The sequence below is a fragment of the Cinclus cinclus genome, chromosome 11 (genome assembly GCF_963662255.1).
Source record: "Cinclus cinclus chromosome 11, bCinCin1.1, whole genome shotgun sequence".
NCBI lineage: Eukaryota > Metazoa > Chordata > Aves > Passeriformes > Cinclidae > Cinclus > Cinclus cinclus.
This window is the reverse complement of record NC_085056.1, coordinates 1,513,115-1,786,972: the sequence shown is the minus strand read 5'-3', so window position 1 is coordinate 1,786,972 and position 273,858 is coordinate 1,513,115. Positions and strand designations below refer to the sequence as shown.

The 273,858-nt window shown below is 54.5% G+C and overlaps 12 protein-coding genes across 28 annotated transcripts; 6 read left to right on the top strand and 6 right to left on the bottom strand.

The window, feature by feature from the left end:
* The first annotated feature begins 110,093 nt into the window (after positions 1–110,093).
* On the top strand, positions 110,094–122,699 carry ZNF469 (zinc finger protein 469). The gene has a single exon (XM_062500361.1). It carries the CDS (start codon positions 110,094–110,096, stop codon positions 122,697–122,699), a length of 12,606 nt encoding a protein of 4,201 aa, XP_062356345.1.
* An 8,367-nt stretch (positions 122,700–131,066) lies between these two features.
* On the top strand, positions 131,067–165,929 carry ZFPM1 (zinc finger protein, FOG family member 1). 2 transcript variants are annotated; one of them, XM_062500357.1, is made up of 10 exons: positions 131,067–131,233; positions 146,211–146,342; positions 148,259–148,351; positions 157,698–157,831; positions 160,116–160,218; positions 161,090–161,299; positions 162,040–162,270; positions 162,588–162,683; positions 162,766–162,915; positions 163,273–165,929. In XM_062500357.1, the coding sequence occupies exons 1-10, from the start codon at positions 131,194–131,196 to the stop codon at positions 165,474–165,476; spliced, it is 3,393 nt and encodes a 1,130-aa protein (XP_062356341.1). In that variant the 5' UTR covers positions 131,067–131,193; the 3' UTR covers positions 165,477–165,929. The 2 variants fall into 2 exon arrangements, with proteins under 2 accessions (XP_062356341.1, XP_062356342.1); XM_062500358.1 differs by lacking the exon at positions 131,067–131,233 and adding an exon at positions 139,266–139,394.
* A 1,118-nt stretch (positions 165,930–167,047) lies between these two features.
* On the bottom strand, positions 167,048–169,586 carry LOC134048274 (lipid transferase CIDEC-like). Its single transcript, XM_062499955.1, has 6 exons — positions 168,934–169,586; positions 168,338–168,402; positions 168,060–168,201; positions 167,830–167,979; positions 167,530–167,714; positions 167,048–167,440 (listed from the first exon to the last, which is right to left on the bottom strand). Exons 1-6 carry the CDS (start codon positions 169,429–169,431, stop codon positions 167,248–167,250), a joined length of 1,233 nt encoding a protein of 410 aa, XP_062355939.1. The 5' UTR covers positions 169,432–169,586; the 3' UTR covers positions 167,048–167,247.
* A 643-nt stretch (positions 169,587–170,229) lies between these two features.
* ZC3H18 (zinc finger CCCH-type containing 18) lies at positions 170,230–212,931 on the top strand. 4 transcript variants are annotated; one of them, XM_062500063.1, is made up of 18 exons: positions 170,230–170,317; positions 175,935–176,530; positions 179,098–179,182; positions 180,060–180,208; positions 180,611–180,703; positions 181,189–181,346; positions 184,361–184,478; positions 186,212–186,504; positions 197,413–197,613; positions 199,292–199,417; positions 200,759–200,860; positions 203,037–203,180; positions 203,971–204,036; positions 206,128–206,288; positions 206,802–206,998; positions 208,046–208,142; positions 210,266–210,362; positions 211,475–212,931. In XM_062500063.1, exons 2-18 carry the CDS (start codon positions 175,949–175,951, stop codon positions 211,671–211,673), a joined length of 2,868 nt encoding a protein of 955 aa, XP_062356047.1. In that variant the 5' UTR covers positions 170,230–170,317; positions 175,935–175,948; the 3' UTR covers positions 211,674–212,931. The 4 variants fall into 4 exon arrangements, 3 of the variants coding, with proteins under 3 accessions (XP_062356047.1, XP_062356046.1, XP_062356049.1); XM_062500062.1 differs by having other exon boundaries at positions 203,971–204,123; positions 206,128–206,282; XR_009933536.1 differs by lacking the exon at positions 208,046–208,142 and having other exon boundaries at positions 203,971–204,123; positions 206,128–206,282; positions 211,475–211,611.
* Positions 212,932–213,492: 561 nt separating this feature from the next.
* IL17C (interleukin 17C) lies at positions 213,493–217,092 on the top strand. Its single transcript, XM_062500264.1, has 3 exons — positions 213,493–213,525; positions 216,412–216,734; positions 216,843–217,092. The coding sequence occupies exons 1-3, from the start codon at positions 213,493–213,495 to the stop codon at positions 217,090–217,092; spliced, it is 606 nt and encodes a 201-aa protein (XP_062356248.1).
* A 1,137-nt stretch (positions 217,093–218,229) lies between these two features.
* LOC134048256 (cytochrome b-245 light chain) lies at positions 218,230–221,097 on the bottom strand. Of its 2 annotated transcripts, none has more exons than XM_062499928.1 (6): positions 220,799–221,097; positions 220,116–220,185; positions 219,853–219,927; positions 219,584–219,667; positions 219,428–219,509; positions 218,230–219,186 (listed from the first exon to the last, which is right to left on the bottom strand). In XM_062499928.1, the coding sequence occupies exons 1-6, from the start codon at positions 220,854–220,856 to the stop codon at positions 219,007–219,009; spliced, it is 549 nt and encodes a 182-aa protein (XP_062355912.1). In that variant the 5' UTR covers positions 220,857–221,097; the 3' UTR covers positions 218,230–219,006. The 2 variants fall into 2 exon arrangements, with proteins under 2 accessions (XP_062355912.1, XP_062355913.1); XM_062499929.1 differs by having other exon boundaries at positions 218,230–219,179.
* Positions 221,098–221,287: 190 nt separating this feature from the next.
* Positions 221,288–224,724, bottom strand: MVD (mevalonate diphosphate decarboxylase). 2 transcript variants are annotated; one of them, XR_009933535.1, is made up of 11 exons: positions 224,650–224,724; positions 224,263–224,333; positions 224,054–224,168; positions 223,833–223,976; positions 223,386–223,585; positions 223,227–223,301; positions 222,656–222,874; positions 222,460–222,575; positions 222,271–222,379; positions 221,628–221,857; positions 221,288–221,361 (listed from the first exon to the last, which is right to left on the bottom strand). XR_009933535.1 is itself a non-coding variant. In XM_062499980.1 (10 exons), exons 1-10 carry the CDS (start codon positions 224,717–224,719, stop codon positions 221,777–221,779), a joined length of 1,200 nt encoding a protein of 399 aa, XP_062355964.1. In that variant the 5' UTR covers positions 224,720–224,724; the 3' UTR covers positions 221,600–221,776. The 2 variants fall into 2 exon arrangements, 1 of the variants encoding a protein (XP_062355964.1); XM_062499980.1 differs by lacking the exon at positions 221,288–221,361 and having other exon boundaries at positions 221,600–221,857.
* Positions 224,725–227,009: 2,285 nt separating this feature from the next.
* Positions 227,010–231,389, bottom strand: RNF166 (ring finger protein 166). Its single transcript, XM_062500021.1, has 6 exons — positions 231,217–231,389; positions 229,764–229,920; positions 229,260–229,372; positions 228,863–228,977; positions 228,056–228,163; positions 227,010–227,288 (listed from the first exon to the last, which is right to left on the bottom strand). The coding sequence occupies exons 1-6, from the start codon at positions 231,387–231,389 to the stop codon at positions 227,223–227,225; spliced, it is 732 nt and encodes a 243-aa protein (XP_062356005.1). The 3' UTR covers positions 227,010–227,222.
* A 79-nt stretch (positions 231,390–231,468) lies between these two features.
* On the top strand, positions 231,469–235,266 carry CTU2 (cytosolic thiouridylase subunit 2). Of its 2 annotated transcripts, none has more exons than XM_062500288.1 (15): positions 231,469–231,852; positions 232,202–232,276; positions 232,693–232,771; positions 232,848–232,907; positions 232,979–233,039; positions 233,369–233,478; positions 233,562–233,845; positions 233,927–234,062; positions 234,164–234,295; positions 234,393–234,484; positions 234,560–234,651; positions 234,735–234,786; positions 234,856–234,922; positions 234,998–235,056; positions 235,131–235,266. In XM_062500288.1, the coding sequence occupies exons 1-15, from the start codon at positions 231,773–231,775 to the stop codon at positions 235,177–235,179; spliced, it is 1,428 nt and encodes a 475-aa protein (XP_062356272.1). In that variant the 5' UTR covers positions 231,469–231,772; the 3' UTR covers positions 235,180–235,266. The 2 variants fall into 2 exon arrangements, with proteins under 2 accessions (XP_062356272.1, XP_062356271.1); XM_062500287.1 differs by having other exon boundaries at positions 232,127–232,276.
* Positions 235,267–235,423: 157 nt separating this feature from the next.
* Positions 235,424–258,940, bottom strand: PIEZO1 (piezo type mechanosensitive ion channel component 1 (Er blood group)). The gene is made up of 51 exons (XM_062500286.1): positions 258,500–258,940; positions 252,809–252,904; positions 251,738–251,860; positions 251,442–251,484; positions 251,202–251,352; positions 250,312–250,450; positions 249,606–249,819; positions 249,265–249,430; positions 248,980–249,072; positions 248,793–248,901; positions 248,452–248,579; positions 248,083–248,343; positions 247,331–247,442; positions 247,047–247,225; positions 246,825–246,973; positions 246,496–246,675; positions 246,334–246,422; positions 245,655–245,812; positions 245,407–245,583; positions 245,167–245,292; positions 244,891–245,091; positions 244,601–244,805; positions 244,384–244,488; positions 243,737–243,890; positions 242,932–243,175; positions 242,747–242,843; positions 242,500–242,668; positions 242,327–242,416; positions 242,121–242,209; positions 241,855–241,926; positions 241,349–241,446; positions 241,171–241,267; positions 240,846–240,923; positions 240,581–240,753; positions 240,394–240,509; positions 240,181–240,315; positions 239,836–240,094; positions 239,570–239,758; positions 239,090–239,375; positions 238,866–238,962; positions 238,625–238,772; positions 238,322–238,536; positions 238,049–238,207; positions 237,822–237,969; positions 237,526–237,714; positions 237,342–237,434; positions 237,061–237,233; positions 236,861–236,983; positions 236,690–236,769; positions 236,281–236,476; positions 235,424–236,189 (listed from the first exon to the last, which is right to left on the bottom strand). The coding sequence occupies exons 1-51, from the start codon at positions 258,561–258,563 to the stop codon at positions 235,940–235,942; spliced, it is 7,485 nt and encodes a 2,494-aa protein (XP_062356270.1). The 5' UTR covers positions 258,564–258,940; the 3' UTR covers positions 235,424–235,939.
* A 1,650-nt stretch (positions 258,941–260,590) lies between these two features.
* CDT1 (chromatin licensing and DNA replication factor 1) lies at positions 260,591–264,382 on the top strand. 2 transcript variants are annotated; one of them, XM_062500072.1, is made up of 10 exons: positions 260,591–261,034; positions 261,327–261,482; positions 261,570–261,769; positions 261,986–262,180; positions 262,280–262,425; positions 262,687–262,790; positions 262,979–263,167; positions 263,628–263,762; positions 263,862–264,063; positions 264,158–264,382. In XM_062500072.1, exons 1-10 carry the CDS (start codon positions 260,672–260,674, stop codon positions 264,319–264,321), a joined length of 1,854 nt encoding a protein of 617 aa, XP_062356056.1. In that variant the 5' UTR covers positions 260,591–260,671; the 3' UTR covers positions 264,322–264,382. The 2 variants fall into 2 exon arrangements, with proteins under 2 accessions (XP_062356056.1, XP_062356055.1); XM_062500071.1 differs by having other exon boundaries at positions 264,143–264,382.
* A 1,817-nt stretch (positions 264,383–266,199) lies between these two features.
* Positions 266,200–271,099, bottom strand: APRT (adenine phosphoribosyltransferase). Of its 9 annotated transcripts, none has more exons than XM_062500219.1 (6): positions 270,344–271,099; positions 269,658–269,761; positions 268,534–268,667; positions 267,663–267,744; positions 267,318–267,408; positions 266,200–266,285 (listed from the first exon to the last, which is right to left on the bottom strand). In XM_062500219.1, exons 1-6 carry the CDS (start codon positions 270,718–270,720, stop codon positions 266,252–266,254), a joined length of 822 nt encoding a protein of 273 aa, XP_062356203.1. In that variant the 5' UTR covers positions 270,721–271,099; the 3' UTR covers positions 266,200–266,251. The 9 variants fall into 9 exon arrangements, with proteins under 9 accessions (XP_062356203.1, XP_062356201.1, XP_062356202.1 ...); XM_062500222.1 differs by lacking the exon at positions 266,200–266,285 and adding an exon at positions 268,273–268,307 and having other exon boundaries at positions 267,280–267,408; XM_062500217.1 differs by lacking the exon at positions 266,200–266,285 and having other exon boundaries at positions 266,351–267,408.
* Between the last annotated feature and the right edge of the window lie 2,759 nt (positions 271,100–273,858).

Here is a 273,858-nt window from a genome sequence, read left to right as displayed (position 1 = left end):
GCCTTTGCAAGGAAAAGGGGAATTTCTGAACTCAGCTACATGAGGATTGTTAGGAATCCTGGAGAATGGAAATGCGCTGGGTACCGAATAATTGAATTTATCCATCACTGAGTAACATAAATCAATGTTCCGTATAAACCTTTGTCCTGTCGCTTTCACAGATCCTTTCATATTGGCTTTGACTTTGGCTTTTTCCTCTGGATTCACTTGGAAAACACATTTTCCCAGGTGCCAGATGCTTTTGAGCATGAGGAACTTTTTTTTTTTTTTTAAGTAAGGACAATTCAGTATTTTTTTAATAAGTTGTAGTGCTTTAAGTGAAGAATTGAGTGGTGGAAGGTGTCCCTGCTCCTGGCAGGGGGTTGGAATGAGCTGAGCTTTGTTCCCTTCCAACCCAAACCATTCCACAATTCTGTGGAGGTGAGGTCATAAAAAGAGCCTGGACTTTGATCTCATTACATTTGGCTGGAATCTGCAAATCATGGGGAGGTTAAACTTTTCCAGAGCGATCCTTTGGAGCAAAGGCTGGTGGTGACCTTGGGAGGGAGCAGAGATGGAACCTGCCAGGATTTGCTTTCCTTGAATGTTGTGGGTTTTAGGATCAGCAGGGTGATGTGACACCAAATTGCTGCCCCAGGGGGGTTGGAGGTGACTTTTGGAGCAGGGTCCAGCACATCCACATGATGTCCACACCACTCAGATGTTCCCTTCCTGCTCTGCCAAATTTCCAGCTGCTCCAAATGAATGTTGAAGTTGCTCTGAGCTCATTGTCGAGGCAAACAGCTGGTGCTGTTGGAATATAGGTTTGGATGGGGCTCCTTGGGATGGGAATGTCATTAATGCCTTTGTGTGGAATAAATGAAATGAAATTAAATTCCTCCCGTGCGCCCTGCAGGATTTCAGTGCTCAGAGTTCAAGGGGAATGGGAAAAATCCCTTTAGTGGAGCTCTCAAAGTTGAGCTCCCACCAGGCTCTCACCACTTTGTGACCTGGGCATTGTGAGTGTCTGAAAATCCTCCTGAAATTCCAATTTCCTGCTCTTTATTGCTCAGGGAACATTCAGCCTAATAGGAGTCGGTAGGGAAAAGGCAGAGTTAAGATGATGATGATGATGATGATGATGATGATGATGATGATGATGATGATGATGATGATGATGATGATGGAGCTGCTGGGATTGCAGCTTTTCTGGGACTTTCCCTCACACGTGTGAAAATGAGGCATTTCCTGGTGTCTCCTGGGCTGTCAGCAGGCTCTTAGAGCTGGAATGAGTCGGGATAAACCTGGGATCCCTCCTCTCTGCTGGCTGAGCTTTCCTCACCTTCCTGCGGGGAGCAGAGGAAGGGGAATTGTACCAGGAGGAAAAATCCTCTCCTGGCTACAACCAGAAGGTGAAATCTGGATCTCCAAACTCTTTTCAACTCTGGGCATGTTGTTCACCATTCCTGAAATGCTCTCCCTAAAATGCAGGTGCCAACTCTTGGTTGCATCCCCACAACTTCCCCCTCAGCAGGGAGAGTCCAAGGTGGGAATTCCGCTGGCAGCATGGGATGTGCTGGGCCCTGTAACAAATATTGGGGTGTGAAGAAAGAGAAAAAGGGGAGTGGGGGGGTGTTGAAAGGAAGGAAAAGCCCACCTGCTTTGTTTTCAGCAGCCCTGAGTCCACTGTCTGTCCTCTGAACATCCTGCTCAGCAGCTGAGCCCTCTCCCCAGGGCTTTTCCACACCCCCTCTCCTTCCTTTCCTGCAGCAGAACGTGGCTCTGCAGATGGAGGTTGTTTGCTTTGTGGTTACAGATCTGCAGAGAAATTAAAAAGGGAGGGAGAAAAAAAATCCCCAACTTCTCCTTTTTTATTCAGTTTTTTTTCATCTTGGGTTTCACCAAACTCCAGGGCTGGGATGGGTGGTGAGCTCCCAGTGTGGAATTCCAGACTGGATTGGGTGGGAAGGGGCCCTAAAGCTCCTCCAGTTCCATGGGTTCAAAATTCCTCCCTGCCATGGGTTGTTCCAAGTTGCTCCAAGCCCTGTCCCTTGAGCTCTTCCAGGGATGAGGAATTCCCAGCTGCGAGCATCCAGGTGTGGGGAAGGAATGTGGGCAGGCAGGGAGGAATTGGGAGATGATTCCAAGGGAGGAATTGCTCTCCATGACCTTCCCCGTGCAGCTCCCAGGGCTGATGCTCCTCCAAGGATAAAGCTTGGATTAGGATTTTTTGGAATGGGAAAGAGCAGGACTGTGGTGTGGAGGCTTCCAAACTACACCCAGAGTATGCTACACCCTGACAAGTGAGTGCTCTCCCAGCTCCCCTTGGAATCTGTTGTTGATCCACGTTTGGGTTTGGCATTCAGGGATTGCAGCCCCTGGAGCTGCTGCCCCGACAGCACTGAGCATCCAGAGTCTCAGGAAATCTGGGAAGGAGCAGCCAACTGTGCCAGCCTTGTCCTTCCTTCTCCTCATCCCTCCTGGCACAACCTTCCAGCGGTGCAAAGGGATATGAAATTCCATCTCCCCACGCTGGAAGTGTTCCTTTGGGAGTGGGGTGAACGGCAGAGCTCGGAACAGCCGGGGAGTGTTTGTGGGACGACACAATTAATGACTGCCCCACTGATCGTACGGATGTGCTAAAAGTTCAGGACGTCCACTGGTGGGGAGTGGGCGAGTGGAGATGCTGTCAGGAGCGTGGGGATCCCTCCAGGACCACCCAGGAATGCTCCATCTTCCGGCAGATGTAGCTGGAGATTCCCAGTGCTGCCAGCTCTGCTTGAGGATGAGTGGGCAGGAGCGAGCGATCCCAAGGGCTGGAGCTTCCTGCTCGCGTCACAGGGATGCTGGGTGGGGAAGCAGGAGCAGGGATGCCGGGATAAGTAGGGATGGAGCCTGGACACTGCCGTGGGAGCTGCTGCTGAGAGCGGAGGTGCCATTGCCATGAGCCTGGAGAGGGATCTGGGAGAGACCTCCAGGAGAATCCCACCGCTGGGAGGGAATGTGGAGGCACTGACCTTCCAGGTGAGGGTCTTTCCCAGTTTGCCGCTTGTTTCCAAGCCCTGCCATCCACAGAGAGGGTGGCACAGAATTGTTCTGTTCCACGGAGCTGGAATTCCTCAGGAGGAACCTCGGAGTGAGCCCTGGGCTTTTGAGATGGTTCACAGTGGAGTTTTCCCTGTCCCCATCCCACCCATTCCTCCTAAAAGGAGGAATTCATCCTCATTCGTCCTCCTTCTTCCCCTCCGGGGATCTCCGAGGCCATTCCTGGAGGGATGAGGCAGCGAGGGGAGTTGGGATGGGGTGGGCACTTTGCTGGCTTGGTTGGGTTGGGGTTGGTTTGTTTGTTTGTTTGCTCCGAATGGTTTTCCTCTGGTTCCAGCTGGAGCCTTGCCCCGAGCTCCAGGGGATTTTATTTTTGGGGGGAATCAAAGGATATTTATGCTGTGAAATGCAAATGTGAGGGTGCCGTGCAAGGCAGGCTGAGGGCTTTGTGAATTTATATATTCATAATTATAAAAACCCTTTTATTTCCTTGGAATCCTGCGGCTGTGCTGCTCTAACAAAGTGAGCTCTGATTCAATTTGTGGTTCTTATCCAACCTGCAAACAAGGCTGACTTCTGGAAGTGCTTTAAAACCCATCAATTCCAGCAGGCTTTTCCTCTCAGAACTCATTACAGCACTTTCCTCCTTTGTTTCTTCCTGAGTCCCACATTGTAACTCAAGTATCCTGCCCTGGGATGCATCTCAGAGGTGAAATCCCTGGAATTCTGCATGGGTTTCACCACGGGATTCCTGCTCTGTTGCACTGAATGAATCTACTCAAACCCTTGGTTCTTTGGGGATTTTTATTTCAGTTGTTTTAACTAATTTTACATTATTCACCTCCCTTTTGTCGCCTGGTTTTCCATCTTTTACCTTTGCAGAGGTAAAGTCACGTGCAGTATCCTTATTGCTGAAATGAGCTTGAAGGTTCATTATGGCTCAAGGAAAACGAGCTGGGTTTTGTCCTCTGATTCATTGTTGTACCTGTCTTGACTTTGAAACAAATTAATAGGGAAAAATCTAATACAAGATGGAAATTTGGGGCATTATTTTAGTCTGGGGTGCTGTACAGCCCAGGGTGGCTGTGAGGCAGGGCAGGAGATGTAATTGCAGGGATGGGTTGGAGAAATCATTCCCTGGGAGGGTGGGGAGACCCTGGAATGAATTTCCCAGAGCAGGATGGATTTCCTGGATCCCTGGAAATGTCCCAGGCCAGGTTGGACGGGGCTTGGAGCACCCTGGGATAGTGGGAAGCATCCCTGACCTGGCAGGGGTGGGATGAGATGAATTCTGAGATCCTTCCCACCCAATTCTCTGAACTGGAGACAACTGCTCTGTACTCAGAGCTGCTGGCTGGAACTGGGAAATTGGGAATTTCAGGCTTAAAAACCAAAGCAGACCGGTAAGGGATGGATCCCTGTGGTGGGAGCCATGGAAAGCTCCTGTTGGGAGCAGTGGGATGCTGAGGAGCAGATGCAGCCAAGATGCTGCTCAAGCCCTCAGACACAGCCACATTCCCCCAGTCCCATTTCCCTCCCCTCTGGCCATTCTCTGGAAGTGAGGAATGCCAGGGATCTTCCTGAGGGATGTTGTGTCTGCAGACACAGGCTGCGAGTGCAGAGGTTTTCCAGCAGGCTGTTGTTTCCCCACAGTGAGTTTTTTGTTTTGGTCTCCCCATTCCTGGTAGCTGGGAGTTGTTTGCTGGACTGGCCACAATTCTGATTAAATCTGGATGGGTTGGGAAAAATCTGAGGGATTGTCTCTCCTTGGGAAAAAGGAGGTTGGCTCAGATTCAGGTGCTGTTTTCATCCCTAATGCAAAGGTACTCGTGGTCCAACCCAAAGTGTGAGAGCTCCTCACGTTCTCTGCCCCCCAGGGAAAGGGTTTTGTACAAAACGCTGCTCCCGTGGGGTTTTCCTCAAAGGGCAAATCTTCCACCAGTAAATTCCTCAAAATGAAATGTCCCAGCCTTGCAGTTCCAAACTCTGCTGGGAAAGGGGGAGGTGGAGCTGGTGACCTCCTGATCCACCTGGGTGGGAGGGAATGGGAAGGAGCTCAGAGGTGATCCCAGAGTGTGGAACGAGCCCTTGTAGGGCAGGGTCCCTCCAAGCACCCACGGCTGCAAGTTGCTCAGAGTTGGATTTATCATCTTTGAACTTTGCTTTTTAATCAGAACTGGAAAAGCAGCTTCTTTCTGCTCCATCCAGCATTTAAATCCCTTCTCCTGTGTGTGGAGAGGAGGATTTTGTCTGGGTTTGGGAGGACATTTGGAGACCCTTTTCCTGAGGAGATGCTGGAATCCTGAGTCATCCAGAGCATCCCAAGGACTCCATGTGCTTGCCTGGAGCTCTGTCCTAGCTCTGAGTTATGGTTTGGAGTTACAGCTTGAAGTTTGAGCAGATGGGTTCATCCTGCTCGGATCCCAGAGCAATAAACAACAAATAATTCACCGTGCACCAAGTCCCCAGAGTGCTCCTAAAGCCCTGAATCACTGTCTGGGGCTTTTCTCCCTCCATGCTAATGAACCTTTCTGTTTTCCACGGATATTTCTCCTCTGCAAGGGTGCTTTAACTCAAGAACTCCGGATTTAAAGTGAGACAGAGTTAGGCTTTGAGGCTGCAGAGTAAAAATTTCTCAGGAAATCTGAAAGAGATTTTTCTCAGCTGTTTGTGTCTCTGGGGGTGAAATTAGGTGACCTATATTCCATGGAAGGGCTGTAGGACAGGGCTCATCCCGAGGCAGGAATTTCACTCCCGATGAATAAAAATCAAATCAAAAAAGGAGGAAACCACATCTGACTCCTGATCCCGCTTGGACTCTGCCCGTTCCCAGGAGCCAGAGTGACTAATGGGATTGCTCCAGGGCAAGCTGGATGTTTCACTGGAGTAAAAATAAAATCCAGAAGCCCAGACTGATGTGTGTGACGTGAGTCATGCTCAGGCTTCTGCAGCTCCAGCCCTGCTCCGTGGGATCAGAGAGCAGATCCCTGCTGAGCTCCGTGCCAGGGCCAGGAAGGGCACGGAAAGCCCTGCAAAAAAACTTCTTTTTAAATAACTGTTAAAAAGGAGGTGACTCTGCCATGCTTGGATCTGCCCTGACTCCATGGCTGGAATATTGGGGTGTTATCCATGTTTTGGCACAGAGGACTGCTCAACCTCTTTGTGATACCAATTTTGGGGTTTTCTTGTTTTTGTTTTTGTTTTTTTTCCTCCTGGTGCAATTTCCCTTCCATTGAGATCCAGATTTCACCTTCTGGTTGTAGCCAGGAGAGGATTTTTCCTCCTGGTGCAATTCCCCTTCCTCTGCTCCCCGCAGGAAGGTGAGGAAAGCTCAGCCAGCAGAGAGGAGGGATCCCACTTTTGGGAGCTGGGATTGCTCCTTGCACAGCCACGTGTGGCATTCCCACTTTTGCAGGAGGTGCTGGGGCTTGGAGCAAGCTGGGATAGGGCAAGTGTCCCTGCCCATGGAACAGGAGGAGCTTTGAGGTCTTTTCCAACCCAAACCATTCCATGGTGGCTGCTGGAATGGCCAAAGGGAAAATGGGGTGAGCAAAGCGTGATGGCTCTGCAGGGAATTGTGGAATTGGCCAGTGGGGCTCGAACTGGGAATGGGAATGGGAATGGGAATGGGAATGGGAATGGGAATGGGAAGGGAAGGGAAGGGAAGGGAAGGGAAGGGAAGGGAAGGGAAGGGAAGGGAAGGGAAGGGAAGGGAAGGGAAGGGAAGGGAAGGGAAGGGAAGGGAAGGGAAGGGAAGGGAAGGGAAGGACAGGGAAGGACAGGGAAGGACAGGGAAGGACAGGGAAGGACAGGGAAGGACAGGGAAGGACTTTTCCCTCTCTCCATGCTCTCCATGAGCAGCAATGGCTGATGGAAACACAGAGGCACCTCCCAGACCTTGGCTCATTCTCCAGAGGTGTCCTGGTTCTGCTCCAGGAAGGATTTCACCCAAAATAGACCCAATCTGGCTCCAAACAGAGTGGGAACCACCCCAAGCCGGGGCTTTGAAGGCGCTCAGGTCATTTCACACTTGGGGGTGAAGATGGTGCCAAAGAAGGGCAAATATCCCAGATTTCCACCCAAAAGCAGGCAGGAGTTGATACCTTGGACCGTGCTGGGGTTGAGTCATTGAGTTTGGCTCCAGGAGAAATGAGCTGGAATCGCAGTCGGTGCAAACCAAACTGGATGAAGGCACAGGGAAGATGCCAAAAGTGGGAAAGGGTGCCAAGGTTTGGAGGGGTTGGGATGAATTCCTGCTGGGATGGAGCTCCCCTCCAGGAGGGGCAGGGGACAGTGACGCTGAGGGGCTGCTCTGGGGTGACACCATTAAAACGTTCTTGGGGAACACGATTATCCTCCTGTTCTTTGCACAAAACCAGAATAAAACCCTCCCGATAACTCTGCTGGGGAAATGTGGCTCGGGCTAGATAAAAATGAAGCTTTCTTTAAAAAAGAAAATCTTCCAGTAGTTTTTGGTTGTATAACACTGAAGGCATCACTTATTTCTTGCCAAACCCCCTGATAAGACCCCTCTGTGTTTTTCCTTTTAATTAAAACAAGGCTTTTTATGTACAAATAAAACATTGGTGCCATATTTTTCTTTTATGGAATATTATGTCATGGCAGGATTTGTGGTTGCTCCAGACACTGAATTCCCAGCGGGAGGGAAGTAAATCTCAAGTGCATTCTCCAGTTGTTTCCTCAACCACTCCTGATATAAAGAGGCCCAGTGCCTGCTCATAAATATTCCTGGTTTTCCGGAGGATCCTGGATGCCTCTGCTGCTCTAATGCTTTGGATTAAGAGTTGCAAGAGGGACATAAATTTAATCTCTGGACCTACAGAAAGGAAAAGGCTCTCTAAGTTTCAAAATATTTTTCTTTGCAATAAAAGCAGCAGAATTATTGATTGGAGCTCCTGGGACTTGTAGGTTTTTTTGTTTTGGTTTGGTTTGGTTTGGTTTGTTTTTTTTTTTTTTAAATTTAATTTTATTTTAGTTATAAATGCCCAGCAGCTGAGGCTGTTTATTATGTTCCAGCATAACCCCAGCCAGGGCTGCTCCCAGTTTTTTGGTGGCATTTGGATTTGTTGTCCAGGAAATGAGGCAAAAAGGAAGAAATATGGGAATTTTGTGTGGGGGACCCTTAGGGTTGGATCTGCAGGAGAAGGCCTGGAATGATCCAGCTCTTCTTGGTGGCCTTCCCCAGGGAGGGAAAAAAGAAAACCACTGGACAGGAGTGAGAAATCTGTGGGATTTTGGGAATTATTAGGACATGGAATCAGCAGCCCTGGAAGTGTTTATTAGACTAAAGGGAGTTGTGACTCAGGTTTTGGGGATGTTCAGGAAGTTCCTGTCCTGTTCAAGATTTTCATCCCTCTGTGGGGAACCTCCCACCCTGCCAGGCAGGGGGAGCAGAAATCCTGGGAGTTCGTGGGTGGGATTCCTGCAGGATTTGTAAGGAAAACTTCACACTGGAGAAGGGCTGGTGGCAGTTCCTGCCGAAACCTGGATTTTGGGATCTCGGGGAGCTGCCTCCCAACCTATGGATTTGTAGCATTACCGGAATATTTTTGATGGGTGAGGGGTTCTTGCTGTGCCTTGTGGGGTCTCAAATATTCTAATTCTATTCTAATATTCACTCTCCCAAATATTCTAATGCCTGATCCGGGCATTCCTGGGCTTGAATTCCAGCCAGTTTGCTGGAATGATGTCACTCATGGAGCTGGCATGAGGACAGGTCTCCTGACTTGCAATCCTAAACCACTTTCCACCTGCCTTTCCATCTTGGCTGCACTTGGAAGGAAGGAAAATCCATTGTTTCCCATCCCCCTCGATGCTTTGGGGCTGGGATGTGAAGGGTGCTGGTTTCCCTCCCAGGAAAGGTGAACTTGGAGTGTTCCTGGTGTGGTTTTTGGGCTGACTTTGAGTGTTTTTGGGGTGTCTTTGGGCCCCCTCTCTGCTGCTGGCAGGGTTTGACTCCTGCCCAGAGCAGCTGGCCCCTCTGCCCTTTCTCCACGAGCTTTTTCCAAGGGAAAACTCATAAAACACAAACTCTTTCTTCCCTGCTCCCCTCGTCTCCTGGCTCCCCCTGGCTCTCTCCCCAGAACACATTATTGGATTTTGGTGGAAATGCTCTGGGAGCCCCCCAGAGTTTCCATGGGGTCTCTCACCCTTCTCAGCTCCCTGATGCTGCCTGGGCTTCCCTTCCTTGGATTCTTTTTCTGGACTCTTCCCTTGTCCAGCTCCTCTTGTCCCTGATCTCTTTGATTCTCCTCTCTCAGCCTCTTCCTCCAGCAGTATTTTTTGTCAACCTGCTCTCCTTTCTCAGAGTTTCTTCCCTCTTTGGAGATTTTCTTTATTCTCTTTTCACCTTTTTTTTTTTTTTTATTATTGCCTTTCCAACTTAGGGAAAATCTCTACAAATACCTTTGAAGTAATTTCATCTTCCTTGCTCTGATGGCTGCAGCCAGGATTGGGGAAGTGCCAAGCAAACTTCCCAGAATTCTTCCACAGCTTCCTTTAACCCTAAAATCCTCTGTTCTCTCCTTCTTTAATTATCAAACTTCCCATGATATAGAATCCCAGAATTATTTGGATTGGGAAGGAATTAAAGCTCATCCAGTCCCACCCCTGACATGGGCAGGGACACCCTCCACTATCCCACGTTTTCCAGCCTGGTTTTGGACATTTCCAGGGATCCAAGGGCAGCCACAGCTCCTCTGGGCACCCTGTGCCAGTCCCTCCCCACCCTTCCAGCCAAGAATTGCTTCCCAATATCCCACCTAACCCTGCCCTGCTTCTTGGACTCCTTTGGCTTCCTGGAGCGTTCTCAAAGCAAAAAATTCCCTTCTCCATATGAAAAATCCACATTAACTGTCAAGGAGCTGATGGAATCTAAGGTCGGGGAGAAGTTGGGGGCAAGAGAGAGTTTAAAAGTTTTGGGATTAACATCAGGCAAGGAAAGGGAAAGGGGAAAAGCAGAACAATTCCACACTGAACATGTGGTTGCTCTTTTGCCTCATTGTGCATTGTCAGCCCAGTGATTTACACAGGGTGAAATCCATTCCAGAGCATGAGAGCAGATGAATAAATACGGGATTTTGGATATGCCTGAACAGATATTTGTCTCTAGGATGGCTCCCTGAAGGTGTGGCCTGTGTTTTGTGGATCAGCCACTTTCCAGGAGCAACGTGCTCCATCCCTGACACGGATTTGTGGCATCAGCAATTCCTAGAGCAGCTTCAGAGCAGGGAAAATGTTTGGTTTGGAGTTTCGGGCTTTTTTTTTTTTTTTCTAGCTCCGTCCTTTTCAGTGTCTATTTTTTAACTTAAAGTACATTCTTGGCTTGGCCAGGAAGGCAAACCAACCTTTCTTTTACGATCCTTTATTTGCCAAAGATATTAAAATGTATATATTTATATGTATCTCTATATATTCCTAGAGGAAGTTGCCAAAGCAAACCATCCTCACTGTGTGTCTGCTCCTGGGTAGCTCTGCCAAGGAGCAGGTCGGGGTTTTCCTCCTAATCCAGCCTCCATCTGGGACAGAAGCAAAGGAATGGGAGCAAAATCCAGGTGTTCCCAAATTGCTGGACTGGTACCTTCCCATGTCCTCCCAGGGCAGGGAAAAGCAGCAGTGTGGGATTGGTTGATGTTCTACCAACACTGCTTGGGAATATCCAAAGTTGAGCATTCCCAAGGGATCCTTGCCAAACTTTGGAATGTCTCAGTGACCAACATCTCAAACCAGCCCTGTGAGGATTCAGGGATTGAGGGGATGGAGCTGCAGGGATTGAGGGGATGGAGCTGCAGGGATTGAAGGGATGGAGCTGCAGGGACTGAAGGGATGGAGCTGCAGGGACTGAAGGGATGGAGCTGCAGGGATTGAAGGGATGGAGCTGCAGGGATTGAGGGGATGGAGCTGCAGGGATTGAAGGGATGGAGCTGCAGGGATTGAAGGGATAGAGCTGCAGGGATTGAAGGGATGGAGCTGCAGGGATTGAAGGGATGGAGCTGCAGGGACTGAAGGGATGGAGCTGCAGGGATTGAAGGGATGGAGCTGCAGGGATTGAAGGGATGGAGCTGCAGGGACTGAAGGGATGGAGCTGCAGGGATTGAAGGGATGGAGCTGCAGGGATTGAAGGGATGGAGCTGCAGGGATTGAGGGGATGGAGCTGCAGGGATTGAAGGGATGGAGCTGCAGGGATTGAAGGGATGGAGCTGCAGGGATTGAGGGGATGGAGCTGCAGGGATTGAAGGGATGGAGCTGCAGGGATTGAGGGGATGGAGCTGCAGGGATTGAAGGGATGGAGCTGCAGGGATTGAAGGGATGGAGCTGCAGGGATTGAAGGGATGGAGCTGCAGGGATTGAAGGGATGGAGCTGCTCCAGTGCTCAGGCGGGTGAGTCACAGCCCCTCTGAGTCACATCCCAGATCCATGATTTCATCGCTGGAGGTTCAGGCTGAAAGTGCCCCGAGGAGGGAGATTGATGACCCTGGAAGTGCAGAGGAGTGGGAGTGGGATGTTCATGGGGAGTGGAGCGAAGCTCCGAGCTGGATGAGGCCCACACGTACGGGGATGTGCTGATGTCACCGCATTGACAACGTGTGCTGGAAAGAAAAGCTCCAGGCTGCGATCTGCAGGTTCCTGGAAACTCTGAGGAGGATTTATTGCTCTGTGCTGCTGAATGGGGCTTCGCATCCGCCTTTCCCTGCCTTATCCCTAGGTTTTGCATGTGTGGTTTCGGTGCTGGAAGAGCGCTGGCTGCTCCGCGCAGCTCCGATCCCCGTGGATTGGAAGGGTGAGAACTCCCAGGAACAAAAATCCCTTCTTCAGCAGCTCCTGAAGTCCCCCAGCCCTTCCTAACCCTTCCAACTTCCCCGTGCCTGCAGCCAATTAATGACTTTATGGAAGTTCATCCCTTTAATTGTTTTGGGGCGTCGGCTTCTGCTGCTCCTGATGTTTTTCCTTGGCTCTTCCTGCTGGGAACACCTTGAGGCAGGCGGAGCACCACGCTCCATCCTGCTGTGTTCTGCAGAGAGGATTTCTAAAGAAATCCAGGCTGTGAAATCCCATCACTCTGCACCTGCTCTCCAGCCTAGAAAAGGGCTGGACAGGCTGGAATATTCACAGGGAGGTGGCAACCGAACAGTCAAAGCAAGGGTTGGGATAAACAGCAGAAGGTTCTATGCAGTTTGTCCTGGGATCTGTGGGGTTTCTCCACGTTGTGAGGGAATTTGAGCAGCCCCATCATTAACCTTGCTCAAAAATCAGGGATGAGCTCGAAATGAGATACCTGTGGTTTTCCCAAACCTTCCCAAGGGCAGGAATCTGGGATTGCCTCTATGGACAATTCCAAGAGTTCAATCACTCTGCCCCGAGACCCTGTTCTGGCCTCTACAACAAAAAGCAGTAACACAAAAGTAATGAAGGTTTGGGGAGCTGTTCTGGGGAGATCTCTCTGGTTTGTGTCAGAGACTGAAAGCTGGGCCTGGGGGTCTGCTTTAAACCCGATACAATCAGAAACAGCCCCTAAAAAAAAAAAAAAAAAAGGCCTGGTTAATTAAAGAACTCCTTAGTAGTGCAGTTTAAATAAAAGCCAGCAGCTCAAAGCCAGGGGATCTTGGGAGGAGATAAAGGCACCGGGAGAGGTGGATGCTCCCTGGCCTGGGGCATGAACAAAGCCCAGAGCAAAGCCAGATGTGGGCTGGGCTGGCCCCAATCCAGATGTGTGCGCTGAGCTCTGCCTACCTGGGACTGCAGCTGGAAGGGATGTGGGAATCCGGGGAGTGTGGGCAGGATGGGGAGATTTCCAGGGAGATTGGGATCAGAGGGGGAGATTTCCAGGGAGTCTGAGATCAGAGTGGGCAGTGCCAGGCTCACCAGCTGCTGTCCCCTACAGAGGGATGAGAGGATGGGATTTGGTCCTGCCCTCTTCCCTTGGGTGATGTTTCTCCCTCTGTTCCTGTCATTATTTCCTCCTTCAGGACCTGGGGGCTGTGAGGACCTGGCACCTGCAGATCCCAAATCCTGCCCGCTGTGTGTCCTGGGGATCCCTGTTGATGGGTTTGGCCTTGTCTCTGGGTAATTTACCTTCACCAAAAACTCTGGAGCAAGGGGCGCTGCACAGCCCTTCCAAACTCGAGGCTTTTCCCTGAATATTTCACTTAAGAACTCCCAGAATTCCTACTCGATATACTCCTATACAATCCTTTGGAATCTCACTGCCTCAAGTTTTTTCCTGCAGTAACTCCCTCTCCTTTGAATCCAGAGCTTCTCAGCACTGTGGTTCTCAATCACTTTGGGAGCTGGGTGAAAACTCCTGTGGTCCTTCCCATCTTTCCTTTGGATGCTCCTGTGGCCTTGCTGGAAAGCTGCTGCCAGCTCTTCTGCCCTTTGGTCTGGGCAAGGTGTGCTCAGTTCTGTTCATCCTGCGCTTGCATTTCCTTCCTCACTCTCCATCCCTGACCCCGAATCTTTTGGAGAACCCATTGTGGAGTGTGAAATGATGGGAATCTTGAGGAGTTCTGGATAAACCTGGCTGGAGCAGCCACAGCACAGCAGGTACCAGGCAATCCCCACCTGCCATTCCCAGCTCCTACTCCTGGCACAGATGGAGCCAGGAGCAACTTCCAGGGAAAACGGGAGGATGAAAAAACCCATTTGGATGTGAAAGCAGACGAGTTGTGCAGCTCTTCCCCCAAAACAAAAATAGCAGCTCCAAGTGCATTCAGAACAGTCCTGGCACTGCTCTTCCACGGATGGGAAGCACATTAGGAATTGTGCCTGCTCTGGAGCAAGCAGCTGTTATTGTGTCCACTGGAATCGTGGCAGTGAACACTTCCCTGCTGCCCTGGCATGGATTTGGATCTCTCCGGAGTAAATCAGACTGCAGGGAGGGTAGTGCTGTTGCTCTGTTTATGCCAGACCTGGCCTGGCTTTTCCAAGTCCCACTGGGTGGTTTTTGATACCCAGAAAACGAATCCTCAGCATGGATCTGACCCAACCTCATTTGGGTTGGATTTGAACTCTTCGCAAGCCGAGATCCAAACTTCCCAGCTGCACCCTCTAGTCCCTGATCCCAATCAAGCCCTGTCTCTGAGCCACCCACGGGCTGCAGGAAAAGGGGATTGGAAATCTGCTGGATTTCCCTGGGCTGGGCTCAGCTGGAAGTGTGAACAGAGTCAGACCTAACAGAGCTTTGGGTTGGGTTTGTTTTGAGGAGGGAGGGAGTTCCCATCTTGTGCTGGCCAGGTTCAGGAGCTGAGGCTGGACCAGCCCTGCTCGTACCCAGGACATTTCTGGGAATGTGGTGTCAAATCTGGGAGATCTTTGTTCCAGCCTCAGCCCTCTTGGGTCCTTGGGAAAGCTGATGAAGAGCAAGGAAGTTCTAAGGGAGAGAAAAGAGGGAGAAGGGATGGAGCAGAGCAGGGTATGGGGATTTTATAAAGGAAACAGCAGCATAAAACTTCTGAGAAAACTTTTCCCTTCAGTTTCTGCTGAAGTGGGAATCTCCTGCCATCCCTCAGTCCTCTCTTTACAAGGGATGTGCAAAATCAGACTGACCCAGGTTAAATGGAATTTTTCTGTGGTGGTTCCAACTGAGAGTGGCTCTTGCTGCCCCAGCCCTGAGCTGGGTGTGATTCAAGTTTCCCTGGGCAGGTTTTCCTACCCAGAACAGGAATATTTCATTTCTTTGACACTCAGAAGATCCCATCCTCAGCTATAACCTTTTTTCTGTTCCTGTTTAATCACTAGTTTTCCAAATTTTAGGGGCTTGGGGCAAGTATTATATGTGATGTGTTTCTTCTGGGCAATATTTCTATGAAAAAAATTTGATGTGTGCAGGTCAAGCCCATCCTTGAGTGGCAGGAGTTGTGCTGGATTTAATTTTTGGATATTATTCCTCACGGAACGTGCAAATTCTTGAGGTCTCCCTTCCCACAGAAGCAGATCTTTGCCAGGTGTGGTGTCTGTGTTGATGTTGCTGTCTAACAGGGGAATTTTGGGTGCTGCTTCACCTCTTCTCCTGGAGCAGCAGCAGTGCTGGGAACAGAGGAAAAGCCTTGGCTTGCAGGGAGCAGAATTTGGAGCACTTGAATTCCCAGGGTCACGGGTTTGCTGTTTTATGGGAGCCCATGTGCTGCTTTCCCAGCAGATGAAAAGATTTTGCTGTCAGCACTTTGAAAAACACCCAGAACAAACCAAACCCAAGTGGGACTCTGGGTCTGCCTTTGGCATCTCCTGGGGGTTTTTTTTGGGTCAAGCCACCACTGGAAAAATCCCCCAATTCCTTCCACTGGGAAAACCCACAAAATGGGCTGGCAAAGGGAGGACAATGCAGGCAGATGAACAGCCAGGTACATTCTTAGGGGCGTTTCCATGGACCATTTAACCAGTTTAAGCACCCAACAGGGCAAAATTCCCATCTCCTACACCTTTGTTTTTCCTGAATAAAGGGAAAAGATCAGTTTATCTCTTTATTTTCCTCTTAAGAACAAAGATGAACAGCATTAAATTGTTTTTATCAAAGTCCTTCTTAAAATGTTTCCACGCTGTGGCTTGGGAACATTTGGAGAGGATCCAAACCTGGATGTGGTGATGGAGATTTGAGCTGAGCTCAAATCCTGGAGCTTTGTTTTTGGAATCTGCAGAGATTTGGGCAGCTTCTTCCAGGATGAGGATTTTATTTGCCGAGAAATGCAATTTTGGGGTTGACTGCTGCTCTTTACTGAGTTGGCACCGGGAGCTCCTCTTTTCGTAAAGGGCAGCTCAGTTTTGTTCCTAAGTTTTCAGAGCTCAGTATTCCCATTCTTCCATTTCCCAGTAATGTTTTGTAGCCTCCAGACCTCCTTACAAAAGGCAAGAATGATCAGGATCACCAAACCAAAACGAAGGGATTGGTCATGCTTTGGGGTTGACCTGAACTTAAAGGATTATTTGGGGTTTTCTTTCGCTGAGCGGAAAAATAAATCCGGAGCTTTTCACTCCGAGTGCAAACATAACCTTCCCTCACCCCTGGAACGAGCCAGGGAATCTCATTGTGGGACTGTGGGATTGCAGAGCCAGTCTCCACGTCCCGGGTGCTTCTGCAGCTTTCTCGTCAGGAGGATGAATTAGGAGTTAATTAAAGCTTTGATTCCCGGATCCTCATTCCCTGAAGTCCCTGTCCTTGTCCATGCTCACTTTGTCCTTGAGCGCAGCCAGGTTCAATTTTTTTGTGAATGTCAGGAGGGCAGATTCAGAGCTCAATTAACTGGGTAATTAGCTCAATTAACACGCTGAGTTAAAGGCCAGGATGTGCTTTTTTGGAACTCGTTGCACTTCAGGGAAGCACTTTGAGCTGTGGGAATGCATCCATAAAATTCACTTCTTTCCCAACAAGTTAGCCCTGAGAGTTGAAGAGGATCCCTGCTGGGGTTTGGGCAGAGGGGCTGGAGGTTCCTGCTCCACGGAATTGATCTGTGCTGGTCTGGAATGGGAAGAGTCACAGAATGGAATCACAGGATGGGTTGGGAGGGATCTCAGTCCAGGGGGAGTCCAGGCTGCTCCACGGGAGCTTTCCATGGGATGGATGATCTGGTGTGGGAGCACAGTGCTGGCTGTGTCCCGGCGCTGGCAGAGCCTGGAACAGGCAGTGCAGGATGCAGCGGGACGCTGGGACACTCAGCTCTGCCATTCCCACCTGGCCAGCAGCAATCCCAGCTGGAGAATCCACCGAGGCTCCCTGCCAGTGCTGTCACCCACAGCCTCAGCCTTCCCGGGGGATCGGCGCTCTGAGGAGGAGGAGGAGGAGGAGGAGGAGGAATGGAAGGATTGCTTCATTCCTGTCAGCACCTCCCCATCCAGGCAGCGCTGCCTCTTGGAATGTGGGAATCTCGTCCCTGGCTGGAGCTGGAGCTGAGCTGAGCTGAGCTGAGCTGAGCTGAGCTGAGCTGAGCTGAGCTGGTGGTGTCACAGCCTGGGAGCTCCAGCAGGGCTGTGCTGACAAGTGATGGCTCTGCTGGAGGTGCTGACAGATTCCAGGGGAGATCCTGGGGCCAGGTTCTGCTCCTGGATGTCTGGAAAACCAGCACACTCCCATCTCCTCCATCTTCCAGCTCTTTCCCTGCTGCTTTTCATTTCATTGCCCATCTCTCTTCATTTACAGACTCCCTTTTGGGAGATGTCTCTCTTGCATCTTCCTCTTGCTCATCCCTCACATTTCCCCTCCCTTGCTTCTCCGGCTTTGCTGTCAGAAGCAGTTTGTCCCTGATTTTCCATCTTTATTAATGACACATCTCTTAATCCTCGGGGCTTGCTTTTTCTCCCAAATTCCTGCTGCAGTTGCATCTCCCAGCTTTACCCGGGAGTTGGGGAATGTGGCGTGGGGGGGTTCCTGTGTGAGAGCTTGGGGTTTCATGGCCTCCTGCCCCTTCTCAAATCCATGCAAAACAAGGTCAATATTCCCTGTCCCGCCATTTGATGGATTGGAAATGCGCAAACCTCACTTAAACTGAAAGACAAAACCATTCCTGGGTTTGCTCAAGTCTCCCTGATGTGCAGAAAATAAATATTGAAATTATTCCTGAGGGCCAGCTCCCTCATGTGATGAAGCCACCAAAGAGTTTTAGGTGGCTTTAAGGGCAGGAAGCTGCATCAGGGGAGGGTTAGGTTGGATTTTAGGGAGAAGTTCTTCCCCAGAGGGTGGAACAGGCTCCTCAGGGAATGGCCACTGCTCCAGGAGTGTTTGGACAATGCTCTCAGGGATGCTCAGGGTAGGGTTGTTCAGGTGCCTGTGCAGGGCCAGGAGCTGCATTTGGATGATCCATGTGGCTCCAACTCACTTAATTTCGTTTATTTCTGTATTTTTGCAAAAAAAAAAAAAAAAAGCTCCTAAAAAGCAGCTGTGGGTGATCCCCCTGTTCCTGTGGAGCTCGAGATCCCTCTGGGAATTAGGGAGACACACAGTGCAGCCCTGCAGTGGGGAATGTGCCTCTGTGGATGCTCCTTTCCACTCCAAAGCCCCAATATCCGGATGTCTGGGGCAGGGAGGCTCTGCAGACATCAAACCCTTTTTCCTATTCCCCTTTCAGGTCAGCTCTGCCTTTCCTTGGATGGAGTGAAAACAAACAGATGTTCCCAGAGAGCTGGGCTGACCTGGAAACCATTAATTAGGGAGTGAGGGAAAAAGGAGAGTGCAGGGTTTGGATTTCCTTTAAGGAGAACTATTTTTAGGCTCAGGACAAGTTAACAGCAACCTGCTGCTGGGGCCAGTGGGGAAAACAAGGAATAATGGTTTCCTTTAGGAGAGGGGTGGCTCCTGGAGTGCTGTGATTCCTGGGATTAGTTGAAGTGAAGTTTAGATACATTAATTTGGTGGGGAGAAAGTGTGGATGGGCGTCCCTCATCTTGGTCTGGAAGAATCATAGGGTCATGGAATGGTTTGGGTTGGAAGGAAACTCTAAGCTCCTGTCATTCCATGGGCAGGGACACCTCCCGGTGTCCCAGTTTACTCCGTGCCCTGTCCAGCCTGGAACATTTCCAGGGATCCAGGGGCAGCCACAGCTCCTCTGTGCCAGGGCCTCCCCCGACTCCTCGTAAACCTTTACCTGCTTCAGATCCCAATCCTTTTGTGGGACTGTTTTTGTGGGATTGTCTCTTCCCACCAGCTAAACCAAGCTTCCTTTTGGGCTCTGGGTTTTGTTTGTTTTTGTTTGTTTGTTTGTTTTTTGTTTTTTTTGGTGACAGCCTGGCAGATTTCCAGAGCTGTGCCATCCCTCTGCCTCCGTGCAGGGCAGGACAGGGGAGTTAATCCCAGCCTTGCTTCCCCCCACAGCTGCATTCCCAAGGCTCAGCCCAAGTGGGAAGCTCGTGGGCTTGTGTGAAATGACCCCAGCTCGGTTTGTCCTGTCCTGCTCAGCCCTGGCAGCCCAAAGGTCACACGAGCTGTTCTGAGCTGCATCCCAAACACCTGGATCCAGTTCCTAGAAACCTGAGAGCCGTGGAAGCAGCACACGGAAGGGCAGGGCTGGAGCAGCCCTGGGGAACGTGTGGGAGTCCTGGTGTGGTGTCCAGCTCTGGAACCTCCCCAGCTCCATCCTCGGGGAGGGATCTGAGCTGTCCTGGAGAACTCAGGCCAAGGAGCAGGGAGATGAGGAGCAGCACAAAGCCAGGAATGCAGAGCAGGAATAGTGGGAATAGTGGGGATGGTGATCCCTGGTGATGGCATCCACGCTTGGCCATGGCTTGGCACTGCCCTCTCTTCGTGTTATCCGTGCTGCCCAGGCAGCTTTTGCTGCCTGAGGATCCGGGGAATTGTGTGGCAGCACTGAGGATGTCCAGGCAGGTGTTAAAGCCTGGCTCTGTGTGCTCACAGATGTTTTCCAGCACAAAGCCAGGGCCTGGGGTGGGGTATTTCTGTGGGAGTTTTTTCTCCTCTCTCTGCTTTTTTTGGAGGTTTAATCATCACAGTTCCCCTGCCTCGTGCTGGGGGGAGCAGCGCAGGTCAGAATTTGCTGTCACCTTGGCCCTGAGTAGCCCTGGAGTAACTCAGTGTCCCCAGCGCGGCAGAGCTGCGGTTCCCTGGGAAGAGGAGATTTTCAGTAAATGTGTCTGACTTCTCCTAAGCATCACATTCCTGCCTCCTCTGGAAATCAATCACCCTTCTGTCAGAACCTGCCCTCTCCCCCAGCCCAGGCCTGCAAGGCTGCAGTTCCATGGAATTCAATCACATTTTTTGGGAACAAGACTTGACTTGCTGCCCTGGGCAGGAGCTGATGGACGGGGCTTGTTTTTGTGCTGTCATGGAAGCACTGTGGGTTCACCCAGATTTAATCATTGCAGGGGCAGGGAGTTCCCTTCTGTAGCTGAATCCATGTCAGGCCAGGCAGGAGGAGAGGGGCTGAAGGAGTTGGATCATTGGAAAGGCTCATGCCTGTGTGTGTGTATTGTGTTAAAAGGTGTTTAATCCTATAAAATTCCTGCTTGTAACGCTGCCACAATCCCATCCCTGGGTCATCACAATCCCTGGATCAACATCCCTTCTGTGTTGCTTTGGGATGGGGAGGCAGCTGAGCCCAGCTTTCCTTTCCTTTCCTTTCCTTTCCTTTCCTTTCCTTTCCTTTCCTTTCCTTTCCTTTCCTTTCCTTTCCTTTCCTTTCCTTTCCTTTCCTTTCCTTTCCTTTCCTTTCCTTTCCTTTCCTTTCCTTTCCTTTCCTTTCCCTTTCCTTTCCTTTCCTTTCCTTTCCTTTCCTTTCCTTTCCTTTCCTTTCCTTTCCTTTCCTTTCCTTTCCTTTCCTTTCCTTTCCTTTCCTTTCCTTTCCTTTCCTTTCCTTTCCTTTCCTTTCCTTTCCTTTCCTTTCCTTTCCTTTCCTTTCCTTTCCTTTCCTTTCCTTTCCTTTCCTTTCCTTTCCTTTCCTTTTCCTTTCCTTTTCCTTTCCTTTCCTTTCCTTTCCTTTCCCAGTATCCACACTTATCTGTCCAAGTTTTAAAAATACCTGTATTTACACTGCATTATTCGAAGAAGGACTGATTTTTCCTTCAGCTCTTTTCCAATCCACTTTCACATTTCCCTACAATAAGATTTGGGATGGTTAGTGCTTATTGGGAATTTATTTTGCATTCATACCTGTTTCAGATGTTTTGAAAATTGATCTAATAACATTTATTGGCTTTGAAAATGTGAACATTTCCTTTGCTAAGGACTATGAATTAATGACTTCTCGCTTCATAGCAATCCTGGGGGTTATGTTAGTGATTTTGGTTTGTCAGGAATTCACCTTGAAATTACATATATTCATATAAAGTACAGGTGAGTGCCTGTGGCAGTGGGACAAGGTGCTCTCGGGTGCTTCTTCTTCCCTGTGCAGCCAAGAAAAACATCAGGAAGGATGGAATTGCAGAGCCCAGGGGGAGAGTGGAGCTGTGCCTTCCAGCACATCCTTAAAACTGTGAGGTCGTGGAATGGTTTGGGTTGGAAGGAGCCTTAAGGATCATCTCATTCCTGCCCTGCCATGGGGACACTTCCACTAACCCAGGCTGCTCAAACCTGGCCTGGAAAACTTGCAGGGATGGGGAAAAGCCACAGCTTTTCTGGGCACCCTGTGCCAGTGTTTTCCCACCCCCATAACAAATCTCCACCTGCTTCAGATCCCAATCCAGTTATGGGATTGTTTGGCTTATTTTTTTGGGATTGAATTTTCTCCCAGCTAAGATGAATTTATTTTGGGGCTTGGGGTTGCTTGTACCTCTTGGGAACAACCTGGCAGGTGTCCAGACCCCCTCTGCAGGTGAAATACCTGCAGCAGAGCTTAGATCTTGTGTCCAAGTCATTTCCACTGCTGCAGCATGGATTTGCTGGGAGATGCAATGGAATTTTTTGGTGTCATCTCTCGTGAATGAGGAAAATTCATGGCATAATCACAGCTGCTGAGCATGAATTGTGTTATTCTGCATGTCTTCTTTTTTTATTTTTTTTAAATAAAACGTGGTTTGGCTGAATAATGTGAACAATTTGAGCATTTTCTACAGGGCTAAATCGCAGGGATGTTTGTTTAACCTACAGCAGCAGACCCCAGATCCGTGGGGTTTGATTTGAACGCGTGTTTTACATAGGTGAGATGACAAGGTTATTAAAAATGGAGCCATTGTGGATGTAAGACATAAACAGCAGTGGAACCTCTGAGGAGGCTTTTCCTTCCCCTCAGCACAGCCAAAAGCTGAGAGATCTCAGAATCATGGAATGGTTTGGGTGGGAAGATCATCCAGTTCCACTATCCCCGGTTTCTCCAAGCCCCATCCAACCTGGCCTTGGGCTCCTCTGAGAATCTGTGCCAGGGCTTCCCCACCTTCATCCTTAGGGAAAAGAACAGATTTTCTTGGTTGTTTTGGTTGTTTTGGGGGATGTGTGAGTCTGAATTTCCTACAAATATGGAGTTGTCTACGTGGGAATAGATTTGGGGCTGAGCTCCAGGCAGGAGCTGTTTATAAGGTCTGGAAAACTTTGGGACAAAGGACAGGTGGAGGTGGCATGCAGGAGCAGAGGGAGGATCCTGAGGGGATTGATTTTATGTCCCCCTTGAATCAAACTCCTCAGAGCTGTGATTTCGAGCCGTGTCCATCATCCTGTAAACAAATCTTTACCTCAGAGCACGACCCAGCTGCAGCTGAGCAGGAACACCAACAACACGAATTTCCACATCTCCCCTTTCCTCACCTTCCTGGTGAGGAAAACAAGGGATCACCCAGCAGAGGGACACGGGATGTATTCCTGAGCCCTCCGTGCCTCCTGCAAGTCAGGTTTCATCCTTCCCCCGTGTTTCCGTGTTAATTCTGAGGATAATCCATGCTCAGGCTGGTGGAATGCTCTTGGAGCAATCTGCTGTGGGGTTTTATTATTTTTTTTTAGGTTATGATGCACTTGTGGTTCTTCCTGCCTTGGTGCTGATGGAGATTCCCAGCAGCTTGGAAGACTGGTTAAAGACCTTTAGAGGAATTTGAAATCTGTGGGATGAGGCAGTGAGGGCTGGGAGAGGGAGGTGCTGCTGGAGAGCCCCAGCCAGCAGCTCCGAGGATGGGCTGGAGGACACGGGGAGTGTGCCAGGATCACATCCAGGTGCACTTCCCAAAATTCAGCTGCTTCTGGCCCTCAGGAGAAAGTGGGAACACCAGGACTTGCCCTTTCCAAGGTGTCTTATTTGTGCTTCCAAAAAATAAAGGAAGGAGAAGAAAATCAGTCGCTGGATTTCAGTTTTACTGGAATAAAAGCACCACCCTGGTAATTAATAATTAATATTCTCCTTTAATTAGTCATTAGTATTCTCCCTCTACCTTCTCTGGAGGCAGATGTTTGGTTTGAAGCATCTCTGTTGCGTGTGTGAGAGAAATCTTAGGAGCAGTCCGAGCATTCCTGCAAATCTGGGGGGAATCCTGATTGCTTCCCATCCCAGAACCACTTGGAAAAATGCCCTGTGGCCCCGTGCCCTCTGTGAAGTGCTGTGTGATGACATGCTCTGAGTCTCATCCCAGAGATCCCAAATTATCCTGCTTTTTTTTCAATAATCTTCTCGCGTGTCACTACCTGCCTGTGCAAAAGGTCACTTCCCCTCTATTTTCCAATTCCTCTTTAAGCACTTGAGGGACTCCAAGCTCTCCCTGGAGCTTTCCCTTCTCCGTGCTGAACATCTTTGTGTTCTCCTCTGGATCTCTTTGTCCTTCTCGTGCTCAGGACCCCGGATCTGGAATCAGGATTAGATTTTTGAGCTCGTTTTTCCAGCAAGACAACATTTCCACGGCACAGATCCAAAGGTGGTCCCCACTGGGAAAAAAAACCCAAAAAAAACCCTCAAAAAACTGTGGAAAAGTTAAGGCACCTCCTGTTGGAATTGTCACTGAGCTGATGAACCTGTGCCACCAAACCTTGACTGTGGGGACAGCTCTGCCCCAAGGCTCCTCAGCTGCCTTGGCACTCATTCCAAAACATCCTTGGAGCAGCAGGACGAGCTGGATCCTCCTTCCAGACACAATGAGGGGGATCCTCCTTCCATTCCTGGAGGAAAATCCAGGAGATGGGAAACTGGGAAACCAGCAGCTCCCACCCGGCCTCTCCCAAACTTCCCGCTTGTCCCTTTTGGGTTTATTTATTTTGCCCATAACTCAGGAACTCGTTTGTACTTCTGGAATATCTCGTGGAGCCCCTGAGTTCCTGGGTGTTACCAGCTGGCCCTAAATTCCAGTTCTCCGGGGATTTTTGCCCTAAATTCCGAGGAGGGGAATCCTTCTGACAAGCTCTTTGCGTGCGGAGCAGCTTTGTCCGGAGGCCTTGGCTGCTGCCAGGGAATCCAGAGGCTTCCCTGGGATTTGCACAGCTCCCTCCTCCTCCACCACGGCTGGCTTGGGAAGAGGAGGAGGGAAGAGAAATCCGTGAGGGGAAGGGGTTGTCCCACCCTGTGTCCCTAATCCTGGGTGGTGTTGGGGGCAGGATGTGCTGCATCCCAGCCAGTCCACGTAGCTCCTCCAGACATCCCTGGAATGCTCATCCCTGCAAACAGTTGGATGAGGCTCTGAGTGAAGATGTCCCTGCTCGTTTCGGGGCCTGGAAGTTTCCTTTCCAACCCGAATTTATTCCGTGATCCACACCTGATGTGGATCCCGTGGTTTGTTCCCAAAGTGCTGCTGGGAGGAAAAGTCGGAGCCCAAAATCCTCACGGATTTGGGAGCACAGCTCATTCTGTTTATGGAATAACTTTTTCTAATAGAGAGGTTTTTAGATTCAATAATCACAGGTGATTCTCATTTGGGCTCTTATTCTGGCATTAAGACTCGGTCAGAGTGTTTTATTTTATTTTATTTAATATTGCAAGGTAGAGAGCATTCAAAGATTATCAAAATATTCATTTGCACAGACTGAGCCATGCTCAGGGAGCCCCAGGCCACTGATCCTCTAAAGCAGCTGGTGCCGAGCTCTGCCAGGGCTGGGTTCACATCTGGACACCTGATCCAGGCTTTTCCTGCCCATCCCAAGATCCAGCTGTGGGGGGGTTCAGCGGAGCAGCCGGCACGGGGTGGGAGGAGAGGGAAATTCTCCCAGGGAACTGAGGCAGCACAAGCTTTGCTCTGGAGGTGACACCTTGTCCTGAGGCTAATGGGAAACATTTGTGGGAATGCTCAGGGAAAAGAGGTGTTTTTAACAGAATTCCAGCTTGGTGCTACTGCTTCCAGGAAGTTTGTCAGGATCCCTTTAATTCCTGCAGCACTTCGGTGACTGGAGCTACAAGAAAAGAGAAAACTTGGATTTTTTTTTCTCCTTGAGAGAATGAAACACAACAAGGAAATCTGTTCCCAAATGGCTGATATCTTCTGGGAAAAGGGATCGTTTTAATTAAATCTTCATTTGTCATCCAGGCAGAGCCGTGACATCTGTCAGGGCTTTGATCAGCTCCCACACCTGACTCGCGTGCAGCAGCTCCCTTCCCAAACATCCACAGCTGTTTGCTGGAGCCTGGAAGCAGTGCCAAGAGATTGGAAGGTGCTGCCAGAAAAAACTCAAGTTGACGAATGGGAATTACCCTTCCTGGGATGGCTGGGAGTGTTTTTAGGAAGTCGAAATCTCTTGCTGGTCTCTGGCAAGTCATTTGTATTCCAGGCAGGATCAGGCAATCACCTCCCGTTTTATTTTATTTGATTTTAGTTTGTTTGGTTTTAGTGGAGCACCCTCAGCTCCGTGTTTTCCTTGAGCAGGTGAGTGGGAATTGTGCCCATATCCTGATGTGGGAGCTGGAGCTCAGGGCAGCTGGGAAGGAGGAAATTTCTGTGTGTGGCATCACTTTATTCCTGTTCCTTCATTTATCCCACCCTCCCGGCCTGTAATCCCTGCCTTCCCACATCCCTGGAAGCGTGGCAAGCCCTTGGAAGTGCTCTGAGTTTTTTTTTATGGAATGTCATCTTTCAGTGTCACCTCCGTGGCTCCTCAGGGAGAGCAAAGCTCCCCGTGGTTTTCAGGGAAGTCCTGGAGTGCTGTGCTTGGCCCGGGGAATGTGGAGAGATGAGGAGATGAATTTTCCATCCTCAAATCAGTCACCTAGACTGGGACTTCTCCCTTCTTTTCCTTCTGGCCCTGGTTCCCTTGGGATGAGTTGTGTGGCACTGGATCTGCACATCTGCTGCCCTGGAGCTGGATCTGGAATGCCCCAGATCCCTGGAGCTGGATCTGGAATGCCCCAGATCCCTGGAGCTGGGGGGCTGGAATGCCCCAGATCCCTAAAGCTGGGTCTGGAATGACCCGGATCCCTGGAGCTGGGGCTGGAATGCCCCAGATCCCTAAAGCTGGGGCTGGAATGCTGATGTGCTCCTCCTGCTAGCGCAAGACCCTTATTTTTGTTATCTTTTTGTGCACACACATTAAAAAAAAAAAAACAACAATGTCTTTTTTCACTCCATTGAGCACCAGATCCAAGGAAAGGAAAAGTGCGAGGAAAAGAGGAGTTGTCAGCCCTGCCCCCTGCCAGAAAGGTTTGGAGATCTCAGCAGAAGAAAATGATCTTTTAGTCTGCCACCTATATCTGCAGAGTTCAGGACGTGGAATTCCGATTCCAGGTCCAGATGACGTTACTGAAATAACAGAAATGTGGGAAGAGGGCTCCTAAACTTCCCACGGAGCCTCAGGGAGGGCTGGATTTGCAGAGCAGCAGTAGCTGCAGGGAGGATGGAATTTGTCTCTGTGGCATTCTCTGCTCCTGGAGCTGGGGATGGATGAGCCCGGACAGCCAAGGACGAGCGTGCTCCTGTCTCTCTGAATTTTAAAGGATATGCTACTGGAAGTGTGGAAAATGGCTTTCACTGGAGCTGGAATTCCTCACAGAGCTGCTCAGGGCCCTGTCTGGAATTAGGAAACTCATGGGGTTTCTCTTCTGTTGTAGAATTAACTCGAAAGTCTGAGGGTTTTTCCCTTTCCTTCAGCCCTGTTGTAACTGGAGTCTCTGATGCTTTCCCTGGTGATATTCCCTGATTTCTCCTGCCTCTTTCCTGGTTCTCCAGGTCTCTGCCGCGGTTCTGTGCATGTTTCAGAACCATAAACATGATGGATCCCTGTTTTTTAGTCAGCTGTTGAATTATTTATGGATCTGCTGGGATGCTGGAGCTGCCAGCTCCAGGCACGAAGCCAGCAGGGAGCGGAGCCAAACTGGGAAAGGGAAAAGCCTTCCACACTCGGAGCTGAACTCGGGGAACCTCAGGGGTGGGATCCTCCAGGGTCAACATCCTCCAGCAGGTCTGGAGCATCCCTCAGGAGCAACATCCCCCGCTCTGGAATGCCGGCAGTGGGAAGGGCTGGAATTCCACACGCTGTGCAATGAGATGGATTTGGTTTTAAAATCCCGGGAAAAGCTGCAGTGTCTGGGCTGAAGTGTTTTCCAGCTGTTCCCTGGCGGGGGGGGGGGGGGGGGCGGGATGCCACAAGCCAAGGCTGAGGTTTCCAGGGAGGAGCTGATACTTCCAATGTCAGGGTGACACGCAGGGAGCACGCCCAGGGCTCCAGGACAGCTGGGATGTGGGGTTTGGGGTTTGGGATTTGGGATTTGGGGCTGGGAAAGCCACGTGTGGATGTGGGAGGTCTGCGCCAGGGACTGGGCAGTGTGGATGGGATCCAGGCTGGAGGGGCAGGAGGATGAGGAGTCTGGAGCAAGTTCCTCTGGCAGGATCCTGCGGGACACCAGGCACAGCAGCTGCTGCTCCTCATCCTCCCTCTCCCCACAGGATCAGTCCTTTGGGATCCCTGTCCCCACAGGATCAGCTTTTTGGGATCAGTCCTTTGGGATCACTCACTGTTGGTTGATTTTTCTCCTTGAAAACCTTTCAGGAGAGCAGCTTTGTCCAGCTCCCAGGTGGAGGTGGGAAGATATTTTGGAATGTGCTCCCAGACCTGTTCTAAGGGGTGGTGTCAAACGGGGATTTGAGAGGGTTCTGAACTCCTGCCTGCTCCAGGCTTTGCTGTGAATCCACGACCCTCCATGGATTTTGGGGCTGGAGCAAACTTGGGTGAAGTAAGAACACGCCAAGACAAACTTCGGGTGGAATCCACCTAAAAGACACAAGAGGTGGGCACAGGTGGGGTTTGCAAAGGTGATTTCCCAGCCAGACCTGGAGCCAGGAGCCAATGGATGCAGGGAAAAGCCTTGGGGAAGAGCCTGGGAATGGGAGCTGTAGGTAGGGCTGCATTCCCGGTGCGTTGCAGGGATAAAAGTGCATTTTTGAGCTGAGCTCAGCCCCTGCCAAGGGACACGGGGCCAGCTCCAGATGCCTGCTCTGAACCTCCAAACAGTCCCACATTGTTGGGCCCCTGAGTCACCCTTGTGTCAACACCAGGACAAGCCAAGCATATTATTCCTTATGGCTGGAAAAGACAATTCCTGCTTTTTTAAATTCCCATTTCACCTCCAGGTTTGGCATCCAGGAGCCAGAACTGTGGGGTTGTGTGAGGGAAAGGGAACCACACCAGACCTGGGTTGGGGACAAAGATGCCTTCCTAAAATATCCTCTGATGTCACAGCTCCCGGGTGTGGATTTTTGGAAGAGGGAGAGGACAGGCTGGGACTCCTGCTGGGAAAAAAAATAAACAGAGAGGAGAAGTCTCCCATTGATTTGGTCTCCTGAGGAATTAGGCAGGAATTTGCTTCACATCCCTGCATATTTTTCTCCTTACCTCTCCTGAGACTGAGGGAGGAATTTTAAGCTTCCCAAAAACTCAGCCCTATTTTTTTTGAGGAGCACAAGGACAACCCAGACTGAGGGTGGGAATCCCAGTGGGCAGAGGATTATTGGAAACTCTAGGCAGCTGTCAAAGTTTCAAAATTCAAATAAATAAAAGCCAGTGGTGGCTGGGGGCTGGCAGCAGTGGCAGGGCAGGAAAACCTTGGACATGATCCACCTGGAAAACATGGCTTGATCCACCCGTGCAGCAGGGCTGAGGGCAATAATCATGGAATGGTTTGGGTTGGAAGGGACCTTAAGAATCACCCAGTTCTATCCATGGGCTGGGACACCTTCCACTGTCCCAGGTTGCTCCAACCTGGCCTTGGACACTTCCAGGGGCCCAGGGGCAGCCACATCTTCTTCTCTTCCCTCCCAGGGAAGGGCTCCCATTCCGCCTTGTCCTGGCACTCGGAGTTCTTGGCACCTTCTGCAGCTTTCCTGGAGCAAGGGGCTCCAAGGTCTCCCTGGAATCTCCAGGCTGGACAATTGGTTCATTCCCTGCTCCCTGCACAAACCTCATCCTGCTCTCATGTTTGCTTGGGAGAACTTTGGGTTTTCCCTGCGCTTCCAGTGAGGAACTGCGAACTCCTTCCCCCTTTTCTTCTCCCTTTGGAAAAATGCTCCTGACCCAGCTCCCCACCCATGTCCCTGCTGTGGGGCAAGCCCAGTGCTTGGCCCATGGAACGTGGAAAACCCTTCCCGTGGGGCTGGAGCTGCCTGTGGAGGCTCAGGGTTCAGGGATGTGTTGGATTGGAGCTCCCTCCTGCTCCTTTGGGAAGCAAAGTTCTCCTGGTGTCCCTGCAGGGATTCAGAGGATGCTGGGATGAGATGGGACCAGGATGAGCCATTCCAGGATGTGGATCATGCCCTGCTGGGGGGTGGGAAGCAGGTCTGGTGTGACACCTGCAGCATTCCAAAGCTCATGGAGCACATCCCCGCTCCAGGTCCAGCATCGCCCTGGCCGAGCGCTCCTGCCCTGGGAATCTCCCAAAGTGTTCCCGTGCTCTGTGGGGGAATCCACGGAGCAAATCCCACTGTTCCTGCTGGGAAGCATCAGGAGGTGGTGCTGGAAGAGCTGACAGCTCCTTCCTCATCCAACGGTGGCCCTACAAAACCGGGATGAGCACCAGGTCCTTCGACAGCATGCAAAGGAGTGGGGAATGTTCTCCTCAGGGATGTGAGCTCAGGGCTCCAACACAAACAGGAGAGAAGACAGGGAGGGTGTTTCAGGGAAGCTGGAATGGCTCTGGGATTCAGGCTGGTGCCGTCTGGGTGGGCAGGAATCCATGCCAAGGGTGGGCAGGGAGGGTAAAAACCTTGGTGGCATTAGGAAATTCCATTAAAAATTAATATTTTCTCCTGACCTTTCAGTTTCTGGAAAGGCAGGCACAATAAACAAACGTGGAAGGGAGGAGCTGGTGCTGGAATATGAGGCTGGAGCAGAGTGGAAAGTGGAAAGCAAACAAGGAAGCAATTAAGGGCACAATGAAGGGAATTAAGCACCGTGCACTTCATTCCGGAGTTATTTATATTCTGAGGCAGAACTAAAAATAAACATAGGATTTCCACAAGGAAAACAAGCTCAGTTCCCTCTTTTAAACAACTTCATGGAGCTGTGATGGTTACAAATGGAGAAATTCCTTGGATCTCCTTCTCCATGTCTCAGTTCTTGCCTGCAGCGGGGATTTTACAGCTGGGAATGTGGGATTGCAGAGCTCTGGGAAGGCTCTGCTGGGGCTCCTGTGGCATTCCAGAGCAGGGCAATCGCTGCTTTCCAAGTAGAAGTCCCACTCTGGAGCTTCTGGATACCACCAGGCTCTAAAGGTGAAGGAATCATCCTTGTGATGCTTGGCTTGGAGCCAGGACTGCGATGGGACCGACTCAAACATCCTGGAGGAGATTCCAGGGTAGCAAAGAGCAGCTCCCGGGGGTTGGTGGAGGCAATCTGGGAAGGGCAGAATTTTCTCTGGGAAAACTGCAGGTGTGGGGTCTGAGCCCCCTCAGGGATCTCCTCCAGGGCTTCAGTGCTCGTCGTGGATTTACTGAACTGGGATTTGAAGGGAGGAAAATGGGATTTGGAGGTTGTGAACGCCCAAGAAAATTTGGGCCTTTGAAGTGCATGGAGATGCGTGAGGAGATCCAGGTGGATTTAGCTTCTTGTGGGAATTATCCTGGATGGGATAACGTTGATCCTTCCACTGTGAGTCCTTCTCATGGTGCTCCTGGCTTGAGGCAGAATCCCTCTGAGCAGGCAGGAATCCTGGAATGGTCTGGGTTGGGAGGGACCTTCCAAGGTCACCTTGTCCAACCCCTCCTTGATGAACAGGGACAGCTTCCTGAGGAGCCAGCAGCATTCCCATCTCCCTGTAAACACCGGGGCGTGTTCCTGTTGGAAACGCCAAATCCTTTCCAAATCCTGGTTTTCCAACCTCTGGGGCACAGAAGGGTGGTTCAAGGTGTTTTTCCCATTCCTTGTTCCCATTTTGCCTGCAGGCACTGCCTGTGTCCGTGCTGGGATGGGGACTGTCGCCATAATCTTGGATCATTTATGGATCCAACTTCAGCTGTTGAACCCCACTTTTGGAAGTGAGAATTCCCTCCTGGCATGAAGGGTTGGCACTGGTCTGTCCTGGATAATTTTGATATCCAGAGTTTGGAATCTCCTCCCTGCTGAGCTGCTGGGGAAAGTGGGGGTGACAGAACTTTGCAAATTTATTCCTTCTGCTCCAGAATTGCCTGGGATCCTTTTGGATCATCCGAAATCCGTGTTGCTTGTGGGAACTGTTAATGTGCATAGAGCTTGGGAGATGTTATGGAAGGGCTGACCAGTGCTAGACACTGCTATTAATTCTCTCAAATTCAGGTTGTTGTTGTTTGGTCTGAGGGCAGGATTGTGATTCCCAGTGATCCCAGGAGGAGCAGTCAATGGAGTTGAACTCAGGAACACGTGGGGAAAGTGGATGTGGATATTTCTGGAATGTTTATGCTTTTTCTCTTCCAAGTTCAGAGGGAGGATGGGAAACATCCCAGGCCAGTTGCTTTGGAGCCATCAGAAAGGAGTGGAAATGAGGTGGAAATACAAAGATCAAGTGTGCCGAGTGCTGCTTGTTCTAAATCCTTCACTCCTTGAGTTTCCAGACCCTGGATACTTGATCCAGGCACTTCAGTCTCTTATTAATTAATTGATGTGTTTATGTATTATTTATTTATTTATTTATTTATTTATTACCTTCCTGCTGCTTTTCTCAGGCTGCCACTTTAAGGACAGAGATGTCCCAAAGAAAGACACCAAAAAAAAAACACAGTCTCTTGCTTAGCAAGTTAAGGGAGGTGGGATTCCAAATCCCAGGTCAGCTTCTTCCCCCTCTGGACCAGTTTCAGTCCTGGGAGCTCCTGCTGGGATTCCCCTGCTTATGTGCTACCCAAAATGTGTCTCAGGCCTCTCCCCTACTTGAAAATTCGGGTGTGGGGTTGAGGTTGAGCTTGAGGTCCCCTTGTTCTAGGAAGGTGGGATCCTTCCTAGGGCTGGACCAGGAGCTGTCCCTTGATCCACAGCCTCTTTTGGTGATTCCTGATGTTCCTGTCCCGTGTCAGCTCCCTGGAAGCAGCACAGATCCCCCTGGACTCACTCAGTTCTCCCTCCTTAAATTCCCCCTGAATTTCCACCCAAATGGATTTTGGTTTTTCTCCTCTCCTGCACTGTTGGTTTGTCTCGTTTGGGCTGTGAAAAACTCCAGATTATCTCCAGCTAAGGAATAAATTGGAGGGAATTGTTCCCTGTGGCTGCTCCTGGAGCCCTGGCAGTGCCCAAGGCAGGTTGGACATTGGGGCTTGGAGCCCATGGGGACAGTGGAAGGTTTGGAAGTGGATGATCTTTAAGGCCCTTCCAACCCAAACCATTCCATGATTCCATAAAACCAATCATAGCTAAAAATCCCTTGAGGTGCTGAGGAGCTTTGGGAGCTGTGCTAACCCTGGACAGTGGGAAAATGAACCCATTTTCCTCCGATTTCCTTTGTTGCTGTCCCAAACTTGCATTCACTGAGAATTTTCAGGAATGTGACATTGCCTATGGTGCTGAATCCTTGCCTAGACTGTGGTGGTGATGCACAGGGATGTGGAACAGATTTATTCCTTTCCTCTGGAGTTTGCTGTTGCATCTTTGCTCAGCTGTGATCTTTTCCTTCTGCTCTTTCCCTCAGTCATTCCCTCCCCAGCCGCATCCCTGACCTCTGCTCCACATTTTTTAAGGCTGGAAAAGCCCAGAGAGGTGATTTATTGTCCTGTACAGACAGGATTGCATCTCATTACCTCCCACTTGGAAGTGATTTTTCCACTTTTTGTCCTTGAGCTGTTGCACAACCCCCCTGGCAGAGGCACGGTGCTGGGCAGGGATGAGGGATGTGCTGGGAATTCCTGCTGGGAGCAGCCTTTGGAGCCTCCTGAGGACCAGAATGGGTTTTGTGGGTAAAGAGAGGGAAAGGAGGCTGGGTTAGGGTTGGTCATTTCTGTGCCACGAGGATTTTGGGGGTTGCTGACACCCTTTCCCCCTGTAAAATACATCCTTTGGGGACAGAGGAGGGAAAATCCCTAGGGAATGAGGCACCATTTTGAGGGAAAGCCATCCCAACCAAGCTAAGCCTGAGCCTGAGACCATTTTCCACAACTCCCTCCATGGGCTGGCGTCACGGTCACCAACTGGGCCTGTCAGGAATGATTTAAACCCAACCCAAACAGTGGCAGGATCCAAAACTGCCATGGGAACCATGGGAAAAAAGGCAGGAAAAGGATGCTCTGCCTCTGGCAAGCCCTGCTCCTTGCTGGCTCCTGCTTTGCATTAAGCTGGGACTTACAAAACCAAACAAACAACTCTCCCTGCTGAGGGGAACAGAGGGGAGGGCACTGGGAGCGGGGCTGTGTCTCGGATTTGGGATTTTCAGGGATCACAGTCCGTGGAAAAGCTGAGCTGCTGCAGCGTGGTTTGTGTGAAATGTTCTTTTTTCATCCCGTGCAGAAGCCACGGATGTGCAGGGAGCTCACGGCACACGCTGGGTTTGTTCCTTTTTTTTTTTTTTCTATCACATTTTTTAGAGGTTAAAGTTTTCGGGATTTGGGAGGGGGTAATTCTTAGGATGGTTAGAACTTCTTCTTCCTTGGAAATTCTCCTAAATCCCGCTCAGAAATGCGTATGAAAGGACGAGGTGGTTGAAAGCAAAGCAAACCATTTGTAGCAATCCAAGATGAATTTGTAACACTTCTTAACGAGCTGAAAATTTGGAGAGCAATGATTTCCAGTCACTCAACATTTTTGAGAGGATGATTTCAAGAGGTTGTCGACAAATAGTAGCTCTTGTCTTGGTCCTGCATTCCCAGGGGGAATTTCCAGTCCCAAAGTCGGAGATGCGATTCAGTCCAAGCTTTAATTTTCTGGTGTTTTGTGTGTTTGGTACGAGGCGTTTCTGGAGCCCCACCACAATTGTTCTCCCATTAGCACTGAAACCCAAATCCTTCTCTGAAACAGGAAAACGTGGGGATGTGGGACTGGGAATGGATTCAGGAATGGGAATGGGTGTGGGACTGGGAATGGGTGTGGGATTGGGAATGGATTCGGGATTGGGAATGGATTTGGGATTGGGAACAGGTGTGGGACTGGGAATGGATTCGGGAATGGGAATGGGTGTGGGATTGGGAATGGGTGTGGGATTGGGAATGGATTCGGGATTGGGAACAGGTGTGGGACTGGGAACAGGTGTGGGACTGGGAACAGATTCGGGACTGGGAATGGATTTGGGATTGGGAATGGGATTGGGAATGGGACTGGGATTGGGAATGGGACTGGGAATGGCTGTGGTGCTGGTTGTTGGTGGTGAGGGTGAGCTCAGGTCGGATTGAGCTTGGTCCCACCTCAGGTGACACCAAGGGACATTGGGCAGAGCCGTGGGGCAGAACTGGAGCAAAACCAGTTTGTAGATGGCTCAGAATTTGGGATGTGGGGAGAGAACGAAGACCTGGGGGAGTTGTGGGGTTTTGGTGGCTCCCCAGTGGGATGAGCTGTGTGGGGACAGCCCAGGTTTGCAGCTCCCTCCCCAGCCCTGCTCTCCAGGATCAACTCCAGCTCCTAAATCTCCGGCTCAGCAGGGAGCACTTGTGCCCTGAACTAATCAGGGACGGGTTCAAATCCCACAAACACCCTCCCCCTCGTTAGGGACCCCCTCATTAACAGGGAGCAGCGCCTGGGGATTGTGCTGCAGCCCAAGGGGGCAGGAATTCCTGAGGAATTCCTGCCTCTCCTTTGTGCCCTGCTAATGATTTAATTGGCAATTAGCCAGGCCAGGGCTCACTTTGTGGATCACAAAGCCAAGGCGTGGACATGGATTGGTATTCGCCATGGAAATGAGGAATTTGGAGGATTTGTGTGAGGAAGAGCTTCTTTCCCTTCTCTCCACCTGTCCTGCTGTTGTGTTGACTCAGTGCTGCTCTCCTTTTTTTCCAAAATCCCCTTCCCATCTCTCCTTTTGGATACATTCTCTTCCACTTATACCATGCTGTCCTGCCGCAGCCCTGGGTTTTAAAGGATTTGGGCGGAAACAGAGTCAGGTCACACTTTACAGGAAAAAAAAAAAAAATGGAGTTTGTGCCCAGTGGTGTCATTGTGGGATGTGGAGGTGCCAGGCAGAAATTCCTGATTAAGGAATTGGGCTGAGGCAGGTCCTCTAGACCCAGACTTGTCCTGCTGAATGCTCTCAGGATTTCTCCAGGAAGCTCCAGCAGCATTCCTGGGATGCCATCCCAGAGGGATGTGTGCAAGGGCAGAGCCTCTGTGTTTGCCCAGGTTGTGTCAGTGGGAACCAGGCAACAGATTCCTTTAAAAAGTGGGATTTTGGAGAGGTAAAACGTGCAGCTGGAGCCCCTTCCAGATGTGTGAGGAGAAGGGGAGCATGCAAATGCCTTAAAATACCATTTAAATACCATTAAATAGCATTTAAATTCCATTTATTCCCCGGTGCTGGGGGTCACCCCAGAAAACCCTTTAACACTTCCACCCAGATGTGTTTGGGTGCTGATGGGTCCCCACTCATTTGCTTTAAAAGCCAAAACTCACTCACAGCTGCTTGAAAAATCAACAGGGACGTTTTGTAGAAGGAACAATAACATTGAAGGAAGGAATCCCTGATGGATTTTCCCAACCTTTTGCTGCTTAATGAACCAACTGATTGAGCCTGTGGGGTTGAAATAATCCTTCCAAGCACTTTGGAGCCATCCCATTAAGTCAGGGGAAAGATTTTACAGCACAATTTTTATTAATGAACCCAGACTTTGTTGTCAGAGGGAGAATTGGGGCTTTCTGCAAACCGACTTGAGGCGCAGGTGAAGAAATTTAATTTCTTGCCCTGCATTTTCAGCTGACACCTCATCATCAATAAAAGTTGTAATGTTTCTTTCTCTTCTTTCCTTATGAACTGAGGGACAATGGAGAGGTTTGTAGGAGGAAAATCCCCTGAACCCTGTTTAATGCAAAGATGACTCCTCCTTCATCTCAGGAAATCCCTCAGCTGCTGGTTTTTTTGGTTTTTTTTAGGCTGGGGGGGCAAAAAATAAAACCAAAAAAACAAACACAGAGTGTTTATGATATTCTTAAACCCTTCCTTAAAATATGCTTTTGGCCACTTCCAGGGACAAAAAATCTGAGCTGGGCTGGACCTTGGAAAGTCATTATCACCCCCGGTGTGGTCAGGGTGCTGCTGTCTGTAATTAATGCTGGGGAAGTGTTGAGGGATGGCTGAACAGAGGGGGTTTTGTTGTCACCATCCTCACCCTGCTTTTCTTCCCCCCCTTTTCCTCAGCTGCTCCCTGGATTTTCCTGCGGCTGTGGTTCCTCCAGCCTTTCTCAAGAGGTCAGTCTTGGCTGCCTTTCGTGGGTTTGATCTCCCACCTTGCACTCCTGAGGGTGGAATTTCTTTCGCCTTGGATGCAGGAGCAGGGTCAGCTCCATCGTGGAGTGCAGCAAAACCTTCCCCACATTTCCAGGTTTAGGGTTTCCTGTCTGTGTGACCTTTCATGTTGCTGCTGATCCTCTCCCAAATCCAAGGAAAGGGAATTCAGTGAATAATTTTGTGTGGAAGGAACTGACAGGGACCCCGCAGATCTGAGCAGGGGCAAAAGCACTGGTGGGATTTGAGTTCCCTGAAAAAGATGTAAAAGCTCTGGATCCACATAAATCCTTGGAATACCTGCAGATCTACTTCACTCCTCACCAGAGATCCCTCTCAAAAATACAAATTAGGATCCGAGTTGAAAATCTTTCCCCTGTTGTGAAAGCCAAGGACAAAGCTCCCCTTTCCTTAGGTGGGACCAGGATTCCCAGCCCTGCCAAAGCCTGTTGGACCTCGGAGCAGGCAGGGAATGAGGAAAGCTGCTCCACAGTGACCCAGACAGGCTGTGGGTGAAGCCTGTGAGGAAAGAGCCCCTGGGGAGGAGGCAGCATCCTCCTCATTCCCACCAAAGCCATTTTGGCTCCCAGTTGCCAAAGCAGCGCCAAGCCCCAGTGACCTTTCATCCTCCTCGCTGTGCTCCGAAGATTTACAGTGGAAAAAAGCTCCTTTTTGTCAGGGAATCTTGCTCCTTCCTCCCAGGAGAGCCTCCAGGCGTGGTGACTCAGCCCTTCAGCATCCCGGCTTCCCGGATCCCTCCGGCTCCGGCTCCGGGAGAATCCTGCGCTCGCCTCGCCTCGGAGCTGGGCTGATGTCACCTCCTGCTCTGGCTTCCCTCAGCTTTCCAAGCTGCCCAGAGTTCACAGCTTTGATCTCAGCTCTCCGTCACCGCTCCTGGCTCGAGCCCCGACTGGCTTCTCCTGGAATGATGACATTTTAAAAAGGCTTTGGAATGACAGAGGTCCCAAAGTCCCAGAGGAGACGGAGGTGAAGCTTGCTGGAAGTCAGGACTTGGCTTTCCAGAAGATCCAAGTCACTGCCCGCCTGTTTCAGGCAGAGCTGCAAACCACAGTCAGCATTTGGAAAGGGAATTTTCACTTCCAGATATTCTCTACAAGGCATCCTGCAGGGCAAACCCTTGGAGGAGGAATTCTGGGCTTCTGGGATAAGTGGAAAAATCAGTACACTGAAGTTGGGAAGGAGACTGCTGCTCCTCAGTTAAAACAAACTGGAAGATGGGTCTGAGTCCTGGAGGGGAATCCGGGACAGATTTCCAACACCTCAATCAGGTGCTGAAGTTCCTTGGGATGAACGGATCGCCACGTGGCTGCCACAGACTGGGTGGATCCCAGTGGGGACCAGTGCCTTGGGAATGGGGGAGGTGTTGATTGTCTCCTGTTGCTCCGTCCCAGCAGAATTGTTGGGAACTTTAGGGTGGAAAGCTGTGCCAGCACAACACGTGAGAGCAGAGCTGGGCTTTTCCTTCCCACCAAATCTCTCCTTGATTTGTGCTGTGCCTGTTCAGCCATGAGGAATTCCAGCACTGGAAGATGGACGGAGTTCTCTGGGTCATGCTGTTAATGAGGCCACCGTGTTGATCAAACCTCAGCCTGGAACATTATCCCAGACAAATCCCTCCCTCCCTCTGCCCTGGCTGAGTGGACAGACCAGAGAAAGTCCTCCAGACTCATTTTTTGGGATTCTGATGGAGGTGGAGCAGGGCTGGTGCCAGAGATTGCACAACTCTGCCCGATTCACACCAGCTCCAGACCAGCAGTGGATGCCTGGTGAGGGCTCATTAGGGATAATGAATAATTAGGTGTGAAATTTTCAGGAATGGCAACCCCAGGGATGCAGAGGAGTGTGGGAACGAAGGGAGGAGTGGAGAGGGATCCCATTTAGCACCAGTTCAGTCTGCAGCCTGGGTTTTCTGTAGGAAACTGGCAGTGCTGGCGTGAGGAAAACAGGTGACCTGGGAAATGCTTGGATTTCCTTCTCTTCCCCTCCAGCTTTTCCCCAGTGGTGCTGATCTGCCAGCTCAGCTCTGAGAAGAGTCACATCCAGCGCTTCCAGCCAGGAACTCCAGCCCAAATCCCTGGGCTTTGCTAACAGCCCAATATTGTGTCAGATTCCAGGCCACCCGTGAACCTCGGAGAAATCCAAAATGCCAGGAAACCTCCATGTCCAGCTCTTTCAAAGGGATCCAGAGCCACAGAGAGGTCACAAGCTGCAGCTTGTGGTGCTCCCAGTTGGGTTTGTGGTGGAGTCTCCCTCTCTGGAGATATTCCAGAGCCATCTGGACACTACCCAGCACACAGATGACCCAGTGTGGTCCTTTCCAAACCGTCCCACCCTGGGATTCTGTGACGTAGGTCATGATGGTGAAGGTGTTTTCTGGGAAGGATAGAGACAAGCTGGTCCAGGGTAATTTTTCCATGGCTTTTAGCTGCTCTCAAGGCTGGAAGGAGGGCGTGAACTGTGTTGGCATCTCAGCAGGTACCCAGGAATTATCCCAACAATTCCCTCTACTCCAGATGTGATGAGAGATTTCAGATTGCTGCTTCCCAAACCAGCATCCAGGAAGGGATGCTGCTTCTTCCATGGCTTCTGACAGCCACAAGTTGAAGGGAAAACCCCAAAATTCCTCTTCATTGGAAATCTCCCCAATGTCCAAACTATTTTTGTTGCCTGCACTCATCAGACCACTGCAGGGGTCAAAGAGGTTTCACATTTTGTTGCTGTTTTTCAGTTTTGGGACTTTTCCCCTACAATTTATAAAGTCCCAAAGCCAGTGCATTCAAAATTGCTGAGTGAGGGAATTATTTGGAGCAGCTCTTTGGAGGGACTCTTGTTTTACGTGGAAAATGTGTTGATTTGGGCAGGTGCCAACCAGGAAATTCCAAAAAAGCTGGAGATGGCCCCGTTACAAACAGTTTAACCAACCTCAGATGTCCCTTCGCTATCGGAATAGGGAGCACATGGTCCAGGAAATAATGAGATAATTAAAAATACACAGAAATTAAACCCTTTGGCTGCCTCTGGGAAACACTGAGTCCAGTGGTTCCAGCTGAAATCTCCCAGTTGCCCCCATTTGTTGGGATGGGCGTTTTTCCTGTCAAGATCCGAGGTTGGGTTTTGCACCTCACTCAGATCCTGCACTTTCCTCCTGAGGAAAGGCTGGATGAGAGGCTGAGGCAAAACAGGGATGAGGCACAAGGAGTGGGCAGGAGGAGGGATGTGGTTGGAAAAAGTGGGAGAGACGAGCGCCCATCCAAGGAGAGCTGCACTTCCCTCTTCTCTTGCCTGACCCCTGTCCTGCTGCTTCACTCCTGGAGCCTAAAAACCTAGGCAAGGAGGAATTAAGGCAGAAAAATCTCAGGAAAACTCTCAGCCCTCAAAGCAGGGAGCCTGGAGTTGGGTTTTCCATCTCTCCTTTGGTATTCCAGGAGTTGTGAGCCCGTTTAAGGAGGAGCCTGCTGGGTGCTCTCATGGGTTGTGAAGAAATCAGGTCACTTGTCCCTGTGCCAAAAGATGGATCCAGGAGTCCTACTCTGGGCATCCAGCTATGGGAATATTGTCCCAGTTTTTCCTTCGTGTGTCTGGGCTTCTGTTCCTGGGGCTGGGATCAGCACATGTGTGTTTCCCCATTAGAGGGAGGAGGAGGCAGAAACTCCAGAGGAGGTGTCAAATCACAAGGATTGGGAAAGGTCTTCTACCCCCTTCCATGGTGGTGGGAAGGATTGGAGATGTCAGGCATGAGGGATGTCTCCATGGCTTGATGCTGAGATCTTGGGGTGGAATTATCTGGGGTCTGGAGGGGATCCTGCACTTGGGGATCCCCACCCTTGGAGCATCCATCAGTCTCGGAGCATGGATTGGGAGCACAGCATTCCCTGAGCCTGGGAGGGAGCAGTGAGCCGTGCACTTGGACATCTTCAGTCCTTTCCTCATGGAGCTCCAGCGTCAACCTCGAGCATTTTGGGGAGTTTGAAGCCATTTTTAGCTGCCAAGGGGAAGGGAGGGAGAGAGAAATTCCAGGAGGCTGGAGCGGCATTCCCGACACAATGGGAACTTTTCTTAGCAATTTTCCACTGTGCTGCAAATGGCAAAGATCACGGCTATATTTGCACGTCTCAGACTGTCCTGGGGAATTCACTTCCCCTGTGCTGGGGTAATAATTTTCGCATCACAATAATTTCAGCGTTGGGAGCGGATAAAAAAAAAAAATCTTTCCATCTGACATCTTTGCTCTTAGCTGGTGTTCAACCTCCAAAAGCCCCAGATTTGAGAAAGGTGTTCTGCGTGGGATCAAGAGGAGGTGGCAGGCAGGCAGTGCCTGTGCTCCAAGGTGGATTGGACTGCTCAGCCCAGTGCATTCCCGGCTGGAGTGACAACAGGGACATTTTTTACTCTGGGATAAGTCAGGACTGGACCAGAGTTAGGCTTGGTTCTGCGGAGGACCTGCAGCTCTTGACAGCCTGAAAGCAATTAGCCCAAGAAGACAAAGCAGAACCAACTGGGAGTGGTTGCAACTTCCAGGACTGTTGGATCAGGCTCTGCTTGACTCCAGGCCATGGCCCTGCTGGGGTTTTTCCACCCCCCAGTTTGAGATTTTGCCCAGTGTTTGCTGCAGGGAGAGTTGTGTGGATGGAGCTGCCATGGGACCTGCATGAGCCCCAAAACACTGCGTGAGGGCAGGGTGGAGGCTCAGAGGGCTCTGCCTCTCCCTGTCTTCACAGGAGGTAGGGTTTGGCCCCTTCTCCCAGGGAACAAGGGCTTTGGGAAGGTGCTCAAGCTCCAGGATGAGCTTCCTGGGCTTTGTAAACTAAATGAGAGTAGTTTTAGATGGAATTTTGGGAAGGAATTGTTCCCTGGGAGGATAGTGAGGCCCTGGCACAGGGTGCCCAGAGCAGCTGTGGCTGCCCCTGGATCCCTGGAATGTCCAAGGCCAGGTTGGACACTGGGGCTGGGAGCAGCCTGGGCCAGTGGGAGGTGTCCCTGCCATGGATCAGACTTGGAACATGATGATCTTTTAGATCATTTCCAACCCAAACCATTCCATGATTCCATGATTCCATGCAGACCAGGTGCTGTATGGATAAGACACCTCCCTGCACTCTGCTCTGCTGGTCCAAGCCCCATCCCTGGTGCACAAGCCCAAGGGAAAGGACACATTCCCAACAGCGGGAGGGTCGCAATGGCACTGGGGCTGTGGAGCATCTGTTTGGCTGCTCTGCTCTCAGAAAAGTCCTTCACATTCCTGACATCTGGACAGCAAATGGCCCCTCCTGGGGGAGCTCAGGTTTGACCTTTGCTCCTCTTGTCGAAGAACAAATCGAAGACAAATATGGAACATTTGCTCTGGGAACCTCCTGTCAGCGCCACGGAGAGGTCGGGAGCTGGCTTGGCTGTCCTGCTCCTGTCATGGATTTATGGAAGTGTGGATGGAAATTCCCAGCCTGGAGCTCATTCCTTGTGTTTGGCTGAGGCTGGGGAAGACAGAGCCTCTCTTTGAAGGGGGGGAATTGAGGATGTTAGTGTTTTAGATCCATGGATTTTGGTGGTAATGGAGCAGCGAGTCCCACCCCGTGCCAGGACAATGTGCTCCTTCATGGCATGGTCACCTCTTCCAGGGGTCCTTGGGTTCATGGCCTGAGTGGCTGAGATGATGGAGATCGATTAAATCGCACAATTAATGGCATTTATTAAATAATTGTCTGTTTTATCCTCCTTTTGCCTTTCACCCACGGGGCTGATGCTGAGCTCTGCACATACTCTTGCACAGGCAAAGCCCGGATCCAGCATTTTCTTTGGAGTATGGATTTGGACCAGCAAGTTTCATTTTTTTTGGGTTGGTCCATGGTTTTCTTCCAGTTCCCATTGGCTCTTCCAGACAGCCCTGGGGGACTTTCCTTTTGTGCCAAAAAATGGAGCTTTGACAGTCAACCAAAACAACCCCAACCCTCCATCGTGGAAAACTAAGGAATGTTTTTTTCCTTTTTGTTTTTTTGTTATTATTTGTGACATGACTTTGGTTCAGAACACAAAGCCTGGTCTGCATCCTGCCTCTCCAACGCTGTCCCAGATTTTGGCAGCAGATCTGGCGTCAGATGGTCCCAAGCAGATGAGTTTAATTAGGCCAGGCTCAGTGGCAGATCCCTGGGATGCCCAATCCCTGCCTCCTTCCCTCCTTTCTTCAGTCATCAATGAAGCCATTGAGAGAACCTTTGATAAATAAACAACAAAAAAGCATTTTTGAACAGACAGTGGGATGGAAAATGACTCAGAGGAAAACAGGGGTAAAGTCCACTCTAGGATTAGGCATTCCATGCGTCGAGTTTTTGCTGGGGCTCCAGGAATGCTGTGGTTTTTCTCTCAGGATGATGCCAGTGTGGAATGATGTCACTGTGGAGTATTTGGTCAGGAGGAGCTGATGGTTACTCACAAATTTAGGTCTTTCAGCATCTGGAAAATCCGTGGCTAGCAGTTTTTGGGAGGCTCCAGGCAATTATTGCCATCAGTGTTTCCAGCCTGCCTGAATGCCATGAAAACTGCTGGAGTCGTGCTTGCTCTCCTCCTTCATTTTTGTAGGACCTACTTTTTTTTTTCCCTTGGGATTGGGTGCAAACAAACTGGGCAGGATCCTTAGTGTTGGTTTAGTCCTCCCAAAGGATGGATCCCGTCCTGGGGGGAATGGGCGTGATGTTATTGGGAACGTAGAGGATAATCCTGAAGGGATGGAGGAAAATCAGGAGAAATACCCTGCACAGTGAAAATTGGGTGGTGATCACCAAAAAGGCTTTGGGAGGAGAAACCTGAATCCATTAACCCTTGATCCTCCTCTGGGAATTTTAATGGGAAAAAGAACATTTCCAGGGACACTTGCACTTGCTCCAGAGACTCTTCTGCAGAGTTGAGGAGATTCCTGAGGGGGATGGTGCCCAGTTTGCCTTTCCTTGTATCCTGTGATCCTTGTTTTCAACAATAATCCCTAAACCCACTACTGTATCCATTTTTTAGGAGGTGCTTCCTTCCCATAATTTATGTGGACTGATCACTAGAAAGGGGGAATTTAAAAAACCTTTTTACAATTCAGTTTCCCACCTCCGTGTGCAAAAAAAAAAAAATTCTCCATTGTGGTGATCCTAACTCTAGGAATTATAATTCTGTGATTGGTTTGGTGGCTTCATCACTTCTCCCTCATCATCTGTACCTGCCTGAGGCCTCATGTAAAATACAAATATAAACCCACAGAATGTAATTATAAACTTTATAAATAAATTATTGGAGAATCCTGCAATGGTTTGGACTGGGAGGGACCTTAAATCTCATCCCATCCCTCCCCCTGCCATGGGAAGGGACAATTTCCACCATCCCAGGCTGCACAATTGTTGCTGTTCACACATAAAATGTGGATTGGTGATAAAAGGAGGGAAGAGGCACCAGGTGGGTTCATTTCCAGAGGCTCCCAGCGCTGGGATGAGCTGCTGCATTCCCAGGATGGGGCAGCATCCAGGTGGTGCAGGAATAACGTGGCCCAAGGACAGCACCAGCTGGGAAAAGCCCTTCTGGCCACATCCCATCATGGGAATGGCATGTGCCATTCCTTCCATCCAGTTATTCTTCACAGGCTCGTTGACCTGGAAGTAAACTCTTGGAAAAGTTGGGATTCCAGCCTGTCCGACTCCGAGCAGGGAGCGGCGAGGCTCCGGGGCAAGGGGCAGGCGTGTGGGGGAAGCCAGCTTGCCATCCCCACGGATGTTTTTAGGGGATTAAGGAGGGAGTGATGGCTCTCCAGGCCTGTCTCAAGGTTGAGGAATTACCTGGAGGGCCCTCTGGAATCCATTTTTGGATGACTGGAGATTTTTTCCTATCTGCAGTGACAGGAGGCGAGTCCAGCAGGATGGAAACGGCCCCGGAGCTGTCAGAGGAGTGATGGCAGCTCCCTGTGGATCCATGGAAAACTGATCCATGCCTGCACTGGGAGCTGGGAACAGCTCTGCCCCTTGCCATGGGGGACAGGGGACACCCAGCCCGTGCCTCAGGCTGTGGCCTCCGCTACTTGGGTTTGGAGAGGAACGGAGTGGGAAGGAGGAATGAGTGAAAATTCCCGCTTTTCCTGAGGTTCAGCGTTGCCTGATCTCTGGGAAATGCCCACGTGTAGCACAGTGTTTGGAGTGGCACAGTTTGGGTCTGCAGCCCTTAGGTCATCCCCACGGGTCTGGAGGAACCACTCCTCCCACTGGAGGCTGGGGACTGGAATGATGGGAAGTGTTTGGGGAGAGACAGGGAATTTTGGGGGGCTCTAAGGAGCCCTCATTTCATCCACAGCATCGTCCCAGAGGTGTAACTTCCTGGGAAACCTTTCCTAGCCCCATTCCCGGGGAACAGGACCAGTTCCACTGTCACAAGGGATTTTTGCTCTGCCTTGCAGCTTTTCCTCCTCGCATTCCTCAGGCACTTGGCCTTGTTGCTGTCCCATTGCTGAGATCCCTGGATAAAGAGAAAAGCGGGAAAACAGAGGAGCAGCAACACAGATCTTCCTGTTTGCTAAAAAAAAAATTAAAAAATTAAAAATCTAAAAATTTAAAAAAAAACTTCAAAAGGCTTAATGGTATGTTTTGGATATTTTATTCATCCCAAAGGTGTCCAGGGGCAGATGAGGGGCTGGGACTGGAGCAGGAGCCTGGATTGACACTGAGACCATCCTAGACAGCTCTGATTCCCACTGCAGCGTGGATCCAGCCAGGGAAGGTAAGGAAACAGCTCCTCATTTTTTTCTGGACTGGTAAATCAGATGACAAAGTGAGGAATGTTTCCTCATGTTTAGGTCTCGTCCGTGGACTTTGCTTGTGAGGTTTTGGTCGCTGTCAGCCCTGGCTGCTCCCTGATTCCCACATCCATGAGGATTGAGCCTTCCTTTCCCAATGGATCTGTTGGGTTGTGACGACTTTTATAGGTTGAGCCCAAATTATCCTGCGCCTTCCCAAACAATTCCTCTGCAGGAACCTGTGAAATCCAGCGCTCCAATCCCACAGTTGGGAAGCAGGGAATATCTCAGGTGGAATCCTGACCAGTGGGGTTGCATGCGTGACGCTGTTTCCATGTTCTCCTGGGTGCTCTGCTCCCATGTGTGGAACACTTTCCGTGTTTTTGGGGTGGAAGGATGTGTTTGCAGCCCAAAATCTGACCTAATTTTTCCTTGTGCTGTATCATTCCCAATCCAGCATCCCAGGATTTTATGACAGTTCTTTCCTGCAGGAAAAATAGATATGGGGAGAGGAAACAAAATAATTTTAGAAACTGAGCAACACTGAGCACCCTCCAAGTAAGGGCTGCTCCTCCAATGGCCTCAAGTTGTGCCAGGGGAGGTTTTGGGTTGGATTTTAGGGAAAATCTCTGCCTGGAAAGGGTTGTCAACCTCAGCAGTGGTAGAGGGATCAAATCCCTGAAGGGATTTGAGAACCGTGTGGATGTGGGGACGTGGTGGGTGATGGCTTTGGAAATGCTGAGGAAATGATGGGTCGGGTTCAATCTTGGAGGGCTACTCCAATTGGAATGATTTCATGATTTTAAGAAAATATGGGACAGAGATGGCGATTCATGGAAGGTCCTGTGCTGTGCAGAGGTTTTGGTTGCTGGGCAGGTCTTGTGGGCAACCCTGAAAAAAAAAAAACAACCAAAAATCCCAAACCCGGGATGCGTTTGGGAACAAAACCATTCAAAAGCCATGCAAAAGAACCGCTTCCCTTTCCAGCTCCTCGGGGGTTGGAACTCGTGTGGAAAAAGATGTTGTGAGTTACTGGTGATGAATGAGCCTCCGGCAGCCCCATTAATCAACGCTAATCATCGGGGTTGTTTGGGGAGTGGGAATTTGTCCGTGCCGGGGTTGATTCCTGTGTGGAACAAATGGCTTTATCGGGATCTGCTCCGGACTTGGACAGGAATCAGGTGCCTGATGTTTGCTTGACCGTCTGATGACTCAGGAAAATCAGGAGGGCCCAGCAGAGCTTTTGCTGGCATGGGAAGCTCCAGGGAATCCTTCCAAAACCAGCTCCACAGGCGGATTCATGTCCCTGTCGGTTCTTGGGGGGATTTTTCCCGGGATTTTTAGCTCCGGTTTTGATTTACTTCTGCTGAGTGTGTGCGTTGGCATCTGGGCATCTCTGTGGTGTAGAGATGTGATTCCAAGAGAATGATTTATTTCAAGTTGTTGCTCCATGAAAATCCTCTCTCCAGAGGCTCCACGGCCATTCTGCATCATTCCCACTCCTAAATCCCTGTGAAGGATTTTTGCTTGTTCGGGAAAATCAGTCTCCTGCTTTGCAAAACATAGGTGTGACAGAAAAGATCATTCCAAAGGTTTTCCCAGCTTTATTCCTGTAAAACCGGTGAAATTCTCCATCCAGGAGACTGGGGAGGGATTCAAGGTGGAAAGCAAGGGGTGAATTCCCGTTTTGTGGTCCCACAAGTTTCAAGGACAATTTCCATGCGTAGAACTCCCATCAAGCCCAGTGTAAGGATCCCACCAAGCCAAGTGCAGACTTCCAGGGTACTGGGTTGATGGAAAAGCTGAACTTTCTGTGCCCTTTTTGCACAGATTTCCTTGTGCCGGCAAAAGGAACAGGAAACTCCTTGGTGAGCCCTGATCCCTGGATCATCTGTTCTGAAAACAAAGCTGGATAGGAAGGAAAACAGGATATAAAGTTATATCCCACTTTTTTACCACAGGGTTGGAAAAGGTTGAGGAGGCCACCAGGAATCAAAATTTTAGGGAAGCAGCAGCCCAGGAGCTGCTCTTGGCCAGGGACGCTTCCACCGACCGCAATCCACATGAACATTTTTTTATGGTGGAATTGGGATGACGGCACAGAAAAATAAGAACTCAAGGAAGAAAAATTCCCATAAAATGGTGTGGAAATCCCCATTCCCTTCCCAGCCCTGCCTCCATCCCTGTGAAAGAGCCTTTATGGACCTCATGTGTCAGCAAAGGCTCGGCTTTGGGTTTATCCGTTTGTCTCAGCGCTCCAGGGACCTCTGTGCTGTGCAATTCCCGAGGTTTATTTGCTCTCCTGAAGAGCTGATAGCTGGATCTATCCCCAAAATCAACACTTTGGATGGTGCTGTTTATTTAATGACCTTCCCTCACTTCGGAGTGATTAAGTCCGTCTGCGGCCGAGTGTTTTGCTTAGCGTTAAATTCCCGTTATTTTGGGAAGTTCATTTCCACACTGCGTCTTCCCAGTTGCCTTCCTGTAAGTGAGGAGGGTGGCTTTGGATCCAGGTTTTCCTCCCCTCCTCTCTGCTCCTCCTGGATTGCAATTTTCCCTTCCTGGCTTGCGAGCAGCTTCCAAATTCTGTCTCTCGGAGCATGAAAATCCACCTTGGAACGAGAGGATTTCTCTAGGAAAGCCCAAAATCTTCCTGCTGCCGTGGGAAAGATGCTCCAAACCTGCATCCCTTCATGGCATTGGGATATCCCAAAATCCAGTCCTTTGCAGAACCTCCCAGGATGGTGGTGGCACCAAGGTTCAAGGACCTCTTGACCTCTGTCCGTCTGTCCTGACAAACCATGACTCCAGTGGTGACATTTGGGATCCAGGGGTGGGATTTTCCCCGTGTGAGATCCCATGGAGGCTGAATTCGGGGTGGGACAGCAGGACCAAGCCCTGCCACAGCAGCCCTGTTCCACCTGGAGGTGAAAGCAAATTCCAGCGGGATTTGTACAGCAGCAGCTCATCCCAAAAAAAAACCCAGAGGGGAGATTTCCCTGGCAGGGCTCTATTGAGGGAGAGAATCCATGCTGGGAAAGCAGAGGGATGTGGAAATGTGGGGAGCTGCTCCTCTGGGAGAGGAGGCTGCTGCTCTCCAGGGTCCATCCCAATCCCTGCTCCTTCTGCAGGACACTGAGCCCTTTGGCTCAGATGTGGGGATTGGGATTAGGGATCTCTCCTGGCTGGAATTAAAGATTTCCCATGGTTGGAATTAGAGATCTCTCCTGGCTGGAATTCGGGATCTTCTCTGGTTGGAATTAAGGATTTTCCTTGGCTGGAATTAGGGATCTCTCCTGCCTAGAATTAGGGATCTCTTCTGGTTGCAATTTGGGATCTCCTGTGGTTGAAGATCCCTAATTGGAATTAGGGATCCTGATTGGAATTAGGGATCTCTCCTACCTCAAATTAGGGCTCTCCTCTGGTTGGAATAAGGGATCTCCTCTAGCTGGAGGTCTCTAATTGGAATTAGGGATCCTGGTTGGAATTAGGGATCTCCTCTGACTGGTATTGGGGATCTCCTTTCCCAGGGTACAGATTCCATTTGGGTTTGAATTTTTTTGCTCCTGCCCTGCAGCTCTGTCCAAGCTGTTCCTTCCCTGGGCTCTCTCGAGCTGCCTCCTCCTCAAAAATTTCCCCATTTGGAGAATTTATCCTAAATATCCCCAATGAATCCATCCTGGATATCTGATATTCACCCTTCAACCTTCTCACAGCTCGTGGGTGATTTGTAGAATCCTCATTATTTCAGTTCAGAGTAATTTATGGGAATGAAGTCGCCCAGATTAACTGGAATTACAATTCCAAGTGCTCAGGACTTTGGGGGAAGTTGGGACTGTTGTTTGAGGTGCTTTTTGGGATAACAGCTCCCTGTTAACTCCAGAACACAGCAATGAAGGAGCCTGGGATTTGATCCACAGAATCACAGAATGGTTTGGGTTGGAATTTAGTTAAAAGTGATTTATTCCAATTCCACCTTCCACTAAGACACTTTGTTCCTACAATAACAAAAAAAAACAAACCAAAAAAACCAAACAAAAAAACCAACCAAACAAAAAAACCCAACAAACAAAAACCCAAAAACCAAATAAACAAAAACAAACAACAACAAAAAAATCAACCCTTCTGCTCTTTCTAGAGATATTTTACACTTAAATATTTCTCCAACGGAAATTAATCCTGAATTTATGTGGATAAACACCCAAAATGGAATCATGTATCCTGTAAGACTTCCAGGAAATTAGCACAAGTGAATTACCCCAAACAAAATTACCCTGCCCAGAGCACGTGTGTTCCAAGGGAGGGTTTGCAAATCAGCAGAGAAGGTTGGAGGTTTTTTTTTTTTTCTCTTGGAAATTTAATGGATCTCATCATTTTGCACAGCCCTACTGGAAATAGGAAAGAGCCTGCCTTGTCCAATTAGGAATTAGAAGGAGAGCAGCAACAGGGAGAAAGATTTCTATTTGTATAAAAAAAAAAAAACTACAAAGAAGGAAAAGTGAAGTTGTTCTTGAGCTCCATGAAACCCTGCTGGACTGGGAATTCTCTCCAACGCAGCAGTATTTACTGGTACCAAAAAATTGCTGGGAATTCATTGCCAAAAAAATGAATTAAAAATGCACCCGCAGAATTCCTGCTGCTTTTTGGCTGTGCCCTCCTCTCCCTGACAGCTCCATCCTCCCATCCCAGAGCCCTGGGATTTGCTCCCCCCAAACCCATCCTGGGTTTCGGAGGCTGTGCCAGGGCTGTGGCTGCTGCCAGGTGAGATCTGTCAGCCCCACCCCACAGGTACCACCAGTGACAGCTCAGGGAGCAGCAACTCCCAGCTCCTGGAAAGGTTTTCTTTTCCCCCTGTGAAAGTTCACAGCGAGGTCAGTGCACTCCAGAGGGTTTGGTTTTTTTTTTTAATTTTTTTTGTTTTGTTTTTTTTGTTGTTGTTTGGTCCTTTGGAAGGTTTTTTTGTTTGTTTGTTTTTTGTTGGGGTTTTTGTTTGGTTGATTCGTTGGTTTGGTTTTCTTGGTTGGTTTGTTGTTTTTTCGGTTTTTTGGGTTTTTTTTGTGTTTTTGTTGTTGCTATTGCTGTCACAGCGGGGAATTCTCTGGCTCAGCCTCTTTCCTCCCAGTGGAAACTCCTTGGCAGGTGAAGTGTAGATTCACCTGCCTCACCTCAGGCAGACCCCAAACCTGAGCTGCTCCTCCCGGAATAACCATGGGAAGGCACCTGGAATGTCCCAAAATGGGTGGCTGTGGGGTCTATGTGAGCATCAGGAGTCCCCAGGACACGGGGAATGAGAGGATGCAAATTCCAGCCACTCCTGGATGTGTCTGAGCAGCCTCTGGATCCCCTAGGACTCAGTGCAGGGATTCAGGATTTCACTGGGACCTCCTTAGAATTCCCAAGGGAAATCCCTCTGGATGAGGCAGGAAGATTTCCCTGTCTCAGGACATTTTGCTGCTCCAGCACCGTCCCAGTCAAGCTCCCAGCACTTGGAATCAGCTGCTCCAGGGCTCTGTCTGGACAGGCTGTTTTCTGCACCAAAATGTAGCCGTTGGATATGAAATTTTTTTGGCTTCCAGTGAATTATTGGAGTGGTGGATTTGATGTGGGATGGACTAAAATTTCCCCCACTCCCTGTGCAGCCATCTCCCCTAAAGAAATTCCCTCCCTTTGTTATGTCTCATTGTCTTCTCTGGCACTTGGAATTGCGAGATTTTCCCATCTCTCTCTTTGGCATCTTTCCATGCTCTCCAAATTCCGCGGTGATTCCCGCTCTGGGACTTGACTCCAGGACCATGGGAAAGGCTCCGTGGCTGGGATGGAGCAGGGATGTGGCTGGGGAGAGGCAGCTCTGACCCTGCAGGGGCTGGGCTGGGTGAGGAACACGCAGGAGGTGCTGCTGCAAGGAATCCACATTTGATCCCTCTTTTTATTCTTCAGACACATCAGTCCCCACTTTGGCACAGCACAAAGGGGGCTGGAGCTGGGCACTGGTTGTGTCCAATAACTCCAGAGAATTATCTCAGTTTCCAGCACTACCAGGTCATGGAATCACGGAAAGTTTGGGATGGGAGGGATCTTTAAAGCTCATTTGGTTGTGCACGGGGTGGGGACATCTTCACCTGGAGGAGGTGGCTCAGGTTGAACATTCCCAGGGAAACACAAATCATTCCAGGCTGGGAACTGCAGTGGATGGAAAAGATCCCAAGGCAGAGCCCCAGCAGAGCCAGGAGCTCCGGGGGTGACAATTCCCATGGGGAAATGGATGCACCAGCTTCCTCAGGAGCCTTTGTTTCCAGCTGGAAATCCTTTCCTGGAGCTGGAATAAAGTGAGATTTCCCCCAAAGAGAGCAGAATCCACGGATATCCCAGCGTGATGCTGGTCCTGCTGTGCCTCCATCCCTCTGGAACCTGCAGGGATACAAACCTGGGCTTCTCCTTGGCTCTGCCACTCCCTCTGGAGGTTATTCCCAATCCGGTGCATTTTTTTTTTTTTTATTTTTGCATCAAATGAGGTTTCCCAATCCTTGGATAAGATCTGCCTTGCCCTCAGTGGAGTCATTAATTCAATCTGCTGCAGTAGCACGTTAATTGGGTTAAATTAGTGTGCCAGTCCCAGGAGCAGTGGGATAAAGCTCTTTATTGTGTGCTGGGTGGGATCCTGGTCCTTATCTCTTATCTCCTGCTCTGTCTCCCAGTGCATCCTGTCTCCCAGTCATTCCCGGTGCCAGCATTCCAGCAATCCCCAGTTAAATGCTCCACACTGCCTTAAAACCTCGTGGTTGTGGCTCGACTGCCAGAAAAAGCAGAGTTAAAATTAGTCAGAGTTAATCATGAGTTTAATCAGAGTTAATAAAATTCAAACCAGAGTTCGATGGCTTGTGTTGTGCCAGGTGTGATGATGATCCCAAATTCTGTGTGATGTCCCTTATCCTTCATCCCTGTGTCCCATATTCTTATCCCCCCTGAGCTCTGCTCTTTGTAGGACCAAGCTGAGCTTTGGCAGGAGAGTCTGATCCATGGAAAACCTGGCTTTGTGCCTGGGAATGGGTGAAAGGATTCACTCAGGTGCTCTGCAGTGAGCAGGGAGTCCAGGCAGGATGATCCCAGCATGGATTGTCCCAGTGCCAGCTCTGCCTTGGAGGACACCACCAATCCCAAAAAAAAATCCCGGTTCTTTTTTCCAGCTTAGCAGACAGATTTAGACAAAATAATAAATGTCCAAATCCATTTTCCTGCTTCTTTTCCTTTAATGCATCGTGAAAGGTCTTTGAACACAATTCCAAGCCCTCTAAGCAATCCCATATCCCCCATCCTCCCGCTCCGATGCACCTGAGCTCCCCTCCAGGAGCTGCCTTGGCTTCATTCCCAAAAACAAGGGCTGGGAAATTTTCCCTTTCACAACCTTCCCGTCGTTTTCCAGAGGATCCTTGCTCAGGCCCAGCACAGGATCCAGGCATCCCCCCCAGCTCTGCTCCTTGGCTCTTTCAGGGCTGGAATTCAGCTTTAAAAAATGCTTGGTCTGAGGGATCCGGGTGTTTCTGGTTGTGCAGCTTCCAGAGGCTCATCCATGGAAAACAGCAATGGGAAAAACAGATCTGGGAGGTTTTCAGTCATAAAGCACAGAAATAAAATGCCCTCAGTGAGCAGAGTTCACAGGCAGGACGAAGGCTCCCAAAACCATCCAGGTTTTCCTGGTTTTTGCAGGGTAATAATGTTTTTCATGGGTTATTTGGATAAGATTGAGAAACAAAGCCAAATAAATAAATAAACAAATAAATAAAATAAAAATTTCCAGCCCTTAAAGATCCTGGCATCCCATCTTGCCAACATCCCAGGTCCTGGGAGAGCTGGAGCTGTAGCTGGGAGCTGCCCAAATCAAGGAAAAAGTGCAACCCCAAGTTCTGGCTGCTCCTACACAGCACAGCTGATTTAAGGAATTGTGTGAGTGCCAGCAGGGAATTCCTGACTGTCCTGGATCCGGGCTGTTGGACAATTACCCCAGAACAGCACTAATTGCAGCTGCACTAACGAGCTTTTCCCAAGCACCACATCCCAGCTCCCCCTCTCCTTCCGCCCATCCCATTCCTTCTTCCAGCATCGTTGTGTTTTCCTGGAATTTGCCAATTATCCGGTGACAATCCTTAATTATGGAATGCTCGTGGAGCATCCCTGGCTGTGAAAAACTCCCAGGAATTGGGATTGTTTATTTGTGGGAAGCAACAGCCAGGACCTCTCATTCCACATTTCCCATTTGTCTCAATCAGGGAGATTTCCACACCTCGGCATTCCTGGCAAACCAAGGAGTTCCCTCTGGAGCTTTCCTGCCATTTTTCCATATTTTTTTTTTTCTTTTCCTGCCTCTCCACATCTTTGGAGAGAAATTCCTGCCTCTCCTCCCATGCTGTCATCTCTGGGCAGGGTCCTGGGGGTGGCTCTGAACCTCTGAATCCATCTTGTGCTCCAACAGCAATTCCTGCCCCACTGTTCCATCCCCAGCTCCAAGAAAATATCCAGGAAAAAGCTCCAGGAAAAAGCAGGACACCTGTGGATATTTGCATTGATAACAGAGTTCCGAGCCATTAATTCATTGATTTTTTGGGACAGATTTGGTTCAAATCTCATTTATGGCTCATTTTGGCTGCTGCTGAAGGGTAAATTATGGATTCCGGGACTTTTTCCTATTTTTGGAAAAAAGTGGGATTTGACATCCCCAGGCAGCTTTGGGGACAGCACAGGCAGGAAATAGAGGGAAAATCAGGATTAGAATCCACCAGCACTGGGAGAGGGGAGACAAAAGCTTTTTTTTTAATTATTATTATTATTATTATTATTATTATTCCAGTTTAGAGCGTTTTATTTACAGGGATGGGAAAGGGTTTTCCAGCTCTCTGCTGGGATTTCATTGGTGTGCAGGGACAGGATGTGGATTCAAGGATTCATTCCCAAAACCTGCTCCTGCCCCACTTTGAACCCAGCCTGCCTCAGCCTGGGGCTCCCCAATTCCTCACATCCCTGGGGGCAGAGCCACCATTCCCACCATGGATCGAGGTTTTATGGGATTCAGCAATCCAGGGGCTGCCCCAGCAGTTTTGGAAAGGGAATTCTATTATTTTTTGAAATTTTATTTCATTGTTATTTAAATTTTGTTATTTTTTTCCCTAAATTTTATTTCATTTTCATTATTTTCTTGATGTTCATTTTATTTGTATTTTTTGTCTTTTTATTTTACTTATTTCATTTATTATTTTACTTAATTCCATCCCGGCCTCTCTCCACCCTCAGAGAGAAGAACCTTTCCCAAAATTCCCATTTATCTTCCTCTCCTCCCTCCCTTCCTTCCTTCCTTCCTTCCTTCCTTCCTTCCTTCCTTCCTTCCTTCCTTCCTTCCTTCCTTCCTTCCTTCCTTCCTTCCTTCCTTCCTTCCTTCTTTCCTTCCTTCCTTCCTTCCTTCCCCAAAAATTCCAGTGCAGGTTGCAGATTCCAGCTCCTCACAATGGGCAGGGTGGATCCCTCACTTTCCTGTGACATCATTTTATCCTTCATCCATAAAATATTCCCTGGAATGTCTGTTCCCAGAATGAATCCCTGTCTGAGGTCATGGATCACTGGATTTTTCCTCCCAACCCAAAGCCTTGTGCTCAGGATTTGCCTCAAAGCTTCCAAACCCCAGCAGAGGGAATTTGGGATATTCCCACTGCAGGTTTAATCCCAAAGTTTAGGGATTTGTGCTAAAAGGGTCTTGAGAAAGTGAATGGGAAATGGAAACAATCCCATGAAATCAGGATTTGGAAAACCCCAGGCAGCTTTAGGGACAGCACAAGGGTGGCTTTGCAATGCTGTGCCAGAGGGAAAATTATCAATATTTTTTAAAATATAGAAAATTATAAAAAATAGAGGGAAAATTATCCACATGGGTCTGGGCAAAAGGGTGAGGAAAGCTCTTTGCCACTTTGGCTTTGCAGGACATCAAATGCTTTTCCTTCTGTCCCGTGGAATTTGCTTCCAGGGGGGAATTTTGACATTCCCTCCCCCTCCTTTGCTCTTTTTCTGCTGGAGCATCCTGGTTTCAGCAAGGTTTCCAGATTTTCTTTTTCCACGATGTAACCTTTTAAAAATTCTTCTCCCCTTAGGAATCTTGGGATGTTTCAGGTTTCCTTGGCCAATCCAGAGCCTTGTGGAGCTCAAGCTGTTCCTTTGAAGCCACAAAAGGCTCAAATGCAACCTAAGGAATTTGCTACCAGAAAGGGTGGAAAATTCCCCCTCAGGGATGTTCCCTGCCGGATTCGGTGGCGAGAAAAGGGGAGGGGAATAAAAAAGGGCAGGAAAATAAAAATGAGGAATAACTCGGCATTCGGGACCCAATAAAAACAGGGAATCTTAAAGCAAAATGAAAAAAAAAATGGAAAAGGTTTACGGGTGTTTGAGGAAAGGTCAGATTTTAGTGGGTTTCCTCCCAAGAAGGTCGGAATTTCAAAAGATTGATCAAGAAATGGTCCCTGCCTGGTTCTGCTGAGCAAAAAGTGGAGGTTGTGGGGTAGAAGTGGTGAGGAATCCCATGCATTTTGAATTTGCTGGAATTCATTAATTCCTCTCTCATTGTCTGGAGATAAAGCTTTGCTCAGATCCACGGTGGGGATGCTGGGATGGGGCTTCAGCTCAGGGCCATCTCAAGACACCCGTAAATAATTGGAATTAGGAACTGATTTTCCAGGACCAGCTCCTTGGGTCCCATGGGGATGTGATGGAAAAATGGAAACACCAGCCTGGGGACAGGATCTGCAACACTTCCTCATCCCAAACATTCCTGAGGGGGTTGCTCCTGCTCTTGTCTGGATTCTCCATTTGGAGATTGTCATGTCTTCGACAGAACTATTTCAGTCTGATCCAGCTTGTTCTTGATCCCTCCAAACCAAATCCAAAAATCCCACCTCACATGGAATCATGGAATGGTTTGGGTTGGAAGGGACCTTAAAGCTCATCCAGTTCCATCCCTGCCATGGGCAGGGACATCGTCCGCTCTTCCAGAATGCTCCAAGCCCCAATGTCCAGTCCAGGGATCCAGGACAGCCACAGCTGCTCTGGGAATTCCAGCACAGGAATCCTCTCCCTTCCTGCAAAGTCCTGATGAACTCAAACACCCGGCCTGACACATCCCAGCATCTCCAGGAGCCCCTCTGGGCAAACCTCGGCTCAAGGAGAGGCAGGAGAGGGAATTCCAGGCTGATAAAAATCTTCCTGGGTGGAAAATCCCACCTCAGCCCCTTTTTGGTGACACGATCCCAACTCTGCACTTTCCCTTCCAAAGGCTGAGCTGGATCTCCCGCTCTGTGCTCCGGCTCTGGCTTTTACTGGTTTTCCTTGGGAGCAATGGGGATTTGCACGTTCAGACAACCTCCTGATGCTCATCTGGCAGCAGGCAGGCCTGGATGCAGCGTAGGAAAGTTCCTTTGTCTCCTGTTTCCATTTTTCTTGGAAGGGAGGGCAGCGCGAGAGGCGGCGACCGAGGAACAAGGGGCTCGCATCCACCGGCCAGATTCCTGCATCCAGCAGCTCAAAGCAGGGAAAGGGATTTATCCCTGATTGCAGCTTTGGCTTGGAGGTCACAGCTGTGATGGGTGCTGGCTGGAAAACTCCAGGGAGGATTCCCCTCCGGTGGCTGGATCCACAGCAGGATGGGGAGAGGGATGGAGCAGTGGCATGAGCATGGAAAACAGCGCCCAGCAGGAATTCAGGTCCCCAAATCCTGGGACAGCAGCACCCCAAATCCTGGAGCAGTTGTGCCCCAAATCCTGGAACAGTAGCACCCCAAATCCCATGGTACTCACTGACTCCCTCAAATCCCCACCTGCCAGAGATTCCTGGAGTTTCCCAGGTTCATTCGGGCTAAAAATGATGGAACTGGAAGCCCAAGGAAACGTTGACAGAGTGAGGAGAGAAGAGAACAGAAAATTCCCCCTATTTTTTTTTTCCCCAATGGAATTTTTTTCGAAGGCAGCATCCCTTTGCCTGGCGAAATCTGACTCAGGAATTTTGCCTCCTTGAGGCTGGCAGGGCTGGCAGCGGGACAGAAACGTTTGCTCTAAGAAAACTTGGCAGAAAGCTGGATTTCCATTAAAAAAAAACCAACCCAAACAAGAAATCGAGTTAATCCCTTCATTTTCTCTGCAGCTTTTCCCTCCTGAGCTGCCTTTCCACTGCCTGCCTGGGTGTGTTTCGGATCCTAGGTGCCTCCCAGCAATTAAGTGGAGTTAAAATTCCTTCCTGACCTTGGGTTTATCGGGCTGCAGCGCTCAGGTTTGGCATCTGTCAGGCTGCTAAAAACAACATCCTGCGTGCTGGGGCTGGTCCCTGAAGCCTGGGGGCACAGGGGGATCCGGGAGGTGGAATTGCAGAACCACAGGCTGCTGGAAAATCCAGGAGGAGGAGGAGGAGGAGGAGGAGGAGGACCCGACAGACACTCCCAAGACATACCTGTCCTTTTGGCTCTGCCTTTGGAATTCCTCATCCTCGTGTGGACGAAGAGTTGGCTCTTCCTGGCCTCTTCTCCTGATAAATCCAGAGGTGGGCCAGCCACAGAATCATGGAATGGTTTGGGATTGGAAGGGATCTTGAAGCTCATCCCATTCCACCTTCAGTGGAGAACCTTCCACTATCCCAGGTTGCTGCAATCCCCAATGTCCAGCTTGGCCTTGGAGACTTCCAGGGATCCAGGGACAGCCACAGCTTCTCCAGAAAACCTCTGCCAAAGCCTCCCCACCCTGACAGGGAAGAAAGCATCCATGTATCCTAGGAGACAAATCTTCATCCCAAATATTCCCCTGGGGGTATTTCTGATGGTGGCTGGGACTGGTTTGCCCGTGGGGAAGTGGAAAATGGGATTTTCTAGCTGCCTGTGGTGGATGCTCGTGTCAATCCCAATGGGATGACATCCAGAGGTTTGGGTGGGATCAACATCTCATCTTTGTGTGGCTCAAATAATCTTTAGATCTGGAAAAAGTAAAAGAAACTGGGACAGTGCTTTGGGATTTGGCTGTAAAATTGAGGAGTTGCTTTAGGTCCCTATGGGACGTGGCTTCTTGTAAGGGAAGATGGTTTGGGAGAGGGAGATATTTATCAGGAATGAAATAACCAGGCAGTAGAGGATACAAAATCGGCCCAGATTCCCAGAATCCATCTAAACCTGGCATTTTTTAGACTATGTGTGTGGGAAATGTCCTCTGCTCATGTGAGGGGCCAGACCCTCTTCCCCCAAAACTCCACAAAACCCAGGTTACATGGGATTTGGAAGTAAAAACTTCCTCTGACCAAACTTTATGGTTTCATTGCCCCTGTAAAACTGGGAAATCACCACATTTTCATTGGGAATCAACTGTTCTGCCCCAGCTCCGAGCAACGAGTTCTCCTTCAGCAGAGCTGCTGCTCCATCTGTCCAAGGGGAGCAAAAATTCCAACCCAAACCTTTCAAAAATATCCCAGAAATGGCTTGTTTTGGCTGGATTGTTCCCGTGAACTTGCTCCAAGCTGGCAGGGAAGCGAGGAAGATCTGCTGGAGCAGTGTGGATGTGGGCGAGCACTGGAGCATGGAGAAGCCCTGGAAAGTTTGGGTGGATTTGGAGGAGAGCGGCTTTTTGGGATGGTGTGTGGAGGGAAAAGCAACTTTTCCATGGATCAAGCTGAATCTGAGGGCTCTTAAAACCAACAGGCCAAGATGCCACTTAAGGAATTCTCAAATTCCTCCTGCTTTGGTGGATAATAATCCCAGAAATAAACCCCTTTCCCTCCATGGGAAGCAAAGCAAATATCTTGAAAAAACAAATTTGGTGCTGAAAGATTTTAATTCTCCAGCTCAGGCCAGTCCCAGAAAAATCCTTTTTTTTCCTCCTTTTTCCTTGATTTCTGTTCTTCCACAAAGCTTTTAAAGGAAATGATACCAGCAGCAGGAGAGGAGCCCAGTGGATCGTGCCAAACCCTATCCAAACAACCCTGCAGCCTCGAGCTGCTCCCGGCTGGATCCTGGAATTCTTTCCTGCTGGCTGATAACGTGAGCGTGATTCACACTCTGGCAGATCCGTGTCAGCTCCACTCGAGCCCTCACAGCTCCTTTCTAATGCAATTCCCTTGGGTTTTCACTGGAGACCTTGGGAAAGGGAGGGCAAGAGAGGCTGGTGGGGATTGGGAATGCTCAGGGGTCGCTTTTTGGGGTCACTTTTCTGGATTGCTTTTTTGGGGTTGCTTTTTGAGGTCGCTTTTTGGGGTCGCTTTTTGCCACCCAGGGTCTCTCAGACAGGACTGGGGTGCAGGAATGATGCCTTGGATGGAGCTGCCCCGCAGCACTTCCCTGCACGGTGGCATTTCCCAGATTTTCCTTGGATATCGTGGTTAGGAAGAGTTGTTGAAATCGTGCAGGGATGGAGGAAGCGCAAAAAAAAAGGCTTTTCCCAAAGTTTTGCTGCTGTGCTCTGATCCTGTCCCCGGCTCCGGGTGACTCCAGCAGGAATTTTGCACCCTTTCAGTGCCGTGGCTTTGCAAAGCTGGGACTGACTGGCACCAGGGTCCCTTCTGCTTCCAAGGAAATGGGTTTTGGAGGGCAGAGTTGGGAATGGAGGTAATCCCTGGGTTGTTTTATAAAGGTCACGTGGCTCTGGCTGCCCGCAGGAAATTATTGTGCCCCAACTCCAGGAGTTAAGACAGGGGAAGAAGAAATCCCTGGGAAACAAAACAAAGGGAAAGATGAGAGTCCTGAGAAATCCAGGCTGTCCTGTAGCGAGGCAGCGTGGATGGAAGGGAAATTCTGATCGGAACAGTTTTGTTGAAAGGAAAAAGAAGGACACGGATCCTGTGCCACTTCCCTTGAGCACTGAAGTGAAAAACATCCTAAAATACCTGGAACATCACAAAATTCCACCTGGGAATTGCAGCACCCTCGGTTTCCTTTGAAAAGATCAAAATGCTGCAAATAATTGAGGTGAATTTGTGAGGCTCTATGTTCCCCAAAACAGGTTTTTCCCACGGCTTTTCAGCTCATCCAGTTTTTGCTCGGAACTTCCTTCAGAGTGTTCCCCCCTCCAAGTTCACTGGAATTTGCAGTGAACAAAAGAAATCTGTTTTTCCAGGCCCCCCACCTGAGACTGGGATGTTTTACTGGGAGTTTGGATTAGCAAAGTGCTGAGTGGTGATTTTTGTTCTGGAAAAGTCCCCTTTTTCCATGGGAATTGGGCTTCTAAGCAGGAATTGCTGGGAACAGCAAATCTTCCATGGTTTATTGGTCTGTGCTGGGTTTGGCCAGGGATTGGCATCTCCATGGCTGCTCCTGGGGGTTGTGCTGGGTCTCAGAGCTTGGAGATCATATTTTCTGGAATAAGGCATGAATAAAATAAAAATAAAAATAAAAATAAAATAAAATAAAACAGAATAAAACAGCTAAAGCAATTCTGGAACTATACCATGCAAAACAAAACCTACAACTTTTCCAAGCATTTCACCATTCCAGACTGATTAAATCCCAGCCAAACATCAGCAGCTTCCCTGCACCTGAGGTGCTGGGAGAAAGCAAACTCTAGCATGGAGAAAGAGGGGGAAAAAAGGCATTTCCAGCTTCCAAAGGGTGATGGATATCCCAAGAAAATAGGGCCGTGGCTGCTGAAATCATGCTGGGAAAGTTGATGTGACCTGGCTGGGTCGTGGTTGAATCCTGTCCTTTCTCAGCCCTCAGTGAAGGAATTGGAGATGCTTGGAAAACATCCTGGGAAGGGGCTGGATCTGTCCCTCTGTGGGGTTTGTTTACTTTAGTCTGGGGCGAAGCTTCTTCAGAGCTTTGGAAGCGTTTCCCAGCGCGTCCGTCGGCTGCTCCTCACGGAATCTGCATTTTTCCCGGTGACCCTCTGTACTGTCCGTGGCCTCTCCTCGTCCCCTCCTCCTCCTCCCCTTGGCAGCAACGGTGTCAACAAAAGTCTGCTCCCAAAAATACAGCCTGACCATTTTCTGCTCAATTTTGGGGGCAGTTTTTCCCCTGCTGTTGTCCCAGGTCAATGGATGGATGATGGATGGATGATGGATGGATGATGGATGGATGGATGGATGATGGATGGATGGATGGATGATGGATGGATGGATGGATGGATGGATGGATGGATGGATGGATGGATGATGGATGGATCCCACTGTTGGAAATTTGGGGTCAACAGCTGGGGCTGCTTCCCCTCAGCAGGGCTCTGCCACATGTGGGGAGAAGGGAGCTGCTGCTGGGAAAATTCCTCAAGGAATTCTCTCTGAGATGGAGAGAACGAGTCTGGATGGGAGGACTGTGCTTTGAGGTAAAATCCCTGGCTTTGGGGTGGGGCTGCTGGATTACGTGGGAACGCTCCTGGATTATGTGGGAATGCTCCATGTGATGCTCCAACCTGTTCCTCTCTGTGTGCTTGGATGATGTTGAAGCATTCCTGCAGGGATTTTCTTGAGAAGCAAAGCTCATCTTCTCAGAAACATCCATGTCCAAGGTTCCATCAGCTCTTTATGGTTGCTCTGGAAGGCAACTCCACCACGGCATTCCCAGGAGGATCTTCCCATCCATCTGAGGATAAGGAGAACCAACGAGGGGCGGAGGCAGCAGATCTGGGCTCTCTCCCCTCCGGAATGACGGCATCGGTTGTGGGATTGAGAGGATGAAAACTAGGATGAACTCTCTCCAAGAGGGTGGAGGGAACACCCAGGGGATGGTGGCAGAGATTTGGCTTTCCCCAAACAGCTGGGAGCAGCCAGCTCCACACACTCCGAATTATCCTGCTGGGCGACTTCCAGCGCTCGGTTCCCATTGAATTCCTGGCCCCGGAGCGTTATTGTCAGGATGCTTTTGTCTGACTCAGGCCACTCCAATCCCACCCCAAAGTGTCTCCCAGCCTCCTCCCAGCCAGGAGCACAGTGGCTGCTGGGTTTCGAGGAAGCCTCCTGCTTCCCTGTTCCTTCTCTGTCAGCTTTTCCTCACCCTCCCACTTTTGGGGCAGGCTGGAGCTCATCCATGGGATCTTGGAGCCCATCCATGAGATCTTGGAGCCCATCCATGGGATCTGCTGGTCTATTGTTTGACTGCTTCCTCACCAGCTTTTGTCTGGTTGCTTTTTTGGGACCGGCTCAGTGAGAGCTGTTCTCAAGGAGATACTCAGAGAATCCCAGAAAATCAGGAAAATATGGCTGCTGGAAGTGTCAGAGCCTGTTTACTGTGCCAGATGTGCCCTTTCTGCTCCCTCTCCTTCACCATTCCTCTCACTCTGGGTTGGTTTTGCCAGGAATTCTCAAGGCTTTAAATAGCAATTCCAGAATGGCAGCAGCTGGTGAGGAGCTGAGTCCATCCCCACCCGTCAGCCTGGCCATGCTCCATGGGAATCCCTGAAACTTGGCCACCAGAGGCACTTTGGGAAGGGCAGAGCCTCTGGAGAGCCACCAAGAAGCCACCCAAAGCCTCCCCCACCCACCAAGGTTTTCCCAGCTTTAACACTGGGAATGGGCTTGGGATGGGAGAGTTGGAAGTCCCAAACATCCCCACGTGATCTTTGCAGAGGCTGTAGATCCACAGGTTCACAAGTTTGCTGAGGTTAGAAAAGAGCTCCAAGATCATTTGATCCAGCCTGGGACTGATCCCCACCTTGCCACCAGGAGAGGCTGCAGAAGGAATTCCTGTGGGAATGACTGGACCATATTTATTTATTTATTCCATAAATTTCCATGTGGAAGGAGCCCTTTCTGAAGTGCTGGCACCACTGCAGAGCTCTGGGGGAGATGCCAAGGCAGCAAGAAGACCAAGACCCCTCTGCAAGGTGTGCTCACCTCATTGACACCCTGGAAGTTGTCCCTAAAACATCCCTGAGGATGGATTTTAGGGAAAAGGGAGAATGTGCTCCAAGACCTTGCTATTGCTGGAAGGGATTTCAGGCCCTGCTGCCCTGAGCTCACACACCAAACTGCAGAAGCCCTTCACCCTCCCAGGTGCCACCTTGTCCTTTTTTTAGGGGCTATCCACCCCAAATTCCAAGGCTGGGGTTTCTCCCATGTGCCCTATGGAGGGACAAAGATCCCACATGAGAAGCCTCCAAACATCCCTGCAGTTTTCCAGCACCACTGGGAGGCCGTGGCCACCCAAAAGGAGTGGCCAGTATCAAACATCTGGGTCTGATATCTCAGTTTACCACAGGCTGGTTGGGAGTCACATTCATGGCACGTGAAGTCATCTGGTGTCCTCTGGCGATGCTTCCCTGCAGCACAAAGTGGCTCCCTCAGATCCCGCCCCTCATCCCACTCGGTCTTTGCATCCCTTTGGCTGCGAGGAGACTGAGGGGAAAAAAACAAGCTGTGTTGACTTGAGCATTGTGTGAAAGTATTTTCCCATCGTTTTCCATGAAAAGCATGATTTAATTAACATTTTTAGATGTTTATTATTGAAGAAAGCCCACGCTACTGCTGCCGCCTGAGTTGGCTTTTTTTTTGCTTGTTTGTTTCCCTCGGTTTTCCCCAACTTCTGTTTGTTATGAAAGAGTTGAGTCACATTCCGTGGGATAGCTGGGAGGGAGGGCAAAGGATGGATGGATGAATGGATGGATGGATGGATGGATGGATGGATGGATGATGGATGGATGGATGGATGGATGGATGGATGGATGATGGATGGATGATGGATGGATGGATGGATGGATGGATGATGGATGGATGGATGGATGGATGGATGGATGGATGATGGATGGATGGATGGATGATGGATGGATGGATGGATGGATGGATGATGGATGGATGGATGGATGGATGGATGATGGATGGATGATGGATGGATGGATGGATGGATGGATGATGGATGGATGGATGGATGGATGGATGATGGATGGATGATGGATGAATGGATGGATGGATGGATGGATGGATGGATGGATGGATGATGGATGGATGGATGGATGGATGGATGATGGATGGATGGATGGATGGATGATGGATGGATGGATGATGGATGGATGGATGGATGGATGATGGATGGATGGATGGATGATGGATGGATGGATGGATGGATGGATGATGGATGGATGATGGATGAATGGATGGATGGATGGATGGATGGATGGATGGATGATGGATGGATGGATGGATGGATGGATGATGGATGGATGGATGGATGGATGATGGATGGATGGATGATGGATGGATGGATGGATGGATGGATGATGGATGGATGGATGGATGATGGATGGATGGATGGATGGATGGATGGATGGATGATGGATGGATGGATGGATGGATGGATGATGGATGGATGGATGGATGGATGGATGGATGATGGATGGATGGATGGATGGATGATGGATGGATGGATGGATGGATGGATGGATGGATGATGGATGATGGATGGATAATGGATGGATAGATGGATGATGGATGATGGATGCATGTATGGAGAGATGGATGGAGAGCACCCACCCATTCCAACCTGCTCCACCTGGGAATTTGTAGGGTCAGGAATAGCTTTAAGTGGCCTTCAAATCCCCAGAATGGCATTGCTTTGGTGGTTACACTGCAGGTGTGAGAAGGTCCGTAGACCTTTCCATGGTTATCATGGAGTCTGGGAAGAGACCTTTCTGATCTGACACCTCCGGTTTAAGCAGCATTTCTTGGGATTTATGGCTTTTGAATCACTGATTCTTGACTTCAGAAGGAAGTGTTGGGATACATGCTTCCAAAGGGAGATCACCCAAACCCAGGACAGGAATCGAGGTCTTGGTGAGGATCTGATGTCCTGACCTCAGCAGAGCTGCTGGGAAAAGGAGATTTTTAAGAGATTTGGAACTGTAAGGGGGAGTGCCAGCCTGGTTCCTGATGGGATGGGAAAATCCAGTGGACAAACCCCCTCCATCCATCCCAGCAGGATGAACTGAGGTGTCACCAGTGGCTTGGCAGTGGAGGTGGATTTCAGGATGCTGTGAGGTCTGTCCAAGTTCCTAGGAGCTCTTTTCCAATTTCACAAAGGAAATTAAAACATAAACTTTGGTCAGAGGAGGCGTTCTCACCTAAAAATCCCACCCAACCTAGCTTCCTGGGAAAGCCCCTGTGGATTTCATGGAGTGGGCGAAAGGGGGTCCATTCCCAATCTCCTCTAAGCATGACTTGACCTGATTTTGAGGGTTCACAAAACCCTTTTCATTCCTTTTGGGGATCCAGCAAATCCCATTCAAGTTCCTGGTGAGGGTCCACAAACCCTGTCCAGTTCCTGACTCAGCTCTCCTGGAGACCCCTTGGTCTCTGAGGAGGTTGGTGACAGATTTGTGCCATTGTCTGGCCTAAAGGGCACAGACTTGGATGCTGGCTCTCAAAACCAACATCTTCAGGTGGAATATTTCAGGTCTGGATCAGTGCTGTTTAGGGCCAAAAAAATATTCCAAAATTGAGGTCCAAAGTCCATTTTTGTCTCCAGGCCTCTGCTCAAGGAGGGGGGTGGTGGGAGTTGTAGGGTTGTTCTCATGTAGCAGGGGTGGGATTTTGTGCTGCTTTGTGGCTTTGCTTAAAAATAAAATAAAAAAAAAAAAACAGAAAGAGAAAGAGAAAGGAGAAAAGAAAGAAAATCCATTTTTAGCCCTTTAAGCACATCCTTAACCTCACACCAGCTCCAGAGGCTCCCCCGCACCAGCGCTGAGGCTTTACTCATCAGGAAAGTAAACACGGGCTTAAGGGCTCTGAAACAACTTAAATCCCAAAAAACCCACCCTGGAGGACAGGGATAAACAGTGCTCCAATGTTATCGTTTGTGCAGGGGGTGCTGGACGAGGCCATGACCGCAAGAGGTTCCTCCCCAGCCCGGGAAAGTGCCTGGGAGTTTGGCTGGGAGCAGCTGGAGCAGGGAATGGATTTGTTTGGCATCGTCTGCCTTTATAAACAGCCCCCCGTCTTCTGGGGGGGCCCCATCTTAGGGGTGGGTGCTGGTGGGTCCATCAGTAAGGTGGGTTTGGAAAATTCCCTCTGCCTGATCCTGATCCTCCGCAGCCAGCGCCGTTTCCAGAGGGTCCCAAAATGGGTCTCAGTCAGCTCTGGCTGGGTGGGAGCCGATCCTGAGGAGGTTCTTGGACCCCGTGTGGGATTTCGTGCTGGTTAATGGTAGGGCTGGGTGATCTTGGAGGTCTTTCCCAGCCCCAATGATTCTGGGATTCTCCTCCGTGCGTCAAACCTGCTCCGGGAGCTTGCGCCTCTCTGCGCCAGGAGACGCCGTAGGAAGCAGGGAAGGTGTGTACACATATTTATATCCCAGAAGAAAACCCAGCCCTTGGAGGCTGGGATTGCAGAGGGGCCCTCTCCTCGTCTCTCTCTGGGGCTAAAGATAGTCCTGAGTGCAGCTGAGCTGTGAATCAGGAGGAAAAAATGTGGGTCAGCTCCTGAACGGAGGAGCAGGGAACGCTCCGAGACTCGGCTGCTCCCGACCTCGCTGTGTCAGGGAGGAATCGGGGACCCCAGCAGAACCCAGAGCTGCTCCTGATCCTGCTCCAGAGGCTTCAGGAAAGGCTCCCAAACCGCCAGGATCGATGGATTGTGGGGCTGGGGTCTCAGCGGGGTTAACTGGGGGCTTTTCCCTGGGGATGCAGTTGGGGCTGGGATCCAAGTGGTTAAACCTGGAATTCTCAATGCGTGGACGTGCTCGTGTGTGTGCTTGGTGGGACATCTGCGTGTGCCAGGACAGGGTGACCGCAGGCACGTGTCTGTGGACACACTGATGGTCACTCCTGTCCAGGGACACACTGAGGGGGACATGGATGGACACACATGTCCTGCACGCATGGATGGACACACTGATGGTCACACGTGTCCTGCACACGTGGATGGACACAAGTGCGAGTCCCTCTTTTAAATCCACTTTTTTCCTATCCCACTGTTGCAAAATCCACTCCCGTTTTTCCTTGTCAGAGAAAAAGTGCCATGGAATCAGAACCAGACAGAATCCCAAAGGACAGGCGGGAGGCTGGAGCTGGGATCCCTTGGAAGTGTCCCTGTCCCCGTCCCTGTCCCACGCTCCTGATGTGCTCACAGAGGAGTTGCTCTGGTTTTCCCTGCTTTGCTTTCCCCTTTTCTCTCCCAGGAGTGGGTTTTCCCTCTTAAAGGCAGCTCTGTTCCTAAAAACACGAGGAAGAGGATGAAGGCAGCTGTGGCATTTCTGGAGGGTGGCATCACCTGGCGCCCGCTGGGTCACAAAATCATGGAATGGGTTGGGTTGGAGGGGACTTTAAGCTCATCCCATTCCCTGAACCATGGGCAGGGGCACATCCCACTCTCCGGGGTTGTTCCAAACCCCATCCAACCTGGAATCACACCTCCCCAAACGTGCAAGGGACATTTGGTGCCATGTCTCGGGGTAATCAGTGCCTGAACCGCTTCACTCTCTCCCAAAAAACAACAAGTACAGATTGGGAATCCCATCCCTGCTTTTCCCTTTCCCTCCGCCGCCTCTGGAAGGTCCTGGCGGAGCTCGGAGGTTGAGGAGGCAGAACCGGGACGTGCTGGGAGCCGTGACCTGCAGATCCTGGGAGCAGGAATTGCCGTGGGACAGCCGCTGCCTCCTGCTCCAGCTGTGCCGCCGCTGTCCCGAGCATTTCCATCCTTCCCCAAACCCCGGCGCCAGGAAATAGTTAACCACTCCAGGATTTTGATTAGCAGAGCCTTAAAGTCAGTAAAAAAGACAGTCGGGGAGAACTCTCAGGAGCATGCTAATGAAGTGAAGTCATCCGCACACACCAGAGGAGTATCCATGCCTGCTCCACGCCGGAGGATTCCCGGAGCCCGGCGCAGGTGGAGCGGGGACCCGCGGCTCGGCTGTCCCGACACCTTCGCTCCCCTCCCTTTGGATATTGCCACGCTTTCCCTGGGATTCTTTTTTTTTTTTTTTTTTTTTTTTCGCCTCACTGGAGCTTAATGATATTTCCAGCTCGGCGGGAGCTGCGGGAAGACTGGAGATAGTGCAGAGAGAGGCTTGGAAAAGCAGCAAAGGCAGCTCCCGGCTCTGCGGGAAAGGTGAGGGCATTCTCTTGGAAAATCCCTTCTTCTCTCGGAAAATCCCTTCTTCTCTTGGAAAATCACTTGGGTTTCTCTCTATTCTCTCTATGGCCGGCGCTTGGGCTGTGGCACTGCTGGGAGTGGGGAAAAAGGGGGAAGCAAAAGGTGCTGGCTGTGCAGCTGGAAAATTTGGGGAGCTAGGTCTGGGGTTGGAGATGTCCTGGTGAATCCGGCAGTGTCCAGGTATGGAACTGGAGCAGCCACCTTAATCCCACTTGGAAAAAACAGTGGGCAGCTTTTAGAGCATTTAAAAAAGTTCTTGTCTTCTTGTGGGACTCTGCAAAGAAACCGTGCAAAGGTTGGATCCTTTCTTTTGGGATCGGCACCTCGCGGGTCCTACCTTTGCTGTAAAAATTGGAGTTTTGGGGATAATTCAGAAACTTAGGACAGAGCTAAGTTTTAGTCAAGCCTGAGGGCTAAACCCTGTAACTCCAGCGTGGCCAAATCCACGGTGAAGCTGATGAGTTGCCAGGGCTGTTTAATTTATGAAGTCCCCCCACAAAAACATTGCAGTTTTGTTTATGGGAAATGCAAGAAAAATATGCAGACGAGGTTTTGCTCCTAAACAGCCGAGGTTAACCCGTTCAGGATGATGATTCCAGGATTATTCCTGGGATAAACTGAGCCCAGATCACTTTCCAGCGGTTAGAAACGAGCTGGTGACTCAGTGGCTGCCTCGGGTTTAGCACTGTGCGGATTCTCAGTCTGGCTGTTCCCAAATTTTGTGTTTTCTGCCTCATGGAATTTTAATTTTCCTTTCGGAGAAGTGTCCAAGCTTGTGGCATTGCAAGGATTTCAAGGCAGGCACTCGTGCGGCTCCTGGGTTTCAGAGATCTCCTGGAATACTCCACTCCTTTCTGCAAAAATGCATCTGTAAAAAACACAATCTTCTGATTTTATCCCTATGGGTTTAACAAGATGTCAGCATTTACTGGATTTTTGGGCCTAGGGACTCAGAGCAGCGCTGGTGACAGGATTACATTTTTAATACTCTGTAGAAGCATTGTTTCCTCATATCCCAAAAAATGAGAGTTACTCTAAAAGCAATATCTCTGTCCCAAAGCAGCGCCCTGCAAACCCCATCCCTGGAAAACATCTCCGTGTTCCCCTGCTGTGCTTGTGGCTTCACCTTCCTGGGAAGTTTGTCCCTTTTCAGGATCCCTTGATTTCCCCTCAAGGAAAGGCACCTTGTCTATGTGCATTGCACATTAAGGTGACATCTCTGTGACCCTGTGGTCACAAGCCCAGGTGACCAGATTTGGGGAAGAGATTTTTCCCTGTGAGGGTGGGCAGGGTGCCCAGAGAAGCCGTGGCTGCCCCTGGATCTCTGGAAGTGTCCAAGGCCAGGTTGGACAGGGCTTGGGATAGTGGAAGGTGTCCAAGATGGAACTGGATAATCCTCAGTGTCCCTCCCAGTCCCATTCTGGGATGCTGGAATTCCCTGACCCTTGGTGATGTGTGCCATCTCTGTGCCACCTTCCCAGCCCAGCTTCCCTCTCCCAGCTCTCAGGGTGATCCTGACTTTCCCTAAATCCAAGATTCCCCTGGTATGTCCTGCCTAATCTGGGCTTGTGGCTCCACCGAGCTGCCCAAGGAATGAGCTAAAATTCCCAATTCGTCCTTTTTTCATGTGGGTAGGATCTGATCTCCACACTCAGCAGCGAGTCCAGATGTGGCCAGCTGTGGGTGGCAAAGCCTGACCACTGGGTCAGCTCTGGCTGCCTCCGGAGGGAGGTGGGAACATGTTTCAGAACCTGGAATGCTGGAATGCTCCTCTTCCCAACCAGTACATGGATTTTGTCCATCTCCCAAGACCAATTTCAGCTGGAACTGCTCCAGAACCTTCCGGTTGTGCATCCCATGTGAACACCCCGGACAGTCCTTGCGCCATTGGGATTTTTCCTGCAGATTCCGGGGAGTCTGTAGGACTCTGAGACCCAAAAAATCAGCCAGGGGAGAGCTTTCCCGTGGGCTTCAAACCCTCTTGGAATGTCCCCCATCCCTTTTGGCTGGCGGTGCTTGGAGCAGAAAGGTGTTAAAGGGCGCGTGGCCACTACTAAGCAACAGTTACCAACAACCTTAGGCAAATAAAATGCGGGAGATTATGGAAACAGGGAGCAGCAGCCGCTTCCCTGGGTGAGTCAGGAGAGGGTGGCTGCTGCTCCCTGCTCCTTCCTCGATGACAGCATCCACACATCCAGCCCTTGGAGACTGCAGATCCTGGGATATTTATGATGCTTTCACATCACGAGCGTTTTTCTCTGGCTGCTGTCAGAGCGGGAGCGAGGAGCTGGGATTTGCATGTTCCCATCCTCTCTGGGCTGGGGTTTTAGGGCTGTTACGGGATGTTCCTGGTGCCATGGGCTCTTTCCCTGGGAATTTTGGGCTCCTTGAAGGTCATGGAGCCTTGACTCGGTGCCTGAGCTGAGAGGGAAATCCAGGTGTGGAAGGAAGGGCATTATCCCAGCAGTGTGTGACACAGATTCCCAAGGATTGGATTGCTCTGGGATAATTTTGGGGAGGCCCTGGTACAGGATTTCGGGAGAAGTTGTGGTTGCTCCATCCCTGAAAGTGTCCCAGGCCAGGCTGGAGCAGCCTGGGCTAGTGGAAAGTGTCCTTGCCCATGGCAGGGGTGACACTGGATGAGCTTTAAGCTTCCCACCCAAACCATTCCATGATTCTGTTCCACAGAATTCTCCCCCAGGGCTGAGTATTCCCAGGGTAATGCTTGGCCTCCATCCAAACCTGGGAAGCCAAGAATCACTTTTGGAGGTGCCCATCCTGCTGCTGGTTCCCATTCCAGGGAATACCAAGTGAACACAAAACTGACACTTACTTGAAACCTCTAAAAATCAGTGATTTTATCCAGTGGCTTCCAGCCCTTCCAGCAGCAGCAGCAGCAGCAGCAGCAGCAGCAGAGCCATCCTGGGAAAGCTGCATTTTCCAAGTGCAGGTGGATTTATTTCAGCCCTGAGCTGCCATTCCCTAGCTCCATATCAATGACATCCATGGACATTTTTCCATCTGTCCAAGCCCATTTGCAGAGGCGTTCCCTGGATCTGCTGGCATCTTGTGCTCCCAGAATCTCCCAGGATTTGGGTACAGCAAAGAAAAGTTGCTGCAAGAAAAGTGTCTGTGCCAGGGCTGCTTCACCATCCCACAGGCTGTGCTGCAGGCTCTGGCTTCCCAGTGATCCTGGCTGTGGAAAAACGATGGGATTTGGGTTGGTGGAGGGGACCTGGCTCCTGCAGTGGTGTGGTTGTGACCTTCCATGACTCCCGTGCCCTCTCCAAAGTGGAAATTTTGGGCTGTGGAGCATGAGCAGAACCCAGCTCCTCCAGGAGAGGCACAGAAAAGAGGCAGAAAATCAGGAAATCCCAGGGAGCAGGGAAGTGCTGCTGCTTTTCCCAACACATCCCACCACAGAGCCCGTTCCTCCTCACCCTGGGAATTGCTTTCACCAATGCTGCATTCCCATCCTTACTCATCCTGCCACTCTTCACCGTTCCTGTGGATGCTCCCTCGCCTTCCCAGCCTCGCTCATCCCAAGAGCTGCTAAGGATCCTCTGGAATTTGTGGCTGCCACCTCCAGGTTTTCCTGGGCAGGTCACACTTGTGAAAAGGATGGACATCTTTATCCAGGTGCCTCTGGAGCCGTTGTCCCTTTGCCCTCCATCCTCTGGCATCACCCAGGAGCCCGTCTGGCTGCAGTGACAGCCCCGAGGACCTGGCTGAGAGGTGACGTCCCTGCAGGACGTGGCACTGCCCAATGTCCTGGGATGTGGGAAAGGCTTGGAGGAGCCTCTTCCAGAGCTTCCAGCTTTGCCTTGGAAGGACGGGGAGTAGGAGCCAGATCCAGCACAGGGACTTGGTTCAGAGAATGACCCCAGCTCCTTCAGATTCACTCCTCTGGGAAGTCGGGATGAGGGGATTCCAAGCCCTTGGAAGCTTCTGGTTTTGTGGGAATTTGGGGTGGCAGGGGCTGTGGGGGCAGAGGTGGCCCTGTCCCCTCCGTGCTGCATCCCTTGGGATGACACGTGAGGCAATCCCTGGGAAGATCCAGCATATCTCAGGAGCTTCCTTCCCTCCGAGATGAGGAATTTCCCGGATGCCACACGGGAGATGAACCCATCCCAGTTACATTCCCGCTGCTCCAGAGCCTCGATGCACACAGGTCCTGTAGGATTCCAGCTGGGAAACGCAGCTCTGGATGCTGTCTCTGTGCTGTGCTGTGGATGGGATCATCTCACAGGACGGATCTCTGCTTCCCTGAGGGAATTTTTTCCCCTGTGCTTGACACCCGCGTGTGTCCCATTTTTGCATCCTAAACACAATTCCTGCGCCTGCATCCATGGGACCTTTCTCAAAGCATCCTGACTTCCCTCTTGGCTTCCAGGCTCAGGGAGAAACGCACTTTCAAGAGATGGAGTTCTATCCCATGCGTTGATTACAAGGGAATAGAAGGCGAGGCTTTAGTTTGAGTTTATCCTGATTAAAGTGCAGGACAAAGCTTGGGATCACCGCGGCAGCGCTCTCCTTGGTTCCCAAAGGATTCCCGGGGGGAACACGATCCAGGAAGGCTCCCGAGCAGGTTTCGGACAGCAGCCGGCGTTTTGGGGCGAGAAGCTGAAATCCTGGAGTACAACATCGCCACCTGTTTGCCACACGCGAGTGTACAGCGGGAAAAATCCCGGCTGGATGGATCCCAGCGGCGTTCGTGATGGATCCCGGCAAGATGCGGCTCCACGGGGATGTTTCCCATCAGGGTGAGCTCCAGCGGCAAGAACCCATCAGGAGATAAATCCCTTTGGACAGCCCCAAATCAGGATGAGGCTTAGCAGGATGCAAACATCAGGATACATTCCATTGGGATGCAGCTGCCTCTGGATCAACACTCCCCCAGGCTGCATCCCACCAGGATGCGTCCCGCTATGCTGCATCCCATCAGGATGTATCCCACCAGGATGCAACCCCACCAAGGAGCCCCGTATCAGGATGGAGCCCACTGGAAAGTCCCAAATCAGGTGAATCCCACCAGGATATAACCCCATCCCACCAGGATGCATTCCATGGGACAGCTCTCCATCAGGATGAAAACCCAAAGTTCAGGGTCGCCCTCGTGTCGTGTGGGGTCACTGAAAGCCCTCAGAGCCTCCAAATAAAATCCCAGAATTATTTGGGTTGGAAGGATCTTAAAGCCCATCCAGTCCCACCCCTGCCATGGGCAGGGACACCTTCCACTGTCCCAGGTTGCTCCAAGCCCCAGTGTCCAGCCTGGCCTTGGACACTTCCAGGGATCCAGGGGCAGCCACAGCTGCTCTGGGCACCCTATGCTAGTCCTCAGCACCCTCCCAGGGAGCAATTCCTTCCCAAAATCCCATCTATCCCTGCCTTCAGGCAGTGGGAAGCCATTCCCTGTGTCCTATTGCAACAGGCCCTGCTTAAAAGTTGGGATCTTTCAGACATGAGACAATAAACTGAGGATTCCCCCCAGGCTGGGTTTATCTTCCTTCCCTCAGAGCTCACAGCTGTTCTGTGCCCACACAGCACGTGCAGGATATTCCAAACCTTGGGATAAACACCCCGTGCTTCCCCCATTTCCATGGATAACGTGCTCATGGATTAAGTGTCAGGCTTTTGTTTGAAAGAAGCCTTCAGGAAAATGACTCCTCGAGAGCTCTGTGTGTTTAAATTTGTCAGGATTTGAAATATTTGGATTCCGTGGATGAGTCCGGACATTTAATGGGCAGCCCTTGAATGGAAAGCTCTGGCTGCTGCTGCAGGAGGGGGGTGTGGGCCCACTCCCCCCCTCTGGAAAATGGGAATGAGCCAATGGACATTGTTCATTAGTGGGGATTTATGGCACCAATCTGCTACTGTTTGGTCGGGACAAACAGCCCTAAGTGGGATTTTCATGCTGGAAAAGCGACCCTGGAGCTGGGGCTGCTTCCCAGCTGCTCGCAGAGGGCTGAGTTCCCTCTTCAGGGCAGCACAGGGAATAACTGGAGCCAAGAACCACGGGGATTTGGTGTAGGAAGAAGAAATAAGGTCAGGTTGGTGGATTGGGGTCCTTCACCCGTGCTGCGTTTTCTCCCGGGAAGTTTTTGGTTGGGGAACTCGCTCCTGGTTTTCCCTTTGCTGCTTTTGCTCTGAAGATGTGCCAGTGTTTTTCCAAATTCAAATCACTCCGTGCCAGGGCTGGTCCCGGATCCAGCTGCTCAGGGATGGAGGTCCCGCTCCCCCAGGAGCTGGGGATGTGCTGGATTCTCCTGGTGCTCTTCAGAAACATCCCAAAAAGGGTTCTGGGATTTGGGGCTGAGTGGTCCAGGCTGGTGGCACCATGCTGGGGGACAGGGAAGGTTGGGGTCACGCAGGGCTGTGGACATGGAAAGACTTTTTGGGGCAGTGGAACCCAAAAGTGGCTCAGTCTCCACCTCCAGATTCCCAAGTGGGTTTTGGGTGGCTGAAACCACCTCATCTTTCCTCCATGCAGATGGATCCATAGAATTGTTCTCTCTTGGTTTGGAGCTCCAGGAATGTTGGCCAAAGCCATGTTCTAAATGTTTTTCCCTCCATTTCTGCTGGGATTGGGTCTGTGCCACTGGAAATGGGGCATTTCTGGGCAGAGCAGCACCAAACCCCCTCCTCTTCCCACCACTGAGGTCAGAGGTCTTTCCTCTCATCCCTGAGGGTCTCTTCATTCTTTTCCCAGTCCCCATCCTGTATTAAAACCATGGAATGGGTTGGAAGGCACCTTAAAGCTCATCCAGTTCCAAACTTGGCACCTTCCCCTATCCCAGGTTGCTCCAAATCCCATCAGCCTGGCCTTGGACACCTCCAGGGATGGGAACTCCAAACCTCCCTGGGCAGTTCCATCTTTTCCATGCAGAAATTCCTCCCGAAGTCCGAGCTGAGCCTCCCCTGGCACAGCTTGAGGCCACATCCTTTTGTCCTGCCAGCACTTTGTCACCTTGAACCCCCCACGGGAGATGGGTGGCCCTGGGGCCGTGTGCTGGGAGGTTGTTGGGAGCCCTTTGTGTAGAGCTGGAATTGTTCTCCCCATTGTTGTTATGCAAAGCCAAGTCCTAAAAAAATATTGAATTTCCTCAGCCATAATTTGGAGGAAAAGCCCTCCTCTGGAATTCTGCAGTGTTTGGGGGGTGTCCCTCCATCCCAAGCACCTCAGGCTGGGAATGAAGTCTGTGTAGAGCAAAGAGCCAGACCAGGGCAGAAACATCCTCCTCCTCCTCTTTTCATGACTTTGTAACCCTCCAGCAGCTCAAAACCCTCTGAAAAGCTGCTTTTGATTCACATACTCCAAAAAAAATCAGGCTGAGCCACTATGGCTCCAATAAAACTTTAAAGAGGGTCTGGACTTGGTGGTGGGAATGAGCTGGGATGGAAATGGGAATGAAGGAAAGCCTGGTTGGTGTAAGGAGAAATTTGGGAAGGCTGTCGTTGTGGTGACATTGGGGGATGCAGCAGGACTGGATAGAGTGTCCCAAGTCCCCAGAGCATCCTTGTTCCAGCTCTGGATCAGCCATGACCCATCCAGAGTAGCTCTGGGATGATCCCTGCAGGACTGGAGCACGGCCAGGTCCAGGATAGGAGGCAGAGGAAGGTGCTGTTCCCCTCTCATTGCTCTTGTTCAACTCCTAATGCCCTAAAAATAGAAAGGCCAAGGATTGGATTCCAGCCAGGTTTGGGGAGGGCTGGAGGCAGGAATGGGCTGGGGGTTGCCCCAGCCTCTGCAGGTGACACCCAGGAGGTTTGCTTGGCAATGATGGAGCTGGAAAATCCAGGATTAACTCAGCTTATTGGAGCTGGAAAAGGATGATCTGTCCTGTTGCTGTGCCAAGCACAGTCCCTGGGACAAAGAACTCCAGGCAGGTGACCCCAGAGTGGCCAGAGGGTGCCAGGCTGCCCTGAGGGGAAGGTGTTGCCTCACTCCTGGAAGATTCCCAGCTTTTCTTTTCCAAGGACACTCTGAGATCTCCCCCAGGGATCCCAGTGCAGAAATGGAAATGCCAAAGTGGGCACAGCTCTGCCATGGAATCGATGCTGAACCCTTGGGGACGATGGCTCCTGCTCCTGTCAATGCCAGCAGCCCCTGGAGTCACCTCTGGCACGGGATGTGCATCCCAGCAGCCCAGGTGACACGGGAAGGGAGCAGGAGCCGGGTCTGCCTGAGCCCCATCCCAGCTGGATGCTCCAGAGCATCCCTTCAACCCCAAAGGCACAGGAAAGGGTTTGGCACCTCCACGGTGCCTATTTTGGCACAATCCCAATCTTCCTGCATCTAAATAGCTGGAAAATTGAGCCCTGGAGTTTCACTTCTGTCAGGTCAGACCGGTGATGGAGCCCTGGATACTTGGTGATTCCTGGAGGGAAGGGGAATCAGGGAGCTGGGAATGGGGACAAATCCGAGACCACCGCACTGGCATCGGGGCACCAGCAGGATGCCACATCCCTCCAAACCCAACAGGAGCCTCGGGAATGGGGCAGAGCACTAGGGCCACCCCCCAGTGACCCCTCCAGTGCCACCAGTTCCCCAGAGCCACATTTCCCTCCTGCCCATTCCCAGCCTCGCTCCGTTCCCTGCTCCCGGGCATAGGGTTGGAGTTTTTTTGGCTCAGCAGAGGCCCGGTGAGCTTTGGTTGTTTTGGTTCCAGTTCAAAAGGAAGCTTGAAAGCAGCCGTGGCTCCGTGTCCCAATCCCAAATCCGCACGTCCCAGCTGGGCCAGCGCAGCCAACAGCAAAATCCTCACGTCAGCTCCAGCTGGGGAGAGCCCAGAGGAGAGCAGCCAGATCCCAATCCCGGGGTATCCAGGAGCAGATCCCAGTCCCGGGGTATCCAGGAGCAGATCCCAGTCCTGGGGTATCCAAGAGCAGATCCCAGTCCCGGGGTATCCAGGAGCAGATCCCAGTCCTGGGGTATCCAAGAGCAGATCCCAGTCCTGGGGTATCCAGGAGCAGATCCCAGTCCTGGGGTATCCAGGAGCAGATCCCAGTCCTGAGGTATCCAAGAGCAGATCCCAGTCCCATGGTATCCAGCAGCTGGATCCCAGTCTCATCCAGCAGCTGGATCCCAGTCTCATCCAGCAGCAATTCCCAGTCCCGTGCCGTGACGAGGAGGAATTTGGGAGCAGCCCCAGCCTGGGGGGAACTCACCCTGGGGCTCCCCTTTTGCTCCCTTGGATGGGAACTGTCCAGGGCTTGTCCTGGGTCAGTGCTTGGATCACCGGGAGCTGCTCCAGTGCAGCAGGAGCAGCAGGAATGTGGCCCTGTAGAATCCCATATCCCAACCCAGGCAGGGAGATCCCAGCAGCTCCAGGAGGGACTTGGTGGCTCTCGGTTATCAGTGGTGTTGTGGATCCATCTTTCACCAATCCAGCCCTTTTTTTTCCATGCAAATGTGCCCGTTTCCAAGGCAATGAGGGGATGGGAAGCCATCAGCCTGTCCACATCTGGCCTAGAAAACATCTGACACACAGGAGCTGCAGATGTTGAGCAGGGAGAAACATCTGGGCTGCTTTGAGAGAGGGAGCCAGAAATTCATTGAATGGGAGACAGCACCCAGCGGGGCCAGGGAGCTTCCATGGGGCAAAATCCCACCCCACAGCCCCTCTCCTCCCTGGAATAACCCTGCTCTGATCCTCCTCTGCCATTCCAAAACTGCTGAAACCCCAGGAGGGGCTCCCACAGAGATTCCTAAAGGACAAACCCACAAGGAGACCTCCCTGGATGACCACGGGTATCTCAAACTGCAGCTCCAACACGGGGCCATCCACCCAAATCCATGTGTCCAGAGCTGGCCCCCGATCCCAGGGCATCACCAGCACAGCTTCCTTCCCAGGAGCCTCAGTTTCCCCATCCACAAAGTGGGAATTCTGGCTCGGGCACATCCCTGGCCTCATGCCTCAGTTTCCCCATCCATCAGTTGGGAATGCTGGGTTCATACCCAGCCAGGCTGGCACATTCCATCGAGCACTGACCTACTTCCCCCCGGCAGAACTTTCTGCTCCACTTATCTGACCCAGCACCTTTTTGTTTGCCTAAAGCAGGGAACGTTTCCCCTCGGCCAAGCCGGGCACACACACGGGGGGGAATGTTTGCTGGAGACACAAACCTCTGCTCTGTGCATCCCTGGAGGAATCCAGAGCCCTTTCCCCACTGCAAAATCCACCCTGGAACGCTGCCACCTTTGGCTTTGCCCCCTTTTCCCCCCATCCCTCTCGTCGTGCAGGGGACAGGGAGCAGAAAGGTGACATTGTTCCATCCTGGAAGCAGCAGCAGCATCCCAGCTCCCGGGCTCTGTGGCTGCTTCAGTCATGGATGTTTGCATATGTTAAAAATATTTAGTCCAGTGCTAAAAAAAATATTATCCCCGAGCTTTTGGGGCCAGCTGAGCATAATGGCACCTATGTATCCGTGGGGCACAGAGGGCTCCTCTTTGCCTCTGGAGCTGCAGCAGGGATGCTGGGAGTGATCCCGGGGCTGCTGCCTGCTGGGAATGTTCTTCTCCCCCTTGGAGAGGGGTTAGGGCCAAGGGGGAGCTTTGTGGGGCAGTGGGATGTGCAGGGCAGGAGGGATGAAAGGTCAAACAAAGGTGTTGGTCCTAGGAAAAAAAGGTCGTAAAAAACTGGGACAAGTGCTGTATTGTCAGCTGGATGAGCAGGGGAACGGCCCTGCTCCCCAAATCCGTGGAAACGGGATTTGGAATCCATGGAGAGGAGGGCTGAGACCTCCCCAGCCCGTTCCACCCCTTCCCAGCCTCATGCAGGCTTTGCCCGTGCTCTGGAGGTGCCCAGAACTTCTGGGAATGGGGAGAAGCTTCCCGCTGAGTTTCACAGAAAGAATTCCAAGCCGGCTGAGAGTGTGGGAGGGAAAACATTTCCCCGGAGTAACCTCTGAGGAAGAGGAGCAGGAGAAAGGAGAGCGGAGTTTGTTCTGGCTGCAGGAGGAAGACAACAGCGAGCGAGGCCACGGGATTTTTGTGCAGGAGCACTAAGGAATCATTTCCTCGGCTTTTTTCCCTTACATATTTATTTTTCAAGCGGGAAAAGGAGCTGGAGGAGGGCGTGGAGGTGAAATAATCCTGGCTGGAGAGTGTGAAGGGATCATTATACCCCCGTCCTTGGGCTTTTTTTGGAGGTTTTTTCCCCCCTTTTCCGAGGGTTCTGGGAGCAGCCTGTGGACACTGCAGCCATTCATGGCTCGGCTGGGGGTGTGTGGGGCGCAGGAGACGGGAATAATTCCTGCACAATATGGAGCAGGGAAAAATAGGCCGGTTGTCTGAGGTGGATGGAGCTCGATGTATGGAAGTGTGAGAGCATCAATGCAGCCATTTATGAGCCGGGCTTTTTTCCCCCCTGAATAAACTCCACAGCTCCGAGGAAAAATGTAAATGTTCGGGAGTCCTCGGAGAGAGAATTTCAGGAAAAAATAAGGACAGCTTTCAGTGCTGGGTGAGCAGCCTCCTGCAGCCCCCCCACTGCTGATCCTGGGATTATTTTTCCTCCCTTCCTGCAGCTCCTCCGTGGTTCTCCCTGTCCCCACTTAAAGGGAATTGTGTCCCACGGAACATTCCCAGCTTTGGAGCTCAGGAACTCCTCCGGCCCCGGTGCCGTCGGCTCCCCTGGAGCAGTGTGAAAGGTTCCATTCATCCCTGCCCTGCTTCCCTCTGGAGTCACCACACCCTGGGACTCTGCTCCTCTGCTCTTTCCATAGCAGCATTCCCAGATGGAAGGGCTGGGAAGGGATGCTCCAACATTGTCTTGGCGTAGGGATGATCCCCCCCTGCCTTGGTCTCTGATTTCCAGCCTGGAGCTGCTTGGATTTGGGGTTGGAGGAACCTGAAAGAGCAAGAAAATGGGGAAGATGAGTGGTGCTGCTGCAAAATTCCCACTCGTGACTGGATGGGCTTGGAACAACCTGGGATTTCCTGCCCGTGGAATGGGATGGGATGGGATGGTCCCTTCCAGCCCAAACCATCCTGGAATTCCATAAATCCTGGCTGCTCTCTGGGATTGGATCCTTGGAACCACCTCACTGCAGTGGTGGGAAAATCCTGGAGGAGCAGAGAAATCAGGAAGCCAAATCCTGATTTCGTGGCAGTGATCCTGCAAATTGCCAGATGCTGGGAGCCTCTGGATGAAAGGGATCAAATCAGGGGGGAAAATGTTCCATATGAACCAGCACATTAATGGAGGGTAATTAACATATAATTATAATTAATTTAAAAATTACACATCCAGCTGTACTTGGAAAACATTTTTTTAAGGATAAGAGGAAGATGGTTCCGAGCCCACCTGTTTCCTGGAAAATCCCCAAGTGAGTTAGATGAGCATGGAAGAAATTCCATGTGCCAAAGACCAGGGCACTTCCACCCTGCATCCAAAGCTGATGGGGTTGTCTCCCCTTTGGGGAGAAAACCACAATTCCTTGGGAGACAGGGAATTCTGAGGCCTCCAGAGGATGGTGGGGGGTTTCTCTGAGTGCAGGTTTTAGGGAGTATTTCTTGGTGAGGTGATTCCTGCAGGGCTGGGAAGGGAGGAGCCATCCCGGGGGTTTTGTTGTGCACAGTGAGAAGCTGCCCTGGGACAATTCCAGGGGGGATCATCCCAAATCCATGCACGAATTTTTAATTGCATTGTTTTGCCCTCGGAATGAGGCTACCAAAAATATCCAGAAGCTGGAGCCAAGACACAGGGCAGCTCCAAAGTTTCTCTGGATTTCCCTCAGGAGCATTTTTCCCTCCTCCATCCCTGCTCCTGGGTGGGAGTGCTCCATTCCCAGGGATATTTGCCACGTGGAAGCTGAAATCCGGCCCAGGGTACCCCTTTTCCCTGGAATATCTGGGATGGGTGTATGGGTTTGCTGTTCAGGGGATGGACTGGGAAAAATCCTCAAGGATTTTCCTTTCCTCAAGATAAAATCAGGGAAAGAGCCCCACGTGTGTTGGACTTGGAAAAGAAGCAGCTAAACCAGTGCAGCACTGAGAGGGCACTGGGAGAACTGGGATGCCACCAGCAGCATCCAGGAGTGTTCCCCCATGGAGAGCTCAGGATTGTTGGGATGTGCTGGAGGCAAAGTGGGGAAAAGAAAATAATATTTTAGTTCTGGGTTTCATCCAAAATAGGATTTGGATTGAATTGTGAAGGCTTTGGATCTGAAAGAGTGGCTCTTATTTTATAGATTTATTTTATACGTACATATATATATATATATATATGTATGTATATATTTATATATGCATATATCCCATGTATTGTATATACCATATATATTATATATATATATTCTATTTTAATACCTTTCCATACACATCATAAATTATGTTCACCATATTTTTCTATGTATCCACACTTCATCTGTTATCTAGATCTCGTATTTTTAATATATTTATTCACACACACCCCATATTTCTAGAGGGGTTTGAAGAGCAAACCCAGGGATCTGAGGCTTTCCATGTCCCAGCCGTATCCCAGAGATGCCAGGAAATGTTTGCTCTCTTCTAGGGCTGGAAAAATACCAAAAAACGGAGGGGAAAAAAAGTTGTTAAACTCCCGATAATTAAATGTGAGCAATTCAAACCCAGTCAGGAGTTGGTGCATCCTGGTTATCGCCATTCAAAATGGCCATTCCCAAGGATTTCCGAGGATCTCCAAGGATTTCCAAGGATTTCCAAGGATTTCTGCAGGTGCTGCTGTAAACAAGGATCTGACTTTCCAGGGGCTTGGATGGGCTCCAGGCCAGGGCTTTGATTGCAATTCCAGTCGATTGCCGGGATGAAAGGAGAGCTCTCCATGCTTGAGGAGCTCCAGGAATATTCCAGAGACTCAGGAATACTCCAGAGATCCAGGAGTACTCAGGGGAGCTCTGGGAATACTCTGGGGAGCTTCAGGAGTACTCCAGGGAGCTCAAGGAATACTCCAGGGAATCCCAGGAATACTCCAGAGAATCCTAGCTCTGGGAAGCTCTGGGAATACTACAGGAAATCCCAGGAATACTCTGGGGAGCTCTAGGAATACTCCAGGGAGCTCTGGGAATACTCCAGAGAATCCCAGGAATACTTGGGGGAACTCAGAATACTCCAGGGAGCTCTGGGAATACTCCAGGGAGCTCTGGGAATACTCCAGAGAATCCCAGGAATACTCCAGGGAGCTCTGGGAATACTCCAGGGAGCTCTGGGAATACTCCAGGGAGTTCTGGGAATACTCCAGGAAATCCCAGGAACACTCAGGGGAGCTGAACCCCGGGATGATGGCACTGGGTGCCGTGGGAAACGCGCTGAGCTCGGAATCAAACGTTCCATTATTTCAGAATTCATTCATTAATTTACCCTGAGATTTGGGGGGGGGGGGGGGGGGGGGGGGGTGGGTCAAGCCTCCCAAATCCTCATGCCCGGAGCGGGAGCATTTCCCCGAGTTGGGCCAAGGCAGGATTTGCTCCTCAGAGCAGCCAGAGCTGCCCCCAGAGGTGGCTCTGGATCCACTCCGGGGCTCCTGGAGCTCCTTTGATATCGGAACCCGAACCTGGCAGCGCTCCCCGCTCTGGCAGCGCTTTGGAGGCGTTCCAGAGGGGCCTGGAAATGCAATCCATTATCTGATAGTTGGGAGCAGCTTTTTTAATTAAAGCTCTGGCCAAGGGCTGATTGCAGAGGTGTGGGGGGTGGGAGCTGTCCCCAGGGACTTGGCACATCCCGGCCCTTGGCACCCTGGGCAGCTCCAGGGCTCACTTTTCCTCCGGTGGCACATTTGGAATGAAGCCTTTTTGGCCCCTCCTATCCACTTTTCCTCCCTTTCTGTTCCCTGGTTTTACCCTTTTCTATCTCCCCCTCCCCGCTTTCTGTGCCCTTTTTCTCCCATTCCCTTTTTTTCCTTTCTGTACCATTTCCCTCACTTCTATTCCTTCCCTCCCTTTAATTTATTTCCTTTCGCCTCATTCTATCCCACTTCCCTCCCTTTCTGTCACCTTTATTTCATTTTCCATTCTTTTCCCTGTCTATCCCCATTTCCCCTTTCCTTTCCTTTCCTTTCCTTTCCTTTCCTTTCCTTTCCTTTCCTTTCCTTTCCTTTCCTTTCCTTTCCTTTCCTTTCCTTTCCTTTCCTTTCCTTTCCTTTCCTTTCCTTTCCTTTCCTTTCCTTTCCTTTCCTTTCCTTTCCTTTCCTTTCCTTTCCTTTCCTTTCCCCTTGCTCTATCCCTTTTTCTCTATCCTTTTTACTCCCTTTCCATCACTTTTTCTTTTTCCCTTTCTATCCTTTTTTCCCTTTCTATCCCATTTCCCCCTTTCTAGCCCTCTTTATTCCTTTCCCCTTAACATCCCTTTTTCCTCCTTTTCCTCCTTTTCTATCCCTCTTTTTCCACCCCTTTCCATAATTTCCTCCCTTTCCATCTTTTTTCCCGCTTTCCCTTTCTATCCTTTTCCTCCTTTTCCTCCCTCCCTACCTCTTTTTTCACCCTGTCCTTTCCCCCTTTCTCTTTCCCCCTCTATCTTTTTCCTTTGTCTTTTCCTTCCCCATTGCTTTTTCTTCTTTCTCCCCTTCTTTCCCTTTTCCCTCCCTCCTTCCCTTCCTCACCCCTTCCACCCTTCCCCCTTTCCCTTTTCTACCTGTTCTCCATTCCCTTTCCCTCCCCTTTCTACCCATTTTTTCTTCCCCTTTCCCTTTTTCCCCTTTCCAACCCATTTTTTCCCTTTTCCCCATTTCCTACCCTTTCCCCTTTCCCGTTCCCCCTTTCCTACCAATTTCTTCTTTCCCTTTCCCTTTTCCCCTTTTCTACCCATTTTTCTCTCCCTTTTCCCTTTTCTACCTATTTCTTCTTTCCTTTCCCCTTTTCCCTTTTCTACCCACTTCTCTTTCCTTTCCTCCTTTCCCACCCATTTCTTCTTTCCCTTTCCCCCCTTCCTACCCTTTTCCCCTTTCCTTTTTTTTTATTTACCTAGTTTTTCTTTCCCTTTCTACCCCTTTTCCACCTTTTTTTTTTTTTTCCTTTTTCTTTCCCATTTCCCCCTTTCTCCCCCTCTCCGGTGCCGGTGGAGCGGAGCATTCCCTGTCTCCTGCGCTCCTCTCCTTCTCCCGTATCCCAACTTCTGTGCGCTACTGGCTGGTGCCGCTCGAGGGGCGTGAGCAGCTCCGTGCCTGTGGTCAGTGATGAAGACTTTCTGCTCTTTTCATCCCCACAGCACGGAGCCACCGCTCAGGGCCAGCCGGCAGCTCCTAATTCCCGACTTTCGCCTTTTCCAGCCCTTTTTCCAGGAGAATGCAGCCTTCCCCTCCCGCCGCTTTATGATGAGGTGAGTAAATTCACTTTTCCATCGTCGCTTTGCTGTCTGATGTCATAAAAGTGGGATTTTTTTTTTCTTTTTTCCCCCCTCGGGGGAAGCCTGGGGGGGAAAGGAGAATGTGCTGTTTGTTGTTGGGGGTTCACTCCAGCGCTTTTCCCAGGGTTTGTTCCCCTCGGCATTCCCGGCTGGAAGCTCCTGCAGACACAACTTTCCCCCCCTCCCGTTCCCCCCACTCTCTCTGGCTCATTCAATGACTCAACGAGGTTTGTCAGAGTTAAAAAATGATGCTCTTTGCTCAAACTATTCGGGATATTTGTGTCATCCCAGAACTTCCAGAGGGAAAATCGTTACCATTCCCATTCCCATTCGTGTCCCGGGCCCCCTCTCCGGGCTGCTCCTGCTCCTGGACCCCCCCCCCCGCCCCCCCCGGCCGCTCTTTGCTGCTGTCACCGCCCGCCCACGGTGCCACCTCTGCCAGGAAAGTGTCGCCTTGTCCCGGCAGAGCCACCCCCGGCAGAGCAGGAGTTAATCCAACCCCCCCTCTTTTCCCTCCACCCTCGCCTTCAGCTGCAAAAAATATGAAGTGAGGATGGATCCGCTCATCTGCTGAGCAGAGAAGTCGCTTTGATGTCGGTCCTGCTGTCGGTCCTTCCTTCCCCCCCTTAACCCTTCTGCCGGTTCCTGCCTGGAATTCTGGAATTGCGGCCGCCTCCCGCGCCGGGAATTCCGTGTGCGTGGCAGGGGGACACGCGGGGGGCTGGAATTTCCTTTTTATTCGCACCCCATTCCCGGGATGCGCATCCCTGTAGGGCTTGGGGTGGGTGGGGGGGGGTGACACCGAGGGGGTGGCGAGCGCGCTGTCACCTGTGGTGGCCCGAGAGGGCTGAGCTCGGATGTGTTGGGTGTTGTTGGGATGGGATTTTTCCTCGGGGGAGGATTTAAGGGGGCTTTAACCCCGTTTTTCCGCCGCTGGAGAAAAGCGCCGCTGCCGCTTTAAGGCAGAAGTGTCCCTTTAAGTGACTTTCCATTTGCTGTGTTGGAGAGCCGAGAATTCGGTTTCCCAGATTTCCTCTGAACTGTGTGCAGGAGGCAGAGGGAGTTAAAAATTACTCGGCGAACCTTCAGCAACTGCAAGGCGGAGAGGGGGAAAAAAAAAAAAAGGCGGGGGGGAAATGAGATTATGGGGAGAAATTATGTGTAGGGGACAAACTGAGATTTGTGCGGTGGGGGGGAAGGTTTAGGGAAGAAATAGAAGAGATTTAGGAAAGAAAATAAAGGCGATTTAGGGAAGAAAAAAAAGGCGTCTGCTACTGTCCCCCTTTGGCTTCCTCGTGTTTTTCCCAAATCCCTGCCTGGGGAGCAGAGAAATAGGATGGTGGGGAATACAGGGAGCTGGGAGGATGCAACAGCCCGGGTACCCAGGGGTTAACAGCCCTCACCAGCTGGGGAGCATCATAAATTGCAGCCCTTCCCCACCAAATTAATTCGCACTTTCTTTTCCTCATGTTTGCCCGAGGAAGAGTGAAGGAAAAAAAAATAAAAGTAAAAAATAGGGAAAAGAAGAGGAAACGGGGGGAAAAAAAGTCCTTAAATAAATAATGTGGCTGGAAGGGGCTGGGGGAGGCTCTGGTTCCTCAATTAGCCGGGAATCGCCTTCTCCCGACCAAGGGAAGGCAGCAGCGCGTTTGAGCCTCTGGATTTGTGGAGCTCTCTCCAAGTGCCAAGTCTGGTTGTGCGGGACTTTGGAGGGGTAGGTGGAGGAATCCGAGCGGCTCGGCTCCCTTAACTCCTTCGGAGCCGAGAGGATTTGGGAACGCGGCTCGGGCAGCGCCGAGCCCAGCGGTGGCTCCGGGGGCACGGAGGGTTTGGGCAGGGGAGAGCTCGGGAGAGGAGATTCCTGAGGCTGGGAATTCACCTGCGCTGCTGCAGGAATGCCGGGTGGGATCAGCCGGGATCGGGGGGAGCTGAGCTCATTTGTCACAGTCATTAATTGGGAATGCGCGGGATTGGGGTCACGGAGGGGTTTTGGGGGTGTGCAGGAGGTCAGGGGGTATCCGTGATCCTCGTGCATGGAAAGGCAAGCTCAGGGATTTTGGGAATGTGCAGGTCAGGGGCTTGGAAAGGGAAGCTCAGGGATTTTGGGGATCAGCAGAAGGCCAGGAGGTATTCATGATCCTCATGCTTGAGAGGAGAAGCTCAAGGGCTTTGGGGATGTTCAGGTCAGGGGTTTGGAAAGGGAAGCTCAGGGAATTTGCAGGAAGTCAGGAGGTATCTGTGTTCCTTGTGATGGAAAGGGAAACTCAGGAATTTTGGGGATGTGCAGGAGGTCAGGAGGCGTCCATGATCCTCCTCCTGGGAGGAGAAGCTCAGGGGTTTTGGGGGTGTGCAGGAGGTCAGGGGATATCCGTGATCCTCGTGCCTGGGAAGGGGAGCTGGGGATTGTGCTGTCCACATCCATGTGATCCACATCCCAGCCCCTGGTAAGCGTGGAATAATCGTGGCAGGAATTGCTTTGGGCACCCAGTTTGAATTCCCACTCAGGCATGGGAAGGACTCTCCTGTCGTTCCCGAGGAAGGGCAGATGGAAAGGGGAGCTGGATGAGGAATGGCCAGTGCTGTTCCTTGTCCCTCAACACCCGCTCACGTGGACGTGGCTTCCCAGGAAGTCTGAGCCCTTCTGTTATCCCAAGCACAGCAGGGATTGGTGCCTGTGGAGAGGAAACAGCCTGGAGGGGTTGTTTGGGGTTTCCCCCTGAATTCCAGCTGCTGGAATGTGGGAATTCCTACGGGGCTGCTGTGGTCAGGTCAACACCCACAGCTCCAACAGTTGAGCAGAATTCCCTATGACACCAGGAATCTGTGTCCCCCTTCTCCACATCCCAGAGGAGCTGGAAAAGCAACATCCAAGCCCAGGTGTGGTGATGCAGAGCCAGGATTCTGGGAAGCATGGACAGCAGAATGGCTGGGAGACGGTTTGGATCGTGTGAGGATTCCACCAGGGCTGGGTTTCCCTTTGGAGCATCTCCTGAGGGCACTGGCATCCAGAGCCTCAGGCTTTGGAACAGAGAATCCATGAGCAAAAAGCTGAAAACCAAGAACCTGAAGTATCCCAGAAGAGGATGGCTCATTTATATCCAAGAAAACCATCCAGATTTACTCCAGCTCCAGCTGCAAAGGGAATATCCAGCCCAGAGCTTTAGGATGCAGTCAGTGCTGAGCATTCCCACGTGTGGCTGTTCCCACACCATTCCCTGTGGATGCACTCCGACGCACCGGGACAGACAAACCCCACGTGGGTGAACTCTGCTCTTCTCCCTTCTCCAGGATCCTGCTCCATAGAGGTGGAATCCAGCCGGGCCTGCCCTGTCCCCTGTGTTTTCCTTTGGGTTTCAATCTGTTTTCTTTGGGTTCCAGCGCTGGTTCCTGGGCAGCTGGGATCGGGAATGTGGCCCTGGGGATGCAGCACGGGAGCGCCCAGAGCTGGCAGGGCCAGGGGCAGGTGTTTGCTCTGCTCCTCCAGCTGCTCCTGTGCCAATCCTTCCTGCATTCCAGCCTGGCACCTGCTCCTTCCCTTCTCCTGGTCTTTCCCAGCCCTGTGTCCTGTGTCTATGAACAGGATGGGTGTGGGTGTATCCCTGACCAAAAGCAGCTCCTCGAGGGAGATCTTCTCCAGAGGCTCCTGGAAGATTCAGCGCCAATGTCCCCTTCAAATCCCAGCCTCTTTTTGGGTTGGATCTGCTGCTTTTTCATTAAGGGGAGCTGCCTGTCCTTCCCTCTGCTGTGGATGTGTGGAGCTGTCGGGACAAATGCGATGGCTGGAATTACTTAAGGAATTATTTAAGGCCCTTTCCAGTCAAACTGTGATGTTTAATGAGTATCTTCCCATGCCTGGGATCCAACCAGGCTGGAGCAGCACCCAGGGCTGGCCCAGGGCTTCCTGCTCCAAAACACCTCCCTGGGAGGGACGTTCCTGCTGGAATTCCAGAGAATCATGGAATCGCAGAATGGTTTGGGTGGACAGAGACTTTGGGACTGTGTGGAAGTGCCCAGCTGAGCCCGGGGTGCAGGGATGGATCAGCTGGGAAGTTCTAACTGGAGTATCCATGGCAGGGAGAAGGTTGGAGGGGAAACTGAGACAGCACTGGTTCAGATCCAGGTGTTCTCCCATCCCTTTTCCATCTTTCCTGGGATCCTTTTGGCCTCCTGGCCCTCCAGCCCAACCTTAGCCAAGTGTCCTCACACTGGTGGCTGTGCCAGCTGGGCTGTCAGGTATTTTTTTTCCTCTAACCCAGGGAATTTGGCTTTCCTGAATGTTTTCCTGAGCTTTGCCAGAGTTTATCCCTCCCTCACCCATTAGTGATGGATGAAATGATAAACCCAGAGCGGGATTTCCACGGAGATCCCAATTCCCATGGCAATTATCAGGGATAAACACAAATCCCTGTTGTGCCCTGGCTTGGAGCACCTCCTGACCTCCCTCAGAGCCAGAGATTCATCCCTGGGGTTCAGAGGGAAGGGCTGGAAGGAGCTGGAACATCCCTAAACCTGCCTATGCATCCTTGTGACCCAGGGCTGCTGGATGGGACAGGCAATTCCCACATCCCACTGGGATGATTTTCCCTCTTGACATTTCCCTCCCATGCCGACCATCCCTGCCCTGTTTCCCATTTCCTCTGCATCCCGAGGAAGGCTCGGGGCTGCTCCTGGGCTGTCCCAGTGCCTGAGGGACACAAAGAGCTGCTGTTCCAGCTGCAGCTGCTCCCAGCACAATGGGGTTTTCCTTGGCCAGAGTCCAGAGGGAGAAGGTGACAGAGGATTCCCACATTTTCCTGGAGAAAGTGTCCAGCTCGGTGATGCTGCTGCTGAGCCCATCCTGGGGGCTGGAACTGCTGGGAAGGGGATGGGATATGGGAGATGTGGGAAGTGTGTGAGCTGGCTCTCTGCCTCATCCATCCCATTGCCATTCTCTTGGGAATTACAAAAATCCTGGATTTATAAGTGGAGCATCAATACGGAAAATTTGGGGGGGGGGGTTGTCCATCTCCATTGGCATTAATCCATTAATTCCTCCAGCATTTGGGAGGAAGAAACCCCTTTTCCATAATATTGTCCCCCCAGCTGCAGCAGAGCAGCAAGTGGTGATTCCCAATGGTGTTCCCAGGAACACCAGGGGTTTATTCCATGGATAAAATCCTTCTGAGCAGGTGTCAGTGTCTTCTTCTCCCTCTGGGATAGGGAAGTGTTTCCTGGACATTTATTGTGCTGCACTGGAGGGACCATCCAGGACCTGTGAGCAAGGAATTTCCAGCAAGGAATTGTGAGTGGGGAATGGTGAGCAAGGAATGGTGAGCAAGGAATAATGAACAAGCAAGTGTGAGTAGGGAATTCTGAGCAAGGAATTGCAAGGAAGGAATTGTGAAGGATCCAGTTGGAAGCATGGAATTGCAAGCAAGGAATTGTGAGTAAGGAGCAAAGAGCAAGGTGTGTTTTCTCAGGAGAATCCTGGAGGGATCCCTTCCCCCAGCTCGCTGCTTTTCCCTCTCCAGCGTATTTTTAGAAGCAACACGAGTGGTGCTGGGGATGCCTGCAGGTGCTCTGCATCCCGGGAGTATCCATGGAAAATATCCAAGGAAAAAGTGCCTGGGTGGCACCTGAGCCAGAGCAGTGATCCTGGGGTTTGTCATTGCCAGGGGAGCTGGGAGAGATCCTGCCTAGAGCTTAAATCCAGTTTTAATGCAAAAACTGGGAGCCTTCAGCTCAGGATCCCTGCTGGAGGAAAGATTCCCGGAGGAAACATCACTCCCATGACCCCAGCTCCAGGCAGAGCATGTGGGGAGGGCCTGGGGAGCAGGGATGAGGAATCTGGGAAGAGGTTACGAAATCCATGGTGAAATCCCTGTCCTGTGAGAGCCTGGAGCAGCCTCTGGCCACCAGTGTCAAATCCCTGCTTCAATCCAGCTGCAGGCTCCCGGGATGAGGCCAGGATCCCTCAGCCGGGCCGCTGGCAGGGAAGAGCAGGAATCTTAATTTATCCCATCCTTTCCATCCCAAAGCACTTCCCCGGTCCAGGCGATCCCTGCTGCCAGCTGCTTGCTGCAATCCCTTCCCTCCCCTCCCCAGGATGATTCCTGGGCTGTGACGGCAGCAGGAGGCAGGGGCAGGTTCCTCTGGAAAATCTCCTTTTCCAGCAGGGAGGATTCCTCAATGGGGGATGTGGCCAGAGCTCCCCGGATGGGTTGGGAATGTGGGCCAGGGAAAGTTTCCCAACTCGGAGTTCACCCCAAGGTCCCTGGGAGGGTTACAGGGCTCCAAGCCAGGCTGCATCCCAAGGGATTTTTTCAATGGAAGGTTCCCCCCCTGGCTCTCAGGGTGTCACTGCTGGCAGCACTGGAGCCATCCAAGGAATTCTGGCACATCCAAAGGCAGCAGGAGCTTCCCTGAGCACCGGGCAGTGGCAGCAGCCATGTGAGGGCTTGGCTTGTGGGGGATATCTCCATGGAGTCCTGCATCCCACTGGGATAGCTCCAGGATAAACCCTGGAGGCAGGAATGGCTGGAACCACATCCCAGTGAATGCTGGATGTTGGGGATGAAATCCCAGTAGGAACTGGATGTGGGAATGCACATCCCAATGGGAACTGGATGTTGAGGATGAAATCCCAATCCATCCAAATCCATCCGAGGTGCACAGCTGAGCATCCCCTCTGATTTTAACACAAGGGCTGGATTTTCCTGCAGCAGCAGCTGATCTCCAACAGCCAGGAATGCTCAGAGGAAGCGATTTTATTTTCCCTCCCCTTGCTGGATTTCCGAGGACGCTGCCTTTGATCCTGATTCCCGATGTTATCAAGGAGGAAGCTGCAGCTCCTTTGAAGTGGGCCTGGAACCTTGGGGGGGTTTCAACCTTCAGCAGCAGGGTTGGGGCACCCCGGCTCCGTATCCAGGGATTGTGGCCACCAAGGGGTGGCCAGGGCACTGCTCACACCCTGTTTTGGGAGGAAAACAGAGGATTTACTGCCTGGAGGAGCCCAGATGTGGCTGGGTGGGATTTGGGTGTCCTGCTGCTGTTGGGAACATCTGGCCTTGCTGCTGTGTCCCGGGGCAGTGGAAATGGGTCATGTCCTGATTCCGGAGGAGCTGCCTGGCTTTGGGATGAGGTTTTCAGGGCTGGGCTCGTCTGGGTCATTGTAAAACTCCTTTGTGCTTTGGGGCTGTGGCTGCCTGCCCTAAAATTGACCCCAAAAAGGCACCTTCTTCTTTTGGAGCTGCAGAAATGACTCTGTGATGGGACTAGCCCTGAGGAACCATCACTGGGATCATGGACTGAAATCATGGGAATGTGGATGGGTTTGGGTCAGTTCCCAAACGAGTCCCACACCATGGAATGTGGGACACAAGAGTCCCCATGGGTCTGTTTGGAGTCTTTTTGTTCATTACTCCATTAAAAAATCAGGATGCTGTTGTAGCAGCCCCAGAGAGCTTTGGGGGGAGCTCTTCACAGCATCCCCCTGCCTGCCAGGCCTGGGAACTTTCCCAAAATCCCTGACTCCTGGAATATCTTCCTGTCAGAGCTGCCCCCAAAGAACTCCACGCTCTGGCCTGGATGTCCCAGCAGGGGCAGCCTGGAGCCATGTCCAGCCTTCCTGGGAAGTCATTCCCATCTGAGCCAGGTGCTCCCTTCTCCCACAGATCCAGCCTTCCTGGGAAGCCACCTTGGAGTGGCACGGGGCAAGCGGGAGCCCAGGACAATCAGGAACGGCCTCTGCAGCCTTTGACATTTTCTGTGCCAGGGAATTCTGCCCATGCAGAGCTCCAGAGGTGCCCAAGCAGGATCTGAGGAGATCTCAGGGGACACAGAAGAGGAGCCCAGAGCGTGCCCACGGCTCAGAGCTGGCTCCAGGGAAGCTGCAGGATGCTCCCAGCCTCGGGAGGAGCTCTGTGCCTTGGGAATCCTCATCCTGCACCCAGCACCGTCCCTCAGTCCTGCTCCATCCCTCTCCATGGGGACGCAGACTGCAAAGGCTGCAGGAGCTCTGGAGGAGAGGATCCGTCCACATGCAGTGCTTGGAATGCTGCAGGATGAGGGAGTGATGGGTGCCCGGAATTCCAGGGTCTCTCTCATGGGAGCTGTCACTCCACAAACTTTCCCTGTGCTTCCCGTGGGCTCCGCTCGGGGAGGAGCTGCCAGGAATGCTGTCCCAGCAGTGGGGTTGGTGTCCTGGGGAAGGCAGGATCTGCTCCAGAGCATCACCCAAACACCTGCCAGGGTTGATTCCCGTGCCAAGGCTTGGTGATCCCGTCCCCTCTGCCTTGCTCCCTGGGAAAATTCCCTCTGGGGCTGGAAGCGTGCTGGACATATCCATGAACCCACGCCAATTCTTCTGGATTCCAGTCCTGTATTTAAAGCTCCAGGTGGTTTTTCAGCCCAGAAAATCCTGACTTTTCCCTCACTCCCAGCACCCACAGCTCTGTCTGGGGCTGAACTTTTGCCCTGCAGACACAGCCAGATTTAATCGTGCCCCATAAAGCAGCTCCAGCTCTTCTCTCCAGGAAGGCTCATGAGGAAGATGGAAAATAGGTCCTTAATGCCCTAAGAATTCATCTCTCTTCCCCCATCTTTCCTTCCATGAACTTTTAAGCTCATCCAAAATGCTCCATACATTGATGGCAGGGCCGGGATGCTGCAGTTTTGCCAGGAGGGCAGGATTTCCATGGAGTTCTAAGTGGAAGCAAATGGTTTTAAAGGAAATTAAATTTACAGCTCTATAAAAAAAAAAAAGGCATTTTATTGCTTTGCTTTGCCTGTCAGTCGGGAGGGGCAGGGGATAAAGGAATGCTCAGAGGCTGGAGGCAAAGAGGAGCAAACCCATGGATCACCAGGTGGATGGATTTGGCTCCTGGAAAATCCTGGATGCTTGGAAGTGATGCTTAGGATGCTTCATGCTCTTACATGTTGGCTGTGGACGTGGACACGGCAACACCTCAGGGTTTATTTATGGGGAAAAACAGCAAATCCCAAGGATTTATTAATGAATCTCTTCCCGTGGCATTGATTGGAGTAAACAGTGCCATTGGATAACCATGGAGCCAACAGGACTGGGAGGGAGAGGAGGGGTTGGTGCCTTCATGTTCCAGGCAAGGAGAAGCCTGTGGGGTCTGTCTGGATCAGTCTGTGCTGTGTCCAAAGGAGCTGGGAAGGTCCCGTGGGATGGGAGAAGGTGACAGCCAGTGACATCCAGGGACCTCAGCCCCAGTGCAAACCCCTCAGCATTACAGGAGCATCCCTGCTTTGGGATGCCTGGATGGGGCTGGATGCAGGAGGAGCTGGAGGCTCAGCCTGGGCTCGTTCTCCACCACATTTGGGGCTGCACGTCCCCCTCGTTCCCAGGCAAATCCTTCCCGGAGCTGGGCAGCCACCAGGGGCAGCTGGGTGACATTTCCCCATTGTGCCCTGGCTCAGGGGATGCTGAGGTGGCTGAGGGGGTTTTACCTCTTCCCGAGCTCCGGAGGGAAGCAGGAAGCTCCCCCAGCTCCAGCACTCCCAGCTGTGTCAATAGAGGAGCCAGGAACAAAGGGGCTCTTTCTTCTCCTCTGTTTGTGCAGGGGGGGACAGTGGCAGTGGCACTGGGGACAGTGGCTGCTGGGGACAGGCGTGTGCAAGGCTCAGCCACAGCTTGCTGGGATGGGATGAGGGGATCCAGGCTCTGTTTGTACCTTTATGTCCGTTATTATTTTATTATTGAATATATTCAGTTGTTACATATTATGGGAGGTTTATATGTGGGAGAGTTAAGTCACAGCATCCCTGAAGTGTCCCAGGCCAGGTTGGACACTGGGGCTTGGGGACAGTGGAAGGTGTCCCTGTCCACGGAATGAGATGAGCTTTAAGATCCCTTCCCTCCTGTGATTCCATGATATTTATTAATATATGCATGAATACGGATTTCCTTTTGGGGCTTTGTTGAGAGCAGATCACTGAAGGAAAGGAAGAGCTGTCTCCTGAGACAGGATTTTTCCCAAATATCTTCCTTGGTGCCACCAGGATCTGGGGTGGCTGTGCACCCCTGGCTCTGCTGGTCCCTCCTCCCCTCCGTGCCTCTCCCACGTTCTCTCCATCCCCACCTCCAAGGATCCCCCCCGACAGGAGCGTGTGACACATCCCAGCACAAAGCACTGAGGGACACCACGGGGACAATGCCAGGCTCTGGCTGCTCCTCTCCCATCCTGCAGGAACTTCTGGAGGGCTTTGCAGGGCTCGAGCAGCTCTCTCTGACCTCACCAGGGCATCTCCCAAGGATGCTGCCGCTCCTGCCTGAGCTCCAGAGGGCTCTGGAGCAGCAGCTGGTCCCCGGGAAGCTCCTGTGCCCTCCCTGTGCCCTCGGGAGCAGGACCTGAGCCCAGCCCAGGTGCTGCAGCCTTGGGGGTTCCTGTGCTGCGCTTCCTCCTCCTCGGAGCTCCAGGAATCCTCTCCAGCCCTGGTGTCAGCTGTGAAAACAAGAGGAGCCCCTTCCTGCGCAGGCCAGGGAAGTGTCCGGTCCCCCCGGCACAGCTCCGGCTCTGGAGTGAGGAGCTGAGGGCTCCCAGCGCTGGGAGCACTGGGAGCACTGGGAAGCCTGGCTTTGGCCACTGGAGGATGCCCAGCCTGGTTGCCAGATCCCGAAAATCGGATTCTGGGATTGAAGTGATGGAGTGGGAGAGCTGAGTCACTGTTTCCATGCATTTTAAAGGGAGAAGCTTGGAGGGCACCCAAGTCCTGGTGGGAACACGAAGCTTCTCCCATTTTTTCTCCCCAAGTCTATTCCTGCATTTTAAACCACAGATTTCGGGATCTCATCCCTGCTCTTGGCACTGCTGTCGTCCTGGAGCCATCCTGGACATCCCAGATTCTGTCTGTGCTTTCCACCTGCCAGGGAAATGTGGGAATGTGCTCCAGGTCTGCTTCTCCCCTCTGGATAAATCCACTGAAGCTTCTTTTGGCTCCACCTTGAACCCCAGGATGTGTGGGAGGAGGCTCTGCCCAAGCCAGTGTGCACCTGCTTGCGTCAAACTGGGAACAACTGGGATTCTTCCCCTTGGATCCCGATTTTCTCCGTAGCCAAGGCTGGATTTGGTGGCACTGTCCCCATTGTGACATCCCTGCTGTGACACCAGGCTGTGACATCCATCCCTTTTCCACAGGGTGTCCAGGGCTCCGAGGATGAGTCAGGCAGCGAGGGGACGAAGCAGAGCTGAACAGAGCGGTTCCCATTCCCACCTGGCCTTGGGAAGCAGTGGATTGATGGGAGCATCCATGGGGATATCAACCAGCAGCTCTTCCGTGTCCTCTCCACGCCTGATTCCCACACACAGATCCATGGAAATCTCAGGACTGACAGGGACAATCATTCCTGGCTGCTCCAAAGGCTTCTCCAGCAGGAGAAAGGGAGTCCCAGGGAGAGGGGAACGTTTGTTCCTAAAAAAAAAAAAAAAAAAAAAAAAAAAAAAAAAAAAAAAACACCTCCCTGCATGGAGCAGAGATGGATTTTGGCGGCTCCTTCCCCAGCTGGATGCTCTGGATGCTCTGGATGCTCTGCCCTTGACCCAAGGGTCACCTCTGGGGGACAAACCTGTTGTCCCCCGAGCTCCGAGGATGCCGTGGAGCTGCAATTCCCGGGATTTCACGGCGGCTCCCGGTGCTCAGCCGCTGGTTGGCAGAGGAAAACAATGCCCTGTAATTAAAGAGCCTCTTAATTGCAGCGCTACACGCGGCTCTTCCGCTGCTTTCTAAGTTTGGGGCAGTAATTACAGCAGCAGGGAAAGGCAGCAGCTGCGGCCCCGCCGCGCCAAGCCCTGCCTTCCAGGGATTCTTGGATTTGACCGTCTCAATCCTGGGCTCAAGCCTGGCATGGGATGAAAGGGAAAATCAAATCAACCCCCAGGATCTGCCTGGGCAGAGCCCCTGCAGCCCCGCCGGGCTCCCAGGGCAGAGTTTGTTCTTCTTTTTCCTCTCTTTTCCTCCTTTTTTTTTTTTTTTTTTTTTGTGTGTGTGTGTGTGTGTGTGGTTGTTTTTTGGGGGTTTTTTTTGGTTTTTTTTTCTATTTTTTTTTTTTTTGCAAAGCGGCTTTAAAAACAACAACGACAACAAAGAAGAAGGAAAAAAAGAAAAGAAAAAACAAGAAAAAAACCAGGGGAGGTTCTGTCCTACTCAATCCTTGCAAGTCTCCGTTTGGAAACAGCAGGCAGGAAGATTAAAGAGTGCCTGGAAAGCCGGGCTGGGTGTCAGGATGCTGGGAGAGGACACGGCCAGGATGGAGCTGTCCTCTTGTCCTCCTGCTGTCTGTCCGTGTCCCCGTTTTTGAGGAGATTCCACGCTGGTGAATCCTTTTCCCTCTGGTTTGTAGGGTTGGTTTATTTGGGATCAGCCCGCAGCATCCCCAGGGAGCTCGGATCGCTGCAGACTCATCCTGCCCCTGCAGGAGATGGAATTGCGGGCACGGCCATGGCAGGCACACACCCACACCCAGATTTCATGTTTTCCCTGGGTTTTTTGTTTTGGTTTGTTTTGTTTTGTTGTTTTTTGGTTTTTTTTCACCCCGTGGCTTTGAGGAATCCCGGGATAAACGCCACTTTCTGTGGCAAAAGGAGGATGTTTTTCAGGGGAGGGAAGCTGAATCCCGGCTGTGTTTTCGGTGTCCCAGATCCCGAATGTTTTCCATCACACAGGCAGGTTTGTGCGGCATCACCTGGGCAGGAAGGAGCGGGGAAAAGCGATACCCCATGGGGAGGTCCTTCTCCAACACCCCCTTTCCCAAAATCCAGAAGCAGCCGGGCTTTTAATGGAAGAAGCAGCCACTTTACAGCAACTCCTGCTCCATGTGGGAAAATTATTACTTGCAACGTTTGGCTGGAAAAGGGAGAGAAAGGAACAGCACAAATGAGAGATGCACGAAGTTATTCCTTATTCTCATACAGGGATGAAGATCCCACATGACTTTTCCCTGCAAAAAAATCTCTTCCCAGAGCTTTAAATCTCTCCAGGTAAAGGAAAGAATGCTCTTGGTCTGTGAATTCACTGGGAAAATATGTGGGGTTTGGTGGCATTGCTAAAGGGCTGAGGGAAAGGAATCCTTTCCGGTGTCCATGGGATTAGGTATTGTCTGGGATTCTTTCTGTGGACAGGAAAAATATTCCTGGGATGAGTGTGGCCCTTCAGACAGGGAATGATGTCCTGACCCCCTTCCCTCTCCTCCCTACCTTGGCAGGCTGGAGAGAAACCATTAATGAGTGGTTTTCACCTTTTTTTTTTTTTAATGTTTATTTTTATTAATTGTCGCTGTTGGGAAGAATTCCGTTTTCCAGCCAAGATATAAAACCATCCATTTTTCTTCAGACTCCCAGAGGATTGGGTTGTTTCATTCCTCCTTCAGTGGCTGAAGATGAGGAAAGGGATGAGTCGCATGGATCCCACTCCCTGGTGGTGCTGCTCACCCCAGGCTGGGGGAAATTCCCAGATTCCCTCAGTTCTGTACTTCCCAACACCTTTTCCCATGCAGCATCCCTCAGCACAGGGATTCAGCTCCGGGAGCTGTGGGAAGGGCAGCAGCATCCTTTCCTCAGACCTCCAAGACAACACTTTAAAATCTCCCTGTTCTGCCTGAAAACCACATCCCAAAGCAGAAGGGAAATTCCCAATCCTTGCTTTGCATCCCTAAAGAGGGACATGGTCCTGGAGCAGTAGCTGGACCAAGAGAGCAGGAACAAGCTTGGACTCCAAGAGCTTTTCCAGTTCATTCAGCACCAGCAAAGGGAAAATATTGACAGGATGCCATTCTTCAACCCTAGGCTTATTTTTTATTTTTTGCCTGATGAAAGAAAAATCCAGCAGCTTGAGGAAGGGGATTTTGTCGCTTGGAGTGTCTCTGGAGAAAACATTCCTGGGAGCAAACAGAGTCTGGATTTGTCTGGGCCATGAATATTGGCATTATTCGGCCTGGCTCGTGCACGGGCGGGGCCTGGGGAAGCAGAAAAGCAGGAAAAGCAGCAGGAGAAGCGGCACAGAGGGATTGGGATGGCTCAGGGCTGGAGCACGGGGATGTGTCCGTGTCCCACATCTGCCACCCAGCAGCTGGAGCAGCAGGAAGGGCTGGAAATCCCTCGGCGGGATGGTTTCCATTCCTGGCCCTTTGAAGTTCCAGGCATGTGCCGGGTTCGTGCTCGGCACCTGCAAACCTGACCCGGCTTGGGGGCTGGAGGGAGCCGGGAAAACCGATGGGAAACGCGCCGGGATTGAGCGCGGCTCCTCCCGACCCCAAACCCGGGGTGCAGCAGCGGGGTGTGCCAACCCATCCCGCTTTTCCGTGGCTTTTCCGTGGCTTTTCCGTGGCTTTTCCGTGGCTTTTCCGTGGCTTTGGCACGGCCGGCACTGCCCGGGGCCAGGCTGGCACTGCCCGGGGCCGGAGCTGGCCCCGCTCCTCCCGGCTGGAGCTGCTCCCTGGATCCCGCCCGGCTGCTGCAGCGGCATCCTTGAAGTTGTCCATGAATGTGTCTCTGTTCCCCAGGCTTTTTATAGCTCCGAGCGTTTTTCTTGGCCCCGGGAGCTGCTGCTCCCGTGGAGAACAGAGAGCATCGCTCAGCGCCGGCCGCGGGGGCTGCGGCAGGACAGGTTTTTGGGATTCTTCTTCCCAAAATTCAGTTCCCCCCCCGCTGTGGCTCTGCCCTGGCGCTGGTTTGGTTTGTAGCTCAGACGTGACAGAGCACAAGGAGCGTCCTGGATTGATTATCCATCCCTTTCCTAAACTTTTCCCTCCGTGGCACATCCCTGCTGCCTTCCAAGAGCCGTGGATTCCAGGCAGACTCCGTGTGAGGTGATGGCAAATTTGGCTTCAGGCAGCAGCTCCAGCTGGAGGAAGCCAAACCGGGTCTTTCTCCACCAAAATCCCCACAGCTCCACTCCCATCTCCATCAGTGCAGCTCCCCACGGGATGTGGTAGCCACTGCAGCATCCGTGGCTGGGAGAGGGAGCCTGAAGGAAAGGAGACCCCAGAGTTCCAAAGCTGCCTTCCCCACTCTGTGGGATGGGATTCCCTTCCCTAAGAACCCTCTGCATCCCCTTCAGCACTGGCTGAGCACTGGGAACAGGCTCAGCAGAGGTGGCAGCTGAGCACCCTGTCACCCCCAGGGGGACACAGGCAGCACCCAAGGGCCACCCCAGCCACGTCCCACCAGGGATCCCCCAAATCCGCCCATCCCCAGTGCCAGCACAATTTAAAAAGTCTTCCACATTTGGGTTCAGCTCAGCTTTTTTGAGTCCCAGAGCCGAGGGGAGCAGCGGGGCTTTGCAGGGGCAGGCCGGGGTTAAAGCTTGGGGTTAGAGCCAGCCTGAGTTTAAGTCCAGCCCAGCAGGGGACAGGTTTTCAGCAAAATCCCCCCAGCCCGTGCTCCGGTGAAATCGGACCCGGCCCCCACCAAGCCAGGGTTTGTCCTCGCAGCATTTTCGGAATGTTTCGCATTCGGGAGACACCCGAGGAATGTGTGCTGGGGAGGGCGGGCAGGAGGGGATAGAGCCCCTTCTGCAGGGCTGGCCCCGCTCGGACCCCGCTGAAAACGCGTTCGTTCCGTGAAAAGAGCAACTGCGGCTTCTTGCAGCACCTCCCCGTGGGATTGGTACCCCCAGAGCATCCCCCGAGCTCCGAACCTGCAGCCAAGCGTTCTTTGGGAGCAGGAGCGGCTCTCCCCATCCCCATCCTCATCCTCCTCCTCCTCCTCCTCTTCCTCCCTGAACCCCTCGCCAAAAGTTGGCACCTCACGGGCGGTTCCTTTCAGACACCTTTGCTTCCCTCTGCAGGAAAACTCCATCCATTACAAGTTGGCCTCTCTGAATCCCGTTATCCCGAAAAACTGGACCCCAGCAGGGATGGAAGTGCTGCCGGGGGGGGGGGGCAAGTTCATGTCTGCACAACGTGGCCTGCCAGAGCCACCGGCTACTTTTATCTCCATCACTTGACTATTATATTTAATCAGGAAAGGGGGGATATTATATATATATTTTTTTTAATTTGAAATCCACTTTTCTTTTATAGAGAGCAAATTATAATCACTTTTAATTGAAAAAAAAAACCTTAAAAAAAAAGCTGATAATATTCTGCACCAAATTTCTGGCAGAGAATAATTAACAGTGCAATAAATCCCCAAAGGAAATGCTCATTAATCTTGTCTTCCCGAAGCAAATTTCAGAGGAGAACTGATTGAAAACATTGCTAATAATTATAGGAAAGTTGACAGCTTAAAAGCCCCCAAATCTGGCAGCAGTCTCCTCCTATCAGATCCTGTGGGAACTGGTTCATGCTGGACGGGAGCATCCAGGACCGCGTTGGGAGGGATGGGAGCTCTCGGGATGGGAGGGATGCGAGTCTGCAGGGATGGGTCTGGCTGTGGCTCATCCCGGGATTCTGGAGTGGCAGGATCATCCAAAGTTAGGTTGGTGGGCTCAGAGCATCTGTGCTGGGGCTGCTGGTCTATGCTGGGGTGGTCCTTGTGTCATCCGTGATCCTTGGATCTTGTTCTTCCCAGGGTCCTTGTGGTTCCCGTGGCCCTTGTGCCACCTATGGATCTTGTTCTTCCCATTGCTCTTGTGCCTCCTGTGGTCCTTGTGTCATCCTTGGTCCTTGTTCTTCCTGTGGTCCTTGTGCCATTCCTGGTCCTATGGATCTTGTTCTTCCAAGTGTTCTTCTGCTTCCCATGGTCCTCATGTGTCTCGTGGTCCTTGTACCATCCACAATCCTTGGATCTTGCTCTTCCTGTGGTCCTTCTGCTTCCCATGGTCCCTGGATCTTGTTCTTCCCATTTCTCTTCTGCTTCCTGTGGTCCTTGTGTTTGCTGTGATCCTTGTGCCATCCATGGTCCTTGTACTTCCCGTGCTTGTGCTTCCCGTGGTCCTTGTGTCATCCTTTGTCCTTGGATCTTGTTCTTCCCATTGCTCTTGTGCTTCCCGTGGTCCTTGTGCCATTCCTGGTCCTTGTGCCACCAAGAATCCTTGTGTTTCCCGTGGTCCTTGTGCCATCCATGGTCCCTCCAAGCCCCAGGTGAGATCCTGCCTCTCCATCAGCCGAATCCCAGCTGTGTCCAGGTCTCTGGACCTCTGCATCCCTTCAGCCTGAGTGTTTCAGTTTGGGAACTTCAGCTGGGGAAGGAACACCAGGATTTCCCTGCCCTGGCTCTGCTGGGAGCTGCTGATCCCTCCGGGCCTGTTGGGGCTCAGCAGGGCCCGTGGTCCTGGGAACAGCCAGGACCAGGATGAGACCTGCAGGGAAGTGGCTGCCTCCGTCCCTCATCCACTCCAGGGGCTCACAGCATCCAAAGGAATTTCTGGATTTGTGATCCCATTCATGCCCTGACCCCAGCTGAAGCCTGTGATGTTTAATTGCATGGAGCCAATTAATTTCTGTCAGTGATCCCTGTGTGTGTGTGTGTGTGTGTGTGTGTGTGTGTGTGTGTGCGTGTGCGCGTGTGCCCAAAGGCAGAACCACCCCCATCCCTGAGCAGCCGCTCCCAAGGAGAGGAGCAGGGATGCCAAAAGGACAAGGAGCTAAATGAGGCTTGGGTGAAAATCCCGGGATGTGCTCATCGTTCTCAGGTTTCCTGTCCCTGTTTGACCAGGGCTGGGAGCTTGGAGCAGACCCAGCCTCTGCCGGGAGGAAGGAAATGTGAGATTGGCCTGGGAGTGCTGTCATTGCCTGGGATTTTTGGCTTTTTTTCTCCCATTTTGAGGGGTCACGGGAGGCTGGGAGGGAAATGTGGAGTGAGGCCTGATTCTGGGATATTGGGGGAGGAAATGTGGGATCACGGGACACTGGTGATGGCCAGGGGTCAGCTGGGGGTGTGGATAGTCCTGGTGTGGCCTCTGAGCTCCCCTTCCCCCAAATTCCATCCCTGATCCCCATCCCCAGCAGCACGGAATCATCTCCCCCCTCCTGCCAGCAGCTCCTCTCAGTATCCTGTGCACAGAGGTTTCCAGGGACAAATTTTCCTTACATTTAAACCGAAAGTGAACCAGAGAGAGGAAAACCCTCCCTTTTGACTCCAGCAAATTCCCTCTTGGATAAGGAATGTGCCCAGGTGAGGCAGCCCTGGGGATGAGGACATTTCCCACCAGGAATGTTTAATACCTGTTCAAGTCCCAGGGAAAGGGAGCACTTCATTTCAGTTCTGGGCCCTCAAATGCTGAGGGATGTGCTCATCTCAGAGCCAGAGCCCACTCGGGCACGGTGCCTTTGTCCAGATAAGCAGGAAATTTTGGGAAAATCTTGGGCAGAGGATGTGGTGCCTCCTGCTCTGCCTGTGCCCAGCAGGATGGGGGCTGATCACCAGGGATGAGCTGCTCCCAGAGCCCTGCACTGCCCCAGCACCCTGAGGGATCCCAGCTTTATCAGGGAATCCTGGAATGGTTTGGGTTGGAAGGGATCTTAAAGCTCATCTCATTCCACCCCTTGTCTTCCACTGCCCCAGGCTGCTCCAAGCCCGTCCAGCCTGGCCTTGGACACTCCGAGGGATCCAGGAGCAGCCACAGCTTCTCTGGGAATTCCATCCCAGTTCCTCCCCACCCTCCCAGACAAGAATTCCTTCCAAATATCCCATCTAAACCTCCTTTTTTTTTTTTTTTTCTTCAGTTTAAAGCCATTCCCCATCCTGCCTCTCCATGTAAAACTCCTCACCCAACCTGGTGTCTGAGGAGTTCATTTGGATTTTTTTGGATATTTTGGCCAGGGTTCCACCTGCTCCAGGCAGGTTCTGTCATCTCAGGGACCCCAGGGTCCCCTCCCAGCTGCTCTTTGTCACCCAGAGCCATCATTTCCATGAGGCAGCTGCTCTGGCCCTGGCTGCCCCTTTTATCTGGGCTCTGTTAAATGATCTCAAATATGTGATATGATAAAGACAAACAAAACACCCGCTCAATTTAGTCCACCCTAATGCCAGACTCTACTTTTACCCAAGTAATTAAGATTAATGCAGTTGATAATTTAGGAAGTATTCTTAAATGTACCCTTCTGGCAGCATCTAACATGTAATTTTACCTTCGAAGATTTATCGGAGCACTTAGGTAACAGATAGGTCCTTAGCAAACAGGAGCATTTAGAAGGAAAATGAAAGATTAATATTCCTTAAATAAATGGCAGAAGAAGTCAGGCTTTATTCCAGCCCCACAAAGATGCTGCTGTCAGCCCCAGCTCTGCTGCTGATCCCCAGGAAGATTAAATCCAGCCTCGGGCCGGGCAGGTCTCAGATGTCCGATGCCTCTGGATTTTTAGGGATGCAGACACTCTGAAGGGCATCTAAACACGGCAGCCCTTATTTTAGGGGGATGTGGGAGCTGCCTCTCACTTGGAAGCAGCACAGGATGCAGCTCCTGGCTCTGCCCTTGCTCCCCCAAGGAGGATGTGTGGATCCAACCCCGATTTTCCTGGGGTGGCTCCCGCCTGGCAGCTCCCGGCCCCGCCTGGCACATCCCAGTTGCTTTTCCCATTCCGTGATGGGCGAGGAAAGCAGAGCTGACCCCTGGGAGAGCCTCCCCTCTCCCTGTTCCAGCCTTCCCATCTCCTTTGGAGAACTCTCTGGTGCTGTGGGATGGGATGGGATGGGATGGGATGGGATGGGATGGGATGGGATGGGATGGGATGGGATGGGATGGGATGGGATGGGATGGGATGGGATGGGATGGGATGGGATGGGATGGGATGGGACTGGAGTGAGAGTCTGTAGCTGACACCCAGCTCCTAGACCAGGGAATTGCCAGCTCACCCCGAGCCATCCATCCCTGGCATTGGGATGGTCTCCAGCTGGAGCTGAGCCCTGTCTGGTGTCTCCTCCTCTCCCCCCCATCCCAGCCACCTCCGCCGTGCTGGATCCCAGACCTGCAACCTCCTCTGGAAGTGCCTCGGGGTTGGGAGAGGACCCTGGGCATGGAGCCGAGACAGTGGCTTGTGACACCAGCTGGTGACACCCCTGCATCCCCTGGGGTGTCCCGAGAGCTGACAGGCTCAGCCTCTCCTCTTCCTCCTCCTCCTCCTCCTCTCTGATTGTGCATGCTGAGGAAGGATTAGGACCCTGCAAAATCTGCATCCCCAGTGAATGCTGGATCCTCACCAGTCTGGAAATCCAGAGCTGCTCAGATCCAGCAAATCAATTTTGGATCATTGTGAGCAGGAAAGAGACTTTCTGAACAACCTTCCAACTTCCCCGGGCCAGAAAAATCCACTGGAATTCACTTCTTGCCCAAACACAGCCAGACCAGAACATTCAGGACCATGTCCGTGTGTCCCTTTGTACCTGTGTGTGTCCCTCTGTGTGTCTGCATCCCCAAAATCCTTCCAGCCTCTCTCCCAAGGTCCTTTTCAAGCTCTCAGCACCAAGACTTGGTTCCTTCCCACTGTGGTGTCTCCCCAAGGGATCCCTCCCAGTTTTTCTGTCCCCACTCCCAGCTGCCCTCCTTGGGGGTGAGCAGGGCCCAGGACTGGCAAGGGAAGTGTCCCATCCCCCTGGATGTGATGCTCCCACTGCTGCCTCGTGTCCTGGCAGGAAGCAGAGCCCTGATCCTGCTTTTCTCTGTCTGGGAAAGGGGTTAACAGAGGAGGGTTTGATATGATCCATGTTTTCTTCTTCAAACAGTGGGAGGTCAACTCCAGGCCAGAGCTGGGCCTGGCAGGGAGGGAACAGCCAGCCTTTTAAATCCCCATCTTTACCCAAACGTGTGGAAAAGCTCCTTCTGGGGGGGCAGGGAGGGTTGGGAATGGCAGGGGCAGGAGTGTGGGATCAGACCCAGCTGGGAGAGGTTGGCAGCTCCCTGTGCCCAAGGTGTACCCGGGGTTGGGCTTTGGGCTTTGGCCATCCTCAGTTTCCTTCTCCTCCTCCTCCTCCTCCTCTTACTCCATCATTTCCTGCCTCTCAGGGCTATATCCTGGCTATGGATAGGATGAACCCCAAAGGCATCAGCTCTGCAGGATCCCAGTGGGATGCAGGGATGGAGCAGAGGGGGCGATGGAATCCCATCTCCTCAATTTCTTCATTCCCACAGAGCCCAGTCAAAGCCTGGGGGACCTGGCTGGGGGTGGCCAGGATGGGAATTTTGGGGTGGAATCCCCCCTTTTGGCACTGAGTGCTCCCCACACGCCTCAGCACCACAGCCAAGCCAAACGCAGATTCCTGACATATTTTTCTCTTTCCTTTGCAGCCAAGAAATTCATTTTTCATGGGAGGTGAAAGTGAGTCCCGGCAGTAGCTGAGCACGGAGGGTGCCAAGGTAGGGGCCAGCTGACAGCAGGGGCTCAGATGCTATTTTTGGGAGCCAGACTCTCTCCTCCCCATCCCAGATGGGCTCTGGGAATGCCTCTGGCTGCAGGGATACTCAGGGACCTTCTCTGGCCCTGCAGCTGCTCAGTGGCAGGAGGGAGGGAGTTTAAAGAGGCTGGAGAAGGGGCCAGTTCACAAGGGAAGGGATTTTTCCCAGCTCCAGATGAAGCCATGCTGGGTCAGATCGATCTGTCTGGGTGGGAATTCAATCCTTCAGGCAGGGGTTAAAGCCTCATTTGGGGACAAAGTGTGTTCAGAGTCACTCTCGTGCCACCTGGGGCTACTGAAAGCCCACAGAGCTGGGGGGGGGGGTTCTGTGTGGGATCCGGTCATGGAACCCCAGAATGATTTGGGTTGAGAGGGACCTTAAAGCTCTTCCACCCCCTGCCATGGGCAGGGACACCTTCCACTATCCCAGGGTGCTCCAGACCTTGTCCAATCTGGCCTTGGACACTTCCAGGGATCCAGAGGCAGCCACAGCTGCTCTGGGCACCCTGTGCCAGGGCCTCAGCACCTCCCAGGGAGGAATTCCTTCCCAATATCCCATTTAGCCCTGCCCCTCTATCAGTATGAAGCCATTCCCTGTATCCTGTCTCTCCATCCCGTGTCCAGAGTCCCTCTCCAGCTCTCCCTGAGCCCCTTTAGGCCCTGGAATGCTGCTCCCCACCCATCTCCCTCCCACCAGCACAGCAAAGGGCATTCCCCTGGCAGTTGCCACCCAGTTGGAATCCTGAGTTTTTTCCAGCCACCCACTCCCACGCCTGTCCCTGATCCCTAAGCCGAGCTGCCACGGTCCTGACTGTGACAGCAGCAGCTCCATGGAATCATGGAATATCCTGAGCTGGGAGGGACCCAAAGGATCGTCCATCCAACACCTGTTTCTGCACAGAAACCTCAACAATCCCACCCTGAGCATCCCTGGGAGGGTTTTCCAAACGCTCCTGGAGCTCTGGGGCCGTGCCCGTTCCCTGGGGAGCCTGGGCAGTGCCCAGCACCCTCTGGGGGAAGAACCTTTCCTGATCTCCAACCTAAAATTCCCTGGCACGGCTCCAGCCCCTCCCTGGGTGCTGTCCCTGTCCCAGAGCCCCATCCCGGGCTGGTTTATTCCCCTTGCAGGAGCAGTCCCTGAGCTCACCTGCCCCAAACCTCAAGCAGCCCCTGGAGCCCACCCCTAGCAGAGCCCCTCACCCCAGACCCCTGCACGTGTCCCAGCCCCAGCAGGGCCGCCCTGGGCACTGTCCAGAGGCACAGCAGGAACAGTCCCTGCCCTGTAATCAGGATCCAGCAGCGACAGGCGGGGGGAGCGCTCTCGGGCTGATTTCCAGATGCAGCTGAGTCACCGAGAGTAACCGGCTCGCCAAGGTCAGGCAGGGGAGAGGCCGAGCCTAGCGCTGAGCCCGGCTTTGCCAGGCCCCCCCTCTGCCCACCATGGGAAGGAGTCATTCCCTCTGCCCGATCAGGAGCTGGAGTTTCTTTTGCGCGATGTTTGGCTTTCTCCTGCTCGCACAGCCATTCCGTGTGCTGCTTCCAGCAGAGCAGGGATTTACCCTGGGGAGATGCTTCCCCTGTCGCCGCCCTGCTTGTGGTGGGCACCTGGCTGTCCCCTCCCCACCCTGGTGGCCCCTCTAGGGTGTCCCACAAGAGCCGCTGGTGGCATCCCAGCTGTTCTCCCGTGGGAAGGAGCCTTCCTCCATGCTGGGAGCGCTGTGCTCCCCTGGGATTTGCACCCTGCAGAGGGATTGGGATGCTCTGAGGTGCTCAGGGACCCTCAGCTCAGCCCTGCCCCGTGGGCACAGCGAGCTCCGGAGGCACCAGGAGCTGCTGTGGCTGCGGTGCCAGGGCCGGTGAATCACAACCTGTCTGGCACGTTGGGCTCCCGGCAGGACGGGACCTGCCCTGCCAAGCACCAGGCACGGCTCTGCTTTGCCAGCCAGGCTGCTGCCACCACTGCTGGCTGTGTCACCTGTCCCCGAGCCCCAGAGGGGCTGCAGGAGACCCCAGGTCTCCTCTCAGAGAGACAGGATGCTCCAAGCCCCCAGCAGGGCACGCAAATGCGGGTGGGGGTGGCTCTCCTTGCAGCCTGGCAATAATCACAGTAGGTTTTAAAAAAGCCAGACTCCCTTTCCATCCCTTTCCACCTCCTCTTCCCGGAGCTGAAATGGCAAAATCCATGAACTTATGCCAGTGTTAACCTCAGCCTGGTGCTGAGGGCAGGCTGGGGCTGTAAAAGCCGGAGGGAACAGTCCCAGTTTTCATTTATTTCTGGGTTTCCCATCCCATGGGGGGTGAACTGTGCTTGTGCCAGATCCATAACCCCTCGGGGGATGGATGCAGGAGCTGCCTGGGGAATATCACTTTAAATCATCACGCCCAGCCCTCCTTATCAATCACCCCATCGGAGCTGCGTCAATCACCTCAATGGAGCTGAGGGCCGGGATTTCCCTGCTCCCAGGGCTGCTGGGCCACCTCCGAGTGATGCCCCGTGGCCACAGCCAGCGGGAGGGACCCCCAGGCAGGGACAGGAGACCCCCAAGCCCTTGTAAGGAGATCTGGGCAAACAAATCCCGATTTTGCACATTGTCCTTATATCTATGCACCATCTGTGATTTGCATGGAGTAAATTCACACCCATTTCCTGCCCAGGCTCTGCCACCACCAGCAGGACGTGGATCCCATCAGCAGTGGGACAGTCCTGCGTGCCACCAGCCCTGCTGTCCCCATCCCCATCCCTCTGCCAGCACAGGGACCAGGATGTTTGTGTCTCCTGGAACTTAGCACCGTCCCCATCCTGCCCTTGCCATGCAAATCCTGCAGCTTTCCAGCCACACCGACGAGCCTTTCCCTCGCAAAAAAAAAAAAAAAAAAAAAGGCTCCTTTATGTGGCTGAAAAGCCCGACTGTGATAATGTAGCGAGTGCTGGCCTTGGGTATTTTATCTTGGCAAGGAGCCTTTGCAAATTTAAACAGCAGCGGACGGGCTCTGGAGTTGTGGCTGGCTGAGACATAAGTGGGGCATTGTTTTCCCAGCAGAGCCCTTTGTGCCAAAGGGCCGCGTGTGAGCTTTGGCCGCCGAGCAGGCACGCTCGGCTCCGACCCCACCGGCCCCGGATCCGTTTCACTCGGCAGGGTGTGAAATCGGGGAGGAATTCAGGCCTGGGAGCTTGAACCAGAGAGGGGATGCCCAGGAGCGCTGCTGCATCCCTGCAGGAGCAGGGGGGATGGAGCCGCCCCTCTCTATCCCGAATATTGTTATTAATGCAGGATTTGGGTGCTCGTCCCAGATTCCAGGTGGGAATGGGGAGATGAGATCCTGGATAGATGCAGGGTGCTCTCCTTTTCTTTGGAAAATCTTCTGTGCTCAGGTCACTCCTGGGCAGGATGGGTGAGCCCAGTAGGGTTGGGGTCTGTGGGAATTACATCCAGAAGGAGAGGAATAAACTGAATTTCCTGCTCCTCACGCACTCCAAACAGTGCCGTGCCTTGACCCACTGCAGCAGATGCTAAAGAAGCACTTCCAGTGAGGGAGGAGAAAAAACCCTCACTGTTTCCAGCAGACTTCTCTTTAAAAAAAAAAAAAAAAAAAGGCTCTTTAAAGCAAAACTTTGCCCTTCTTTTTATTAAAACATTTTTCGTATAAAATCCTGGTGGCGCCTTTTAAAAGGCTGCTCTTGACTCGTGTTCCGTGTCCAACGCCCCGAGGTCTGGGTTGTAAAATCAGCTGGGAAATTCGGGACTCAGCTTTCCTGTTTTTGCCTCCTTAATTGCATCTAAAATTTCCAGGGCAGTTCGCAGGGAGGGTGGTAAAGTCCTTTCTCCAAGGATTTCAGAGCCGCGAGGGGCATCTCCAAGGGGAAAGTGGTGGAGCAAGAACATTTTCCTGCAGCAGCGGGGACTTGGGGACGCGGGAACATGAGGACACAGGCACACGGGGACAGAGAGCCCTTCCCAGGATGCCTCTTCCAGCCCATCCCGGCTGCCCTTCCCACTAATCCGTAGGTGGAGCTCTTCTGTCATCTTTTTCTGCTTATGTTGCTAAGAAGTAACCCAGAAATAGCTTTCCCGGGGAGGGAAAAAAGTGCTTCCTCAGCAGCTTTTGTCAGAGGTGAACCGCTCTGAGCATCCTTTGAAGAGCCCGAAGCTGCAGGGCTTCACCCCGGCGGGGTTTGCGATGCCCTTTCCTCCAACCGCAGTCCAAGAAAAAGAGCCAAAATCTCTCCGGTGCCTCCCCTGGCCCTTTCCCCGACTGACATCCAGCCTTCCCCTCTTGTCTCCTGTTCCCTGCAGGTCTGAAAGGATGCGGCAGAGCCTCGCCCGCCCTCGGGACCCGCCCGCAGCCCGGCCCCGGGGAGCTGCTGCCCCCCTGCCCGCCCCGGTGCCCATCGGTGGAGGACCATGCCCGTGACCGGGGCACGGCAGCTCGCAGCGGGACGGGACAGCGGGGCTCTGTAGCCTTGTCCCCTCTTCGGTATCATGACCGGAGAGACCCAGCATGTTTACACTATCGGCGATACTGAGGCCGGCCCCAAAGAGCCCGACAAGGACTTTGGCCGTGAAAGCTGCGGGGACAAGGATGGGAGAGCGCTGGGCGGGGAGGGGACATCCCCCTTCCCTAAGGACAAGGAGCCCCACAGCCAGCGGGAAGCCGTGATCCGGCCGCAGCAAGCGGGGAAAATCGACTTCAAATCCCTCCAGCGCAAGGCCGAGTTCGGCAATGACGGCACCTGGGGAGAGGTCAAGGGCAGCGCTCTGTCCCCGCCGGGGAAGGGGCGAGCCCGGGAGCGCAGCCGGCGCTCGGGGAAGGGCGAGCGGGGCCACCAGCAGCTCTACCGGCTCAGCATCGCCGGCACCCGGCCCAGCCCCACCATCGGCATCGCCTACCCCCAGCAGAAGGTGACACCCCCGAAGAAACCCGAGGTGGCCCCCGCGGCCGGCAGCTGCCGCTTCCACGTGCCCAGCATCCCCCAGCGCGACGGCGAGCTCCGGCCAGAAGGACTCGGCTTCGGCCGCTGCTTCCCCGACGCTGCCGGCGGCCGCAGCTCCAGCGGTTATACCTCACAGCCCGGGCCCCTCCTCGGCCCCAAGGGACAGCCCCCCACCGCCGGCATCCCCCTCAAGAGCCCCGGCACCCACGGGCAGCTACATTATTTAGAGTTCCAGGCAAACCGGGCCGAGTCCTGGCCTTCCCCGGAGAAGAGCTTTGCAGGTGCTACCTACGGGATCTCGGTGCAGAAGCCCAGCTCTTTTTCCGAGGGTGGCAAAGCAGCTGTGCACGGTCTGGGGGCTTTGCCGTGCCAGCTGCCGTTCCAGCTGCTGCACGAGGTGGGGAAGGAGCCGTTCCGCAGCAACGCGGGCAGCCAGGAGTTCCTGGATGTGGGAATCGCCACTGGCACCCAGCTGGCTCCAGCTGCCTTCTCCTTCCACTCGTCCCCCAGAGAGTGGCCAGAGGAGCCGCTGAGCGGGGGTTCCTACGAGAGCGTGTCCCCCGAGGGGAGGCTCTACGGGCTGCCCGTGCCCCTGGCACCGGCGCCCTTCCTGCACCCGCCACCTCCGCCAGCTCTGCACCACGGCCCCTTGCCCTGCTTCAAGGGCAGGGCCGAGCGTCCCGCCGACCCCACTGGTGCTCTCCCGTCGTCTGGTGCTATCGACCAAAACCCAAGCACTTTCCAAGAAAGCCAAGCTGTTTTTCCGTCTAGTTTACACTCGCCTACCATGCCAAAGCCGGTGGGGAAGAGGCAAGCCTCGGCCAAGGATGGAGTCCCCAGCCCGCGGCTGCTGGTGCAGAGCAGCCCCCTGAGAAGGACAGTGCCACCAAACTCCCTGTCCCAAGTGCACTTTCAGAGCAAGGCCTATTGCAGTTCCCCCGCGGGCAGCAGCGGCGCGGGAGCCGTGCCTTTCGAGACGAGCGTTCCCACTACAGCACCCACCCACCCCAGGCTTGTGCAAGCTTGGGAAGGTGCCACGAAGGCGTTTTCTCCCATGGACCAGAATTCAGCACCTTATTCAAACCCTGTTGGAAACCAGTTCTCATTCGAGTGCCAGTCTGGCCCCGAGCAGAGGCAGCACAGGCAGAAAAATGCCAGGCTGCCTTGGCGGCAGATGCACCTCCCTTCTGCGATGCCCGGTGCCAACAGGCTGGAGCTGTCAAGACACATCAGCAGCCAGAAGCTCCCCTTCCCCCCGGGCACGTCGGACTGGCAGGGCAGCGGGAAAGCCCAGAAAGGGCCCCCCATAAGCAATTCTCCAGGGTACCACAGCAAAAAGCTGTTATCGGGAGAGAGCCTCCAGAGGGGAGATCCCGGCGTGACGGGAGCTTTCTCCTTTGACAGTGGGAAGGAACCAGGGTCTCCTGCCTGCGACTCAAGAAGCAAAGCCCTGTTCTACACTATTGCTCAAGCAGGTCCTCCTCCTCCTCCTCCCTCAAGGAGTTCATCGGGCTCAGGGCTGGTCCTGCCACCATCAGCTTTGGTGGCTGCCTCCCCTTGCGAGTCCCCTCTGCCATCCCCTGTCCCCAACCCCACGTGTGGCAGCACCTGCTCGTCGCTGTCCCCCATGTCCAGCAGCCCACTCAACCCTGGCTTTGAGGACAGCCAGATGTCCGGACCGCTGACCCCCTCACCCTTCTTCCAGCACCCCTGCCATGCCAAGGATGCCAACAAAGCCTTCCACCCCTCTGAGGTTCTGAGTCCCAGCTCGCTTCATTACCACCCCCCAGACTCTGTCAAGTCCTTCAGCTTCCCTCCAGATGCTCTGAAAGACGACAGCCTCCTGAAATGTGCCCCGGCCAGCCCGTTCCACAAACCCAGCGGGGAGGTGCCCAAAGGACGCTCAGATGGGCTGGATGGGGAGCAGCCTCCACCACCATACTCCTCCCATCACCTGCTGGCCACTTCCCTGAGCAGTGCCAGCCTGGACCAGCTGGATGTGCTGCTGACCTGCAGGCAATGTGACCAGAACTACAGCAACCTGTCCTCCTTCCTGCAGCACCGCCAGTTCTGCACCTCCCACCCCGCTGCCCAGGGAGAGCCCAAGGATGCTCCCCGGGCAGCCGAGGGGCGCAAAGCACTCCCTGCAGAGCCTCCCAAACCCCCCAGCCTGGCGCTCTCTCCAGACCCCCAGGGACATCTGCTGGCATTAAACAAGAGCGATGAATTCTTGCTGGATGGGGAAGGCAAAAGCGAGGGCAAGGAGGATGCTCTGAAGGGCGGCCTCTTCCACAGCCTGGCCAGCAGCTCCCTCCCGCTCAGCGCCTCCGACCTGGACATTGACGACGCCAAGCTGGACAGCCTGATCACCGAGGCCCTCAATGGCCTGGGATACCAGTCAGATAACCCGGAGATCGACAGCAGCTTCATCGACGTGTTCGCTGATGAGGAGCTGCCGGGCGTGAAGGCGGCTGGAGGGGGGACGGCACACAAAGCCAAGGAAGGCCTGGCCTCAGAGAGCAAATCCAAGCAGGCAGCAGAGGAGAAGGCAGCAGGAGAGGCCAAGGCTGGTTGCCTTTGTGAAGATGGGGAGCAGGTGAAGAGAGGGGCAGGAAAGCAGCACCTTCACAAAGGGAGGGTGGCGCCGCAGGAGCCGGATCCTGTGGCAGAGGGAGCACAGAGGACAGCCAAGCTGAGGGCAGGCAGGAAGAACAGTATCCCACCAGCCACCACCTCCAGCCAAAAGCATCCCAAGAAACTCAACCAACACCCCCCAGTGAAGAGCGAGGTGGGGCCAGGCATCACCACCAAGGGCTCCAAGGCACCGCGGTTCTCCATGAAGGACATGAAGAAGCGGAAGCCCCGAAGCGGGACGTGGAGCAAGGAGCTCATCCACAAGATAGTGCAGCAGAAGAACAAGTTCCACAAACTGCAGGTGAAGAGTAGCAAGCAGGCCCAGCTCCCCCAGGCCACCGAGAGGCCTCTGGCAGCCCCCAAGGAGGGCAGGCTGCGGGAATACGACTACGTGTCTGACTCAGATGAGGAGGGGGCAGAGTGCAGCAAGCCCCGGGGCAGGAAGAAGGCACGGGGCACGGGATTCATGGGGAGGAGCAAGTACAGCTTCAGCACAAAACGCCTGGGCAGAAGAGAGAGAGCCAGAGAGAAAGACCCAGCCTGGAGCTACAGCCAGAAAAGGGAGGCACAGGAGGATGGAGATGTCCCGAGTCAGGAGGATGCTGAGAAAGAGGATTGTGCTGCCAGACCCCGAAGGCAGAGCAACCACTCATCTGCTGGCAGCAACCACAGCGTGCCCAGAGAGATGGGCACAAGCCCACTCTGTGCTGGTGGGGCTGGTGACAAGGGTGGCACCCAGAGGAGGAGGCGCTCGGGCAGCCCAGCCCATGTGCCAAGGACTCCCCTCAGCCCTCCCCAGGACAGCAGCCCAAAGAAGAGCCAGGAGAGCAAAGAGGACATTCCCAGGGGGAGCAGGAGGTTTGGCTCAGCCAAACCTTTGCTGGCAAGCTCCAGGACGCGGCCGAGTACAGGACCAGATGTTGCTGCCATGGACTGTGCAAAGGAGGAGCTGTCACCGCACCCCCAGGAAAGGCAAATGCCCAGCACGGCCACCCCAGGCAGGAGCCCTGCCAGCTTCTCCTCTAAGGAGGGGGTAGAAGAGCCCAGAGGAGCAGCAAAGCTCCCAGATGAGGCAGGAGAACCCACCCTGCAGGCTCAGGGCTCTCCTGAGCTCACCATGGACCACCAGAGGCACCAGTTTGCCCCTTTCCCAAGTGAAGGGCTGAAATACCACACAGAGGAGGGGGTCACTCCAGCCCAGAGCGGTAACAAATCGAGTCCTGGCCACGGGAGTGCCACCTGCTCAGAAGCAGGAATCAAGTATGTGAAGGGACAGGGGCTCTGTGACAGTCAGAAGGATTATCCCACATCAGCTCCCACCTACGGGGGGGATGCAGTGGGAATGATGCTCACTGCCAAGGTGCCTGATCCTTTTGTCAACAGTGACAGCGTGCTTTTTGATCCCAAAGGCCTTCCCGGTCACTACGATGAGAACAACCTCTTCCCAAAGCCCCCAGCCCTGGGCTCCTCCCACATGGATGACATGTACCTGTGCCGGGATGACATCAGCACCAGCTCCTTCGAGCAGAAACACTCCAGCATCTCCCCTTTCGCCACGGAAATGCCGCAGGGCAAAGTGTCCTCCCCTCTCAGCTTTGACTCCTCGTCAATATTCGGAGAGCTCCCAGTGTCCGAGTTTGATCCGTACGAGAGCAAGGATGGATGTGTGACAACATTCCCCTGTCCCGGGAGCGCCTCCCGCAAGCTGCTGCCATTCGAGCAACCCTACCCACCCTTCCTGCCAGAGAAAGACTGGTCCCTCATGGAGGAGGTGGCTCCCATGATGCCAGAAGACATGAGTCAGTTCCACAGCCTCTCCATGGAGAAGCCACCAGCCAAGAAATTCCCCGAGGAAGGAGCTGTCCCCAGCAGCCAGCTGTCCCTGCCGCTGCCGGACAGGATCATGGATTACGGCGTGACTTTCATGAGCAACATTTCAGATGACGAGCTGGAGATCAAGCGCTTGGTCACGGAGCTGGAAAGCCAACTGCAAACCAGCAAGTTGGACTCTGAGGTGTCCATCACCCTCCAGAAATCTGAGCCAAACGTGGCTGTCCACCTGCGAGCGCAGGGCTCCGGGCAGTTCCCGGCGCTGCCGGGAGAGCCAGAGGCAGGCCAGGAGAAAGGGTTGTTTTTGGCAGGTGAGCTGGGCAGATCGAGCCTCTGTATTGGGGAGAAGCTGGCAGGGGAGAAGCCGGACGTGGTGACCACCTGTGAGGGCTATGAGAGACCCAGGGAGCCCTGGCTGGAGCTGGGCTCACTGGAAACTGGGATGTGCACCCCAGCCCCGCTGGCCACGAACCATTTCTGCTCCAAAGACAGCAGTGAGCAGCTCCAGGGAACTGCAGCCACTGAGGAAAGAGACCTCAGGAAGATAGAAAAAGGCTCTTCTTCCAAAAGTCTACCTGGCTCAAGCACAGCTGACCAAACAGAGGCTCCCATCTACAATGGCTCTGTGACAAAAAGCCCTCCTCTTGTCAACAACTCTGTGTTCCCCAAGAACATGGATGCAGCAGAAGTAACCAAAGACCCTCTACCATCCCTGCCACACCAGTTTGGAGCCAAGGACTTCCCTGTGCAGGGGAAAGCAGATCCTGATCCTGCAGAGCTGGAGAAGTTTGATGTCCATCTTCCAAATCCTAAGCCTCAATTCGGCTTTCAGCAGTGTCCCGCCCCAGCCTTGGATCTCGCCTTTTCACCTCATGTCAAAGAGGTCCCAGATACAGAAGAAAAACCGTTAAGCAGGACTGAGGCCCCCAAAACAGTGAAAAATGCTGTGGATTTCAAAGGGGGTTGTGGTGAGCCTGTGCTGGTGGAGGAAATAGAGGAGAGGAAGAGTGCCAACAGCTGTGAAAGCCCTGCACCCAGTGACAAAGCCAGCAAGCCCAAAGTGCTGCTGTTTGAGATGCTGAGTGTGCCCAAGGAGAGCGACCGCCCTTCCCAGGAGATGATGGTGGCATCCCAGGAGACCTCTGCCAACCCTCTGCAGCAGCTCCAGCTCTTCGTTGCCCGCACGGTGAAGAACAACGAGGAGGAGCTGTTGATGCCGTGCTTCCCCGGGCTGTTGGCTCCCAGCCACCCCTCTGCCACCACCCACATCCAGGTGGAACACCAGGAGCAGAGCAGTGGTGCCTTGGAAGGGGAAGATCAGACCCAAGGGGAAGGGGATACCCCCACTGGAAGTAGCACTGGAAAAATCGCTGCTCCAGGGAAAGAGGGGCTTTCTCTCAGTGAATTAGAGCAGCTGGAGTCGCTGGATGCAGAGGGTTCTCACTGTGCAAAACAATCCACGTCGGCAAAGCCGGAGCTGCAAAATAATGTAACAGAGCTGCAGCACTTAGCAAATGAAGCCCCGGAGCCGAGGGACATTAATATCCCTGCAGATGGTGTTTCCCAGGAGCGTAATGACCTCTCACCACCCAACAGCACCGCGCTGACCTCGCTGCCAGGGCAGGCAAGGAAAGCTGATCAGCTCGGGGAAGAGCAGGAGGGAGATGACACAACGACCTTGGCATTTAGGAAACATGAGCAATCCCATCCCAGCCGTGGTTTGCTTGAGGGAGAAACGCTGGGCAGAGAAGAGGAAGAGAGGCTGGAAAGGAGTGGGATGGGGAAGGGGGCACAGCACTTTGGCAGTGCTCCCACAAGTCCTGTCAGCTCCCTTGGTCCCTCTGGGGGGGATCTTCACCAGGATCACAGCTTGGGGATGGAGATAAAAGCCAGCACAGTCAGTGCAGATGTTCCCAGAGAAGGGAATGGCAAGTTGTCCCTCAATGGCTGTCATTACACGGTCGAATCTCCGGCCAGCCTGCTCTTGCCAGCCAAATATTCCGACCTCAAATGCCTGCAGAGCAGTGGGGTTCAGAGGGGAGAGGTCCCTAACTTTGGCACTCAGCTCTCAGGTGAGAAGAAACATGGCTCCTCTCTGCCTGCAACACCAAGTTCATTTGTCACAAATAGTTGTCCTCCCGAGGCCAGCAGCCATCGCATCCATCACGCCGTGAGCCCAGCAGAGCAGGGGACATGGGAAAGGGCTCCCACCTTCCCTCCCTCGCTCCATCACTGTGGGGCTGTGCCGATGGAAGCGGCTGAAGAACATCCTCATCACCTCCCTGATGGTGTTTTGGGTAGCTATGAACCACCTGGACCAGAGGAGACAGTGAGACCCTGCACTCTGCTGCATGGTGATGGTCTGGTGGGCTCTGCCTTGGAGATGGGTGGTTCCCAGGAACCTCCTGCAAAGGACTGTTCTCCTCCCTGCTCACCTCCTTTCCACCAAAAGGCTGCTGGGAAAGAGGTGCCCAAAAACACCAGTGCTGCGCTGCCAAATTTTAAAGAAAACCATGAATGTGCCACCACAGACACAGTCGTTAGCTCCACCCCTCCAGAAATGCATGATTATCCAACCCAGCCCACAGGGGATTTTCAGCCCATGGAAGAAAGGGAGGTCAACCTGAACCAAGAGAACAAACTTGAAAACTGCTCCCATGTCAGGAATAAGCAGCAGAGTGAACCAGAGGCTTTGTCCAATGGTTTTGCTGTTCAGGACATGTCAGCTGCCATCAGCAGAGGTCTTACAAGGGTTGGAGACCTTGGTCCTGCTGAATTAAATGGCCACGAGTTTTCAGGGGCAGCAGAAGTGAGACTTGGTCTTTCCAAAACCACAGAGAGTGAAAAAAAGAGTTTAAAAGGAGGGAAATCCAAAAGCCATGGCACTGCAGAAGCTGGGGGTTGTGTGTTAAACAGCGTGGGCCAAGGAGAGGAGTGCACATCCAGCAATACTCCAGACCCATCCCAAAATGAACTCCACAAAGGAAAAAAGCCCAATGGACTCCCAGTGACCTGTGACATTTGTTCAGCCACTTTCCGGTCCAAGCCTGGCCTGACCAGGCACAAAGCTGTCAAGCACCAGGTGAAGAATAGTGGTTTGCCACAGTCCAGCAAGATTCCCAGGTCCCCTCTGATTCCCGCACACGAGACACCAAAAGCATCCAAAAAGGTGCCCAGGAGGAGCCTGAAGGCGTCAGTCAGAAACAAAACCTGCAGCTCACAAGTGCCAACCTCCACCATTGAACACATTCCCAAGAAAATACTCCCAGACCTGGAGAAAGAGCCCAGCACGCAGATGCAGGAGTTGGTGAGCAGAGTGCTCAGCGACCTCAGCGTGATCTCCTTGGAGATGTCCCAGGAGCTGCACCACTCATGTGTCCTGCAGAGGGAGGTGAAGGCAAAGGGACCGCACCTGGAGGTGAGTGGATCGGGAGAGGCAGTGTCTGGAAAGCTGGATTTGGGATGGCAGATCAGGAAAGGAGAAAAGGGCAGAAGGAGCCAAAGCAAAGATCCTGGAGAGGAGAACAGCTCTTCTGGGAAGCAGCTCAACAGGAAAGTGAGACGGAGGAAAGCAAAGGTGTTTCCCAGCAGGAAAGAGCCCGATGGTCCCTGTGAGCCGGAGAACAACACAGGTCCTGCTGCCCTCAGCTCCAGCCTGCCCGGGATCATGGAGGGCTTGCACGAGCCTGATGGTTACATCTCCACAGAGGAGCAAAACAGGACCAGCACAGCCCAGCACTCCCTAAAAGCCAAAGAGTCCTCTTGTGCAGAAGACCTGGACAGAAGGATGGGGTCTCTAAAGGAGATGGTCAGCAAGGAGACAGCCACAGGCACGGTCGTCTGTCCTGGGGAGGTGGAAGATCCTGATGCAGCAGAAGACACTCAGGCTGGCAAAAAATGGATTGGCGGGTTTGTGAAGCAAGTGGCGAAAGGATGGGGCAAAGTGGGCACAGAGCAGCATTGTGGTGCTGATGGCACAGAGAACGTGGATGCTAGGACAGGGGACAGTCCTGCGGCAGGCAGTGACACCAGGAACTGGAGCAGTGCCCGGCAGGCTCCCACAGCTCCTGCCGAGGGGGCTTTGCTGCTGGAGAACCATGATTTGGGAGCCACCCAAAATGTTTCTGGGCATGGTGCTCTGCAGACCACGCCGGGGACCAGCCCTCCTCCTGCAGAGTCAAAGCGGTGGGTGAAGGCAGATGTGCCACCAGGCAGGGAGCACTGCGGGGACAGCACGGCCACCTCAGACCTCCAGAACTTTTTTGACGACGATTCCACATTCTCCCAGCTGTTTCCCAGGGATGAGCAGTGCGTCCGGAGGAAGTGCACGCGGGTGTACGGCAAGCGCAGCAAGAAACCCAAACCTGTCCCCAAGGTCAACCTGCAGCCAGCAGGGGCCATTGACCTCTTCACCATCCGCCTGGCTTCTGACCTCAGCGACACCAGCTCCTTCTGTGTCACCAGGGAGGACTCTTGTGAGTACGAGACCATCTCCGTTGATGATGCCCTGATGCTGAACATGTGCCATGGCAGCAAGGCAAAGAGCGGAGATGCTGCTCCAAACGGCTCTAAAAGCATCGAGCTGAGGTTGGACCAGGAGTCGGCCGAGCAAGGGAAGGAGGACATTGATCTGGAGGACAACATGCTGACCTTCTTGTGCCAAAACAGCCACGCGGACAGCATCCCCAGCCTGAACATCTGGGGCAGTCTGGAGAAGGAAGGGGAAAGCCTGTCTGCCGAGGACATGTTTGATCCTCTGATGGACCTTGAGGATGAGCACTCGCTCCAAGAAGTGAACTCTGAGTCCCCTGACCTGGCAGAGGGGTCCTACAATGCCAAGGATAACGGGGATTCAGATTCCCCCGAATTTCACACCATCGACATTGAGATGCTTAATGCAAAGCTGAAAATGAGAGATGTGTGCTTCTTCAGCCCTTGCGAGGATCTTGCTGGCCATGGCGAGGACAACACTGTGAGTTTGAAGCCAAAGTCGGGCAAGCACAGGAGCAAGCTGGAAGATGGAAAATTGGGGAAAAACCGCGGGGAGATAACCATCAAAACCAAAGACAAGCAGTACAAATGCAAAGTTTGCTTCCAGTGGTTCCTGACCTTGGGAGAGCTGGACTTCCACAAGCTCTCCCACAATCCTTCCCCTCCTCCCACCTGCTACATGTGCGTCCAGCGCAAATTCAGCTCCCGGGAGCAGCTCCGGGACCACCTGAAGGAGAAGCACGCCAGGAACAAAGCCGGGCTGTGGGCGTGCGGGATGTGCCTGAAGGAGATCTCCGACGTCTGGATGTACAACGAGCACCTGCGGGAACACGCCACCCAGTTTGCGCGCAAGGGGCAGGCGCAGAAGTCGGTGATGGGCTTGCCGGGCTGCTTCGGTGAGGACAACGCCGCCGTCACCCACTTCCTCAACACCATCATGTATCGGAAACCCGGCAGATCCTCCCGGCATGGCAATCCCAGCGGCCGGCATGGGGTGAGCAGAGAGAGCAAGAGCCCCAAGGATGTGCCCCCAGAGCAGGAGAAGGTGATGAAAGACCCCTTGGAATGCAACGTCAAAGTGAAGCCACCGGCACCCAGCTCCTCCAAAGCATCCCCCAGCCTGTCTCCAGAGCACACGGCAAAAAGCGAAAACACCCCAAAATCTGTCCCCATGCACCCAGACTGCAAAGATCCTTCCCGGGACTGCCATCACTGTGGCAAACAGTTCCCCAAACCCTTCAAGCTCCAGCGGCACTTGGTTGTGCACAGCCTGCAGAAGATTTATTTGTGCCACAAGTGCCCCATGTTCTACCAAGAGACCAAAGAGCTGCGGAGCCACCTGAGCCAGGAGCACGGCGTGGTGGAGGAGCAGGAGATCAAGCACACCACCCTATACGCCTGCGAGCTCTGCGCCGACGTCATGCATGTCATCAAGAAGTCCTTCATCTGCAGCATGTGCAACTACACCTTCTCCAAGAAGGAGCAGTATGACCGGCACATGGAGAAGCACCTGGCGGGCAGCAACAAGACTTTCAAATTCCGAGGGGTCATGAGGCCTGGCACTGCCTGCAGGGAGGGCAGGGAGAAGGTGAAGGAGGACGGATCTCTCCGGGAGGGAATGCCACCCAGCAAGAAGCGGAAGGTGACTCACCATGGCAGCTCAATCCCACACGAGTCACCAGTCCACCTGGACTCCACAGGTGACCTTCAGCTGGTAGAAGCTGGAAGCCCCAGCCTGCAGGTTCCCTCTGCCTCCTTCCCAACAGCCCCTGGAGACCTGGGAGCACCCCAGCCCTCCATCAAAGCAGAAGTTCTGGTGGATGACTTCTCAGAGCTCCTGGCAGAGATGGAGAAGTCCCCATTTGACCCCTTGCCACCACCGCCCTGTCTGTCCCCATCTCTGCCTCCAGGTGCTGCGGGCAGCCCCGAGCTTGGCAACATTGCTGGGCTGTCCATGGAGGAGCTGGAGAAAGGAGCCTTTGATGGGAAACCACTTCCTTTCTTGGACTCGCCTGAATTTCCCATGGACCTTGCTGGCTTGGCTTGTCACCAGGCCACCAACCAAAAACTGCCCCCTCCCCTCCTGACGCAGAAACATGGCTGCGCCGATGCCCATAAAAAAACAAGCACAGGCAATGAGGATGAATACAGGGCCTGTATCTTGGAAAATTCCAGCACAGACACTGACGCCGTGGATGAGATCCCTTTACTGCAGCTTGCCAAGAAGGTCTCAGAGCTTCCTTCCCCTAAAGCAGAGTCTCCGCAAGCCATGGAGACCCACAAATGGGACAACCCCAGTGCCAGTGAAGGATCTGCCTGGGAAGGTGCAGCTAAGCCCGTGTCTCCAGAAGGAGTCCACCAGCCCCTGGCCCCAAAGGACAAGACAGCATCACCCATGCCCAACAGAGCTTCCAAAGATTCCGTGCCACCAAAGAAGAGCGTGGGTAGTGAGGCTGCTCCTGATGCAGGCAGCGCCGAGGAGGGTCAGCAGCCCATCTCAGGGAAGGAGAAATCTGTGCCTGAGGCTAAGGACAGCAGCACTAACGCCAACGACCAAGGCGGCAACCCAGGCAGATCCAGCAGCCACCAGCCCAGAGGTGAGGTGGCCAGCAACACCATGAGGCACAGCCATGAGGAGCCAGGCAGAGCGTCCAGCAAGCTTCACCCCAAGAGGAGGAAAGAACACAGATCCTTGAGCCACCGGAGCAGCTCTGGCTCCCGGGAGAACATGGAAGGAGACGGGAAGAAGAAGAAAACCCGGCCACCATGCCCGGCGAGGAGAGAGAGCACCGCTGAGCTCAAACGTGGCAGCTGGAGCAACGCCGAGGCTCCCGCCCTGTCCCCTGGCAGGAGGGACACGCACTGCAGCAAGCTGGGGCCCAAGCCCAGAACGGGCCCCCAGCTGAAGAAGATGGTCCTGGACCCTTACAACCAAAAGAAAGGGGAGCTCCGCCACGCCAACGGGGACATGAAGCGCAGGAAGGCCATTCTGGGCAAGAGCCTCCACCAAGTGTTGGCCAAGGGGCCAGCGCCATCCCCGCGTGGCTCCTGGCACGGGTCCCGCGCTGCCCGCGGGGCCAAGGCGGCCGGCCAGGCCAGCTACCGCAGTGCCGAGTCCCAGAACAACCTGCTCAGCCAACTCTTTGGGCAAAAATTAACCAGCTTTAAAATTCCTTTAAGAAGAGATACTTCAGAATAATTTATGGAAGTGACTTATGGTGATCCTCAGCTGCTTTCATGGGGTTTGCAAGGGAAAAATTATCAAAGTATTAAATTCGTTTGTGTAGCATGATTTCTCTGTCTAGCTTAAATGAACTTGCACTGCAGCCTCTGTGAAATAGTTCGCTTTGTGTCTACTAATCTACTTTAATTCACCTGATTTATCATGCAAATGCTAGAACTTTGATGTTGCTGATGATTTTCATGAACTGAAATTGTAATCGCTTTGGGCAGACTGAATCGTCGAGAGCAATTGCTTTATTGCAGAAGTGCTGAGGTTATAAGGATACTTGCAAATCTCAGACCCTTTTGAGTCTGTGTCTGTGTTATCTTTGTACAAAGTACTTGAAGAGATGAACTTCATTCCGTAGACGTCTTATTCATAAGGTGCAGTACACTGTAGAAAGCAAAAAAAAAAAAAAAAAAAAATTTTTTTGGAAGATTTTGCACAAATAATCCTGTACAATTCATTTAATTGGGAGCTGGCCTAAGCGATGATACAATTAAAAAATTAAATTAAGACCCAAGTGTCCTATATTTTGACAGCCATCCCTAAGAATTTTGTTTCTACATCGTCAAGAGAAGAACGACCCAGCTCTGGGGTTCTGGAGCTGTCGGAGCCCTCCAGAGGATGCTGCCACTCTTTGACCACTGTAGACGATGGGACTGGAGGAGAAGCGTCCCCGCGAGCAAACTGCACCTTGACACTTGTGACAAACTCTGATTTTTTTTTTAGGGTTTTTGGGGTGGGTTTTTATGTGTGTGTGTGTGTGTGCGTGTGTTTCTTCTTTTTGTTTGTGGGGTTTTGGTTTGGTTTGGTTTTTTTTTTTTTTTTGTGCAACGAGAAAACTGTGCCAATTTACCGCAGCGAAACCCGGTACTGTCTAAGTGCCCTCAACGGTATCACTTCTAAACTCTCTTACTGCATTGACGTAGTGGCTCTATAGGTATCCGCTTGTACTATGCAGTTACTGGTGCTATTCTTCATTTGTAATGTGAATACAGACTTCCTTGATTAAAAAAAAAAATTAAATTGGTAGGAAGAAGCCATTACCTGTCAAAAAAAATGGAGCAGGAAAAGAGAATTAAAAAAAAGTCAGCTCGAAGGGAAAAACATTCAGCTTTAGGGAAGAAATCCAACTTGGGGAAATACAACTCTAGTTAAAAAAAAAGAACTTTAAGGAAAAAAAAATCAACTTTAGGGAAAAAACTCCTCTATGCTGGTACTCATAGTGTTGAAAAGGTTACGTCACATTAAATGAGCATGTTCTACAACCAAACTTTTGGATCCAGAAAGAAATCTCAGGTGCAAATGAGGACATGGAAAGATTTTATTGAAATACTCCCAAGTCAAGGAGGTGAAGTAATGCACTGATGCGAAATGAACAGTCAGAGTACTTTGCGTCTGTCCTGCAATGATTTTTTTGTTTGTTTTAGAGTTAAAAGGAAAAAAAAAGAGGCTTTATTCTGTTAATATGTATCTTTACAATCCTTTGTATTGTATAAAAAAACCTATTGTAGGTAATTTACCTTGGGTGCAATGTGTTCTGTCAAAAGTTTTTATTTTGATATTTTGTCCAGAGAAGCAGAGAGAGAGCAGGAAATGCCGTTTTATGATGTTGTCCGTGTGCTTTTAAAGTGCCTCTTTAATATTGTGAAATAAAGTATGAGATAAAAATATGGGGTGGTACTGTAAAGTCATCCGTGATTAATCTTTTCAAATATATTCCAATATTTTCACAGAAATTCCCTGTCTGCGTGGTGTTTGTGGGATGTTTGAGGTGACCTTGGTGCCACTGCTGTCATCTCAATGGTCTGAAAAATGTTGGAGCCTCTCAACAGTGAAGATGCTCCTGCAGTTCCTCTTCCTCACAGATCTTGTCTGAGTGCAGCTCATGGCAGAAGAGTCTTGTCCCTGTGGGGGGAAACCCAAGGTGATGATGGTGTTGGTGGTGGCCTGGTTTGGTGGTCATCAGCTGGTGATGGCACAGTTTGGTCATCACCAGTTGGTGATGGTGGTGGCACAGTTTGGTCATCATCCACTCGTGATGGTGGTGATAATTACCTAGTTCAGTGACTGAGTGTTGATGGCCCAGTTTGGTGACCAGTTTGTGGTGAAGGTGGCAACAGTGATGGTGATGGTGTTGGTGGTGATGATGACAGCCTGGTTTAACCATCCCCCATTGGTGATGGTAATGGCGACAGCCCAGTTTGCTCATCCCAGATTTATTATGGTGGTGGTGATGATGATGATGATGGCGATAAGGATGATGGTGCTGGTGAGGGCCCATTTTTCTCATCCCCATTTGATGATGATGATGGTGATGATGGCAGTGTTGGTGATGATGATGATGCTGGTGGTGGTGGTGATGATGATGGCGATGGCCCACTTTGCTCGTCCCTATTTGTTGAGGGATGGTGATGATGACAGTGTTGGTGCTACTGGTTATGATGATGATGATGGTGGTGGTGGTGGTGGTGGTGGTGGTGGTGGTGGTGAGGGCCCACTTTGCTCATCCCCATTTGATGACGGATGGTGACAATGACAGTGTTGGTGCTACTGGTGATGATGATGATGGTGATGATGATGACGGTGTTGGTGCTGCTGCTGGTGACGATGATGGTGATTGATGATGAAGACGGTGCTGATGAAGGCCCAGATCTCCTGTCCGTACTTTGTCCTCGAGCTGACCTCTGCAGCCCCGCTGGGCTGGGGTAGGAGCCACCACAAGGGCGGTGTATCCCATCCTTTAATTACTGCTGCAATCACAACACGGAGCCGCTGTCAGTGAGAGATAGCTCGGCACCGCCGGCTGGGATCCTCGCCACTCGGGGCTTGTAACTAAAACTGCAGGATTAATTTGATTAATTGATAGAATTATTTTCCAAACTACTCTTTTGTTTATGGAGGCTTAAAATGCTTGCCGCCTGCACCCTCCTGGTGTGTTGCAGAGTGGAGATAAAGTGGCTGAAAATAATTAGTATGGCTTAATTTAGGGAAAAAAATAACCTCAAAAGAATTTTGCAGAAAATTTAAGGCGGCACATTTTACTTTGTTTTGGCAGGAAATATTATGGAGCTGGAAATGGGACTTTTATGTTTTCCCTGTGCAGTATTTCACCAGGGCAGCAAACCTGCAGGGCGGAGGAGGAGAATTTCATGGCTGGTTGTTGCCAGAGCTCTCCCACACCTCCAGATTCATCACCTGGGCACCTGGAAATGAATCTCCTGGGAGCCAGGGGAATGCTGAAGGGATGACACCCATCTCCAGGGCCCTGGGATGGGTGCAGGGACCCCTTCCCAAAGCTGCACCCATTTTAAGGAAGCCCGGGACATGAATGACACCCACCTTGGTCTCTTCTCCCTATGGGATGATGTTGGCATCATCCCCACATCTCTGGGGGCTGAATTATTCAATTAATCCTTTCCCTTCTAAATGTGAGTAGTTTTTTCCCCTCCATTCTTTCCCCCTGCTCTCACCCACATCCCACTCCCTCAGTCCCCCCCACCCACCAGCTCCTTTGAGTTCCCTAAAGCCCCCGGGTTTTGCTGAGTCCTGAATTATCCAGCAGCGTTTGTCACTTGGAAGATTGCAGTCCCCTGTCACTGTAATTCCAGTGAGGATGCAAAGCCGGGCAGCTTCTCCCTGCTGGGGATTAACTCCCTACTCGGTGGGGGCCAGCAGCACAGGGGGGGTCTCTTGGGACCTGGCACGTCCGGGGGTCCCAACCCTGCATCCCCTGGGATTTGGGGCCAGACTGCAGCGTCCTCAGCCCGGATCCGCATCCCGAGGGATGGGACAACTCCACAGCCGGCCCCAGGGGTTACAGGGAGGGTCTGATGGGACTTGATGGAGCCCCTCAGGGGCTGGATTTCTTGGCTTCTTGCCACCACCCTAAATTTTCCTCAAGCTGTTTGCTCTTCAACCCCCTCCCCCTCCCCTTCCCAAATCCAGCCAGCATTTCTTTTCTCAGCCCCACATCCAAGTTTCTGAGCCGGAGGTGCTTTAAGCCTCTCCATAAAGCCTGGAGGATAACGGGATCCACCATGGTTGTCACGCTGCAAGCAGGGGCTGAAGATTTAGAAATTTCTTTTTTCTTGCTTTTGAGTCAAATCTGGCCGTTCCTTGCACAGCAGGAATTTGAAGCCCAGCTCTCACCTTCCTCCCCGGGGGGCGTGGCAGGGACCACACTCAGCAGTGGGATCCTGCACCCCTGATGCTGAATTCATGCAGGAAAACCTGGAGCTCTGGGGGCTGTGAAGGGTGGGAACAGGAGCACAGGAGCCTTGCAGCCCCCAGGATTGCCATCCTGCCAGCAGTGATGCTCCTGAAGCCTGGGAATTGGTTGGATTGCTCCTTTTGGGAGTTAGACCATCATTCCTACAGATGGAGATCAATAAGAGAGAAGGGGAAATAAGCACTGAGACATCCCAGGCTTGGATTTGGGGTGTAGGGGCAGCTCATCCATATTCCTACCAGGTTCCAGGATGCCCCATCCAGCATCATTCGTGCCAGGAGAGGTTCGGGTTGGATATTAGAGGTTTGTCCAGCCCTGGCACAGCTGCTCAAGGCAGTGGCAGAGTCCCCATTCCTGGAGGGATTTAAAAGCCACACGGATGTGGCACCTGGGGACATGGTTCAGCGGTGGCCTTGGCAGCACTGAGGCTCGATGATCTTGGAGGCTTTTCAAACCTAAATAATTCCACGGTTGGGATTTGTTTTAATCCACCATGGCTCCCAGGAGCCTGGAATTCCACAGCAGCCTCTCTGCACAGGAGATGCCCAAGCCATGCCCAAGTAATGGAGGGACATGCCCAAACCCTTCCCAAACCATACCCAAGTCACGCCCAGGCTTTGCTCCTGCCATGTCCTACCCATGTCACATCCATACCCAAGCCACAGAGGACCCCAGGCTCTTGGCAGCCACCCAAAACTGAGCCACAGGCAGGTGACAAGTGGCACCCAGGGCCAGGTTGTCCTGCCAGCAGGTGGCAGGGCCCTTCTGCAGGTGGGGCACCGTGGTGCCAGTCCTCCCTCTTGGGATAAAAAAAACAAACAAAAACAACTTTGTTTGAAAGACAGTTGTCTGCTAAGGAAGGCAGGAAATGGAAAATGTAAACCCCCTCCCTCCTAATTATTATAATTTTGAAATTAAGGAGCTCTCAAGCAGAGATGTGGGAATAGGAATAACAGTTCTTTTACTGGGAGAATTAAAATGAAAATACAGCAATAAAAAAAAAAATCGGGAGAGTCAGATTACAATGTGACACCCTGTTGGTGTAGGGTGTTGGAGCAGTCCCATTAAGTGGTGGCTGCAGTCCTGCAGTGACAGATGTGGTTCTGTTGGAGCAGTGCTCCTGTAGAAGGTGCAGTTTTCCTCTCAAGGTCCAGTGGTGACGTAGAAGAGTCTGGTTTTCCTCTGGAATCCAGTGGGAAAAGGCTGCTCTGATGTTCCAAATCTCAGATTTTAGCCAGGTAGGAAATTCTCGGCTCCTCCCCCTGGATGGGATGGTGTGGTTTTATCAGTCATGCAGTGGGACTCAATGGCCCATTGACAGAAAATATTCCCCCCTGGAGATAAAGATCACCGCCCCACCTGGTTTCAACAGCTGGTGATAGAATACTTTTGGCTACATCCTACATTGCAACCCAATACAAATAGGATATTTTGAGCTGGGGAAAAAAAAAAAAATAAACAACCAGGTTTTGGAGCCTTGGCAGACTGGCTGGTACCAGGGGCTCAGCACAGCCCCCCAAAATCCTCCCCCAGCTATCCCTGATCCCTGAAATCCAACGGAGGCATCGCCTCGGCTCTTCCCATTGACATTCCTGCACCGCCACCTCCTCTCGCCGCGTCTCTAATAATATCAGGCCAGATTAATTGGCACTAATACAAATGTACACAGCTCCATAAAAAGATGTCACCTCGCTCACAATGAGGGGAACGGCTGCTCCCGCATTATCTCTGCTCTGCAGGCGTGTAATTCACTCCTCGGGAAAACACGCTATTTATTCGGCTCCCCTATAACAATCTCTCTGCAAACACCACGGCATCGGGAAGGGAGCAGGGAGACACCCAGCCCTGTCGCTGTCACCACCGCCGTGATGCTTGTCCCCTTCCATGGGTCCCTCCAGGGGATGGGGCAGAGGGATGCGGGATTTGGGAATGTCCCCCGTGCCGGGATCCACCGCTTGGGTGAAAATTGTCAGGCCTGGAGGGGTCTAAGTGGCCCTGGGATGGTGCAACAAAAGGGAATTAAAGGGATATTGGCAAGGAATGTGCCAGGTGAAGGGTTTCAACACGTTTCCTTCGCTCCCCAGGGCAGGGCAGCAGCACCCACCGGCTCCAGCGAGGCTTTTTGAGCATTTTTGGGGGAGGACATGCAGCCCCCCCGCGGATGTGACAATGTCACCACGTCCCCTCGAGATGCTGCCACTGCTTCTTCCAGCACAGAGAACCGGGGGCAGCCCTCATGGCCCTGCTGCATCCTGCGGAGAGGAAATTCGGGCACCTCGTCAGTGTTCGCTCAGCCCCAGCCCCCCGAATCCATGCGATTAATGATGCTGTGTTTAATTAAATGGTTGTCTAATTATCTTGGCGTAAGCAAACACGCCAGGTGAGCGCCACGGGAGCTGCCGTGCCGCTGGAGATCCATGGATGTGCCAGAGGACCCGGCTGGATCTGCGGTGACCCCCAACCCCAAAATCCCTGGAGCGGAGCCGGGGGGAGGCTGGAGACCCCCGAAAGAACCAGGGGTGGATTTTGGCTCACCAGCAGCAGCCCCTGATGGAGTCAGAACCATCACGAGTGACACAGAGCAGAGACCACCCCGGGCTCCTTGGGCCGGACCCAGCAAAGCCGGGCTGGGAAGGAAGGGAAGGGAAAGGCTCTGGAAGCAGAGCTGCTCCCCCGGGGGGTTTGGTCTCCAGGAAGGCGGCGATTCGAGGCCACCCGAGGTGAAAGGCGCCGCCAGGTTCGTTTTGGGGGGTGGTCAGCCAAGGGGGGAGGGCAGCAGAGCTTGTCCTCAGCAGCATCTCCCTCCTTCCACAGGGTTTTTTTTTTTTTTTCTCCCCTGGATCTCTTCTTAATTCCTAACTTAATTTCTTTTGACATCCTCATTGCCGGTTTGACCTCTTTACTGGAATCATGTGCTGCTTAAAACTCATTATCCCACCATTGAAACAGGAAGTTAATTAAAAACCCTTTAAAAAAAAAAAAAGAAAGAAAAAAAAAGAAAAAAAGAAAAGGGGGAAAAAAGCACATGCTCTGTCCGGGGACAGATGGAGAAGGGATATGACCAAGCTGTGCCATATACTCACAGCCCACCAGCCCCCTCCATTGATCCAAAAACTCCATCACTTTTTGGGGACCACCAGCCATTGCCACAGGCAAATCCCCCTCATCCAAGATCAGTCATGGACAAGGTCCAGTTTGGGACAAATTTTTATTTTTTCATAGGAAAATCTTCCCATCATGGATCCAAAATCGATCTAATCCTGTTTAACCGAAGTTTCACCCCAAAATTTCTTCACGCTCACAGGTCACCTGAATGGGATGATTCCAAGGGGGGACCTCAGGACCCCTACACCACCCCAGGGTGTCCCCAAACCCGAGTCGGGGTCACGGTGGCCACAGAAGTTACGAGTGGGAGGTTTTGTGCCTTTCATCTGGAAATGAGAGGAGTTCTAAGGGATCCAAAAGAGAGCCCCTAGAAACCCCACAGAAAGGTTTGGGGGGTCCCCATAAGAGGATCATCAAAAGGTGAATTGGGACCCCGTGAGGGCACTGAGATCCTAGCAGGGAGAGGTTGCTGTGAGCGTGGGAGCTTCCAGAGACGCCACAAGCGATCCCAAAGGGGAAATTTATGGAACCCAAAGAAAGACTGAGGCCCCCGAAGGCAGAGTCTGGGATGCTGAGGATGAATCGCAAAACCCGAAAGGAGGGTTCGACATAACGGGGTGGGGTTCAGAGACCCACAGCAGAGACCGGAGCCTCACAGGGCACCCCGAGCAGGGCTGGGGAACACGCGGGACATTTTTGGGGACCCCACAGTGTGTGTGTGTGGGGGGGGGGGGGGGCACGAAACCCCCGCGGGGATGGAGCCACGAGGCCACGCCCCCTTCTCTCAATTAACCACGCCCCCTCGTGCGGCCCCGCCCCGGCGCGCGCGCCATCCGGTGGGCGCGGCCAGAGGGGGGCGGGGACCTATGGGCGGCCGCGGTGTCGGCGCTGGCCCCGCCCCCTCCGGAGCGCTCCGCGGGTTTGATCCGGCGCGGCGCCCATTGAGAAAATCCCGCGGCGGCGGCGGCGGCGGCTTCGCTCCGCCGAGCACGGCCCGGCCCGGCCCGGCCCCGGCCCCGGCCCCGCGGGCGGGCGGGCGGGCATGCGAGCAGCCGGGGGCCCGCCCGCCGCCACCCACCTGCCGCCCGCCCAGCCGCCAGCCGGGGCGCCGGGCTCGCCCCTCGCCGAGCGATGTCCAGGAGGAAACAGAGCAAGCCCCGGCAGATCAAACGTGAGTTGTCGCTACTGGTATCCGCCTACCCCAGTTCTGTGCTGGCCACGCCGTACTCCCCCCACCCCACCTTATTTTTTTTTTTTTTTTTTTTTTTTTTTTTTTTTTTTTTTTTTTTGCACCACCCCTTCGGCGGCAGCGCTCCCGTACCTCCTTCTCCCCCGGTACCCCCGGGATACGCCAGGCATCCACCCGGGATGGTCGCCCTGCGTCCCGTTCCTGCTCACCCGCCTTGGTCTGTGTCCCCGCCGCTTCCTCCTCCTGCGCCGCCTCCCCCCCGCCAGCGCGGTGGCTCCGGTACCGGCTCCCGATGGGGGCCTCGATAAGGCTTTAAAATATTCTGTTCTGCAAGTCCCGTCCTGATAACATCTCTCTGTCGGGACGGCCTGAAATTGTGATCTTATCTCTCCCATCCTGCCTCCCATCCAGCGCCTGCAGCCGGGACCGGGGGCTCCCCAAACCCGCCCCCCCCCCCCCCCCCCCCCCCGGGGGCTCCCCATTGCCGCCGGGCCACCCCAGCCCTGCCCAGGGCTCCTTACCGTGTCAGCGGCTCCCCATCCCCACTGGGGTATCCCAGCCCTGCCAAGGGCTCCTCACCGCGGGGACAGCACCCCGACCCTTCCCGGAGCTCCCCTTCCCGCATGGGGACCCCCATTTACCTGGGCGCTGCTGGACCCGCCGTGCCATGGTCCCCATGTGCCATGGTCCCCATGTGCCATCGTCCCCATGTGCCATCCTCCCCACCGGCCACGCTGTCCTTGACCCTCCACCCTGCGCAGTGCCCCCTCCCCAAATCCCGCTTTGCATCCCAGCCCAGGTGGGACGTGGCCATAAGGCACGGCCCCGGGGTCCCAAGGGACTTTGGCCACATCCCCGTCGCGCCCTGTGGAACGGTGATTGCCGAGGGTCGCGCTGCCCACCGTCCGGCCCATCAGCCAGGCTCTTGTTTTGCTCCAGTCAGGATGTACCAGCAAGGCAGAGAAATCCTGCAAAGTGTTGGAAGTTTTTCGGTGCCGGGCTCAGCCTGGCTTTTCTCCTTCCTCTCCGGTGTGTGTGTGTGTGTGTGTGTGTTTTTCTTTCCCCCTCGAGTCGATGGAAGCTGGTGATAAGAGGGAGATGGGAGGATAGGGAAGGCTGGCCACCATGTGATAATCTACCTTTATCTTTCTCCTGAAATAATTGCAAGGCTGAGTTGCACCTACCTGTTTCCCTGCCTGGGGTGATTGCTGTGGTGATAACACTCAGCTAGACTTTTACCCGGGGAGAGTTAAAAATAGTCCCAGCTGCCTTTTTTTTTTTTTTTTTTTTTTTCGGGATACTTTTCTCCTCTGGCTTTATCCAACTTCCGCGGCTTTATTTCTGCAAAAAGCCCTGCCTGGGTAACTCCAGCTCGTCCAACCGGGAGCGTTCAGACCGGAGCGAGCGGTAGCGCTGGAATGACACTGCTCCCTCCCTGCGGGAACTGGTGGGATGCCTGATCCCAGCAACCACCAGCGCGGACTTTATGGGGCAAACTGGGGCAGGACAAAGCCGTGGCAGCTCGGCCGGGCGGCGGCGGCTCCTCGTATCTCCTTCCTCTGCTGCTTTTCTGCAGAGATGTGAAGAAATGATAAAGTGGGAGGCTGATCTCAGGCCGCCGGCGATGGCCAAAACTGATTAAAGAGCTGAGAGCTTGGAAGCCTTCCTGTATGTGTCAACATGAAAACAGTCATTAGAGGCGGCGAGCGCGGCGAGAGCGCCCTGCCGCTGCTCCATCAGGGAAGGTATGCATGAATCAGGGCTCCGGTAACCAGACTCCTCTCATGTACAGACCGGACCTGTTTCCACAAAGTCTATCCTTCTTATCATCTCGGCTGGAGCATTAAAAACCTCCTCCAGATTGGTATCTTGCTGATTTTATTTTCCTGGGTGACGCGATGTTCTCGCTCTGGGCTTCGCCTTCTCTTGTGGGGTTGGGGTTTTGTTGGTTTTTTTTTTGTTTTTGTTTTTGCTTTTTTTTTTTTTTTTTTTTTTTTTTTTTGAAGCCCGATGCGAGGCGCAGATTAAGGCTCGCGGGGAGATCGCCGGGAGAGCGGGCGATCGCCAGCAGAGATAAGACAAAGATCAGACACCGGACTATATTTAACCAGCTGCTTTAACCTTCTTTTCCTTCGTGCCTTTCCGGGCTGGAGCCGTGCGGGGATGGAGGGACCGGGGCTGCCGCTCCCTCCCTCCCTCCCTCCGAACCCCCCCGGCAGCGGTGGGCAAGGTTTGAAAGCCGATTGCATCGCGATAGTGGCTTTTGATAGCAGAGAAAACACCCCGAGCGTCTCTCCCTTTCATTTTCTGGGGGTTCCTGCCCGCAGAGGACAGTTTCTTGCCATCCCTGCCTGTACCACCAACCTCCCTGCAGCTGCTGCTGCTGCTTTATGGGGTGGTTTTTTTTTTTTTTCTCTCTCTCTCTCTTTTTTCTTTTTTTTTTTTGTGTGTGTCTGTCTTTTGTTCTGCTGGCAGATAGATGTGAGGGGCTGATAGAGAGCAGGAGCTGATCTCCAACCCAGATAGCCTGTTATATTTATTAACTTCAAACATGGGAGCGCGGGCGCCCAGCTGATGAGCGAGGCTCTGGCAGCTGCCGGTGCTTTCGCAGCGCCGGGTCCTGCGATGGGGGAGCCTGATAAGAGGGAGATTGATCTCATCGCGCTGATGTGCCTCCCCCTCCCTTGTTCTTTTAATACAGATTTTTTTGTTGTTGTTGTTCCTAAGCGAGCTAGAAGCGAATGTTTTGTCATAGTTGCAGGGGCCTGTTTGTGGTTATTATTTTTTTTTTATGGTGGGGTTTTGTTGGTTTTTTTTTTTCCCCTTTTTATTCTGCGCTCAGCTGCAGTAGATCTGAGCTCCTGATAAAAGCGCCAAGCCCCGATCTCCATCCTGATAGAGACTGCCAGGCTTGATAAGGACCACTTATCTCTCCCCGCCAGGCCGGAGCAGGATTCGCTACAACAACAAACACAGCAAAGAGGGGCAAAAGGGCTCCAACAATTTGTTCCACTGCAGATGTGATTAACGCAGGCGCTTTAATTATCTGATGGGGGGCAGCTGCATGTGTGTTTTTATTTCTCAAGGTGGTGGGGTGGATCTCCCCCCCTCCACGTGCTCTGTGAAACGAGCTGGGTCGAGAAGCCGAGCTCTCCCAGCTCCTGTTATCGGCTGCAGATGTTGCATTAGTTTGATGAGAGTTCTGACTTTTTTTTTTTTTTTTTTTTTTTTTTTTTTTTTTTTTGATGATTATCTCCCCTTCTGCTCCGCCGAGCGAACGCACGGGGCTGGGTGGGGGGAGGTGAAAACACCGTCGTATTTTTGCATGTGGATTTTCTTTAATTGCTATTAGATGGTGTCAGATAACGAGTGCGATCTGCGCTGTTAAAGCCGCCGGTCTTTTCAGGGGGTGTTTTGGGCTGCGTGGTTTTATTTTTTTTCCCTTTCCTCCTGCGCTCCCGCCCGCTCGCCGGTCCCGCGTGGGCTCGGTGGCGATGCCGGGAAGGGGATGGGGGAGCCGGGCAGGGGGTGCCCGTGGGAACCGTCCTTCCCGGGAGCTTGGAAAACTGCCTTTCCTCTAAAGATGACAGTGGCCAACCCAGAGTCTATTTTTAGCGGCGGCGTGGTGAGCCGGTGGCGTGGGATGCTCCCGGCACGCCTCCTGCCCGATCCTTCCCTTCCCTGAGTCGCTCCTTCCCTTTCAGGTGACTCTGCTTCAGCCTCCTCTGCTTGCTGATTTTTTTGGGGGAATTTTTTTTGGGTTTTTGTTTTTGGGTTTTTTTTGGGGTTTTTTTTGCCTGTTTTTCCCTCTGCGCTCTGATACAGCCGCACTTTTCCATCCCCACCACCTCCGTGCCTCAGTTTCCCCATCCACGCCTCCGGGCCGGGGTGGGTGGGGGGTGTTTGGGGAGGTGCTACCCCGGGATGCTCCGTGGGGTGGAGATGGTTTGCTCCCGGGATGAGCCGAGTACCGGCAGAGCCTCCCAGCTCCGCTCCCAAAACCGGAATTTTCTGCACATCCCGGGGCTCCTTCAGCCTCCCGGCCCCCCCGTACCCCACTCCTGGCATCCCGAGGGTGGCATCCCCGTGTCCCACGTGTCTGCTACACCCACGGGTGCTGCCTGCCTGCCAACCCCTCCCCTCTTGTGCAAACATCCCGAGGCATTTGCCAGCCTTGGCGCGGTGGCATCCGACTGGCACCGGCGGCTCCTCGGAGCTGGCAGGGGTGAGGGTGGCAAAGCCCTGTGGCACAGCTGCCCCCGCAGTGGCTTTGCCCATCCTGGCTGTCACTGTCCTCTTGGGGTGCGCCGCGGGTGACATCAGGGGCTCCCAGGGCTGTGGGGTGGGGTAGTGACCCGTGGGTACTGGTGGGATACTGGTGGGATGCACCCGGCAGAGCCCACCGTGGGGAGTTTTGTCCCAGCCATCCCCAGGTGTTTCCTACAAGCCGCACTCCTGCTCAGTGGAGGCTCTGCACCAACCTTAGGTGATGGTGGAAGAAGTTTCCCTCTCCTTCCTTAGCCAGTGCTCCAGGTGTGAGCATCCCTGCAGGCCCCAGCTCCAGGAGAATTGGCACCTGGTGGCCAAGGGGACAGCTCAGAGCAGGAAATCCGTTCACACCATAGATAATGGAGCAATAGCGCTGGTGGCCAGTGCTGCCTGCCAGCCATGAGCCACTGCATCCCTCAATGCCAGGGCACCCTGCAAACCCTCTTGGGACCGTGCTCGGGGTATATCCCAGGATGGCTCTTGCTGGCCATCCCCATCTCAGCAGCGGGCAGGGAGGATGAGGGGGATGCTGGAGGAGCGAGGGCTGGAGCTGGGCTGGCCATGGCTGAACCAGTTCTGCCGAGAGCCCGGCACGTCCCTGCTGGAGCCGCGCCGGCGAGGGAGGCTCCGGAGGCTTTGCCAGGCGGCTCCTTCGAGGGCCCGTGGGTGCCAGGGCTGGGTTGGTTTTGTGCCTGCTGCTGCTTTTCCACCTCCTGAGCCCCCGGGGGACGCCTCCACGCCGTCCCCAGCCCGGGCACACCGGGCAGGCGCAGAGCCGAGGCGACGGAGCGTCCCTGGCATCCCGGGGATGCCACCTCCAGCCGGGATTTGCACCTCAGGATCCGAAGTGGCGAGGTTGGGCAAGGTCTTATTTTCCATGGTGAATCACGAGGCCACCTAGCAAGCTGCAGCTTTGCCTTTGGCCAAGTTGTGATGCGGCCAGCTCGGCAATCAGGGCTTGGGAAGAAAGCAATCCTTTCCCCATGGGTGTTGCAGGAATTGTGCAAGGAGGCAGTGCCACGACAGGAGTGATCTGAGGTTCCTGGAGGGGGCAGCCCCTGGGATGCCACAGCAGCACCCCAAAGGCATCACTGTGTCAACATCTGTCTTGGCACAGGAATTTCCGTGCCCTGGGACATTCCCAGCCCTGAGGGGACACCCACATCCCTGGGAGAGGAAAGGACAACGCTGCCCAAACTGGGAGCAGGCAGGGCTGGGGATGGAGCTGCTGGGCCCTGCGTGGTGTTGGTGGATTTGGGGTCAAACGTAGCCGTGCTGGCTGAAGGAAGAGGATGTTTTCAGGATGTTTTTCATGCGTGCGGTCCATCCTGCTGAAAAAAAAAAAAAAAAACCACAACATGATCCGCCTTGGAAAAGATTGGATGGGGCGTTGCTGTGGAGGGAAAAGCAGCCCAGACCTTCCACAGAGGCACAGCCAGGGCTGAGAGCTGATGCTGCCCAGAGAGAGGGATGTGAACAACGGGGGCACGGCCAGAGCGAGGAACCTGGAGCTCCTTGGAATTCAATATTTAAGAAGATAAATTGGAGAAGGCCTCTGTGCCAGCCCTGCACCGCACTCCACCTCTGCTCCATGCCAAGAGCATGGATTTTTCTTCCTGTGGGGCCAAGAAATCAGCTCCCCTCACTTAGGGGAAGAGCAGGAGTGGGAGCAGGAGGCCAATATCTCTTTTTTTTTTTTTTTTTTTTTTTTTTTTTTTTTTTTTTTCTGCACCACATCCCATGACTCCTTTTGCTGCCTGACTCAGGGCTTTTGGCCGCTCCAGCTTGGCCAGCCTGTGTCCTGCTGCTCCTTTTATCAGGAAAGTTCAAGTGTTTCGGGGTAATACAGTTCCCTCTTCCGATGGCTGCCCAGCAAAGGCTCCACATTGTTCCTGCAGCAACATGTTTTTTTGGAAGGGCTGAAATGGCGAAAGGAATGCAACTGCTGACCTTGGGCTGCAGTGGGGTTAAGGAGTGTGTGCCTATGAGTCACTCCAGATAAGAGCCTTCCACGGCTTTTTTCCTCCAAAATAATTCTTTATCTCCTCTTTCTCACATCAACATATTTTCTTGACATCTCCCATTCGATAGCTCGTGGAGGAAATGTGCTCCTCTAATTTGTTCATCTGATGAAATGTAGATCCATTGTTTTCCCTCGGCCTTGGCCGGCTAGGAGCGTGACCCCGGAATCTGGGGCTGTGCCCAGGGCTTGGGGCTGCTCAGTGGGGTCATGGCCTGGAGATTTTGGGGTCAATGTGTGGGGTTTTGGGATGTTCGATGGGGTCGGTGCCTGGAGCTTTGGCAGTATTTGGGATTGGTGCCTGCAGTTTTGGGGATGCTTGGTGGGGTCGGTGCCTGGAGACTTTTGGGATGTTCAGTGGGGTCAGTGCCTGGAGCTTTGGGAATGTTTAGGAATGCTGCCTGCAGTTTTGGGAATGCAAACCCAGGGTTTGGGGATGTTTGGTGGGGTGGGTACCCCTTGCTTTAGGGATGGGCTTTGGGGTTGGTGACCAGGATTTTGGGAATGTTTGGCACCCTGCACTTTGGGGGTGCCCAACAGATTCAGTGCCTGGGGCTTTAAGGATGTGCCTTGGGGTCAGTGCCCAGGAATTTATGGATGCTTGAAGGAGTTTGGGGATGCACCTTAGGGCTGTGCCTGAGGCTTTGGGGATGCTCAGCAGGGTCAGTCCCTGTAGCTTTAGGAACGAACCTTGGGATGGTACCCAGGGTTTTGGGATGGTACCCAGGGTTTAGGGATGGTACCCAGGGTTTTGGGATGCTCGATGAGATTGGTGCCTGGGTTTTTGGGGACACTTCTCTGGCTCAGTCCCTGGGGTTCGGGAATGTGCTTTAGGGTCGATACCCAGATCTTTTGGGATGCTCAGTGGGGTCAGTCCCCACTGTTCCTTCAGGACAACACCCCGAGCTTTTGGAATGCGATACCGGGAGCAGCAGCGGGGAGAGCATCCCCACCTCTGGAAAAACCACTTTTTTTTTCCCTCCCCTCCTTGCTCCGCCGGGAAGTTTGGCCGCTCTCTCTTCTCCATCTCCCAGCCGAGGCCTCTCATGCTCCTCGCAGCTCCTATGATAATGCGGAAAGTTGAACTGGCCCCATTACTGCGCTGCGATGGTTGCCTCGATAAGGTGCCGATAATGGCAGCGATAGCGGCAGCTCGGTAGCCAATGGCTCTGCCGCTCCTGCCATTAACATTCCCCACCACGGCCGGGCTCGGAGCTGCCTATCTGCTCTCCATTTCCACTCCTCCGCTAGATAAGAATGGAAATACTGACTTCATAGCTCACTGATTAAAGTGTCTGGATTTCTTGATAATACACAGATAAATTATGTTTTTCAAAAAGAAGGTAGGGAAAGGGAGTGCGAGGGGAGGGAAAAACCTCCAGTCCATTTTTTTTTTTTATTTTTTTTTCTCTTCCTTTCCTCTTTCTGGCCGTGCCATGGGAGTTGGGTTTTTGCTGCTCCAAAATGCCCTTTCCAGCCGGAAGGCAGAGCTCTGTGAGGCTCCCTCAGGAATGGGGGCACAAAGGATTTTTGGGAGCCACGTGGGTGGAGTGTAGGGCAGGTCCAGTTCGGTCCCTGTGCTGGGATGGAGATGCTGTTCCTGCATCCAGGGACCTGCTGGGATCCTGGTGGTGCCCGGGGCATCTCAGGTGGGATCTGTCCCCAAGCTGGCAGGACCCAGGGATGCTCAGGAAGCATCTCCATTTCTCCATCTGGCTCTGCTGCAGGATTCTGCCCTGGGTACTTCAGAGCAGCCTCATCCCACCGCCCCATCCATCCTCAACTCGCTGACTTTCGTCACTCATCCTCCCCACTGGAGCAAACAGAGCTTCCAGGCTTTTTGGTTTGGAAAAGGTATCGACCGTGAGCCTCTGAGTTTGTTTCATCTAAATATAAAACTAAAGAGCAAACAGTATAAAGTTCATTTTTTAATGTGCTGCCCCATTCCAGTTGGGCTGCTCCCTTTATTTTTTTTAGGGGAACTGTGATAAAAAGCAGAGATAAAGCCAGGACTGTTTTGTGTAGGAGTCTGTATCTGTGTTATCTATCTCCCTTTTTCACTCTCCGAGCAGCTCTGTTGTTTTTCGCTCTTATCTTGCTCCACCAAAATGCCAAGAACAGGAAAAAAAAAAAATAGAAAAAAAGAAAGAGAAAGAGGCAGTGCAGGCACGTTTGCACAGAGAGAACTCGGCATCCATGGAGCTGGGCAGGAGAAGGGATGGGGTGCTGGGAGGGCAGGGAGGGATTTTGAGAGCAGAGCTGTCCCAGGGATTTCCACGTGCCAGGCTCGGTGCCACCCAACCTGGCTGTGCCCTCTGAGGGTCCTTCCCTGCCCCTGGAGCCCCCACGGTTCCTGCTTGTGTCCCTGGAGTGCTCCAGGATGGCTCTGGGAGCTGGGATCGGGCATCCTGAGGGTCTGGGAGCAGCAGGGACATCCCAGCCAGAGCATCCTTGTCCTCATCCTTGTCTCCATCCCTCCAGCCTTGTCACTCTGGGCTGTCACAGGCTGAAGGGCTCGGGGTGAACACTGAAAACCATCCCTGTTCCCTTTGCGTCGCTTTTGGGAGTGAGATGGACCTAGCAGGACCTGGAGCTGCTTCCCACAGGAAGGGGGATGGCTCTGCCTTAGTTCTCCAGGGTAATTTGTCGCTGGATTAGCCCAGAGCTTGACCTCTGTCCCTGCTGTCACCTGGTATTGATGTGCTGCTGCCTGAGCATCCCCACCCCCAGCCGTTCTGGAATGTCTTTATTCCAGGTGGGAGAAGGATCCAAATTGAGGTTTTCACCCCGTTCTGCCCTTTGACAGGGAGCAGGGGTGGCGTGCTTGGAGCCTGATCTTCACAGATGGAATTTTGGAATTTCTTTCCCACATTGGTGCATATCCAGCTGCTCCCGAAGCGCCCACATCCTGGATCACCACGGGGATAAACACCTCAAAACTGCTCTTGGATGGGGCTTGGATGGAGACAGCTTTGGTCTCCATCCCAGTAAGGCCTGGTCCTCCTCTCCCGGTCTCACCAGGTGCCTCAGTTTCCCTGCTGTGCCCCGAGCAGGCTCCGTGCGCTGTCCAGCCGGGCCCACGTTCAGCGCATCCCTTCTCCCGGAGCAATCCCATCCATCCTGCTGCGCCAGGGACGGCTCCATTCCGCTCTCTCCAAATCTATCAGGGCCTTATCGACCCCATCTGAAACCTAAAGTCACTCCATTGTCATTGTCCCTGGATTTCCTCCCTCGTTCTTTCCCCCTCGCTGGCGCGCGGTTGATCCGCCGGCCGTTCCTATTGGGAACGGCGGCCCCCGGAGCGCCCCAATCTCCCGGAATCTCTCGGTGGTTTATCGGTCCATCGGAGCCGGGGCTGGCGGGGCCGGCGCTGGCGCCGTTCGCTGCTGATAAAGTTACAGAGTTCAGGCAGTGATGAATGTTCAGTAACTGCACCCGCCGCGATCCCGCCTGGGCTTGGCAGCGCGAGCAGCTCCGGCTGAAACCAATCCCTCTCCTATCAGCAGCGCTGCTTTTTCTCAGGCTCAGCCTCTCCCCGCTTTCTGCTCTTCCCTGGGGGCTCCCCTGGGGCTGCACAGCACCGAAGGATGCTCCGTCCCAGGAGTGGTTTCTGGATTTCGCCCTGGAGTGGGTTGGGTTTGGGATGGAACTTAAAGTTCATACGGGTCCAGGGTCGGGAACTTCCCCCAGACCGGTGGCGGTTGGGATAGAGCAGCTCCTCGTCCCATCTCAAGAAATCCCATCCCAGCCTTCCCAACGCCTCCATTCCCGCCCTGTCCTTCATTTCCCATCCTGGAAAAATTAGGCCTAAGTATATTATAAATTTAATCGTTAATAATTATTGTGAATACCATCCCTTGAACATTGGTGGCTCATGCCCCACCATCTCTACACTCCCACTACTCTTTATTTCCCTCCTGGTGTAAATTAGGCCTAATAGATTATAAATGTGATAATATTAATCATTATAAAACCCCTCATGAGCAGTTGGGGCATCTCCCCATCAAGAATTACAGCATCACCCAGCACCTCTATCCCCTATTCCCCTCCTGCATAAATTAGGCCTAAATACAAAAATGTATTAAGCCTATAAATTTAATTTATAAACTGTTATAAATATCCCCCATCAGTGATCCCAGCATGCCTACCACCTCCTGGATAAACCAGTAATAATTTAATCCCAAATCCTGATCAATACATTATAAATCCCTCACTTCGGACCTTCCAATTCTCCAACCATCCTTTTTTTTTTTGTTTCCTCGCCCTCTTTCCCCAGGGCACCACAGGCAGGGTCAGGGTGAGTTTTATCTGGAGGTGATGGAGAAGGGCCCCAAATTTGAGATAAAGCCCCCTGGGGCCGGCCCCAGCCGCTATCGGCTCCATGCACGGGGCTGATCTTTCATGGGGAGATATCCATGGGAAGAGCCCAGCCTGGGATGCTGCAGCCAGCCTGATAGGGGAGAGGGATGATTTGTGCTCAGAAAAGCCAATTTTCCTCCCAGACAATTCCAGACTATTGGAATTTAGTGCAGCATCCCCGAGAGGAGATGTCCTGTGTGATCAGTAACGCTTCCGCCAAAACCAAACCTCGTTTGTCCCGGCTTGGCATTCCCAATCCGCAGGAAAAGACGGAGCAGCCGAGGTCGTTGGTAAAACAAACATTTGTAGGGCCCAGGGAGGAATTGGGTGAGAAGAGCAGGCGGGTGGCCCATCAGATACCGGGATTTGCAGCCCGGGTTGTTCTCCGGGTGTTTCTGGCTCCGCATGGCCCCGCTGCCAGACCCTGGGGAATCCCGGGATGCTCCAGATCCCACCAAACCACCAGGGCTGAAGGAACTGCTGGGACTGGCTCCAGGAGCATCTTTCTCTGCTCCTGCAGCTCTTGGCTCCACCATTTGGGGGAAAAAGAAGTGATTTAGGGACAGCGAGGAAGGGATGCCGGAGTGGAATTCCCACATTTCCAGCATGACGTGATGGATGAGCATCCTGGTGAGGTTTTGTGCATCCCAAAACCTGGTTTGCAGCCTTGCCCACCTGCTTTTGGGTTGCTTTTCATCATCAACATTATTATTATTATTATTATTATTGTTGTTGTTGTTGTTATTGTTATTATTGTTATTATTATTATTATTATTATTATTGTTGTTATTATTGGCTGTTTTTTAATTGGAAGAGGATGGTGCCAGCGCAGGGATGAGGAGGAGCTGGAAGGATGGAGAAGGGATCCTCCATTCTGTTGCCTGCCTGCTGGGGCTGAAATATCCCCCAGGATGCCCTGGCACAGCTGGGATGTCCCCACTGTCCCCCCCAGTGACACCCAGAGCCAAGGCTGAGCTTTGAGGTGCCTGGAGAGAAGGTTGGGGATGTGAGGCCACCCAGCTCCAGACTCTGTCCCTCATTCCCTGGCTCCTGGAGCCTTCCTTAGGCTCATCCCCTGCCCAATGGGACTTGGAGGAATTTTTATTTTTAGAAATAAGGATGGTGGATTCCCAGAAGGGTTTGGGTTGGAAGGACCTTAAAGCTCATCTCCTTCCTCCCCCTCCACGGGCAGGGACACATTCCATTTAGCCCAGGTTGCTCCAAGCCCCATCCAACCTGGCCTTGAACGCTTCCAGAGATGGGAACTGGAAGGAGTCAGATGGGAAATTTTTATTTAAATTCGTATTTAAAAATAAACACTTGGACCTGACGGCAGCGCCGAGCGCCAGCCGGCGAAGGCAGGTTGCCACCAGCCTGCACGTGTTCCCAATCCTGCTTTCCACCATGGGAACTCCTCCTCCTCCTCTTCCTCCTCCTCCTCCCTGCTCCAGAGCCGGTGGGAAAGTCTGTGGCTGTTGCTATTTTCTATCTGTTATCAAGGCCTCTTATCACTTTGCTCTTGTCTCTGTGCCGGCTCTCCGAGCGCCCAGGGTCTTGCTCTTGGCAGCTTGGAAAGCTCCCCCCTCCTCCTCCTCCTTGATTCCCTATATTCTTTTGCCTTTTATTTAATTTACCTGCTAAGCACAAAGAATCAAGAAAAGCTTTATTGTTCCTGTGCTGGGAGAACCTTAATTGGAGAGCAGTGATCAAATCATTACCTGGATAATGCCGGGTTTCCCTGGGAATGCCGACCCTCAGCCCAGCCCTGGTGACATGGGCACATTGCCTCAGCTTCCTGCAAGTTTTTAAAGTCACTCTTCTTTTTTTTTTTTTTTTTTTTTTTTTGAGGGAAAAAAGGAAGAAAAAAAAAAAAGAAATCCTAGCTCGTTATCAATAAAAAAAAAGGAGGGAGGGAGAAGAGTTAATCGTCGAAGCGGAGTATCTTGGAAGGGAGCGTTTTTTGGCTCTTCCCCTCTCTGTAAAACCAGCCTCAGTAATTCAGTTTTAAAGCATGAAAAAAGGGAGTTGATGAAATTCCACTATCAGCACTGAACCAATATGCAAAATATCTCGCTGAGAATCAAATAGCTATTATGTTTTCATTTCCATTTCAGCGTATTTGCTTAATGAAGAATAGACAGATCAGGCCAGCCGAGGGAGGCTGTGTGCGGTGATAACTGTGCAGGGCTCCCAGCAATCCTGGGCAAGTGACGCTCCGCTCCTGCTCTGTGCTCCCTCTCCCTCACTTGCATTTTTTTTTTCCTCCTTTTTTCCCCTTTTTTTTGATTTTTTTTTTCCCAGTGGTTGGTTTAACCCGCGCGGCTGGGAGCGCTGGCAGCGCGTCCCTGGGGGTTGGTGAGGAGTGGGGTGCTGTAGTGGGGTTGGGATCTATCCAAAGACACAATTTTGGGGTGCTGGTGATCACCCAGCCTCCCCGTGGTCCCCAAAGCCCTGGTTTTACATGGTGGGGTTTATCTGGAGCATCCCCATCTCCCTTGTGCTTGGGAGTGTTTTGGGGTGGGATGCATCCAGGGACTGTGTGAGATCATTCCAGGATGCTGTTGGCCACCAACCATCCCTATACCAGGTTTGACACGGTTGCATTTATATGGAGCATCCTCATCTTCCTCATGGCTGGGCCTCAGTGTTTTGGGGTGGGATGTGGGTGGTCCCAGGATGCATCCAGGGATCACAGCGACAAGATTCTGGGATTGTTGATTCCCCATCATCCCTGCTGGGGTATCCAAACCACAGTACCCAAACCCCAGCTGGATTTGGATGGAGCATCCCCATCTCCTTCCTGCATGGGAGTGGATATTTCAAAGTGGCATTTGGGTCATCCCAGGATGCATCCAGGGACCCCCATGCTGTGGTACTGGGATGCTGTTGGCCACCTTTCATCCCTGTAGGAACTTGGTGATACTGCAGGACCTAAACCCCAGCTGGATTTATATGGGGCATTTAGTTGGGTTTATATGGGGAATCCAGATGGATTTATAACGGGGCATTTAGTTGGGTTTATATGGGGCACTTAACTGGATCTATATGGGGCATTTAGCTGTATTTATGTGGGGCACCTCCATTTCCCTCCTGGCTAGGGATGGGTATTTTGGGGTGGGGTATGGGATGCATCCAAGGACCACGGATGGGTATTTTGGGGTGGGATATGGGATGCATCCAAGGACCACGGATGGGATGCTGTTGGCTGCCCATCATCCCTGTAGGCCACAGTACTGTGATACCCAAAGCCATCCCCATCCTCCTCCTGCTGCCTGCTGGTCCCAGCAGGATGTGGGTGGTCTCAGCACCCTTGGGTGGGTCCCAGGTACCCTCCTGGTCCCACCCATCCCTTCCCAGCCCCATCCACCCCTCCCTGGGCAGGCTGGAGGTGCCAAACCCCAGTGCAGGCGAGCGTTGGGTTAACTTTATCAGAAGCCCAAGAGCCGTGAAGGCGTGAAGGAAGAAATTAGCCTAACAATGTTTCATTTACAGCGGGAGAAACGATTTGTTAGCTGGCGATTGTTTCTGAATATTATCAGAGCCTTTTTAATTGTGCTGGAACTGAAATTAGCAGAATTAGAATAAATTGCCTTCCCTTCTCCGGCAGCCTCTTTATTCACGCTCATTGTTGTGTGCTTTGTATAGATTATGGGCTCTTTGTTCTGCTGCTGTAAATATACATGCCTGGAGTCACGGCGAGCAGCTGAGGTCTGCAGTCGGGCTGGCCCTGCTCTGATCCCCCCCTGATCCCCCCATCCTGTGCCTGGCTGGGCCCTGGGCAGCCCCGGTGGCACCGCGGCGTCGTGCGGCGCCAGCCATGTGTGCCACCACTGCTGGGTCTTGCTTGCCTGGCTGGGGGATGCTGTGTCACCATGGAAACGGCCAAGAGGGATGGCAGGGCCGGGGGGGTGTCCCTCTGTTTGTCCCCTGCGTCCCCCCTGCAGTGTCATCCCCGTGGGTCTGCGTGCCCTGTCAGGTATGGGGTGGTGGGGACCATTTCTGGGGGCCCTTTTGGGGACAGGTGATGCCACACCTGTGTGCACAGGACCCTTCTTGCTGCCAGGTTGATTCCCCGCAGTGCCTCAGGGAGGGGACAGGGAACACCTGGAGCAAGACATGGGCAGCTCTTCAAGGGGACAGTGTACCCCAGGGAGGTACAGGGTACATCCTCAGCAGGGACGGCTGAGCAGGGCTTTCCCTTCCTTCCCTGTGGATTTCCTCCCAGCATCCTGACTTCCCAACTGGGAAAACCCCCTGGCATCTTTTCCCCCTGGTTGTCCCCTCCTAACCGCCCTGTCCATGTTCCCACAGGTTCCCTGGCAGCAATGGAGGAAGGTGAGGATGCCCCAGTGGGGGACAAGAGCCCCTCGGAGAGGGACGGGGCCACCTCGGACTGCGAGGGCTCGGCCGAGCGAGACACCTCCAGCCCCCCCGGCAGTGAAGGTGAGCCCCGGGGCTGTCCCTGCTGTCCCCTGCCCATGGGGACAGGCTCTGCCACCAGAGTAACCTACTGGGCATTGTGTCTGCTGCTGGGGCACGGTGTTAATTAGCTAAGGAAGCAGCCTGGCCACCCCTCGGGACTGAAAGACCAGTGACACCCCCGTGTCCCTGGGGGAGATCCATCCCTCTGGGCAGCCTCTGGCCAGTGGCAGGACACCTTGGGGACAGCCCAGGTTGCAAAGTCGTGTCCCTTGGGGTGTACAGTGACATAATTGGGGTTTAAAGTGGCTTTTCCCAGGGACTTAAGGTGACCCTTTGGGATATAAGGTGATCACTTTGGGTGCAAAGTGACCCCTTAGGTACAAGATAACCCTTCCCCCTACCTTGGGGTGCAAAGTCTCATTCCCTTAAGGTGCAAAGTGTCCCATCCCAGGGATGCAGAGTGACCTCTCAGGGTACAAAGTCTCATCCATTGGAATACAAAGTTCCTCTCCCTGCCCAAGATCAAAACCACATCCCTTGGGGTGCAAAGTTCCTCCAACCCAGAGGCACAAAGTCACGTCCCATGGTGTACCAAGCGACTCCCCCAGGGCACCAGGCAGCCCCAGAGGCCACAGGTGGTGGCCCTGGCCATGCCGTGGGTGGGCTGGGGGCACGGGGCCGTCGGTGGCACCGTGGTGGCCACGCAGCCGCCAGGCTGCCGCCGTGCCGCGCCCCAAAGGTGGCTGCGACTCAGGGCCGGGCTGAAACAGTCCCAGATATCCTTCAAGTTCCTTCCTGTGGAGGTGGGGGCAAATCCCAATCAGTTAATGTTTGCAGTGCCCTTTGAGATAACCACGCCGGGGCAAGGCTGCGCCAGCTCGCCGAGCTGCAGCCGCGGCTCCCGGCAAGCCCCGGTGCTGCATCTGGGGGTAAAAGTGTCCCCAAAATCAGGGCAGCCAGGCCACGGTGCAGCGAGGAACCTCAGCAGCTGGGGCAGGGAAGGACCCCGATAGCCAGGGCAGGGAGTGGACCCTGATAGCTGGAGCAAGGAGAGACCCCGATTTCAGGGGAAGGACCCCAACAGCCAGGGCAGGGAAGAGATCCTACAGCAAAGCAGGGAAGGGAGCCTGATAATTGAAACGGGGAGGGAACCTGATAAGTGGAGCAGGGAAGGGACCCCACTATCTGAGTCAGGGAGGTCTCCCAGGCAAACTTTGCTCTGTGCTGGAGAGAAGCGAGGGCTCTTATCTGATGGGGCAGCCGGGCTGGGGGCGAGGAGCTGGAGCCGGGGCGCGGAGCTGCACCTGGCACTGGCCTGCCTCGATAAAGAGGTGATAGCAGAGATAAGGCCCAGCAGCAATAACGGCCACTAAAGCTTTCAGCGCGATGGATAAAAATCGATATGCCAGGCACTTTGATTTATAGCCAAAAATAATAGGACTTTTATACCCGGTGATTGATTTATTTGATGTTAATCATGGCGCTTATCACCTGTATTAATAATCTGCAATGGCGGTGACGTCACCCCTGGGTGGCCGCGGTGGCGCCGATCGATTGGGCTCCGTGCTGCTCGATCCGCCCGGGACGCCAAGGCAAACATGTACTTTGGGCACTAATCTGCCACACTGTCATATGCAGATTGGCTTTATCGGCCCATCTCCAGCAGCAGTTAATGGAGAAAATAATTGTTATAGTTGCTATGAATACGCCGCAAATAGAGCCGTGAAGGGAGGCGCTGGCCCGGGGTGTGCCAGGGGTTTACGGTGGGTGATGTTTGGGGTGGAGGGGTTGGGCTGGATTGATGGGGCTTTATCAGGGGAATGGGGGGGAATCCTCTGCCTGTGCCCGTCATGGCCCCGGGTGTTGCTGGTCCCCTGTGGAATGCTGCTTCTGGAATTCCCTGCTCGTGACCTGCTGCCTTCCCCCTCCTGCTGCAGAGTCCAGAGATGCTCTGGAGAGTCCGGAGAAGGAGCCGGAGAAGCTGGATCCTGGAGAAAACCCCCAAGAGCCAGACATCTGGAACGGGCCAGGTGAGTGTCTGGCGTGGGGCCATCCCACTCCATCCCAGTATCCTGACTGGATCTGCTGGAGCAGCCCTCAAGCATTCACCTCCTCTTGCAAACACCAGTATGAGGAGGACTGGGAGCTGGGCAGGCTGCAAACCCCAGACCTCCTGCTGGAGGGTAGGTGTGAGGTGACGGTTTTCATCCCTGACATCTGTGGAGTGCTGTTGGGATGATAAAAACCATGGACTTGGGAGCAGCAGGGATGCCATCCCCACAGCTGGCATTACACCCCCCTGGCATTGGCAGGGTTTGGGCTCATCCTGCGTCGCACCAGGGCACTTCAACAACATCCTGGCAACCACAAGAGCGACGCTGGGGTGGTTTGGTGATGGTTATCAAAACCCCAAGGAGCAAATTCAGCCTCTATCTCCCCCTGGTATCTCCACGCTGGGGCCGCGGGTACCGGGACACCGGCGAGGCCGGGCTGGCCCTGTGGGCACCCCCAGCCCTATCACCCACTATCTCCAAAGCCACGGGGTTACAGACGTGTGCCACATGGATTCACAGAACCACGGGATGCCTGGGCTTGGAAGGGAGCTCTGGGGGTCACCCAGCCCAAGGCAGGGGCACCCAGAGCAGGTGACACAGGAACACATCCAGGTGGGTTTGGAATGTCTCCGGACAGGGAGACCCCACACCCTCCCTGGGCGGCTGTGCCAGGGCTCCGCCACCCTCCATGGGATGTTCTTCCTCCTGCTGAGGTAGTTAGTTCGTGGCCATCATTCCTTAATTGGAGCTGTGGGTTGTTCCACTGGGAACAGCCCCTGGCAGGTGGATGGGGGTGGGACCAAGGGGGGGGGTCCTGAGACCCCTCCAAGGGTGATTGTGCCACATTTCACACCCCGCTCCTCCCAGGGGAGCGTTGGGAAGTGGCGACACCACTTCAGGCCAGCAATCCCCCTTTGGGCATGGATGCACCGGGCAGGTCCCGCTGTGTCCCCAAGGCCACCGAGCTGCAGCTGCTGCAGGAGCCCTGGGAAGTGGTGGCTGCCAGCACACGTGCTCCTGTCCTGCAGCTGCCCAAATGCTCACGGGAACCCCGCTCCCACTTCCAGCCCCGGCTGAGGGGAAGGGAAGCTCCTGCCGACCCCGCTGATATCCCAGCCCTTCCTGCAGGAAGGAGCTGCGAGGCCACCCCCGGCTCTCCTTATCTGCTCCCAGCCCTTTGCTCCTGGGGCAGGGCAGGAGGGGGGCTGTGACTCCGACCCCACAGATTTCCCCCCCCCCCCCCATTCCTAGGGGGTCAGCACACCCCTCATCCCAAACCCCCAAAAAAGAACCAGCCGGCCCCGCTGAGACCGTGCCTCCCCTTCCCCCTCTCAGAGAGCGGGTTATTTGCATTCTTTATGTAAAAGAGATTTTATTATCATCCCCTGGCAGCCCATCTCTATTCTGGTAATTGGAGTGGTATTAATTTCGGTGTGGCTGGGAGTTGCTGGCGGTCCGGCGATGCCGTGCCGATAGGGTGTTCCTCTCCCGCCAACCGCCGCGATAGCCCCGGTATCAGGAGCTCTGCAGGCTCCCCACTTATCAGGGATGGAGCTGCCCAAAAGGGAAGCTCGGAGCAGCCTGAATTTTTCTGCTTTATCTGGCAGGATCCGCCGGGTGTCAGCGATGGCGGCCGCGAGGATGGGGTGGGGAATTGGGGGAGGCTTTGTTCGTACCCTGCGGGAGGTTTGGGGGGTCACTGGGTCACCCCCGCTGTGGGTTGGTGACCCCAAAGGTCATCCCGGTGTTCCAGAGGGGATGTGACCTGCCAGGACTTCGCCGTGGCCCCACGTGGCAGGAGGGAGAAGGAGGATTTTGGTTTATCTTTGAAATGATCGTGTTCCCTGGAAGGGGCTGCAGCTCCTCGAGTTCCCAGGAGCTGGAGGCTGAAATCCTGAACTTGGGAGCCTTTAGGGATGTGCCACCCCTTCATCCGGGGTGCTGGGACAACCTGGCTCCGTTCTGCTTCCCAATGGGATCACGGGATGGAGCGTGGCCACGCTTTGTGCTCCCTCCATCCTTTGGCAGGGCTGGAGACAGGATGCCTGTCCTTCCCAGATTCCCCCAAACCATCCCAAATTCCCCCAAACCCTTCCCCACAGCCCCTCCATCCATGCCTCAGGTTTCCATCTTTCCCACTCCTTTGGGTTTGCTCTGGAGAAGGGCAGGTAGCAGAGAATTTCGGGAGCACCCACAGCCTCCAGCTGCCATCCCAGGGCTGTCCCCTCCCTCCTATCCCTGCCTGGCCAATCTCAGCAATTCCAGCCAGTTTTCCCAGAAGGATGAGACCAAAAAACTCTGGCAAATTTCAAATAGAGCTGTGGCAGGAATGCAGCAGAGGAGAGCCCTGCTGAGGGACAGGCTGTTCAAGCTCATGATGAGCCAGCAGAGAATTCCCACCTGGGAATCCTGGATTCTTGCCTTTCCATCTAGTGGGATGAAACTTTTTGCTTTTGTCCTTGTGGGAATACCACAGGCAGGGACAGGATTGGAGGAGCTGTGACCAAACCCAGAGTGGCTTTTGGGTTATCCCACCCAGCCGTGTCCCACCTGGGAATTCCCAGGGAATTCTTCACCCCCTTTCCTACATCAGCATCAATGTTTGCAGCTCCACCTTGCTGAACCCCAACTCCTGCTGCTGTCTTGCCTGTTTGGACTTTATTTAATAATTAATTACTAATTATTAAATATTCATTTAACGTTTCCTCAGGGTGGTAATGATGGTTCTGGGTTGATTACAGACCTCAGGCTCCTCTCCCGATCCCCCAAACCCATCCTCACCCCCATCTTCCATATCAGGATGGCACAGAGCAACTCCTCTTTTTTTTTTTTTTTTTATTTTGTGGTGTATCTAATTAAAACTCCCAAGTCCTTTTTTTTCCCCCCCGTTTTCCTCCCAGCTCCCCCTTCCCTCGTGCTCCCACTCCCCTTTAGTTGTGTTTATCTCCCTCTTCAATAATCTCTGGCTGCGCAGAGTTTGTCTGGAAACCTCAAGGTTTATTATCGGGGTGAGCAGGGCACAATGGGGGGGACAGCTCGTCCGGGGGGGGATGAGACATGGCCCCCACCACATCTGCCCCATCCCTCCCCCTCCACCCTGGTATGTGTGGGTGGGAAAAATAATTCCAGCTATTCTGTTTTATCGCTGGGAGCAGAGCAGCACAGAGTTGTGTTTGTGGGAGATTGCTGGGGGATGGGGGAGCTGGGATTGAGGGAATTGGCACCCCCACCGTCCCAAATCAGGGGGTGCCCAGCACCCTGAAATCCTCCCCCTGCCCTGGTGTGTGTCCAGCAAATCCTCTTGCCAAAGGCAGCGGGGTGGGGACGATCCCAGCACTGTTGGGGGCACCTGTCCTGGGTTTGGGACATGGAAGAGCACCTGTCCCTGCTGGGGGATGTCCCAAGTGTCACCCCATGTCTGGGGGTGCAGGGTGGAGGGGACAGTTTGGGGACACTGGTATGGTGAAAGGGACGCTCCTGCTGGTCTGGGGATGTTGCTGAGTGGAAGGATGATCAGACCAGTTTGGGGACACAGCTGGGGTGGAGGGATGCTCAGGGATGTATGGGGACAGTGACAGTGTGGAGGGGTGCTCAGGGATTTTGGGGACAGTGACAGTGTGGAGGAGGGATGCTCAGGGATCTGTTCCCATTTCCCCGGAGCAATGCCTTGCACTCTTGTGGTGAGAGCCCTGAGGGCGATGCTGCCAGGCTGGTGTTGATTGAAAGCTGTCACTGCTCTGCCCTGGCTGGATCTGAGAGCTGGTGAGGATTTGAGGCTTGGACTCCCCTCCTCCATCAGGGTACCCCCCCCGGGGCTGTGGCAGGGTCCCCCCCTCCATCCTCTCCCCTTTCCGGACGGGATATCTTCCCTGTGCATCGGCTCCGGGGGCCCCTGCACTCCCCCTCCTCCCCCTCTCCGGCTTCCTGCCCCCCCAGTGCCCTCTTCCCGCTGCCTGGGCACAGCCAGGGGTCCCAGCAGCCCCAGGAGAAGGGACGGGGCAGGGAGAGGGTGTCCCTGGCACAGGGGTCCCACCACCCTGACAAGCCCTGGGGAAGCCAGGATGTTTTCCTCCTTCCCATCCTTCCTGAGTGCTTTCTGGTGGTTTTCCCAGTGTTTGTTCCTGTCCCCAGCCCTGTGGTCACAGGTCCCCTGTGTTTCCTGGTTGTCCCTTGTGAGGAGGACCCTGGGAACAGGGGCTGCCTTGGGATGGCAGCACCCCAGGCATGGGAACCCTTTGGGATGGGGTCCGTGAGTGGGGACAGCAGGGACAGGGCACCCCTGGCTGGAAGCCCCAGCGAAGCCAGGGAGTTTTTTCCTGCTTCTCATTCTCCCTGAGCCTTTTCTGATCTTATTCTCAGTGTTTATATCCACATCCCTGCAGGCACAGGTCCCAGTTGTTTCCTGGGATCAGAACCCTCTGGATATGGGGACCCCCTCCCAGCCCCATCCCAGCAAGGCACAGCAACACCCCAAAGGCAAACGTCCTGGGAATTCTTATCAGCCCATCCTGCTGGGGCAGGGCAGCCCAGCAGCTTCCGTGGGGCAATCCTGGGGAGCACGTGGCACAGGCAGCACCTGCCAGCTGTTCCCCACATCTGGCGAGCGGGCAGCAGGTCCTTTTGGGGTGCAGCCCCTCCTGTGTGTCCATTCCTGCTGTCCAGCCCCCCCGGGCAGCGGGTGGTGCCCGCTCCAGGCACTGGGCAGGGCTCAGCTGCTCCATTATCCGGGGGCAGGGTTCAGCCTGATAAGGAGTCGCTTTTGGACTCGGGCAGCAAACAATCAATAAGTGGCAAGCGATGGGCAGGAGAGATAAAAGCAGAAATCCCCCCTCGGCTCCCACCCCCCTAGGGCGTCCCCAGCACCCCAAACCGGGGCTCAGCTCTGCCACAGCCATCCCCTCTCTATCCACAACCAAACGCAGGCTGAGCCCAAGCAGGCGCAGCCCAGCAAGGCTCGATTTAAACCCTCCTCACTCCTTTGTCGTCCCCAAGGCTGCCCTGATTACTCGAGCACCCAGGACAGCAAAGCTGGGATAATCTCCTTAGCCCCTTTGGAGAGATTTCCCTTTGTGAGCGGAGGTGAAGAGTGGAGATGCTGCGTGTTCACAGCTTAAGACTCTTCCCAATCGGCTCCCTCCATCTTATCGGAGCGGTGCCATCACATCATTGCAGTAGTTGAGTTGTCAGGATTTATTCCTTCCGCCGCGCTCGCCGCTTCTAAAAACAGCAGCTGGGGCTGGGACGGGGCTGCCAGGGGGAACTGGGGGCAACTGGGGCTTCTCCAGCTTGGATTTCCCCAGGCAGGAATAGCAGAGCCATGGGAGGTTGGGTACCCATGGATGGATCCATCCATCCATCCATCCATCATTCATCCATCCATCCATCCCTCCCTCCCTCCATCCCACTGCCAGGCCAGCTCCCACAGCCACCCATGTTTGCTCCTGGATGTTCCAGGGGTGCAGCCACATCCAGGCACCCCCATTTGCTTTCCTTGCAGGAGGGAAGGGCAGAGGGGCCCAAGACAAACCCATCCATCCTACCCCATCCCATTCCAAGCTGCTCCCACATCCCTCTGCATCAACTGCATCCACAGGGCTTGAACCACCTCCAAATGAACTGTTTGGCCCCCTTGGCAGAGATCTGGGCTTAGAGTTCCATCCATCCATCCATCCATCCATCCATCCATCCATCCATCCATCCATCCATCCTTCCCTCCATCCCCATTTCCCAGTCTCTCCATCCCCAGGGCTGGTGCCAGATCTGGCTCGTGGCCCCCCAGGCTGGCACAGGGTGCTGAGTTTAATCGGAACAAGGCGGCTGATCCTGGGATGTGATCCCATGACACACTGATAGCAGTATTTATCCTGATAGTATCCAGGCAGCTGCAAACACTGCAGGGACCTCCGAGCCTGGGTGCCCACTGAGGGGCAGAGCAGCTGGTTTGGATGTGGTTCAGATCCTCTGGATGCAGTTGAGGCAAAGGGATGTGGGAACAGCTTGGAATGGGATGGGGTGGAATGAGTGGGTTTGTCTGGGGGGCCTCTGCCTTTCCCTTCTCCTTGCTCCCACAAGGAAAACAAATGAGGATGCCTGGATGTGGCTGCATCTCCAGAGCTTCCAGGAGGAACTGGCCCAGCTCTGTGCTGCTCCCAGCAGTGCCATTCCTGTCCCTGGCCGTGGGAATGCTGTGGTCACCGTGTCTCTGGGCTCTGGCTGTTCATTTCCATCACACCCCGTGCTGGAGGAAGGCTCAGTGATGCCTCTCTGGATTTGTGCATCCCCACAGGCTCCCTCCCTCCCCTGTGCCCACCCTGGACCCTCGGGATGGGCAGGGATGCGGGTGCCTGCCTGGCCAGGGGGTGGTGACAGGATTAATCTTTGCTCCTGACACAGCTCAACCCATTCCTTTGGAATCTCCCGATGGGAAGATAAGGCAGGAGCAGCCCTGAGTTCCCGAGGTTTGTGCCACACCAGGCAGGTGCACCTGGCTCTCAGGGGGCTTTTCCCTCCTTCCTCCCTTCCTTTTTCCCTCCCTTCCTTCCTTCCTGCTTCTTTTCTCTTCGCCCCAGAACAAACAGGCTGGTCCCTGCCCAATTTGGTTAATGAGCTGGGAGATAAGCTCTGCTCCCGTGATAACGAGGGACCGATGGCCAGGTGAGATACCTGGGGGATGTTCACCTGCCAGGGGATCCTCACAGGGAGCTGCAGCTCACAGACTTTGCTCCAGGACACCCCAGGGGCTGGCAGCAGTTCTTCCCAACCTTGCAGGCAGTGGGATGTGGCTGGATCCACGGTGGGATCGCTCCCTGGGGGTCCCCACGTGGGGACACAGCTTGCTGGTTTTGGGCTTTGCTCCCAGGGTCGAACGTGCAGCATCTCCCAGACCTCCCCATCATTTTCCCTGTTCCTACTCAGTAGTGCTGCGTGTTTAGCTGGAGAAAAAAAAAATCATCTTTTCCCTCCTTTTTTTCCCTTGCTGTGTTAACATGGGTGCAGCACAGGGGCTCTGGCAGCATCCCTGGCTGGCACATGGCACTCATCCTACTGGAGGAGCTCTCAGCTCCACAGAGCAGGGGTTCAGCACCATTAGTGGGGTTCCAGCACCCCGTTTTTGGGTAGGTGGAGGCTGTGGGGTGCTGGCAGGAACAGGGCTGGCTCCAGCAGCACTATTTTTGTCCCCCTGTCTGGAACGGTTTTCTCTTTATCAGCGCCTGCGTGTTTTCTCTGCTGGGGATTGATACACACAAGATGAAGTGCTCTGACATGGGAAGTGTCAGGCGAATGCTCTTATCTCAGAGACATGGTCTCCTGACCCAAACGCTGCTGATTACCAGTGAGACGGGGAAGGGGGGGGCACCCACAGGGGGACGTGGCCGTTGGGCTCCGGTCCCCAAAAGCAGCCGGGATATTTGGGCTGGCAAAGTCAGAGGGGAGCCAGCACTGCTGGAGCAATCCTGGGGAAAGGGGAGGGGATGCTGAGGCTGGAGGGAGTCCAGCACCCTGGCAGCAGTTTGGGAATCGGATGGGAAGGTGCTGGAAATGTGGAATAACGTGAGGGTCTGACTGCCCCGCTCAGCCCCGAGGCCACTCTGGTGGTCACTCTGCTCCCTGCTGCTGCTCTTCCTCAGGCTCGGTTTGTGCCAATCCCAACACTTCCTCAAAGACCTCATCACTCCTCCTCTTCCTCCTCCTCTTCCTCCTCCTCCTCCCTGTGTTGAGGTGGAGCTGATGAGGAAACGGGCAGGGGGATGCAGGGCAGGAGGATGCCAGGAATGTGGGGGATGTAGGGTGGGAGGATGCCAGGGATGCAGGGCAGGCACAGCCCGTGCCATGCTCACTCCCAAAACCCCTCTGCAGGGATGAAATCCCAGCTAGAAGCAGAGCTGGGATCTCCATGGCCAGGATGGCTTTGGGAGCACTGCGGCTCCAAGGGCTCCCAGGATTTGGGGAGGGAGCTGGGGCAGAGCCCATCACACTGCTGTGCTGGGAGCTGTGGCATCGGGATGGAGGGTGGCAGGGACCAGCCTGGTGACCCCAAATACCTCGGGGAGCCTGGATACCTTCCCAGACCTCCCAGTGGGCAGAGGGTTTTGCCGAGCTGGCACTGGTTCCTCCCCCGGGATGTGCTCCAAGCAGTCCCCAGTGGCCCTGGATGGACGGAGGGGACCCGTGGGTGCCAGTGGCACCTGGGTGATGGCAGGTGACACCACCCAGCGCTCCCAGTCGCTCACCTCAGCTCACCCCAGCGCCGAGAGGATCCAGTTGTCAGCCCTGCTAATAAACACATCAGATTTCAATCTCCACAGCCATGGGATCGCCTTTTCCTCCCCGCGCTCTCGGCTCCAAAGGCAATTTTGCCTTCAGCCAACGCAGCCTCCTCCCTGCCCACGGCACCCGGGACCGGCTGCATCCCCTCGGGGCTTTAGGGGGCTCTTTGTCCCGCAGTTCTGGGGTGGAGGATGATCCCGCTCGGCTCGGGCTGGGTTTGGCTCGCTGTGCCCGGGGAGCAGCTCGGTTTTTGGGGGGCAGCAGCCGGCGAGGGGCAGGCAGCACATCCATCTGGGTATTGGTTACCTGCCATCTTATCTGCGCTCCCAAAGACAAAAGCACAGTTAAAACATTTTCGAGCAGCCTTCATAGCGTATTCACGTGTTATCTAACCCATTAAACCAGAGCCTTATCAGATAATCAAAGCCATTAAGCCCTGAAGCTGCTGCGACTTTGGGTGCAGGGATGGGAAACGCTCCTTCCACTTCACAGTGCCGGGCCCGGGACCCCCGGGAAGGGGATGGATCCCCCCTAGGACACATCCCGGCTCCCCACATCCCCCAGGATATGGATCCCCCCTAGGACACATCCCGGCTCCCCACATCCCCCAGGATATGGATCCCCCCTAGGACACAGCCCGGCTCCCCACATCCCCCAGGATATGGATCCCCCCTAGAACACAGCCCGGCTCCCCACATCCCCCAGGATATGGATCCCCCCTAGGACACAGCCCGGCTCCCCACATCCCCCAGGATATGGATCCCCCCTAGAACACAGCCCGGCTCCCCACATCCCCCAGGATATGGATCCCCCCTAGGACACAGCCCGGCTCCCCACATCCCCCAGGATATGGATCCCCCCTAGAACACAGCCCGGCTCCCCACATCCCCCAGGATATGGATCCCCCCTAGGACACATCCCGGCTCCCCACATCCCCCAGGATATGGATCCCCCCTAGAACACAGCCCGGCTCTCCACATCCCCCAGGATTTGGGGTGCTGCGGGCCGGGGGGTTTGGGGCACATCCCGCTGATGCTGTGCGTGTCTCCCGCAGATGAGCTGGCTCTGGAGGTGCAGGATGGGCAGAGACAGGTGCGGACCCGCAGGAACCTCCCCGAAGGATTCTCCTGGGGCCCCTTCCAGGGCAGCATCCACAGCGAGCCGGCATCACCGGGGCACGGCGACACGGTAAGGAGCACCCCGAGGGCACGGTGGGTATGGGGCAAGTCCTGAGGAAACAAATTCTTTGGGGAAAGAGGTCCCTGCTTGAGCTCCTCAGCGCTGGGAATCTCCTGGTTTGAGTGCCCAAGGGTTTCCCTGGAGCCCAGAACATTCCCAAGGCAGGGGACAGGATGGTCCCATCCCCTCTGTTGGGCTGCCTGGTGGCTGTCACCTGTCCCCTCACAGAGGAGATGGCATCGTTTCTCAGCCCAGAAATGCTTCCTGGGGAACTCTGGTTGTGCCTGGAAAGCACCAGCAGCAGTGGGGAAGGGGCAGGAGGGGAGTACCGAGGGGACACCGGGGGCTGGTGGCTGTTGGTGCCATCACCGCGTGGAGCAGCAGAGGAGGGAAGTGTCCATGAGTGTCACTCTGGGTGTTTTTAGGTTTTCTGGATCCTCCATCCCAGCCACATCCTTCCCTCCACAGCCCCCCCACCAGCTGCACACAGGCAGCTCCAACCCAGGATCCTCAAACCCTGGCTCCATCCCCACCTCTTCCTCCTCCTCCTCCTCCTCCTCCGCCCCTTCTCTCCTTTGCTCTTTTTTTTTTCTTTACTCTTTTTTTTAAGCTCAGGCCCGTTTATCTTTGCTGAATTAAATCCTTGATTAACCCTTATCTGCCCAGTTTGGCTCCCTATCTCCTGCTTGGCGCCGTGTGTCCAGACACCCGGTACAGGATGATTGATTTCCCGAAGATATGTGCAGCTTTTTTCTGATACTTCATTTATTGTCTAAATATTTTTGCTCCCATTTCAGCAGCTCCCTTATCGAGCCCGGCTGATGATTCCCAGCCCTGCTCTCCTCTGCCACTCTCCTCCCTCCCTATCTCTGCTCAGGGAAGGGAGGAAGGAATTTCAGCCCCATCCCTGATAGGGGCTGTCACCCTCAGGTCCCTTCCTCTTTGTTGTTGGCGGCCGTGGGGGGCATGTGTAGGGGGTGTCCCCCAAATCCTGCCTGGCTCTGCTCTTCATCTCCATGTGGGAAATGATCCCAGCCTGGGGTTTTAGTGGGTGGCTTTAATATTACGTGGCGTGGAGCACCATGTGTCCCCATCACCTGCTGATGGAGAAGGAGGGAAAAGAGGAGGAGGAGGAGAAGGGGGAAGATGCTTACCCACCCCCACTTGATCACACAGGGCTCCCCCAAAAGATCCTTGCTCAGGAGGGTGTGGAAACCGTTTCCACTGACAGGCAGCTCAGGGGTGCCAAGGGAAGGTGAAGCCCCTTTGGGGCTGTCCCCTGGGTCCATCCATGCCCTGTGTCCCCCAGGCCGGGCTCAGCGAGGGCAGGGGCTGGGCAGGGCCCGTGCGGATGCACCCTCCCGGCGGATGCAGAGCAGATAGGGTTTCAGATAGGGTTTCTGATGGTTATCAGCCGTGTGGAGAGGAGACAGCGACCTCTTTGTTCCAGGGAGAACAAGGACGAGCTTCACTCCGGGGCTGGGGCCACTGCAGGGAGGTGGGGTGGGCACCCTGGGGTGCCGGGAGCACCTTGGGGTGCTGCAGGGTCCTGGGCAGTGCGGGCAGACCCCTACATCATGGGGAGGCAAAATTGCAAAGGGATTCTCCTCTCCCCGAGGGTGCTCTGCCCGTGTGGCACCAGCAGTGCCCATCACTGTGTCCCATGCTGGGGGTCCCAAAGCCCCCCCAGCCCCATTTCCCATGTCCACAGGGGGGGGGTTCTACTACTGTGAGAGTTGAACACACCTGTGCCCCTGTCACACGTGTGCCAGTGTGTCATACATGTCCCAGTGTGTCACACCCATGTGCCAATGTGTCACACCCATGTCCCAGTGTGTCAGACTCATGTGCCAGTGTGTCACACGTGCCAGTATGTCACACCCGTGTTGCCAGTGTGTCACACACATGTGTACCAGTGTGTCACACGTGCTGGGGGCTTTATCACGCTGCCAGCACTTGGCTCCTGGCAGTCATAAGGCCCCAACTGGCTGCGACTGTCAGGCTGAGTTGGAGGGGTTGGAAATATTGGGATGGATAATTAGATTTCATATCGTTACTGCAGCAGCCATCGGAGGATCAGGGAGATTAATTTCCCCCCCTTTGTGCTCATTAATATTCATTAGAATGCGGGGAGGCTGAGCTGGGCATGGGCTGAGCAGGGAGAGCTGTGACCCCCCCCCCCCCCCCCCGGCAGCCCCTCAGTGTGACCCCAGCCCATTTTGGGGAGCGCTGTGACCCCCCCTGGCAGCCCCTCAGTGTGACCCCCATGCTGACCCCTGTCTCTGCCCCACAGAGCCCCCCTGTGACGCTGGTGCTGGGGGATGAGAGCTGCTGGCTGTCCCACCTGCCCCTCGTGCCCGGAGAGCCCGATGCCAACGCTGTCATCTACAGGAAAGGTTGGTACTGGGGGGAGTGGGGTTGGGAGGGGAGGGGTCCCCATCTGTGTCCCCTGTCCCACTGCTGGCTGTCCCTGGGCTTGTCCCTGTCCCAGCTTCCCTGGCTGGCTGCTGCCAGCAGGGCTGGGGAGGGTCCCAGCAGGGATGAGCACAGGGATGGATGTAAAGATGGGCACAAAGGTTCAGGGATGGGCACGAGGGTTGGCACAGGGGTGAGTGCAGAAGTGGGTGTAAGGATGGATGGATGCAGGGATGGATGCAGGGATGGATGCAGAGATGGACATGACGATGGGCACAAGAATGGATGCAGGGATGAGCACAGGAATGGGTGCAGGGATGGGCACAAGAATGGATGCAGGGATGAGCACAGGAATGGGTGCAGGGAGGGGATGTAGGGATGTTGCAGGGATGGATGCAGGAATGTACACAGGGATGTCACAGGGCTGGGCACTGTGCTGTGTGCAGAAATGGATGCAGAGACGCACACAGGGATGTCACAAGGATGGGCACTGGGCTGTGTGCAGGGATGGGCGCAGGAATGGATGCAGGGACGGGTGTAGGGATGTCGCAGGGATGGATGCAGAGATGCACAGAGGGATGTCGCAGGGATGGATGCAGAGATGCACACAGGGATGTCGCAGGGCTGGGCACTGTGCTATGTGCAGGGATGGGCACAAGCCGAGCGGCGGCTCCGGGCGGGCTCTGCGGGGCTCAGCACGGGCAGACACCGCCATCTCCAGGCCATGGCCGGGAGGAAGGAGCGGCCGCTGCCGGGACCGCGGGGACAAGGCGGGACAGAGGGGCCGGGCCAGGCAGGCGGCAGGACGGGATCCGGCGATCCCTGCTCACTCAGCGCTGTCCCCCTTTCCAGACGAAGCCCTGTGGTGCCGCACGACGCGCTCGCTGCGGGAGGACGAGCCCCTGAGCGCCTTCGTGGTGGCAGAGCCGCCAGCTGTCCCCAACCACGGCGTGAAAGCAGAGCCTGGAGAGTCCCCGTACCCGGCAGCGCTGCACTCGGACATCCAGCTGCTGCCACAGCAGGCTGGCATGGCTGCCATCCTGGCCACCGCCGTGGTCAACAGTGAGTCCAGGGACATGCGGGGAGAGACACGTGGAGAGAGACACATGGGGAGGGACGCATGGAGAGGGACACGCAGAGAGGGACACAGAGGGGGACACACAGGGAGGGACATGCAGGGGGGGACACGCAGGGAGGGACACAGAGAGGGACACACAGGGAGGGACACACAGGGAGGGACACGCAGGGAGGGACACGCAGGGAGGGACACAGAGAGGGACACACAGGGAGGGACACGCAGGGGGGGACACGCAGGGAGGGACACAGAGAGGGACACACAGGGAGGGACACAGAGAGGGACACACAGGGAGGGACACGCAGGGAGGGACACGCAGGGAGGGACACGCAGGGAGGGACACACAGGGAGGGACACGCAGGGAGGGACACGCAGGGAGGGACACAGAGAGGGACACACAGGGAGGGACACGCAGGGGGGGACACGCAGGGAGGGACACAGAGAGGGACACACAGGGAGGGACACGCAGGGAGGGACACGCAGGGAGGGACACAGAGAGGGACACACAGGGAGGGACACAGGGAGAGGGACATGCGGAGAGGGACACGCAGGGAGGGACACAGAGAGAGACACACAGGAAGGGACACACAGGGGGGGACACGCAGGGAGGGACACGGAGAGGGACACATGGAGAGGGACACACAGGGAGGGACATGCAGCACTGCAGCCCTGCTGGCGCTCCCCAGCCTGTCACAGAAGCAATGTCCCCGTCACTTGCTCCCCACAGAGGACGTGTTCCCCTGCAAGGACTGCGGGATCTGGTACCGGAGCGAGCGGAACCTCCAGGCCCACCTGATGTACTACTGTGCCAGCCGGCAGAGCGCCGGTGCCGGCTCCCCAGCCCTGGATGAGAAACCCAAGGAGACTTATCCCAACGAGAGGGTGTGCCCCTTCCCTCAGTGCAAGAAGAGTTGTCCCAGTGCCAGCTCCCTGGAGATCCACATGCGGAGTCATAGTGGTATGACACGGCATGGCATGGCATGGCATGGCATGGCAGTCCTCCTCTGGAGGCTCTGGGGTGGCAGCATGGTGACCAGTTGGAGGAGGTTGAGCTGCTGGAGGGGCAGGGAGGATGCAGGGCTTGATGGAGCACATTTACCAGTGGGATGAGGTTCTCCCCAGCTGGGTCACTGGTTTGCTACAGCTCACTTGTAGGTCTTCCCCCATCTCAGAGCTGTAGAGACAGAGGGAATTAGCTTTGTGAGGTGGCCCTGTGGGTATCCCCACAGTCCCTGTCCCCCTTCCCTCAGCACTGAGTGTCCATCTGTCCGGCAGGAGAGCGGCCGTTCGTCTGCCTGATCTGCCTGTCCGCCTTCACCACCAAAGCCAACTGTGAGCGGCACCTGAAGGTGCACACAGACACCCTGAACGGTGAGTGTCCCGTGGGGACAGCCCTGGGGTGGGCACTGTCCTTCCTGCCCTGCCCGCTCAGCCCAGTGCCCTGTCCCCTCAGGTGTCTGCCACAGCTGTGGCTTCATCTCCACCACGAGGGACATCCTGTACAGCCACCTGGTCACCAACCACATGATCTGCCAGCCTGGCTCCAAGGGAGAGGTGTTCTCACCTGGATCAGCCCTTCCTGCTGCCAAACCCCTCACTCCCGGTGAGTCCTGGGGCTGTGGCCGTGGGGGACACGGGATGGCATTGTCACCAAGGGCTTGTCCCCAGCTGTGTCTGGTGGTGGGAAGGGATCTGGCAATGGTACAGTGTACCTGTGCCAGGATATTGGGAATGGGGAACAGAGCAGGATCCCTGTGCCAGGGGTATTGGGAACAGGACACGGCAAGCATCTCTCTTCCAGGATGTATGGAACAGGGAACAGGGTGAGGATCCCTGCTCTGGGGGTGTCACTAACAGGGGTACAGGGCAGCATCCCTATGCTGGGGCTCTCAGTGACACAAGTGCTGATCATCCCTGTGCCAGGGCTCTCGGTGACACTGTGGCCTCTGTCCCCCTGCAGGGCTGAGCCAGCCGAACAGCGTGTCCCTTCGGAAGTGCAGCCTGAGCGCGTTCCTGCCCGAGGCACTGCCAGCCCTGCCCCAGCACGTGGTGCTGCCCTGCCCCGACACCACCCCGGTACCGGTACCGGCACCGCCCGCCTCACCCCCCGACCCCAGGGCGGGCAAACTCTCACCCCCAGCCCAGCCGCAGAACGGGGAAGGACCTTCATCAGCATCCTCCTCATCATCCTCCTCCTCTACGTCTGGCGAGCCCGTGCGCATCAAGGAGGAGCCGGCCGGCAGCCCGGCCAGCGAGGCGGAGGCGACCAAGAGCGGGGAGGGGGCCAGCAGCCCCGACCCCGGCTCCCGGACCTCGTCCCCCCGCAGCCTGTCCTCGGCCAAGGTCAAGTCGGAGCTGGCCAGCCCCACGCCGGGCTCCAGCCCCGTGCCCAGCGAGCCGGGGACGGGCACGGCCGGCGGCACCGTCTTCCTCCCGCAGTACGTGTTCGGCCACGAGGCCGCGGTGGTGCCGCAGGCGTCGGAGATCCTGGCCAAGATGTCAGAGCTGGTGCACAGCCGGCTGAAGCAGGGCCACGGGGGCACGGTGCCACCCGCCATCTACACAGGCACGCCGGTGCCCAAGGGGGCCACCTGCTTCGAGTGCGAGATCACCTTCAACAACATCAACAACTACTACGTGCACAAGCGCCTGTACTGCTCCAGCCGGCACCTGGCCGAGGACAGCTCCCCTGGGCCACGCAAGCTCAAGGCCCCCCCTGGGGTGCCCAAGGGTCCCTCCACCCCGGGGACGTTGCTGTCCTCTCCGGCGGGCAACGGGCAGGGCCCGGCAGCGGGGGACGGGGACGCCGGCCACGATGCCACCCCTCCGGCCACTGCGCCGGAGGGCAAGGCTGAAGAGGGGGGCACCAAAGCGGGGTCCCCCGAGGTGGAGGGGGGGTCGGGGCGGTGCAGCGAGGACAGCCAAAGCCCCGGCAGCTCGGCGGGGGACGACGGGGACGAGGACCCCAGCAAGACGCTGTGCGAGGCGTGCAACATCCGCTTCAGCCGCCACGAGACCTACGTGGTGCACAAGCGCTTCTACTGCGCCTCCCGGCACGATCCCCCCCTGCGCCGCCCCGCCGCCCCCAAAGTGCCCTTCCTGCCGCAGCCTCTGCGCACCCGCAAGCGCCGCAAGCTCTACGAGATCCACGGCGCCGCTCGCCGCCCTGCCGAACCCCCACCGGCCCCGGAGCCGCCGTCCGCGGAGCCGCCCGCGGCCGCCCCTGAGCCCCAGGCCAGCCCCGACGCCGAGGGTCCCATCGACCTGAGCAAGAAGCCGCGGTGGCAGAGTGAGCCGGCACCGACGCCGGTACCGGCACCGCTGCTGCCCTTGGCCGACTACCACGAGTGCACCGCGTGCCGCATCAGCTTCAACAGCCTGGACGCGTACCTGGCGCACAAGAAGTACCAGTGCCCGGCCACGCCGCTGCAGCCCCGCACCCTGGAGCACCTGCAGAAGATGAAGGGGGCCGTGACCACCCCACTCAAGGGCCGGCACAGCCCCGGTAGCCCCGGTGATGGGGACCCTGAAGGAGGGGTGAGGGTGAGGGCGGCCCCGGCGGGGAGCCCCGGTATCCCCTACCCCGGGGCGGACTCGCTGCAGCGTCACCCCAAAGGTCCCCTGCCACCACCGGGTGCCAAAGGTCCCCTCGCTGCCTGTCCCTACTGTCCCCTCAATGGGGCCATCAAGGGCGACCTCCTCGAGCACTTCCGAAACGCCCACGGGCTCTTTGTGGCCAAGCCGCCGGCGGGGGCCGGGCAGGGGCTCCAGGACACGCCGGCCCCCGGAGCCGGTGCTGGCAGGACACCCGAGCCCCCCCTGCCCACGGCGTCCCCGCCTCGCCCACCCGGCCCCCGTCTCCGCAGGGACAGCCTCAGCACCAAGGAGGGACGGGACAGTCCCCGGCCCCCCGGATCCCCCCGGGCCCCCACCTCGCCCGGAGCCCCCGAGGGATTGCGGGAAGCCACCCGCAAGCCCCCCACGCCCCCCGCCTACACGGACAGGGGGGTGCAGACCCCCCCGGCCAAGGCTGTGCCCAGCCCGGTGCCCAACGGCAACCACAGGTACTGTCGCCTCTGCAACATCAAGTTCAGCAGCCTGTCCACCTTCATCGCCCACAAGAAGTATTACTGCTCCTCCCACGCCGCCGAGCACGTCAAGTAACCCCCCCCCCAGAGCCCCCCAGAACCGCTCGGGGGGGCTGCAGGGGCTGGGGGCTGGAACAGTGCCTGACACCCCCTGCCCTGTGCAGGGGTTGGAGTGATGGAGGACCCCCTCACCCCAGGAGGCTCCATTGGGGAAGCTTCAGCATCTGGAGCTCCAAAGTTCACCCCAGATGGGGGGTGAGGACCCTGGTGGTGGGGGTCAGTCCCCACCTGTGCCCCGGGGGAAACTGAGGCAGGGGGACAGTGCACAGCCCTGCCTTTGGGGCTGCAGGAGGCTTTTCCCCCAGGTAGACACTACGGGTCTCGGGTGGGGGCGTGGGGGGCACGGGCTTAGCCCTGGCACCCCAGGAAATCTTGGGGTGCTCTCACCACAGAGCGGACCCTGCACAGAGCCAGTGAGGACGGAACTGCCCTGGGAACTGTGTGTATAAGTGTGTACAGAAATAAATATGTCTGCTAAACATCTGTGTAGGGCGGGGGACACTGCAGGGGCTGGCACCTCGAGGGGCTGGGGGCATGGGGACGTCGGGTGGGGACAGCCACGGGTGACAGCAGCTGTATCAGGGCAGGGCATGATGTCCCCACACTGTCCCCCGTGGCCCTGGGTGGCACCTTCATCAACCCAGGGATGTCACGCATCTGTGCCATGGGGCAAAGTCACTGCTCCCAGATGGAGCTCAGCTGATGCTGATGGCTCATTAATTATCAAGCTAATTAAGACCGGGTGGGGCTCAGCTCTTTGCTACATGAGCAGTTCCTGTGCTGAAACTCCAGACCCTGCAGTGGATGCCCAGGTGAGTGTGGCTCAGGTGTCACCCACAATGTGACACGGGAGGATGGCCCTCAGGGACTCCCAGAGCATGGCTTCTCACCTCTTCACAGCTGGTCCCAGTGCTTCCCAGTATTCCCAGTCCAGCACAGACAGGCAGTGGGTTGTTCCCTTCCCTCCCTCCCTCCCACCCTCTCTGGCAGGGGTGCTGCTTCAGGATCTTTCTGGCCCCCCTTTGCACACTCAGGGACAGTCCCCAAGGACCAGGTCACTGGAGCCCAGTGCCCCCAGCTCTGTTTGTTTCCCAACTGCTCTCCCTGGAGCTGCCAGGCCCTTGGGATGCCCCTGGACAAGGCCAGACCAGCATCAGCCCCCGGGGTTGGGCAAGGCTGGGGTGGGCACTGCCCCTGCCCAGGGCTGCCACCGGGGACCGTGGGGACTGGAACACCCCCTCCAGGGCACGAGGACTGTCCCCCTGTGCCAGCCCTGCACAGACAGGGGCACAAAGAGCAGGGAAGGGACAGACATGGTGCCAGCTGGCATCAGGGCAGGGGCTTTGGGGTTTGCCCCAGCACTGTAGTGTGGGTGGCTGCAGTGCCAGGGGAGTCTCAGTTCTGTGCCAAGGGCTGGGAGCCAGGCTCGAGGAGGAGGAGGATGAAGGCAGCAGCTCCCCTGGGGAAGCGCTTGCAACAGGTCCCTGCTCACACCTCTTACAGCACCAGCTCAGGGTGCCAAGTAGTGCAAGGGCTGCATGTCCTGGATGTCCCCCACCCCCCCTTAAAGATGACACAAAATGGAGCTGAATTCAGAAGAATTTTACTTAAATAAATATATTTACAGAGCAGCAGCTATCCCAGAGCAGATTTGGCCACACTCAGCCAGCGGAGTGCAAGGAGAGGCTGTGCCAGGCACTGTGGCAGCCTCTGCCCAAGCATTGACCTAGTGGGACCCCCCAGGGGTTGGGGGGACAGAGGAGGGGACAGGGCAAGCCAGCCAGCCCTCACTGCAACATCTTCTTGTAGGGAAGGGCAGGGAGGCTGCAGGGCAGGAGGTTCTGAAGGGGCAGCGGGTTCTTTTCCTCTTCCTTCTGCTCCTCCTCGGTGGCATCCAGGAGCTGCTGCATGTAGCACGAGGTGCCCAGCAGGACGTGGCCAGTGGCCTGCATGGTGAACAGTCCCCAGCGCAGGGCTTCCCTGGGCAGGGAGAAAAGGGGTCAGAGTGCCAGGGAAGGGCTGGGCAGTGTCCCCCTGCTCCCCCAGTGTCCCCAGCCCCCCACACTCACTTCACCAGGCGCCGGGCCCCGTAGCAGCGCAGGTCATAGGACATGCTGTAGGTGCCATACAGGGTGGCTTTGACGTTGAGGCAGCCCAGGTCCTTCGGGTGGGTCTTGTACAGGTCGAAGGTGACACAGGCGACGTCGATCCTGCGCGGGGGCTTGCGGGACAGGCCCACCTGGTAGCCCCGTGCCTACGGAAGAGCGGCACCGCGGTCACCCGCGGCACCCCACCCTCCCAATCCCACCTCCGGTGTGGGACAGGCAGGACACAAACCAACCTCCTCACCCTCTCAGGGTTCTCCTCACCTTGGGGGCAGTCCAGGTTTGCTCCTTGCTCAGGGCCATCAGTGCCGTGTTCTCCTCCAGCGTCCGGAAGAACGACTCTGTCTCCACCGCAGTGCCGTCCTCATCCAGCACCAGCACGATGGGCGCCGGCAGCTCCAGGGCACTCTGAGCCTGCAGAGGGGCTGGGGGTGAGCAGGGGCGGGGGGGACAGAGCCCAGACAGGCAGACAGAGGCCTGACAGACAGACAGACCTGGCGGAGCAGCTCGGCGAGGCTCGGGGCCATGACGCCCTTGCGCAGGCTGCGGTCCCAGTTGCACACACGGTACGGCCGGGGTGGTGGGGCCGGGCTCGCCAGCAGCTGCTGGGTCATGGAGGCACTGGCTGAGACACATCTGGGAAGGGATACAGGGACTGGGATGTTCTGAGAGCTAACGCAGCCCCCCTGGCAGTGGCAGCATCCAGGGAGCAGGGAGGGCTCTGGTGGAATGTCCCCCATCCTGGAAACAGGGGTTCCACCACGGCACTTACTTGGACACGGGGGCAGCCAGGCGCTGGCTCAGGGATTTGGCGTAATCCATCTTCCAAGGAGCAGCCTGTGGGAGGAAGGACAGTGGTCCCAGTCAGCTCCTGTCTGCTCAGAACCTGTTCCCACCAGCACGTTCAACTCTCCTCCAGGGGATCTTCCACTCCTTTCAGCTCCTGTCTGCTCTAGATGTCCTCGCTGGCAATTCCAGTGACAGAATTGAGCCTGAGCTCTGTCACCTCTGCCTTTACAGGGGCTGGTCCTGCCCTTTGGCCAGGGCCAGGCCAGTGGTGGCAGCCTGGCCAGAGTCCCCTGCCAGCACGTCTCTTGCGTAAAGGGACACGTGGGAGCCTGAGTCAGCGCTGGAGCAAAGGTGAGACATCAGCCCTGGGCTCTGAGCTGGCAACCAGGACTTTGGGAGTCAGAGACATCCGTGGGAGCACCCCCAACCCTGCTGATCCACGGACATCTCCAGCCAGGAGCCTGCTGAGGGGCTCCAGGGGTATCTCCAGCCAAGAACCTCATGTGGAGCCCATTCCCCCATTCCCCTCACCTCCAGCAAACACCAACTCTTCTCCCCAGGATCATGTCCTCACCTCACCTTATATACCTGTCGCAGAGACTCCTCCCCCCCCCCGGCCGCACCCCCTCCAGCCCAGCCAGTCCCAGCCGGGGGATCCAGAGCTGATGGAACTGTCCCGATGATGTCCGTGCGGGAGTGGGACGTGGGCCGGCTGGAGAAGGGAATGCTGAGAGGGGATCCATACAAATATCTCCATGGGGTGTCACAGGACGGTGCCAGACTCTTTGCAGTCCAGTGGCTCCAGCCAGGTCCAGTGGATCTTTTCCTGGCCAGCGACAGGAAGAGGAGCAGTGGCCATAAACCAAAGCACGAGAAGTTCCCTCTCAACACGAGGAAGAACTTCCCATGCAGGGTGGCAGAGCCCTGGCACAGCTGCCCAGGGAAGGTGTGGGGTCTCCCTGTCCGGAGACATTCCAAACCCACCTGGATGTGTTCCTGTGTCACCTGCTCCAGGTGTGCCTCTCCCTTCCACCCCAAACCTCCCCCGATCCCGCGGATTCCCCGCGCTGTGCACATCTGGAGCCCCCCACCAACATCTGTCCAGCCACGCGTGTGCGCGGAACCTTGCACCTCCCTCCACGTGCGCGCCTGCACACACTCCCCGCGTTCGCACCTTGACACCTTCACCTGTGCGCGCACACCTGCGCTCCTTCCTTGCCGTGCGCGGCCCCTTTAAGGCGGGCGGGGGGTGGAGGGGGGGGGGGAAGCAGAGCGCGCGCTCCCCCCTCCCCTCGCGCCGCCGGGGCCCGTCGCGCGTGGATGACGTCACGCCATGGCCGCCCTGCGCCGCCGCGAGTAGAGGCCGCTCCGCCGCCCCGTCCCGCTCTGCCGCCGCCGCCCCGCCGGCCCCGCCGGCTCCTGCCGCTCCTCGGCCCGCCCCCGCCGCGCCCCGCACCGCGCCGGGCCCCCGCCGCTCCCCGACACCGGTGAGGCACCGCCCGCGCCTCCGCGGCCTAGCGCTTGGGAGGGGGGGCGGGCCCGGGCCCGGCGAGGGGAGGGGGAGGGGGAAGCGCGGGGTGCGGGCGGCCCCGGGGAGGGGGGACAGGGGACAGCCCCGGGAATGGCTCGGGGAGGGCGGTGGGGAGAGGAGGAGAGGGCCCGGCGCTGCTTTCAAAGGGGGTCGGGATATGCGCGAGAAGGCTGGAGGGCGTTTGGGGATGGCAGAGTGGGGAAATCAATGAATTGTCCCCATTTCTTTGGGATAATGAATGGGAAGGGGCGCGCACGGATTTGGGGGGAGCTGTAGGTCTGGGTGGATGTTGCGGGCCAGCCGGGACAGGCTCCAGGAGTGCAGGTGGCTCTGACTGTCCCCCCTCCTCAGGCACCGGGGACAGGGACAGCGCCAGCAGCCGCGCCCGGGGGCACAGCAGGAGGAGCCCAGCCTGGCAGGAGACCCTCCGAGGTGAGGGGGGCGTGGGGGGGACACAAACTGGGCACCCCACAGCAGCACCAGCTGCACGTGGGGGCGCAGTCCAGGCCTATATTTGGGGTTTGGCACCTGTGGGGTCAGTTCTGGAGTGAGTTTGGGGTTTGGCACCTGTGAGTTCAGATCTGAATGGATTAGGGGTCCATCACCTGCAGGGTCAGTTCAGAATGGGTCTGGGGTCCGTCACCTGCAGGGTCAGTTCTGGGATGAGTTTGGGGTCTGTCACCTGCAGGGTCAGTTCCCAGGTGTGTCTCCTCAGAGCTGTAGCACAGCCAGCACCTCCAGGGTGTGGATGCTTTCTTCCTAAGGTTTGCCTAGATTCAGGGAAAGGGTCCCCATTTATCAGGACAGCTCCTTGCCAAACTGCTGTTTCAAAAATCAGTCTTCTGAGTGGGATTATCCCAAATCCTGCCTGGTCCAGGTATCACCCTGCTGGTTGTCTGTTGCTGATGCCCTGAGAACTCAAACTCAGCATTTGCTGGGGGAGAGCTGCAGGAAGGAGACATAGGAAAAAACCAAACCAACTGCAGCTGCTTTTCCCTTCAGGTCCCCAATACAAATCCATGGGGAACATTTCCCTTTGGAGCTCTCCGAGCTCTTTTTCAAACCTAGCTCTTGGAAATGCCTCTCACCATCAAACTGACCCCACAGGGCAGCTGAGTTTGGGGCGTTAAAGGGTGCCCTGAGAGCTGCTGATTTCCCTGGGCATGGCAGAGAAATGAGGATTTTGGTTAATTAACTCTAGTTAGCAACTGAAATTCCAGTCAGGACAGAGCTGCACACAAGTTCATCCTTTCAGTGTTCCCTGTTTCCTCTTTCCTGGATCCTGGGGAATTTGATTTTGCTGCTCTTCCGTGCTTTTCTCCGTGTTGGTTCCTGCCCTTGGTTTCTGCTTTGCCTCTGTTTTTGCAGTTCTTTGTTCCCTAAATCTTTTTGTGCTGCCTTTCTCTCCTCACCTGTCCTGTCAGCACTATTCCCATTCACTCTCCTCAGCTCCCTCATTGTTCCTGCCTGCACCTAGACCCTGCTCCAGAACTTTTCTGCTCTGCTTTAACCCCTGGATTTCATGGATCTGATTCACAGGCGCTCTTTGCCTTTTAGGAAGTGGATTTTATCCTTTTATCCTAAATATTTCAGCCTGAAGGAAAGAGCCTCATCTCTTTTTTCCTTCCCATCTGTCCTGTGATCTCCCCTAGGGCTGCAAGGGGGACAGAAATTGGGAATGCACTTGGTTTCTCATATCCATGAAAATTGTAGTGTTTTAAAGCTGAAATTGGTGGCTTTGCCCAGCTCCAGGTTTTTGTAGGAACTCAGTTCCTGGCTGGAATTTCTTCCTTTTTAGTTTTGCACCTCTTGATGCATTTAATTAACAAAAGAGAAGAAGTTGGGCCTGATTTTGCTGAAGGTAAAAATTCCTGCTCTGATTCCTCTGGCCTTGCAAAAATTACCTGGCAGAAATGTGATGTTCAGGATATTATTTAAAATGTATCCTAGGATTTCCTGGTGAGGTGGAAGTGGAGTTTTAAAAGCAACTTAAGTAGCAAAGGGCTTTTCTCTCCTTGCATTTAGTGCTGTGCTGAGGCTGCTTAATCCCAGTGCTCCAAGTTAAAAAATCTTGGATATCATTAAGCTTCGATAAAAATATCTTACAAAGGAAGTGTAGCAGGTGAATTTAAATTTCTGTAGCATCTCCACGAATTTCTCCACCCCTTTTTAAGGGGAAAATGTGTAATTTTAGATGTTTCTAAGAAGGCTGGGTGGTTTTAGTGGCAATAAATTTGCTCCTTCTTGGTACATCCAGGCATGGTGAGGATGGCCAGGTAGGAGGAGGATTCTGTCCCACCTTGTGCAAGCTGTGGAACTCTGATAAATTCAAGAGCAGTTCGTGCTTCATTCCCTAATCTGAAATATTCCAGAGCCCAGGCCATGAAACTTCCAAGTCACTGATGCTGTGGAACTAAAATCTCCTCATTCAGTGGGAATGGATGGGAAATTCTGCTGCCATCTCCTCAATTTTTTCCCTGAGAACCTGTGACCTGCTTCAAAGAGGCTTTCAGTTCACTGAGGCATACCCAAAAACAAGGAATTTATTTTTTTTTTTACCTGAAAATAGCCTTTCTTTCTTGCATTTACTCCCCAACCTCCCTGTGGAAAAGCTGGCCCAGCTCTAGCCTGGGAGCAGGAGAAGTTTGTGAGCCTGGCTGGAATTCCCAGTGCCCTGTGCTGCTCCAGGCTGCCTCAGACACACAGGAAAGGAATATTTGGAATATTTGACACACTTTGAGCAAATGGAGCCAGTTTTGGAACAGAAATAGTTGTGCAGCTGGGACCAAAGGCAGCTTTGCCTGAATTTTCAAGATTTTTGAAAGATAAAAGGCTGCTCAGTGAGAGGCATTAATACATCCCTGCCTCTTGCCTGAGCTGCAAATCAAACAAGCTTATCTTAGGAGTTAATTTTTTGCTTTTATAACTGGTTTTGCATCAGGAAGAAACTGGCTCAGTTTCAAGGCACAAAAAAAGGCCAAGTTTATGATGAGGGAGGGATGAAATCTGGGGGTTTCTGCTCTGCCACTTCTGTCACTGCTGCTTGATTTTGAATACTTCCATGGAATCAGTTTTTCTCAGGTTTTTGTGATATTTGTGTTTCTCCTAAAGGACAGCAGAAAGCAATTTTAAAAACCCCAAATATTAAAAAAATCCAAACAACCCCCAAAAAGCACCTCCCCCCCCAAAAAAAAAAAACAACCAACTTTCAGGATTTCATAAATTTGGGATAAACTGTGAAACTGTGATTTGTAGTTTAAAAACCATATCAAAAACAAAAAAAAAAAACCCAAAAAACATAAACCACTCTTGCAGAATTCCAAAGATTTGGAATAAATTGATTTGCAGATTATTTTAACACTTAAAACTGGAATTAAACTTGCTGTCCTGTTCCATCATTAGGCAGTCTTCCTTTTAATTTCCACCTCCCAATTTATTTTTTTTTCCTGCTGCTGATTTTACCTGTGGACATCTGGGCTTTGTTTTGGGGCATTTCCATGCAGGGTTAAGATTGCTGCCAAAATCTACTTGGTTGGTTTTGGGGAATCTTGGAGCAGCAGCCCAATCCCTGAATCCAAGGAAATATTCCCCAAAAAACCCTCCCTGCCTGGATTTTTTTAATCCTTCTCACTTTGGGTCATCATTTATTGTGTTTCTTATCATTTCTGCTGATGGAAATTAATAGGAAATTATTACAAATGCTGGATGCTCTGGATTTTATAAAAGCTGCTGTGGAGGTCAGTGTTTTATATTCTTCACCATCTGAATTTCTTTGTTTCCTCCCATCCCTTTAAAGGTCTCCATGTCAAACACAAAAAGCCATTTGCTTCACTTAAATACTCTTTTTTTTTAACTCTTTTTTTTTTTTTGTGCTGCTTATTTGCAAGAAAACAGAAAACAAATTTCCTGAGTCCACGTGGCCCTGGCAGCTTTGATATTTCTGGTGGCCTCTCCAGGCTGACCTTTGTGTTCACACAAAGTCACTTCTCAGGCACTTGGGCAATTAAAATCCCCACTCTGAACTGGATCTTAAAGCCAATATTAATTTGTGCAGGAATTTATGAGCTCAGCATCAGGCTTGATGTGCTCAATAAAGGAGATAATTTGCTTTAGATCCATCCTGCTTGGAGCTGTTCTGTCAGGAGGCAACTTCTGTCTTTTCATTTGGGTTTGGGAAATCAAAACTTTGCTGGTGAGCAAGAACCAGCTTCAGCATGCAAAGAAACAAGAGGAGCTGGGAGGAAGCTCAAAATGAATTTTCTGCTGCTCTGGGCCCTGCTGATGTTGGGATCACCTCGTTTTTATCAATTAACTGCTACCAGCAGGGCTCTGAGGGCTTGGGGAGAGCAAAGTCAGTCCTAAAATACAGCTTAAGGTGCTTCTGGGGGTGGTTTATTTTCTGGTTTTAACTCCTCTGCAGACTTCCCACAGTATAAGGAGCAGCATTTTCTGGAGTGGGATTTTTATCTTAGGAGTTTGCAGCAAATTGCCAGAAGATTTTGGGGGTCCAGGTGCTGGGAAGGCTCAGTTTGCTTTACCTGGGGCAGTGTTTGGTTTGTCTGTGGTGGCTTTTGAATGGGAAATCACCTTTCCTGTGCAAAACTAGTTGGACAAACAGGGAAAAGGGTCAGGAAAAGGTGAAATAGCAACTTAATAAAAGAGTAATAAACTGTGGATAGCTGGATGTATTTCAAGCAGCAATATTGTCTGACATTTGTAGTGTTTCTGCTCCAAGGGTTTTAAAAATAACAGGTGAAACTCTGCTCATTTATGCCATGGTTTTGTGGCAGCACTAAATGAGTTTGCAGAGAGCAGCTGGAGTGAAACATGGGACACATTAAAATGAAGATGATTTGTAATTCTGTGACTTTTCTTTAGGGTATTTGGAGCTTTTGTGTGGATGTGTCCCACTCAGCTCAGCCAGTTCCAGTCAGGCACTTCTATAATTTATGGGGATTTTGTTTCTGGAGTAAAAGAAATTAATGTGTGGCCCAGGTTTTTTCCTGCTTTGCACCCTGCCCTTTTCTGGTGGATTTATTGGATTTTTTTCTTGGCCAACTTGAGATTTTTAAAGTGTCCCAAGCACATGTTTCGACATCTTATAGAAAAGTCTCAGTGCAAGCAGCTGGGTCTGCTCCTCTGAAGAAATTTTGGGGTCTTTACTGAAGGTTCTGTCCCCTCAGGTGACACCCCACCTGCAGAGCTGCCCCAGCCCTGGGCCCAGCACAGGGAGAGAGCGCAGAGGAGGATCCAGGATGATCCCAGGGATGGAGCAGCTCTGCTGGGAGTGAAGGCTGGGAGAGCTGGGATTGTTCACCTGGAGAGAAGCTTTTGGGTGGCATCAGTGTGGCCTTGCAGGGCCTGAAGGAGCTGCAGGAAACATGGAGAAGGACTTTGGACAAGGGATGGAGTGACAGGACACAGGGAATGGCCTCAGGCTGAAGGAATGCAGGTCTAGGTGGGATTTGGGGAAGGAATTGTTAGCTGGGACAGGGTGCCCAGAGCAGCTGTGGTTGCCCCTGGATCCCTTGAGGTGTCCAAGGCCAGGTTGGACATTGGGTTTTGGAAACTTGGGATAGTGGAAGGTGTCCCTGCCATGGCAGGGGGTGGAATGGGAGCTTTATGATCCCTCCCAACCCAAACCAGTCTGGGATCCTGTGAAATTCCATCCTCAAGCTCTGTCGGTGTCTGTGAAGGGCAGCGCACTCCAGTCTGGGACAATACTGGAATCAGTTCTTTGTGCAGTTTAAACTCTGAATTTGCCTCTTGAAGGCTCTGTGAGAAACCATATTCCTGAATTTGTGGAATCCCAGAATGGTTTGGTTTGGAGGGGACCTTAAAGCTCCTCTCATTCCAAACCTCTGCCATGGGCAGGGCTGGACCCACTCACTGCTTTGGGTTCCTCAGGGCCCCATCCAACCTGGCTTTCCAGGAATTCTGAGAACCTTTCTTGAGGAAGCAAAGCACAGGAGAAGGAGCTCCTTCAGGGTGCTGTTTGCCTGGTTTCCCAGTTTGCTCCCCATAACCAGAGGTGTTCTGTTCCCTGCAGACTCTCAGGGACTGATGGACGTTTCCGACAGCCCGGAGCGAAACCCCTGCTCTCCTGAGGAAGAGGACCAGCAGCTTTCCGATGAGGAGGTCCTGAAGGAGAGCGGCTCAGAGCGGGAACTCGATGGGGAGGGTGGCCAGGGGAGCCTCCTGGGCGAGGAGGAGGATGCAGGCAGGGCCCTGAGCCGGGGGGAAGAGGAGAACCACTCGGATGAGGAGGATCGGCTGAGCGAGGCCAAGTCGCAGGAATCCGACACCAACGAGCAGAGCGTGGAGCTGAAGAGCCCCCAGCCCCATAAAGGATTGGAGGAAGACAGGACAAATGACCTGGAAGTGTCCTCTGTCACCAGGGAGCTGGATGAGCACGAGCTGGACTATGATGAGGAGGTTCCTGAGGAACCCAGTGCTGCTGCTGCAGAGGAGGACGGGGAGAAAGCTGCTGGGGAGGATGATGAGGAAGAGGAGAAAGGAGATGATGCCCCTGAAGATGAGAAGAAGTCCAGCAGCAAAAGTGATGATGAGAAGGATGGGCAGGATGCCCCCAAGGAGAAGAAGAAAGAAGAGGATGATGGGGAAATTGATGATGGAGAAATCGATGTAAGTAGGAGGTGGGCAGAGCCCTGGGGGGTTCAGAGCTGGTTGCCTCTCCCATTGCAATTTCTTCCTCCTCCTGGTGGGAATATCCCTGTCCCCAGGGTGCAGGGGACCCTTTTCCTTGGAGCTAAGGCCAGAGCATGGAGCAGGCCCTGATCTCAGGGGTTGGGCCCTCATGCTGAACCAAAACTTTGTGCCAGAGCCATCGAAGTGAGCTTTGTTCCCTCTCACTCTGGGGAGACTCCAGTGCTTTAAGAAGCTGCCCTGCCTCTGCTCCAGGAGGACCTGGGAATGATGCTGACAGCAAATCCCATGGATTGGGTGTCCAGGAGCTGTTCAGATCGAGGGGCTGGTGCTGGAGGGTGGTTGTGGTGCTCCAGCCATCAGGTGTGTGGGAAACCCTGATCCTGAGCTGTTCGTGGGGCTCCAGCAGCATCTGGGTGCATGGAAGTGGAATGAAAGGTGCTGGGATTTCTGGAAAATACCCAATGCATGGTTTGGGGATGGGCTCAGGGATGTGCAGTGTTTCACATCCCTGAACAAACCAAGATATTCAGAAGAATCAAAAGTGGGGTTTAGTTGGGAAAACACAACATTTAGCCATGGTTGTGTTCAGCAGGGAGCTCTGCAGAGCAGCAGCTGTTTTGTGCAGCTTAACAGCAATTTCCTCCTTTTCCATGAAGAAAACAGGGCAAAGGAATTCCAGTGAAAACCTTCCTGTGGGCTCCTGGTCTGGAATTGCATCCCAATGGTGGGAGTGTCAAGAGAAATTGCTGGTGCAGAGCACCTGAGCTGGCTCTCCATTCCAGAATTCCACCTGCACAGCTGGACTGGGGTGTGGGAATATCCTGGGGCCATGCAGGGAGTGTGCTGGGGTCACTGCTGGAGCTCCTCAGCTGAGCAGGGGAGATGCTCTGTCCTTCCAGGCCCCATTCCTGTGGGTCTGACCTGGCCACAGGACCCTGGGAAGCTCCTGGAGTCCCACTGGACAGACCCTCTTCCCTTTTCTTTAAAGAATCATATTTTCTGGTTTTTTTACTCTTCATAGTTCATTGCTCTCAAAAATACCTTAATTTTTCTTCTTCATGCCCGTCCTGGCAGGTGATTTTGTTCAACACATGTTTTCCAAAGGTTTTGTGTATTCCTGAATCACTTAGAAGGAATTCCAGCACGTGATGGGCAGAAAAAAAACATTCCTGGAGTCCTGATTCCATGCCTGCTCCTTGATTAAAATATGAATGCTCTCCTTTGGAGCCTGAGGCATTCTTGGGAGCTCTCCTCACAGAGCAGGAGATGAATCTGTACCCTGGTTTTCATACATTAACTCATAACAGCATTCTCAGCTGCCTGATTCCAAGGAGACCTCCCAGAAATAAATACTTCCCCTTTTGTTCCAGACTTCACACAGCTCTTTTGAAATCAGCAGAGTGGAGCTGGTTCTCCCATTCATGCAGCACTTAAAGCCATCCCCAGCTTTGGGGAAAACTTCAAGCTCTGCATTTTCTTCTGCTTTCAGCCTCCTGATGTGGAGGGAGGGGAATATTAATGCAAATTTTAATTGGAATATAAGTGCTGGTTTTTAAATCCATGGCTGTTGAGGAGAGCTCTCTCTCCCTGTCTGGCTCAGGAATGCAGCAGGAGAGGCTCTTCACCCACCTCTCTTTGCTCCTGTGTTTGTCTACAGCCAAGGGATGGCTTTTTTTCCTCCTTTCCAGCTGCTCAATGGATCAAAGGAGAGAATTTTTCCTCATCTTTTCCACCCAGAAAACAGCTGTTGCCAGGCAGAGGGAAGGCCCATCCAGATGCTCCCTTTGCACGTGCTGAAAATAGGGAAATGGAGGCAGAGAGAAGGAAAACCAGGATGTCCTTTAGGATCAAATCCTGGTTTCCTGGCTAGATACCTCTATTTTTTTCCTTGGGGAACAGAAGAAAATGCTGGTACTTGAAAGTTTCTTCTGGAGGTGTTTCATGGCTGTTATTTCTTAATCTTGAAGCAACCTCCAGCTACCAGAATTTATTCCTGGTATTACAGTCCCTGAGGATGAGGCAGAGTTTTGTTTGAGCTGGTTCCCAACTCCAGTGTGGAGCTGAGGAGCAGAAGGGAAGGTGGAGATGACTGGAAGAAATCTGTTGGACTAATCCTGAAAAGTTCATTTGTGAGATTGTCCCTGGAGAGAGACTTTGGGCAGGGGTATGGAGGGATAGAACGAGGTGGAACTGGCTGGATTAGATGGGATATTGGGAAGAAATTCCTCCCTGTGATGGTGCTGAGGCCCTGGCACAGGTGCCCAGAGAAGCTGTGGTTGCCCCTGGATCCCTGGAAGTGTCCAAGGCCAGGCTGGACAGGGCTTGGAGCAGCCTGGGATGGTGGAAAGTGCTTTTGCAGCCACCTGGAATCTTGTGTCTTCACCTTGTGCAGGTGCTCTGGGGCATTCCTTGTAACCTGACCTTGTTTTTATCCCGTGGTTTTGCCCCAGGGCGGCTCTCAGTGACTGATGTTTGAGCAGACTGGGAAATGTCAGGTCCTGCAGGGAGTGCCCCCCATGAAATATCAGCTTTGTCTGTTCCAGGATGATGATTTGGAAGAAGGAGAAGTTAAAGACCCCAACGACAGGAAAGTGAGGCCACGCCCCACCTGCCGCTTCTTCATGAAAGGTAACCACACTCTGAGGATGAGAAGGCCAAAGCTGCTGCAATTGCTCCTGTCTGTTTTTTTTTTTTTCCCTTTCCCTCCATTAAGTTGCTTTTCCATGATAAATTCTGCCCCAGGCATCCTCAGTGTCACTTTTCTATTTCTTGGTGGTCAAAGCTGAATTTTCATGGAGCCACTACACAAAAATGGCTTTGTCCTCAGCGTGGTGAGCCTGGAGGAGGTAAATAAAGGGAAACTTGCAGTGGTTTTTGGAATAAAACAGAGAAGCTGTGGCTGCCCCATCCCTGGGAGGGTGCAAGGCCAGGCTGGACAGAGCTTGGAGCAACCTGGGATAGTGGAAAGTGTTGGAATTGGAGCTGGATGAGCTTTAAGACCCTTCCAGCCCAAAGCACTCCATGGTTCTGCTCCCTGCCTCACCACTGTTTGTTTGGGATGTGCTGTGGTGCTTGCTTTGCTCTCAGGTTTCCTGTGAAAGGCAAAGCTCCTAATTAGAAATGTTTTTCATTAACAAATGAGGATCTCATAAGCTTATTCCTACACCTGATTAGCAGTGTGTGTCCATCCCTCCCTTCTCCCCTCTGGAATAAGGGTCTTGTACATTGATCCATCTGTGTCTGGATCTGTTTGTCCCCTCTGGCAGGTGGAGAGTGACGAATATCTCTCCATGTGTGTGAAAATTTACCTGTGGGTAAATTTAAATCACCTTGGGTGATTTACCTGTGTAAATCCCAACCAAGCTGGAGAGTAGAAAAATCAAACACATCAAACAACATTATTCCTGTAAGGATTTGAAATGCCTGGTGGGGGTTGTCATGGTTATGGGGCTGAAGTGCTGCTTGCTTTTGGGAAGAGGGATCTAACATCTGTGTGTTCCTACAGGACACTGCACCTGGGGCATGAACTGTCGTTTTATCCACCCCGGAGTGAACGATAAAGGAAATTACTCCTTGATCTCCAAACCTGAGCCCTTCTCCCCCAATGGTGCCCCTCCCATGGGCCCTCACCCGCTGATGCCAGCCAACCCCTGGGTATGGAATCTCTTCTCTGGGTTTATGGCTCCTTCACCACCCTCCCCACCCCTGGGAATGTTCAAAGGGGGGTTTTGGAGAACCTGCTCTAGTGGAAAATGGCTCTTCCAGTGGAACAAGATGAGCTTCGAGGTCTCTTCCTACCCAAACCATTCCACAATTCTGTGATTTTGCTCTCTCTTTTTTTTTTTTTTTTGAGATAATACCTCAGCAAAATCCAACCCAGAGTTGGATGTGTGATTTTTAAATGGTGATTTTGGAGTTGCCAGTAGAGGGGGGTAATTTTCCATGGTTTCTCAGCTTGGATCTCTGGATTAACTCTGAGGTAGCTTTACAAAGCACAGCTTTGCTGTTTAAAATTAACTCACATGTCTTTTATTGCTCTCCTCACCTTTCCAACAGGGAGGCCCAGTGGTTGATGAAATTTTACCTCCACCTCCTCCAGACCCTCCAACAGAAAGTGCCTGGGAGAGGGGGCTCCGGCACGCTAAAGAGGTAAATTCCTTCCTCAGGGAGTTGCTGCTGGCTCCAAAACCCACTGGAAAAACCTCTTTTTGGAGCATGAGTGTCTTGTTGTACATCACAATTGTTAGACAGCCAAGAGGAGCTCAAATCCAGTTTGGGGGGGTGTTATATTTTAAAAATAGTGGGAATTTGTGGCCTTCAAGTCCAGTCCTCCACAAAGCAAAGCTTTGAGCTGATCCAGTTTCCCTCCCTTCAGTACCTGTTTCTCCAGTTTGTGATCACTGCAGGAGGGAAACTTCTGTTTCCTGCTGTTCTGAGCTGCTGGAATAGGGAATTAATCAGGAAGGGTCCAGTACTCTGCACATTCTGAGGGAATAAGGTGCTCTAGCTGCAGAAAATCTCCCGAGGGCAGGAATTTTGAATATTACAATTTCTCCCTGCCCCAGGAGAGGGGGATTTTTTAATATGACCGTTTCTCCCTTCTCTCCTCACGCTGTTTTTCTGTGCTTTGACAGGTATTAAAAAAAGCAACCATGAGGAAAGAGCAGGAGCCTGACTTTGAGGAGAAGAGATTCACTGTGACCATTGGAGAGGACGAGAGGGAATTCGACAAGGAGAACGAGTTTTTCCGGGACTGGAATTACCGCATCACCAGAGATGTCCGGGACCCCACGTAAGAAACACTCCTGGCTTTGCTCCAGGGATAGCTGGGTGGGAATGCAGTGCACTGAGGCTGCCTGGGCTTCACTCCTCTCTCCAAAATGAGGGAATGTCACCTCCAAAACGTGGCAGCAGCTTCCCTGAAGTGGGAAGTTTAAAACTTGAGCTGCCTCCGCTCGCTCCGGTTCAACCCTACCTGCCTTCCCAGTCTCCTTTAACCCTTCCTGCTTCCTTGGAATTCTCCCTCCTGAGCTCTCTCCAGCTCTGCATTTCCTCCCTCACACCAGTGTGTTCTTCCAGCTTTTTTTCCCTCTTTTTTTTCCTTATCCCAACCATTAGAATTTAAAAATATTCAAGCTGAGGCTGCGAAGTTGGAGCATGTTCAGGGTGCAGGAGCTGATGGCCCCAGCTGGGCCTTCCTTTGCAGAACTGGTTTAACAAACACCTCAACTGGTCCCAGTTAAACTGGGCACTGGGCAGAAGCAAAGCTGGTACCTGGCCACAGCAAGCACCCTACATTTAAGTGTTCAGGTGTTTGGGGTTTTAAGAGAAAATTGTGAAGGTGCTGGAGACCTCAGACCCAGCTCTGGGAAATTGTTTGGTAGTTCTCAAGCCAAGAAAAGGAGTGGGAAGAGAATTTTTGGGAAAGAGGCTTGGATTCTGCAGGAATACAGGTGGATTTGTGTCTCCTTGCTTGTGTATCCTCATTCTTCCTACATGGACAGGTTATGGAAATATTTCCATTCCCAGAGGGTTTGCAAGGCTTAGTTCTGTTTATTTCAGAGTGGATGAATTACAAAAAAAAAAAAAATCTCTGAAAAGGAGTAGATTAAGCTTTTGATCAATATTGTTTGATTTGCTCTGGAGTGCAATTCCTTTCCCTAATTAAAAAAAACCAAAAAAATTAAAATAAACAAAAAACCCGCACCTGTCCTCAGTTTTGCAGCCTGAAAGAAAAAAATTTCTAAAATATTAATATTTTCATGAGTTTAATTAGCTCTGGATCTTGGCCTTGTGTTCTTCTCAGAGGCACCTGGAGTTTATCCCCAAAGTTCTGAGGGCTGTTCATCCATTTTCTTTATTTTATGACTGTCCTGTAAAATGTATTTTGGGCCTCTCTGATGTAGGAATTGTTAAGAGCAGGCCTGGTTTTCTTATAATTCAGAAAAAAAAAAAAAGTATTGCACATAACCAGTGTTAAACAAAAGTCATCCAACAGCTGGAATTCCTGAAAATTCCAGGCTGTGGCATTAAAATATCTTCACTGTGTGTGAAGGGAAAAGTTATTAATCTGCTGCTGTAAACTCTAGAAAATGCTGATTTTTCTCCCTCACACACAATTTATTGCCCAGTTGGACACCTTGCAGCCAACTGAGCACTGGAAGTGCAGCTGGGATGTGGAAAATGATTTCAGCACTGTCTTGTGACATGTGGAGTTGTCTCAGTAGTTCATGAATCCCTTTTTCTTTTTTGAATAACTATAGGGAGGTGGACATCAAAGAAAACATTAACTATGGGTAAGCAGGTCTTTGATTCTAGTACTGTTACAACTGTAAAAAAATTTTCCTTTGCTTTTTTTTCCATTGCACTTCCTCCAACTTCCAAGGCCACAGACAGACCACTGTCCCCCCAGTGGATATATTGGATTATTTTTGGGGTGATACCAATTATTTTCTAATTATTTAAGCGCTGAATTACCCAAACACAGCAGTGATCCTTTTTGAAATAAAAAAACAAAACCCCACCAATATTATAGAAAGGGGAAATTTGGGCTGGAGGCTGTGTGAAAAAGCAGAGTTTCCTTTCTGCTGTGGATTGAGATGTTTTTCTGTCTCTTTGAACACCTGATGTAGTTGAATCCAGTCTGGTTTGGGCAATCAGGAGTTTGTTGCTGACTGAAGCATCCCAAATCCTGGTTCTCCTTCCATTGGCTTATTGCTTCAGTCCAAAAGAGAAATCCTAAATTATTTCAAAGCACTGAAAGAAATACGCTGGAGTCACAAGGCAGCACCTACATCTTAACCTGATTTAGGTCACTTGGCACTTTTAAAATGCAAAAAGTGGCCCTTTATTCCTTTTTTTGAATAAATCAGAGTCTCATTATGGAGAATCTGGAATCTGGGAGCACTTGCTGTGTAATCATAGCTCTGCCACTGACTCCTCTGTGGCCCTGGAAGTTTCTTATTCCCTGTACCCACCTCCCCATCCTCACAGTGGATCTGATATTTGCACTCCAGGTGGTTGGATGTTGTTGAGTTGGGGAATTAAAACCATCAAACAATGTCAATAGAAAGCAGGAAATGGAGGAAACAGCTGTAAGGAGGAGGGAGTTTCAGTCCTTTTCCTCCCCCAAAATCCTTAGTTCTGCAGTTGTGTGCGTGCCATGGCTGGGCCAGCAGCTGATTCTGATTCCCACTGGAGAACATCAGCTGGAGAAGTGCTGCCTTCATTCCAAGGGGTAATTCCAGGTCCAGAGTGTTGCTGACCTTCCCCCAAAGCTCCACTTCTCCCTTTGGGAAGCTCAGCACCAGCTCCTGTCCTGTACTGGTGGCACTGGCATGCAGCCATCACTCCAGGGGCAGGGAACTGGGGGATCTTCATCCCTTCCACTCCTGAAGGTGTTTGGGATGAGCTGTGGGGTGCTTGGGCAGAAATCCCAGCTCTCAATCAATGAGGCAGAGCATGTCCTGCTCCCTGGCAGGGGCTCTCAAGAGCACTTTTTGTGTTTCCACCACATTGATTTGAAGGCTGAATTTTTGGTAGCTTTGTTGTTTTGGTTTTTTGTTGTTTTTTGTGTGCGTGTTTATCAAGAAAGGTTTGTGCTTTTGTCTGATAAGCCTCACTTTAAAAGGAAAAAAAGACTGTTGAGTGTTTGGTTGGGCTGTGTAGAAAATAAACATCTCTGTGCAGCCCTGCTGCATTGAACGTGGTTTTCTTGTCACAGTGACTGAGCTGACCTAGAGCACGCAGTTTTTGTGGTGCCAAGGTGCCATTTCCCTCTCTAACATTCCCTGTTTTTCATTGTAGGCTTGATCCCTATGCAGATCCCTATTATGACTATGAAATAGAGCGTTTCTGGCGTGGTGGGCAGTATGAGAATTTCAGGGTTCAGTACACAGACCCCGATCCCTACCGTAACTACAGAGTAAGTAAGGAAATTCCCCCTTCCCCCTTTTCCTTCCTGACTTTCTTCCAGGTTCTTCTGGGCCTTGAGCAGTGCTTGAAACAACAGTTTTCAAAGAGTTAAATCTTGGCTTAATTCCAGCACAGAGCACTGGAGGTGAGGGGAGGGGAGGAGAGGGGAGGGAAGGATGTTCTGTTCCAGCACCCTGAGGGCAAAAGCATCACTCCAGGTTTGGGAATGAGGTTGGGAAGCTGCCTGATGGAAAAGGATGTGGAGTGCTGGTGGATAGTGGCTGAGAAGGCCACTGTCACCTGGCTGGCACCAGCCCTGGCACGGCCACAGCCCCAGGGCAGGGATTGTCCCCTGGGGCACAGCTGGAATTCTGGTCAGGTTTGGGCCCCTCCAAGACACACATTGAGGGGCTGGAGCGTGTCCAGGGAAGGGAATAGAGCTGGGAAGGGGCTGGAGAATTCCTGAGGGAGCTGGGAAAGGGGCTCAGCCTGGAGAAAAGGAGGCTCAGGGGGAATTTCTGGCTCTGCACAACTCCCTGACAGGAGGGGACAGCCCCAGGTCGGGCTCTGCTCCCAGGGAACAGGGACAGGAGGAGAGGGAACGGCCTCACGTTGTACCAGGAAATTATTAGATTGTATTTTAGGAGAATTATTTCATGGGCAAGAGGATGTAAAGGATTGGAAAACACTGCCCAGGAAAGTGGTAGAGTCCCCACCCCTGGAAGTGTTCAAAAAACCTGTGGATGTGGCACTTGGGGACAGGGTCAGTGGTGACCTTGGTGGTGGTGCTGGGCTGAGGGTTGCACTTGATGATCTAAAGATGTTTTCCAACCTTATCAATTCCATGTCTGAGATGGGAAGGTGGTTCCTCCTCATGCTCCTTGGCTGCTCCTCAGTGTTGAGCAGTTGAGCAGTGCTTGGACATCTTGGAGAGGGAGGAAGTTTCCAGGAAATGAGGGAAGAGTTCCTTGTTAATTGTTGGGAAGGAGAGGATTAGATTTGGGCAGGCGTGCTCTGTGTGTGCCAGCAGAGGCTCCAGCCTGGCTGTGCAGTGCTGCTGGATTGAGGCACAGGAAAGCAGCAGCCAGGTGCTGAAATCCCAGGAATTGGGTGGTGCTGTACCAGGCACTGGATGAAAGCAAGGCTCTGAACCCTTTCCCTGCTCTTCCTTTTCCCCTCATGCAAACTTTGTGCCTCTGGAGCAGTGGCCAAACCAACCAGTCCTGCTCAGGGGGGAGCTTTTCAGTGCTTTCCATCAAATCCTTTCAAAAGTAGCTTTTCCTTTACTCCAAATCCTCGTTTTCTGCAGAAACAGTGCCCAGAGCTGAGCCTGGGCCTCGCTGTGGCCACACATGACCAATTATTTTCCTGATGCTCATTTGCAAAGTTAATTAGCTGGTTACAGAAATGATCAGCAACGAGAGGAATTACTTGTAAACATCTGCGTATTTATTTAATAAGCTTAATAAACCAAATTAATCCAAGCATGGCCTTTGAAAACAGCAGCTGTGTGGGACATGCTGCTGTGTTTGTGTCCAGGTTCTGCTCAGCAGGATCCGGATTATTGATTGATCTCCACGTCGTGGAATTGCAGATTTATTGGTTGATCTCCGTGTCGTCGAATTGCAGATTATTGATCCCAGTCCTTTACAGAGGGAGGGCGGATGTAATTCCTGTCATCCCCAGGCTGTCTGGGATCTGCTTTATCTCCGTTGTTTTTTCGTTTTTTGTTTTTTTTTCAAGGAAAGAGAGCGAGAACGGGAAAGGGAAAGAGAGAACAGACAACGGGAGCGGGAACGGGAGCGGGAGCGAGAGCGAGAGAGGGAGCGGCGGCAGCGGGAGCGGGAACGGGAGCGGGAGCGCGAGCGCGACAAGGAGAGACAGCGGCGGAAAGAAGAGTGGGAACGGGAACGGGAGCGAGTGAAGAGGGACGAGAAGGACAGGCAGCACAGAGATCGCGACAGGGACCGCGATCGCGACAGGGACCGCGACAAGGACAAGGACAAGGCAAAGCCGCGGTCGCCGCTGCTCCCGGGGTAAGTGCGTGCTGGGATCCTGGGGGGGGTGTGTGTGTGTGTGTGTCACTGCTGAGGAAAGCAGTGGCTGATGAGCTTCGTGGCCACTAAGTGGAGCTAAAACATCGGTGACAATGAGAGTGTGTAACCTGACCCTGAAAGCAGCAGTGTCCTTTGGGATGGAGGTGTTCGGGTCCTCCCTCTTCCCCTTGGGATGGAGAGGTTTTGGGAGGGTGAGGGAATCTACATAGGAGTCCTGTGGTGACTCCCTTTGAGGGCTTGAGAAATGTCTGTCACAAGAGCCAGAGCTGCTTTGGGAGTCTGTGGATAGCAAAAGTATCTGGAGATTTAAGTACAGCTGGAAAAGGATGAGGGAATCCTGCAAGTTGTTTCCTTGGGAGTGACTGTGGTGATTCCCTTTAAAACCTTCAGAAAAGTCTGTCACAAGAGCCAGAGCTGCTCTGAGTTTGTGGATAGCAAAAGTATCTGGAGATTTAAGTACAGCTGGAAAAGGTGAAGGAGTTATCCTTGTAATGAGTCTCTGCTTGGCGGAATTGCAGCATGAAACAAAACCTGAGTTTGTTTCCTGTGACCACCCACTGTTTGTGGAAATCCCAGCTGTGACCTGTGTGAAAGAGAAAATGGAACCAGATAGACTGAAAGTGCAGGAACGTGATTACTGTTTTGTTCCCCTGTCAATGATTTATGAGCCCTGCTTTCCCAGCCTCTCCTGTCTGAGGCACATTTGTAAAGCCCTGGATGAATATCCCAGTGGAATGGAAGTTCTGATGTCACAACCTCGTTTGGTTCAGAATCATGGAAAAGTATCACATTTTTTGTAGAGGGACGTCTTGGAGCAACCTGGTCTAGTGGAAAGTCCCTGCCAATGGCAAGGGGGTGAAATGAGGTGAACTTCAGTCCTTCTCAGCCCAACCCATTCCATGATTTTGTGATCTCCAGGAAAACTGCTTAACAGTTTCTTGGGAAGAGTGGCAGATGGAGACTCCCACAGCATGTGGAGCACCGTGGGGATGCACAGGCATGTGTAGGACAAAGACAAGGATTCACTGGAGCTCTTTCCTGCTGCCTGGTGTCTGTTGTTCCTCTGCACTGGAGGAAGGTGTGAAACACGTTGGGCATGAGGAAGAGTTGGATCAACAAAGAGCAGGGTTAAGAATGCCAGGAATGAGGCTCCACATGGAATCAGGTGGTTTCAGGTGGGAGCAGGGCTTAGTCCTGAATCCCTCCCAGAATTTTTATGTGCATTACTGAAAGAATAGCTGATTTTTGACCCTCTTTCCCAAGAGGAAATGACAGTTTCAGAACAGCCTGGAGGAGCAGCAGCAGCTCCAGAGCAGTTATAGGAATACCATAATTACACGTTCCGTTTAATTATAATCTTCTCTTAACAACCACGACTTGTGCACCTTAATTACCACATTGCCTGGTGGTTTGTGCTCTCTTGGCTTGGTGATGGGACAGATCTTGTCCAGACCCATGTGATGGAGATGATGTCAATGAAAGTGATGTCACCTGCTTGGCAGCTCAGGGTCATGAGTCGGTGACAGTCACTGTGACCCAAGGCTGAGCCTTGGCTGCTCCCTCCCTTGGCACTCCTGGAGTGCTGGGGCAGGGCTCTGTTGGGAGAGTTTGGGCTTCTAGTGCTGCCCAAAGGGTGCTGGGTAGGAGCAGGAGCTGTGCTCATCAATCTTGGATCCATCTCATTCCATGAAACCACGTGGGAGCCCAGAGATGGGATTGACAGCATTCAGAGGATACACATTCCCTGCTTCCTTCAGGCACAAGGGAGCTGGGAATGTCTCTTGTATCTCCAGAATTCCATCATCCTTTAGATGAACTTTCAAAAATAGTTTCTGATGCACCTCTTTCCTTTATTTGTTTCAAGTCTTCTGTGGAAAGGGACTTTTCAAAGGGCATGGCATGACAGGGCAAGAGGAAGTCGCCTTAAGTTCAAGGGAATGCAGGGTTAGATGGGATATTGGGAAAGAGTTCCTCCCTGTGAGCGTGGTGAGGCCCTGGTGCAGGTTGCCCATGTTGGAAGGGACCCTAAAGCCCATCCCATCCCATCCTCTGCTGTAGGATTTCAGTTCCCATGGTGGACATCCATACTGACATGACCCCATCCCGCAGCTCTGCTGGTGTCTGGATGTCTGTGGAGAAAACAAACCCGCAGGAAGAAGTTTTGCAAAAGCTTTTGAACAAGTGAAAGCATAATTCCAGCTTCTCCCTTGGAGGGCACATCCCTCATCTGCTGTCACTTGGCGTTTCCCCAGGAGTCCCCGTCACGCTCGTGCTGTGACCTGGCTCTGGGCTGTGTCCCACGTCACTTTGTGACCAGCTCCCGACTTCCTCGTGGCAGTGCAGTGGCTCGAGCCATCTCACCTTTTCTCCAGATGCCTCCGTGCCAGGCTCCAGAGGGGCAGCTTTGGCCTCCTGGGACTGAGCAGCTCCCGAGCTTGTTTAACGTGTCAAACCTGGGATTGCTCCGTGCTTCCAGGGAAGCAGGATGCACAGCAGTGCCACAGCACACACCTGTGCCTCTATTTATAGACTCTGGGCTTTCCCTAATTGCTGGATCCCAGCTTTTGGCAGGACCAGCCTCTCCGGGTGGCGCTGGGGGCTGGCTCGTGCCTCGGCTGCCTGTTGGTATTCCTGCTGCTTCCAGGGCCCTGCTCACTAGTGAGCTTGGAGAATTCCTTCACAGAGCTGGGAGAGCTGCTCCAGAGAGAGAGAGCTGGGAGAGCTGCTCCAGAGAGAGAGAGCTGGGAGAGCTGCTCCAGAGAGAGAGAGCTGGGAGAGCTGCTCCAGAGAGAGAGAGCTGGGAGAGCTGCTCCAGAGAGAGAGAGCTGGGAGAGCTGCTCCAGAGAGAGAGAGCTGGGAGAGCTGCTCCAGAGAGAGAGAGCTGGGAGAGCTGCTCCAGAGAGAGAGAGCTGGGAGAGCTGCTCCAGAGAGAGAGAGCTGGGAGAGCTGCTCCAGAGACAGAGGAATAGAATTTAACAAAGATTTAAACCCTGATGTATTCAGGGACAAGCATTTCTCTTTGAACCTTTGGAAAGAAGAGGCTGCAGTGTTTGAGCTCCAGTGGGATTGTCACATGTGGATTGGCCTTTTTGGAAGGAATTTAAAAAATTGTCTTTCAGTACCTGTAGGGAGCCACCAAGAAAGAGGGAGAAGGACTTTGAACAAGAACATGGAGTGTAAGGACAAAGGGGAGATGGATTCAAACTGGCAGAGAAGAGGTTTAGATGGGATCGTGGGAAGAAATTCCTCCCTGTGAGGGTGGGCAGGCCCTGGCACAGGTTGCCCAGAGAAGCTGTGGCAGCCCCTGGATCCCTGGAAGTGTCCAAGGCCAGGTTGGAGCAACCTGGAGCTTGGAAGGAGTCCCTGCCCATGGCAGGGGGTGGAATGAGATGAGCTTTAAGATGTATTCCAACCCAAACCATTCCATGATTCTCTGAATGTTCAGTTGCTGTTTTAAGCATTGGGTTGGGCTTTTTTTTCCCCCCAAGCTTAAGATGAGCACTCCAAGAAGTTTAAAATCTGAGATTGCACTGCTGGTAAAACTGTTCCTCCCCCTCCTCCTCCTCCCTCCTCAGGCATTGAACACTCAAACAAGCCAGGACACTTTATGATAAATTAGAGGGATAACTTGGCTGTCTGTCCTCCTGCTCCCATCCCCAGAACGAGTTCTGATGCCCCAGGCTGGGCCTGATTTTTGCTGAGTGCAGAATTCCCTTTTTTTCTCTCCAGCTTGCCAGTGGAGCTCCCTGTTGTGCAAAGCCTTTCAGGGATAAAGAAGTGACATGAAATATGTCCTCTGAAGAAACTTAGAGCAGTGCAAGATGTTCTGACCCTTAGCTGGGGGTGAGAGCTCTTGAAATAATTTGCTTTAATCCTTTCTGTTGTCATAGGCCTTTATCTGAGGGAATCTGTTCCAGGAGCTCATGAAGCAGCCCAGTGTTGTGGGATCTTGGTGGGTGAAAAAGGTCCATGAGATGGGCATTGGTTTCTTTCCCACCTGGATCTCCTCTCCAAGGAGTGCTGGGGGTTCTGGTGGGGAGCAGCATGGCAAAATGAACCTTGGGGTGAGACATTGTCATCTCCAGTCTTGGAATTTGTCCTGATGTCTGACCTGAAAGCTCTTCCCACAAAGACCAGACAAGCTTCAAGCTGGGCCTGGGGAGGCTCAGGTTGGACATCAGGAGGAATTTCTTCATGGAAAAAGTGACTGAAATGGGCTGCCCAAGGAGATGGTGGAGTCCACATCCCTGGAGGTGTCCAAGGAAGGACTGGACGTGGCACAGGCTGGACTTGATGACTTTGGAGCTCATTTCCAGCCCCAGTGATTCTGGGATTCTCATGGTATGGAGCCCAAATTCCATGGAATACCAGTGCCAGGTGGGATGATGAGAGGGAGGGGCTGTTGTCCTCTGAAGGTGCCAGGAAGGAGCAGTGTCTGAGGAAGGAGCAGTGTCTGACAGACCATCCTATCATTATCACACATACCACTCTTTTTTTGGAAGGAAGTTCCCTCAGTCAGGACTAAAACTATTAATGGAGAGCACTTAGGCAGCCATTAAAAACCAAAATAACCCTGTGAGCGGGGGATTCAGACAATTGACAGCAGAGTCAGAAAGGACAAATCATAAATCCTTGTAAAACCTTTCCAGAAAGGAGCCTTGAGCTTATTCCCAGCTGTTCCTGAGGTGTCACCTGGAGTGTGAGGTGCTGCAGATTGCAGGTTAAGGTTACGTGATCCCATGGCCGTGCTCACCCTTGTGTTGTTTTCTCAGGCTGGTTCAAGTTGACTTTGTTAATCTCTGAGCACGTTAATGAGCAGGATAACCCAGGCTCTGGAATCAGTGCAGGTTATCCAGTCAGAAAGTGATGGAATGAGCTTGATTAGATAAAGGAGTGGCAAAAAGAAGGGAATGCAAATGGAGTGATTCACGGTGCTGTGTGCATCACAAAGCAACTGAGCTCCTTTTTTTGGGGGGAAGAATCTCTAACTCTCAGTGTTCCTGTTGTTGTCTTTCCTGAGAGTTTCTGGTAGTCTCTCCATGCTGCCAGATGGATTTGTTCCCTATTTTTTGGATGTAGAGGCTCTGAATGAAGGTAGCTGTCAGTCAGTTTTGGGGGGCTAAGTGCTGGCATCTCATCCTACCTAAAGATGGGAGAATAGTGGATTTTGGATCCTCTTAGTTTTCCCTGTGGAAATCTCAGTTATTTTCTAGAATAAATCCTGATTTGTTCCTCTTTGTCCTGCCACTGGGGGAAGAGCAGGCAGGGCAGACGTGTGCGTGCTCTTCCTGGTTTTGGAGTTGGTAAAACCCTGGAATGCCCTGATTTAGCCTTGTATCCATGAAAATTGAGTAAAAGGGGGGAAAATCAGCCTCCATCCAGGGACATGGATTTGCTCTGAAGGTGTCTGCACCTCCCTGGGCAGCTTCCAAGGGCTGTTGGGTTTCCCAGGCTGAGATGGGTTTTATCTGCTCCAGCTGGAGCTGGACCTCTGCTCCTGCACCCTCCAGGTGTTCCAGGACTGCTCAGAGAAGAAATTCCCTTCTTTTCACGTACAGAGCACATCCAGTGTCACTCCAAGGTTCTTTGGAATCTCAGTCTAGTGCCCTGCATGGAAGCTCTGCTGTGATAAACACGATAACGACTTGTTTACGTCCCTGTTTTTTTGTGGTGCAGCTGCCAGCCAGAGCCATGGAACCTGCTTAGACAGCTTTGCTTTCATTTCTGCTCCCAGGACTTGGGGGAAGTTGGTGATAAGAACAGCTCTGCTCTGGAGCCAGGCTTGGAGAGCTGGGAGTGTTCAGCTTGGAGAAGTGAAGGCTCCAGGAAAGCTGGAGAGGGACTGGGGACAAGGGGGTGGAGGGACAGGACACAGGGAATGGCTTCCACTGCTGGATTAGATGGGATATTGGAAAGGAGTTCTTCCCTTTGAGGATGGAAATTGCCCAGAGAAGCTGTGGCTGCCTCATCCTGAAAGTGCCCCAGGTCAGGTGGATGGGACTTGGACCAGTGGAAGGTGTCCCTGCACAGGGTCTGGATGAGTTTTAATGTTCCTTCCCACCCAAACCATTTTGTGATTCCGTGATGATAAAGTCTGTGAATCAAAGCAAGCTTTCCAAGTTCACAAAACTGGAATTTCTGTTGGTCCTTACGGTTCTTGAGCTACTGCCTCCACTTCCCCAGCAGCAGGAGAAGAGTTTCATAACCCTGAATCGAGATGAAGGGCAGTGAGTGACTCGGATGTGGATCTCAAGGTTTGTGATTTTTCTTTAGCATGTCAGAGATGGAGTTACTGGGAGATACCCCAGCCTGGATTTTAGTGGAACAAGGTAATTCCAGGGCAGGATCACTGGCACATTCTGGGGGCAGGATGGCTGCCTCCTGCTCCTGGAGAGGAGGCTCTCCAGGTGTCAAATGCTCAGCCCTTAGGGGAGATGCCATCTCAGATAGCTTTATCTCCCTGCTGGGATGATTTCATCCTGGAGGTTCAGATTGTATCTCTACTCTTTAATTTCCAAGCCTCTCCCCATCTGGCTTTGAAGAAATCCTTCCTTTTTTTTTCTTTTTTTTTTCCTTTTTTTTTTTTTAAGTGACTGATAACTCAGCTTCAGATGGAAACAGTTTGAGAAAAGCATTTTCCATGCTAATATTTCACCAGTATTGGGCAGCAGCTCCAAAGCCCAGCATTCCCCATCCTGAACACACGTAGGTGCCTTTCCAGAGCTGTTGTCCCTCTCCATTACTCCAAGACAGGAAAAGGTCCTGCGTGCTTGCACTCTGCTGGAATTTATTTTGCAGCAATTACAGGTCCCTTCACAGCTGCCTTGACACATGGCTCCAGTCATTCCTCGAGTCCACTTCCTCTGGAAAATTCCACTTGCTGCTGAAGGAAAAGCGCTGCTGACGCAATCCCAGCTTTCCTGCTTAGAAACACAAAGGCTGTTAAATCATCCCTGGACTTTCCTCCTGGAGAAAACTGAGCTGGAAGAGCAGCCCTGGAGCCAGGCTGACATCACTGCTGCCCAGGGGTGATCAGGTTTGGTTCCCTGTCCCACGGGGTGGGGAAGGACTGGAAGTGCTTTCCCCAGGATGCTCATTTTCCCCTCCAAGATTAGAAATTCTTCATTTCTAATGCAGTATTTGCATAGTACATGAGGAGAACTTGAGCTGGGCAGCTCTTGTTTTCTCCCCCCTCCAAAGTTTTGTTGGACTCAGTGACGTGCTTCAGCTGGGTTTCTTTGGGTGGTTTTTGTTTTTTTGTTTTTTGGGGTTTTTTTCGGTTTTTTTTCTTTTTTTTTTTTTGGTGGGGGGGAGGCAGATTTTTTTGGCAGCTGGCTGAGCCACGCCTGGGGTGCTGCCAGCTGGAGCTGCCTCTGCTCCTCTCCCTGCCAAAGCCAAGTTCAGCCTCACTTCTCCTGATTGCTGTCATTACATTCCAGCCAAATGGGCATCAGCGTGTTCCTTCTGGAAAAGAAAACTTTTAGTGTATTTAAGGGTAAAATTGCCTTTGGAAGCTGCTGCCCGAGTGATTCTTGAGGATCTGGGTGGAAATTTTGCTTTTGGTCACTCTTGTTTTGTCTTTTCTTCCCTCTAATTTTTTTTTTAAGACCTTGTGGAAGAGACTTAGGAATTAATTCTGAAATATTTCAATTGTTTCCTAAAAATTGGAGTTTGGTGAAAAAGATTGGGATGAGCACAAGGCTTCTTGGCCACTCTTTGTGCTGAAGTGTGTAAGGTTTGCCAGCAGCCTGGGCAGCTGTGAGGGTGAGGATGAACTCCTGAGCTGATCCCATGGCTCACCAGCCCTGGAATTCTTCCCTCATTTTCACCATGGCTCAGCCCTTTCCGTGGGCAGGTTGATGTCACTGACTCAGCAGCAAACCATCCTTATTTTTTAATGTATTGAATTAAGGAGCTGGGAGCTCCACCAAGCACCAGGTCCAGCACAAAATGGCCTGGCTGTAAGAGTGAAAGCGAGGAGAAATCCTCCCCTCCTCAACTCCCAGCCGTGGGACTTGGCCAGGCTGGGATTGGGATGTTCCTCTAGGGAGCTGCTCCAGCTCACTTTCCATTTTACCTCCTGAATTCCACTGGAGAAGACAAGTTCAGCAGCATCAGATCCCAGTTTTAGGTGGAACAAGTTTCTTTGGTGATGCCATGCATTGGAAGCTCTGATGAAAGGCTTTGAAATTGTCCTGACGGGAGAAACATCTTCCTTGTCTGTAGCATTTAGTGCTGAGTCAAAAAGCCAAGCACACCCCAAAACCAGCCTTACTGTTGTGGTTTTCCTGGGGAAAAACCTTTCCTCCAGAAAGTGACTTCATCCAGAGGGAATTGCATCAAACCAGGTAATAGGTGCAAGTGAGTGAGATTTGCTTTCAGAGTCATCCCTGTTCCCAGCTGGCACCCAAGCTCTGGAGTTCAGCTGGAGTTGTTCCAGCTCCTAGCATGAGCTGTTGGATGTGAATTGGAGTTGGTTTGAAGGGAGAAGTCCTGTAACATGCTTTTTCTTTCTGAAAACTGCTCCAGGAGGGAGTTGAGCCTGGAGAGGTGTGAAGGCATTCATTAGTTCATGGACTCATGGAATAAATAGCCTGAGCTGGGAGGGACATACAGGGATCTTCAGCTTGGTCCTGCCCAGGACACCCCAAAATCCAATCCTGAGCAGTGTCCAAACTCTCCTGGAGCTCTGTGCCCATTCCCTGGGGAGCCTGGGCACCCTTTGGGTGGGAAGATCCTGATCTTTCCTGATCTCCAACCTGAACCTGCCTGACACAGCTGTTGGCTTCCAGATTTGTCATTTTGGACACTGCAGGAGAAACTTCTCCAGAAGTTTTATCCTGGATAAAGCTGCCTCTTTGCCTGCCTGTGCCAGCAGAATATTCCAGGCTGTGATCCCAAGGGAAAGGACATTGGATCAGGATATTGGACATTATCCACAAGCATCTTCACGTGGTTTTCTCTCCTCCTTTCCTTGCTCTTTATCCTGCTGCTTCATGCAAGGTGTGGAGGCTTTTCCCAATCTTCCTTTTATTCTTTTTCTGCACTTGGTTGAGTCAAGGATATTACAGAGGTTAAATTCCAAATGGATTTGTAAACATCTGCTGGAAGGAGCCCTTGAGCCCAGCTTGGACTGTTTACTGTTACCAGGTTATAAAGAACAGAATGTGTCTCAACCACATATTCCAAGTGTGGTGTTCCTCCAAGGTGAAATACTTGTGGAATTGTGGCTAAAACTTGGAAAACTGGAGCAGTCCACTGCAGATGCCCTGTGCTGAGTTAAACAGTTTGTGTTGGAGCAGTGCTGGGAAAGGGGGAGCATGGGATGGGGCTGCTGGGAATAAAGCTGAGCCATGACCCTGCCTGGGATTCCCTTCCTGGGCACTCAGCACTTGTGTGTGGAATGGAGGTATCCAAGTCTGCTCTGCTGGAGTTGGAATGAGATTTGTGGGAGGGGTGAACGTGAAAGGAGGGGTTTTCCTCTGAATATTCCAAGGGAGTTGTGGGACAAAGAGTAAAATTGCTTTTACATCAGCAGAGATAAGGAAAGAGTCAGATGCTGGATTTTTAGGTCAGCACATCCCAGTACTGGCTTGGGGAAGAGGAAACTCTGCCAAAAAGGAGTGGATGAGGCTTCTGTGAGGCGTGAAGTCTTCAAAGGACAGGCTCCTGAGCAAGACCTTTCATTATCCTGGGGTTTGTTGAAGTGTCCCTGGAATTACTAGAAAACTTGGAGGTGGCTTTTTTATCTCAAAAAGCTAGAGGAAGTTGTGTGGGGAGTGGTTGCTTCAGTGGTGTGAGTAATGGGGTGGTACTGGCTGAACCCAGCGGGGGAAGGGGCCTTTCCTTCCCCAAATTCCCAGGAAACTCATTGCTTTGAGGAAAGGAATAAATGTATCATTGCCCTGCTAATTTGGTGACTGCATGAGACTTCAGAAAGCTTTAAGCCCTCACAAACTCTGCCTGAAACTGCAGGGAGAAGGTTAGAAGCAGGTAATTGAGGAGTTGAGTGCAGGTTAGAGTGAGGGCAAGGAAAAATTCCGGGTTAAATCACCCAGAGATAAGAGAGGCAATAAAGTCTCAGCCTCAAGAAACTCATCCTGGAGTACTTAAGGAAGTGTCTGGTGCTGAAAAGCTGGCCCTGGATTATTTTCAGAAGTTTGGAGAGGAGAAAGGAAACCTGGAGAACCAAAAAAGGGGAAATGAAAGTAGGACCCTTAAATAGAAAGGGAGGAGATGGATGAAGAGTAAAGCTTGGTTGGGCACCTCATTTGAGCACCCAGAGAAAAAGCCAGGGATGAACCAGCCTGGTTTATGGCCAGCTGGGGAGGGAAGTGTCCCCTTGGGAAAGGTGACAGGAGGTCACTGTGTCTTGGCTTGTGACAGCCCCACGGGGTGTCCTGGTAATGGGAATATTGGGGTGATCCAGGCTTGGTGGTGACTCCTCTCCATTGCACCAGGCTGGGCTTGCTCCAGCTCTGTGCTGCTATAGGGAGGACCAGGTTTCCCATTCCCTTTCCTCTGGCTTGTGTCTAGTCCTTGGAGGCCAAGAGCTGAGCCTGGAATCAGCCAGGAGTGTCACAAAGTGCTTAGTGGGACACAGGAGTTCAGAAGATGATGGCTTTGTTGGTTTACAGAGCAGCACTGGCTTGTCACTGTTCACAAACAGAGTTCATCTAACACTTCATCACCCCAGAATGGTGCTGGAATCCCACAGGGGATATAAGGAGCTGTAAGGAATTAATCTAAAGGATGAATTCAGATTTCTCCATGGCCCTGTATGTTCATTAATCCATTTTCTTATAACACGTTGATCATTTCTGCTGTTTTTCCCTTGAGTACCTCCCTTTCCAAAGCCCAGCTGCTGACCTCCTCCTCGTTTTGCAGCCGCCAGCCCGAGGCACCAAAGAAGGACAAGGAGGCCACAGCCCTGGGCACTGCTCCATCCAAGAGGGCAGATGAGTGGAAGGATCCCTGGCGCCGATCCAAATCCCCCAAAAAGAAACTGGGAGTGTCCGTGTCCCCCAGCAGGGCACGGAGGCGCCGGAAAACCTCGGCTTCCTCAGCCTCTGCTTCTGGCTCCTCCAGGTGAGCCAAGGGGGGAGAGTCTGGAGTGGGATGGGGCTCCTTGGTGGCCAGGGAAAGGTGTGGAGGTGACACAACAAGAGCTGCACTCACTTTGTCACTATGGTCCCTGTGCCTAGAGTGAGTTCCACCCCAGGAACAGGAGGTCTTAGATGTGGCCAGAGCTATGGCTCCATGGCTTTGTTTGGCTGTCAGATTGCATTGGAAGGAAGAGAGGGAGGTCTTTTGCATAGGATAAAAAGGATTTATTACTCTGGGGAATCTGGGGGGCAAAAAGACAAAAATGGAGAAGGTGCAGTGACTCAGATATGGGGGAGGTTCAAGGGGAAGGTACAAACTGTTAGCAAATTGGAGAAATTCTGGGGAGGGGGGTAAAAGGCAGGGTTCACAAAGGCATTGTCCAATGAGGGAGGTAGGGGTGAAAACTGGGTCACATGGACTAATGAGACATTGAGTTTTAAGGGTTTTCCAGTGGGGAATTTCAAGCAGGGGGTTGGCACAAGGCAGGATTGACAAGGAGTTCAGGGCAGACTGACAGGGTGGGTGAGAGGGCACAACCCAGACCAAACCATTCACCTGAGCAGTAACAGAACACACCATTAACAAGAAACACACTGCAGCATGGAAGTGTTTGGAACAGGTTGTCCAGACAGGTTGTGAGTTCTCCATCCTAGGGATAGTGGAAGTGGATGATCCTTGGATGAGCCCTGGATGATCCTTGAGGTCTCTTCCAAAACAAACCATTCCAGGGTTTTATATTTGGGAAAGCAGTTCAAGATTTTGCTCAGGAACACCTTATGGACGTGTGGTGAGAAGGAAGCCAAAGCAGGCAGGGAGCTGTGGGAGCTCTGCTGTGATTGTTGGAGCTCAGGAGAAGTCCCTGGAAAAACCACTTTTCCAGGGAATTAGAGCTGGATGCAGTCTGCATGATAGCAACTCACCTAGATGAAAACTGACCTCAATAGGAGCAGCAAGAACTGGGAGCTGTAAAAATTGGATCCTGGTCACTCTGGGGTGGATGGAGGGAGGAGTTGAGCTCACTCCAGTAAGAGCAGGTTGATGCTACTGGGAGAACTGGGATTGTGGAGGTTTGACAGAGCTTTGGAGGGTTGGAATGGGGCTTGGAAACCAACGGTGTGAAATAAGATAAAAACCACCTTTCAGAAAGAACCTCCCTGAATCTGGGAGCCTCAAGGCACAAACTGGATCCATTCCTTTAAATGCTTGAACTTGAAGCTCCTGAAAGAGGGGGGAAGTATCCAGGAGGAATGAGGAACATGTTAAATTGGAGATAGACATCTAAAAGCCAGAGCCCTCCTGAAGCAGATTTTCCTGCTGGGATCACTGCACCTAGTCAGGTGATCTGTCAGGGAATTGTCCAGGGAAAAGGCTCAAAATATATGGAAGCAGTTCTCAAAAAGAACAGAAAATCAGTAATTCAAGGAAGGGAGGCTTATTTAAGGGTGCAAAGAGAGTAGCAGCAACAGGATCCCCCTTCAAAGAAAAAGGGGATTTGAGGAGACACTAAATCCTGACAGTTCCCTGAGGAGAAGACTGGTGGGGTTTGGAGCAGCACTTGGGAAGAACATCTTTGGAAACAAGACCTTGAGGGCTTTTCGGGAAGCTGTGAAGTTTAATATTTCTCTTGAGGAAGCTCTGAATTTTAATATTTTTCTCCCAGGTCCTCTTCTCGTTCATCCACCTACTCTGGGTCCGGCTCCTCCCGCTCGCGCTCCAGATCCTCCTCCTACAGCTCCTACTCCAGTCGCTCCTCCAGGCACAGCTCTTTCTCAGGCAGCAGGTCCAGGTAGTGACTCCTGGGACTGGGAACCAACGGTGGGATGGTTTCCAAATGCTTCCTGACAGTTCCTTTTTGCCCCGTTGAAATGAACCATTCCAAGGAGTTGGCTGAGCGAGGGAGGCTGTGGTGGTTGGATGAAGGAGACGTGTCAGCCACCCCCTCCTCTCCCCGGTGCTCCCACCCACGGGTGCAGTGCTGTTGTGGCTGGGTGCTTTCCCATGCCTGTGGTGGATTAACATCTCCCATCACTTGCATTTGCTGCTTGGAAGAAGTTCAGCAACATCTCTTTTCTGTGGTGCTGGAATTTCTATTTCAAGAGGCAAATCCCGTTTCTTTATTAAAGCAGTTCTGTCTTGTAATAGTCCTGACACTTCAAAGTAGCAATCCAGTGTCCCATGCTGATTAAGATTTATTCCTCTGCAACTTCCTTGCCCCTGCAAACAGTGTCCCAAGCCTGGAATATCCACAGTAGGAGAGCTGGCTCCTTAGATAGGAGCTGAAGCCATACAGGTACCCAGAGCAGATTCCACAGGTGATGGCAGAGCACACTGTCACTTCCTAGGAAAAGCTCAGCTGGGAGCTGATTCCATCTGGGAAGCAGAATGAGCTTCCCCATCCATCCCTGCTCAGGCCAGGACAGCACCAGTGTGGGTGACACCCTTGGCTGCCTCTCCCTGAGGTGGCAGAGTGAGGAGCACCCTGTGCCCAGCTGTCCCCAGTGTCACACAAGAGTCAGGCTGCTGGAGGCACTGGGATGCAGCAGAAGCACTTCCAGTCTTGGCCCTGGGGTGAATCACCCCAACCCCAGCCCGTGGTATGTGCTCAGGGGCTCAGGAAACAGCTCCTGCCCGTGATTGTCACCTTTGGGATGCACCACTTCGTGCTGCTTCTTGTGTTCCAGAAATCACAGATCACTGTTAGCTTTAGGTGTATTTTTTGTCTGATTCTCCCAAGTTTCTTTTGGTTTAGTTGCTGTTTAAAGGATGAACTAACTGCTCTGGGAGTTACAGGACATAATGTGATGAACATAAAACTTAAAATCCTGCTCGTTTTCCTGTGTATTCTCCCTAAGGAGAGAATAGAGAGGATGGAGACAGCCTCAGGTATTTCTGTGGAATACCTGGAGTGCCTCTCCTCTAGTTGATCCTATTTTTATTTCTGTTTCCTACTTTTCCCACTGCCTGATGACAGAAGTTGACTTTTGTTGCCCGGAGTCCAAATATCAAACCAAGAGAAGCTCAGGACAAGTTCCTGGGGAGGGGGGAGTGGTGGCTGAATGCCCTGAGAGCCAGGAAAAGCTCCTGCAATCCCAGAGGCTGAGCTGAGTGATGTCTCCTTCCTTTCCAGGTCAAGGTCCTTCTCATCTTCCCCCTCTCCTTCTCCAACACCATCTCCTCACAAGCCACTGGTGAAGGCTAAAGGGGAATTATTGCCACCTCCTGGGAAAGGGTAAGGATCCATCTTCCTCTGGATACCTCTGAAGAGGGTTCACACAAGCCCTTCTGACCTTCAGGGGCCTTAAACTTTGAAGGAGTGCAGGATTAGATGGAATATTGGGAAGGAATTGTTCCTCTGAGGGTGGGGAGGCCCTGGATCCCTGTGAGTGTCCAAGGTTGGATGGGGCTTGGAGCAGCCTGGGATAGTGGAAGGTGTCCCATGGCAGGGACTGGAACAGGGTCTTTGAGGTCCCTTCCCATCCAAATCCTCATTCTGGGGTTCTAAACCTGATTGAGTTTAAGAAAGAAATGAAAGATGCTCTCTTTATTGAAAAGTTTTTGGCTTGGCAAATTTAATTTAATAATGACACTTTCAGTTCTTAAATCAGAGTTAAATTGTACAAGTATCTTTAAATGTTACCTGTTACACAAGTGTTTAAACACATGATTTACTGCTGGAACATTCTCTGTGTGCAGATATATTTGTATAATCTAAAGGTACATAATAGGAGCTATAAGACAGTTAAAATTCCTCCCTTTGCTTTGGCTTTGGTTAATCCACAGCCTCAGAATAAAAAAATGGTTCAGCCTCATCAACTTTTTACACTGGAGACGGATGAAAACAGGACTGCAGCTCTCTGCAGCTGGGTTTGGCACATTCTGACAGCCCTGCTGCTCTTTTAAATTCCTGAAATTGCTATTTCACAAACCCTGCAGTGGCAAATTATGGGGACGTTGGAGGGTGACACAACACCATAGTGATGTCACCTCTTCTAAGCTGACCTGCAAATAAATGACACCATGGGAATCCCCCTGAATTCTCCAGAATTTGGGACAATCCTCTTTGTCACAATTCTTGTCCCTTATTATCCTGCCTTTTGGGGTTTTTTCTTCTCCACTTGGGGCTCAGCACTCTGATGGCCCTGCAGTGGTGTCTGCTCCCTCCCAGTGCTCCTGGTTTGGTGGCACCAGGGCAGCCTGCCCCCAGCACAGGGATTATTGTCACTGGATAACGTGCCATGGGCTTAATCCTGTGTTCTGCAGGGAGGGGAGAACTGCAGATACTGAGCACAGGAGGAGGAGGAGGAGTCACCTGTGTGTGCAGACAGCACCTCCTCCCCAGTTAATGGGTGTGAATCAGTGCTGGGATCTTCCAGGGCCTGAAGGGGCTGTGGACAAGGGCTGGAGGGATAGGACACAGGGAATGGCTTCCCACTGCCAGAGGGCAGAGTTAGATGGGATATTTGGGATAAATCCTTCCCTGTGAGGTGCTCAGGCCCTGGCACAGGGTGCCCAGAGCAGCTGTGGCTGCCCCTGGATCCCTGGAAGTGTCCAAGGCCAGGTTGGACATTGGGGCTTGGAGCAGCCTGGGACAGTGGAAGGTGTCCCTGCCCATGGCAGGGGTTGGAATATGATCTTCAAGGTGTTTCCAACCCAAACCATTCCAGGATCATACTTGGAGCAGTGTCCAGCTGTCAGAGCAGAGGTTGGAGTGCTCCAAGCCCCAAGGAGCCAGGGCCATTGCCATCTCCTGCAGTGGCTTTTGGATAACACAGTGGTGTTCCCATCCACTTTTCCACAGGGAACACAAGCCAAAGGACAGATCCAAGGCTGTTCTGCACCCTCCTGATCTATATGCTGGACTTAAAAAGAGAATTTTGCATTTACTGTGAGCATTTCATTCTGAAGCCTGACTGGCACAGATTTTAAGCAGGTGTGAGTGTCTGGGATAAAAATGATGGAATTAAATGGATAAGAAACAACATTTCCACCCAGTTTGCTTCAGGAGTTAATTTACAAGTGAAATATCTCCAAAATTGTACAGTAATTTCTCTGAAAAGGTTAATTGATTGAGAATATGGAGAACAAATCCCTTTAGGGAAATCTGTGGTGTTTGTGTTTTGGTGAAACAGCCAAGTGTTTGTAGCTGCAGGAATCACATCAAGGCCAGGCTGGATGGGGTTTGGAGTAACCTGGTATAGTGGAAGGTGTCCCATGGAATGGAGAGTAGTGGGATGATTTTTAAGGTCCCTTCTAGCCCAAACCATTCCAGAATTCCATCATCTCTAGAATATTAAACAGCAACAAACCTGAGCACATCATTTCTGGGGATGTCCCTGCTCTGTGCTCACCCCCTGGGATCACACACCTGAAGTTTTTTGGGTTTTTTTAATTTTTTTTTTTCCCAGGGAAAAATCCGTGAAGAAACTCACTGCCCTCCCAGTCCCTCAGCCACTCACAAAAATTACAACAGCAGCCCCAGAGCCAGCCAAGCCAGGGGATAATCGGGAAGCAAGGAGGAAGGAACGACAGACAAGGACTCCACCCAGGAGGTGAGACATGGGGGGTAGAGTGAGGCTTCATCTCATGGGAGATCCAGCAAATCCCAGGTTTCGGTCTCCAGGAAAATCCAGCAAATCCCACACTCCCAGTGTTAAGGGAGCAATTAATCTCTTGGAGTAGGGAGAACAGGGGAAGAGAGCTGGGCTGGAATGTTCCTGATTTGCCATGAGTGGCTCCTGCCTGTGGGGGCTGGGGAGGGAGGATGGAGTGGGTGGGATACAGGAAATGTGGCAAAATCAGTGTGGGAGTGGGGAAAAAAAGGCATTATGGGAGCTGCTGCTTGTGGAGGTGGCACAGTGAGGAAAAAGGAATGTGTGGGATCTCTTTGGTCCCCACCACAGAACACCATTCCCAGGAACATTCCCCACCACAGAACACCATTCCCAGGAACATTCCCCACCACAGAACACCATTCCCAGGAACATTCCCCACCACAGAACACCATTCCCAGAAACATTCCCCACCACAGAACACCATTCCCAGGAACATTCCCCACCACAGAACACCATTCCCAGGAACATTCCCCACCACAGAACACCATTCCCAGAAACATTCCCCACCACAGAACACCATTCCCAGGAACATTCCCCACCACAGAACACCATTCCCAGTACATCAGCTGGGACAAGTGGTGGCAGGGGCCCATCACCCCTCAGGGAGGGCTGGGTGTCAATCAGAGGGTGCTGAGCCAATCTCTGGTTTTCTCCTGGGGTTTTTCCCCCCCTCTCTCTCGTTCCCATTCCAGTTCTCATTCTGGGAGGGGTGTTTGCTGCCTTGCAGGAGGACCATGAGTGGCAGCATCAGTGGCAGTGCCAGCAGCTACAGCGGGTCCAGCTCCCGATCGAGGTCCTTGTCCCGGTCTCTGTCCAGATCTCATTCCAGATCATCCTCTGCCTCAGTCTCCCATTCTCCCTCTGGGTCAAGGAAATCCAGGTACAGCCCTGAGCCTTCGTGACCTTCATTATCCAGCAGAGATGGTAACTGTTGTTCACTGGTTTGGTTTCTGGCGGTGGAAATTCTCCAGCAGCACAAGCTGCAGGTGCCTCAAAGGTGGGACAAGGATGGGTTTGTGCTCCAGATCCCAAGTCCTGAATTGTGATGGGAATAGAGTGTTGGAGTGATAGAACAAGATCTAATGTCCTTAAACTGATAGAAGGGATATTTAGGTGGGATATTTGGGGAAAATGCTTCCCTGTGAGGATGGGGAGGCCCTGGCACAGGTCGCCCAGAGAAGCTTTGGATGTCCCATTCCTGCAAGTGTCCAAGGCAAATTTGGACAGGACTTGGAGCAGCCTGGTCTTTTCAGAGTTGTTGGGGTTGCAACTGGATGATCTTTAAGGTCCCTTCCAGTCCAAACCATTCCATGATTCCCTGATATTTCCCATGTGATTTATTCAAGGAAATAATGCTGTCATGTGAGTCCAAGTACCCGTTTAACCTAAATGGTGTCCAGAACATCTCCTCCTGGCTGGGGTGATCCCACATCCTAATTAAACTGCATATGAACAGTTTCAGGCTATGGAGCTTGGCTCTCCTGAGCCTCTCCTACCTCTGGTTCCTGTGTGTCCTTAGGGGAGAGATGCTTGTTCTGTCAGGAGAGGTAGGTCAGAAAATCCCTAAAAGGCCCAGCTAATCATATTTTTCCTTTGCTGGCAAAGTTGCAGGTCCAGTTCCTTTGTGTTTAGCCCCAGGTGAATAGTTCCAAGGCTGTTGGTGTCTGTGGGATGTGTAAACAGCAAACTCCTTCCAGCAAAGAGAAACAAACCACTCTCAAGTGATTCCTGTAGGATTTTTCACCTCTTCACACAGAGGATTCCCTGAATCCTCACAGGCAGAGCCTTGAAACACAACACTTCCTTGGCACACAGGTGTAAGGGTAGTCCTCTTTAGTGATGTAAAACCAGTGGATGGAGCAGGATTTGGCTCTGAGCAGCTGCAGATTCCCATCTGTGAACTCTGGAGCTCCAAGGTTCAACATCCGCCGTTATTTTACAGAAATCCCGGCTTGTTTACGCCGAGCTTGTCACATTCATCAGCTCAGCCAGGGGTGATGCAAGAGCTTCAGAGAGCAGCAGGGCATGGATGGGAAATGTGAGCACGCTGGGGCTGCCTGTGCTGCTCCTGTGGGAAGGGGGAAATGTGGGAAATGCACTGTGTGCCCACACCAGCTTTGCTGGGCCAGCCCGGTGGCCTGGAGGAGTTCTTGGCTCATCCTGGCACCGTTGGAATAATCCATGAGACCTCTCAGAACTCAGCTCCTAGTGCCAGGGGGTAAAGGCTGCAGAGGGGTTGGTCTGTGCTGAAGCTACCACAGCCCCTTCAGTCATCCCCATGCAGCTTCCAGCCAGGGAGCCTGGGCCTTGCTGGCAGAGCAGGTCGGTGTGGCCCGTGGAGCAGGCTGGAGAGGCTGCCTGAATATTCATGGAGTGGGATGGTTTGGCTTGGAAGGGAGCTTAAAGCTCATCCCGTCTAACTCTCTGCCATCTTCCACTAGATCAGCTTGTTCCAACCCTGTCCAGCCTGGCTTGAACACTTTCTGGGATAGGCCCTGGTAGGAGATTTCCACCTTGGAGGCATCTCCCTGTGGTTATCAGTCGTGACAGTGGATGTGTGCCAACAGCAGAAACCCTGCCAGGGAACCCTTGCCCTGAGCTGTAACACTGACCTGGATGTGCCAGCGCACTCCCTGCTTTCACTCCTTGTTTTCCTGGGCAAACAGTGACCTGTTTGCACATTGCCCTAATCCTGGCTATAAATAATCATTACTTTCTAGGCCTGCACCCAACAGCTTCTGAGATTTTTCATACCAGCAGCACCCCAGGACACACGGCCTATGTTTGTCACTACCTGTCGAGCTTCCCAACATCCAGCCACGCAGGGAAATGCAAAAAGGCCTCATTGCCTTCCTGGGAGTGAAGAGCTGTTGATTTTTGGCAGGTCCCTGAGCGTGAGCAGCGTTTCCTCAGTGTCCAGTGCCTCGTCCAGCAGCAGCTCCGTGCGCAGCGCTGACTCCGAGGACATGTACGCAGACCTGGCCAGCCCCGTGTCCTCGGCCAGCTCCCGCTCCCCCACCCCGGCCCAGCAGAAGAAAGGTACAGGCAAACCTGCTTTGATGGAGTTTTATCCCTCTAAGGAGTCTTTTGGAGGAGAAGGGAGGAGCAGAGATGCTTTCCTGAGAATGTTTTGGGCTCCTGGAGAATCGTTGAGCAGAGGTCCTTTGAGATTGTGGAGTAAATTAAAGTCCATGTCCTTCCACCCCTGTGCCTCTGGTTGTCTCATCCCTTTTCCTGCCTGGCAGTTTTGTTTCTCCCTCACCTCATTCTCCTTCACCCTTGGAAGGTGACATAAATTTGGACAACCCCAGCGTCACCTTGCTCTTACCTCTGCTCATTCAACCATAGCAGAGTCTGTGGCAGAAGCCTTTTGTTCTTTGCCTTTTCTGCTCCTCTCTGTGGAAATGCTGGTTTCCTGAATCCCTTAACCTCAGGCCCATGAGCTGAGTTAACTGCTGTGAGCTTTTCTATCCCTGGAGCAGCATCTTCTTGCCCAAAGGGAGAGCAGTCAACAGGAATCATTCCCAAGTCATCCCTTGTGCTCTCTGCTTTCAACAGGAAAGTCAAAAAAAGAAGACAGTGCTAAAGAGGAGAAGAGGAAACGGGATGTGCCCGCTCAGCTCCTGAAATCAGCCAAACCCACCCCGGGAAGCAAAGCCCAGCAGCCACCCCAGGGTCAGCAGCCCTCGGCCCCCCAGGCACAGCAGGGAGGCTTCAGCGGCCACAAGGAGATCAAACTGACTCTCCTGAACAAGGTGGGATTCCCTGGGGATTCCCTGGTGCCTGGGATTCCCTGCTCCTGGGGGCCCGAGCAGTGGAGGGGGGATGGAGCCTGGCAAGAGGGGGATGGATCCTGGTGGGAGAGGAGCTCCAGGCTCAGAGCTGTTGGGATGATCTCAGCCAGGAGAGTCTGTGGCTGGCTTGGAGGGTGGCACACAGAACCAGTCTGGCAGCACACACCCTGTGGTGGCTTCACTTTGGGGCTGTGTTGGCGGCTTCCCTGGGGCACATTCCTGCTGCAGCTTCCAGGCTCTTCCCCGCTTGCTCGAAGGTCCCGCGTGTGCCGGGGCCTTTCCCACTGGGAGATGCTCTGGGAGCACTTCCTGTGCCAGAGCAGGCTGGGAACAGCCAGGCACAGAGTCCAGAGGGAGAAGGGGCAAGTGCTTGGGGTGCCCACCTGGCTCTTCCCCCTCCTCTCTGATCCCACTGCCCCGCTTTGGAGCCCTCGGTGCAGATCCCAACCTACAGCAAGTGTGGGGGAGTTGGGCCTCGTGGGGTTTGGTGTCGGGGCAGGGTGTTGGCCCCATCACATGGGCAGGTTCCTGTTTTTGATATTTTGTTCTGCCAGCCCAAATTCCCCAGCGCAGTCTGAGGCTGCAGATTTCTCTACTTCCCTGTGCTCTGACGTGAGGAGGCTTTATCGGAGGCAGGAAGCTGCTCTGGAGGGAGGAGTGTGCACTGACACATGACAGCCTGGAAAAGGCACGGCTCCGCATGCCTCCTTCACATCTGCTATCCTTGGTGCTGCTGGAAAAAAAAAAAAAACATCCCAAAAAGCTGCTGTTTTCATGTTCCTGTTCTGAAATTAGTACAGGCTTAACCCCAGTGCAGGGGGGTGTTGCTGTTGGCTTCTGGTGGTTGGGAATTAGGTGGATTTAGGGATGGCTGGGACTGGTGTATGCAGAGTTTATTGGGAAAGGTGTTTGCAGGAGCCGGGCAGCACATCCCAGGGACCGGCTGTGCCCGTTTCCCTCTCCAGAGGGAAGTGGCTGCTCAGCTCCGTTGTTTCAATTCCATTGCAGGCAGCTGACAAAGGAAGCAGGAAGAGATACGAGCCAGCAGACAAAGAGAGGCCAACCTCTCCTCCAGCCAAACGGGCCAACCTGTCACCTGACAGAGGTGAGGCATCAGCCAGCCCGGGCTCCTGCTTCCCAGCAGCTGCAAAGATCCTTTGCAGTCATCCCAAAACCTCAGAGTGGGATTGCCTCCAGATAAAGGGGGGGTATTGAGCATCCTGCTGCAAAAACACAGCAGAGGTGAGGTCCTGGGCAGGCCAGTGCCAGCCTTGCCACACTGGCCCAGTCACACTGTGTGGCTCATTGACTGTGTCCCTGTAAGTCTTCTCCAAAATTATAATCCCTTGGCTTTGGAGACAAGGAGTTCTCACCTCCACATCCACCCCACAGCCTCCTGCTCCCTGCTGCTGGCCTTGGATGTGGCTGTGGAAATTAGGTTTAGGTTTGGATATCAGGGAATATTTTCACCAGAAAGAATTGGAAAAGACTGTGAGGGGGGATGTCCCCATCCCTGGAAGTGTTAAAAAAACATGGATGTGGCAGTTGGGGACAGAGTTAGTGGTGACCGTGGTGGTTTTGGGCTAAAGGTTGGAGTGGATGATCCTAAAGATCTCTTCCAACCCTCAGCCATTCCGTGATTCCGAGTCACAGGAGTTTCCTTTAGTGCATCCTGGAGTTTTCCCAGCCCCGTATCCCATGGGGAGCTGTCCCTGCTTCGAAAGGCTGGGCTGCAGGGATGCAATCCCTGCCTGCATCAGCCAGCCTGGGAAATGAGCTGATTGCCCCACCTCTGGGTGACACAACCCGCTCTGCCCTGGATGTTTAGAAAGACCTGGGCTTTCCAAGTGCTCTCCTGAGCCTCAGTCCTCCCCCAGCAGCAGGAACAGCTTGGAAAACCGAGCTGGCAGCCACAGCCAGGGACCTCAGTGCCACCCTCCAGCCTTTGCTGTGGCTGCCAAGAGGCAGAGGGGGTGTGGGGGGAGTTGGCAACCAGAGGTGGCTGCTGGTGACGTTGGAGCTGCCACGTGATGTTGTTTTCCCTGGTGGCTCAGCTGTAGGTGGATCTTGTTGACTCTGGGTGCCAGCCAGCAGAAGGTCTGTGCTAATAACCTGCAACATTCACCTCCTGCAAGGGCAGCCTGCAAGGGACTGCCCGAGGTTGAAGTTCACTGGGGTCTGGTTCACACACGAGTGACGAGGCCAGGCCAGTGCAGTTTCCAGGTTTCCAGAGGGACATCAGTGTCATCCTCTGCTCTTTTTTTTTTGTTGTTGTTTTTTTTGGTTTTTTTTTTTTTTGTTCAAAAGCAGTTTTTAAGCTGTAGCAAATCACAGAAGCACAGATTGGTTTGGGCTGGAAGGGACCAAACACCAGGGAAACCTTCCACTAGCCCAGGTTCCTCCAAGCCCCATCCAGCCAGGCCTTGAACGCTTCCAGAGATCGGGAGTCCAGCCATGGAGCCCCAAATCCAATGGCAAAGGTGCCTTGGGACTGAGCCCCTCAACATCCCAGCACCAAACTGGTCAGTGGTGGTGGCCAGAGTGTGTCACCTGCTCTGTAACCTGCACCTGGGGGCTGAGGCTGTCCCAGTGTCCATCCTCAGGAGCAGAGGGATGCCCTGGCACACCCAGGGGCTGCTGCCACGAGGGACTGGGCGCCTTTGCTACCTGAGGTGCTGCTTCAGCTGAGGTCAATGCAGGGTGGCAGCTCCACAGGCTGCCTGCCAGGTAGAATTCCCTCTCAGTTCCTGGGATAACCCAGCTTCTCCCCAGCATCCCTGAGTGCCCAGGGCAGCTCTCTTGAGGCAGGGCCTGGCAGTTGAGTGCTGAACAAACACGGGGGTGCTGCTGCCTCGGGGGAGGCCCCGCTGGCTCCGAAAGCAGCAGAGCTGCCCTCACCTGTCACTGCTGGAGCCAGTACACCCTGCGACCTGCCAGGGCAGAGCCAGCAGCTCTGCAGGCACAGAGTGCCATGGAAGAGCCTTATTCCAGCAGCTGGAAGCTGAAGAAGGCCAGTGGAAGGTGGTGTGTTCAGGTGACTGTGGGGCACAGCTCTGCCTGGCTTCTCTGCTCCCCCTGAGGTGCAGGGGCGCACTAAGTTTTTTCCAGCTGCTGCTGGACTTGTTTTTTTTTTTTTTTTTTTGGCACAATCACTGTGGGCAGGGGGTAACCTGTGCCTTGGTGACAAGCAGGAAAATGAAGGAATGTCCTTTTGCTCTCTCCCACCAGGGTCTCGTGATAGGAAGGTGACCGGGAGACTCTCATCCCCCAAACAGGAGCGGCAGCGAGGCCAGAACCCAAAACCTTCCCCTGCACAGGCAGACAGGTGAGTGTTGCTGCTTCTGCTGGGCCTCCCACCTCTCCAGGGCCTCCAGCCCTGCTCCTCCAGGAGCTCCAGCCCTGCTCCCAGGCTCTGCCAGGACAGCAGGTCCAGTTGCCATGGAACACAGCCCGAGGAAGGATGCCAGGGGTTCGTGCAGAGGCTCTGGCTGGGCTGTTCCAGCTGGGAGAAGAGCAGGAGCCAAGTGGGTCAGGAGTGAGCTAAGCCAGTGCCTCTGCAGCTCGTTAACACAGTGTTAATGAGCAACAGAGTGCAAGCCCCTCTGCCCAGCTCCTCCTGGCTGCAGGGTGCCCGATTCCCCTTTCCCCAGCCTGAGCTTTTCACACCCTGAGCTGCTCCCCTTGCTGCTGTGACATATTCAGATGTGTCCCCTGCATGGGACAGAGCAGTGCCAGCCCTGGCTTTGCACCTTGCCATGCAGGTGCCAGGTGACCAGCTCAGGTAATTCCTGGCAGGCTGTGCCTGCTGCAATATCCCAGTGCAGGACTGGGTGTGTGGCTCCGAGGGCTCGAGGGTTGTGGATCTCCTCCAAGGATCTCTGGGAGCAAACATCACAGGGAAAGGGGCTGAAGGGTTTGGGATTGAGGGGCTGCTCTCCCCTCTGGGTCTCATAGCTCACTGCAGCCACGAGCTGGCACTGAGTTTAATCTTGGGAATCCCCATGGAATAGCTGATTTTTTTTTTACTGTTTCAGCCACTTTTCAACCCAAGGCCTCCTCCTGTCTCCGGCCTCTTTGCTCCCACCTGCTCCTGAAGCCACCTGTTAGATATGGCACTTCCTAGTATTTTAGTTTAGCTCAGAAATTTGGGAGAAATCCCTCTCTGTGAGGGTGAGGAGGCCCTGGCACAGGTTGCCCAGAGAAACTGGATCCCTGGAAATGTCCCAAGTCCAGGTTGGAGCAACCTGGGCTAGTGAAAGGTGTTCCTACCCATGGAGGAAAGAGATGATTTTTAAGATCCTTTGCCATACAAATCCCATGATCCCAGCATGGTTTAATGTGAACAGTGGGACTTAACACTCTGAATCTTAAATTCCCACAGAGCCTTTGGGATGTCCCCAGCTCCTTTCACTCCCACCTTGCTCTCTCTCCCTGCAGGAAACGCCAGCTGTCCCCTCAATCCAAGAGCTCCAGCAAAGTCACGAGCGTGCCGGGCAAGGGCTCAGAGCCTGGTCCTGCAGCTGCCAAGGGCAGCAAATCCAGCACCTTGTCCCGGCGGGAGGAGCTCCTGAAACAGCTCAAGGCGGTGGAAGACGCCATCGCCCGCAAAAGGGCCAAAATCCCAGGAAAAGTATAGTGGGCCGTGCCCCTGTAGTGACTGTTGATGTTTTTATAAATAGTGGAGAAAGAGGAAAAAAAAAAAAAAAAAAAAAAAAAAAAGAGAAAAAAAAGAGAAAAAAAACCAACCAAACAAACAAAAAACCAAGCGGCCGCTTTGGGATTTTGCGGTTCCTCGTCTTCTTTTTTTGGGGGTTTTTTTGTTGTTTGTTTTGTTTTGTTTTGTTTTGTTTTGGCCGCGGTTCTTTTTAAAAAACCCACACGTGCAAAACAACAACAACAAAAACAAATAAATTAAGGAAGTTTTTGTCCAGCTGGGGAAAGACCCCCGCAATGAAATGGCTCCAGGAGGGCTCTGGAGCCGTGTGGATTCTGCACAGAGGACTCCAGTCCCGTGGGATGCTCCCACTTGTCCCGTGTCCCCTCTCCTCTTTGCTAGCCTCGAGTTGTATTCTCCTAGTTAGCCCTGCTGTGTGTCGAGTGTCTTCAGCAATGCAGTTCTAGTCCCGTGTGCCGAGAGAGCCGAAAACTGCTGTGAACTGCTGGCAACGCCCCTCCTCCTCCCCCAGGAAAAAACAAAACAAAATATATATATATATATATATATATTCCTGCCTCAGTCCCCTCGGGAATGACCTGTCCTTTCTTTGGAGCAGGGGATCGGTTCAGTTGATTTCCCAGGAGCCCTGCAGGTGTTGTGGACATGTCTGGCTGCCAGGAGGGTCCTTCTTCCTTTGATTTTTTCCGGTTTTTTTTTTTTTTTCCCTTGTTCTTTTTTTTTTCTTTTTTTTTTTTTTTTTTTTTTTTGAGGGATCTCCCTGAAATAAAATATTTTGATAACCAGTTTTACCTTTCCCTGCTCTTCTCTCTATCTCCCCTGCCTTGGGGAGGGGTCTGTATTTTGGGGATTTTTGGGGCACGAGCAGCTCCGTGGAGCTGGAAAAGCTGCTCTGTTTGCTGGGGGAGCACCCAGTGTGAAACCAGCATCCCACTGGTGTGTGACTGGGGGGCTCTGCAGCCTCTGCTCTGCCTGGCATCATGGGGGGGATCCCTCTGATAAATCCCCCCCAATTTAGGGAGTAATGTTTAAGGTCCCAATGGATTTCCCAGGCTCCTTGTTCCCAGTATGGAACCAGTATCCTACTGGTGTGAAGTGTTACTGGGGGGCATCAGCTGGGGTACCTCTGCCAGACCCCCTCTCATCCAGAGAACAATTTTTTGGGGTCCCTGGGATTTCCCATCCCCTGGAATTCCCCATCCCCTGAAATTCCCCGTTCTCCAGCCCTGCTCCTTGCTCCCAGTATGAAACCAGCATCCCAGTGCTGCTGTCGGGAGTTCACTGGGCCATCCCGGAGGGATGATGGCAGCCCTCGAGCCCTTCCCAGGGTTGCCCAATTTGGGATTTCTGCCCGGGAATGCGGCGGTGATCTCACAGCGCCGGTGACACAACAGGGCACGGCCTGGGGGATGCCAGCGCCGGTGTCACCGGGACACCCGGACACCCCTTCCCACCTCCCTGCCGCAATCCCGGAGGTGTGAGGCTCCCGTATTCCCGGCTGGCACACGTGCGGGGAGGGAGAAGGAAGTGCCGGCCCTCGGGGAGGAGGAAGGAACCTGGAGCTGGAGTTTCCAGGTGTGTGCACATCACCTGCCCGGCCCTATAAAAAGGAGGCGGCGGCGGCAGCGCTGCCACTCGGCCGCTTCATCCCTGGGGCTGCACTTCCCAAGGGACCCCCCACCCCAAAAAACACCACAAATCTGGCGTGATCCTTTCCCTAAATTTGGGCGCGTTCCCTGTCACACCTCTCTCCCCACACCTCCCAAAAAAATCAACCAAAATGTTGGCGTGGTCCTTCAACACCTGGCTGATGGTAACGTGGGGTTTGGGGTGGCTGGGGGATGTTGGGGGTGACGGGAGAAAGTTTGGGGTGGGGTGGGATTGTGTGTTGTATGTCATGTGTGGGGTTCTGTGTGCGTGTTTTATGTGTGTTGTATGTCATGTGTGGGGTTCTGTGTGCGTGTTTTATGTGTGTTGTATGTCATGTGTGGGGTTCTGTGTACGTGTTTTATGTGTGTTACATGTCATGTGGGGTTCTATGTCAATGTTTTATGTGTTATATGTTGTGTGGGGTTCTGTGTCAATGTTTTATGTGTGTTGTATGTCATGTGTGGGGTTATCTATGTGATTTCTGTATGTGTTACACACCACATGCACAGCTCTGTGTGATTTTATTTTCTGTGTTTATTTTATGTTACACACCATGTGCACAGCTCTGTGTGATTTTATTTTGTGTGTTTATTTTATATTACACACCATGTGCACAGCTCTGTATGATTTTATTTTCTGTGTTATTTTTATGTTACACACCACGTGCACAGCTCTGTGTGATTTTATTTTCTCTGTTTATTTTATGTTACACACCACGTGCACAGCTCTGTGTGATTTTATTTTCTGTGTTTATTTTATGTTACACACCACGTGCACAGCTCTGTGTGATTTTATTTTCTGTGTGGTTTTTCTGCGTTGCACACCATGTGCAGGGCTCTGTGTCTCTCACAGAAATATATATTTATATGTTTAGATGTGTTTATATGTATTTATATATATTTATATCTATGTCAGTGCTGTGTGTGTGTGCATTGCTGGTCTGTGCTGTGTCTGTCTGTGTTTATGTCTATTTATATGTGTTTATATGTATTTTTCTCTATTTATGTGTGTCTGTAAGTGTTTATCTGTATTTATATGTGTTTATACGTGTCTATATATAGTTATGTTTATTTTATATACTTAATTTTAAAATATTTAGGTATGTAAATTTATAGCTTTATAATTTTGCTTCTAATTTATTTTATTCATTATATTTAACTTTATTTTTATTTGTTTATTTATATTATACATATTTCTATTTTTATTCACATTATTTCCTTCTATTCTTTCTTTCCACTATTTATTTTAGTTCTGGGGGTTGTTTATCTTTTATTTGCTATTTCATTCACACACACGCAGGTGTTTTCAGTGTCTGTGTGGGTGTGAATGCACAGGATCAGCTGCAGCTCTGTGTGCACAGATATTTCCTACTCCTGTAGGGGTAGGGACAGCATACTGTGCTATGTATATGTATAGAAATTTAGAAAAATAGAAAAAGAGAAATATAGAAAAATATTTTTATTTTTATATGTATACTGTGCTATACGTACATATGAATATATATATTTGAAATATATAAACTATACACACATACATATAATATATATGTATATATATACTGTGTTTTATAGTCATACATAAACATATGTATGATATATACTATATTATTTATACTATACAAGATATAATTTATTTAAAAATACTGAAAATAAAAACTATATAAAATATAGTTTATATATAGTTATACATACGGTCTAGCACATGGACATAGCCATACATTTTTAAATTCCATTTACTATCTATTATCTGTTATCGATTATCTATTACCACATATATTAAATTATACACTGTGTATGTTATAGATTTTATGAGATATGTTGTGCATTTTATACATAATATATAATTTCATTATAATATATATAGTATACAATATACATTTTACATAGTCTATATTTGTCTAATATATATTTATATATTATACATTATATAGTATACAATTGGGTGGGGATCTATAGGTGGGTCCTGGCCCTCGGCCTGTATATACCCAATTTATAAATATATAAATGTATATTTTGTATTCTGTGTGTGTGCAGGCAGTCTTTGTGTATGTACAGCTCTCTGTACGTGTATTTCTTTTTTCTGTGTTTGTATATAGATCTATTTCTATTAGGTATAGATATCTATATATCAATATATATAGATAGATATATAAATATAATCTATCTATTTTTATATATATTCTGTGTGTATACTCTGTGTGTGTGGACAGTCCCTATGTACAGGTTTATATATTTTTTCTGTGTTTGTATTTGTGTATATCTATATCTCTTATATATATACATATACAGATATATGTATTTATATCTATCTATCTATATATTGATACCTATCTATATCTATTTATATCTATCTATATCTATATATCTATATCTATATCCTGTGTGTACAGGCAGTCCCTATATGTGTACATCTCTCTTTATAGGTATTTTTTTCTCTCTTTGCATATATGTATTTCTATATCTATTATATATATATGTAAAAATAGATATAGATATATAGATATACAGATATACATATAGATATACAGATAGATATAACTCTTTATATAGATACCTATATATATATATCTATATCTAACTATTTCTATCTATCTAAATCTAGATCTATCTATTTATCTGTAACTATATCCTGTGTGTACAGCTGTGTGTGCAGGCAGTCCCTGTGTATATACATCTCTGTGTGTGTGTGTATATATTTTTTTCTGTGTTTGTGTATATAGATAGATAGATACATAGATATATAGATACATAGATATATAGATATATAGATATATAGATATATAGATGATCTATAGATGGATGGATAGATGATATATAGATAAATAGATAAATAGATAAATAGATAAATAGATAAATAGATAAATAATAGATAAATAGATAGATAGATTCTGTGTTTGTTACACAGTGTGTGTTCCTGTCCTGCAAACCTGTGCCACTTTTTTGGGATGGAGGGTGTGATATCCCTGTGTGTCCCTGTCCCATTCGGTGTCACTGGGACTGTGTGTCCCTGTCCCTTTCGGTGTCACTGGCGCTCTGTGCTGTCCCCACAGGGCTGGCCGTGTGTCCTGTCCCTTTTGGCGGTGCTGGGGCAGTGCCGGGGGCTGCGGCGCCCCTCGGCCGGCTCTGCCCACTCCTCCGTGCGCTGCTACAGCGGGGCCGAGCTGGGGGACGAGGCTCCGGCGCAGCTCCTGGGGCGCAGCCTGCGCTGGGACCGCCACGTGTCGGTGCAGCTGGTGCCACATCTGGAACAGCTGGAGGCCAGCGGGGCCCGGCGGCTCCGGCGGCACCGCCCGCACGCGTGTCCCGCTCTGTCCCTGCGCTCCGGGCTCCGCAGCGAGCCCCACGAGCGCTCCATCTCCCCGTGGCGTTACCGGTGAGCGTCCGCACGCCTCGGGTGTGCCTCTCCCTCCCTTCCCGCCGGCTCCATCCCAGCCGGGAGGAGCCGGCGGCGCAAGGCAAAGTGCGCCCGTGTCCCCCGCAGCATCGACGAGGACGAGAACCGCTACCCACGCAAGTTGGCCTTCGCCGAGTGCCTGTGCAGCGGCTGCGTGGATGCGAAAACCGGCCGGGAGACCACGTCGCTCAACTCGGTGACGATCCACCAGACCGTGCTGGTGCTGCGGCGCAAGCCGTGCCCGCGGCCAGCGGGGCTGGGGCTGGTCACGCTGGAGGTGGATTACATCCGAGTGCCCGTGGGCTGCACCTGCGTCCTGCCCCGCACGGCGTTCTGAGCTTCCCCACCCCGCACCGCCCCCCATGCGTGACCGTGTCACCGCCCGGCCCCCGCCCGTGCTTGTTTTAGAGCACCCGACCCCGCCAGGGTGTCCCCTTCCCTGGTTATTTATGACTTATTTATAAGCCTTGCTGCCGGGGGGAGGGGAGGGGGGCTTTTTGTGCCCCCCCTATTTATTGCTGGCACTCACTCCCCCCCCCACACTAGCCACGGCTGTGCCTCCAGGGCCAGCATCGCCCCACGGTGCTCCAGGTGCCCCCGGCTGGACCCTGTGAGTGCTGCCCAGGCACTCACTGGTTATTTATTCCCCCCCAAAAAACTATTTATTGTCTCCTCCCCGGTGCTATTTAATGCTGCAAATAAAAGCCAACAACCCCTGGCACAGCCCTCGCTCTGCTCCCAGCCCAGTGCATTGGGATGTTGGGAATTGGGGCACAGGGACCGAGGGACATCCGTGGGCAGTGCCCAGCTGTGGGACACGGTGGGCAAGAGCATCCCAGTGCACCCAGTGCAGCAGGGCAGGATGAACTGGGAGGTGATGGGGAGGCCGGCAGGGCACAGGGGTGCCCCACACCCCCAGCCCCAGGGGGACCCAGCCCTGGCATCCGGACACCCACACCTTTCCCATGGCTCTGGCCCCAGGCACCACATCCCACGGACCTGGTGCCACTTGCCAGGGCCACTCCACCTGTGCTGGCAGCACCTAAGGGGGGCCCTGGGCCACCTGCACCCCCTGAGGGACCAGGGTCTGTGTGGGGAGGGGGCAGAGGGGGGCCTGGAGCAGCTGCTGATCCCAGTGGGATCAAGGATTTGGCACCCACGAGTCAGACTGGGAAGGGAAATGCTCCCCCCATTCCCTGCTGGGGGTTATCCCAGGTTTTGGGGGCTCCTTTGGGACTCGCTGTGCAGCTCCAGTGCAGGGAGTTCCACCCAGTTCCACCCCACTGTTGGCCCCATAGGGATTTTGGGAAGGGACCCTGCTGTGGCCATACTCAGCACATCCACATCCTCGATTTGCCCATTATTGCAGTGTTTGTCCTCAAAACACCTCCCCAGTCCTGTCCCAGCTGCCCCAGAGCAGGGCGGGAATGGGAGGATTCCCCCTGGAGCAGGAGGCAGGGGGAGCCGGTGCCTTTCCCACTTTTTTATTGCAACAGCAACTGCAGAAATGACAAAAAAAAAACAGGGAGAGCTGGAGCAGAGCTTCCTGATCCCCCCCAGGTACTGGGGATTCTCTGAGAGCTGGAGTTCCATAGGGATTTGGGGATCCCCCAGGGACCTGGGGGTTGCTTGGAGAGTTGGGACCCTCAGGGAGCTGAGCATGCCCAGGGATTTGGGGCTTCCCAGGAGCTGAGGAGCCCCTGGAAACAGGAGACTCAGGGAGCTAAGAATTCCTAAGGATTTGAAGGATCCTTAGGAGTTGGGAAGCCCTCGGAGGCTGCAGCCCCCACAGGAAGCTGAACATCCATGGGGATTTGGTGAGGTCCAGGAGCTGGGAAGTTCCTGGGAGCTGGAGACCCCACAGCGAGTTGAGCAGCCCCAGCGATTTGGGAATCTCCAAAAGCTGGGAAGCCCCTGGGGACTGGAAACCCCACAGGGAACATCACATCACTGGGAATTTGGGAGATGAGCATCTTAGGGGACTGGGGGATCCCTAGGAGATGGAGATCCTACAAGGGAGCTGAGCATTGCTGGGGATTTGGAGATGCCCACAGCATCACTGGGGATTTGGGAATCCCTTGGGAAACTGGGGAGCCCAGGGGGAACTGATGATCCCAGGGATCTGAGCATCACCAGGAGCTAGGGACCCACACCAAGGAGCTCAGCACCCTCAGGGTTTAGGGGATCCCTGCAGTGGATCCAGGAACAGCTGGGAAGCAGCAGCAGGGCAGCAGGGCAGGAGGATCCCCCATTATTCCACTTCCACAGGGATGGGGTTCACCTGCCCCCCCACCTCTGGCTGCTTCTTGCGGGCGTCGGGGGGAGGCCGGGGTGGGGGGTTGCTGGGGGGCTGCTTGATGGTGCCCCCCACTTGTGGCCGCTCCTGGGGCTTCTGCTCAATGGGTCTCCACTCCTCACCTCGAACTGCAGCCTGTGGGGTCAGGAATATTACCAAGGAACAAGCCCCACCCCAAAAAGAGGTCATCTAGGGCAGGGAAAGCACAGCTGGGACCAGAGTGGGGGGAGGAGGATGTGACACCCTGCCATCCACCCCAATTGGTTTTCCTACAGCCCAATCTGGGAATGCTCCTTGGAATTCACATGGTCCATGGGTTTAGGGGTGCTCTCCTCCTCCCAGCCACCCAAAATCCCCAAAACCCTTCTGCACTCACCAGCAGGTAGATGCCACTGGCAATGCCCAGGCAGACGGTGCCCAGGATGGTGGAGAGGAGGAAACCAGCAGGGACAGCCAGGCTGTGACAGAGATTTGGTGTTCAGAGGGAGTTGGGGGAGCCCAGTCCCCAGTCCCCAGCCTGCACCCCACTCACGCGGCGTGAAGGATGGCTCGGATGTAGTAATTCCTGGTGAGGGGCCCAAACAGCTTCACCACGGCTGTCAGGTACTTCTGGCCACTGCAGGGTGACAGCAGGGGGTCACAGGGGGTGTCCCCACCCTGGGGGGACATCCAACCTCCATGGACCCCCATCTCCACAAGGATCAACCCACCCGTGGGATCCAGCTCTGCTCCCACATCCCTGTGTTTGGGGGAGGTATCAGGACCCCCAATTCCAAGGATTCCAGGGGACACAGCACTCACCACCTCTCCATGGTGGAGCCCTTTTTCCGCTTGCTCCTGGGATACTCGAGCAGGCAGACCAGGACACCTGCAGCGCTGCCGGGGAGTCAAGGAAAGGATCGGACCGGGAATAGCCCCAAGGAACAACCCACATCCCAAAAAGGGGCTGTGTGGGGCAGGGAACGCACAGCTGGGACCAGGGTGGGGAGATAAGGATGTGACCCCACCCCGTACACGCCATCCAGGGCTTTCCCGCATCCTGGGAATGCTGTCGGGAAGGATACATGGAATACGCTGCGAAGTACCAGCCCTTGAACTGCCCCGCCACGGCCACGATCCCGCCCGTCAGCAGAACTGCGGGAACAGCCGGGATGGAGGGGTCAGACCGGGACACGGCCCCCAGGCCAGGAGAGAGACCCCAACCCGGGGTACAACCCCCAAAACCAGGACACAAACCCTCAAACCACGATACAAACCCCCAGCCCGGGATACAGCTCCCAAAACCTCGGATACAACCCCGAATTCAGGATATGCCCACCCCCCCCCCCCCCCAAAAACCCCCAACCGGGAATTACGGCCCTGGGGACTCTGACACACGAGACCCCCTGGATACAGGGAAGGGAACTGCGGGTTCCACGGCCCCAAGGATTCCAATGTGCGGGACCCCCTGGATTCAGGGAACTCCAGCGCCTTGGGGGAGGTTTTGGTCTCGTGGCCAGAGGAAAAGTGGAGGAGGAGAGGACGGAACCGAGGAAGAGAGGGCAGAGGAGGAAGAGAAAAGGAGGAAGCGGAGGCTTCCGGGACTTCCCGGCCGTCCCCGGTGCCTCCCGCCCGCATGCCCCAGCCCGGTGAGACCGGGAGCACTCCCCCAAATCCCCCTAACTCCCTGCAGCCCCCGGGGATTTTCTGAAGTGCCCGAGTCTCCTCCACTCGCCCAGCCCCGGCTCTCCGAGCCCCCCGAACTCACTGAGCCCGGCGGCGAGCGCCTGCTCGTTCGCCCACATGGCCCACTCGATCTGCCCCATGGCCCGCAGCGGAACCGGCCGGCCCGAGCGCCTTCGGCTACTCCCGGCTCCGCTCGAGCGGGTTCGGCCGCTCCCGGCCCGGTCCGGTCCGGTTCGGCTGTGCTCGGCTCAGCCCGATGGGATCCTGCTCCTCCCGTTCGGCCCGATGGGGTTCGGTTCGGCCCGATGGGGCTCGCTCCGCTCTGCCCGCTGGAGCCCGGCCCGTCCCGGTTCGGCTCCGCCCGGACGGTCCCGACCCGGAAGGCGGGTGAGGCGTTACCACTCGGGCCACGCCCCTTTCGTGGTAACCACGCCCTCTTTCGCACAGGCCACGCCCCCGAGGGGACAGGGCACCGAGCCGGGGACACGGGACACTGGGGTGACAGGGCTGGCGCGGAGGGACAGGGTCAGCACGATCCGGGGACACGGGATCAGCCCCAGGGACACGGGGACATCGGGGGCCATGCCGGGGAACAGGATCGGTCCCAGCAGCTGGAACATTTGAAGGATGGGGACGGGATCAGTCCTGCAAGGAACAGGGAGGGGACACGGGATGTGGGATGTGCAAGGGACGGGGCCATGTGGAAGGACACAAGGACACATATGCCTTGGGGGCATATGGGACAGGAGATACCCCACAAGGGACACAGGGGTCATGCGGGGTGACAGGGCCGTGCAGAGGAACAGGATCAGTCCCAGGGACTGTCCCCATCTCCTGTTCCCCCCCAGCAGCACACACAGAACCCGACACCCCAAAACAGCACTGGAACCAGGAACCCTCTATTCCCTTACAAAAGATTAAAAAGCCAGCCCCGGGGTCACATGCTGCCCCAGGGCTGGGGACAGCTTTGCAGCAGGCGTGGCTCAGGGTCCTGAGGCCTGCTGGTGGCACCAGCAGAGTTCCCCCGGTGTGTCCTGGCTGTTCCAGAATGTCACCGGGGTCAGGCACGGCTCCGGGGCAGCCCATCCGCTCCCAGGAGGTGCTGGCTGGGGTCATCCACGAGCTGGGGACCAGGGCCAGGCTGTGGGACAGGACACGGGTCAGGGTCATGTAGGGCCGCCCATGCTCTGGGCCCCTCGGACCCCAAAAGGTCACCCCATGGGTGGTGCCAGTGGGAATATGTCCAGAAATCGGGTCTTGCACACCCACCTGGGGATGGGGACAGGGATGGGGTCCCACACACAGCCCTGGGGATGGGGACAGGGCCCTACAGCCCCTGGGGATGGGGACAGGGATGGGGTCCCACAGACACCCTTGCGGATGTGGATAGGGTGCTACACACTCCCTTAGGAATTGGAACAGGGACAGGGTCCTGGACACCCCTGGGGACAGCAGTGGGGTCCCACCACCCCGTTGGGGCCAGAGATGGGGTCAGACCCCACCACACAGGCCATGTCCCCCAAGACACATTCCCCCAACCCCCCATCCCCTCACCTTGGTGTGCAGGATGTACTGGACAGCCCCTGGCACAGGCTCAGTGACCACGGCAGCCACCAGCTCCTGTGACAGCGTGGCCGAGCCCACGGGCAGCCCCCGGACAAACCTGTGGCACGGCAAGTGTGTCACTGCCTGCGTCAACACCACCTCCCCATGCCCCACCAGTAAGAAGTGAGGTTCCCTTACTGGTCCCCATTGGTGGCAGGGGGGAAGCTGCGCCTCACCACCTCCACAAACTCAGCCACGGTGTCGGCCAGCGCGAAGATGACGGCGTTGGGGCCGGCGTCGAAGGTGTAGGCGACCTGTGGTGGCATTGTGGGGATGTGGGGACCTGGGGAAGGGTCCCCACGGTGCTGTGACACCCCCGGGGCCCTGCTGGTACCTTGGTGTGGCCGTGGTGGGCGTTGTAGCGATGTGCCAGCGCGATGATTTGGCGTGACAGGTCCGTGAGGTAGAAGATGGGCGGGAAGGTGTCGAGGCAGGTGGCGTGGAACTGGTTGCTGTCCCTCATGGCCAGCTGGCCAAAACCCTCAAAGTCCCGCTCCTGGATGTGCTGCATCATCTGGGCCAGGCGCTTGGGGACCACCACCTCTGCCCGGTGCTGCCACAGCAGGGGGGTCACCATCAGTCCTCTCCAGCGACACCCACGGCAGGCGGGTCGTGGTCATCCCAAAATCAGTGACAACCACAGCAAACAGGTTGTGGCCATCCCAGTTTTGTGATATCCATGGCAGGAGGGTCACAGCTACCCCAATTGAGTGACATCTACAACAGGTGGCTTGTGGTCACCCCAAATTTGGTGATACCCACAGCAGGAAGGTCACTGTCCCCCCAATTTGGTGACACCCTCAGCACTATGACCCTTTGGGTGACACTGCACACCCTCCAGCCTCATTCCAAGGGAAAGGGGACCCTGTCCCTGCCTGGGCAGGAAGAGTCCCCTGTCCCCCTACCTTCAGCAGGGGACTGGTCTCCACACTGGTCTGCATCCCCACCGTGCTGCCCACCGGCTTCTTCTCCCCACTCACCTGGGGGACACAGACAGTGGGACACAGCTCCTCCTGAGCACCCCGAGTCTCAAATCCCACTCAAATCCCCTGCCAGCCCCTCACCACCAGGACAAGGACACGGAGCTCCGGCCAGTGAGTCTCGGGGGCCACCTGGAGGGCCAGACTATCGGTGCCATCGGGGCGCTCCCCACGCTGCCACTGCACGAAGCCCCCGAACATGCTGCGACAGGCACTGCCCGAGCCCCGCCGGGCCACCTCGGACAGCTCCTCCTCCAGCCCATACAGCCGGGCCAGCGCCGACACTGCGGGGACAGGCAGAGGGGACACCCCTGTCACCCCTCCCAGTGCCACCAGAGCTGGGCCAGTCAGTGCACAGAGGGAACAACCCAGCCACCCCATCGCTCCCTCCCAGCGCCCTCCATGCCATACTGCCACAGGCAGAGGACGTGTCACAGCAAGGGCACATCCCTATCACCCCTCCCAACCAAGGAGGGGACAGAGCAGGGCTGGGGACACCCCCAGCCCCGTGCCCGGTCCCACAGCACACACCCAGGCAGGCATAGCCGGCGGCGGACGAGGCGAGCCCGGCGGCCGTGGGGAAGTTGTTCTCAGAGGCGATGTGGATTTTGTAGGAAAGGCTGAGCGCAGCCGTGTCCTCCCCGCCCCCGCGGCGCTTCCGGGCCAGGCGTCGCACTGGGGGGAACAGCAGGGTCAGGGGACAGCGGGGACACCGGGGACACCGGGGACACCCGCGGGAAGGGGACGCTCACCCTCGCGCAGACAGGCCTGGACCCGTGGGTGCCCCACGTCCGCCTCCTTCCCGTTGAGCCACAGCCGGTCCTCGGTGAAATCCCGGCTGGCGGCCGCTGTCGTGGTGGTCTTGAGCTGTGGGGAGAGAGGGAAAGGGACTCAGTACCCCTGGATGACTGGGGAGTTGATCCTAAACCCGATCCTGATCCTAAACCTGATGCTGACCCACCTGGTCCTGGTGCAGCGTCACGCTCAGGGAGGAGTTGATGGGCAGGATGAGGTCGGTGTCACGCTTGCCCCCTGAAAGAGAGCATGGCATGGAACGGCTTGAAATGGCATGGCACAGCTTGGAATGGCACGGCTTGGAATGGCATGGCATGAAACAGTCTGATGGCACTGACGGACACAGCAAAGCACGGCATGACAGCGCCTGGCTTGTCATGGCACAGCTTGGCACGGCCAGGAATTGCACGGCAAGCAGGGACTCTGCAGCACGGCCTGGCACGGCACGGCACGGTGTCACCTGGCAGGGCACAGCCGGACACGGCACAGCCCGGGATCCGTGCCCCCCGCGCAGGTGCCAAGCCCGCCCCGGCCCGTGTGCCCTGGCACTCACAGTATTTGATGACGGCGATGTTCACGGGGGCCGTGCAGGTGGCCATGACCAGTCCGCGCTCCACCGCCATCGCTGCCGCCGGCCGCCCTCAGGCCCCGCCCCCGCGCCGCACACGTGACCGTGGCGTGCGGAGGATCCCGCCTCACCATTGGTCGAGGGCTCAGCACCCGGTTCCCAACAGCCAATGGCAGCGATCGGACCACGGGAGGCCCCGCCCCCCGAGCGCGCTGGGCAGGGCCTGCGGGGCGCCATTTTTGAAATTGGCAAGAACCGCACATGCGCAGACTCTGTCGGTGGTTCCGGCGCTGCTCCGAGTCCTTTCCCCGTGTTCCCGGTACCGGCCCGGTTCCCAATGCTCCCCGCACCGCTCCATCCCCTGCAGCCCCCTGCCCTGGTAGCCCCAGTCCCCCCAGCATGGCCCCAGTATCCCCAGGACACCTCCAGTGCTCCCAAACTCGCTGTAACCTCCACACCCCAGTGCTCATGGATCCCAGTGCTCCCACCATCCCTTCAGTGCTTCCCCCGGCGGAGGCCACGCGTGGATGAAACTGCCTTTATTGAGAAAAATGGTTTGCTACAAATACGTCATCGAGTTAATTCTTCTTCAAAAAACAGGACGGCTAGTTAAAAGTTCTAATTATGCAAAAAAGTGGTCGGTGATGCAGTGGCGAGCATGGCCGGTGGGATCCACGGATCCCTGGCACGAAGGGATCCCTGGCACGGCCCCTCACAGCCGGGGCCTTAAAGTGCTTTACAAAAGCAGCTCTTGTTGCCCCTCCTCTGTCTCTATGGGGCAAAAAGGAGAAGGAAAAGCAGGAGAGAAGGAAGGAGCCCAAGGTTAGCAGTGCTGGCCCCGAAGCAGGGAGCTCTCACAGAGGCTGCTCCAGCAGCCCAGGGTCCCAGCTGAGCACAGGACAGGGAAAAGCTCCTGTGACCCTCCTGGAAGATGCCAGGGCTCTCCATCCCACGAGGAACACCTTCCAGGTGCCAGCAATGCAGGGCAGGTAAGAGAAGGTCTCATCCCTCCCTGCTGGCCTGGCTCCTGGAAGGGGAGCAGGGCAGCTCCAGCCCTTTCCCTGCCTTGCCTGGGGAGCTGAGTGTTCTCTGCAGGCTCCTCACAGGGCTGCAGATCCCAAAATCATCCAGTACTATGAAAATCAAAATAAAATCCAAGCCAGTATTGCTAGAGCAGAGCTGGAGCCAGGTTTTGGATAAAGCTCGTGAATTCTCCGAGCAGGGAGATGCAGAGGAGGCCTCTCACACCTCTATTCCCTGCACATCCTGCAGAAAGGCTCTCAGGAATCACCTCAACTCCACCACTGGGAGCCTCAGGCTCATCCCATGGCCAGTGCCATCTCCCTCCCAGCCTCTCCCAGCCCTCCAGAGCCAACTCCAGAAGCAGGGAGGAAGAAGGGCTGAGGGGAAGGGGCAGGAGGATCACTACGATTCTGTGGAGCACATTGGATCAACAGTGCCCCATTCCCAGGGAGGGATTACAACAGGGAGATGCAATCCCTTATTTCTGGGGGATAAGGAGCTCGGTGCTGGGGCCGGGATCCTGCATGGACAGACATTCCATGGACAGATCCAATCCAGCTGCTCCTGCCGAGTGCCAGCATGGCACAACCATCCTGCCTGCTCCCTCACAGGCAGAGGAAATCTGGTGAGGGAAGGGAAAGGTCCAGAAATATCCAAGAAAAGCGCAGAAATATCCAGGGATGTCCCAGAAAGATCCCTGCATTTCCCCCCCACCTCAGAGTCCGACACCCGCCGCTCCGGGATCCAGCTCCTGCCTCCTGATCCATTCCCAATCCACGTGTTCATTTGCTTGGGTTATTTGTGTAAAAAATAAAACTTTCTTAATAATGTTCCATAAAAATACTCTTGTCCCGGGTGGCAGATATTGCAGTGTGAAGGGGAACAGCTTCTGACCCCGCTCTAGAAAACGTGGAAAAGGCTTCGTGCTGCTTCGTGTAGAAAAAGGCAAAGATTTGGTATCCCAAGAGCCGGTACAAAACAAGGAAGGAGAGGGTTTCCCTGGATGCTGGATGCCATCCTCGAGGGCTCCTCTGAACCACTGTTCAGTCTCATCCCGGGATTCAGGTGAAGGAGGCAGCTCCAGCCTCCAGCATGGGGGTCAGGACAGTCTGACATCTCTAGAAAAAAATCCTTGGAGAGTTTAAAAAAAAAGATGCTCTGTTCTGTCTTCCTCCTTTTTAAAAGGATGTGGCTGATTCCAGTCCCAAATTAGGGTGTTTGGCATCCAATCTATCAGTTTCAGGTACCTATGCTGTTGCAACAGAGAGCAGGGACGAGTGTGCCAAAAAGCAGCTAGTAACACAGAGATCTGGACACAGGGATATGCTCTCAACACAGATATTCAATTCCTATCCAAGGATTGATCCTAGCCCTGTGGCACCAGCTCCTCTCTCCAGAGGTCTCTGCTCACTCATTATGACAACTGAAGAGGCTCCACCTTCTTAAACAAGGTGGGAATTGCAGCGGGAACAGAGCAGCAGTGGGAGGGATCCCAGAGTGTGTAGAAGGAGCCAGCGCAGGGAGAGGGATCAGCCTCAGTTCTCCGAGAGGGACAGAGCCAGGGCTGCCTGCAACGCTGCCTCCTCGTCGATGTTGTAATCCTGAAAATCAAACAGGGGAGCTCAGGAGAGCTGGCACAGCCAGGGCACGCTGTCCCCATGGAGCCCTGCCTGCTCCTGGTTGTGCCATGGAGCTCCCATTCCTCTGGCACACAGATCCCAGGAATGGCACCCGTGCTCTCTGGGGTGTCCTTTGTGCCCACATCCCTGTCCTGCGTGGAATCTCCCACCTGGCAGGAGAGATGGAACACATCCACACAGGCTGAGGCCAAAAGGTGAAGCTTTTTAGCAAGGTCATGGATTTTTGCAGAGCTCCAGGGTGGGTTTATCCAACACAGCTCCTGAAGTTGGGATATTCCTCTGTAAATGCCGGGAGATTCTTTTCCCTGACATCAATCCAATAAAAGCAAAATGGGAACAGAGCCTCCCCTGAGGCAAAGGCTGAGTCTCACAATTGCCCCCCACACAGGAGGGGTCAAGGAACCTCCATGTGCAACAACCAGACCCCCCACCAAACCCTGGGACTGGGCCGGTCCCACCCCCTCCTCCCAAAACCTCCAAGAAAAGGGGTTTTGTGTTAGAATTCCTCAGGGGAAGGGTTTCATGGAAAAAAACAAATTTGTGGAGCGCAGGAACAATTCCCTCTCCTCCTGGTGCGTGAGGACAACCTGGTGGGTGTGGGGGTGTCATGGGTGGGACACGTGTGCCCTGTGTCCCCATCCCAACAGGATGGGAAGGGCTGGTTTCACCACCTGGCATAGAACTCAGGGAGGGAGAGTGCCCCTTTTTTGGCTCAGGATCATGCTCACCACAAAGGTGTCGTAGGAGAACTTGTGCCTGTGGAGCAGGTGCTGCAGGAAGTTGGCACTCTTGTAGCTGGGATCCCCCCAGGGCATGGCAGAGCACACTGGGCACACCTGTGGGGGCACAGACACAGAATGGTGGCACCTGCACCAGAGAGGTGAAGGGTATCCCCCTTTCAAGCTCCATCCAACCTGGCCTTCAACACTTCCAGGGACCCAGGGGCAGCCACAGCTTCTCTGGGAACCTGTGCCAGGGCCTCCCCACCCTCACAGGGAAGGACTGCTCCCTGATATCCAACCCAAACCAAGTCTCTGGCATTTTGGATCCATTCCCCCTTGCCCCTGTCACTCCAGGCCCTTGCCAATACCCTCTCTCCACCTTTCCTGAAGGTCCTGGAAGGCCACAATTAGGTCTCCCTGAAGCTTATTTTTTCCAGGCTGAACAATCCCAATGTTCTCAGCCTTTCCTCATGGCAGAATTGCTCCATGCCTCTGATCAACGTGGTGATCTCCTCTGGAGTCACTCCAACAGCTCCAGATCCTTCCTGTGCTGAAGATCCCAAGCTCCCCACCTTGGTCAACCCAAAGGGAACAGGGAGAGGAAATCCAGCACCACTTGGTTTGCAGGAACAGAAGGATGGAGGCAGCTCATTCCAGGGAGCCTCAAGCAAAGCAGAGACAGATTCCCCACCTCCCAAAGGGATTTAAACCAGCTGTGCTTCCATAAACATCCATGCTGCTGGCCTGGGATGCTGCATCAGCCGGGGGTGGTTGGATTTCCAGAGCCATCACACACATCCCAGCATCACTCACCACTTTGTTGGGGTCATTTCTGTGGTTTTCCATGCAGTGCTTCACCAGCTCCTGCTGGTCCAGGTTCCGGGCTCCGCAGTACGGACACACGAACGTGGAGCGGTTGGGAATGTTGCTGAAGAGAGCAAGGATGAGCTCAGATCTGAGGGGAGGCTGGAATAACTCCTTCCAAACTAACACAGCACAGGTCTGTGACAGCAGAAGCCAGCCCAGCCCTTTCCCACCCCACCTCCCTGCTTTGGTGGATCCTTCATCCCACCCCACGCTCCGAAACCCAGAGCAGCAGTGCCAGGAGGGAAAAGGTGCTGCTCTTCCTCCCAGGGAAAGGCACAAAACACACCTGGATTTTAGGGCATGCAAGGAGGGACACGTTTCCCTATCCAAGGCACAGAAATACCTGGGAATAGGCTGGGATGTGGGGACAACTGGAACAAACTTGGGGCAGTTGGCCATCTGCTCCTGCACCTTGGCACAGGATGAGACATGAGAGCGCATTTTGGCCAGGGTCACCTGGAGAAGGAGGACAAGAAACATTCCTGGAGGTGCAGGAACACCTGCCAGGAGCCAGGACAGGAGCTGGCTTTGCTCAGCTGAGGTGGGAGTGACCTCTGGTCCATAGGGGATGACCCACAGCAGTGGGAATGCTGCACCCACCACCCCTCAGCTTGCAGGAAGGAGGTCTGGGGCAGCAGGGATCCCCAGAGGTTCTCTCCCCGTGCCCTGGGAGCAGAGCCCAACCCTCATCTGCTGTGCTCTCCTGTCAGGGAGTTGTACAGAGCCAGAAGGTCCCCCCTGAGCCTTGTCTGCTCCAAGCTGATCCTCCCCCAGCCCCTTCCCGAGCTCTGGACACATTCCAGAGGAGGATGGAGACAACGGGGACAATGGGGACAAGCAACTTTACCTTCTTGCTGCAGCCCCTGCAGGGAGCCTTGTAGGACGAGAGCTGCTTCTCCACGCTGGAAGCCTTCTCCACCTTTTTGGGATCGAAGGGCACGCGGCAGAGCGGGCACAGAGGGGAGGGCACCTGCAGGCAGGGCTGCAGGCATTCCCCACAAAACCTGGGGGCACACAGCGGCCCTGAGCACCCCGGGACAGCAGGACCCCAGCAGGGCACCCTGCTCCCCAGGACTCCCAACACCCCAAAAACCCAGGTGATACCTTAAGTTTTAGCTTTTTTATTTTCCAGATTCTGTACTACCTTGGTGTGCGACTCTGAACTTCCTATCGAGTACTACAAGTTCTGCTCACAGCTCAGTCACACAAAACAATCCTTTTGCAGCCCCAGAACCAAGGACACCGCTGCAGCTTCAGCCCCAAAAAGTGCAAACAGCAGAGAATTGAGGAGAAAATCTGGGAGGATGGGACTGCAGAACCTGGAGCTGGGATTGGACATGAACCCCAATGTAGAAATGGAGCAAAACTTATAAAAGTGTGAAAGCTCGTGACCTGGGGTCTATCTTGGGCAGAGCCACGGCCAGGCTTTTGTACTGCCCAAGGTGCATCTTTTGAAGGCCTTTTAACAAATCCCTACTTTATTCCTTTAACACTGTCTAGCCTCTGTTCCAGATCAGCCTCTCCAGGCATCACAGGGCTCTGCTGGGAGAACTGGGAGACGGGAGCAGGCGAGTCCCCAGGGAGCTCCCTGCAAGCACAGACTATTCCACTGCTCCAAGGCTGCATCTGAAAGCAGCCCAAGTCAGCGCTGAGTATCCAAGCCAGGTAGGAGCCTGGATCACCTCATTCCAAGGTCCTTGGAATCCCCAGGAGCAAAGGAATCCAAGGGCTGAGGAATCCCAGAAGCCCAGAGGAGGCAAAAGAGTCCCGTCCCCAAAATCCGATAATCCTGGTATTCCTGGCCCCTCCTCTCCAGTTCCAGCCACCAGGATCAGGAAAAGAAACACCCCAAAGCCTCTGTCACTGCAAGGGGAGCGGGTACGAGCAGGGGGGATCATGGAAGGGTCGGGGATCGCCCCCAGCAAGCAGGAGTGAGGCGGTGCTGGAGCCCCAAAGCCACAGGCCCTTGGGAATGCCCCCAAAATTAGATGGGAAAAGGGATCGAGATGTCCCCGAAATCCTGGGGGGACACGCGAACAAGTGTTTGGGGTGTCCTGGGGACAGGAGCCAGGTCTGGGAGCCGAGTAGAAGGGATGGGATGAGGATGCTGGTATGGGACGGTACGAGGGTCTCGGTACTGAACTGTGGCCGGTATGGGCTGGGGGTCCCGGTGCCGGCTAGGGTCACCGGGCAGAGAGCCCACAAGGAACCCAGCACAGCGCCCAGCCCCGCATCCCCCCCGTCCCCGGGGCCGGATCAGCCCGGGGGTCCCCGCCGCCCCCGCCCGGGCCCCGTCTCACGTGTGCCCGCAGCCCGCGATGCCGACGGCGCGGTGGAACACCTCGAGGCAGATGGGGCAGCTGAACTGAGCCTCCAGCGCCTCGGCCGCGGCCCCGGGCCCGGGGGTAGCGCGGGGAGCCCCGGCCGGGCCCTGCGGCCGCTGCGCCGCCGCCACCAGCAGGCTCCGGAACATGGCGGCGGCGGCGGCGGCCGGCGGGGCGGGTGCAACGTCACCGAGCTGCGCCGTCGCGTCATCACCGCGCGACGGGAGCGTACGGGGACACAGCGGGACCTGCCGAGACCGAGCGGAGCCGAGTGTGAGGCTGAGCGGGGCCGAACGAGGCCAAGCAGAGCCGAGTCCGAGACGAGTGGAGCCGAACGAAGCCGAGCGGGGCCGATCGGAGCCGAGTTCGAGCCGAGCGAAGCCGAACGAGGCCGAGCGGGGCCCGAGCCGATCAGGACCCCCGGGGAGTCGCCGGGATCCACCGGGACCGACCGGGACTCAGCAGGACCAACCGTGAGCGAGCGGAACTCACGTGGACACACCGGAATCCAGCGGGGCTGAGCGGCGCCGCCATGTGCGACGCGGCGGGTGACGGTGCCGGGTGCGGGGCGGACACGGAACCGCCGAGGCGCCGCCGCGCACCGGGAGACAGGTGAGAGTCCGGTCCGACCTCGGAATGGACGCCTTGGGGCCGCTTCCGATACTCCCCGCTATTCCGCCGGGCATCCCGCCCGTGCTCCCTCCGGTACCTCCCCAGTGCGTCCGCCAGCACCTCCCGGTACCGCCCCGGTGTCCCCCCGGTACTGCCCCGGTATCTCACCAGTGTCCCCCGGGGCTGCCTCTGGTGTTACCCTGGGTATCCCTCCAGTACTCCCCAATGTCACCTCTGATCCCCCGTTCCCGGTATCCCCCGGTAACATCCCTAGTGCTGCTCGAGGACCGGGACCTCCCCCCCGGGGATCAGGCCCCGGTGTCCCCGGTGACCGGCCGTGTCCCCACAGCCACCCCCGAAGCTGCATGAAGTGCGGGCAGGGCACGGCCGCCCTCGTCATCCGCGTCGGGGACCCATTCTGCCGGTAAGGGACCGGGCAGGGACAGGGGGATTGGGGACATCAGAAATTGGGGACATCGGAAATTGGGATCTCTGAGTCTTCAGAAGATGGGAACTTGGGGATATCCGTTGTTCTCAGGGGCATTGAGTGTCTGGAGCATTGGGATGTTGGGGCTGGAGACATTGGAGACTTCAAGCTTTGGGACATTGGGGCCAAACACCATCAAGGCTTGGGGACGTTGAGTTTTGAGGATAGAGGGAGGACAATAATGTTTGGGCATGTGGCTCATGAAGATCACTGGATCTCTGGGATGTCGGGGCCTGGGGACATTGTTTTCTGGAACACTGGTCTCGGGGACATCAAGGGGACTTCGGGGTGTGGGGACATGGGGTGTGGGGGTGTTGGCACAGGCCATAGCTCAGGAGTTCCCCTGTCCCCAGGGGCTGTTTCCGTGAGTACTTCGTGCACAAATTCCGTGCCATGCTGGGCAAGAACCGCGTCATCTTCCCAGGAGAGAAGGTACCGGGAGGGGGGACCCGGACAGAGCCGCCAGGGGTGGCCCCAGGGCCGGTGACTGTCCCTGCTGTCCCCACAGGTGCTGCTGGCAGTGTCAGGGGGCCCAGCCTCCAGTGCCATGGTCCGGCAGGTGCAGGAGGTGAGAGTGGGGGCTTGGAGGGGCTCGGGGGGTGCGTGGCTCGTTCCCACCTCACCCCACACCTCTGCCAGGGGCTCAGCCGGGAGGCGGCCAAGAGACTCCGCTTCGTCCCTGGCCTCGTCTACGTTGAGGGTGAGGGAGCCCTCCTGCTGCTCCATGTCCAGCTGCTCATTCCCAGCCCATTCCCTGTCCCGGTGCCTGTTCCCTGCCTCACTCCCCTTTCCAGCCTTGTTGCCTGTTCCCTGTTCCCTGTTCCCTGCCCCTCATACCTGTTCCCTGCCCCCTTCCTGGCCCCACTGTCTGTTCCCTGTCCTGCTGCCCCATTCCCAGCCCCACTCCCTGCTCCATCACCAACTCCCAGCACAGTGTCTCCTGCACTGTGCCAGGGCTGGGGTGCTGCTAACCCAGGAACAGGGCTGGGAATGTGACAGCAGCCCTGGCACTGTCCCCCTGCCTTCCAGAGGGAGCCGTGCGCAGGCAGAGCCCAGAGCAGCGGGAGCAGACCCTGGCCCAGATGGAGACCCTGCTGCAGGCCACCGGCTTCCCCTACCACCTGATCCACCTGGAGGAGGTAGTGGGGTGACATGGGGGCAGGTGCTGAGGTGAGGGGACACATCTGGACAACTTCCCCCTGTATCCCTCTCTGCCCTGCAGGCTCTGGAGCTGCCCCCATCCATCCTACAGCCGGGGCCAGAGCGTGCCAGCACATCCTGCCCATCTGGCCCTTCCTACAAGAAGGCTGTGGACAGCTTCATCCAGCAGCAGCGGCAGGATGGGGACAGTGGCACCTCTGTGGCTGGTCACAGCGCCGAGGACACACCAGCAGGATCCCCGGCCAGCCCCCGCCTGCCGGACACTGCCCAAACCCAGGAGCTGCTCCGCAGCTTTGAGGCCGTGGGGACGGCGACAGCACGGGAGGAGCTGCTGGAGATGCTGCGGTGAGGGACTGACCCTGCCCCGTGCCAGCACCAATGCCAGGTGGGCAGGGTGGCTCTGATCTGCTGTCACCTCATCCCCAGGACCCACCTGATCGTGCAGACAGCGCGGGACAGGGGCTATGCCAAGGTGATGATGGGCGAGAGCCTCACACGCGTGGCCATCAAACTTCTCACCAACCTCTCCCTGGGGCGTGGCGCCTTCCTTGCCGTGGACACGGTGAGCTGGGGACGGGCACCCACACCCAAGGGGTGACACGATGCCACCATGGAGGCATGGCTTGGTGGTGGCACAGTCCCCTGGCAGCCCTGCACCCAAAGGGTTTCACGGACCAGCGCCACGGTGACGTGATGGTGGTGAGACCCATGCGGGACTACACAGCTAAGGAGATCGCCTTCTACAACCACTTCTTCAGCGTCCCCACTGTCATTGTGCCACCCCTCTTCACCAAGGTAGGGGGGTCCCTTGGTGGGAAGCCCACACTCTGTGTCCCCACAGCAGGGACAGGACCCCCCAGTCCTGCCCTGCCCTCTCTGTTGGCTCCCACAGCACCGGGAAAAGCCCAGCATCCACCAGCTGGTCGAACGCTTCTTGCTGGGGCTGCAGGAGGAGTTCCCATCCACCATCAGCACCGTGTACAGGTAGGGGGTTCCCTCTGGGGGTATTGGGGGTGTGGGGGGATTGGGGTGCACCCACTCACCCTGTGTTGGCTGCAGGACCGGGGAGAAGCTGAGTCCAGAACCAGCCAAGGCCAGCAGCGAGTCCCAGCGCTGCCTCCTCTGCCTCTGTGGCCTGGACACTGACGGGGGTGAGTGGGGAGGGCACTGGGGGGCTCAGGGAGATTTGGGGACCAGCTCAGTGCACCCCTCAGTGACCCCCTGGCTCTTACAGAGGAGGAGTTGGCTCTGGAGCCCACACTGATCTTGGAGGAGCCAGCAGCAGGGTGAGTACATGGGCTAGGGGGGCATTCCAGGATTCCACAGTGGCACCGCTGAGTGTCCCTGTCCCACAGGGTTGAGAGCAAAGCTGCCTACATCCCCCTGCTGTGCTACAGCTGCCGCCTCACCTTCAAGGAGCTGGTGAGGTTTTGGCGTGCAGGGGGGTGGTTCTCGGGGGTGATGGGGGTCCCCAGGCTCACAAACCCTCTCGTGCAGGGTCCCCTTGACACGTTGCCACCCTATGTGCGCGCCGAGGGCCAGCGCAGGATCCGCAGGTACCAGGGCTGAGGTGCACCTCCCCACCTGCTCAGCCCTGAGGCTGTGTCCATCCAGTGTCCATCCCTTGCAGAGCTGAGATGGAGCAGGACCAGGAGAACCAGGAGTCCAGCAAGAGCTGAAGGAGTTGGGGACAGCAGGGGACACACTCCCATCCCACTGTGGAACTGCTGGGGCAGGTGCCACTCCTCAGGGATAGGCCAGAGGTTACTGAGGATTCTTGACGCCCAGGCAGCTGCTTTTATATCCCATTTCTGTCCCAGCAAAGGGCAGGGAGAGCCCCCACACCCCATTTATTGGGGGCTGGGGTGCAGGTCCCTGATCCCCCCCCCCACCTCCCTGCCCCAGCTACCTGTCAGCCACGGAGGCCTCAAGTTTGTTTTATTCAATATCTGTATAAATAAACCATTTGAATTAATAAAAACAAATAAACAAACAAACAAACCTGAAGTCACAAGTGTCTAAAGTCCAACTGGGGCTGCCAGCCCCCCTCAAACGTGGGGAGGCCACAACACAGGACCCCCATCCTGGAGGTGGGGAGGGGGCTATTGCTTGAATTCAACTTGGTTCTGGAGCAAGGCTGGGGCCAGCAGGGAAGGGGCACAGGCTGCCTCTTGATCCCCCCTCCCATCCCCACCTGGCAGCCAGGGGTCCCCACTGGGTGGGGGGGCCACCTCCTGTCCCCCTCCCCGGGAAGGCACAACATGGTCTGTGCAGGTCAGACGGCTTCAAAGCAACGTAAGAAAAACATCCTCCCTCCAAGGGAGCACCAGAACCCCACATCCCACTGCCTCCCAGGCCGGGATGTGACTCCAGCTGGGGGGGCTGGTTAAGGCATTGGCGGTGATGTCCCTGTCAGGGAGGGGCTGGAGCCCCTTCCCCTTAATTCTTCTCCCGTGTCCACTTGATCATGGTCTCGGGCGAGCGGTAGAGGAAGATGAGCTTGGCATAGAGCTCCTCCTCCAGCTCCAGCTCGCCCGTCTCCCTCACCAGGAAGATGTCCTGGCACAGCTTCAGGATGCGATCCACACAGGGCAGCTCCTCGAACATGATGGAGTGGGAGATCTCGCTGAAGAAGCCCCGCACGAACTTGCTGATCACCAGCACAATGGACACGTAGAGCCCCATGATCCTGCAAGTTGGGAGCACATCCTGGATCCCTGGATATCTCACCAGAGGGATATCCCTCTGGATCTCCCCCCTCCACCCTACGCTCCACATACCCATAGCCAGCCAGGAAGCCCAGGCTGGGGGGGCTGACTTTGTCGTTGAAGATGATCATGGGCAGGATGTTGCCCTCGTGGGGTGGGGCGTCCTTCAGCCTCAGCACCCACCACTCCACAAAGTGCTCACCAGGGACAGAGCCCCTGCGCTCCCGTTTCAGCTGCACCTCCACGTCCAGGTAGCTCTCCACATCATCTGGACAGGGTGACAGCATCAGGGCACAGCACAGTGGCTACTGTGCCATCACAGCCTCACTGTCCTTAGGGGCTGGCACCCAGCATGGCTACTGGTGTGCTCCCAGCGCTGATTTTTTAGGGAGGGGCACACTGGGACTGATGTCCTCCTCCCTGTCTTCAGAGAGGTGGCACCCAGTGCTCGTTTTCTTGTGGGGGACATTTTGGGACCTACCTGGCAGCAGCTGCTTGACAGGTTCAGCTTCGAGGCCAGTGGGTGCCCGGATGTATTTGGGGAAGAGTTTGGGCAATACCCTGAGAGAAAGTGGAGCGATGGAGGGAAGGTTTACACCATCCCACTGAGCACAGGGGTCCAGTCACAGTCACCCCCTCTGGGGACACTCACACGGGGTCATCCCTGGTGCCATCCAACATCTGGGCCAGCTCCAGGCGCTGGGGCGTGCCAGGCTCCAGGTCTGTGGTGTGTTTGCCATAGGCGTTCTCCACCGAGCCCCCCTTGCCCAGGTCCCTGCGGGCAGGAGAGGCTCAGTGTGGGCAGGGGGTGTGCAGGCAGGGCTGGCTCCTCCCTGGCCGTGCCCGAGGTACCTCTGGAAGCTCCAAGAGATGTGCACGGTGATGTCAGAGGAGCCGTTCTGCAGCTCCAGCCGCATCTGCTCGCGGCTGGGGGGGCTGATGCTCCACAGCGAGCCCGAGCTGCCCTCGATGCGGGCGGTCACGATGTCCTCGTCACCGTAGAGGGTGATGAACTGCATGGCCAACTGCCACCAGGGGTGGGGACATGGCTCAGCTCCTGCCCTGGGGGCTCAGCCAGCACCTGCCCCAGGCAGCCAGCAAGGATTTTTTGGGGTGGGGGGAGGAGGATTTACCGGATCGCTCTGGAACTCTGCCGTGAGCTTGTCGTAGTCCTCGGGGTTGAAGGGCTGGATGTATTGCTGCTGGGAGCTCGTGCTGAACAGAGGCTGGGGAGGGGTGGACAGGGGGACATCAGCCGGGCAGGGCACGCTGGTGTCCCCCATGTGGGCACCCCAACACCCACCCCCACATCCTCACCTCGTACCCCCCTAGCTTGAGGGTGACGGTGACATCGATGGGGTGGTTGATGACGCCCACCACGGAGCGTACCAGGGACATGAAGAGCAGCGGGAACCAGATGATGCCCACGAGGAAGAGGATGATGAGGCCGCCCATGCCGTACTTCACCACCTTCTTTTTCTTCTGCCCCTTGGGCTGGGGGTATTTCTGGGATGGGGGGAGATAGCACACTGTGTAGGGTGTGCTTGGAGGGGACCTCAACAGACCCCCAAAAGGGGTTTAGTGAGGGACCCTTCTTGGCATAGGGGCTGTACCTTCTCAGTCTCCCGGCTGCACTTGATGATGAAGATGTTGGCGTAGATGTCCTCCACACACATCCAGTTGGAGAGGGACAGCGTGGTGTCCGTCCACACCCAGTCCATGACGGCCCGCAGCTCCACCAGGAAGGGCACGAAGCGGAACCTGGGGGGACACGGGGACAGGGCAGTGGTACAGCAGCACCCTCGGAGTGCCTGGGGCTCCCTGTGGCCCCGTGCCCTACCCCTGGAAGAGGAAGAGGTTCAGGTGATTGTATTTCTTGGTGAGGAAGTTGCCCAGGATACGGGTGGGGTATCCACAGCGGATCTGGTAGGCCGACAGTCCAAAGTAGATGCACTTCACAAAGTACCACAGCTGGGCCACCGTGTTTTGGCGGAACAACCTGCAGGAGGGACGTGTCACTCTTCAGCCGCCAACCTGAGCCACCACCAGGGCTCAGGGACACCAAGGTGCCACACAAGGACCACGCCGTGCCATGGAATCCTTTGGGATGTACCTTTGGGTGACGGCAGGCAGGATGAAGAACATCCAGAAGTGGATGCCAAAGACCAGGGTGACCTGGAAGATGAGCTTGCCCAGCACGGTCTTGCGGAGGTAGAGCGCACGGTCGATGACCATGGTGGTGAACTGGAAGAGCAGCATGAACAGGAAAGCCTCCGGCACTTGGTTTTCCGACAGCGAGGAGGTGATGTCGGCGGCCGCCGAGTATTTCTGGGGTGCAGGACAGGTCAGGATGTGGCCCAGCCTCACCCCGTGGTGGAAGCATGACAGTCAGGGCCCTGTGGGACTTGCTGCTCACCCCAAAGGCCCAGAAGCCAAAGATGATGATGATGAAGTCAACCACGTCAGCCAGGAACATGTAGGCGTAGACGTCAGTGGCTGCATGGTTCTGCGTGTCCAAGATGTCCTGGAAGAACCTGTGCACTGGCTGGTACATGTTCTGTGCCCTGCAGGGACAGGGGACACAAGAGGACACAGGGGACAGGTGACTGGGACTGCACCCCAAAACCCCCACCCCAAACAGCACTGCCACGACTCACATGCTGAGGAAGAAGCCCTTGACCCGCAAGCCAAACTCCCTCAGCTTCCTGTGAGCGTAGCTCTCTTCTGACACTTCCTCCTCTTCCTCCTCGTCCCCTTGAAGTGAGGCACAGCATGGGTGACTGCCAGGGTCCTGCAGGGCCACATCCTGCCGGACCCCAGCACCCTGGGGGTGCCAGCCCTGCTCCTCACCATAGCATGAAGGTTGGGAACTGGTGCTCACCTTCCACTGGAACCATCTCCAGGGCTTCCCTCTCCTGCTGCCTCTTCCTCCTGAAGCGGAGCTGCGTGGCCCGGGTGCCCTCTTCCTGTTCCATGGACTCACCCCCCAGACCCAGCTCCAGATCTGGCCCCGTGGCTGCTGCCAGGGCTCCTGGCCGGGCTGGAGCCTCCAGCCCTTCCTCAGCCACCACCGGTGGTAGGGACATGGCTTCCTCCGGTTTCTCCTCCTTTTCCTTGTTCTCCCGCTTCTCCTCCGCCGTCTTCTCCTGGTCCCACAGCCCAAAGGACTGCAGAGGGACATGGTCAGGGGTCCTGCTGCACCACAGCCTCACACACCTCACTCCCCATCCTGCAGCACCAACTCCCACCAGCACTGGTGGGAAACCACAGCAGAGCCACCCAGCGCTCACTCGGTTCAGCCTGGAGCCCCCAGGAGCAAATCCAGCTCCCCCCAGATGCCCACCCACGGCCCAGGGCTCACCAGCAGCAGGGAGCGATGAAAGAAGAGGGCCAGGAGCTGCACGAGGTCATTCTTGATGTAGTGGGTGGACTTCTCCAAGCCCAGGATGCGTGGTGGGAAGAAGGGCTTGCCCTCGTGGCGCAGCATGGTGACATAGCCATTCCAGGGGAAGAACCCAAACTGGAAGAGGTATTTCACCACCACCATCATCTGTGGGGACACTGGGGTCAGTGGGTGGCAGCAGGGGCCGGGTGGCATCGTCCCTTCACTGGCCACCCCCTGCCCACCTCGGTGTAGATGATGGCGGTCATCCAGAAGCGCTTGGTGGGCCGTGGGATGGAAAGCATGGCCCAGAGGAAGACCAGGATGGGCAGGAAGACAGAGATGATGGAGGCGGTGATCACGTTGTTGACAATGATGACCAAGTAACAGAGCAGCTCGGAGTGGGCGGTCACACAGCGGTACCCGGCCAGCAGCAGCTTCAGGAACCGGTTGTGGGATTGGTAGAACCGCTCTGACTCCTCCAGCTCAGAGACACACACCCTCCTGCAGGGTGCAGGGCTGGGGTGAGCCCCCCTGCCAGCCCCCATCCCCATCCTGCCGTGCCCACACCCAACCGTCCCCACGTCCACCTGCTCTTGAGGAGCTCACTGGCAGTTCGCCTGCGCTGCCGGGGCACGGCCAGGAACTGCTGAGCATCAGCCACGTCCTCCAGGTTTGCCACCTGCTCCTGGCTGCTGGAAGAAGGGGTAGCTCTTAGGGACCCGCTGGGGATGACACAGGGACAGGGGTGAGCCCCCTGCCCCACCTGCGGCACTGGCCCTCAGGGGTTTCTATGCACCTGCCTGGAAGTGCTGCTTTGGGAATGTGCGGCCAAGAAGGTGGACAGGCTCAGCTCCTCTGAGAACTCCTCCGGTGGCATGTAGAGCTCATCTGGGAACCCCTCGTTTATCTCCTCTCCCTGTGGCAGGCAGGACGTCAGTGCCACCGTGGGGTGACACCCCCCATGCCCCGGTGTCACCCCGGGCTCACCTTGGCCAGGCGCTGTGCCATGACAAATCTCTCGAGGCGCAGGACATCAGACATGTCCGTGTGCTCCCGGGTGCAGGTGTCCAGCCACTGGGTCAGCCCATCCACCAGGGCCTGGCACAACAGCCACAGGAACCTCAGCGTGTTCAGTGCTCGCTGCAAGACGTTGCTCCGCTCTGCCAGGGCAAAAAGAAGGGTGGATGGTGACTCGTGCCCACTCGGACCTCCCCAGAACCGCCCCCGTGCTGCAGTCCTGCTGCCCACCTACCAGCAGAAGTTTCTATGTTCTCTACCTCCCGGCCTTCAGCCTCCTCAGCAGCCTCCACCTCTCTTCTTGCACCATCCTCTGCAAGAAGGATGAACATCATTTTTGGGGCTCTCCCATCCACCACCCCATCCCCTATCCCCCCACATCTACCTTAAAAACCAGGGTGGCCACCAAATAAGCTGCACAGCTTGTGCCCAACCCCACTGTAGCCATCAGAGAGTCCCCCACACACACTGGGAACACCCTGCCAGGGCACACAGCGGGCACCAGGCAGGGCTGTGTCCCCTCCTGCCCCCCCAGCCCTATTTTGGGGTGCCACACCCACCTGCAGTGCTCTCAGTGCTGGGTGGCCGTGGTTGCTCAGGCTGTTCCTGCTGCCGTAGCACTGTCCTGGTGTTGGTCACCCAGGCCTGGTAGGCGAGCTGGAGGGGGACAGGGGCCATCAGCACCCTGGGGACACTGCCAGCCCTCCAGCTGCTCTACAGTCCACCAGCCCTGCTCACCTGGAAAGCACTTGGCCTCTCCAGCCGTGGCTCCTCCTGCACCTCCTCCTCCTCCTCACTATCCGACTCGAAGAGGAAGTATTCCCCAGAATGCAGCACTACCAGGGGAGCACAAGGTGTCATGGCACAGCCAGGGCCATGGCAAGCCTGTCACACCCCAGGCTAGCCCTGCTGCCATCTCCCAGGGCTCTGCCTGGCACCGAGGACATCCATGGGGACATCAAAACCAACGACTCAACTGCCACGTCCCCAAAGCGGCATCATTCAGAGGTGACCAATGTCGGTGACCCCAAACCCAGCCTGGCACCCCCAGTCCAACAGCCCATTAGCGCTGGGGAGCAGAGAAGCCATGGTTAGTGCTCTGCAGCTGATCCTGGGGACAGGGGACATGCAGGGTGTCACCTTGGCCAAGCAGTGCCACCATCACCCCACAGGTGTTAGCGGTCCCGGCAGAGGGACCTCTCTGAGGGGCTGTGCCCCATTACGGCCCCGTGCCAGGGCTGTACCTGTGGCATGGTCTGACCACGGCTGCCACCAGCGCTCCCTCTGCCGGGATGGGTCTGTGGGATCGCCGGGATCTGTGGGATGGCAAACGGGGCTGAGGACGGCCACACTCGGGGCACCCACCCCGCCTGGGGGGCACTCATGGCAGGAGTGCCTCACCACAATGCCCCATGGGGCTCCACCACGACAGGTGTCAGTGATGGGTCACAGTGCCACCCGTGTATCCAGAAAGGGGTTGGGGACAGGGGAGGGACCCCACGGCTCTCACCTGATCTGGTCCCTTCCTGCCCCAGGCTGGTGTTGCGGGGCAGCCGCTCCTGGTGGTACTTCTGCTGCTTGGCTTGGATCCGCTCCATCCTGGAGGCACAGGATGCTTCAGGGCCTGCTTCCCCGAGCCCCCCAGGGGCACCCTATACGCAGGGGTGCCCCAAGGTGCAGGGAGAGGGGTCCCAGTGCCCCCCAAAACCCACTCACTGCCGCTTCAGCTGGTCCAGTGACTTCTTCTCGGCTCGCCGGTGTGAGTTCAGGCTCTTCATGATGCTGGCCTTGAACAGCGCCACACCCCTGGGGGACAGGGACAGTGGAGGGTCAGGGGGAACCCCCAGCAACCATGGGGATCCCCCCCCCCCCCAGATCCCCAATCCCACCTGGAAGCCTGCAGGGCAGAGGCTTGGAGGTTCCACATGACGTGTAAGTAGTAGGAGCTGAGGAAGATGCGGCGCTGGAGCAGGAGGAAGAAGAAGCAGATGCTGTCCCACATGATGCCAGCCTCCTCCACGGGCAGCGTGCAGTCGTGGTCCTTGTGCATCGCCTTGGCTGGCAGGCAGAGGTGCAGGCAGGTCAGGCAGCAGCCCAAGCCTGCAGCCCCCCAAGCCCCCCAGAGCAGCAACTCACGGTCATAGTAGCCCTTGACGGTGCAGACGAGGCTGAAGAGCTGGATGACCCAGCAGAAGTTGCTCTGCATTTGCTGCACGAAGACGCAGGACAGGAGCTGCAGGCAGAGAGGGCACACACAGCTCTGTCACCAGCCCAGGCACGCCCAGGCTGACCTGAGGAGAGGCACACGGACCACAACACACCGACAGCATGTTTTTGGAGATGATGATGGTGATGTTGTAGAGGATGAGGCAGTCCCAGAGCGCGAGGCGGGCGCGGGCTGTCTTGTGCAGCATGGCAGTGCCCGAGAGCAGCAGGTAGAAGCAGGCCAGCAGGTAACCCAGGCCAAAGAGGCTGATGCGGTTGGCACCGGTGATGAAAACCACCACGAGGACGACCCAGAAGAAGTAGTGGAAGACCACCACCTTCACCATGTCCAGGTAGGACCTGCAGATGGGGTGGTTGGAGTAGGGACCTTGTTCTTTCCCAGTATGGTCCCAGTCCCCCCCACCAGCCCTATCATGGGGGACAAAGGGCCTTATCCCAGGTTATGGCATAAAGCCTGTGAGGGTCCAGCACCATTACCAGGGGTGTCCTGGACCACCTCATCGCCTTCCAGAAAAGCCTCAGGGTGTTCCTGCTCCAGCCATCAGGGAGGTCATGTCCAAAGGGACCCTGGCCCAAAGGGGTTCCAGTCCCATTCTAGAGATCCCAGCCCAGCAGGTCCCACTGCCTGAAGGTCCCATCCTAGCCACGTCCCAGAGGATTTGCCATCCAAAGCTGGGATCTCATCTTGTCCCTACCCCAAAGGGTCCCATCCCAGGGGGGAACCCATCTTGTCCATACCCCAAAGTCTGGCATCACAAGGTTGGAATTCCAAGGGTGGGATTCTACCGCGTCCATACCCCAAGGGGTCTCACCCCAGCTGGGCCCCATCCCAGCTGCCCACGGAAGATCCCATTCCCATGACCCCAGCCCAGGTCGGGGTGCTATTTTGGGGGCACCCACTTGCAGTAGATGAAGTTTGGGGTGGGGTTGTCGTGGTCGTGCTCCCGGTCCAGCCGGTCGGAGTTGTCCCCGGCCGCCCGCAGCCACGGCTCGGAGCGCTCGGCCTCAAACACGCGCCACTGCTGGGCCGCGCACATCAGCAGCATGAAATCATCTGAGGGAACACGGCTCAGCCCGGGCCACACGCTGCCCCAAAACCCTGGTACCCCCCAAACCCTTCCCCGAGGCGTGGGGCATCCCAGTTCATTCTCATGAATGTGGCTTTCCCAGACCTCCTCTTTAACCAAGTGTGCATCTCCCCAGGTCCCTCCTTTTCCCAAAAGGGGGTGGGAAAACAATTCAGTTCCCCAAAAAAAGGGTGGGGTTTGCCATGACTCTTTCTCCAATGGGGTGTGTGTGATCTAAGCTCTATCTCCAGTGGAGTGGGGCTCTCAAAGCTCCTCTATCCTTCCTGCCTGTCCTTCCCCCTCCTGGAGGCAGGATGGCTGGGGAGGGACAGGGGCTGCAATAGGGTGACAGGTCACCCCATGGGCACAGAGGTGGAGTAGTGGGGGGAGCAGGACACTGCCACAGGCTGTGTCACCCCAGGAGCAGGGGACTGCCAGGGGCTAGAGCAGGGGGACAGGGCACCACACGGGGCTACTCACTGATGAGGTTGGTGGATTTGGGAGCCTGGAAGAAGTCAGGCAGGTAGAGCCACTTGACCAGCGCCGAGTTGAGGGGAATGGTCTCGCTCCAGCGCCATGGATAGTCTGGGGGGGGGGGGAGGGGGCAGGGTGCACAATCAGTGCCAAGCCCCCTCCTCCTGCCCCTTCCCAGGGCAGGCAAATGGTGCCCCACAGGAAGGCTGGGTGTGCCCCTTACCCATGCAGAGAGCAGGTGGCATCCCCAGGCACAGCAGGTACTGGTAGAGGAAGAAGATGACGAGGAAGAGGCAGTACTTGGGCCAGAGGCGGGCGATGGCCTCGCGCCGCCGCCGTGTCAGCATCACCACGAGCCAGCAGCCGTGCAGGATCACCAGGAAGTTCATCCGCTGCCCGATCACGTTCACGATCATCAGGAAGCAGATCTGGGGGCGCAGCGGGGCACAGGACTCAGCACCGGGGACGCTGTGAGCACCACGACCCCTCCCCACAAAAAGCCCACGCTCCCACCTCCAAGCCAAACTTGTAGTAGAAGTAGTTGATGAAGTATTTGGCGCAGCTGATGAGGTCCAGGTCGAGGTGCTCGCGGGAGATGTCCTCAAAGATGGTCTCGGTGACGGGGGCCACCAGCTGGTGCTGCTTGCGGTGGTACTGCTGGCGCCGGTACACCACGGCCTCGAACACCAGCAGCAGCAGCAGCAGCAGGTGGTTCTGCAGGGGGAACAGGGGATGCTCAGGACCGAGAATTCCCCTCCCAGGTGCTCCCCACAGTATCCCCGTGCCCACCTTGACGCAATCCCAGGTGGGGAAGCCCTTCCGGACACCGAACCAGTTGGCAGGGTCCACGAGGTCACGGTACAGCGTGGAGTTGCCCAGCTCCTCTGGGGTCAGGTTGGTGCTGTTGGGCAGGGGCTGCCAAGGGGAGCACCAGGGGATGGGTCAGTGCCCCTAGGACCCCCCCCCCCCCCCCCCCACATCCCCCATCCAGCTAGGGAGGCCCCCAAGAACCAGCCCCACTGGGCACACCTGGGTGCAGTTGCTGGAGTAGTCCTCGGGATCCACGATCTCAAGCTGGTAGAGCATCTTGCAGACGATGATGATGCAGGTCCAGATGGTGGAGAGGCACGAGGCCATGTGGCGGAAGCGGCAATAGGGCATGGCAAAGGCCCACAGCAGCACCAGCAAGAAGTTCATCAACGAGACCTGGGGCAGGGGCTGTGTCAGCACCTCGGGGGGCCGGGCTGAGCCCCCCAATCCTGCAGCCCCAAGGGTACCTCCTCCAGGGCCACCCAGACGGTGTAGAGAGCCACCATCTTGACGACGTGGAGCTCCAGCACGCGCCTCATGAAGATCTCCCCGCGCGTCATCGTGTCTGAGAAGGTCTGGCCCAGCACGATCAGGCGCTCCAGCACCAGCCCCCATTTGCTGGACTCTGTGGGACATGGACCCTCATGGACACCCCTGCAGCCTTGCTGGCTCTGAGGACACCCCAAACCCATCCCCGGTGTGTTCCTTTGCTCAGAGAACACCCCATTCCACAACCCCCCACACCTGGAGAACAACCCAATCCCTCCCTGCAACCTCCAGCCTCTTCCTGGCTCAGAGAGCATCCCAATCCATCCCTGTATCCTTCCAGACATGGAGGAGACCCCAACAAATCCCTGCACTACCCTGGTCCCATCCTGGCTTTCAGGACATCCCCCTCCACCCCCATGCCCTCCCAGCCCCTTCCCGGCTCAGAGGCTACCCCAGTCCATCCCCACACCCTCCCAGACTTGAAGGAAGCCCCAACCCATACCCTGAAATTCTCTTCCAGGCTTGGAGGACGCCCTAATCCATCTCCATACCCTCCCACTCTCGGATATCAACCCAAATCCAACTCCCTACCCTCCCAGGTCCCCCCTGGCTTGGAAGACACCCCGTCCCAGCCTGTCCCCCATTCCTGCCCTGTACCCAGGGAGTCGGTGTCGGAGTCTCTGGACTGGGTGGTCTCGGCAGCGGCCGCATCCCGCAGCAGGCGGCTCCCCTGCAGCTCCTCAGACCTGTGGGAAGCAGGGCTCAGAGCAGGGATGGCAGGCTCGGGGTGCAGGGGGGTCACCCAGCACTGGATCCTACCTGGGAATGTGGCAGGGGGCTGGAGAGGGGGTGTGGACACGTGCCAGGTCAGTGATGTGCATGAAGGGCTCGTGGAAGCAGTGGAGCTGGAGGGTGCAGGCCAGAAGGAAGAAACCAGTGATAAGGATGCTGGAGAAGAGCCTGGAGATGCTGATCTGCTCCAGGCCCACGTCACTCAGCCTGGATGGGGAGAGAAGGGTCAGCACAGGGTTTCTTCCACCCCACCCCAACCAGGCACCGAGGCTCAACCTCAACCTGCTCCGTGCCTCGGTGGTGCCACCACAGGGCTGGTGCCAGCAGGGACCCCATGGCAGGTGGGGGACACTCACTGGCTATCACTGAGGCTCGTCAGGTTCCTCCAGTACATGGGGAAGTCTTCAAATTGGTAGGTGTAGTTGCTGATGAGCACCAGCATGGTGTAGGCCACCACCAGCCACCAAAAACCCTTGAGCACCTTGCGCCACAGGCTGTAGTACACCTGCAGGGACAGGGACGTCAGCAGGGCCACCCTGGGGATGGCACAGACCCCCAGGAGTCCCCAGTTTCTCCACCTGGAACAGGATAATGCAGAGCAGGAAGAGGAGCATGTAGATGATCTTGGAGACGACGAGGCGCCCGGTAAAGGTCACCACGATGAACTTGGCAGCGCAGACCAGGATCCAGAACTTGGCAAAGAAATTCTTCACCACCTGCCCCAGGCTCTGCAGCACATCCCTCATCTGCCTGGTGTCTGTGGGGCACGGAGGGGCTGCAGGAGCTGGGCTGGGGCACTGGGGTGTCCCCTCCACAGCTGTGGGGTGCTCGATGTGGGGCAGTGTGGGTGACACCACCTCACCTGTGTCCGTGACTGACACCTCCATGAGTGGCGTGGCCAGGGACCTCCTCGTTAGCATCTTCTCCCTAACGAACTGCCGCAGCAGCATCCAGAAGGTGAGGGTGAGCAGGAGCTGTGGGGACAGGCAGTGAGCAGGGACAGGGGTGGGACAGTGCTGTTGGAACCCTGGAAACTGAGAATTTTAAACGTTCTGTGCTGACAGGCACTCACCCCCACCCCCCCCCCCCCCAGGAAAACACTGCTTTGGACCAGAGGCCATGGAGAAGGATTTCAAAATTAAATGAAAGAATTAAGATTGTGAGTGTGTAGTTTGAATAGAACTGTGTAATATCACATAGTGAAAAGCTGAGAATTTAAAGTTTTAAGATGTAGTAATATATATAGCAAAATGAAAGTTTTAGAAGAGAAGTTTAGTCCTTCTTCTTCATGAGTCTAAGTAATCTTTTGTAATTAAATAAAAGAACCCCACATTACAGGCCACAAGTAGTTAGTTATTAGGTTAAAAGTAAAAACAATTTAAGTAGCTTTTGTTAATTAAACAGTCAGCCTTTGTAAAAAAACAGGCCCAATTTTTAACTTATTAGCTTAAAACACTGTAAAACCCACAGCCTGTAAAAACATCATATAAACAAAAATTAATAAACACCTGACTCCAGACAAAAAATACCATGCCTCGAGCTTTTAATCCCAACTCTGAATAAATAAATAAATAAATAAATAAATAAATAAATAAAACACAGCACCGCACTTACCTTGACCCCCAGGGTTATGCAGGGGTACTTGGGGTGCACCAGCCCCAGCGGCTGCAGGCTCACTAAGCTGGTGTGGGTGGGCAGCTCTGGGGACAGCTCCATGGCCCACACGTACTGCAGGATGCACAGGCTGACGCCATAGAGCACCAGGAAGGGTGAGGAGATCATGGCGAAGCGCCGGCGGCTCCGCACCATCCAGATCAGGCACGCCGAGACCAGCAGCACGAAGGTCAGCCAGCTGCGGTAGATGATGCTCCACACCTGTGGGCAGGGAGGGTGAGGGCTCGGCCCAGGAGGTGTCCCCCACCATGTATGTGTCCCCCTCACCATGTCTGTGTCCCCTCCCCGTGTCCCCTCCCAGCTCTTTACCATCATGGCGATGAGGGCAGACAAGTAGCTCTGCTTCAGGAGGACGTGGCCCAAGGTGTGCAGGGGTAGCCAGGCTGTTGGATGCCTCCTGCTTGGCACAGGCGTGGGCAGAGGGAGGTGGCCCCGGGCTGCAGGCAGAGTTTGGGGAGAGGGAGTGTGAGATATACCACTGGGATGGGGAGAGGGAGTGTGAGATACACTCCTGGGATGGGGAGAGGGAGTGTGAGATACACTCCTGGGATGGGGAGAGGGAGTGTGAGATACACTCCTGGGATGGGGAGAGGGAGTGTGAGATACACTCCTGGGATGGGGAGAGGGAGCACGAGGCACCCCCAGGATGCAGGCAGGGTTTGGGGAGGGGCTGGGGTCAGGCTTACATGGGCTCTGGATGTGGACAGTGCAGTTCTCGCTGCTGCTGCTTGGCTTCCCGGTGTTGGGGAACAGCATGGGCTGAGGGCAGAGCGGGGTTAAAACCCACCTTGGCACCCTCATCCCACACCCATTCCCTGCACAGCCCCCCAGACCCACCTCGGCGTCCTCAGCCACGTGCTGAGTGTCCCTGGGCCAACTCTCCAGCTCCACCAGGTCCCTCGGGCTCGGCTGTGCCGTTGCCACAGTTCTCTGCGAGGGGCAGGAGCCAGCTCAGGGCACCCAGGGCCACCACTGGGGAGCAGGACCATGCCCCAGCCCCCTGCCAAGGTGGCCACACCACCTCCCCACCTCTCCCTGCACCAAGGCAGCAGCCAGGCACACATTGTCACCATAGTCACCATTGTCACCATCGGGGTGTGGCTCTGTCCTGCAGCCCCTCACCTTGGCATACAGCCAGCGCAGCTTCACCAGGGTGGCCATGGAGTAGTAGAGCAGCAGCAGGATGCCAGGGTTGGCATAGACAGGCCAGAGGTAGTTGGTGTTGAGGTCCAGGGTGTTGGGCTGGGAGCAGTTGTAGTACCGGATGATGTCATTGAACCCAAACACCCTGTGAGGGGACAGAAGAGGTGGCATTAACCCCCCCAGCCAGGACCAGAAGCCAGGACCCCATCGCTGTGCTGCCACCAGAGGGATGCTCTGGCTGCCCTCCCCGGGGTGGGACAGGACAGCTCACCCCATAGCCCAGGGGCACCCCGGGCACAGCTCCCTCCCCACGGACTCACCGTGCCCAGAGAGTGGGGGGTGGGAAGAGCCCCTGGACAAAGGGGGTCTGGTAGGCATAGAGGCACAGCAGGTGGCAGGCACCGTAGATGCTGACGACAACGCAGAAGACATTGAAGGCCTGGTGGCTACCAGGGAGGTGACAGGACCACCATGTGCACAGCCCAATGAAGAGCAGGAAGTAGACGCCGGAGGAGGCGGAGGGGTGGATGATCCCTGGGGAGCAGCACCCCGGGGTGGTCAGTGCACAGCCCAGCAGTCCCCTGGACCGAGCAGCATCCCACTGAAGCCAGCATCCCTTCCCCTTGGACTGAGTTTTCCACCTTGGACCAAGCATCTCCTTCCTCTTGGTCCAAGCTTTTCCCCTTGGACTCTAAATCTGTCCTCAGACCACGCATCACTCCTGCTTGGAATGAGCATCCCCTCTCTCCCCAGACCAAGCAACTCTTCCTCCACACATCAAGCATTTGAACCTTGGAGTGAGATTTCTCCCTTGGATTGAACATTCTCCCCCCTCATACCAAACATCCCGTCCCTCTGGACCAAGCATCCCTCCCGCCCTGCACTGAGCTTTCCCCCTTGGATGGAAAATCCTCCCCACATGGACCAAGCATCCCTTCCCTTGTGCTGAGCATCGCAACCACCCTGGATTGAGTATCCCCACTTCGGGCCAAGCATCCTCCCGTGCCCCCCACGTTCTGTGCCCACCTGCCAAGGCCAGCAGCAGGATGGCCAGGCCCTTGCCAGCCTCCCAGAGCAGCCAGTGAGCCTTGTCCCTCAGCCGGTTCCTCAGCCGCCTGTCCCTGTTGGCCGCGCGCCGGAGCCGCCCCACATCCTCCCCTTCCCTCTGCCAGGGAAAACCAGCCTCGTGTCAGCTCCACGACCTGATCCTGGGCAACTCCTGGCCGTGCCTCAGTTTCCCTGCTCTGGGGAGGGCAGGGGCGGCCCGCCAGGTGGGCAGTGCCCGGCACCTTGCCGTGTTTATCTCGTCAGCCAGCTGGAAAGCGCCTCCAAAGGGCAGTTGTTTTTCTTGGCTCAGGGATCCGTGTTCCCAGCACTGAGCTTTTTTCCAGGCTGCCTCCTGTGCCGGCCCTGGGCTCACAGCAAAGGCATCCAGGCTGGCCACTGCTCTGGTTACAGCCCGGCACGGCCAGGACCAGGCACGGCAGCCCCAAAGTGGGGCTGGGGGTGCCACTGGGGACGTGTCTGCCACACGCACAGTGTCCCCGTGACCTGCTGGCACTGCCAGGTGGGGCTGGCATGGCACGGCGTGGCACAGCACCCAGTGAGCTCCATCGGGGGGCCAGCAGCCCATAACTGCCCACTCCACTGTCCCAGCTGTTTGCCACGATCCCTGTGGCCATGCCAGAGCAAACACAGGCACTCCTCCATGGCTGAGTCACCCCAAGCTGTGTGACAATGACCAAGCCCTCCAAGATGGCCAAAACTGCCCCAAACTGGATCCCTGACCATTGGGGGTGTCCCCATACCAAGCTCCAGGCTGTGCCCAGGGAAGGGACAGGGACTCCCCGATGGGCTGTGGATGGTGGGATGTCCCCATGGTGGGATGTCCCCATGACAGTGGGGGCGGCTCTCACCCACTCAGAGGACTCCAGGGACTCAGGATTCCGTCTGGAGGTGGCAGGGCTGAGGCGGCCACACAGGCACAAGGACAGGGACGAGACCAGCAGGATGCCAACATCAGGTGCCACCAGCCGCACCGAGTTGGGAATGTCACTCAAATCTAGCCTGGGGGTAGAGCAGGGCAGAGGAGGGCTTAGGGGTGACCCCCCCCAGCCACTGCCAGCCCCCAGCCCCACATATGAGGGTGCCCTTACCTGGTGACCCCAATGTGACGAGCAAGGACCTCCCAGGAGCTGCCTGTGGGAAGGAGGGGCAGACCCTGCATGGGCAGGCTCTGAGCACACCACAACCATGGGGAGAACACTCCCATCCAGTGCAGTGGGCACCCTGGCATGGCACAGGGCATTCCCCAGAGCTGGCACGTGGCTGGGACCCTCAGCAGCCCCCCAGCAGAAGCAGGATGGGTCCCACATGTCACCAGCTTGAGGGTGCAGCCCCAGGGCAGCACAGGGAGCGGGGCTATGGGTGGGCACAACCAACCCATACTCACAGTTGGGCCCCAGCAGCTCATCCAGGACGGGCAGAGTGTACAGGCATATCTGGAAAACCAGGTGGGTGAGGAGGAAGATGATGCTGGTCCCCAGCAGAGCTTTGAGGATGCGGGTGGTGTGACCTGTGAGACACGGGCAAAGCTGTCACCCACCACGCAGGGACACCAGTAACCCCAGCAGAGACCCTGCACCCTCAGGGGGAGCTGGGAAGGGTGCACTGTGCCCAGAGATTCCAGGGTCAGGATCCCACCAGGGTTTTGTTCACCCAGCACAGCCCAAGGGCACCCCAAGAGCCAAAGCCCAGGAGCACCTTCCCTGTCCCTGCAGCACCCAGCTGGCACCTCCCTGGCCCTGCTGGGTCAGGATCACACTGGGGAGCAGTCAGCATCCCCATCCCTGCTGGAACATCCCATGGGAGGGGCTCCAGGGGTCCCCCCACACCCCAAATCCCCTCAGCCCTTCCACCAGCTGCAGCCATGCCCCCATCCCACCCGGCTCTCCGGGCCCTGTGCCCGTTTTCCTGGCCAGGGGGTGGGGTGGGCAGCGAGCCCACCACAGCTGCGAGCCGGCCTGGGGGCGGCCCCGGGCCAGCAGCTTTCCCTCCACTTGTTTTTTCCTGTAAATCCACACGAAGGCTCTCAGCAGTGCCGGGATCCAGGGCCGTGCGAGCCCATGAAATATTCAGAGGGTAAAGCTTTTAGCTGTGGCCGTGCCAGGCACTGGGGGTGGGGTCCAAGCCAGGCACAGGGGGGCTATGGGCACCTGCCCAGGTGTGGGTGACCCCCTGCAGCCACCACGACGCCCCAGTGCCCCGGGAAGGGTGCTGGGGCTGCTTGTGGTGTGCCCACACAGCCCAGCCCTGAGGTTTTTGGTTAATAAGGCTCCACATTGGAGCAGGAGGGCTATTCATAGCCCCGCTGGGCTATAATTAACAGAGAGAGGCTCCACACGGAGCCACACTGCCCAGCCAGGGTGAAACCACAGCCAAGGTGCCTGCAGGAGGGGGGTGGCAGCTCTCCTGCTGCCTGCCCCACCTGTCCCACCCCTGCAGCCCCAGGTGAGCCCCTTACCTGCGGTGAAGCGTGAGGAGGGCCCCGGGAACCAGGGCAGGAGCAGCAGGAAGAGCAGGTACACCAGGGAGAGGACATTGTAGCGGAAAAGGCAGGCTGGGGACAGAGGGACAGGGTTAATGACAGGGATGTGGCACCGGGAGGGTCCACAGGTGCACTCTCCCATCATGGGGATCCCCAAAAGAGAGGCATCCTAAAATGCCAGGTGGCACTGGGGTGATGCCAGGTAGGACAAGGGGGTAAACCCCAAAAAAGCGTTGTCAGAAAGAGGGACACAAGGCAGGACCTCAGGCTCTGCCACTCCTGGTGACCCATATGGGTGACAAGGACACGAGGGGACACCAGAGGTCCCAGACACATGGGGTGACAGGGCAAGGAGAGACATGAGAAAAATCTGCTGCATTTCCACATCATTTCCACAAAACCATGCTGAGTATTGCAGGGACCCCCACGGCCAGGCTGGGACCCCAGCAGGGCTGGCACAGCACCTGCCCCCAGCACAGCCCTGCTCTGGGTGTGCCACCAGCTCAGCACCTTCCCCCTCACTTATTTTTAGATCTAAATTACAGCTTGTTTGGAGGCACGAAACTACCGGAGGAGCCAGCGCCCTGCAGAGCTGTGACCGACAGGGACAGGGATGGGGACAGGGATGGGGACAGGGATGGGGACAGGGATGGGGACAGGGATGGGGACAGGGACGTGGTGGGGCAGCTGCCACCCCGGCTGGGGATGCAGCGTTCCTGTCACGTTCCTGTCACCACAGTGACAGTGACAGAGAGCAGCAGATGCACCGGCAGGAGCTGGGAGCACCCACAGGGCAGCACCAGCGAGACACCCCCGGCACCAGCACCTGCCTGGAGATGGGCAATGAGCTTTGACACCGAGCCCTGCTCCAGGACAATCCCCCAGCAATGGGGGATCCCTCTGGGACAGCCACAAGGAACTGGTGTTGGGGACAGCCAGGGCAGGGAGCTGCTCCTCTTGGCACCCCAAATGGGAAGGGGGTGACACGGAGGGGGGGCTCAGACCCCGTGGGACTGGGGGGGGTGGATGAGGGGGACCCGGCCAGGCGCCAGGGACGTGCAGCCCGGCACGGCCCTTCCTGTGTTTACGAGGTTTCAATGGGATAACACATCCTGGGGAGAGGGACAGCACAGCCGGGGGGGGACACGGCTCAACCCCCGGGGGACAGCGGGGCACCCTCGAATGGCATGGGGGTGGCAGGAGGGAGAGCCCAGGAATACCCCGGGACACATCCCACTCTGGGGTTAAAACCAGCTGCGGCCCCACAGCGGGGTCCCCACGTGTCCCCAAACCTGAGAAGCGCAGCCCGGCCCCGAGCAGGGGTGGGGGACACCGGGACTGTCACCAGCAGCAGCCACCTCCCCGCGGTGACCCCGGGACGGGACGCGTCACCTCCCGCAGCCGCTGCCGAGGGCTCCTGGCTGTTTCGGCAAACCATGATCTCATGGAGCAAATATTCCAGCCGAGAGGAGCCTTCCCGGCACGGGGGCGAGACGCTGCTGCGGCTTCCGTGGGAGCCAGGCAGGGCCCCTTGGCCACTGGCATCGCCGTGCCAGTGGCCACCCACCCCACTGCCCGCTTTGGGGTGACCCAGCCCCACCGTGAGCCCCTAGCCCTGCCACGGTCACGTCCTGGGTGCTGGTGACACCGAGGGCACGTGGTGGCATCGCTGGGAGTCCCAGTGAGAACACGGATCGCTGGGCACCGGGGGGACACCCACACGCTGACCCCGTTATTTGGTGCCGCCAGCATCCCCGGGACCCTGTGGCTTGCCAGCTCACCCTGCACCCCTCAGGCATCACCAGGAAATCTCCCACCAGTGCTGGATGGCTTCTACCAGCATGGAAAAGGAGGGAAAAAAGGTGGTGACACCCTGGATTTGGGGAGCACCGTTGGGAGCTGGCTTGGCACCCACCTGGCTGCAGCAGGGCATGCCATGCCATGCGTGCGTGGGCGCTGCACGCATCCTGCACAGTCGCAGGGAACCGGTTCCCTGCAGTGCTGACAGTGGGGAAAGTGCAGGCACAGGGAGAAAAACCAGTTTGGCGTGTGGGGAGAGTAAACCTGCCCTCTGAGCAGCCAGCTGGGTGGGTGCAGCACCCACAGCGCCCACGACACGCCGGGGTGTCTCTCTCTGAGCATTCACCTTGTTCCTTACGTCAGGTATCCCGGATTGGCACCCCAATTCCTGCTTGCTCACCCCTGTGACCCCAGGATCAGCCCCCATGCTGCCAGGAGTTCAGCACCAACCACAGCCAGCACGTGAAATATTAAGAACATTAATGAGCCAGGAGAATAAATTGCAGCACTGAGGAGCTGGGCAGGATGTGCCGGGGTTCCTCCATGCCAGCCTTAATTGAATTTCCCCGTGGGAGGGGACTGGGGTCACTGGGCACCACTGGCAAAGTGGGGGCAGCCAGGAGGAGCCGGCATCAGCGCCTTCCCCAGGGCACTGGGCAGGGAAGAGCGGCTGTGGGAGAGGACTGGGGTCTGGTGCAGCCCCCTCCCTGCAAACCAGGCACCATCCCACACCCAGCCAGCTTCCAGGATGGATCCGTACCCAGCTGCAGGGGCAAAGGGGGCTCCCCAGACCCCCACAGCAGCCCTGCACCATCGCCCTGCACCCAAACCGCGCTCGGCACCGGCGCGGCCGCTGCTCCACAGGGACCTGCGGCCGCTCAGGATTAATTAGCAAAGCTCTTTAATTCCCTGCCCTGCTCGCTCACACAGGGGCCCGTTACCTGCTGCCGGAGTCAGGCAGCTCTGCCAAGCTGCTTCTCAGCTCACCAGCCCCAGGTGGGGACCCCAGGGACCCTGACAGGGTCCTCGAGGTGTCACTTTGCTCTCAGGACTCGACTCTGCTGGCTGCAAACCAGAGGCAGGGTGAGGAACCCAGAGGCCTCACCCCAAAATCCTGTCAGTGTGGCTCTTCCTATCCCAAAATCTCATCAGCGTGGCTCTCCCTATCCCAAAATCCCATCAGCCCCAAAGTGACAAGCCCTTGGGCAAGCGGAGCTGGCCACAGGCACATTCCCAGCCCCAGCCTCAGCCCCGCTTTCCAGGAAAGAACAGCCCCACCGGTTCTCCCACCATATCCTGTTTTTGCGGAAAGTTCATCTGGATCCCGCCAGCTCCCGACCCTGCTCCTGGGAATGCTGCAGGAGATTCCCCAGGAGGGCTCTGGGCTGGGTGCCAGCCTGACAAATCCCAGCATCAGCCAGGAGCTTGTGCCATGGGACAGGGAATGCAGCAGCTCGGGGCACAAGTGCCAGGGGATATCCCCTTCCTTGGCACACGCCAGGATGGCACAGCCCATGCCACAGGGCTCCCAGAGCTGCAGGCTCAGAGCTGGGACACATGAGGACGCACATTCCCAGATACATTAACATTCCCAGAGGGGCCGTGACCGTGGCTGCCATATGGCAGTGCCCAAACCCTGGAGTCCTCACCCAAAGGGGACCTGCTGCACCCCTGGGGAGCCCCCCACCTCACTGGAGCTGTGGGGGCTCAGTCCTGGACACCCTGCATCTCCATCCAGTCCCATCCCCCTGCGCCCGGAAGAAAGCAGCAGTTACTGCTCTTGGAGACAGCAGTGGCTTTGCTTTTTTCTATTTTTTTTAATACAGTTTTTTTTTTCCCTTCTCTATTTTATTTCCCTCGGTTTTATAAAAAGCACCTGACCGCAGCAGGCAGCTGCTACAGCCCACGCTGGCACCCAGTTGGGCTCCAGCCCTGCAGCACTCGGGACCCCCAGGCACCCCCCAGCACCCTGGCAGGGCAGGGGGGGCTGAGTCCCCACATCAGGGGGTTTTGGGGGGCACCACATCCCCAGGGAGGGGGTGCCACCCTCACCCATCACTTCTGCCTGAGCACCACGGAGCCACAGCTGGCCCGGGGGGATCCATGGGTGTGGGATGTGCTGTGCTCCCCAGAAGGGCACAGGAAGGATGGAGCCGAGGTGGGCACACAGCCCATGGCACAGCCGGGCTGCGCCAGCCGTGGAGAGCTGCCCCGAGCCACACCGTGGGGCTATGAGTCCTGGGCCTCCACTCGCCCCGAGCTGGCCCGGAGCCTCGAGCAAACATCCTGCGGACGTTTGGGGAGAGCCAAACTGCCAGGGGAAGGAAGGGCTGCAGGCGGGCCGTGCTCCGGGGCAAATCCTCCCACCCAGGTGCAGCGGGACACAGAACCACAACCCTCCACCCCCCCACACACACACACCCGTGCCTCAGTTTCCCCCGGGTGCTCCTGCGAGACCCCTGGGCACTGCTGAGTCACCCCCCTCTCGCCAACCAGCTGGAGCAGGACGGAGTCCCCGCCCAAGCCCAAATTTAAACCAAGCCACCTACAAGCTCAATAGGGGGTACAGCAAAGCCACCAGTCTGGGGGGGGGGCGGGGAGAGGATCCGTGCCGAGCAGGGTGAAAAGCCAAGCAAGCCTGGCAGGATTTGGGGCCAAAGCAGCACGATTTGGAGCAGGGGGGCCCCACGGGAGGCAGCGCCCGGAGGCCACGTGTCACCCCAGGCACCCAGGGCACGCACCCGGCAGGTCCCGGGGAGCGCAGCCCCCTCGGCCAGCCCCGCTCCTGGGCTGGGTTATAATTATAATTAACCTCCTCACATCCTGCGCGATGCTCTGAGTCACTGCCCCAGCAAACCAAATGAAAAGCAGTTTTATCAAGAGTCACCCACTTCCTCTGCCAACGAGGCTTTGCCGAGAGGCAGCACTCCCCAAAACTCATCCCTGCTCCCCAAAACACAGCTGGGAACGGGGATGATGGGCTGGATGTGCCTCCCTCGGCCGGGCGCATGTCCCTCTCTCTCCAGGTGACAATATCCCAAAAAGTCATTCTAGGGGTACCCCAAAAACCATGCCAGAGCTTCCCGGGGTTCAGGCCCCCAGCACGGGTGGTGTGAGCCCAAACAGTCCCGGCCCGTGCCCGGCACAAGGAGCCCCTTGAACAATCCTATTTATAAAGAGGTTTTTCCTTTGCGTCTACGCAAACGCAGCCCCGAAGAGGCTCCGGAGGCAGCCGGGCTTCAAAGAGCCGATTCTTGTCCTGCGCGTCCCGGGACACGGGGATTTTCCAGGCCGGTGGCCAGCCGGTTGCCTCGGTGGGTGGCACATCTGCCATCAAAGGCCGACAGTGCTGGGAATGGGCTGGTGGCAGCTTGGGGACCGCAGAGCCACAGGGGTCGGGGTGGGCACTCAGCTTGCCGGGATCCAGCCGGGAATGGGGACAGGATGAGTGCCAGCTGTCCCCCCCGGGCATCGCCCACCCAAAGCAACCTCCGCATCCCCCACCTTGCGACCGCAGCAGAGCGAGTGTGGTGACACGAACTGGGTCACCTGCACCCCAAACACCCCCGGCTGTGGGGGACAGAAGGGGACACCAGCCCCGGAGAGTGGGGTCGCTCACGGGTGGAGACAGCGGGATTTAGTGCGATCCCCGCGGGGGAACCGCAACGCCGCCCGTCCCGGTACCGATCCCTCCCGGAGTCACCGGGCTCGGCTCCTGGCGGCGGGATCCTCTCACCCCGGACATCCCGGCTCTGCCCGCGTCCCTCGCTCCACGTGCCCAGGACAGCCCCGGGAGTGCCCCCCGAGCCACCCTCTCCACGGACAGGAGACACACCCGGGTCACCTTTAGGGGATCCCCGCACTCACCGGCGAGCAGAGCGAGCGGCAGCAGTAGCCAGTAGAGCCCGGCGCAGAGTCCCCGCCGGTTCATCCCGCCCGGCCGCCGCGGCGGGGGGAGCCCGGCCCGAGCCGTTCCGAGCCGTTCCGCCCCGCCGGGGCTGGGCTGGCCCCGGTACCGGTGCCCGGTCCCGCGGCGCTCCGAGGCGCTGCCCCCGCCCCGCTCCCGTCGCTTTATAAAGCGGCACCGCCCGCTCCCCCCCTCCTCCCCAGCGGGGCCGGCGCGGCCCCAGCGCCTCCCGCCGGCACCGCGCCCGCTGCTGCTACCGACACCGACACCGATACCGACACCGACACCAGTTGTCCCGGCTCAGCACGAGCCCACCCGCAGCCTCACGGCTTCCGCTTTGTGCGGTCGGGGCAAAAAAACAAAACAAAACAAACAAACAAACAAAAAATTCGACTTAAAAAAAAAAACACACAGAAAAAGAAACTAAGATAAGCAGAAGGGTTTCGTGTTTGTTTCGTCCGAAAGTGGAATGAAGAAGTCGGATGTTTGGTGAATGCTGGTTGTTGATTCCAGGGCTGAGAGCTGGTGCATGGAGGGGGGGGGGGGGGGGGGGGGGGGGGCTCGGGAGTGCTGCCCCAGGAGCTGGGGGCTGTGCTCCTTCCTGGCACTGGGAAACTGGAGAATTATCCCGTGTTCCTGGAGCTGGGTCCACAGTCCCACCTTCCCAGAGCTCGGTGTCCACTGCAGAGCCAGGTGCAGACCCACACCCCATGGAATTGGGAGCCCAGGTGTGGGGAGCTGGGGTCACATCTGGAGCTGGGCTGTGCTCAGTCCCAAATCCCAACCCAAATCCTGGTGGGAGGGCACCAGGCACAGCTGGCGGCACGGGCAGCGTGACCAGTGACACCTGGTAACCACCAGCCTCTAACAGGAACCATCGGTCCATGAAATTCTCCACATTCTTTGGCTGTGCTTGTTTTCCCAACACGCTTAATAAACTGGCATTCAGCTGGCACACTGTCAGACTGCTCCCCACTCTTCTCTGGGCTCCCTCCAAAATTCCAGGGCCTCCTCTCCGCACCCCAGACGTGCCCAAGTCCCAGCTATCCAGGTACCCCTGCCCATACCATAACCCCTAAAACAGGATGGGCCTGATGGCTCCCAAATGTGTGTATCCATGGGTTTGGCAGGCACAGCCCCTCGTGGGAGCATCCTTATCACGGGGACTCAGCTGCACCCACCCTCATCACTGAGATCCAGGGGGACCTGCTGCTGTACATTAAACACTCATCACAAAGATGTGAAGTTCAGCATTAACACCACATCCATGAGATGCGGATATGGGAATTACCTCTGCAAACAGCCCACTACACCCCCTGGCCAGCAGGGATCCACGAAAGGGTGGTGGTGCAGGCACCCGCACCAGTCTCTCACTCCCAACCCAGCACTGAGCACCCGCAGCCAGGCAGGAACGGAGGCTGTGGAAGCAAATGGGCACTGGGAATGGCACCCCAGAGCCCTGCCCTGCCCAGCTGAATCCGGCCCCGTTGCACTTTGCCAGCCTCGCTCAGGTTTTACGAGGGATGTGGGAGACCTGTGAGGCTCCGGAAAGTGCTGCGGGCACGGCCTGAGTGCCTGGTCTGGCAGTGATGGTCCGGAGGCTTCTCCCAGCTCCGGGCGCTGCCAACAGCACAGGGCCATGGCGAGGGGCAGGGGGTGCTGCAGCTGTCCCCCCAACCCCTCGAAAGACCCTGGAGGGTCTCCGTGCCACCATGGAGCTATCAGTGGAACCCACTCAGGGCTCGGCCCCATGTGCACTGGGAAGAGCAGAGGAGGAGGTGACCACGAGCACTATTCCAGATGGAAATTCCCTGCTTTTGCTCCACTAGCCCCAGCTGGAGTGGGCAACCTCCATCCCCGCCCAGGGCTCATCAGCCGGTCCCTGATCCAGCAATGCAGGAATCCTCCCCCGGACCCGTCTCACCTCCCCCCCAGACCCCCACGTGCAGCAGCGCTCCAGGGGACGCGGCCCCTTTAAGAGCTGAGTGGCGCCAAAGCAGTCTCACGTGACTTATCCCCGCCCCCCGGTGGGCGGGGCCTCGGCGCGCGGGCTCCCGCCAAGAGAGAAGCGCGCGGGACCGAGCCCACGTGTTCCTAGGACCGGGACCGGGATCGGGACCGGGACCGGGACCATGGCCCAGCTCCGCCTCACCGACTTCTTCGGCCAGACAAAAGCGCCCACCGGAGCCCCGGCCAAGCGCAGCGGCTGCCGCCGGCTCAAAGCCGCCCTCGCCGGTGCCCCGCTGCACCGGGAGGAGGATGAGGATGGTGCCCCGGCGGGACTCAGCGCCCCCGCTCTGCCGCTGCCCGGCTCCCCGCGCACCCCAGCCCGCGGGGGCTCCCCGGCCCTGCGGGGCCTGGCGGGAAGGAAGCGGAGCCGCCGGGACATGGAAGCGGAGTCGCCGGTCGGGGCCCGGCTCGGGGAACCGAGCAGGAAGTCGGCGCGGAAGAGGCTGGAGCTTCCCCGAGATGCGGAGCCGGGGTCTCCGGGAGCGGTATGGTGGGGCTGGGGATGCGCCGCTTCCTCTAGCATGCGGCCGTGAAATGGGATGGGGAGGATGAGGGTGTGGGGCCATAAAACAACAGCCCTGCAAGTATTCGACCCCTTTAACCCAGTGCACGACCCCCAAAACTCGCGCCCCCCTTGAGCCCTTCTGCCCTCGGGCTTGCCCCTTCTGCAGACCCCTCTATGGCTCCCACTCCCAGTGCAAGACTTTGGGGGTGCAAGGGAAGGGATCCGGGCGGGTGGATCCCCCGGCCATTCCCTAACTCTCTTCTCTTTTGCAGGCCACCAGCTCCTCGCCTCTGGCCACTCCTCGACCCCCCACACCCCTCTCACCGGACCTGGCCATGTCCCCCCCGGCCACCACCGCCGGCTGTGGACAGGACACGGGGACAGAGCCCGGCCCAGCCACCCCGGGGCCATCGCGGCGCCTGCAGCGGGTAGGGGCTGGTCCCAGCTCTGCTCCCGGTGTGGGTGGATTTGGTGCTGTGTGTCCCGCTCTGACCCTGTGTCCCCTCCCTGCCCAGGAGGACGTGGCCGAGCTGCAGGGGCGCCTGCAGAAGATGAAGGTGCTGGGCCAGGTGCCTTCTGTCCCCAGCGGGACCAGCAGTGACCTGCGGAGCCGCCTGGAGCGGGTGCGGCAGCTGGAGATGCATGTCCGGCAGAGGAGAGCGGCCACTGGGAACACTGGGGACACTGGGACAGCAGCTCCTGAGGGAGAGAGCAGGTGAGGAGCAGCTGCAGAAAGGATTTGAGGGGGGTCCCAGGAGCTGCCGCAGCTCTGAAGTGGTCTGAGGGGTGTGGGGACCCTGAGCATTGTCACAGCGATGTCCCTAGGTGCTGTGACCCCAATGCCTACTCAGAGAAGGGGTTTGGGATGGGGTGGAAGGTGAGCACTGCATCAGCAGCAGGACTCTGACCCCTGTCCTGTCCTTCCCTGCAGCAAGAAGCCCCCGGCGTACCAGCGGTTCCACACCCTGGCCCAGGACCTGCCCCCGGGGCTGACGCTGCCCTACAAGTTCAAGGTGCTGGCAGAGATGTTCCGCAGCGTGGACACCATCACTGGGATGCTCTTCAACCGCTCCGAGACCGTCACCTTTGCCAAGGTCAAGCAGGGCGTGCAGGACATGATGCGCAGGTGAGTTGGCAGCGGTGGGCGGCCGCTTTTGGGCTCCCAGCTGAAGTTCTCGGGGCTGGTGACTCTTGGGGGTCCCCAATCTCTGTGGTGCTGTCGCAGGCAGTTCGAGGAGCGGCACCTGGGGCAGATCAAGGCCGTGTATCCCAGCTCGTACCGGCTGCGCCAGGAGAAGAATGTCCCTACCTTTGGCAGCGGTGGGAAGAAGTCTGAATATCAGCTCACACTGGAGCCAGTGCTGGGGGAAGGTATGGACAGTTTGGGGTGCCCAGGAGCTGGGGTACGCTCAGTCCTGGCTGATCCCTGAAGCTGTAGGGATGCTCTCTGCTTGGTCCATTAAATGGAGTCTCTGAGCGTGTTGGAAGTGGGAAACAGGCTTGGGACAAGAGGGAGAATGCCCAGGCAGGGACTCAGCTCCGTGGCAGAGCTCTGATCCTGTCCTTCTGGAGGCTCCTGTGGTTTGTGCCCCTCTGGGGTGCTGTGGGTGACACTCGTGTCCCTCCTTGCAGAGGAGAAGGTGGATGGGCGCCCGCACCTGTCGGCATCACGGCTGCTGGAGCGCCGGAGAGAATTCCACCGTAACCTGGTGAACATCGTCAGGGAGCACCACAAGGTGAGGGGCACCTGGCACCCCCAGCCCTGGGTTTGTCACTGGTGCCATCCAGGCTGAAGGACACGGAAGTTCCTCTTGGGAGATGGACTCTGAATTCGCTCCTGCTGTCACCAAGCTGTGCTGACACCGCAGGGCAGTGGCTGCCTCTCCATTCCTGGTGCTGTGCCACAGCTCTCGCTTCTCTCCAGGCATTCCTGGCTGCCCTCAGCCCTCCCATGGTGGTGCCAGAGGAGAAGCTGACCCGGTGGCATCCCCGCTTCAACGTGGACGAGGTGCCGGACGTGAGCCCCGCGGAGCTGCCGCAGCCGCCGCGGGAGGACAGGCTGAGCACAGCCCAGGAGGTGCTGAGCACGGCCCGGGGGATGCTGAGCCCCAAGGTGAGGCAGGGCCAGGGGGCTGCCTCTGTCTGTTTCACCTCTGGGAAGGTGCGAGTGGCTTCCCACTACCAGAGGGCAGGGTGAGATGGGATACTGGGAAGGAATTGCTTCCTGGGAGGGTGGGCAGGCCCTGGCACAGGCTGCTCAGAGAATCTGTGGCTGCCCCTGGATCCCTGGAAGTGTCCAAGAGCAGGTTGGACACTGGGGCTTGGAGCAGCCTGGGCTTGCGGAAGGTGTCCCTGCCCATGGCAGGGGTAGAGGAATGAGAAGAGCTTTCAGGTCCTTTCTCACCCAGACCATTCCATGATTCCCTGAAGCACCCCAAACTCCCTGGTGCAGGCAGGATGGATCAGGATTGCTGGGCTGGGATCACTGTGCTGCCGGGGGCGGCAGAAGGGAAACTTCTCCTTCCTCCAGCCTGAACTGTAACCCAACTCCTCCTCCCTCTCCACATGAGCAGATGGAAAAAGCTCTTGCCAACCTGGCCCTACGAACGGCCGGAGCCGATGCGGGGGAACCGGCGCTTTCCAAAACCCCAACCCCTGCCAGCACCTCCAGCGCTCTCAAAGGGGTGTCCCAGGAGCTGCTGGACCGCGTGAGTCGCCCTGTCCTGGCCAAACCACGGGTTTTGGGGGGCGCTCCCTGTGCCCACGCCCCGCTCTCAGGGGGCTCACCCAGCGCTGGCGTCCCGCAGGTGCGGGCGAAGGAAGCGCGGCGGCTGCAGGCGCTGCTGACTCGGGATGCGCAGCAGGAGGAGCGGGCGGCGCGGCTGGCGAGGCTGCCGGCCATGGCACGAGTCCTGCGTGGTGTCTTTGTGGCCGAGAAGAAGGCGGCGCTCGGCATGGAGCTGCTCTGTGCCCGCCTGGCTGATAGCTGCTCCGAGCTGGTGGCGCCAGGTGGGAATTCCAGTGGGGGAAGCCTCGCTGTAGGAGGAGAGGGAGAGTGTGGGGAGGAGGGAGGTGAGATTTACCTTAGTGCTCCTCGCTGCAGGTGAGATGGAGAAACACGTGCGGCTCTTGGCGGAGGTGCTGCCTGACTGGGTGGGTGTCCACACCCTCAGGACGGACACCTACGTCAAGCTGGACAAAGAGAAGGACCTCGGCCTCGTCACGGAGAGGCTCAGCAAGGTGGCCAAGGAGGCCGGAGCTCTGTGAGCCCCTCAAGGGTTGAGGTTTTTTTTTCTGTGCAATCTCTGTGAAATGTAGCAAATCCCAACAGGGCTCTGGGTTCTGGGGTGGGGGCTGGAGGGAGGCTCGTCCTGAGTGGTGGTTGAGGAAGAGCAAAATGCCTTAATTTAACTAATTCCTGTGGTGGGATCCATGAGGAGTGTAGGTCCCCTAGTCCCTGAGCAGTCCTGTGTGTTAGGGTGATGAAAGCTGAGGTACTTTTCCCTTTCCTTCCCTGTGTTTTCCTGAAGGTTCAGTGCTTGAGGGGTCTCCTGAAGGTCCAATTTCAGAGGTTTCTTCCATTAACTGGGTCCTGGTGGGGTGAAGGCAGAACAGGGTGGGCTGAGAGGGTGACAAACAGGAAAGAGTAAAAGTCCCAAACTGATGGTTTTGGAGCTCTGGGCCTCGTTCTGTTTTTAAGGCAGGGAAAATGCATCTTCCAGTCCTCACTGGAAACAACTGCAGGACTTGTCAAAACACATTTGTATTAAAAGTTTTAAATATAGCTGACTTGTGTTAACCCAGTGCTCTTCCTCGTGGTTCTCCATGGCAATTGGCACTGGGAAGGGCTGAGTCCTCATCCAGCTCCTGGAGAAGGACTCACTGGAAAAAGTGAGCGTGGGTTTGCAGGGAGCTGAATGCAGCTTTTGTAAATGGGGCCAGGGGAGCAGCTCCTGCAGGGGCAGGGGCTGACAGGGGTCCAGGGTTTGGGTTTGGTTTTGTTTTCCCAGGGGAACTTCCAGGCCACTCAGCTGAAGTGGCTTGGGAAGAGGAATAAAGAGGGTGAGGATGGCTGCAGAGGTGCTGGGCTGGCACCACGCCTGGGTCGGGGCAGTGTGGGAGCAGGGGAGGGGTGGGAGCTGCCCAGGACCATGTCACACACACCTCACACTGCTCCCCAAGCCAGGCTGGGCTGGCTGGAGCTGGGGAGGACACCAGGGACCTGCAGGGAAAGGTGACTTCCTCATCCTTTCATCCCATGCTGCTCCTGTGCAGATTCCCCCACTTAAGTGCTGGGCTGGAATCTGGCAGCATCTGAGATCCCACAGCACTTCCTGAGGGAGCAAAAGGCCTTCCTCCTCCTCTTCCTCCTCCTCTTCCTCCTCCTCCAGGCCTGTGCAGCCCAGCTGGCCAGCACTGCTGGCAGGAGTGTGCCCGGTTTCCTGGGAAGAGGGGAAGGGATTAAACCCAACCCAGGGGCTGGGTGTGAGGCTGGGGGCTGTTGGTGCAGGCTGGGCTCTCAGCCATGCTCAGGGACCTCACAGTGGTGGAAAGGAGCTGGATTTCAACAGCTGGAGCTGAGGAGCAGGATTGGAAAGGAGCTGGAATCAGCAGCCTGGCAGCCATACTCAGGTCCCAGGAGAGCTCCCAGCAAGCTCCTGTTCTGCTCCTTGGGATAAAACCCTTCTCCCACCTGGAAACTGCCCCTGCCTAGCCTTGTCTCTCCAAGCAAATGACATCAGGGGCTGCTGGCAGCCCAGCCAGGGCACAGGCACCGTCCCCACGTTCCCTGATGTCACCTGCTGGCACTGCTGGGGCTGACGCTGCTTCCCCAGCACACAGCTGCTTTCCATGGCTCTTTGGGGTGGAATTGATTTTCCCTTCTCCACCACAGCAGGGACCCTCTCCTGGTGCCAAGTTTGTGAGGTGCTGCCTCCCCTGGCTCCCCACGTGCCCTGGTCCCCAGGGAATTGTGTTCCTCGGTGTAAACCGAGCAGCACGGAGGTGGCTTTTCAGGAAAGGGGGATGTAAAGAGCTGGAATAGTTCTTCCAAAGGGGAGGTGGCCCCAGGTGCTGGATGGGAAAGGGGAGCTGAGCTGAACAAGCCTCTCCAGCCAGAGGTCGGTGCAAAGTAAAGAAAAGGTACCTGAATGCTCGCTGGAAAACAATTCCAAGCATTTGGGAAATAAGGGAGAGATCACGCCACAGCCTTGCTCCACTGCCACCTGGGGCTGCAGGGAGACAATTCCAGGGGTCATTAACAGCTTCAGCCACTGCAAGAACAGCTCTGAGACAGTTTAGGAAACATAAAAAATACATCAATATTTATTTTACCCGTGAGTCCAGTCCCTGCTGGGCCAGGAACACAATCCCTGATGTTTTCAGGCTCGTGGAAGTTTTGGCACACAAGGATTTAGCTGTGACCAAACTGAACCGTGCTGGAGGAAGTATCTCCAAAGTCTCATCATCCATCACACACCTGGGCCCACTACACCAACCTTTCCTGTGGCTTCATCTGCACCAAACTCAGGCTCTGAACTGGCAGCAGCCTGATGGCCCAGAACAGCCCAGCAGGGGGAAAGCAGCAGCACAGGGGGTGGGATGTGGTGCAGGAGTGGGGAATTCATGAGAACAGAAGGTGCCTGTGGTGTCCAGGGAAGGAAAACACTGATTCAGCCACACCAGCACCATCCTGATTTAAGGACACAGCAGGCACTTCTTTCTCCTCAACAATTACAGCCCTGGTGTGAGAGCAACTTGTTCTGGTGTGAGTGACAGCACAGAGCCCATCCTGAGGTCAAAAACAGCAGGATTTGTCCCTTACAGAAATAATTGCTTTTTGTTCTTTGGGAATTTTTTAGCAGGTTCCTTGGAGGCTGACAGGCCCAGCCCAGGGAATGCTGGTGCCCTGTCAGAGCTCTCCTGCCTCAGCAGCAATGTCATCACTTTGGTCTCCTAAAATCCACAGCTTCAGTGAAGCTGCATCTTGGTCTCCACCCCTGCAATCAATCAGCCTGTTCCTTCTTCCCAAAAGGAGGAACTCCAAAAGGGATCATTACACTCCACACAGTGCTTATGAAATTTAGGACTGAAGAGCATCTGGCCATGCTCAAAACCTGTGTTTAACCCCCTTTCCCACCCCCTTGTGACATCCAGAGTCACTGATAAAGCCCCAGACTTGTTCCCAGTGCTCCCTTCTCCCTGCTCCTCCTCAGTCATACTGCAGCAGGGAGTAGAAAGGGATGGAATTGAGCTTTTCTGACCCTTTCAGGGCTTTTAACTCTATGATCACCAGGCACTCCAGGATTTCAGCCTTCAGACTCTTAAGCAGCTCGCAGGCAGCACACATGGTACCTGTGGAAGGGAGCAGAAACATCCTCACTCCAGGGGCAGCTTCCAGCCCCACAGCCACCCCTGCTGCTGCCAACAGGTTCTGGATACCAGAGAGGTCTGGATACCCCTGGAAGTGTCCAAAGCCAGGCTGGATGGGGTTTAGATCAACCTGGGCTCATGGGAGGTGGGGGTGGGATTGGATGGGATTTATCCCACACAGCCATTCCATGGTTCCATGAACACAGGTGTACATGGGTCACACATGCTTCCCTTACCTCCAGTTGCCAGCAAGTCATCCACAATCACCACTTTCTGTCCTGGTTCCACAGCATCGCTCTGGATTTCCAGTTCAGCCTGCTGGGAGCAAAGAGCAGCTTTGTTTTAGTCTGGCCTTGGAGAGAAACCCCTCACAAGCTGCTGGTTCATGCTGGAACACAGACCAGTCCTCAGCGACACTCAGCACCTAAAATCCCCAAAACCCCACCAATTCCAGCTACAGGGGAGCACCACAGAAACACAGAGCAGGGAGGGGATTGCTGGGCCAACCCTCTGGCACGCCAAGATCCTGAACTTTCATCATGTAAACGATGGTGGAATCTTATCCCAGAGCAGTTCTCCAGTGAGGAACATCCCCAGTCACACACTGGGGACCTCTGCCTAGAGCCAGCTCCCAATTGGCTCCTGTTTGGATGTGTCACATGAGCTTGTCCCATGCTGGGCTTGGCCCAAACAATCCTCATGGCTTAGGCCTGGCTTTGGGGGCTCTGCAGCAGTTAGTTCCTAGTGGCAGTAGCACAGATTGAGGCTCAGTCCTCGGAGCAGCCGTGGGGTTACGGGGTGGGATGGTGGAAGCCATGCGGGAGGGCTCTGACTTACAGCACTTACTGCCAGAGTGGGGAACACTCTCCGTGGTCATGCCCCTGAATTCAAGCCAAAGAAAGCCATTTAGCACCAAGTCTGAGCACCAAGCCCCTCAGAAGAAGCACAGCACGGCACCAAACATCACCCATGGGCACAAACTCCGACCGTGGCTCATTCCCAGGTTATCCACAGCATCAGAACCCAGCCTGGGACCGCCTCCCCACGGGTTTTAGCACCCCTGTCCCCCCCCCCCCAGCCTGAGCCCCTGCTCCTCCCAGGCCTTACCCTGCCATATTCCAGGCTGTAGGAGATGCACTGGGTGGAACCAGGGAGTTTCCCCTTTTTCCGCACGGGCACGAAGCCGATCCCCAACCTCTGTGCCAGGGGGGGCCCGATGAGGAACCCACGGGAGTCCAGGCCTGAGGGGGCAGAGCAGGAACCATGGAATTCCTGGAAAGCTTGGAAAATGTCTCTAAGACCATCAGGTCCAACCATTCCCCAGCATGGCCAAGGCCACCCTGAGCCATATCCTCGAGTGCCACATCCGTGTGGTTTTTTTTTGGAATGGTGACTCCACTGCTGCCTTGGGCAGCCTGTTCTGATACCAGGTCACCCTCTCAGTGATCATTTTCCCTCGTGTCAAACCTAAATCCCCCCAGGTGCAACTTGAGGCATTTTCCTCTTGTCCCATCCTCAGATCAGAGCCATTTCACAGGGGGAGGGTCTTGGCATGATCCCCCCCCAGTTTTATCCTCCCATTGCGGGGGGTGGGGGGGGGGAGGTTCCCAAAAGCAATTTGCTCAAGTCACTTCTGAGGGTAGAAAACACAGCCCAGTTCTCAGCCAGATGTGCTGGTGCTGGGCCCCAAGAGCCCATTTCCCTCCCCTGTGACCCTTTTCCTTAGAGATAAACCCTGGTATCAGTCAGGCCACACAAGCAGGAACTCTGCACCTCTGGGCAGGCTCCACTTATCACAGAACACCTGGGCCAGGTTTGGTCTGTGCTCCCTGAACCCTGGGCTGTGGCCCAGCCCAAGCACTTTGCCAGGTGAGCTGAGAGGTGTTGTGGCCACCAAGGTTATTTGTGCTGACCTGGAAAGGTTCCCTGAGGAAAACAAGCTGGGACATTGCAGGCACAGCAGCCTCTGCGTGCTCCCTCTTTTTTAACAATGAATTATGCAAATGGAACCCAAGTGTCAGAGGGCACCTGCCACATCCCAAACCAGTATTTCAGGAAATCACAGGAGGAGGTGAAGGGGATAAGCTGTCCTGGTGTTACCACATGACAGAGGCCAATATTCAGGTGATTTTTGTGTCCAAGGGCTACAACATTCCCAAGGGCCACCCCACACTTCCCCCCTGGGACACAGAACTCTGCCCTGGCCTCGGGTATGTCCAACCAACACTCACCCACAATGAAGTCGATTTTAGGGAAAGATGCCCTCACATGATCCTCCAGAAGATCAATCAAAGTCCTGAACGCCACAGGATCCTTCAGCAAGGGGCTGATATCGCTGCAGGAGGGAGGGCAGGGAGTGAGGGACCTGTGGGGGCTGCTCTGGGAATGGTCCTGAGCCCAGGGAATACTCAGCACCAGCCTGGTGCTGCCAGGGGCAGGCATGGGCAGCAGGGACAGGAGCTGGCAGCGAGTTCCCAGCCTGGCTCCATCACTGGTATCACTCCCAGCTCCTGGCTCCATCCCTGTGCCATCCCCGGTCCCATTCCCATTCCCTGTCCTGCTTCCAACTCCATTTTTTGGTCTAGTATTGGTTCTGCTTCCCCCCCCCCCCCCGCCCCAATCCCATCCCTGGCCGTGACTCTGGTCCATCCCCGCCCCATCACCGTCCTCATCCTTACCCCCATCCCCATCCGGTGCCCATTCCGTTCCCATCCCATTCCCCATCCCCGTTCCCACCCTGTCCCCCACCCCGTTCCCATCCCATTCCCATCCCCGTTCCCATCCCGCTGCCCATCCCGTTTCCATCCCATTCCCACCCTGTCCCCATCCCGTTCCCATCCTGTCCCCACCCTGTCCCCATTCCCGTTCCCATCCCGTTCCCATCCCCCTTACCACCCTGTCCCCATCCCGTTCCTACCCTGTGCCCATCCCGTTCCCATCCCCGTTCCCATCCCGGCCGCACCGGAACAGCACTCCGGGCTCGGGGAAGTCCGGGAAGGAGCGGACACGATCCCGCACCCTCCGCAGCCTCTGGTCGCTCATGGCGGCCCCGCCGTGCGCAGCCGCCGCAGCTCCGGCACCGCCGGCCGGGGCGGAGCGGAGCGGGACGGGGGCGGTGGCGGCGGCGGCTCCGCCCGGCCCGGGGCGGCTCCGGAGCGAGGGGGCAGCTGGGACAGAGAGCGGCAGGGCGCTTGGGATATGGGGGTTTGGTACTGCAGGGCACGGATGCTCCGTGCCCCCCGGTATTTGGAGCTCCGGTGTCCTGGAGCATTGAGCATCGGTGCCCCCGGGCATTGGAGCCTCAGTCCCCCTGGTATTTGGAGCTCTGGTACCCCGGAGCACTGAGCATCATTCCCTCGGTATTTGGAGCTCTGGTATCCCAGAGCATTGAGTATCATTTACCCCGTATTTGAAGCTGTGGTACCCCGGTATTTGGAGCTCTGGTATTCTAGAGTATGGAGCATTGCCCCCTTGGGCACAGAGAGCTCTGGTATGCCCGTGCACAGAGCCCCAAATTCCCAGTGCATGGAGGTGTGATACTGCAGGCATGGAGGTATCCCAGAGCCCCCAGAGCAGGAATGTCTGGTACCCCAGCACATGAGGCATCGTTACCCCCAGTGTGTGGAGCCCTGACTCCCTGGTGCCTGGAGCTCTGACACTTCATGCACAGAGCCCAGATTCCCCTGTGCACGGAGTTCTGATAACCCTGGTGCATGGAGCCCTGGCATCTTGGTGCACGGAGCTGCAATTCCCAGGTGCATGGAGCCCTGCCATGGCAAGGGATGGAGCCCCAGGCTCCCTTCTGAAGAGTTCCCAAGTACCTGCTCCATTTGAAGCTGCATTTCCCTGCCTGGCCCCGGCCTCAGAAAGGAGCTCCCTCTGCCTGGGGGTTCCATTTCCACCCCCTCACCCTGCCCAGCCTTCCACACACAGCAAGCTCCTCAGGACTTCACCATTTCCTGCTTTTCTATCACTCATCACCTCGTGTGAACTCCTGGACTCATTTTGTTGGTTAAACCCGTTGGTTGGGATGAGACTCACGAGGGATGATAAGACAGGCCCTGGGTTCTGGACCAACAGCTCCTGGTGTCACCGAGTCCTGGGCAGGTCAGGGAGCTCCCACAGCTCCCATCTCCCAGTTGTGAATGTTGTTTGGCCGTGCAAAATCCACCAAATGAGCAGAACTGTTCTTCCATTAGCAAATACACCTTGGATCTGCTCCAAACCCATCCGGGCAGGGCTTGCTGCAAAAAGCAGAAGCAGTTTGAGCCTGGAACACCCCTGGCTGAGCTCAGTGTTTGCTGCTGAGAGCTGTGACCAGGAAAACTTCACCCACACCCTCTGGACAGCCCTGTCATGAGCAGGGACACCTTCCACTAGCCCAGGATGCTCCAAGCCTCATCCAGGCCTAGCCTTGGACATTTCCAGGGATCCAGGGGCAGCCACAGCTTCTCTGGGCACCCTGTGCCAGGGCCTCAGTACCATCACAGGGAGGAATTTCTCCCTAATATCCTATCTAAACCCTTCCCTCTGGGGAAGCCAATCCCCCTTCCCGTGGCCCTTTTCCAAATCCCTCTCCAGCTCTCTCTGAACCCCTTCAGGCACTGGAAAGAGCCCTAAGGTCCCCCTGGAGCCTCCTCTTCCCCACGCTGAACAATCCCAACTCCTGTTAAGGGTAACTCCCTCTACTTCCAGACACAGCCCCTGCTCCCTTCACAACCATTCCCTCACACACTAAGATTTTCCCTGAGCTCAAATTATCTCTTTGGCACCAGAAGAATCCTCTGGGCAGCTGTCCTTCCACGGAGGAAGGACATGGAACCAGTGGAACCAGGGCTCTGCAGCACTCGTGCTCCCTGGGATGAGCTGGATGGGTTTTCCTGGTGACCTTACAAGCATAGCACTGGACAATGAGCTATTCCAGCAACTCCTCTTCTTCCTGGCAGATGGAATTGCTGATGGAATTTATCTGCCTACTCGTGGAAATAAATAAGCAGGAGCTTATTTCCTGGGAAAAAAAGGATCTTTTCAGTCTGCCAGGCAGCTCTGCTTCTGCCTCTCACTAACAGAGGGGCTGGAACAGGGGGTCTGTGTCACCCCTGTCCTGTTTGTGTCCCTCTCCACAATCCCATCCTCACTGCAGGAGACTCCACCACATTTTCCTAGAAGTTGAGTGAAGTTCCCAGGCCCCTCATGCCAACCAGACCCTGGCAAACCTTCACCAGGATGAGCTGCTGAGTGCCCCCACTGCTCCACCCCACAGCCAGGATCTCTCCTCCTCCTCCTCAGATGTGGATCAGTGTCTCCATCAGTTCTGCCAGGAAGGGCACAAAGGTTACACCAAATTGGACTTGTAGTGACCCAGCTGCTAGATATCATGGTCAAAAACCAACATTCCTGAGATTCCTGTCTGAACTCCTGATTTATCTCCCATCTCCAAGGATTCCAACTGCACCCACCAGCACAGACTGGACTGGAACACCCGAAGGAAATCAGTTTTCCCTGTGATTGTTCCACCTTTCAAACAACACTGCTGACTCCTACTGCAATTTCCATCTGCAAAGAACTTTCCTAGGACCCCTTTCCAAATGTGATGTCAAAGGGCTCTGGAATATCACCCGGGAGGTGACTCCACATCCGCTCGTGGCTCGGAGAGGTTCAGGGCTGATCCATGCCTGGCAAAGGAATCAGCACCTGGAATCTGGATTCCCCCAGGAGCCTCTGGGTTTGTCTCTTTTCTGGACGCCGAGGCCATCAGTGATTTAAAAGTGCTTTGAGATCCTGACAGGAGAGGTGTTATTAGCCAAGGAGCACAGAAACTGGCAATATAAAAGCTTGGGAACTAACTTTAATCAGCTTAACCAGGCAATTAAAGAGCTGTGCTGAGCCTGGAAGTTTCTGTTTTGTTCAGGATTCTAACACTTCAGTGTGAAGTGGAACAAAATGCCCTGAATTTCAACATCTCCCTTCCATGAGGGAAAAAGAGCACAAAAATTTCCCTGCAAATCCACTGGAATGTTTCATTTCAATCTCAGCTGAGGAAACTCATGCACTTTAAACCCTTTAAAAAAAAAAACAACAACAAATTTAAAGTATCTTATTTCAACACCAGAAGAATGCAGCTCCCCAGCCAGATCCCTGGGCTCGGGATAGAAGCCTCAGAGCTGGTTTTGTCCCCCTAAAAGAAGGAAAAAACGTCGTGATCCAGCTCTGCCTCCCTCGGAGCCCAAGGCAGCACCTCCTGCAGCAGGTTGGATCAGGCCCTTGGAGAAGACACAAAACTCCTCTCTCTCCCCTGGCCAGCCTGGATTTTGTGTCTGATCCAGAACTAATGGATTTGGCTTGCATTCCTCGCTGCTGGCTTTTATCTGCTCTCCCTTTCAGCTGGGAATTGTGCTACCAACCTCCTGTCACCCAGAGGGTGTTAAGTGA

What these genes read in the sequence shown, in the direction of transcription:
- CDT1 (XM_062500071.1), top strand. Translation starts at nt 260,672, where the DNA reads ATGGCCCAGCTCCGCCTCACCGACTTCTTCGGCCAGACAAAAGCGCCC. An exon ending in GCTCCTGAGGGAGAGAGCAG is followed by an intron (nt 261,770 to 261,985) that starts GTGAGGAGCAGC and finishes CCTTCCCTGCAG; the next exon opens with CAAGAAGCCCCCGGCGTACC. An exon ending in TCGTCAGGGAGCACCACAAG is followed by an intron (nt 262,791 to 262,978) that starts GTGAGGGGCACC and finishes GCTTCTCTCCAG; the next exon opens with GCATTCCTGGCTGCCCTCAG.
- RNF166 (XM_062500021.1), bottom strand. Translation starts at nt 231,389, where the DNA reads ATGTTCCGGAGCCTGCTGGTGGCGGCGGCGCAGCGGCCGCAGGGCCCG. An exon ending in GCAGGGGCTGCAGCAAGAAG is followed by an intron (nt 229,373 to 229,763) that starts GTAAAGTTGCTT and finishes CTCCTTCTCCAG; the next exon opens with GTGACCCTGGCCAAAATGCG. An exon ending in GAAATGACCCCAACAAAGTG is followed by an intron (nt 228,164 to 228,862) that starts GTGAGTGATGCT and finishes GTGCCCCCACAG; the next exon opens with GTGTGCCCAGTGTGCTCTGC.
- IL17C (XM_062500264.1), top strand. Translation starts at nt 213,493, where the DNA reads ATGTTGGCGTGGTCCTTCAACACCTGGCTGATG. An exon ending in CCTTCAACACCTGGCTGATG is followed by an intron (nt 213,526 to 216,411) that starts GTAACGTGGGGT and finishes CTGTCCCCACAG; the next exon opens with GGCTGGCCGTGTGTCCTGTC. An exon ending in ATCTCCCCGTGGCGTTACCG is followed by an intron (nt 216,735 to 216,842) that starts GTGAGCGTCCGC and finishes TGTCCCCCGCAG; the next exon opens with CATCGACGAGGACGAGAACC.
- CTU2 (XM_062500287.1), top strand. Translation starts at nt 231,773, where the DNA reads ATGTGCGACGCGGCGGGTGACGGTGCCGGGTGCGGGGCGGACACGGAA. An exon ending in TGGCCTCGTCTACGTTGAGG is followed by an intron (nt 233,040 to 233,368) that starts GTGAGGGAGCCC and finishes CCTGCCTTCCAG; the next exon opens with AGGGAGCCGTGCGCAGGCAG. An exon ending in GCCTCACCTTCAAGGAGCTG is followed by an intron (nt 234,923 to 234,997) that starts GTGAGGTTTTGG and finishes CCTCTCGTGCAG; the next exon opens with GGTCCCCTTGACACGTTGCC.
- PIEZO1 (XM_062500286.1), bottom strand. Translation starts at nt 258,563, where the DNA reads ATGAACCGGCGGGGACTCTGCGCCGGGCTCTACTGGCTACTGCTGCCG. An exon ending in GTGGTCAGACCATGCCACAG is followed by an intron (nt 241,447 to 241,854) that starts GTACAGCCCTGG and finishes CTCCCCTGGTAG; the next exon opens with TGCTGCATTCTGGGGAATAC. An exon ending in GGAGATGGTTCCAGTGGAAG is followed by an intron (nt 238,963 to 239,089) that starts GTGAGCACCAGT and finishes CCTCACTTCAAG; the next exon opens with GGGACGAGGAGGAAGAGGAG.
- ZC3H18 (XM_062500062.1), top strand. Translation starts at nt 175,949, where the DNA reads ATGGACGTTTCCGACAGCCCGGAGCGAAACCCCTGCTCTCCTGAGGAA. An exon ending in ATCCCTACCGTAACTACAGA is followed by an intron (nt 184,479 to 186,211) that starts GTAAGTAAGGAA and finishes TTTTTTTTCAAG; the next exon opens with GAAAGAGAGCGAGAACGGGA. An exon ending in CAACCTGTCACCTGACAGAG is followed by an intron (nt 208,143 to 210,265) that starts GTGAGGCATCAG and finishes CTCTCCCACCAG; the next exon opens with GGTCTCGTGATAGGAAGGTG.
- LOC134048256 (XM_062499928.1), bottom strand. Translation starts at nt 220,856, where the DNA reads ATGGGGCAGATCGAGTGGGCCATGTGGGCGAACGAGCAGGCGCTCGCC. An exon ending in GGCTCCACCATGGAGAGGTG is followed by an intron (nt 219,668 to 219,852) that starts GTGAGTGCTGTG and finishes GTCACCCTGCAG; the next exon opens with TGGCCAGAAGTACCTGACAG. An exon ending in CGAGCCATCCTTCACGCCGC is followed by an intron (nt 219,510 to 219,583) that starts GTGAGTGGGGTG and finishes TCTCTGTCACAG; the next exon opens with CCTGGCTGTCCCTGCTGGTT.
- ZNF469 (XM_062500361.1), top strand. Translation starts at nt 110,094, where the DNA reads ATGACCGGAGAGACCCAGCATGTTTACACTATCGGCGATACTGAGGCC.
- APRT (XM_062500217.1), bottom strand. Translation starts at nt 270,720, where the DNA reads ATGCCCGGGGGCACCGATGCTCAATGCTCCAGGACACCGGAGCTCCAA. An exon ending in TAAAATCGACTTCATTGTGG is followed by an intron (nt 268,668 to 269,657) that starts GTGAGTGTTGGT and finishes CTGCCCCCTCAG; the next exon opens with GCCTGGACTCCCGTGGGTTC. An exon ending in ACAGCCTGGAATATGGCAGG is followed by an intron (nt 267,745 to 268,533) that starts GTAAGGCCTGGG and finishes CTTTGCTCCCAG; the next exon opens with CAGGCTGAACTGGAAATCCA.
- ZFPM1 (XM_062500357.1), top strand. Translation starts at nt 131,194, where the DNA reads ATGTCCAGGAGGAAACAGAGCAAGCCCCGGCAGATCAAAC. An exon ending in CAAGCCCCGGCAGATCAAAC is followed by an intron (nt 131,234 to 146,210) that starts GTGAGTTGTCGC and finishes ATGTTCCCACAG; the next exon opens with GTTCCCTGGCAGCAATGGAG. An exon ending in AGACATCTGGAACGGGCCAG is followed by an intron (nt 148,352 to 157,697) that starts GTGAGTGTCTGG and finishes TGTCTCCCGCAG; the next exon opens with ATGAGCTGGCTCTGGAGGTG.
- LOC134048274 (XM_062499955.1), bottom strand. Translation starts at nt 169,431, where the DNA reads ATGTGCACAGCGCGGGGAATCCGCGGGATCGGGGGAGGTTTGGGGTGG. An exon ending in CTGGCTGCCCCCGTGTCCAA is followed by an intron (nt 168,202 to 168,337) that starts GTAAGTGCCGTG and finishes ATCCCTTCCCAG; the next exon opens with ATGTGTCTCAGCCAGTGCCT. An exon ending in AAACCTGGACTGCCCCCAAG is followed by an intron (nt 167,715 to 167,829) that starts GTGAGGAGAACC and finishes GCTCTTCCGTAG; the next exon opens with GCACGGGGCTACCAGGTGGG.
- MVD (XM_062499980.1), bottom strand. Translation starts at nt 224,719, where the DNA reads ATGGCGGTGGAGCGCGGACTGGTCATGGCCACCTGCACGGCCCCCGTG. An exon ending in CATCGCCGTCATCAAATACT is followed by an intron (nt 224,334 to 224,649) that starts GTGAGTGCCAGG and finishes GCTCTCTTTCAG; the next exon opens with GGGGCAAGCGTGACACCGAC. An exon ending in AGTACATCCTGCACACCAAG is followed by an intron (nt 221,858 to 222,270) that starts GTGAGGGGATGG and finishes CCTGTCCCACAG; the next exon opens with CCTGGCCCTGGTCCCCAGCT.